A 219,830-nucleotide genomic window follows, 5' to 3' on the forward strand; every position below is an offset into this window, starting at 1 on the left:
TTTCGTTGAGAGTTTTGCCATCTATGTTCACTGTAGTTTTCTTCTTTCCTTCTGTCTTTGTCTGGTTTTGGTGTCAAGATAACCTTTCTATAGGTTGTCACGGCCTGGTCTGTTTTCTCACTTGGGCCACTCCACCAGCTTCCTGCTGTCCACAGGTTCCTGTCTTGCCAAGAGAATTCTCTGGAAGGCCTCCACCAGGGGAGGTTGTTGTGGCTCTCCTTAGCCTTCCACACAAATAAGCCCATGGGAGAGGGTAGTTCTCAGGGGCGTCCACCAAAGCCTTCAGGGTGAGTTGAATGAGCTAGCCTGGGGGCGCCGGGGACGGGTGGATGGGAAGAAGCTCACCCACACCCTTTCTGCACCAAGACGCTCCTCAGCAATCTCTTTATCCCAGCTCAGCACCTGGCACCCCGTGAGCCAGTCACCCTCCGCACCTGCAGTGACGCCGGGCCTCTCCCAAAATTCAGGTCACACCCTGCAACCTGATGGGTGATTCTCTTGTGTAATCTCGTCCCACTGGCTTTAGGGAAAGACTATTCAAAATCTGAGAGACAGAAGAACGAGGGGAGGGAGAATTGCTCCCTTGCACACATTGCCTTCCTCCAAAGGCCTCTAGCCCTCTTCATATAGTCAAGGGGCTCTAGGTTTGGATAGGCCTATATTTTCCTGCAACATCTCCTCTTATTAAACCCCTTGGGGGTGACGAGCTACACATGGCCATTTCTTTGACCTTAAAATGGAACAGCATCCACAGAAATCCTGGTACCTTCCCATGATTTGTTGGGTGTAGGGTACGGCAAGGGCTTCTACAGTAATTCCAAGCGTCTTTAGTCCATTTGGGCTGCCTTGACAAAAATACCATAAACTGGGTGGCTTAGAGACAGCAGAAATTTTTTCTTACAGTTCTGGAGGCTGGAAAGTCCAAGATCAAAGTGGTGACAGATTCAGTGTTTGGCTGGGGCTATGTTCTCATTTAACTTCACATAGCAGAAGGGGCTGAAGAGCTCTCTGGAGTTGGGCACTGACCATTCCTGAGGGCTTTGCCCTCCTGACATAAGCACCTCCTACAGGCCCTACCTCCAAATAGCATCACCTTGAGTCTTAGAATTTAATATATGGATGTGGGTCGGGGGAGCACATATTCAAATATTCAATCTATAGCATCAGGGGAGCAGGAAAGGACTGTCTATTGGGTTTTTACATCCTCAGGGAGTATATTACAATGTGCACACAAAAAGCCTTGAAACTCTTAAAGGCAAGTATCTGGGGGTGAGGAAGATTGTGTTCATTTATTAGGAGCTTTTTACTTTCTAAATTATGCATGTTTGGAAATTTTATTAATGAGCATGTATTCCTTTTGTAATTATCAACAACCAATAAAGATGGTTATTATTATAATTTTTTTTGCGGTACACGGGCCTCTCACTGTTGTGGCCTCTGCCGTTGCGGAGCACAGGCTCCAGACATGCAGGCTCAGCAGCCATGGCTCACGGGCCCAGCCGCTCCGCGGCATGTGGGATCTTCTTGGCCCAGGGCACGAACCCGCGTCCCCTGCATCGGCAGGCGGACTCTCAACCACTGCGCCACCAGGGAAGCCCAAGATGGTTATTATTTTTAAAGAACTCTGGTCTGTAATGTAAAGCTTCCTAGGTTTAAGAACATCACTCAGGAGAGTGTGTTCAGTCCTCACTGGTCTGGTCATAAGCTGAATGAATAGTACATCCTGACCGGGTGGAAGAATGGAAAGATGGGCTGACGTGCCCTTTTCTACCTGTTCAGGTGTGTCACTTTCTCTTTTCCCTTTCTCCCAATCTTCCTGATTCAAACTACTACTATCCTTGTAACTAGTCACTCTCTCATCAGCAACACAGGTTTACAAGGCTTTTCCAACTTGAAAGTCAAGCTACTGCCCAATGCTACCCCAATACTTAGGTGTTCAGAGTCAGCAAAAGAGTGAACCCAATTTATTAAATAAGCTTAATTCAATGGAAGGTACTGGGTTGGCCAAAAAGTGCCTTCGGTTTTTAAGTAAAAATAAAAGACACATTTTTCATTTTCACCAAGAACTTTATTGAACAATATAGTCACCCCTTTTTTCCACTACCTTCTGCCATTTTTCATGCAACTTCATAATTCCATCTTCCAAAAACTTTTTATCTTTTTGAGCAAAGAACTGTTCCAGGTGCCTTTTACAGTCTTCCAGGGAATTGAAATTTTTTCCATTAAGAGAATTTTGTAAAGACTGAGATAAATGGAAATCTGAAGTTGCAATGTCTGGTGAATATGGTGGATGAATCAAAACTTTCCAGCCAAGCTGTAACAGATTTTGCCTGGTCATCAAAGAAACATGTGGTCTTGTGCTTTCCTGATGGAAGATTATACGTTTTCTGTTGACTAATTCTGGACGCTTTTCGTCAAGTTCTGCTTTCAGTTGGTCTAGTCGGGAGCAGTACTTGTTGGAATGATTCGTTTGGTTTTCCGGAAGGAACCCATAATAGGGGACTCCCTTCCAGTCCCACCATATACACAACATCACCTTCTTTGGATGAAGGCCGGCCTTTGATGTGGTTGGTAGTGGTTCATTTCCCTTGCCCCACGCTCTCTTCCATTCCACATTGTCGCGCAGTGTCCACTTTTCATCGCCCGTCACCATTTGTTTTAAAAATGGAAACTTTTCATTACGTTTCAATAGAGAATCGCATGCGGAAATATGGTCAAGAAGGTTTTTTTTGCTTAACTTATATGGAACCCAAACGTCAAAGCGATGAACATAACCACGCTGGGGCAAATGATTTTCAACAATTGATTTGTGTATTTTGAGTATGTCAGCTATCTCCCGCGTGATATAATATTGATTGTTCTCAATTAATGTCTCGATTTGATCGCTATCAACTTCAACTGGTCTACCCGACCATGGAGCATCGTCCAGTGAGAAATCTCCAGCACGAAATCTCTCAAACCACTTTTGACACGTTCGATCAGTCACAGCACCTTCTCCATACACTGCACAAATCGTTTTTTGTGTTTCAGTTGCGTTTTTTACCTTTCTTGAAATAATAAAGCATAATATGCCGGAAATGGTGCTTTTTTCTTCCATATTCAATATTAAAATGGCTACACAAAAATCCACCAATTTTGATGTCTTTTTTTAAAATGCACGCTGATGTGACAGCTGTCACATACAACCTAACAAAATTGTTTCGAATGAAGTTAAAGATAACTATGCGCTACTAGAGCCATCTTCTGGAAAAAACTGAATGAAACTTTTGGCCAACCCAGTACATCAGCTATTAAAAATGGTTCATTCTAGGGCTTTCCTGGTGGCGCAGTGGTTGAGAGTCCGTCTGCCCATGCAGGGGACACGGGTTCGTGACCCGGTGCGGGAAGATCCCACATGCCGCGGAGCGGCTGCGCCTGTGAGCCATGGCCGCTAAGCCTGCGCGTCCGGAGCCTGAGCTCCGCAATGGGAGAGGCCACAGCAGTGAGAGGCCCGTGTACCACAAAAAAAAACAAACAAAAAAATGGTTCATTCTAGTCTTGAAAAAAAATCACCAGCTTCACATAAAATTTAAAGTGGTAGGGAGATTATGATCTTTAATTCTTGAACTCCCCTCCTAACCATAAATTCTCCTTCACATACAGAGTTAAAAAGGGATGTAAGAGGAGTTTAAATTCTTGGCCCTTCAGCCAAATAAAATAGTAATAAATGGACTGGAGGGGGAGAAGAGAAATTGAAGAGATTTCTCCTCTGAGAATTGGTGCTGGTCTATGAATTCCCACTTCTAACTCCAAGAAGTGATATGTGTGTGGAAGGCTGAGGTGACATGTTGCCATTTAATCCCTAGCCTAGTAAGGGAGGCCTCGAGGGAGCTACTTGGGAAATCTGACATATGGTCCTTGCATCTGAGAGAGGGCTGGTACACAACTTAGGCATGGGAGAACTTCAGCCGACCCTGGAGTTCAGCTGACTCCCTCTGGGATATCCAAGAAGGGCTGATAGCTTTAATATTAGAACTAGGACAAGGCAGCTACATTGGGAACGGCCTGCGCTCTCAAAGGTTATTGGTGCAAGCCATACGGATCATGTGGTGTGCAGGGGATTTGGGCAGTGTGTGAGAAGGGGCAAAACTGGCCTGCCGTTGTCTTAAATTTCTCCTCCAAGCCAGCGGGCCTTCAGGAGAGGACTAGGAGACCTTAGCAGGAAGAGGCAGAAGTTTAAGTGACCACAGTATGCCCTGCAGCAGGTGAGGGAATTTTAAGTGGCTAGCTGGAGTAGAGATGTCTCTATTCACTTTGAGGAAACTATAGGAGAGAGGCCTCCCCAGAAGTGAATGGCCCACAGGAGGAAAAGTCACATTCAAACACTCGCAAGTTCAGAGAGCAGGAAACCGCCTTGGATGGTACAATTCACAGTAAAACTCTTCTCGATTTTCTTCTTCCCTCCTCATTTTGCCCTTCCCTTCAGCAGGATTCCAGCCTGAAACGGGTCGGGGGTAACATAACCACATAATGCATTGTCAAGAGATGTGGGCTTCATCCATAAAGTTGTGTTGTGACTACAAATACGTTTGCTCAATTCAGTGGTTAACGATGTACCCACGCTCCATGGACCCAGGCAAGCCACCCCGGAACCATTCCGTGGGCTTCACTATGGGCCTATGGCGGTACCTTGCTCACTTATTTATGAACATCACGAGTAGCTGCGATTTCATTCTGATATGTTCACAGAGTCAAGTACGTTTAGGGTATAAAGTCGTCATGGAAATTTACAGGAATGTAGAGATCTAAATATAAAGGCCATAACATCACATGATAAGGCAGCGTCCAGCCCAGCAGCTACTCAGGCTGGGCCCCGGTGCCAGCAAATCAGAAGGTCATTTGGGCAGCTGGGAAACGTTCCCTTCATAGTCCGCCATGCCTGCAACCTGGGGAGGACTTCTGCCTTGGACACTAGGGAGCTTCTTCCTTTACAGCGGCAGGGGAAGCCCCCAAGGCGACCGGGCTCAGCAGAACAACACCTGCGCCGCGCGTGGGCTCCTAGCTTTTCCGGTTCAGCAGCCAGGACCTAATTAAGTATTCCACAGAGGTGACGTGGCCGGGAGACCACGCCTCCTCAGAAACCCCGCCCCGCCCCGCAGCCGGCAGCGCGTGATGTCACGGCGTCCCGGGCGCGCCCCGCCCCCGGCCGCTTGTCGCCAGGGGCCGCTCGCGGGTCCGGTCTCCTAGGCAACCAGGCGCTCCGCCCCTCCGCCCTTTTAACCTTTAGGGTGCGCGGGGCCGGGTCTTGCGCTCGCTCCCTTCTCCCCTCCTTTTCCACTCTTCGCCGGGGCTGTCCCGGCCGGAAGCGAAGATGGCGGCGGCGGCGGGTGCGGCGTCAGCCGAGCTGGTGATCGGCTGGTGCATCTTCGGCCTCCTGCTCCTGGTAGGGGAGACGCTTGGAGTTCCCCAGGGCCTGGACGGGGGAGGGGCAGCCCCGCCGTTGGTCTCCGGGGCCGGGACCCTCCTTGCCCCGCCCCGCCCGCTCCTGCGGGGTCTGCGGGGGCCCCGGGCTGGGCCGCGGTGAGGGGCGCGCCGGCCCCTCGTTGCCCGCGCGGGGTGGTCCCCCCGGCTGATGGCTGCGTCCTGACCCGGACTCCGCGCTGGCGCCCCTGGGTATGGGGGGCCCGGGGAGAGGAGGGGCCTTGGGACCCGGGAGCGCCCGCCTGCTCGAGTCCCGTGGGCGCCGCGTCGTCGCCCCGGAAGGGGGGTGTCTCTGCCCCTCTGAGTGGTCCACCTTGTCCCTTCCCTTAGGATGGGGGGTCTTCAGCCTTCTCTGCCCATTGTGAGACCCTGCCTTGGTGACGTGCGGTGTTCGTTCTGACGCTGGGTTTCGCGTTCCTTCCTGGTTCCTGATGGGCGAAAACCTGTGCAGGGCGGAGCTGGGCCCCTGGTCACTGCCAGTGTCAGGGTCTGTGTACCCACCTGTCTGACTTCAGGTGTCTCCTTCCCAGCCCCCTGGTTCCTGTTTCTCCAGTGAGCAAAACGTGGGCCTTAATGGGCCAAATGGCCTAGGTTGTACTTCCCTAACCTATATTAAAAGCCTTTTATTTGGGAATTCAGTTTATTTCTCTTCGTACCCTTCCCCAGTCTCACTCTTCCCTCGTGGTCTCCAGCCCAACAGGACAACAGGACAACTATCTGCCCCAAAGTATTTTGCCACTTTGCATTAGGAAAACAACAAAATCGAACCAAAAAACTGTTTACTTCACTTGTTGAAATCAAGACTTGTCTTATTTTACTTCACTTTCTTGATTCCACTACCGTGTCTGCAACCTCTGTGTTTTTCCAGTGTGTCTGTTTTTCCAGTAAGTGTTGCAGCGGAAACTACTCTCCCCTCCAAAGTGCGAAAACTTGAAAAGGCTTCTCTTGTTGCTTTTACCCCTCGCCCGGAAAGTAATAATGCCTTTACCCCAGAGCACACTTTATTCTGCTTGGAGAAAAGTGGAAACCGTGAAGGTTGGCTGTGGTTTCCAAAGCCTGTACTTGGAGAGTTCACTGGCTTTTCCATACCCTCGTATTCACTTGACTTTGTAGGGGAGCAAAATTTGGCGCCCCGGAATGGCTCTCTGGCTTGATGGTTAGTTCAGGCTGATTATATGTAAGAAACAGAAGACTCGGGAAATCTTTCTTTTTTACCTCTGTCTTAGCTGCTGGGAGAATTTTAGGTAAGGGGCTTGTTCCCAAAATAGAGTCGTCACCTGAGATATCTGCAGAGGATGTGGGCTAGGCGTGATGGTGGTGGTTCTCCGCTGGGCCTAGAGATCCGAGTCCCTCTGTCCTGTTGTGTCTGCCTGGCCCAGCAAAAGTGTGTTTGCCAACCTTTTGCTTTCTGCCTGCCTGTGAATTGCCTTCCTCCCTGTTGAAGTCCCAAACCACCCCCCGCCAGGATCCTCTGTCTATAGCTGAAAGTGGTATTTAAGGTGAGGGCTTTGGCCATTTTGGCGAGTTTTCTTGGGTCTCTCCCCTGTATACATGTTCTCAAGCGTTTGTTTGATTTTCTCCTGTTGATCTATCCCATGTCAATTTAGTTGTTAGACCAGTCAGAAGAACTGAAGAACGAAAGGTACATTTCCTCCTCCCTGACAGAGGAAAACAAAGGAGCAGGTAACCTGTATCAAAGTTCAGGGGGGAGTCTCTTGGCAGTTATCAGTGAAAAACATGTAAGGTACAGCAGTTGTGCTGTAAATTGTAGGAGGATGCAAACAAAGCAAAATGTGGCCTTTAGGAGGGCCTGAAGATAGGTGGGAAAACAAAAATTCTTGTAACAGGTTATTTTAAGTACTGAAAACCAAAGTATGGTTTTATGAATTAAATAGGACTTCAGAGAATAGAGAACAATACTGGGAGAAAGTGGAATTGAGGCAAACTTTGGGTAGATAATGAAGGGAAGCCATTTAAGTTGGTGATATTACAGTGGGAACAAGATAAAATGAGAAGGGAATTAAAGGTCTGAAATTAGATGTTGGAGTAGAAAGAAATTAGTAATGAGGGCCATTGTTTAATTTTCTGCAAGTCTCTTTAGTTCCTGGATTATTAGAAGAGAGCTGAATTCTCATGTCTGCTTCTGCATTCAGCCTTTTCAGAGATCATTTTGGTTGAAGTATATGAAGTTTTAGTGATATGCAGTTGGAAGCAGAGTATCTTTTAGGTCATTGTGGACCTTGTTCTATAATACTACACCAAAACTCAGTAAGTAGAGCTTCTTAATATGAAATATGGTTTCTGAAACCCTATCAATGAACTTTTGTTCAGTTGTATTAAAGTCCACGTTGTACTTTGAATGGATCTTTCCCCGTGTGTGGTTTTATAATGTGATGCATTTGATCATTTAGAAAATACTGGTTCACTGAGTTATGCAGATCTTCCAAATATGGATACCTTTCATTATATAAATCAAAATATCACATTCATCAGTATCACTACTGATCTTGTCAGAAGAAATGTCTCAGAAATGAACTGTCAAGCTCACAGTCGTGGATACAGGTTTTCCAAAATTCTGGTTTTCATTTGAAAGCTTGAATTTTATCATCTGTAACAAATACTGTCAGTTGTTTTTCTTGAACTGATTGGCTTCCTTTGTTCATTTAGACAAAATCTGCCAAATATCCAAGTCTGAATAACCATAGTTAGTCACTTGTGCTTTCAAGTGAAAATGATGTTTCTTGGAAATAGTGCCTAGTTTGGCTTTTGACTCTTAAATACTGAGGTGCTTTTCCTGGGGGCAGCCAGCCATCGCAGGTTGAGTACATACTTCCAGTATGCATTTCCCCACAGAGTATTAAAAGAGTCAAGTGTTGAAGTTTAATAAAGGTAACATTTACTGCTTTGTCAATTATAGTTTTAAGTTAAATAGTCTTTAAAAAAATTTTTTTTTCCCCCTTATGTGAGCGTGGTGTGGTGGTAAAGAGTAAGATTACTGCTGGCACGTTTGGTGCCATTGTCTTGATTCATGCTTAAATCGCCAGCAGTTTTCCCCACCGAGGCTTTTGCACCATCATGTATCAACATAGTGACAGAGGCGGATGACGTCTTAGTATTATTATGGGGTTAGTTTCAATTTGCAAATCCCCAGAAAGGGTTGTGGGACTGCCAGGGGTCTGGGGACTTAACACTTTGAGAACTGCTGCCAGTCATCTTCTAAAGAATCAGAACACTGAGACTGACTACTTTTGTAACCTTGGGCAAACAGGATGGACTTCATTTTCTTCTGCCGCATAAGGCAAGGTGAGACTTGGCCCCTCCAAAGCCTATAGTCTAACTGTCCGTGTTTACTCCGTCAATCTGAGCTCCTCTACCTAAGCCTCCCCCTGCAGGATGCTCAGTAATTTGGTTTACACCGTCTCTCCAGTTGCACTTCCCGTTACTGTACAAGATTGAGTCTCCGTTTCTGTAAAGCAAGTTTACTCTTGTTACTCAAAGTGAGGGCATCATCTGGGAACTTGTGAGAAATACAAAATATAAGACCCCAGCCCCACCGAATCAGAATCTGCAGTTCGACAAGATCCCAGGCAGTAGGTGTGTGCGTTCATTTAACAAAAGTTTATCTGTTCTCATGTCTGCCTCTGCCCAGGTGCTTCTCCACCTTGACTGCTCATTAAAGCCACCTGGGGAGTGTTAAAAGCCCTAATGCCCAGACAGGTGAAATCACAATCTCTTGGGAGGCGTTGGGGACTGCTCTAAACATTTCCTTATAGTTGTTAGCAAAATTATGCATTGGTTTCTTTTATGAAATCCTCTAAGATGTTATTTGATATGACATTTAATAATAATTGCTGCTGTTCGTGGCGCTGTGCTAAACCCTTCATTCAGTTTTTATAACTGCTATGAAAGAAGTATTCTTATTTCTGTCTTACAGTTGAGGACATCTGGTTTATTTTATAACGTAGTAACTATTGATAGATTTGTTACCGAGTCCAAGCTCGCTCTGCTCGCCGCATGAGAGGCCAATGAACCCGAGACGAGGTGTCGGGGCAAGGAATACGACTTTACTCGCAGACCGAGAAGATGGTGGACTAGTGTCTCTGAAAAACCATCTTATGGGGTCTGGATGCCAGTTTCTTTTGCAGAATCAGAGAGGGAGAGGCCTTGAGGAAGTAAAGTAAAAGGGCCATCAGTCTTGCAAAACACTTCCTGGAATGACCAGCCTGGGAGAGGGGATGTGTCAGTTTCTTTTTCCTTGCAGCCATTCACAGGCAGGCGGGTTCCCTGAGGCAGGCCATTAGGTATGGTTATAATAACAAAAGCAACGAAAAGCAAAGGTTAAAGTCAAAGAAACAGATCCAACTTGGAGTCTGATTTAGCTCTTCCCTGTTACAGATTTAACCTGTAAACAACTGTTTGGGGTTCTGTTTTAAGACTGTAAAGGGACCTTGAGACCAAAAAGTTTGGGAACCTCTGGCTTAACTATTTTGCCTGCGTTGCCCTTTCCCTGCCTGTTATTGGCAAACTCCTTCCTTTGCAGTAATACCTGTCACTCTGAACTTTGTAAAAGTGCAGATCTCCTTGAAGTCGAACAAAAAATTTATTGAGCACGTTGTGTCAGGATAGAAAGAAAAGGTTCATCTTCCAGTGGCTTCCAAAATAATTGGGGAATATTTTAAATATCTGTCAATTAATTTAGAAACAAACCCATTAAATATTAATATAAGTAACATTTTATGAAAGAATATTTTCCAGAACAAAAAGAAATTAGTAAGTTGTTAAGCCAGAATTTGAATGAAGGTCTTCTTTCTCTCTCCCCCTCCTTCCCTTCCTTCCTTTCTTTCTTTTTCTTTCTTTACCTCTCTCTTCCCCCTTTCTTCCTCCCTCCCTCCCTCTCTCTCCTTTCTTTCTTTCTCCCTTCGAAGCTTTCTTTCTCTCTCCCTCCCTTCCTTCCTTCCTTTTCTTTCTTTCTTTCTTTCTCTCTCTCTCCCCCCCTCCCTCTCTCCCTTCCTCCCTCCCTCCCTCCCTCTCTTTCTTTCTCTCCCTTCCTTCCTTCTTCCTCCCTCCCTCCCTTCCTTCCTCGCTCCCTCCCTCCCTCCCCTCCTTTGTTTCTTTCTCTCCAACAACCAGGTTCCCAGGAGCACATTTTCCTTTTCACCTTATTTTTTCCTGCTATTCTGACACCAACTGAAATGTTAATAATGTAAAGGAATTACATGCAACAACTTGGATGGATTTCAGATTCATTATGCTAAGTGAAAGAAGCCAGACTCAAAAGACATGCTATATAAGGACATGATGACATTCTAGAAAAAGCAGAAGGTATGGGGACAGATAACAGATAGTGGTTGTCGAGGGCTGGGGAGTAGAGAGACGGGTTAACTCTGGAGGGGCAAAGGGGATTTTTCTGCAGTGATGGAACTGTTCTTATATCTTGACTGTGGTTGGAGAATTTGGAAACTGAAACTAGTTAGGTGGTGCTTAGGTTAGTTAGGCGGTGCTTAGTTCAGTTCTGGCTCCTGAACTAGAAGGGAAGTAACGTTACATGAAAAACTGGGTTTGCCTGTTGATGGGTGTTGAACCAAAAGACACAACCAAGCCGAAGAGCAGGAGTAGGGAGAACACTGGGGATCCTTCCCAAAGCAGTGTCTCCTCAACAGCAAGATTGGGGGAGTTTTAAGCTAAGGGTGTATGCATATTATTAAGGGGCTTGAGCAGAGGAATAGGATTGGGGCAAAGGTCCACAGAGTCCAAGCTTTAATTGATTCAAGTCACTAGGGTCAGAAAAGGTCAACATCATCTCCCCTTAGGTTCCAGTTGATCTAGTGGTTGAGCACCCCAGGCTGGGTGAAATTCTGCAAAACAGCTCAAGAAAGTGCTTCAGGCTAATCTTTACCACCTGTTGAAACAGAATTGGGAGTTTACAACTGATTTGTTATCTTTACTGTTGTTACTTCTCTCACCTGATAAGTCTTTTGTTCCTTTAAGGTCTTTAGTTACTGAGACCCATTCAAGCAAGTGCACTGTAGCCAGGCTTAGATGGCTTGGGCCAAAAGGGGCTTCTCTTAAGTCCAGAAGGCCATGCCTGGTTCTCTTTCTCTAGGGAATCCCTGCCCTGTCTGCTTACAGTGAGAGTTAAATCTGTTGAAAAGCATGAAATGCCAAAACTAAGCTTGTGTCCCAGGGCTTTGATAGAGCTTGGTTAAAACCCTGGTTCGCCTCAGTTTGGAATCCTCAGGCATTTGAAGTGCTGCCTGGAGGAGCCTCACTCTCTGATTGAAGTGGTTTGCGGGTGGGTGTACAGGTAGGAATTTAAGTTTTTACCCAGGGGATTCGAACACAGCCAAGGTTGAGAATCACTGATTCAGGATCTGTCTGCTTCCCCTAGGATTAGGGCGGAGGTTCTCGAAGTGTAGTCCTTGGACCAGCATCAGCCTCACCTGGGAACTTGTGACAAATGCAGGTTTTCTGGACCTTCTCCAGACCTGTTGGATCTGGAACTCTGTGCTTTAGCAGCCCTCCAGGGGATTCTGATGCTGGAATCTGAAGTTAGAGGATTGCGCCAGTACAGTCCTATACCCTCTGTTAGTTTCTAGGAAGATGGAGATGACTATTAAGAGTACCTTGTTGAGACGTCAACCTCAGTACCTCTGAGTGTACTTTTTCCCTGAAAAGTTCCTTGCAGTGCACGTGCATCCATTTTCAGTGTTCACTTTTCTTCGTTTAATGCCCTTTGAAATGTGAATTATAATATAATGTGTCAATTGCATGGTGATTATTGGCAGTTAATCTTTAGTTGAATGGTACTCTTGAACTGTCATAATGGGACAGAAGTTAATTTTAATTCAAGTGGTATTCTGTGATGCTTCAGCAGTAAGAATACGATAGAATAACTACTAGTTATGTCTTCTTTAGGTTGGGGAGATCTATAGGGAAAAGTATTCAGAGCTAGTTAGAACTGTAATGTGTGAAACCATGAATGGTTATACTGTGTTCAGTGAGGAAATATGTAACTGAGCACTGTTATTGATAACTTTTGCTTGTTTTTTTTTGGTGTCTTGGCACCCAAGTGAAGTTGTACTGCTTTCATGAACTCGGCTTTGAAAGTTATAAATCTTGAATAAATTTATAAGGGGTAGTGGATGTTGCTTGCACATCCGGAAGAATCGCTACTTGACATAATGTTTCCCATTGGGAACTTACAAACACAGACTAAAATCAGTTTTAGATTTAGAGAATACATAGGGCAGTAACAAAACATTTCTTTCTGTTCTATTTCAGGCTATTTTGGCATTCTGCTGGGTTTATGTTCGTAAATATCAAAGTCAGCGGGAAAGTGAAGTTGTCTCCACCATAACAGCGATCTTTTCTCTGGCGATTGCTCTCATCACATCAGCACTTCTACCAGTGGATATATTTTTGGTTTCCTACATGAAAAACCAAAATGGTACATTTAAGGTAATTATCATCATACTATGGGAATTTTTCCCTTTCATATTCTTGGCAATTAAGTATTTACTGAAATGTTTAGCAGTGCAGTGTATGTTGTGTTTTATTGTCGTCTCTGGAAATAAGCGAGAATGGAAATGCACTTAGAGGCCGAGCATGTGACAACTACATGGAACAGACTGCTCGCTGACTTACACCCATCCAAGTGTGAAGAATACCTTTGTTAGTTGGAAAATGTGCTAAGTAATCATAATAGGGTTATTTTTGTGCCTCTTGCAGCTCCCTTGAAGTCTGTTTGACTTGATCTGCATCAATGCAGTACGTAGATAATTTGGAAGGGGTTTTGTTAGTGGCAGATCAGGATCTTCATCTCTATGTCATATTGAGTACTTTGAGTCACTGTGACGTGGGCTGCGGGTTATCAGACCTGAGTTCTAATCTTGATTCGCACTAACTTGTGTCTTTGGCCAAACTGAACTTTTCTGGACTTCAAGTTCCTCATTTTTAAAATACATGGTGTTGGACTGGAAAATTTCTGAGTTCCTTTTCAATTATGCAGGTTACTTTTACATTTCTTATTAGTGTAACCTTCTATGAGGCAGGAACTGTATCTTGTCTGTTTCTGTATGCCCAGTGTCTGACAAGCAGTAGGTACTTAAATATTTGAATGAAATATTATTTCAGTTATCTCAATAATGCATGGTTCCAAAATAAGTTCCTGAATTGGGCCAACTGGGCTGAAATGATTTGGTAATTTTTGGTAGTTAGGTTTGGATAGATTCTGATTGCTGTGAAAACTACGGTTATTTTCTGTAGGTCAGTCATTCATTTAGCGAGTATCAGTTGACCACTTAGTATGTGCCAAGCACTGTACAGAGGTAGTAACTAACATTTGTTCAGTATTTACTATGTGTCAGACCCTTTCCTAAATGGTTTACATGTCTTCACGCCATTAATGTCCCAACAGCCCTAGGAGGTAGATAGTGTTATCCGTTGTTATGGGCAGGAAGCCAGGGTTCAGAGAGGCGACGTGACCCATCTCAGGTCTTGGGGTTTGTAAGTGCTGTTGCTGGGATTTGAAGTTCTGCAGTCTGGCTCCAAGGCTCTTTACTCACTGGGATCTGGATCTGTACCTCTATCTATATCTATCCATCTGATACAGTGGAAGTAGTGTTATCCCTTGTATAATTGTTGTTTGAGTAGGAGATTTTTTAAGTTTTAAATTTAGAATATTTGCTTTGTTTAGATTTTGTGGGATTATGTTTTCATCTTGAAATTTCTAAAGTAAGTATTTTCATGAAATTACGAACTTGCCCTTAGAGTATGTAGTTGTTCTGGGACCATGCTTAATTTAGTAGTCACTTTCTGGGTACTAGTTTTTTGTTTTACTTTTGTTTTTTTTAACCCGTGAGATTGCATTTATACTTGTTTAAACAAGACTTAGGAATTCACCCACCTAAAGAAGCAAAAGTATTACCCATAAAAACTTGGGGCATTTATTTTATTAATAATATGCCCCAAAAGAGAAGAAAATATATAACTGTAGTTAATGTGCTTATTTCATGGTTGTTAAATCTGAATGTGCACCAATAATTAGAAGGGAAAAATTCCATGTTAGTGTTTTTTCCCCCAATTAAAAAAAAAATGTTTTCTTTCATTATTGAGGGATTATTTATTCAGCAATTGTAAGTTTTTTTTCCTGCTGTTCATTTACTTAGTTGTCTCTGTTTAGTTCTGTTTGTTTTTAGCTAACTCAGCTTAATGTACCAGTTGTTTTCCCAATACTTTGATGCCTTTCTTGATATTTTAAACATTCTTTGTTTCCCTTTCTGTCTTTTTCTGGGAGGGCTGGATGGGGGACTAGTGAAATTCGTAAGAGTTGTCATTTGAAGCTGGCATGTGCTAACACTCAAAGGAGAACTGAAAAGACTTTCAAAGGACACTTCCCCAGTAAACCGTAGCGAGTATTTTCTCCAAAATGTTATTAATGAATTCCCTTGGGGTGCTTAGTGAAAGACAAGAGTAGGTAGTTAAGACTTAGTTTTCAGACTTCATGCGGCAGCTGTAAATTTAGCTGTCTTCAGGTAGAAGTGCCCACAGTGTCTTTAATCTCTTCTGTCCTTATTAGTCAGGATGAATGTGCAAGTTGACGTTGTTTTCCATGATGAATTATGTTGTACCCTAAGTATAACAGTGTGCATTTCTTATTCCTAAATGAATATAAGTATTGTCTAACTTTCTCCATTTCCGCCTCAAATATTGAAGCCTCTAAACCGATTAGGGACCTGCTTATAAGGTATAATTGTTTGGAAACTCGAGATGTCGAGGACTGCTAACATTTGGCATAGGAACTGAGGGTGCCAGGCAGGCAGTCTACATACTTTCCCTGTTTTGGCTTATTTGCCTTCCTAGCTGGTTCTGCCTTCTTTTGACCAAGGGTATATTGTAATAACGTCTGAACTGTTTCCATTCACTTTTTTTTTTTTTTTTTTTTTGTTGCGGTACGCCAGCCTCTCACTGCTGTGGCCTCTCCCGTTGCGGAGCACAGGCTCCGGACGCACAGGCTCAGCGGCCATGGCTCACGGGCCCAGCCGCTCCACGGCATGTGGGATCTTCCTGGACCGGGGCATGAACCTGTGTCCCCTGCATCGGCAGGTGGATTCTCAACCACTGCGCCACCAGGGAAGCCCCCGTTCACCTTTTTTTAAACACATGGCACTATGAATAATTTCAGCCAGATAATTTCTTTGTTTCTAGTTTTTGTGAAATAATTAACTTTATAGATTAAAAAGAAAAAAAAAAACCTTAAAGTATAGCCAGAAGTGTTCTATTATAGTGTCTAATTGACCAATAACTTTAGCTAGTGATATACACAAAGTATACCAATCATAAAAATCAGAAATGGCCACTAATGTGAACAAATATTCTTTATTTTATACAGTGTGTAAAATTAAAATAAAATCAGTAGTTAAGATATGGCATCACAACATTTGTTTTGGTAGCTAAAATGTTCACCTCCTCCTTCTCTCCATCAATGGTTAGTCTCTGTATGGCCCATAATTAGGAGATGTCTGGGTTGAACTCTACTGCTGCCTCATTCCTACTCTCAGATGCTGGTAATTTTATCTTAGAACTCTGTACTCTTTGCTACACCTTAGGTCTATTCATGCACTTAATATTGACTAAGTATGAAATGTGTACCTGACAGAGGCGTGGATGCTAGAGATTAACGATTACAACCAACGAGGCCGCTGCTCTCAGGGAGCTCACATTCTGTGAGAGCAGACCAACAGTCAACAAACCAAACAAGCTAGCTTCCTAGCGCTCACTCCTGTGAGGATGCAGAACAGAGCGATGTGAGGCTCAGCTGGGTTGTGGGTGTTGAGGCGGGACAACGGGCTGAGGAGGGCCAGGCTGCCGGGTCCTGGAGGTGGGAACTGAGTGAAGGCCGCCTCAGGGAGAAGCAGCAACAGGTACGGAGGCCCTCAGGCAGACGTGCTTTTGGCCCGTTGGCTGAGGTGTGGCATTGGGGGCCGTGCTTTGCTACGAGCTGAGATGAAGAAGAAGGTGGGGACAGATTGTGACTTTTAGGCCATGTTAATGGGTTTAGATTTTCTTCCAAGGGCAATGAGAAGTTAGTGAAGGTAAAAAATAAAGGTGATGTGGGTTAGAGGGGTACTAGTGGGGAAAAGCGATTAAAAGCGGTATGGATTTTGGAGCTAGAACTGCTTGGATTGGCTGATGGATTAGATATGGGGTTGGAAGGAAAATGAAAACTAGAGCTTGACGAAGCACTAAAGCCTAGTACACCTTAGAGAAATAGGGCAGCCTGGGGGGGTAATTAGACCTGTGTGTGCACACGGGCACGTGAGGGATGTAGAAAAAAGAGCCGTATTTTATTTTGGACAAGTTACCTTCAAGGTGCCTATCATACGTATTCAAGTGCGGCGTCGAGCAGGGAGTTGAAGCTCCAGGGAAACCTTAGGGTTGGAGAGAAGTATCTGGAAGTCATCAGCATGTGCACGGTATTCAGAGCTATGCACTGTCCAGCAGCTGGGGAGACTGAGTGGTCAGACAAGGCTTGGCATGGGCCGTGGATTCGAGAGCCGCGCTAGTTACCTGGAGCTGGCCCAAGGGGAGGGGCTGCAGCCTGGGAGGTGGGAAGGAAAACGAAAAGAGGGGCTTCTCAGGAGAAGAATGTGTTTCAGGAAGAGTGATGCTGAGAGGTGGAGGGAGAGAGGGAGGGGAGTGACTGCACTCCCCATGGAGCCTCGGGGCAGTTGGTGGGAGTGGCTGAGTGCAGGCGGAAGGTGAGGGAGCAGTGACAGGGGATGCTGACAGCATTTCAGGAAGCTCTGTCCTCCAGGGGAGTAGGAGGTGGGGTGGGGTGTGTTTATCTGTGGTGGTGGTGTGTCCTTTCATGGAAACTACTAGAGCGTGTGTACTTCAGGGTTCAGTAGAGTGGGAGAGGGGTCTGGGAGGAGAGAAAGGGTATCGCTGCAGGTGCAGTGTCCCTGCGAAGGCAGAGGGGTGGGGACCCAAAGGGAAAGGGTTGGCTGTAAATAGCGCGGGTGCTCGGCGGAAGGAAGGGCTAGCATTCGAGTACAGATGGCGGTCGGTTCTAGATTGGGGAGTGAATTGAGTAGCTCTCTTTTGTCCTCAGATTTTTTGAGAGACCTTTAAGTCAGTGTTTGTCAACCATCGGCTTCTGTGCTGGGTGACCCTTGTGAGGGCTATCCTGTGCATTGCAGGTGTTTAGCAGGTCCTGGCCTCTGCCACTCGATGCCGGTAGCCTACAGAGCCTGCCGCCACCCTCCAGCATCTCCAGGACATTGCCAGGTGTCCATGGGGATGGAGTCACCCCTGCATGAGAACCATTGGTCTAAGGTGAGGTTATCTGGTAAAATTAAGGAGAGTCAAGTGTGATTTGGGGCTGGATGGAGCATTTCAGAAAGTCATCTTGAAGAATGGGAGAGGGAGTTTTACATACATGAACCGCTTACCTCTTTGTTCTGTGGACTCTATATCCTTTTCCTTTCTTCTAAAATGTTCTTCTTTCGTATTCTTTACTTAGTATTAGTTCTTGTTTGTCTCACATTCCTGTGGGGCTTCTGGAGTTCCTTTCGGTCTCTACTTTGGGAGGCAGTAGCTTGTGAAATGTATCAAGGGCACAGCATTTCTCAAAATGTAGAAGAAGGAAGTTTCATAAACTAAGCTCTTTTGACAGTACATCAGATACCTTGGAGGCAAGACTGTATATAAAAGCCAAATACACAAATAGTACTTCAGTGATGTTGTATATTTTACACATATTTTTGCTTTAAAATAGTAACAGTAATGCTCTCTAACTGCCACAAGATTTGGTTAAACTAAAGAACGTTGGAGGGTAAAAGATACTAAATTTCAGTGAACCTTTGGCTTTAATTACCTTCAGACTTTCTACATTTAATCTTTTTCTGAGGTTGGGGTCTTCTTCAATTTTGAAGTTTAACTTTTATGTGATTCTCAATGGGTACGTTAATACCTCGTGGGGTTGTCTTGGAAATTGGTAGGGAGCTTGCGTGAGGATAGATGTAATTATCCTCTGTTTCAAAAACTCTTCAAGTTTGAAAAATCTTTTAAAATGTCTGTTTTGATGTATAAACAATGACTAAAGAAACAGAGCTTTTGGGAGTAGAAGCTTTGGTTGTGTGTATATTCATTTGGATACTTGCGTCGTTGATGAAGAAATTTCCAGTCATTGGCTAGAATTCTCCCCGGTGCTTTTCCAGTCCTGTGTGGTAAGCACTGCTTAACGTTCTTTCCATTTTTCTGTAGTATATGTACAGTGTTTCTTTCATTACGTTTTTTAGACAAAGATTGTGTATGTCGTTAAAACTGTTGGTTGCAACTTTTTCTGTTTACCCGCACTCAGAAGTGCTTCATGGATATCCATATACACCTGTATGTTTTTCAGATGACTTTTAGAGTCAGCATGGCAAAACACTGTACCCACTATTGGGATTTGGATAGACAATATATAGTGTTTATAGATTAATTTGGAGGGGTTTGGTATTTACAGTCTTTTCATGTGGGAAAGTGTGACTTTTCATTTATTTGGATCTTTTTTATATTCTGTTATTATTTATTTCTTTATATAGTTAACATAATTTTAAAATTTAGGCCATTAAGTTTTTCTTTTTTTAAAAAATTTATTTGGGGCTTCCCTGGTGGTGCAGTGGTTGAGAGTCTGCCTGCCGATGCAGGGGACACGGGTTCATGCCCCGGTCCGGGAAGATCCCACATGCCGCGGAGCGGCTGGGCCCGTGAGCCATGGCCGCTGAGCCTGCGCGTCCGGAGCCTGTGCTCCGCAACGGGAGAGGCCACAACAGTGAGAGGCCCATGTACCGGAAAAAAAAAAATTTTATTTGTTTTTTATTTATTTAGTTTTGGCTGTGTTGGGTCTTTGTTGCTGCACGGGCTTTCTCTAGTTGTGGCGAGCGGGGGCCACTCTTCGTTGTGGTGTGTGGGCTTCTCATTGCGGTGGCTTCTCGTTGCGGAGCACGGGCTCTAGGCACGTGGGCTTCAGTAGTTGTGGCGCGTGGGCTCAGTAGTTGTGGCTCACGGGCTCTAGAGTGCAGGCTCAGTAATTATGGTGCTCCGCGGCATGTGGGATCTTCCTGGACCAGAGATCAAACCCTTGTCCCCTGCATTGGCAGGCGGACTCTTAACCACTGCACCACCAGGGAAGTCCTCTTAAGTTTTTCATAGTCTTAATTGCTATTGGAAAAATACTATTTTCATTGTGTGCTGTGTGTCAAGGTTTGCATTTGTAGTGCTAAATTTGGGGTTTCCACATTTTCGTTCTTTTAGGCATTTGTCAATTAGAAGTTCATAGATATTCATTGCTAGAGGTGTTTGTAGGTGAAAAAGGAAAAAAAAGAAAAACCTGAATTATTTTAGGAGAGTTATATGTTTCTACTCTTCCTTAAGAGACCTTGTAAGTGGGATGTTGATACTGACTTGAGCTCTTAAAGTATTGATAGAACAAAATTGACCTGGATACTAATTTGAGCCTTGGTACTTAATCGCAGTGACCAGTCACATCGACGCTCCAGGCTTAATTTTTTATATGCATACAATTAGGATAGTCAAAAAGGCTTGCTATTATACCCCAGTTCTATTTCATTAATGTATAGATTTTTTTATTTGAAAAGATTAATTAGAATTAATTTTCTAAGTTAAAGTACTAAATTTAAATGACTAATTTAAAGAAAATGTGGGTTGAATGCTAAGAAGTTTATATTGACTGTTCTTTTAGGTATTTTAAAATATCTTGTTTCTAAAATACAAATCATACCTGTCACTCTGCACAAAACCGCATCACTATTTTCCATTGCCTTTAGGACAGAGGCCAGAATACTTGGCGTGATTCACAGTCCCTCAAACCTAATGCCTTTCCCTCCCTCACTCCACTTGCTTTCTCTTCCCTTTCCAAAAGCTCTAGTGAATCTATATTTTGCTTCCTGCAGGTTTTTCAAAGTCTCCATGTATGTTCCTTTATTCTCTTCCCTCCTTCCCACTGTGTTATTCCGGCCCCAGTTTAGTGGCCCTGGCCCGTAGCTGCCTCTCCTTCATGTGCTTCCCCAGAACCATGTCATCACGTTAGCTCAGCATTCACCTGCTGAAATTGCCTGTTTACTTGTCTGTCTGTCACTTCTTGAGGGCACAGACCATACCTGTCAGAGTCGATGGTACATTTATAAGTGATATTCATTCATATTAAAATTTAAGTATAATTGTTAAGCAAATGGCTGTTTCATTAATATTTCTATTGTTTCCTTTTGATCCTAGGACTGGGCCAATGCTAATGTCAGCAGACGGATCGAGGACACCGTATTGTATGGTTACTACAGTAAGTATATTTCCATTTCATTGCCTGTCTGGGCTGCTCGCCAAAATGTAGAATAAAGCTACATATAGACTTTTTTTTTTTATTGGAGTATAGTTGCTTTACAATGTGTTAGTTTCTGCTGTACAGCAAAGTGAATCAGCTATATGTATACATATGTCCCCTCTTTTTTGGATTTCCTTTCCATTTAGGTCACCACAGAGTACTGAGTAGAGTTCCCTGTGCTATACAGTAGGTTCTCATTACTTATCTGTTTTATACATTTTATTGTATATGTGTCAATCCCATTCTCCCAATTCATCCCAAACCCCCTTTCCTGCCTTGGAGTCCATACGTTTGTTCTCTACTTCTGTGTCTCTATTTCTGCTTTGCAAATAGGTTCATCTGTACCATTTTTCTAGATTCCACATATATGCGTTAATACACGATATTTGTTTTTCTCTTTCTGACTTACTTCACTCTGTATGACAGTCTCTAGGTCCATCCACGTCTCTACAAACGACCCAGTCTCGTTCCTTTTTATGGCTGAGTAATATTCCATTGTATATATGTACCACATCTTCTTTATCCATTCATCTGTCGATGGGCGTTTAGGTTGCTTCCATGGCTATTGTAAATAGTGCTGCAGTGAACATTGGGGTGCATGTATCTTTCAGAATTATGGTTTTCTCAGGGTATATGCCCAGTAGTGGGATTGCTGGGTCATAATATAGTTATATTTTTAGTTTTTTAAGGAACCTCCATACTGTTCTCCATAGTGGCTGTACCAGTTTATGTTCCCACAGTGTAGGAGGGTTCCCTTTTCTCCACAACCTCTCCAGCATTTATTGTTTGTAGAGTTTTTGATGACGGCCATTCTGACTGGTGTGCAGTGGTATGTTGTTGTAGTTTTGATTTGCATTTCTCTAATAATTAGTGAAGTTGAGCATCTTTTCATGTGCCTCTTGGCCGTTTGTATGTCTTCTTTGGAGAAATGTCTATTTAGGTCTTCCACCCATTTTTGGATTGGGTTGTTTTGTTTTTTGATATTGAGCTGCATGAGCTGTTTGTGTATTTGGGAGGTTAATCCCTTGTCAGTTGCTTCGTTTGCAAATATTTTCTCCCATTCTGAGGGTTGCCTTTTTGTCTTGTTTATGGTTTCCTTTTAATTCTGATATCACATTTGAGATGACTGTTTCAACACCATGAATAAGTAGTATAGAACTCATCTGGTCATCCTGAAACTTCTGTTACATACTTTGTTTTACTTAGGTTCACTTTCAGCCCTTCTTTGTGGAGGTTCAGTCAAGTTCCCTTAAATCTCTGTGCTCTTCCTCTGATACCATTGTTTGATAACTTTTGTTACCACTTTCCCACTTGCACTCTTGATTTTGAAAATCTCAGTTTTCTAGAAATTTCTTCTATGTATTGGTAGTAGTAGAGTTACTGTCTGGGAGTTTGCAGCATCAGCCAGTTTAACCTGGGGGTCATGGTAGATTGGTGTGTTTTGTACCGTACAGAACCGATTAATCTGGGGGTGGTGGTGGATTGGCCCCTCCTTCCCTCCTTTCCTCTCTCTTCCTTCTAGTGTTGGATTAGAGAAGCTATTTATAATAACCACCTAAATGTTTTCGAAACTGTCTCTTTGAATAAATATGACTCGTGCTTTTATAAAAATGTGTAAGTGCTGAGTTAGGAAAGGGCTGTCTTTTTTTTTTTTTTTTTTTCCAGCAATGAATCAAGAGGTTGAATAAAATTTCAGTAGGACACTGAAAAAAAAATCTATAGAAGTTTCTGTTGATGGGGTAAGTTTTTCAGGGGTTTCATTGGATTTTTTTTTAAATTAATGAATTTATTTATTTTTGCTGTGTTGGGTCCTCGTTTCTGCACAAGGGCCTTCTCCAGTTGGGGCAAGCGGGGACCACTCTAAATCGCGGTGTGCGGGCCTCTCACTATCGCGACTTCTCTTGTTGCGGAGCACGGGCTCCAGATGCGCAGGCTCAGTAGTTGTGGCTAACAGGCTTAGTTGCTCCGCGGCATGTGGGGTCTTCCAAGACCAGGGCTCGAACCCGTGTCCCCTGCATTGGCAGGCAGATTCTCAACCACTGCGCCACTGGATTTTAACTTAGCTGCTTTGGCTCTAACTTTTGTCTCCTGATCTAAACTCTACAGGATCTATGAAATTCCATTTCTTTGGTATAGATTTCAGAAATTTTATGGTATTTTAATATAGAATTTATTATTTCTAATGAATAAATTAAATGTATATCGTAAAATTTAGATTTGACCTGTTAATTTGTTTGAAATGGTGGTATATTAAGCAGAATACAAACTTATTGGCAGGATATAAATCACTTCTTCAAAAACAGTTTTGTGGGATTGGGCCTGTCTCCTGTGTAACACTACAGTGTATTTATGCTGTGGAACATGTGACAAGATAAGCCAGCTTTTATCTTAGTGCAGTCCAGGTTTATGAACCGTATCTTATCAATGAACCTAGAGGCTAATGGATTGATCCATTGTAACCAAGGTTACAGAGACTTCTACACTGGAATGTTAAATCAGCGGTCTTTCCAGTTGGTTTCATAGAATTAAGCCTACAGGAAGTGATCTGTGATTATTTTTCTTAATCCTCCCAAGGATAGTGTGTTTCTAGTACCATTTTAAATGCATGAGAGAAAATTAGTCATTATAAACAAGATGACTTAGGGATGTAGGGTTTGATCCTCTGTATAACTTGGGTTGTAGTGAGAAATAATAACTGCCTTGGGATAGGATAGTTGAGTCACTGATCTAGGGAAGAAATCTGCATGAGAAGCCAAATTATGAATAGAAGATTTCTTGATGACTATGGAATTGAAGCAAGAAGATTTAATTCAATAATATTAATGGTTGTTGTCATAAAGTTAGTTATATCCATTTTAGCTATGGCTGGTAGGCCTTTGACTTTGGCTCAGATGATGCCCTACAGCTAGGAACCATAGCTTCTGAGATGGGTATTGTCCACAAGCCCAGCCCTTTCCCAGCAATGCTGGGTATTATCTAATTACATATTACATCTCTGATTCTGCATGCTGAGGACTAAGCAGACTCCAGAGAATCCGAAGCACTATTTTTATCCATTCCCTTCTGTGAGATTCTGTAGTTCATCTAGTCTCCCCTAACATATCAACACATTTTCGTTGTCTGACCTTCCCAGGCACTGTGCAGGGCTTTCATATTCAACACTTTCTTTGATCTTCATGAACGTCATTTTGTGGAGGTATTTTCTACATTTTACAGGTGAAGAAAGTTTTACCCAGAGATGTTAAAGATCACCTTGTTAGTGAGTGATGGAGCCCAGAGTGGATATTATTTCCTAAGCTGGAGCTGCTTACTGTTAAGTGAGCTGCCTTTTAATAAATTGTTCTGGGGATGTTTGTTACCTCTGGGAATGCTTAGCCAGCCCTGAACCCCTGGGACCGCTTCAGACATCATCCGGAGACCTTTTAAATAGTATGGAATGTACTTTTTACATTCCAACTTTTTACATTACATCCGCAGAGATTCTGATTTACTTTGGCATTCAGTTAATATCACCACTATTCTTATCAGAGAAGTGTTTATGTATTGGAAGGATGTAAGACTTAAGGTGCTGGATTCAAGTTTTCCAAAAATTCTGGTTTTCTCTCGACACCTCAATTTTTAATCATTAGTAACAAATACTGTTACTTATTTTCTTCAAAGTGACAGACTCACTTTATTCATTTTTGAGAGAATCTGCTTAATACTCCAGTCTGGATAGCTATAGTTTTTCTGTCCATTGTTCTTTCAAGTAAAAATGATATTCTTTGGAAAAAAGTGCCTAGTGTAGCTCACAACTGAAATAGCACAGGTGCTTCTCACAAGTACACTGTATGTGTACTTCCCCAAACACAGAACACTGAAAAGATGTGCACCCAAGGGTGGACATCTCAGAATTATTTCTGCTTAGAGGGACTTTGCTGAATAAAAGTGCCCCCCGCTGGTGAGTGCTTGGAGGGTGAAGAGTATAGTAACTACTAGTGGAAAGGGAAACAGCATCTTAACGTTGTCATGAAAATAATTTCACATTGTGGATACCCTGCAAGGACCTTGCTGATCCTAAGGTCTCAAAACGACATTTTTAAGAAACTTCTGTTACGTTAATGGAACTTTGGGTGTTTTTTCTGGAAAGTTTGTGGAAGTGAGGCCTGCTGCTTCTACCCACTGGATACCCCCAGCTGTTGATCGGTTATTACCAGTCTTCATTAACTGAAGCTGCCTGCAAAGGTACGGTTTCCTGGAGCTCGTGGAAGGCTTGAGAGGGTAGAGTTTGTTTCTGCCCCTTTGCACTGTACTCATGGGGACCCTGCACACAGGAGGAGACTTCCTCATCTGAGGATGTTGTGCCCACCCCAGAAACATTAAGGACTTGTTTTTTTCTCTCGTTCTGGAAGTTTTTGTTTATTTCTTCATCTGTGTCTTCAAATTTCTTTGATATTTTCTTTGAAAACGCGTCTCTTGTCTGACGTTTTGGCTCTCAGTTGTGTTTTAATCTCATATTTGGACCTCTTATGAAATCTTTTCTCTTCTGTATATGTTTAGCCTTTTATTTGAGCTCTGTTTTTGGTTTCGAATTTATTTTTATCTTTAAATTCTTTTATTTATTGTTATCTATTGTAAATGTTTATTCTGTTTTCTCTGACTATTCTCGAAATTTTTAATTTTAATTCTTTCACCATCTACTTTCCTTTCATTTTCTTTTAAGTGAATTTTCCTTTTATTTAATCATTTTTCCTAACCCTTGTTTTGATTTTGTAGTGAGTGCAGGGGTTGTAGAGATGGGGAGAGCCCAAACCAAGAGCAGGGATTGTTCAAGGCTGTCGTGCTGGCTTGTCTGTAGTTGTCCTGTCACTTTCTTCAGAGACCCTTTCTCCTCTTGATGCTGATTTTTCGGGCTGTCATTTTTTTGTCTACATATAAATTGAGTCATATACTATGTATTGTTTTCTCTTTGGCCTCTTCAGTGCTCAGCATTACGTTTGAGACTTATCTGTATTGTTGTGGGTAACAGTACTTTGTTGATTCTCATTACTGTATAATATTCCATTGTAACAGCATACCATAGTTTATCCATCCTCGTACTGATGATCAGTTGGGTTGTTCAGCTTTTGGCTATTTCAAATACTGCTGCTGTGAGGCTCTTGTGTATATGTGTGTGGTGTGTGTATGTGTCTACGTATACATACAGATAGACACATATACATATATATAAATATATACACTGCATTGTTTTCCACTGTATGGATACTCCTTTTCAAATAATCCCAGATAATTATTTAGTACATTCTTACTTTTTGCTGCTAAGCAATTCTATAGTGAAAATAGGAGACTTCGCCGAAGCGTGTGCATACTTTAGATGAGTTACATTATGGAACCGAGGAAGAATAAGCTGGACCAAGAAGGTGTCAAACTTCTGTTTCTATGCAGGCATTTTAGAGCACCTGAGAGAGTTTTTAGGAAGTTTCTCCTCACTCCCTATTGGTTAACTGCTGAAAGATTGTACAGTCATTTTGAACTTAGTATCTAATTTGTGAAGAGTGCCATGGGACCTGGAGGTCAGCTTAACTTCTCTCTGACTTCTCCACCTGTGAGATGATGCTGGAGTAGTGCCTCTTCGTCGTAGCAGGAGTGTGAGAAGTGTTAGCGTTGAGTAGGTGTTAATGCCGGGCAGACTTCTCTCGAACTTCATATCCCTGTGTCCAGTGGTCCATCTGTCAGTTTCTACCAAGAAGTTAACATCTCTAACTTAACATTTCTAGAACAGCTGATCCTCAATCTGTTATACTCTATTCAGTGAAGAGCAACTGCAAGAACAGAGCTGCTCAGGCCAGAAACCGTGGAGTCATCCTTGACTCTGTTTGTTCAGTGTATCACGTATGGCAGTACATTCTCTTGTGTTTGACTTTCAGAATTTATCCATAATCTGGGAGTTCCCTGGTGGTCTAGTGGTTAGGATTTTGGGCTTTCACTGCTGTGGCCCCGGGTTCAATCCCCGGTTGGGGAACTGAGATCCTGCAAGCCATGCAGCACGGCAAAACAAAAACAAAAACAAAATTCATCCAGAATCTGACCACTTCTCTCTGCTGTCTTAGTCAGTTGGGGCTGCTGTAACAAAAGCATTGTAGACTAGGTGGTTTAAGCAGCAAACGTTTATTTCTCTGAGTTCGGGAGGCTGAGAAGTCCAAGATCAAGGTGCTGACGATCTGGTGTCTGGTGAGGACCTGCTTCCTGGTTTGCAGATGGCTGTCTTCTTGTTGTGTCCTGGCACGGCAGAGAGAGAGAGAGAACAAGCTCTCTGTCCCTTCTTACAAGCACTAATCCTGTTCATGAGGGCTCCACTCTCATGACCTGATTACCTCCCACCTTGAAACCCCGGCTCATTGGAGATTAGACTTCAGTGTATGAATTTTGGGGAGACACAGTTAGTCCATAATGCTGTGTAAACGCGAAGGGATAATGGGTGCTTCCATGTTGTTAAGGTTACATGATCTGGGGTGTGACTTCACACATGGCCAGGTAAGAAGGTTGGCAGAGCCTCTCCCCAAAAAGCAATACAGGACCGACAGAAGAATAACTTCAGGGCTTTGGAAATCAACCAAATACAAGACTCTCTATACTTGCAAACTGGTAAGGACAGTGGTCGTGTGTAATGTTTTAGACTGGGTCTGTTGCCTCCTTTCTAACCAGCTCTCCTCTCTTCAGCCTGGTTATGTTCTGAACTGAATGAAGATAAAAATACAACATATCAAAATTTATGAAGTGTGGCTAAAGAAGTGCTCAGGGGATGACTTGCAGCTTTAAATTTCTCTTGAGAAAAGAAGTCTCAGTTGGGACTTCCCTGGTGGCGCAGTGGATAAGACTTCACGCTCCCAATGCAGGGGGCCTGGGTTCGATCCCTGGTCAGGGAACTAGATCCTACATGCTGTGGAGCAGCTAAGAGTTTGCATGCTGCAACTAAGGATCCTGCCTGCCGCAACTAAGACCTGATGCAACCAAATAAAAAAACAACAAAAAAAAGTCGTCTCAGTTGCCTAAACTGCTGCCTTATGAACTAGAAAAAGAAAAGCCGACTGAACTCTAAGCGAGCACAAGAAAGGAAATAAAGGTTAGAGGGAAATCAATGAAATAGAAATCACATATTATACACCATGACAAAGTGGGATTCATCCCAAGAATGCGAGCACTGTTGGTTTAATATCCCAAAATCAAGTCATGTAACATACCATATTAATGGAATAAAGGACAAAACCCACAATAGATAAAGAATCTCAATAGATACGAAAAAAAGCATGAATTTTACAAAATCCAGTATCCATTGCTGATAGAAACTCTCTGCTGTCTGGTTACAGAAGGGAGCTTCCTCAACCTGGTAAAGGGCATCTATGGATAATCTACTCCTGACAGGTGAAAGACTGAATGCTTTTCCTCTAAGATTAGGGACAGGGCAAGAATGTGTGCTCTCACCAGTGCCGCTCATGGGGATTCTAGCTAGTGCAATAAGTCCGTATATAAATAGATAAGTGAAGGCATCCAAACTGGAGAGGAAGAATTAAGACTCTTATTTTCTCAGCTGACATGAGACCCGATAGGTACAAAATCTCAAGGAATTATATAAAGTCAAATAGAACCAATAAACAAGTTTAACAGGGCTACAGGATGCAAGATTAATATGAAAACTAGAAATCTACAATTCAGATGAAATGAAGAAAACGATTCCATTCACAAAGCATGAGAAGGAAAAAAAAACAAACACCTGAGAACACATTTAACAAAAGAAGTGTAAGACTTACACACTGAAAACTACAAAAAATTGTTGATAGAAATTAAAGATCTAAATAGACATTTGCTATTAATGGATTTGAAAACATAATATTGTAAGGATGGCAGTTATAGCAATTTTCCCTCAAATTGACAATGTTTTTCTTTCTTTTTTTTTTTTTTTAGAAATTGACAAATGGTTCCTGAAATTTATGTGGAAATGCAGAGGATCTAGAGCAGCCAAAAACAATTTTGAAAAAGAATAACGTTAGAGAATTATACTATTAGATTTCAAAGCTTACCGTAAAACACAATAAACAAGACAGTGTGATATTGAAGAGGGATAGGTACATAGAGCCATAGAATTCAGAGACCAGAGAAAAACCCTTACATTCATGATCAATTGATTTTAAACAGCTGTGGCAATTCAATTTAATTCTTTTCAGTTTCAATAATTGTCGGGTAAATTGGATAACCACATGCCACAATAACAACAACATTGAGCCTTACCTGACATATACAAAAATTAACTCAAAAGTCAGAGACCTAAACTATAAAACTTTAAAATTTCTAGAAGAAATTCAAGGACATACGTTCATGATGGGTTAGAGAGTTCTTAGATACACAAAAGCTTTATTCATAAGAGAAACCTTGATAAATTCTACTTTATCAAAATTAAAAACTTTGTCCTTCAAAAGACAGGTAAGCCACAGACAAGGAGAAGATACTTGCAAATCATGTATCTCATAAAGGGCTTGTATTCAGAATGTATAAACAGTTATTACCAGTCACTAAGTATACAGTTAAAAAATGAGCAAAATATTTGAGCATACCTTCATCAATAACAATCTCTAGGGACTTCCCTGGTGGCACGGTGGTTAAGAATCCGCCTGCCAATGCAGGGGACATGGGTTCAAGCCCTGGTCTGGGAAGATCCCACATGCCACGGAGCAACTAAGCCCGTGTGCTGCAACTACTGAGCCTGCGCTCTAGAGCCCGCCAGCCACAACTACTGAGCCCATGTGCCACAACTACTGAAGCCTGCGAGCCTAGAGCCTGTGCTCTGCAGTAGGAGAAGCCACACAATGAGAAGCACGCGCACTGCAACTAGAGAAAGCCCACGCGCAGCAACAAAAACCCAGTGCAGCCAAAAATAAATAAATAAATTTATTTAAAAAAATCAACCATCTCTAAATTGCTTGTAAGCACATAAAAAGATGTACAACATTGTTAATCATTAGGGAAATGTAGATTAAATCCCCAGTGAGATACTGCTGCACAGCCACCAGAATGTGTCAGCTTAGGCTGCTATTACAGAATACCGCAGGCTGGGTGACTTAAACAACAGACACGTATGTCTCATGGTTGTAGAGACTGGGAAGTGTAAGATCAAGGTGCCAGCAGATTCAGTTCCTCTCTTCGCTTGCAGAGGGCTGCCCTCTTGCTGTGTCCTCACGTGGCAGAGGGACGGGGAGAGAGAGAGATCTGGCTTCTCTTCCCTTTATCCTGAGGACCCGAATCATGTCATGGGGGTCCCACTCATGACATCATCTAAACCTAATTACCTACCAGAGGTCCCACCTCCAAATACCATCACACTGGAGGTTAGGGCTCTAACCTGTACATTTTGGGGTGTACAAACATTCAGTCCATAATGGCTGTAATAAAAACCAGACACTATCCAAGTATTGACAGATCGGAGAAACTGGAGAGTTCAAACGCTGCTGTTGGGAATGTAAGATGGTGCATTACGTTGGAAAGCAGTCTTCAGCTTTGCTAAAAAGTTAAACTTACTGTATGATCCAGCTGAACATAATGTCCACATGAAGATGTATGCAAATACCACAGCAGCTTTTTTCGTAATAGCACAGAACTGGAAAGAATCCACATGTTTGACAGCTGATGAATATTTAAGTGAAATGTGTTCTGTCCATACAATGGGATGCGTGTTCAGCAATCTGAGTCAGAGATCAGCAACTTGTGGCTTGGCCCACGGGCCCCTAAATCTAGATGCCAATTTGTTTACCTGTTGTCTGTGGCTACTTTCATGCTCTAACATCAGAGTTGAGTGGTTGTGACAGGGATGTATAGGCTGCAAAGCTGAAAATATGATCTGACCGTTTGCAGAGAAAAATCTCCCAACCCCTGTGCTTAGTGAAAGAAGCCGGAGACGAAAGACTGCATCTTGTGTAATTACATCTGTATGAAATGTCCAGAAAGGGCAAATCTCTAGAGACAGAAAGCAGATCAGGGGTTGCCTCAGACTGGGGGTTGGAGTGGGATTATTTGCAAACTGGCACAGAGCAGCCTGTCTGAGGTAATGGAAATGTTCTCAGAATGAATCGTGGTGATAGTTACCCAACAGTATACATTTACTAAAAATCATTGAATTGTAGATCTACAATTCGTGCATCTTGTGATATGTAAATTGTATTACAAAGTTGTTGGGAAAAATATTTAATGGGCAAACGTCAGTCAAGAGTAGCACAGAGCTGGATATACGACAGGCTGTCAGCACAGGATAGCTGCTAGTATTATGACTTAAAACTTGAGGGGACTTGCATTATTATGATTTCTTTTTATTTTCTAGAGTTGGAATCTTATCTTAATTTACAGGTGGACAAAAATGAGGCTGAAAAGCTATGAAGTACTAAGGTTTATAAATTGGAATGTGATTCTTTGTATATCACACAACATGGCTTTCAAGAATAGTCAGGTAGTAATGCTAATTTGCATTATGTCTTTTATGTACTGTTATTTCAGCTAATATTTCTATGTATAACTTTGGAGTCAACAGTTAATGATAACAGTCTAGTTATCATTAATTGCCACGCAACTGTGAGTTACACTATAAATTGCTCAGCCTTTCCTCTGACCATGTAGTTTAACAATTTCTTGTTATAAAAATGGCATTGCAGCGTAAACCTTGAAATAAATACCATAGAGAGAGGAAGCAACCAACGAAAATAGTCCTTAAGGTAAAACGACTGTTCTTCAGATGACATATTCTAAATTAAAACCTGGAAACGATTTTATTCTCCAAGTTCTATACTGTCAGATCATCCACCAGAATGTTTTAATCATTTTGCTCTACTGTCAGCAGTGGTACTAGTTATCTATTGTCACGTAACAAATTACCCCCAAATTTAGCAGTTGAAAACAACAAACATTGTGTCACCATTTCTGTGGGTCAGGAGTCCAGAAGCAGTGTCTCAAGGCTCCGCTAGGGGGGACCTGGCTCCCGAGCTCCCCTTCGTGGGCATGGGCGGCCTCAGGTCTTGTCTGTGTGTCCTCAGCAGTGTCAGTTCCTGGCCACGTGCACCTAACATAGAACAGTTCACAACAGGCCTGCGAGCAAGCTGGAAACCAGTCTTTCAGTAACTTGTTGCCCCCCTTTTGTCATACTATCTTATCAGCAGTGATTTACTGGTCCAGCCCACACTGAAAGGCAGGGCATGAATATTGGAAGTGCTGGCCTCATCAGGAGCATTTTAGAGGCTGCCCACCACAGCTGTCTTGTAAATGTTGACAATCTTGATATTTACTCAACACAAAGTACTTTTATACTTGCAAAGTATTTATTAAGCATGCAAAGTTTGAGGTTTGAAGTCAGCATTTTGAAGTTCCCTGTGTGCCTTTCCCTGACACCATCTCCTCCCCAACCCCCTTAGAAATCACCACTACTTAAATTGTCTGTGTTAATTCCTTGCCTGCCTTATAGTGTTACCATCCTGTGTCCTTAGTTTTACATTTTTTGAACTTTATATGAAATTACTTGCTTGCTTTCATTCAACCACATGTTCGGGGAATTCAAACATGTTATTGCATAAAGCGTAGTTTATTTTCGTTGTGTATGACTGTGTACTGCATGTTGGTCAGTCTGGACATTTGGATATTTGCTATTAAAAATTGTGCAATGAACCTGTTTGTACACATTTCTTATTGCATGTGTGCAAAATATATACATATATTGGAGTCGGTGGGTCATAAGTTATGTTCATCTTCAACATTCTAAATAATGACAGATCATTTTTCTAAATGTACCAGTTTAAAGTCTTGTTAGGAGGATATAGCCTTCTAGTTGCTATACCCTGAACTTTGACATCACCATGTATTTTTAGTTTTTGCCAGTCTGGCGAGTGTGAAATGATCGTTCACTAATTTGCATTTCACTTATTTGGAAATGAAGTTGCATGTCTTTTAAGATTTATTGGCTTTTTCAGTTTTCTGCTTCAAGTACCTTTTCGCAGTTGGGTTGTATTTTTCTTACTGATACAAGAAATTTTTTAACATACTCTGAGTGGTTCGTACAGTGATTCTAAATATTCTCTCTTTTTCCCAGTAGAATTAAGCGATGTGAGAGTAGGGAACTCTGAGTTTTGATTTAACCATGTCTGTGACCCCCTAGAATGATGCCTGGAAAGTACTCAGTAGATGTTTGTTGAATTGAATACATTTGTCAGGGGAGATAATCATATGAAGTTTTTTGGTTTTAGTTCCTCCAAGTGATGTGTTACATGGATAAATTGCTCTTAAACCAACTTTGCGTTCCTAGGATAAACCCAGATTGGTCATAACGGTGGCTTTTTGGGTTTGTTTTTAAATCTTCTGCTGGATTTGATTGCTGCTGTCTCGTTTAGGATTCTTTTAAAAATTGATTCAGAGGTGAAACTGGTCTGTAATTTTCCTTTATCTTATTCTCATCAGGTTTGAGTATCAAGACTCTGCTAGCTTCCCAAAATGAATTGAGAAGTGCTCTTTCTGTGTGTTAGAGAATGCTGTGAACCACTGAGCACTTACCATATGGTTCTTTTCTCCCATAATCTGTTTACATGTGACTGGTGACTAAGGGGTAGAAGTGAGCATGGCACTTTGTACTAATATTCCTAATGAACCATTCACAAAATTTTTGCTTTTCACCTTGCAGCTGAGCTCCTCTGATTTAGAATTCTTACCAGCCATATGGGAGTACATCCAGCAGGGATGAAACAACGATTTCATTGAATTAGGAGGTGTGATTTCCACCTGACCATTTTGGTCTCCTTATTCCACTGAGTGAACAGGGTATAATAGTTACTGTATCAGCTGGAGGGACTGGTGTTGATTATTAGGGGAAGGAGGGAAGGAGAAGTATATCTTGAACCCAGGGGACTCTGTGGCACCTCATGATGCTGCCATGTTCAGTGGCAAAAACAAATTGAGATCTATTCCACTCACCCCTCACAGCACCACCAGGCACTCAGGATGGCTCAGGAGTGAATGTTTGGGGTCCCCCATTTCTCCTACAAAATTCTCTCTCAGAAATTACACCTGGCTGCTGTGAACAGATTGGAAATGCATGGCTTAAATAGTATAGTGGTTTTTCGGTCTTACATACAATAAGTCTGGAGAGAGGCTATCCAAGGCTGGTAAGGCATCATCAGGAGGCGCCTAAGCTAGCTCCTTTCCTCTCTGCTCTCCATCCTTAGTACCTGATTTCTACTTTAAGGTCACCACAAAGTCCAAGAGAGTAGCTGGAGTTAAGCTATGATGTGTCCATTTTAGGCAGAATGTCAAAGGAAGGGAGAAAGACAAAAAAGGCAATGGGAGCTGAAAGGAAAATGAGTATTGTGTATGCAGCTAGCGGCCTTGACCCCAGATTGTTTCAGCTGGGACAATGGGATAATTCTAGAAGGCTTTTAGAGTTCCCAGAATATCTTTATGCTTTGACCCTCTAGAACAAAATGCTTTGTAATGATTAACTATACTATTACAATATTGACTAAGTTATTCTTTGTTTTAGTGTTTTCACTGGTAGTTGGGAGGGATAAAGAATGTCTAAAAATTCAGAAGTCTAATTTATCTTATGTTGACTTAAGATAAATTGATGTATGACTTAAGTCTAATTTATCTTAAGTCTAATTTATTCTTATGTGAGTTTTAATTATGCAGTTTTGAAAAGGTAGATTGTTTGCTTTGCATATATTTCAAAAATCATAAGAATTATCATGTATTCTTTGCTACAGTTTTTGTCTGTGGCCTTTTGAGAGTTGTTGGCTTTCTGTGCACTTGTTTTTTTAGTTTCGTTTTAAAAAAATAACTTGTTTTATGAGTTTAATTTTTGCCAATTTCTCTGGGCATGAGGTTTTTTAAACTTATTTATTTTTCTTTGTTTTTTGTGTGTGTGTTTCTTTTTTCTTTTTTTTTCCTTTCTTTTGGACGTGAGGTTTAAAATTTTTTTCTTAGTCTGTTTTCTTGATGTTAGTGGGACTATTAAACAAAGTAGTCTGTTTATCTTTAACGTGCTGGTAGCAGTCTTTTAACAAAAACATTTACCAGTAAATATAAAGACATCAGGATATGAGTGTCATCCCTGTTGGAGTTAACAATAATTTTACTTTGAAAATAGCTATCAGTTTGAAGTAGAATTTTATTATTTGTATTTTTTTTTGCATGGAACAGTGTTTTTATTTTTTTAACATCTTTATTGGACTATAATTGCTTTACGTTGTTGTGTTAGTTTCTGCTGTATAACAAAGTGAATCAGCTACCAGTATACATATATCCCCATATCTCCTCTCTCTTGCGTCTCCCTCCCACCATCCCTATCCCACTCCTCTAGGTGGTCACAAAGCACCAAGCTGATCTCCCTGTGCTATGTGGCTGCTTCCCACTAGCTACCTATTTTACATTTGGTAGTGTATGTAAGTCCATGCCACTCTCTCACTTTGTCCCAGCTTACCCTTCCCCCTCCCCGTGTCCTCAAGTCCATTCTCTACTTCTGCGTCTTTATTCCTGTCCTGCCTCTAGGTTCTTCAGAGCCATTTTCCTTTTTTTAGATTCCATATGTATGTGTTAGCATATGGTATTCGTTTTTCTCTTTCTGACTTACTTCACTCTGTATGACAGACTCTAGGTCCATCCACCTCACTACAAATAACTCAATTTCATTTCTTTTTATGGCTGAGTAATATTCCATTGTATATATGTGCCACATCTTCTTTATCCATCCATCTCTCGATGGACACTTAGGTTGGTTCCATGTCCTGGCTATTGTAAATAGTGCTGCAGTGAACATTGTGGTACATGTCTCTTTGTGAATTATGGTTTTCTCAGGGTATATGCCCAGTAATGGGATTGCTGGGTCATATGGTAGTTCTTTTTTCAGTTTTTTAAGGAACCTCCATACTGTTCTCCATAATGGCTGTATCAATTTACATTCCCATCAACAGTGCAAGAGGGTTCCCTTTTCTCCACACCCTCTCCAGTATTTATTGTTTGTGGTTTTTTTGATGATGGCCATTCTGACCGGTGTGAGGTGATACCTCATAGTTTTGATTTGCATTTCTCTAATAGTTAGTGATGTTGAGCAGCTTTTTTTTTTTTTTGCGGTACGCGGGCCTCTCACTGTTGCGGCCTCTCCTGTTGCGGAGCACAGGCTCCGGACGCGCAGGCTCAGCGGCCATGGCTCACGGGCCCAGCCACTCCACGGCATGTGGGATCTTCCCGGACCGGGGCACGAACCCGCGTCCCCTGCATTAGCAGGTGGACCCTCAACCACTGTGCCACCAGGGAAGCCCTGTTGAGCAGATTTTCATGTGCGTCTTGGCCATCTGTATGTCTTTGGTGAAATGTCTATTTAGGTCTTCCGCCCATTGTTTAATTGGGTTGTTTGTGTTTTTGATATTGAGCTCTGTGAGCTCTTTGTGTATTTTGGAGATTAATCCTTTGTCCGTTGCTTCGTTTGCAAGTATTCTCTCCCATTCTGAGGGTTGTCTTTTGGTCTTGTTTATGGTTTCCTTTGCTTTGCAAAAGCTTTGAAGTTTCATTAGGTCCCATTTGTTTTTTTTTTGTTTTTATTTCCATTTCTCTAGGAACTGGGTCAAAAAGGAATTTGCTGTGACTTATGTCATAGAGTGTTCTGCCTATGTTTTCCTCGAAGAGTTTTATAGTGTCTGGTCTTACATTTAGGTCTTTAATCCATTTTGTGTTTATTTTTGTGTATGGTGTTAGGGAGTGTTCTAATTTCATTCTTTTACATGTAGCTGTCTGGTTTTCCCAGCACCACTTATTGAAGAGGCTGTCTTTTCTCCATTGTATATTCTTGCCTCCTTTATCAAAGGTAAAGTGACCATATGTGCATGGGTGTATCTCCAGGCTTTCTGTCCTGTTCCACTGATCTATATTTCTGTTTTTGTGCCAGTACCATACTCTCTTGCTTATTGTAGCTTTGTAGTGTAGTCTGAAGTCAGGGAGCCTGATTCCTCCAGCTCCGCTTTTCTTTCTCAAGATTGCTTTGGCTCTTCAGGGTCTTTTGTGTTTCCATACAAATTGTGAAATTTTTTGCTCTAGTTCTGTGAAAAATGCCATTGGTAGTTTGACAGGGATTGCATGGAATCTGTAGATTGTTTTGGGTAGTATAGTCATTTTCACAATGTTGATTCTTCCAATTCAAGAGCATGGTATATCTCTCCATCATGTTGGTATCATGTTTAATTTCTTTCATCAGTGTCTTATAGTTTTTTGCATACAGGTCTTTTGTCTCCTTAGGTAGGTTTATTCCTAGGTATTTCATTCTTTTTGTTGCAGTGGTAACTGGGAGTGTTTCCTTAATTTCTCTTTCAGATTTTTCATCATTAGTGTGTAGGAATGCCAGAGACTTCTGTGCATTAATTTTGTATCCTGCTACTTTACCTAATTCATTGATTAGTCCTGGTAGTTTTCTGGTAGCATCTTTAGGATTCTCTATGTATAGTATCATGTCATCTGCAAACAGTGACAGCTTTACTTCTTCTTTTCCCACGTGGATTCCTTTTATTTCTTTTTCTTCTCTGATTGCTTTGGCTAAAACTTCCAAAACTGTGTTCAGTAATAATGGTGAGAGTGGGCAACCTTGTCTTGCTCCTGATCTTAGTGGAAATGGTTTCAGTGTTTCATCATTGAGAACGATGTTGGCTGTGGGTTTGTCATATGTGGCCTTCATTATGTTGAGGTAAGTTCCCTCTGTGCCTACTTTCTGGAGGGTTTTTATCATCAGTGGGTGTTGAATTTTGTCGAAAGCTTTTTCTGCATCTATTGAGATTACCATATGGTTTTTATCCTTCATTTTGTTAATATGGTGTTTCATATTGATTGATTTGAGTATATTGAAGAATCCTTGCATTCCTGGGATAAACCCCACTTGATCATTGTGTATGATCCTTTAATGTGCTGTTGGATTCTGTTTGCTAGTATTTTGTTGAGGATTTTTGGCATCTATGTTCATCAGTGGTATTGGACTGGAGTTTTCTTTTTTTGTGACATCTTTGTCTGGCTTTGGTATCAGTGTGATGGTGGCCTCGTAGAATGAGCTTGGGAGTGTTCCTCCCTCTGCTATATTTTGGAAGAGTTTGAGAAGGATAAGTGTTAGCTCTCCTCTAAATGTTTGATAGAATTCGCCTGTGAAGCCATCTGGTCCTGGGCTTTTGTTTGCTGGAAGATTTTTAATCACAGTTTCAATTTCAGTGCTTGTGATTGGTCTGTTTATATTTTCTGTTTCTTCCTGGTTCAGTCTCGGAAGGTTGTGCTTTTCTGAGAATTTGTCCATTTCTTCCAGGTTGTCCATTGTATTGGCATATAGTTGCTTGTAATAATCTCTCATGATCTTTTGTATTTCTGCAGTGTCAGTTGTTACTTTTCCTTTTGCCTTTCTAATTCTGTTGATTTGAGTCTTCCTTTTTTCTTGATGAGTCTGGCTAATGGTTTATCAATTTTGTTTATCTTCTCAGAGAACCAGCTTTTAGTTTTATTGATCTTTGCTATTGTTTCCTTATTTCTTTTTCATTTATTTCTGATCTGATCTTTATGATTTCTTTCCTTCTGCTAACTTTCGTTTTTTTTTAATTCTTTCTCTAGTTGCTTTAGGTCTAAGGTTAGGTTGTTTATTTGAGATGTTTCTTGTTTCTTGAGGTAGGATTGTGTTGCTATAAACTTCCCTCTTAGAACTGCTTTTGCTACATCCCATAGGTTTTCGGTTTTCGTGTTTTCATTGTCATTGGTTTCTAGGTAGTTTTTAATTTCCTCTTTGATTTCTTCAGTGATCTCTTGGTTATGTAGTAGAGTATTGTTTAGCCTCCATGTGCTTGTATTTTTTATAGATTTCCTATAATTGATATCTAGTCTCAAAACGTTGTGGTCAGAAAAGATACTTGATATGATTTGAATTTTGTTAAATTTTCCAAGGCTTGATTTGTGACCCAAGATATGATCTATCCTGGAGAAATGTTCCGTGAGCACTTGAGCAGAAAGTGTGTTTTGTTGTTTTTGGATGGAATGTCCTATAAATATCAACTAGGTCCATCTTGTTTAATGTGTCATTTAAAGCTTGTGTTTCCTTATTTATTTTCATTTTTGTTGATCTGTCCATTGGTGAAAATGGGGTGTTAAAGTCCCCTGTGATGAATGTGTTACTGTCGATTTCCCCTTTTATGGCTGTTAGCATTTGCCTTATGTATTGAGGTGCTCCTCTGTTGGGTTCAAGTATTTACAATTGTTATATCTTCTTCTTGGATTGATCCCTTGATCATTATGTAGTGTCCTTTTTTGTCTCTTGTAATAGTCTTTGTTTTAAAGTCTATTTTGTCTGATATGAGAATTGCTACTCCAGCTTTCTTTTGATTTCCATTTCCATGGAATATCTTTTTCTATCTCTTCACTTTCAGTCTCTGTGTGTCCCTAGGTCTGAAGTGGGTCTCTTGTAGACAGCATATATATGGGTCTTGTTTTTGTATCCATTTAGCCAGTCTGTATCTTTTGGTTGGATCATTTTATCCACTTAAATTTAAGGTAATTATCGATATGTATGTTCCCATTACCATTTTCTTAATTGTTTTGGGTTTGTTTTTGTAGGTCTTTCCCTTCTCTTGTGTTTTTTGTCTAGAGAAGTTCCTTTAGCATTTGTTGCAAAGCTGGTTTGGTGGTGCTGAATTCTCTTAGCTTTTGCTTGTCTGTAAAGGTTTTAATTTCTCTGTCAAATCTGAATGAGATCATTGCTGGATCGAGTAATCTTAGTTGTAGGTTTTTCCCTTTCATCACTTTAAATATGTCCTGCTAGTCCCTTCTGGCCTGCAGAGTTTCTGCTGAAAGATCAGCTGTTAAACTTATGGGTTATGTTATTTGGTTTTTTTCCCTTGCTGCTTTTAATATTTTTTCGTTGTATTTTATGCTTGATAGTTTGATTAATATGTGTCTTGGTGTGTTTTTCCTTGGATTTATCCTGTGTGGGACTCTGTGCGCTTCCTGGACTTGATTGACTGTTTCCTTTCCCATATTAGGGAAGTCTTCCAGTATAATCTCTTCAAATATTTTCTCAGTCCCTTTCTTTTCCTCTTCTTGTTCTAGGACCCCTGTAATTCAATTGTTGGTGCGTTTAATGTTGTCCCAGAGGTCTCTGAGACTCTACTTAATTCTTTTCATTCTTTTTTCTTTATTCTCCTCTGTGGTAGTTATTTCCACCATTTTTTCTTCCAGGTCTCTTATCCGTTGTTTTGCCTCAGTTATTTTGCTATTGATTTCCTTGTAGAGAATTTTAAATTTCATTTATTGTGCTGTTCATCATTGTTTGCTCTTTAGGTTTTCTAGGTCCTTGTTCAACGTTTCTTGTATTTTCTCCATTCTCTTTCCAAGATTTTGGATTATCCTTTTTTTTTTTTTTTTGCGGTACGCGGGCCTCTCACTGTTGTGGCCTCTCCCGTTGCGGAGCACAGGCTCCGGACACACAGGCTCAGCGGCCATGGCTCACGGGCCCAGCCGCTCCGCGACATGTGGGATCTTCCCGGACCGGGGCATGAACCCGCGTCCCCTGCATCGGCAGGTGAACTCTCAACCACTGGGCCACCAGGGAAGCCCTGGATCATCTTTATTATCATTACTCTGAATTCTTTTTCAGGTAGGCTACCAATTTCCTCTTCATTGTTTGGTCTGGTGGGTTTTTACCTTGCTCCTTCATCTGCTGTGTGTTTCTCTGTGTTCTCATTTTGCTTAAGTTACTGTGTTTGGGGTCTCTTTTTCGCAGGCTGCAGGTTCGTAGTTCCTGTTTTGGGTGTCTGTCCCCAGTGGTTTAGGTTGGTTCAGTGGGTTGTGTAGGCTTCCTGGTGGAGGGGACTGGTGCCTGTGTTCTGATGGATGAGGCTGGATCTTGTCTTTCTGGTGGGCAGGACTGTGTCTGGTGGTGTATTTTGGGGTGTCTGTGAACTTAATATGATTTTAGGCAGCCTCTCTGCTAATGGGTGGGGTTGTGTTCCTGTCTTGCTAGCTGTTTGGCAGGGGGTGTGCAGTACTGGAGCTTGCTGGTCGTTGAGTGGAGCTGGGTCTTAGCGTTGAGATGGAGATCTCTGGGAGAGCTCTCGCCGATTGATATCACTTGGGGCTGGGAGGTCTCCAGTGCTCCAATACCTAGACTCGCCTGTCCCACCTCGGAGGCTCAGACCTGACACCCAGCTGGAGCACCGAGACCCTGTCAGCCACACAGTAGTTCTGTGATCTTGGACCAGGCAGTGTAGCTCTCTGTGCCTCAGATTTCCTTTTGTGTAGCGCCTCCTTACCCCAGAGGCCCAGTCAGGTGCGAGGGGAGGGCTGTCGCTCCCAGGCTCTGCAGGGAGGAAGCCCGTGAGGCTGAAGTAGAGCTTTAAACGAAGCAATTTCTCTGTTTGATGATAGTGGTAGCAGCATTTTTTTTCCCATTTACAGATATATTGATATAAGTCCAACTTGGCATTAGAACTGATCCGAAACACATAAAAATGTTAATTTAATTCCTTCTTTACAATTTAACATTTACAGGCTAAAGGAAGAAATCTTTCTGAAGGACACTGAGAAAGAACAGTCAGATAAGCAGAAGGTAGCTTAGAATGTGGTGTCAGGGGAAGAGAGACTTAGAGCAGTGCCAGGCTGAGGGGATGTTAAGCATCTCTTCAGAATTGTGTCTTCCCCACTTCCTTCCTCCAGGTGTTGGTTCCTAGGAATTGGCTTTTCTGGATTTTCCTACCAGCAACATAGGAGATTTTTGGTTGCTCTACATCCTCGTGTCTCTTTATAGTCAGGAGCTGCCCCAACCACTTTTTTGGTTTTGCTAGTTCTCGAACTTCCTTAAGTTCAACCGTAGAAGATGTATTCTTGTGTCTGTGCTGCTGTTATTCAGTTTAAGGTCTGAGGTTCATCCTCATCACATGCGTTCATAGTTTATTCTTTCTTATTGCTGTACAGTAGTCATTTGTGTGACTGTACCACTCAGTGTATCCGTTCACCTGTTGGTGGACATTTGGATCGATTCCAGTTTTTGATCGCTGTTAGTAATGTTGCCATCAACTTTCTTGTTGTGAATCAGACCCGATATTGTTTAATTCTCACATATCTTTAGGAGGACCTGCTTGTGTGGCTGACACTTGACCAACGCCTGGCCCTTGGATGTTCCCTAATGTTACTAATTGCTAAATGGTTCTGTATAGCTGAATGCGGCATGGAACCACACAGTCCAACTTGTTTAGCTTGTTTGTGTGCATGATTTATGGTGACTACTTGCTTTCCTTCTCGGGGTCTGTATATGGTCATCATAGCTGGTCACTCAGGCAAATGTGCCTATATTCTAAGTCCCCAGTAAGAGCCCTGGACTCTGCAACTCAGGCAGGCTTCTCTGGTCAGAAGGACTTTGCATATGTTGCTGCACTTCATTGCTGGCGGAATAGAATTGTTCAGTCATATGGTAGGTATATGTTTAACTTGGTAAGAAACTACTGAACAGTTTTCTACAGTGTTATGCTGTTTTACACTCCCTCTAGCAAAGTAAGGGAATGTCTGTTGTTCTGCATTCTTGGTAACACTTGGTATTGTCAGTTTAATTTTAGCCATCCTAGTGGGTCTGTAGTATCTCATTACAGGTTTAATTTGCATCTTCCTGATGACTAATGATGATGAGCACCTGTTAAAAGTGCTTATTGGCCATTTTGTATATCTTCTGTGATGAAGTATCTGTCTTTTGTCTACTTTTAAAAGTGGGTTATTTGTATTTTATTTATAGGAGTTAATTTTATACCTTGTTCTGCTAAATGAGTATCATGGTAACTTAGGCATTTGCAAGGTCATTGATCACACAAGTTCAGGAATACCAGGAGTGCTTATGAAATAGTCACTAGGCTCTTTGGCTGTGTGAAGGCCTAGGCCACCAAGTAGTAGACACAAATGATGTACTGAGGCTGAAGCCAAACCTTACTGCATCTGTCAGTTTATCGAAGTTTTTGGCATGTGGTTGTCAGCCCACTATACTCTGTTGTCCTAATTTAGGGTTTTTCCTCTTCTGTACAGATTATTTGATTATTTCAGTCATAATATTGGTACGGTGTTTAGGGTGATTTATAGTACTTTCCCTTTATGTTTAATTTTTTGAAGCTTTTAGAATACTTACTTTGGTTACTTCTTTCAGTACTTGTTTATTTCCACCAGCTCTTAGATTTGTAATAGAAATGTTAATACTGACTACTCTCTGGTTTGTAGTAGAAACACCAATATTCATTACCCTTAAAGATTTACTGTCATTATTAGTTTTTTATAATATTAAAAGATTGCATAAATTTCACTGAATATCTGTAGTGCCAAAATTCAGTATGCTGACAGTCATTTTGTGATTGGTCAGTATAAATTAACTCTGATTTTCCTGTCAGTTATTTAGGGCCCTGTTCTGAGGGGTTTTTTTTAACTGTGTTGCAGCTAGTGGGGGCTGTTTCGTAAGTGGCCTCCAGATAGATGGTGCTAGCAAGTATTTAGATCATGTTTAAAAACAATGTAACTCATACAGTCGTTCCTTCCAAGAGAGTAAGTAATTTGGGGTTTATTATACATTACTAACAAATACTTTTTTTTAAATAAAGGAGTATAATGATTATCATCCTGTGGTTGCTTTATATAATTATGTTGTCACTATTTTCCTTGAACTTACGTATATGCAAATAAATGTAAATACACAGAAGGTTTTAAGGCCAGGTTTCTTAGGTAGGTTTGTTAAGTCTCAAAAAGTTGTTTATGTTGTTTTTATTTTAAATACTGTATCGTTTGCTGTTCAAATTTTAAGTTCTGTATTGAATTAAAAGAAATATTTTGATTGACTACTGGTTGAAAGTATCTCAAATCTAACGTTATTTTAAAGCAGATAAATAGAAATTCATATTAGTTAACTTTGAATCTGGTCTTACTGTTCTTACTTTTTCTCTATCTTGATTTCTTATAAGATCAGTTTCATAACACTGCATATTTTAAACTTAGATTAGGGAAATTATTTGTGTCAAAAATTTAGCATCAATTATAGTTGTTTCTTTAACTTGAGTGACTGGCAAATGTGTCAGCTGTACTCAGTATTAAGGTGGAAGGAAGACAAAAGTTAAAGTTTATTTAAATGAGATGGTTCACAGAAAGTTCTTAACCACTGGTGAGTACATAGTGAGACCTGAGATGTTAGCTGCCACAATTTATCGGCACAATTACCATCATGATTATTGCTAAAAATTGCCCCATAGTTAACTTGAATTATGATTTGTTATGTTAATAGTGGTGTTGATTTCTTGGAATGGGGGTCAGAAAAGGCTGATTTTGGATATTACATATACGTATAGAGTTACGGTTCTAGGGATCAGATGGGGGGAGTGTGTGTGTGTGTGTGTGTGTGTGTGTGTGTGTGTGTGTGTACATGTATGAAACAGTTATTAAGTTCATGTGTTTTATTTTAACTCAGCTTCTTTCTTTCCACAGCCTTATATTCTGTTATATTATTCTGTGTGTTCTTCTGGATCCCTTTTGTCTACTTCTACTATGAAGAAAAGGATGATGATGATACTGGTAAATGCACTGTGAGTAGCTTTAATTTAGAGATCTCAGTTTAGGGGGGAAAGATTATTTCCTTCTTTTTCAGAGAGTGATGTGACTTTGAATTTATTCTAGAGCAGTGTTGTCTAATAGAAATATAATGTAATCCACGTGTGAAATTTTAAATTTTCTGGTAGCCACATGAAAATAAGTAGAAAGAGCAGTTGAAATTATTTCTCATGACACATTGTATTTAATGTACTATGTTGCAAGCATTATTATTGCAAATAGTCAAAAACTTGTTAGTAATGAGACATTACATTTTATCACACTGTCTTTGAAATCTAGAGTGCATTTTACACTTACAGCACATGCCAGTTCCAGCCAGCCATATTCCAGGCGCTCAGGAACCACATGGGACTTGTGACTGTCGTTTTAGAGCAGTTCTAGAGCAGGGGTCAGCAGGCTTGTTTCTGTAAAAGCTCAGGTTGTAAATATCTTAGGCTTTGTAGGCCGTACAGACTCTTATCTCAGCCACTCAGCTCTGTGATCATAGTGTGAAAGTAGCCAGAGACAGGACTCAGCGAGTGTGATGTGAAGTAGGAGGGGGCTGCGTGTGACCCACAGGATGTAGTGTGCTGACCCCAGTTCTAGGGCATAAAGGAGGAACATTTGCAGACTGGTCTTACCAGTCCATGGTAACACCGATACAGGAACCTGATTAGTAGAGCACACGTGCACGCCCAAAACTGCAGATCAAGGTCACTTAAGTCTTGGTAGAAAAATCTTCACTAAAACATTAGCAGATAGAATTCAGGAGCATCTTAAAAGTACATTAATGCAGTATAGCTGAGTTGGGCCTGTCTCTAGGTTGCAGTGGTGGTTTAGAATCGGCACATCTGTTAGTAAATAGTGATTTAATAGGTCCTTGAAGAAATTGTATGTTGAAGCGTATTTGCGAAAATCGAACGCTTTATTTCTGATTTCAGGGGAAAAAAGCAGCAGAAAAGGAATCAATTTCTTTTGTCTTTTTATTGAGTTATAGGAGTTTGTTTTATACCTTGTTGTTTTTTTTTTTGTATTTAAATACACAAATATATTCACTCAAAAGCCAGCATTATGCATAGCCCTGTTTATTAAAACCTTAAAGCATTTGCATTAAGATCATGAGCAAAGTACTTCAACAGTATTTTAAATGATTTCCAGAGTGGTAATCAGTGCAATTTGTTAGAGAAAAAAAATACTATGCTGAGATATTTATAAAGAAAGTCGAATTATTGTTTGCAGATACTATGTAACTCTACATTTGAAAACCCAAGGTATGTAAGGTAAAGTGGCTGGTCACCAGTTTACTGTTGAAAACTGAATGAGATAAATGCTTTCTCTTCTCTTCTCTTCACTTCTTCTAAAGCACATCTTCCCCATCCCTTTTGGTTGACCCTCCTTACCTTTACTTTAGGTATTTGTGAATAAGAATTCATCATTTAAGCATAAAGTTAATTTCCTTTTTTTTTAAATGATACCATCATCCCTCTCGTGACATTTATTTTATTTATTTATTTATTATTTTTTGGCCATGCCTTGTGGCATGTGGGATCTTATATAATAAGTATACATAAGTATATGTTTGTTTTATATATGATCTATACATACAAACATATGTAAATTAAATATGTATTGTAATTATTACTTAACCCATTTTGGTGAATTGGGGTAGGGGCATTGTGGATTCTGAATGCTCCCTGTTTTGAGAAATATTTTATTAAATATTGTGGTAATTTTACTAAAGTAAATTAATTACTATTAATTCTCCCACTGGAGAGTTAATTATGCTTTAGGTGTTCTGCTTTTCACGAGGTCTAACCATTGAAAAGATTTAAAAAATCTAGTGTAGTTTGATAGATACTTAAGATGTGATACATACATTGTTTTTCTTTAAATTTTAAGATTTCTTTTTCAACAAGGGGAGCTTTACACAGTTGAATATAAATGTGCATAGGATATGAAAGTGCTGTTACGCTATAGCCGAGAATATTTTATATTTTAAAAGTCTTACTAAACGGAATATTTTTTCTCCCTTGACATCTAGCAAATTAAAACGGCATTCAAGTATACTTTTGGATTTGCTGTGATTTGTGCACTACTTCTTTTAGTTGGGTAAGTCTTGATTTTTGTTTTCCTGAAAATGGAAATAGCATTATTTTAACAATAATAATAATAATAAGGACTCATTCATAAAAGTCTAGGACAGAAGATTAAGAGAATCTAAAAAAAAAGAACAAACTACCTTTTATATCACCAACAAACAGTAACCATAATTAACCCTTTTTTCTACAGTGTTCTGTCTAGACATTTTTTATGTGCTCAGATATGTGCGGAAAGCCCCTTCTCCCACATAACCTTCCATGTTGTAATTTTACAGAAATGTGATTATATTTTATGGGATTCTTGGTAATCCACTGGTTGACATCTCTTCAGTATAGTGAATGTATATCCATCAATGTTGTCTGTATTGCATTTCCTTCTTAGGATACAACAATTTATTTGATCTTCTAGTGATGACTACTTTGATTCTTATGATGTTAGCAGTTTTTCCATTTTTATAAACAACACTTTGATGAAAAATCCTTGTCTGGATATCTTTTCAGGTTTGATGCATCAGTCTTTAAATCTTTGAATTAAACTTTGTCAATGAGTTCGTTCTTAATTCTTCTTCCTTAAGTTTTTATAAAGTAATGGCAATAAAATTTTGCACATTTTTTATACATTTAAAGTTTTCTTTTTGGAAAACATTTGTCCCTGTTAATGGAAGACATTTATCTTTGTTAAAATAGATCTTGATAATTTTGTTTTTTATGTTAGGAAATATATGAGGTGCTACTAAGTTTTTTAAAGTTTCTGCTTGTAATTTGGTCTCAGAATTTTCAATAAGTAAAAAAAAATTGTCAAATACAATTTGTGGTGGGAATAAAATTGGTCAGTAACTTTTTGTAGTTCCAGGAGTTCTTAGAATGCACATGTTCTATAGTCAAAGTATATTTTTAGGTCCCTTTCTTGCCTTGATATGTCATGAAAAAGCGTACTTGCTGAAAGGACACATTTTAGTGGTTTTGCTATTTATTTTAGCTCTTAAATATATTTTTAAAAGTCTTTTTTGGCTTTTTAAATTAAGCCAGATATAGTTAGGTGAATTTGCTTTGTCAGTGTTCAGTTCCCTTATCTGTAAATCTAAATAGAGATCAGCAAACTTTTCTTAAAGGGTAGATAGTAAATATTTCAGGTTAGGGGTCCATGTGGCACTGCTCAACTCTTCCTGTAGCTCTAATCACAGGCAATACATAAACCAAAGGACGTGACTGAGTGCCAGTAAAACTTTACAAACATGGGTCGTCAGTAGTTGGCCAGCTCCTGACTTGGAACATGACTGGGAACCGCCAGTAAAACCACAGATCTTTACAACAGCCAGAATATCTCCCAGACAAAAGGGTACCTGAAGATTCTTCTGAAATTTGTTGGTTCTTTGCATGGAAAATCATCTTCAGTCCTAGAGAGTTTACATTTTGTATGATTTTAATAAGCTTTAACTGATTGTCTACATGATATTTATTTATTTAGAAGCAGTATATTAAAAGTGAAGCAAACAGCTCCTTGCGAATCCACTAATAACGAGAAGTGACGGTTTGACCAGATATTTTGAATAATAAAATATTCACTTATTTTCCAAATACTTACTGTGTCCCAGATACTGTACAAGGCGCTGGGGAAACAGCGATTAATAGAAAAGACAGTTCCTTCTTCTCACGGGCCGTGCGCTCAGTAGGGGTTAGGGGAGCGGACGAAGGAAATAGCCTGTGTTGGGGGCGTGACATTTTCGGGGAAGGCGCTGCTGAGAAGGTGGGGCGAGAAGACGCTTGAAGGAGGTGCAGGAGCCGTGAACACATGTGGAGGGAAGAGCGTTGCAGTCAGAGCAAAAGCAGCTGGAAAGCCCCGAGGCAGGAGAGCGTCTGGCACGTTCGAGACAAAGTGAGGAAAGCAGGGCGGATGGAGTGGAGGGGCGGAGGCGGGAGTAGCTGAAGGTGCGGGTAGAGGGGCCAGAGCTGCCGAGCTGAGCGGGGCATCAGGGGCCGTTGCCGGGACTCTGGCCTTGATTCTCGAGGAGTGGGAAGCTGTTCTGGGGCTCTGGTCGTGGAGTGACATGATCGACATTTTGCAGAGATCTCCCGGTGGTGTTTTGAGGGTTGACTTTGCGGGGGGTAAGGCAGGAGACATGAGGTCTGCTCAGTAACCCAGGCAAGACAGGATGGCAGCAGCAGTGATTGGATCCTGCCTGTCTTCTGGAGAGAGAGCCGGCAGGATCTTCTGGTAGGTCAGGTACGGGGCGGGGGTACGAGAGAGAAGGGGATGGAGGATGCACCTGGAGTTAGCCCAGCTGCAGAGTCCGAGAGGCACTTCTCTTACTTTTGAAACCACCCGCAAGCTTTGGGGAGTTCCTAAAACCACCCTCAGCTTTGATAATTCTCTGGAGGGACTCACAGAACTCACCAAAAGCAGTTATATTCATGGTTACCATCTATTACAGGTAAAGAATACAGACTAAAATCAACCTTTTAAGACATGCATAGGACAGAGTCTGGGAAGATTCCAGATGTGAAGCGTGTGTTGTCCTCAGGACACATTCCCCTTCTGGCTTCCATGTATGACGACGTGCGTGGAGTACAGGTTTCCCCTGCCATCCAAAAGTAGACGGTTCCTTTGAAACCTTTCCTGAGCTGAGAAGGCGTAAAGGGAAGAAGCAATTACCTTAGGACACATCTGGCTCACGGACACACAAGATAAATCGGGTAAAGCACAGATGCCCACAGACAAGGTCAGAGCTGTGGTGGCCGATGCTGAGATGCTGAATGTGGTCCCCGGGAAGGAGCTTGGCGGGGCCGCGCTCTCTGCTCTGGGCGCACTGCACACCGCGTCTGGAGCAGCTCACTCCAGAACCAGCACTGACGTTGTCTTTGCTTTTGGCCTTTTTCATAAAAGTGACGATCCTTCGGATTTCTTTTGGTTAGTGAAAATAGGTGCTAATGTAGGTCTTTAGTAAAAGTGAAGTGGTATAAAGTGGACTTTCAAAAAGCTGGAGGAATGCTTGTATTGACAGCCAGGGAGGCTCACGTGAGCCTTGGTGCTTGGCGTTTTTATTGAGACCCTCTCACGCAGGTGTGTCTGAGTGACTGATCGCCCGCCTGGTTATATCAGCCCCCACTGATGCCACTGACCCAAAGCCCACCCTAAACCACATGTTGGTCTTTCTGGCCACCACCTAAGGTTGAGTGTGGCCATCCCCTGTCCTAAACACAGACACTCCCATCACGTATGACACGGATGACATCCCAGAATCATGGGTAAAAGTCAGACCTCGTTTTGGGGCAAGGCCGAATCCTTGACTACACAGGAAGGGTGACGTTATCATCACAGGCAAATCTGCAGGAGGAGCCGGTTGGGAGAGGGAACATGAGAGGCTCAGCTTGGTTCGTGGCTGAGTCTTAGGCATGTTCAGGAGGAGATTCGGAGTCAGCCGCTGGGTCAGGCATTAGGAAACTCAAGTTTTAGTCTCTGCTCTTTTCCAGTAGCAACATCCAATGAAGAAAATGAGCTTTGTCCTGTGGCAGTAAGCTAAATGACTGCTGTGCGGTGCTCCCTGTGTCGCCTCCTGCCTTTCTTAGTACCGGGACCCTGTTTTGGTGGAGTTGATGGCGTTGGCTGTCAGGGGATAACGAGAGCAGGAAGGGCGTCCAAAGCGCTCAGGCAGTGGGAGGCTCCGGTCAGGGGGGAAGGACGTTTTCTCTGTGGTTCTGAGAGTGACAAGAATGGAAAGAGTTCCAGGCAGGTGCAGAGGTTTGGCGGGCAAATGAAGGACTTCTTCTCTGATCGCCTTTATTTTCTTCTCCGTATTTGAGGTGAAGGCATCTGCCCAGGACACTGACGTAGGGGAGAGTGTGTGGACTCCTCTATTTCACAAGCCAGAAGTTTGCGACTAAAAGACAAGTAGTGTTTGGTTACCATGTGTGAGTATTTGAATGAGATGCAGTTAGGTTAACTGATTGACTGCATTTCCTGAAACTTTCTTGAAGGTGACACACTTCTAGTTTTTGTTAAGTGATGTATTTTTTTCTGATAAAACATAATTTTATGGCAAAAACGTGGTCTAGGTTTAACTAATTCATGCAGCTAACACTTGGAACTCCTGTGGGTTGGGTAGTCTTGGGAATAAGGTTGGAGGGTCGTGATGTTTGTCCTCAAGGTTCACATGGGGAGAGATGCAAATAGATAACCTGAGTTACAATATTTAAGGGCTCTAATAAGAGATAGACGCCAGGTGTTGATGGGGAGTAGCAGGTTCTGCCTTGCAGAATCAGGTAAGACATAAGAGGAAGTAATCTTGGAATCAAAATTTGATGGCGTGGAAGTTGGTCAGCACACTAGAATAAAGATGCACAGCAGGTGTAATGTATGCTTCACCCCTGAACAGCATGGGTTTGAACTGTGCAGGCCCACTTACACGTGGGTGTTTTTCAGCAGTGAACACTACAGTACGACATGATTGGTGGAGTGTGTGGGTGCTGAGGAACTGTGGACGTGGTGGGACCATGTCTGGGGGGCCGAGTGTAAGTCCATGCTCAGAGCTATGACTGCGTGGAGGGTTGGTGCCACTAACCCCCGTATTGTTCAAGGGTCACCTGTATTAGTCTGCTCACACTGCTGTGAACAGCAGGTGTTTATCTCCTCACAGTTGTAGAGGCTTGAAGTCCTGATTAGGGTGTGGGCAAGTTTGCTTTCTGGTGAGGACTCCCCTCCTGGCTCAGGGACGGTGTCATTCTCACTGTGTCCTCACCTGGTCTTTCCTCTGTGCTTCACGGTGGAGAGAGTATCTCCAGGGTCTCCTCTTCTTCTTGTAGGGTCACCAATCCCGTTGGGCTAGGGTCCCACCGTTATGACCTCATTTAACTTTAATTACCTCCCTGAAGGCCCTGTATCCAAATACCATCCCGTTGGGGGTTCGGGCTTCAGCATTAATTTTGTGAGGGCAAGTTCAGTCTACACTCTGTTCTCTGGCCCTCCAGAATTCATGTTCTTCTCACAGAAAAAATGCATTTACTTCATCCCAACAAGCCCCCAAAGTCTTAACCCAGCATCCAGTCGGAGTCCTAAGTCTCATCTAAACATCATCTAGATCCGGTATGGGTGAGACTGATTCCTCCTGAGTCAGAATTCTTCCCCAGCAGTGACCCTGTGCAACTGGACAAGTTATGTGCTTCCAAGATACAAGGTGGGACAGGCATAGGATAGGCATTTCCATTCTAAAAGGGAGAAATCGGAAAGAAAAAGCGATGGGAGCCAAGCAGGTTCAAAACCTAGCAAGGCAAATTCCCTCCGACCTTAAGGCTCAAGACTAAGCATCTTGGATGGGTGCTCTGCCCTGCAGGCCCCTGAGGGGCAGGTCACTGCCATGGCCCTAGGCAGTGGCCCCGCCCGCCCCCTTGATTCTGGGTGTGGGTCCTGCCCTCTTGACTCTGCAGCAGCTCCCTGGCAGCTAAAGCTGAGTGGAGGGCGGGAGGTACCCTGTCCTCTGAAGTTGAGGAGGAAACAGCCTTGCCCCCTTGGGGCAGTAGAAGTGGCAGCCCTGGTGATAACTGAATTGCCTTTGGGGTCGTTCTTGGGTTTTCTTGAAAGATAAAGCATGTTCTCAGCTAAATAACTATCACCCTGTCCTGTAGAATCCCCAGAGTCTCATAGCCTTCCTTTATTTTGTCTCATCTCTGTTCCCTTAGTTTAAGTTGGCCATGTCTCTGCTAGTGTCACCCTGTCTCTCTTCCTGTCTTCTGCTGAGATAGCTGATCAAATCCGTGGTTTCCACCTGTACTAATCTCCTTGTCAAGTGGTTGTTCAGCTGCACTCTTAGAACATCCTTTCTCATTTTTTGCAATATGGATAGGCTGCTTTCTTTTTGCTTAACCTACCTCTGTGCTCTCTCTCTTCACTATAAATGGTAAGGAGAAACCAATCAGCTTCTTCCAGCACTTTGCTTAGAATTCTCCTCAGCTAAATATCCCATTTTATCTCTTACAGGTTCTGCCTTCCACAAAACACTACAAAACGATTCAACCAAGCTCTCAGTCGCTTTCTAATAAGGATCTCCTTTCTTTCAGTTTCCATGAACATGTTCCTCATTTCCAGCTGAGAGCTCCCCAGAATGACCGTTAGTGTCCATATTTCTACCAGCATTGCATTCGTGGTGATGTACGTCTTCTCCAAGATGCTAGACGTGTTCTCTGTAGCACTCCTCTTTTCCTTCTGAGTCCTCAGCAGAATTGCCTTTAACATTCACCTTTTTATCAAGAGCCCCTTCAAGGCAGCTTAGGCTTTTTCTGGCATGCAACCTCAGAACTCTTTAGGCCTCTCCCTATCGCTGAGTACCGAAGTCACATGCACATTTTTTAGGTATTTGTTACAAAGTAGCAACCCGCTTCATGGTACCAAAATCTGTATTAGTCTACTTGTGCTACCTTAACAAAATACCACAGGCTGGCTAGCTTAAACAGTGGACTCTAGTTTTCTTAGAGTTCTGGAGGCTAGAAGTCTACAATCAAGGTGTCAGTGAGTTTGGTTTCTGGTGGGAGCTCTCTCCTTGGCTTGTGGATGGCCACCTTCTCACCGTGTCCTCACACGGCCTTTCCTCTCTGCTGGCAGCAGGGAGAGAGAGCCCTGGTGTCTCTTCCTCTTTTTACAAGGACACCAATCCTATCGGATCAGAGCCTCACCCTTAGGACCTTACTTAACCTTAGTTACCTTACGAAAGGCCCTGTATCCAAGTACCGCTCCCATTGGGGGTTAGCGCTTCAACATAGCAGTTTTGGGGGAAGGGGACACAGTTGAGTCTGTAACATATGGTAACTGAGAGACTGAAGTTAGCATGGAATAGTTAAAGAATGATATGAAAAGTACAATGTAAATTTAAATCCTCCCTCCCTCGGTACAAAAAAAAAAATGTAAGATGTGACATTTCAGGTGTTTGCGGTGGCAAGTGACAGACCGTGACCTTAGCCACATAGGTGGACTCTGGGTCTTACAGTGTTTAAGACGTTGCGTTTTATCCTGCTGAGCAACTGAAAGGCAGGGCAGATGTGTATGTGTTGATGTGTGAACGCGGGAAAGCAAATACGTGTGAATTGGTTCTAACACTGAAGGACGCGTCAAAAGGGGCATTTGGGAGTTGGTCAGGGAGTGAAATATAAATGGTAGCTGGGAAGGCCACTTAGTGACCACTGTCATAGTTCAGGTGAGAGGTGAGGGCCTGAACCAGAGTAGTCACGGAGAGCAGAGGGGAAGAAACAGGCTATTTGGAAGGTAAATAGGACTTGGCATTTGAGTGTAGGAGGTGAAAATCTTACTTTCAGTTCTGCTGAATTCATCATTTCAGTTCCATATCCACTGAAATTCATTAGCCTTTCCTTTGTCTCTTCCTGAAGAGATAATCTGTGTTAAGCTAATTCACTCAGTCAGATGGGATGTAAAATATTTTTTCTAAGCAGTTTTACTATTGTTAAGAGCCTAAGGGAAATTTATAATCTCACGAGATTCTGGTTCTTATCTTGGTCTAGCATTGTGTGTCTTTGAAAGCTGAGGTTCTCTGTATCCAGTTTTTTGAGAGGGACTGAGATGAAGAAAGTATCTGTACCTTTCTACCACACAGATCACATTACACTCTCGGTTACTTGAGGACCGTCACCATTTGGTAAAGGCCTGAGCATCTTACAACTGCTGCCTCCCCTTCAAAATGACTCTGGCTGTGGTCCGTCTGGCTGAAGCGGCCTCTGCATCTGTTAGGAGGTGCTCCCGGCAGGTCTTTGTCTGCGGGGCTGGTATTTGGCCGTGAACACTGCTTGGGCCCTTCTGGTTGTTAAAAGGTTGAAATGCTCCGCCTTCCTGAGTCTCTTACCTCACCCTCAGCCCAGTCAAAGGGTAAAGCCCGGTTTAGCAGGGTCTTCAGGACCAAGGCCAGTGTTGGTTGATTGGTTAGTGCCTTTGCCATATTGGTTGTTAAATGTTTTGAGTATTATTGCCCAGGACATATAGACATATTTAGTTGTGACTCATTTGAATTCTGCTGCTGGATGTTACTCTTAGCTTATGAGAAGATACTTTATGTCTGTTTCTTGGATTACACAGCACTAGTGGCCAGGTGGCTGAGGAGCCTGCTCTGGGTTTGTGCTTTTGCTACTCCCTCTAGTTGTGCCTAAAATAGTAGTGCTGAGATGTCAGTGCTCTGCTGGATTGCTTCAGAGTAAGTATTTTCCTGAAGTCGTTCTGACCGTCGTTTGGGCCATTTAACATTTTATTCTTCTTCTTATTATTATTATTTTTAATTTTTTGGTCATGTCAAGTTTCCTCTGGTGTTATTCTTCATTAAATATTTGAACTGCTCAGGAGCCCTGCTCAGCCGCTAGAACATGAAAGTGTCAAGATGGAGAGAGCTAATTGCTTTTCTTCTACCACTGGACAGAACGTGTGATTACCTAAAACTGACATAGATACTGAATGTTCTAAGTAGGAATGCTATTTTTAGGTATTTGTGACATGTATTTCTATTTCAGTAGACTTTAGGTGATATTTTATACAACATAGAAGTTTTTCCCCATATTCACAGAAGTGGTTATTCCAACTAACAAGTTCAAAATATACTTTTCAAAAAAACAAAAAAATATATATATATGTCTCTGGAAAAAACTGTTCAAATAAAATAGAGGGATATTACATAGGTAGTTTTTTCTTGCTTGATTTATATTTTTGTTTAAATGCTGATATATAAGTCAATATCATTGTAGAAGTATAATATGCAAGAGTTTGTTTTTTGATTCCACCCTCTGCTTTTATTTAATTGTTTTTGATTTTATAACCAGGGCAGCAAATAATGAGCCCTTTACATTTATTGCTCTATCCCTGTGAGTAATCACTTTTCTTTCTAAAAGTAGTGAGAAGTAAATCTCCAAGATTGAGAAGAGTGTAGTAAACTGATGTCAGTGCAAATAGTTAGAAATTTAAATAACCTCATGACATGTCTGATGATTCATCTTTTTATAAGAATAAAAAGTATCGGTAGTACCAAGGAGTAAAGGTTTTTGAAATTTTAAAAAATTAGAATACTTTGTTTTACTTGCTTACATTATCAGGGCAGGTACTTAAATATATTGGTGAACTCATGCAGTATTTCTTCATCACAAAAAAGGATAGATGTTACTCCTTTGCTTACAATTAAAATTAGGTTGGAAAGGAGGTAGTATTAGAGTTACTTCTTACATTCCTGTTTGATTCTCCATATATACAATCTAAGGGATACTGAGCCCTCTACTTTAGTCTCTTGTCTTCTTGCTTCTGAGCTAGATAATAAAGCACCTGTCTGTCTTTTTCTCTCAGCTGTCGATTGAAAAATAAATAGAAATTACTTACTTTCATTATGTATATTAGGTAGAATCTTGAAGGATACAGAAAAATACTAAGAAGAAAGTAAAAAGCACCCCTGATTCTACAATGAGATATTTACTGCTGATTCTGGTGTATTTCCTTTCTGTTCTTTTTTATGCATATAAATATACTGAAATCATAACTTAATATTTACATTCTGTTCTCCTGATTTAACAAAGGAATTCTTAACCTGTTTTGTGCTGTGGACCTTTTTGACCATCTTGAGCCTATGGCTCCTTCTCAAAATAGTTTTAAATGCAAAAGATAAAATAAGCAGGATTACAAAGGAAACTATGCTGAATACAGTAATCAAGCCATTAAAACAAATTTGTGACATGGTAAACACATAGATAAGCAACTTCTCAACACCTCTCTGTACTTGGTGCAGATTTGATTTGCTAATTCTTTTGGGGGGAAAGTTGATCTTGGTTTAAAAACTTACTAAAAATTGAGTTTCAGGTCATTTTATTTGACCTTTTGTCCTTAAGGCCATTAAAGAGTTATTTTCTCCTTCATAGTGCTTTTGTTCCATTGAATCTTCCCGATAACAAAAATTCTACAGAGTGGGAAAAGGTGAAGTTCCTGTTTGAAGAACTTGGAAGTAGTCGTAAGTATTCTTTTAAAAAATAAAATCCATAATAATTCATATTTCATGACTCTTGAAACTTTTTTCATAAGTAGTCTATTTTTACACTGTTAAAAATTTAACTTCATGATTCTTTTAACCTGTGGTTAAAAGGATGTTAGACAAATTAGGAACTTTGTGTTGCTGAGACTTCTAGCCATCTAGCCAGAAGTCTCTTGACTTCTTCATAAAATTACCATGTTGAAAATACAATGTAATCTTCAAAGTATTTTAGCGGTAAAGGTCTTATAATTTCTATGTGGTCTTTAATTCACTTAGGATAATATAGAATAATATGTTAAAGAAATGTGTTAGATATACTGGTGTTTATTTTTAATTTTTAACTGAGAGAACCCTATATTGCTCTTTGATCGTGATTAAGTAATCTTTTTGTGGAATATAAATTACAGAGGTTTTATGTGGATGAAATAATAGTTTATTATAAATTTACCTCACCAAAAGTTCTAAGTTTTCCTTCTCTTAATCAACATGACCTTGGTTTTTAGAGAGGAACAAAAAAAAAGCAGGTTTAGGAAGTTAGCTTAAGAAAGTTGCTTAATCATTGAAAAATATAGTTGGTGTTAGAAACTGATATCAAATAAGAGTGTGTATTTTATTACTGAGAATTTCATGTGCCTTTGAACTATTTTCAAAGAAAGCTAGAGAACTTATTTTATAAACATTATGCTGAAAATTCGTATTGCTTTTGTATTTATTCTTTTTATTAGGTACTCTACGTTCTTTGATCAGCACTTTCTCTTTACCCAGATACAATATTAAATGATGGTTAAATTAGGTCTTGGAGTCTTTGCTGTACAACTTCTTAATTTTCTTGCTTTCCACTTAAGATTTCATCTTGTAAATTGTGGTCCATTAATATCTTGCTGATACCAGCAAGAATACGGAGAGCGGGTCTGGCATATACTGATACTGCATGTCAGGATTTATGTACCTGAGCCTGTTGCTGAGAAATAAATTGCTTCTTTTCCTGCAGTTAACTCCTTCAGGTCTCTTTAGTAGCTACTCTTCTGCCCTAAACATTATCCTGTAAGTTTTGCTAGTCTTTGAGTGTTAGCATAACTTGAATCAATGATTATAATAGGTAGCATTACTGTACTTGCTGTAATCTCCTTAGTCGTAACATTTAAAAAACCTCACATCTTAAACACCATATTTTATAGTACATTTTGCTTATCACTTTTAGTAATATCAACGTTTAGATTAGCCAGATATCTTAGCAGAACGCTCCACTTTATCAGTTCTAAGATGCATATTTGTATACATTTTCATATCTCTGATTTTGTGATGTATTTTATAAGTGGAGGTACCTTAAAATGGTTATCAGCCAAGTGCCGGACCTCTCCTAGTTGTATGAATACTTTCTGTTGATACTTCTAGTAAGATCAAGAAAGTAACAGCACCAATGGTCTTTGATTTAATAAAATGTATTACAGTTAAAAAAATTAAGGCTTAAAAATTTGTCTCTGACAAAAAAATTTGTCTCAAGTTTCTGAACTTGTTAATAATATGCTCTCTCTAAGTGTTATATTTTAAAACTGAGACGTGAGTTTTAATAGGATGGGTCATTCTGTTATTATTTAGTATTGATATATTAAATTAATTAAAAACTTATATTTGGTTCCACAGTACCTGCATTTAAACTAGATCAATACAGGTCCAATAGAACCTGTATTAAAACTAGAACAATTAATATTACTCCAATTTAAGAATATTCAAATTTGCATATTTCATTGTATTATCTGGTATGTTTATTTGGAAGTGTCACTCTCACTACTCACTCATTGGCCTTCCTTTAAAAAGTTTCCTAAATCTAACTTGTTAGCATAGTATTCCTGTTTTGGTATTATGTTTGAATTTATTTTCTGTTTGTTTGCCTCTCCCCCCCTCACTAAGGGAGCATGCTAGCTCCTTTCAAGTTAAAGAGGGAAGTAAACTCTTTACTATTTTAGTTCTAGGCTAAGTTTTAAAAACTTACTTGAAATTTAAGAACAGAGGAACTAGGAGTTTGAGTGGAGAGGGAAGATAGGGCCAAGGTCAGTGGCATTCCTATCATTTTATTTCTCGAGGGCTGCCTTTGAGAAAGGCCAGGGCATTTTTTTGGCCAACTTTTGAGCATCTAGTATTTTGCTGATTTCTTTTTAGGCTCAATAATTAAGCAGTAGTTTCCCTCTTTAATTTTAAGAGGTGAAAGAAAGAAAGTGTTAGTCTGAAAGATCTTTAACAAATCCATTTATGAAGAGCTATTTAAAAGCTCCTTTCCACTTGGAGTTAGCACTTCAAGATGGGGTAATGCATATTGGGTTTATTCCTTTGGAATGTGTAAGAAACCCAATTTTTATATTTCTGTTGATTTGTTGAATATAAACATTTGAATAGCTGTACATTTTTAACAGTGTTTTTCCTCTTTTGCAGATGGTTTAGCTGCCTTGTCATTTTCCATTAGTTCTCTGACCCTGATTGGAATGTTGGCAGCTATAATCTACACAGTAAGTATAATGGTAATAATTGAGTTAAAATTAAAGAACCACTTTATGATGCAGTTTTGTTACCTTATTGGTATGTTCAACTTAGCTCTGTTTTCCTGTTTAATATCTAGTACTTTCTTCATTTTTCTTGAGAGGAGGGTAGATTTTTAACTACTTGGTCATAATCATTTTATCTGTATTTGTGAAATTTAACATTCAGAAACAAACTTTATAACTTGTGAACCTTGAAGTGGTTATATACTATGCAATAATAGATTTAGTGATTTATAAGCATATTAGAACTCTGAACCATAGATCAGTACCTGTTATGGATTCAGTAGATTTATCCTATATGGGGATATAGGGCTTTTAAAATCAGATATTTTACATCACTTGATATTTCTCTAGTATAAAGAACCTAATCTTATACTCTCAGAGACTTTGATTTTTTTTTTTTCCGGTCTCTCTGGGAATGGTACGATATGACTTGTAATAGCCTGACAAACTTGCGTGCAGAGTGCTTTTTGAGTTTTTTGCTCAAATTATAGAGGAAAAGCAAGTAAAAATGCTTCTTACTTGCCTCCCAAAAGAGAGTTGTGCAGGAAGCTTTAAATTATATGGAACCTTTTTCAGATTAATGGAGTTTATGTTTAGAGCATTCTTGATTGATACAAAGATGAAAAGTGCTGGTTATAAAGAGAACATTTTGGGTATTGTTCCAGTGTCTCCCTTTAAACATAAAAGAAATGGGCTGTTAGTGTGATAGCAGAATCTGGTTTTGTTGCATAATCATTCAAGTGTCATAATGTATAATAAAAGAAGTCTAAACTCACGCATTTTAGTATCTTTCAGGTGCTTGAGTATTCAGTTTTATTATTCATTGCCATTTTTGCTTTTTTCATGTATTACTACACAAGGAATATATTGGTGGGTAACTATCTTCCCATCTCAGAGAATATATATACTACGTGTGAACGGTCTTTCAGGAAACATTCACAGGTTAATAACACACGAGGAATTAGACCTGGACTCTAATTGCTATTCTGTGACTGATATGTATGCTGATCTTGGGTTTGTCTTTTACCCTTCGTGGGTCAGTGTTTTCCCCATTAGATGGGAATAAAAAAATGCCTCTTAGGGATTTTTGAAGGTCAAACGATACTTTTTGTAAAAGTGCTTCGAGAAGTATAGGGAGATGAGGATATAACAGTCAGTGAAAGATGAGTCAGGAGAAGGGAACAGAAAAAGAGGAAACCAACATGTAAGGTCATCCTCAGGAACCGTAAAGGGTCTGCGATTTTACCCTGCTTGTAGCTTGTAGTCTGCTGCAGTGCCCTGGATGTTGGTCAGAGGTGCAAGACTTCTGGTCAGAGAAGAACCTTCTGTTGCACAGCAATGGCAGCAGCCACGGGAGCGCGTTGTCTTGCGCCCGTCTCCTGAGTCCCGACTCCCATGGGGCGACATGAAGAGCGCCCATCGAGACTGTCACCAAGCTGAGGACCGTTGAGTGCAGGGAGGCCGAGTTTCATCAACGGACAGGAAGCGTGCCTGCTCTCGCTCCAGAGGAACGCTGTCTTGGTCTTCCCAGGCTGTTTGCTGCACAAGCATTCTTGGAAAGACAGCACAGAAGAGAAAAGGGCAGTTAGTGCCTGGCTTGCAAGATGCGCAGAAGTGAGAGGCCCGTGGAGCATTGTCTTCGGACGGCCGAGGGGTGGGCGCTGTGAACGTGCTCACACAGCGCAGTGTAGGGCACAGGCAGTAGTGACAGGTCGGGAGTAGTTCCTCTGACCTTTGAGCAGAGACCTGAGTGAGGTGGAAGGACAGCCAGCCACGAGGGGAGGTGAGTGCAGGAGTCCTGGGGTGAGCACCCTGTGCTGTGCTCAGTTAGCAGGAGGCAAAGCTGGCGTGTGGGAGCTCAGGTGACTGGGGAGGGTGGTGAGCGTGGATGAGGGCATGTTTTCTAGCGCCTCGTGGACCGTGGTTAGGGTTTTGGATTTCATTCCGACTGAGATTAGAAGCTACTGGAAGCTTCTAAATGGAAAGTAATAGGATCTGACTAACATTTTAACAGTATTACTCCGGTGGGTCTGAATTCAGTAAGCTCTGGGGCTGATGAGTGGGAGTGGGGAAAATGTGTGAAATTATTAAAACTCTTTGAAAGAGAGCTTCCCTGTAGGAACGATATTGTAAAGATAAATATTTCAAGCTAATATAGTTCATATTCCAATGGAAACTGTGAAAATTATCACTTATGCAATGAAACCAAATATAATAATCATACTGACTTAGTTAAGATAGCCTTAGAAGAGCTTTACTTTTTCTGGAATGCAGAGGGCTGGGCTGAGGGCCATTGATAAAACAATCAGAGGACCTGATGGCGGGAACCAGAAAGACACGATGCTGAGTAGGTAGGAGGGGTCACCAAAGGCCTGAGCCCAAGGGGCAGGGTCCAGTGTTATAGGCACCAGGTGAGACTGCCTAGGGGTTACCTACCTAGGGGTTACTGTGTGTGTTTTCTTTAAGTAGCATAAGCAGTACCGTTAGGATCCTTGGGGGAGAGGCTTAAATGTGGGTCCCTGTTAAGTCAGTGGGTCTCTTGAACTACTTTCCCATCTAAAGTGGGAGTAATATTTAGTAAGGTTGTGAGGACTTAATGAAACAATTCATCAGGTCTTGGAATCTGTTGGCCACTCAATCAGTAATCACTAGGAGCTCAAACTGTTGAATATTCAGTTTCATGTGGTTCAAGCTACAGATTCCACCGCTTTCCTCTCACAGTGAAAGTAAACCAGGTGTTAACAGCAGTTGTGTCATGGTCAGTGAGAATGTGGATTATGAAAAGGTGAGTAAGTCAAAGAGTTACTCTTGGGTGTGTGGATAGACAGATAAACATCATGTAAATAGCACTGCAGAATGTGCTCAGAACTGGGTGGAAGAATGGTTTGCTACCAAACCACAGTCTCGCCAGTTTTACTACCTATGTGGGGTAGAGAAGACCCTGGTTAACGGGGAGCGTGGTATGCATAGCTGAAGACTAGCCGTGAGTGTGAGTCTTCATGTAAAATGTAATTACTGAGTCCTAGCTTCCCCATCTGAGAAATGGGCCAATAATACTTATTCAGACTTTATTAAAAACTAATTGAGGGCTTCCCTGGTGGCACAGTGGTTGAGAGTCCGCCTGCCGATGCGGGGGACGCAGGTTCATGCCCCGGTCCGGGAAGATCCCACATGCCGCGGAGCGGCTGGGCCCGTGAGCCATGGCCGCTGAGCCTGCGCGTCTAGAGCCTGTGCTCCGCAACGGGAGAGGCCACAGCAGTGAGAGGCCCGCGTACCGCAAAAGACAAACAAACAAAACAACAAAAATACTAGTTGAAAATCAACTGTTTATTGATAAGTGGTTTTATTATTGGTAGGTGGCTAATGGTACTAATTATCATATTTGCTTGTGAAAGCAAAGTTTCCTCCTAAGTAGTTAGGGAAAACTCGAGAATTGGAGCAGAACGTGAATGAGGGTATAATAGATATGCATGGGGAATAGAAGAGGTTTAGTTTTAATATGTACCGAAAGTGGGAAGTTAATGCTTAGAGAACTTTGACCCTGAGTACAAGGAATTAATTACTAAAGGTAAGATTATGTCTGTTATTGAATCTGTAGCTATCAGTATTGAGACTACAGAAGTTTTTGTAATGTATGTGTCAGTTGAATGTGAATTTCTTAGGTATGCGTTGTTTAGTTTAGAAACTAGTTGATAATTTAAATTTTACCAAGATTATATCCACTGTACCACATCTCAAGGAATAGCCAAATAATTGGACACTCAATTTTAGGAGAATGTCAAATGACATGTTATCTTGCCTGTTGTTTTCAGCTTAATTGAAAGGGAATCTGCTACTTTTTAAATTAAAAACAAACAAACAAACCTCTAGACACAAATATTTATGCAGATATTTTAATATTTTGGTGCCACCAAGTGGGGAAGTGTTGAATAGTGCTATTTTCATACAATATGTATCATGTGGACCACTGAAGTGCCTATAAAGACAGCGGCTACTGAACTTTCTGTTATGTACACTTACCAGTGAAAAAAATTGAACATGTCTTCCAGGAGTTTATGAATTATATATACATATTTATGCTAATAAATATATTTACTATAAATGTAGACTAATGTATTAAAGAAAACTAGAGTGCTAAATTAAGGATTTGAAAATAGAAATAAATAGAGCAGTGGTTCTCAATACTCTTTGAAGACAGAACTCCACTTTAAAAATTAAATTTCTCAGCCTTCTATGTGAGAGTATGCTTCGTTGAGTCTGTGACCTGATTTGTAAGATGCACCTTATGTACCACTGTAAGGAAAAGGCCCTGCCCATGCTCTCTAGTCATTTATAGTTTTTGTTTTATATTAATGAGAGAAGTGTTTTAGCCTTACCTACGTAAAAAAAAAAAAAAAAAAAAAAAAAGTCATATCAATCTTCTGCATACAAGATAAGGAAAATATAAGTGAAATAAGTTGTAAAGGTATTTCTAAAACTTCGCATTTGGAATGTGAGTCTTCTGAATCACTTTTTTGAATTGGCTGTTTGTATCCATGTTTCACTCCACAGGGTTGTTTTAGGCTCTCAAGAGAATTGATGCTAACAGCTTTTCTTGGGTGCTCCATTCTTGTCTCTGGGATGTTCTTTGAAGCTGCTAACACACCTGTTTAAGCTGTTTTTGTTGTTATTTCTTCTTTTGCTACCTAAGTAGCAAAGTACAAAATGTCTTCTACTTTGGTCATCTTCCTTTCTTAAGCTTATAAAGCCTTTGATTATTGCTTTGCAAAAAAATATAGAATCATGCTCATTGTTCCAGTTAATTTTTGCTTCACTGCTTGCTCCTTTGTTCTGTCTTTCCTTACACATTAACTTTTTGCTTCGATGTCAAATCGTAGCACTATCTTATAAGACGTGGTAAGTGGCAGTTAAACTCAAGAGTTGTACCAAGAATGCAGGTAACTCCACTGGAGAAGTAACTATAATGTAACCAACTATGACCAAATCTGTGAATGTGCAGGTAATGACAACTACGTCATGACTTCTGCCTAGCCAGTGTTTGTAAGATGCATCCAAATTTCACTGATGATAAATGTGAACAAATACATGTGTATTTTAGAATCGATGAATATTTAAAAGGGAAATCTTTATTGAATACACATTAAGTGAGTTGTTTCCTTAGTCATGACAGCATCCGTGTCCTTGAATAATAGGTGTTATAAGTATATGCAGGACATATATTCAGTTTACAGGCAGTGCTTGGCGCTGACCTTTCTAATCCAAGGCTAATAGGTTGGAAACTCATCCTTCACAGAAGAGAGAGGTGCAGGGAAAAGTGCTGTTCTTATAGGGGCAAGAAGGTATTAGAAATGTTTGTAGTTTGTATATATTCTTTCAAAACATTTGGCTTTTAAAATACAGGTGGTGATTTATTCTTGGAAGTTGAAACAAATAAAATTGGAAGCAATTATGGCTGACCTGGAAGCATTTTAAATGATATGATCTCTTTAGCCTTGTTGATTTTCTGGTAATTCACTAGAGGGCAGTAGTAAGCAATAAAAGTTTTGTGTTTCTGAAAAATGATAGCCTTCATACATTTTTTTCAAAGAAATCTGAGGTTAAATTCAAAAGATCCTTGTTTAAAGATCTTAAAGTTGTAGTGATTAAATATTTTGTGTACTGTGTTATGTCAAGTTTATCTTAATCTAAATACTATACTTAAAATTCCTGATAATCATTGAAATTTAAGCATGTAATCCAAAAATAAGCTAAAAGCTAGGTAGCCAAAACAATGATTACTTTCTTGTTCTCTTCAGACAATTAATAATTCACAAAAAGATGTTGTATTCTGGTCCCATGTTACCACAAGGTGTTAACCAAGGACATGTTTTTATTTTCTAAAATTTTTACTTTAAACTGTTTATTTAAGCTATAGGAATGCAGTTTAACTCTTCGAATAAATGTGTAAATTCCATGTAAGGAAATAAGTTCATGTGAATAAAGGGCACTGAAAAAATTTTTTTTGTTTGAATATTATTTTCTTAGAGAAGTTATTTTATTAATTGAACACGTTTGTTCTTGGAATAAAGGTAGGTAAAAGAAGAATTGAGACCTAGTCCTTACATACAAAACAGTCTACTGCAGTTATTACTAGTCTGGCTGAGAAATCTATATTGTTAACGAACTTTCCACATGATTCTGATTAGCTAAGTTTGGCAGATCTAGTGATAAAACAGACATGCAGACAAATAATGCCCAGTGTTCTGTACTACAATTGAGCTATAAGCAAGGCACATTTACAAATCAAGGAAGGTTTCTCAGATGCGGTGTAATTAAGCTGAGACCTGAAGGGCACTGGGCTGGGCTAATGAGGTAGGGTGAGACGTGGGTGTTGCAGATGAGGCACCGCATGTACACAGGTGTGGATGCGGAAACTGCAGTGACTGAGAAGCAGTGAACCATTTAGAGGCATGAGGTTGGGTGGTAGGGATCAGGTCACGAAGGGCTTCGTAGGCCAGGATTAGATAGTGGCGTCTGTTCACAGGACTAGTAACTGTACCTCTCATTGGAAAAAAAAAAAAATTGTAAAGTGACATTTTCAAACAGTCGTTCATGAAATTCTGATACATACAGAAGGAGGTGAACAGAGTAGTGTGGCTCTGGCTGAAGCAGCAGCAGCAGACCGACGCTCCCTGCTTCTTGTCTCCTGTGTGGTCTTGATGGCCCCGATGCAGAATCCTGGGGACTGCCGCCAGAGCACGTGGTCCTGGGGAATCTCAGTGGATGCTCATCAGAGGAATGACATAATCTGACATGAGGGTTAGAGCAAGATCACTTTGGAAACAGTGTAAAGGATGGATTTGTAGGAAGTGAGACCAGCAGACCAGTGAGGAGAATTTAGATGACCTTGTCTTTGACAGTAAACTCTTAAGTAGTGGCCACGTTTTTCGTGCTGACTGGAGTACAGATTCCTTGGGAAATAATCGGGCTGTCCAAAAAGTTTGTTCAGGTTTTCCCATAACATCGTATGGAAAAACCCAAACGAACTTTTTGGCCAACCCAATAGTATTGAGTTCTGAGGTTAGTATATTTAGAGACCCAGATCCATCAAGCAGAATAGCAAGATTTGGGATAAAATAAGCCTAGTTCGGGTGGTTGGAAAGACAGGAAAATATACTTGGGCATAAACTGGGTTTAGCAAAATCATGTTGCCCTGGCAGTTGGTTGTAAAAAGCAACGTGGACTTGTGGCAAAATGATATGCGCGTGTGGAGAGTCGGTGAATAATCATCATGTAATGCTGTATGCTCATCAGAGTCTTAAAGTGCTATGTTACTTTTTTCCATTACCGTTTAAAAGGTGTGGAACTACTAACAACAGATAGGTCAGAGTGGTAATAGGGTTAGGACACTCCTACAAGGGAAGGGTAACCGCCTCTGGGACACCTTGGCTTCCATACGCTTTTTCACATTTTACATTTTCAGTAGTTTGAGGATATAAAATTTACTGTTAAAAAAGTAAACCTGATGATGTTTTTCCTTTTTATATTTTACCAAGGTCATTAGGAGTATAAGTTAGATAAGAATTTAGTTAGTTAGAAGAAAATTATTCTACTCTGTCCAAATTATATTTTCTTCTAATACAAATAGAACCTCTCCCCAACCTCTCCTTATTGTTTTTGTTTTCGGATGATGGGGAAATCATGAGAACATTAACTTATGTTTTAACAATATTTAAAATGCAAGATTTTAAGTATCTCTCCTTTAGAAAATGCAAGGATTTGCATATTAGGTAATAATTTCAGCTAGTTAATTATCTAAATACAACATGCTATATAGAGTTGATACTACCTGATAGAACTGGTTGATTTCTGGGATTTCCTTTTAATCATGTTCTTTGTTCCTATTCTCCCTTAATTTAAAAACAACCCTGATGTGTCAGAATTTATGCTTCCCTATATGAATTGTGGTTTAATCAATGTCTAAAGGAGACTCAGTGAGAATATTGAAGTGATTAAAATCGACACTAAACATATTTGAGATCATCCTGGGAGTTGACAGCCAGGTAGCAGAGAGCATGAGAGAAAATATGCAGGATTACTCAGGATATTTTAGAGTTCAGGGTTAAGCCTAAGAGGTAGCGTTTATCACTTCTGCCCACATTCATTGCTTGAGCTCAGTCTCATGGCCCCGCCTAACTTCAGGGAGGCTGGCTGAAGTGGTTTGGCTGTGTTCTCAGGAAGAAAGTGGAAGGATCTGAATACATGATGTGTCTACTTTAGAGCCCGTTGCTGCAACCAAGAGGTGGTAGTTGTCAGTTTTGCTTCTAAGGATTTAAGGTCAGTAACGATTTTGAATAATGGCCACATGGCAGTTGCCATTGAGTGTTTTTAATAGTTACAATAAAATTTCACATTTGGGACTGGCTAATATAGAATTGGGTAATAGAAAATAATAGGTTTATTTTTAATGCCCATTAATATTTTAGAATTTCTTGTAAGAATTATATTTAAAATACTTAGTGAAAAGACTGTAAATATTTAGAACTTACAAATAAACTACATACAGATCATTGGTATGCTAATCAAATAACATGTATGTTAAAATACTTACATTTTACTACGAGTTTACTATATACACTTGGATAAAATTGGGTTTTTCCATAGAAAATAATTTTATAAATTGTTTCTACTGATTCATACTATCTTAACCCCTGATTAGCCTGAAATTGTGAGTTATTACTTTGATAAAGTATTATATTTCCATTAATTTTATAACTTGTCCTTTGAAAAATAGATATTACCTATTCTAGGAATAGTATTACAGACGTAACTCTATGTAACTAAATATGAAATAAACAGAATTATGAGGCAATATAATCATGATTCACTCCCATATCCTCTGTTCTTCAGTGACTGTCCCCTTCACAACTGCTTACTCATTTTGTTGTTACTTAAAAGGACATTTTTTACCTGAAAATTCTGTATAATATGTTTAAAATAGTATGACTAGGGAATTCCGTGGTGGTTCAGTGGATAGGACTTGGCGCTCTCACTGCCAGGGGACCAGGTTTGATCCCTGGTTGGGGAACTAAGACCCCGCAAGCCTCGTGGCACAGCCAAAAAATAAATGAAATGAAACAGTATTACCAGAACGTGTTTTCCTTTGTTCTTTCAGGCCTATGGCATGTCGGCCTTGCCTCTAAATCTGATCAAAGGCACTAGAAGCGCTGCTTACGAACGTCTAGAAAACACTGAAGACATTGAGGAAGTGGAGCAGCACATTCAAACGATTAAATCGAAGGTGACTTGATGTTTTATTGTAACCGGGGAGCGTAAAAGTACTTTGTCTTCGAGCTGCTCTGTGTTGTGACTTAGACATTGCTAAGCCCATATTTTGACATTGTTTGAGTTTTTGTTCAACGTATCCTTAAAGAACCCTATTTTTAAAAAATTGTCTTCTGTGAAATGTAGGACACTGACAGTGTGAGAATTTCTATCAGTGTTCTAACAACTGAAACACAAAAGTTCTACTTGTGTATGATGAAGACCTTGCTAGTTCCCAGGTATGCTGATTCCATGTGTAATATCAGATTTCACTGTATCACTTACGTTAAAGTTTTATGTACTGGTTGAATAAGATAAGATTACGTGTAACCACTTGCCAATTAAATGTACTTCTAAAAACACAATCAAGTTTTTCTTCCTCTGTCACCTTCAAGTAACAGATAAATCTTATTTATAGAACATAGGAAAAAATGGAAAGTTTTCTGAATTATTCTATTAAACTATCATAATCCTGAGACAGAAACCAGATGGTAATAGCACACCAAAAAGAAAACTGTTTACTGGGCTCTCTTATGAAAGTACAGGCAAATAATTTAATATAAATTAAAATGTTAGCAATTCAAAAACTATGCTGTAATAAGAGAATATTTCATAATTATAAGATTAGGTTTATCCCAGGATGGCGAGGATGATATGTTAGAAAATAAAGTAGTTTAATATATTGAGAATAAATGAGAAACATAAACATCTTAATAGATGCCAAAGAGTATTTGGTAAGAGTCAATTTGTAGTTAATGATGTTTAGAGAAAATTCTTACCAAATTGGAAGAAAAGAAGTTGTTTAGCAAAGGAAGCCTACCATGAGCATCGTACCTAATGAAAGAAACATTCTCACTAAAGGCACGTATACGACAGGGATGTTCGTATTCTATTCCTAGTCAGATAGAAAAGAACGTAGGGGTAACTGTGGAAGGGAGAGGAGAGAAGAGGGGAAGTAACTTCTGTTATTTGCAGATAGCCTCTACCAAGAAAATCTAAAAGAACCAACTGGCAAATTAATAGACCTAACAAGAGTTCATCAAGGTGTCCAGATACAAATGTACAGGATCATTCACCAGGTGGAGGATGTAATAGAAAATGACCTCATTTCCAATAACTGTGAACTATAGAATAATAAGAAATGTCAGAATCTTCCTGGTGGAAATTACAAACTTTATTGAAATACATAATAGAAGACTGAAATAAATAGAGAACTTCATCCGTTCCTACTTGGGAAGATTCAATATTGTAGAGACGACAGTTTTCATACGTTTAGGTGGAAATTCAATACAGTCTATAAAAGATAAAAAATGAAATCTTTATAAACCTCCTACCATATACTAAACAAATTCAGAATTTAAATCCAGTATAACATTTACAAAACATTAGGAGAAAGTGAAAATCAAATTTTATTTTGGTATGTAGAAGACCTTTCTAAATAAGACTCAGAACTCGAGTGCAAATTGAGCAACTGGTGAGCTTTAAATTTTTATGTTTTTAAATTTATGTACCAAAAAAAGTGGCACCAAAAAGGAATTTAAAGAACCAACGATAATTTGAGAGGAAATAATCTGCAATATAGCTGATATCTGCTGAGCATCTTTAAGTGAAGAAGAAAAAAAGACAAGAAATACATAGAAATAATGAACAAAAGACCTAAATAGACAGTTTACTGAAGGAGAAATTAAACTCTTCAGTGAAAATACGAAGTGATGCTTCAGCTCATTAGTAATGAGTAGGTTGAGTAAGATCCCAGTTTGTGTGGGACCTGAGGAGTTTTCCAGAACATGAGGGGACTTTTATTGCTAAAACCAGGATGGCTGGTAATTTGAGCAACTCAGTATTTTTTTATCCTTTAGAAGTCTTTAAATTTTTTACCTTCGTCAGGGGTTGATAAGAATTTGGGGATAGGAATACTGTTTGAGGGAATATAAAATATACAGCTTTTAAAAGAAAACTGAATGTTGTCAGGTGCGCCTGTACACACAAATGCACAAACAACGTACCTTTTAATAATTAAATTTTAATCCAGCAGGTGTCTAGGAGCCTGTCTCACTGGATTGTATGTATGCGCTTGTACCCAGGTGAATAAGGATATTCATGTCCCTGCCCCCTCAAAAAAGAAAATAATCTAAATGTTCAAAAATAAGGTATTCGTTAAATTAAAATATCATGGTATAATGTGCTGTGCAATGATGAAAAGGAATGAGGTAGATTTATGTAGCTTTGAGAATGTATCTTATGAAATTAAGTTACACTTTCTCAGTTTAAATTCTGGCTCTCCTGATTATGTAGGTAATATCTGTGGGCCTTATTTTCCTCATCTAATAAATGAATAAAATGCTGTTATCGGGCTTCCCTGGTGGTGCAGTGGTTGGGAGTCCGCTTGCCGATGCAGGGGACGCGGGTTCGTGCCCCGGACCGGGAGGATCCCACATGCCGCAGAGCGGCTGGGTCTGAGCCATGGCCACTGAGCCTGTGCGTCTGGAGCCTGTGCTCCACAAGGGGAGAGGCCACAGCAATGAGAGGCCCGCATACCGCAAAAAAAGAAGAAAAAAAAAAATGCTGTTATCAACCTCAGAGTTTTATTTGGAAGATTTAAGGAGAATAAGGCACAGGAAATGTTACCTATTATGTAAAACAAAAAACATAAGTATGTTTACACAGAGGGACACATGTAGACACATAGATATGCATGGTCTCTGTGACAGCGATAACCACAGAAGAGGGGGTGGTCGTTGGGGACCGTGGGAGGGGCAGCTTTCACGTTTTACTGTTTTTCCAACAAAGGATATTGTTTATATGCTGTGTAACTTCCTTTTTTTTTTTTCAAATGAAATAATTGGTTGACTGCTGGGTGTCTCTCCTGGTGTCTGTCTGACCACAGTTCTTCTTACTTTGGTTTAGACAGTTGGTACAGCAGAGCGGGCCTCCATTCATCCCACTGATGCTTCGGCAAATGGGCAGATAATTTGAGTGTGTTTTCAGTGGACCCTTAAATCAGCTTACTAAAAAATTATTTTCCTGAAATAGGGAACGCCAGCAGTGAAATAAATCTACCTTGTTGGTATCCTTTTGATATTAGAATGGCAGTTTTGAGAAAAATTGTGTAGTTAAGATATAAAGTACCACACGCTTGAAGTATCGTGGCCTGGATCTGTCTTCTGGAGGGAGATGTCTTATTCCTCTGGTCTTCAGAAAATACCCTTCTGTAAGGGATACAATTTGATAATAACCAGTGTACCTAAAGCAGTGAAGATAGTTAAATAATAATAATAGCCCCATGTATGCAAAGCATGGTCTCTGGACCAGTAGCATCAGCATCTCCTGGGAATTTGGCAGAAATGCAAATTCCGGGCCCCACCCGGGACCTAACTAAGTCGTGTTCTCTCGGGGGAGGGTCTAGAAACCTGCGTTGAACGGACCCTCCCGTTGATTGTTATGCATGTGACGTTTGGGAAGCAACACTATCAGGAACAGAGCATTGCAGTGCCGTCTTGTGGAGAGGTCGCTGTGACCCTGACATCCCCTTATGAAAGGGTATCTGGGCTGTCTGCCCGGACAAGAAATACATAGAAATAATGAACAATGCGTGTGTCCCTTATTCCACATTGATGCTGCTCTGGGCTGTGCTGCAGAGCACTGGCCGGCGTGTCCCCCAGCATCCTATTTAAACCTTGATAGGGATTTTAACACTCTAATTATTAACGCTTTTACAGTTTAAAAACGTCCCGGGAATTCCCTGGCAGTCCAGTAGTTAGGACTCAACTCTGTCACTGCTGAGGGCCTGGGGGTTCAATCCCTGGTTGGGAAACTAAGATCCCACAAGCCGCATGGCCTGGCCAAAAACTTAAAAAAAAAAGAAAGAAAGAAAAATGTTGTCCCGTGTAAATATTTTCTTGGTCCTTCAATAAAAGCAAACAAATTTATATTTCACCTTTTTAGTATTTAGCAATTGCCTTGTTATTGTGGTTTATTATTGTACCAAGTTGAAGACACTTATGGGCAGGGGGGAGTTCGAATGGGAAAGTGTCACTTGGACGCCACAGAAAGGTACTGCTCATGGTTACAGTAAATATCATATGAAAATAGATGAGAATTATCTGTCAGGTAGGCCAGCCGAAGAAAACATAACTCATTTGCAAATGTAAATAGAGAATAAGAAAGCGCTGGCTCTTAGCGATTGTTATAAAAACCTGTGCACACCGCATACGAGTACTGCATCACTCTGCTGGTGTTTGAGTCAGGGGCTGAGAAGCCTCAGCTCAGATACACTGTAACACAGTCACTCGACCAAAAGGAGAGAGAACGTAGGACCGGATATGTTAAGACAAGGGATAGGATGAGGAATTTGGAGATGAAGGAGAATAACTGAGCAAAGAACATAAAGTGCCTCATAAAAAGGATGTTTTTAAAAATATTTATCTGTCTCCACATGACTTTACCATATACAGTATTTGGAAAACGGGATCAAGAGGACGTACAGCATTAAACGTACACACATTCACATCGCATTCTGACACTGATCTGGGTTCAGAGATGTGTATTGTCACATAGAAGTTGTTGGGTTCTTTTTTTTTTTTTCCAATTTGTAAATTTGCCAAAGGAGTCAAATCGAGCCAAAAAAATTTGTGTTGCCTGATCTGCTAAATCTGGTGGGTACTTTATAAAGACCTTAATGATAAAAAAAAACTTTTATTTTGTTCTGTTATTTGCAGAGCAAAGATGGTCGACCTTTGCCAGCAAGGGATAAACGCGCCTTAAAACAACTTGAAGAAAGGTTACGAACACTTAGGAAAAGAGAGAGGCACTTAGAATTCATTGAAAATAGCTGGTGGACTAAATTCTGTGGTGCCCTGCGTCCCCTGAAGGTAAGTGGGGTTTTACAAAACTATGCTGTCACTCATCCAAGTTTCTGTAGTACCTCTCAGAGAGGCTGAGTTCTCCTTGTGAGGCACTGCAGCGTGGAACTTAAGAGCATGGGTTTCGCAGTTAAAATCATCTGGTTTTAAATCACAGCTCTGATATTTGGTAGTTTGGGCAAGGAACGTAACCTCTCTGAGCTTCATTTACTCATGTGTCATGTAAGTACTACAACAGAGGTTTGGGGGGATTTAAATTAAAATGTAGGTAAGTAATGTGGTATTCTCCTGGTTTTACAAGGTTGTACTTTTCTGTAGGAGATCTGGGACCCATATTAGACCTTTCTCAGATAGGCAGATTTCAATATTCAGATTGAAAATTTCAATAGAATTTGCTTCACTGTGAGGTGGCATGTTTCTGAAAGTATGTAAAAGTATTATTTAAGATGGAAAACCATTAATTTCCCTTTTTTTTTAAAACCATCATTAGCTAGCCTTGAATTCTTCAGACTGTGGTCTTCCTCTTATAATTCAAAAGGAAATGAGGAAATGCACTGACTGCTTACCCTAAAAAGCTTCTCTTTTGAAAGACTTCTTCAAAAACATACCATAATCAGTTAGATCTACTGTGTATCACTTTTAAACCTTTCTTAAGACTCACCTCGGTCCCTTTTGCCAAGGTGATTGTCTTCATAGCACCAAAGGTATGAAGAAACCCTGCTCACCCCTTAACTTAATTCTAAATTGTTCATATAGCTTCTTTATAAATATTTATAACTTGGTCACTAACATTAGCTGCCTTGTTTCAAAAGTGCTTTGTGCCATTTCACTGTACCTGTGTTTAGAGGGACTTTCAAATCAGCTTTATTAAGTGTGCAGATTGATTTCGCCAAATGTAGGCATGTAGGTATAGAAGATCTACATCACTACAGAAAGCCACTTTCTGTCTTCCCCTGTGCCACTGAGCTCAGACTCCAGCCACCCACTGATGGCCTTCTGTCATTGAGGTTTACTTCTATGTGTTCTGGGGAGTCATGGCATATATAGGCTTTTGTCTGGCTTCTTTGCTCAGCACAGTGCTTTTGAGATACCATGCATGTTACTGCATTTCTTTTCAGTGGTTCATTTTGTTTTCTTGCTGAGTAGTATTCCAGTGTGTCTGTATCACAATTTGTTTATCCACTCACCTGTTAGTGGGAATTCGAGTTGTTTCCAGTTTGAGGCTATTATGATTAATGCTGATGTGAACATTGTGTACAAATCTTTGTGTAGACATCTACACATTCATTCATTTTTCTTGAGTAAATGCCTAGGAGTAGAATTGCTGGGTCTAATGTTTAATATACATTCCACTTTATAATAAGTGAAGTATTTTTCAAAGTGGTTGCACCATTCTGCATTCCCACAGCAGCATGAGATTTCCAGTTGCTTCACATCCTTGTCAACTCATATTATAACTGTGATGTGATAGTTGTTCTAATGGGTGTATGGTCTTACCTCATGGTTTTGATGCATTTCCCTGGTGACTAATGCTATTAAGCATCTTTTTGTATTCTTGTTGGCCATTTGTTTATCTTTTCTCAAAGGCCTGTTTAAATCTTTGGCCACTTTGAAAGTTAGGTTTTTGTTTTATGAGCGAGTAATGAGACTTCTTTGTATATTCTGAGTCAAGTACTTTGTCAAATTTGTGTATTCTTAATGTTGACCCCTAGTTTATGCCTTGCTTTTATGTTGTCTCAACACTGTCATTCAAAGAGATGTTTCTTAAGTTTTTATGGAGAGCATTTTCTCCTGAGTTTCTTCTAGATGATAGTTTTAGTTCTTATATTTTAGGTTTGTGGTCCATTTTAAGTTAATTTTGTGGAGTGATGTGACTTAGGGGTCAAAGTTTATTTTATTTTCCATATGGATAGCTAGTTGTTTCAGCACCTTTTTTTATTCTTTTGACAAGACTATCCTTTGCTCATTGAATTTCCTTGGTACTTTTGTCAAATCGATTGTATATATGTGCGGCTCTGTTTGTGGACTCTCTTCTGTTCCGTTGATCTACATGTTCTTATGCTAAAACTTGATTACTAGAGCTTTATAATCAGTCATGAAATCAAGCATGTCAGTTCTTCGGTTTTGTTTTCCTTTTTCAATATTGTTTCGGCTCTGCTAGATCCTTTGCATTTCCATATAAATTTAGAATTGACTCGTAACTCCGCAAAACACCCAGTGGAATTTCTATTGGGATTACTTTGAATCAGTAGGTGAATTTGGGGAGAATTGTTACCTTAATATTGACTCTTCTAATCCATGAACGTGATATCTTTCCGTTTATTTATGTTATCGTAATTTTCTCTCAGCAGTGTTTTGTAGTTCTCAGTATAGAGGTCTTGCAGGTATTTTGATAAATTTATCTATATCTTCATTTATAATATTACACATTATTTTGTTTAATTTCAATTCTCAATTACTTGTTGCTAGTATGTAGAAATTCGTTTCTGTACATTGGCCTTGTATCATGCAGCCTGGCTAAATTATTAGTTCTAGTAGCTTTACTATAGATTCCCAAGGAATTTTTATATACATGATTATGTCAGTGCTAGAAGACAGTTTTACTTCTTCCTAAATATAAGATTTCCGATTTTTTTTTTCTCCTTACTGCACGGGCTAAAACTTCCAGTACCGTCAGTTTACCATTTATTCCTTTTGTTATATAAATAAATCAGTATTCTCGAATACTGATTGGAATTCTTACCTATTATCTGGTTTTAAGTTAGGAATAATAGGAAACACTTAGGATTAGTTAGTAGTAGTCATGCCTGATGGAAAAATCTGAGGATGCAAACTTACTGTTATGTAATTGAGGCTTTAACATGAGTTTTTCTCACATGAAGTATGAAAATGATTTATTATACAGATGTAACTCAGAAAATGGGAAGCTGTGCTGTTCGTGCTTCTCAAACATTAGCATCCCGGTGGTCCCAGTGGGAGCAGGCAGACAGGGCCGCTCCCCGCTCTGCACTGCTCAGCCATGCTGGAGGCCGTTTGACACCTCTGAGAAGCTCCTGGTGCAGGATTTCTTTAAAGTTATGTCTGTCTCAAAATTTGGTGGTAGTGTTCGGCGCTGTATGTAATCCAGGTTTGCTTTATTATAAAGTGTATTAAATTACGCCACAATTTGCCATTTTTTATAAGAAAATGTTATAATTATTTTTCATAAGAGTAGCTCCCCCCGGCCCCCCCAAGATGCAAGTGATCTTGTGATTTCACACTTCCATGATTGCCTAGCGTATGTGTGTCTCACGTCAGAGGCACAGGGGTTCAGAGCATGGCTTTTCCGTCACATACATGTAGTGTTGAGTCCTTGCTCTGCTCCTCACCAGCCGTATAAACTCTTGTTACTTCACCTTGCTACACCTCATCTTTCTCATTCATGTAATGGAGTTATGTACTTATTTTTGTTATGGGAATTAAATGAAATAATGTATGCTGTGCCTTTTGATGTAAGCAGCTCAGAAAATTGCAGCTGCTATTGTTACAGTTCTATATATAGATTTTTCAACTTCTTGAATACTGCCATGGAACTCGAGGAAGAAAATTAGTTTTGAGTTGAAGGCACTTATAAAAATAAGCATCTAATTAGAATAAGTTAATGGGTCCTTAAAAGAGCATTTATATATAATGCTGAGCACATTTCTAAGCATACAGTCTAATCTTCATTAGACACTTGATTAAACTTGCCCCTGACAGATGGGCATTCTTCGAGTGTGTACAGCTAAATTGGCCTGGGTAACCTACAGATCCATTAGGTCTTAAATAAAACTTGAGATTTTACTATATGTACACCTATTATTGTATATTTATACCTCTTATATTTATAAAGAGATATTATAAATTCACGTCCGTAATTTCATCACTTGTTTTTTATTGTGGTAACACATACATAACATGCAGTTCACCATTAAACTGTCTGCTGGCGTGGCATCACTTACATTCACAGTCTTGTGCAAGTGTCACCACTCTGCATTTCCAGAACCTTTCATCGTCCCAAACAGAACATTCAAAAACACCTCTCCATTCTGCACCTCCACCCCCCATACCCGTGAAACCACCTGACTCAGACTGGGACTTGAACTCACTGTCTTTTAGTTGAGATCACATACCTGGTCTCAGGACTTAATGAAGCTCAGGTTCTTGATGTCTCGTCGCAGAAAGAATTCAGTGAGCGACAAAGTGATAGGTAAGAAGTGCATTTATTTAGAGAGATACACGGTCCATAGACAGAATGCAGTCCATCTTAAAAGGCAAGCATGGTCCTGGGAGAAACACACTCCACAGACAGAGTGTGGGCCATCTCAGAAGGTGAGAGGCCCTGAAATATGGCATGGTTAGTTTTTATGGGCTGGGTAATTTCATAAGGAAAGGAGTGGGGGTATTATTCCAACTATCTTGGAGAAGGGGCGGAGATTTCCAGGAATTGGGCCCCGCCCACTTGTTGACATTTTTTTGGTCAGCCTCAGAACCATCATGGCACCTGTGGATATGTCATTTAGCTAATGTATTATGTTGAGCGTATAATGAGGCTCAGTGTCACTGGAATTTGAATCTTCCGCCATCTTGAACCTAGTTGGTTCTAACCAGGTTATGTCATATCCAACAGCTCTGTCATTCTTTTAAAGGTTGTGCCCTGCCCCGTTCCCTCCTGTTTCACCTCTGCCCAGCTTATATCCCCTAATGACCTCTATTCTCTTTTCCGTCTCTCTGAATTTTCCTATTCTAGTTACCTCATATAAGTGAATTATATGTCCTTTTGTGTCTGGCTTATTTGACTTCACATAATGTCTTCAAAGATCATCCGTTTTTTTTTTTTTTTTTGCGGTACTCGGGCCTCTCACTGTTGTGGCCTCTCCCGTTGCGGAGCACAGGCTCCGGACGCACAGGCTCAGCGGCCATGACTCATGGGCCCAGCTGCTCCGTGGCATGTGGGCTCCTCCTGGACCGGGGCACGAACCCACGTCCCCTGCATCGGCAGGCGGACTCTCAACCACTGCACCACCAGGGAAGCCCCATCCATATTTTTGATGTATCAAAATTTCATTCCTTTTTAAGGCTGAATAATATCAATTTTGTTTTTCCATTCATCTTTTTGTTTATCCATCCATCTGTTGGTGGACATTTGGGTTATTTCCAACTTTTGGCTATTGTGAATAATGCTTCCAAGGTAATTGGTATACAAGTATCTGTTTGAGTCCCTGCTTTCAGTTCTTTTGAGTATATACCTAGAAATGGAATTGAGAGATCTTGTGTCAGTCCTGGTATAACTTTTTGAAGAACCTACAAATTGTTTTCCACAGTGGCTGCACCATTTTACAGGCCCACCAGTAAGGCACAGGGTTCCAGTTTATCCATATCATTGTCAACACTTATTTTCCTTTGTTTTGATAATAGCCAACCTTATTGTTGTGAAGTGATATCTCATTGTGGTTTTCATTTTCATTTCCTTAACGATTAGTGACATTGAGCATCTTTTCACTTGATTGTTGGCTTTGTATCTTTACTTTGGAGAAATGTTTATTTGGGTTTTTTGTTTGTTTGTTTGTTTGTTTTTAATATTCTTGTTGCCAAAATATTGGCCCTCTGTGCTCTGGTGCTGACTAGAAATTCAGAGACAGCGTTTTGGAGGAAAGAGAAAGAGTAGCTTTATCTCTTTGACAGGCAAAGAGGGAACACAGCAGCGTAGCGCTAGTGCCCCCCTCCCTGGGGAATAGGGAGAGGTCTTATAGTCAGGGCTCCTGCTTTCGGGTAGGTGATAAGGATCAAGGCAGTGATGGGCTTGCATTCTTCTGATGGGTTGGCGGTGAGGTAAGCCCGAGTCAGCATCATCAGCCTTCAGGTTCCAACTGGTCTGGGGTCTGCATGCTTGTGGGCAGCATACCATCATTAATCATTAACTTCTCCCACTTGGAGGGGGTTTCAGTATCTACAGAACAGCTCAAAGATCCGTTTGTGTGTATGCATTGATTGGGACACCAGGACCTTGCCCCAAGGCTGCACTATTGTTTCTCTTGACTGTTTGTTTCTCCCTTGTCTCCCATCCCCTCCCTTCCCTAATTACCAACTGCTTGAATCTGCCCATTGGAAGTCGGGGAAGGTCATGGAGGCTGAATGAAGCCTATTTCCTATAATCAGAGAAATGGGGGGCACAGAAAGGCTTTGTTCCCTGGAGACCCACAGGGCCTTGCTCAGTATCATTCTGAATGTTACTCCTTATCAGATACATGATTTGTAAATATTCTCCTATTCTTGGCTTGTCTTTTCATTCTGTTGATAATGTCCTTTGATACACAAAGTTTTTTTAATTTTGATGATGTCCAGTTCATTTTTGCTTTTGTTACCTATGTTTTTTGTGTCATATACAAAAAATAATTGCCAAATACAATGCCATGAAGGTTTTTTCCCTAAGAGTTTAATAGTTTTAGCCCTTATATTTAGACCTTTGATCTATTTTGAGTCAATTTTTATATATAGTGAAGGACAAGGGTCTGTTTTCATTGTTTATGTCTGTCTTTAGGCCAGTACCATACTGTTTTTTTTATATATATATATATATATATATATATATATATATAAATTTATTTATTAATTTTTGGCTGCGTTGGATCTTTGTTGCTGCGAGCGGGCTTTCTCTAGTTGCAGCGAGCGGGGGCTACTCTTCGTTGCGGTGTGAGGGCTTCTCGTTGCGGTGGCTTCTCTTGTTGCAGAGCATGGGCTCTAGGTGCGTGGGCTTCAGTAGTTGTGGCACACAGGCTTAGTTGCTCTGTGGCATGTGGGATCTTCCCGGACCAGGGCTCAAACCCGTGTCCCCTGCATTGACAGGTGGATTCTTAACCACTGCGCCACCAGGGAAGCCCACCATACTGTTTTGATCGCTGTGGCTTTGTAGTAAATTTTGAAATAAGGGAGTGTGAGTCCTGTAACTTCGTTCTTCCATTTCAAGATTGTTTTGGCTATTCAGGGTTCCTTGAAATTCCACATGAATTTCATGATGGATTTTCTTGTTTCTGCAAAGAACATCATTGTGATTTTCATAGGGATTGCATTGAATCTGTAGATCATTTTCAGTAGTATTGTCATTTTTAACGTATGAAGTCTTTCAAACCGTAAATATGGGATGTCTTTCCATTTATTTATGTCTCCTTTAATTTCTGTCAGCAGTGTCTTATAGTTTTCAGCTGTAGGGGAGGAAGAAATTTTCTTCTTCCCTTCTGGGTTCTTCTGTCTGGTCTAAGAATTAAATTGACATGAGACAGATGAACAGGAGAAATTCAAACAAAAGTTTGATAACATGTACACATGGGAGAGACCCAGGAGAACTGAATAACTCGCCAAAACAGCCGAAACCAAACCGTCTCCTTAAATACCACCTTCAGCGAAAGACAAAGGAGGATGTTGGGGGTAGTGGTTTGAGACTTCAGAGGGGAGGAAGGCAACTCACATGGAGATGGAAAAGCCAATGTTTGGTAGACAAGTGTTTGCTAGACCAGGAGAGACAAAGGAACAGAGTGGACTCAGGGCTCCAGGCCCTGCCAACTTTCCTGCCACGCCTGGCCCTTATTCCTTGCAGACACATCTGGTGACAACTCTATTCTGGGAACAGGCCCTTTATCTAAATTCTTTAGGCAGCTGCGGGGTGGGGTGGGCGTGGTGGTAATAAGAAAGACTCTGAGTCTTCTGTTTCCTAAAAATAATCAGCCGAGATTAATTCTCATGCCAGAGGGACACATTTTCTGGTGGCAAAATCCCCCCCGCAGTACTGTATGTAAGTAGAGTATATCAGTCATTTGCCTCCTTGTTTAAATTTCTCCCTCGGTGTTTTATTCTTCTAGATACTTGTTTACAGGACGGGCTTTAAGTAGTTGCCTTCTGCATTGATAGGAGTTTCTGAAGATTTGGTCATCACCCTCTTCCACCTTTACAAATGGAGATTTCCCTTATAAATGTAAATATCTCTTAAAAAGGGTAACTGTCAGTGTCAGTTTTCAGAGCTTCTGTTTCTGCTGTTTCTTAAAAATAGCTTAAAATAATCTTTATGCCAAAGAGGCATATTTTAGGTGGAGCATTCTGCTCCTCTTTACCAGTAACATTATGGTATGGATATTGAAGTTCACGTAAGGGCAATGACCTATCCCGTCTTTACACTGGCGTAGCAGTAAGCCTCAAGTGCCTAGAAAAGCTTGGGCTGGGTCTTGGATATCAGTGACCAATACATAACCTTGTTTGTTATGTGTTTGTGTTTAAGAACAACTGACATAATGTCGCTTCATTAACATTGAACTTAGGACCAACAGAAGTATAACTCATGCCTGAACAAAACTAACACATGTGTTTTCTCAGTAAGCATAGCCTTCTTAGTCTTAGGAACCAAACGGCACTTCAGCACTATGCTTGGGGGCCATTTTAAACAACAAAGTTACCAACAAAGAGCACACAAAATGCAAAGAATGTAGCACTCAGTAGACCACCTACAGGTGCTTGTTTACGGTGTGAGAGCTGAAACGAGAAAGCAGAGCGTGGCCTGGTTCAGCCTCAGCTAGGAACTCGAGCATCCGGTGACTTAGAATTTTTACTCTCTGCATGTATCTGCAAAAGACTGCCAAGAGCCACATGTATTGATTTAAGGTCATAAATAAATTTTAGTGAGCAGTGGGCTTGCAAATGCCAAATCTGCAAATGAGAATCAACTGTACTTATAAGTAAAAACAACAACAAAAATCCCCAAGTCCAGCAAGTTTTCTCTCCAGCTCTTACTGCAAAACTTTGTGTTAAGCAAAGACAGTCTGGGAAAAATTGCATGGTAGAGAGAAGAGAAGATTTGGAGGTGGGCCTAAGATTGATCTTAAACCCCCCAAAATTAGGTGAGATAAGCCAGTCACAAAAAGACAAATACTGTATATGAGGTACCTAGAGCAATCACATTCATAGAGGCAGGAAGTAGAGTGGTGGTCTCCAGGGGTTGGCGGCAGGAGGTACGGGCAGTTGTTGTTTAATGGGTACAGAGTTTCAGTTTTGCAAGATGAAAATAATTCTGGAGATTGGTTGCACAACAGCGTGAATGTATTTAACACAGCTAAACTGTACACTTAAAAATGGTTAAGATGGTAATTTTATGTTATTTGTATTTTACCACTATTTAAAAAACCAAAAACAGAAGTGGCCAAAAAGCAGGTAGAAATGAAGAGAGTTGAACTCAGAGGGGAAAATAGGAGGAAAATACACTTAATTTCAGAAATGAAAACAAAATTCCAAGGTGTCCAAAGGAGAATAGAATCAAATAAAATTTAGTAAGGGGAGGCTTTGAAGAAAGCCAGAAAGATAACCAAGAGAAGGAAAACAAGATGAAGTAAAAAGGATCAGAAAAGGAGTGTTGAAATGAAAGAGAAAGAAAAACTACCTGTGTGTAGTGGTTTCCATGCAGTAGCAAAACAAAACAAATTAGCAGAATATTGAAATGCATAATCTCCTGCAAAACACCGAAAAATAAATAGACCTGAATCCACGTGTCATGAATATTCTGTTGTGGTCCGAACGCTGGTTGGAAAAGAATTTCCAGACACAAGGCAGAATGTAAAGGCAGGATTTATTAGACGGAAGGGTCGTGCCAGAACAGCGGGCCAAATTCCTAGTAGTCTGGGAGAGTCGAGCCCGAACTTGTGCTGTTGATCAGTTTTTATAGCCAGAAAACAAAGGGATGGTCCGAGGTAAAAATTTCATTTACTGATTGGTCGAGGCACATATACCTTCCTTCTGTAGGGTGGGAGTGGGGCAGGGCAGATGCCTTTCCTTATTTGGGACAGGTCCCGTTGCCCAGGTGGGTGTCACCCAGGTGGGCTCAGGAATTTCATAACCATGGCAACATGGGGGGGAGGGCGAGTAAGAGTCCGGTAGGGGGTATAACACTGACACTTTTTCAAGCAGTGTCGTCCTTTGTCCTTGAGGCACCATTGTCCTTGGAGCACCACATATTCTATTTCATGAATAGACATGAAATAGACACTTTGTACCTGGGAAAGTTTATGTGCAATTTTCCTAGTAAAATTAAAGAAAAATCCTCAGGATTTCTAAGAAAAAAAAATCAACTCACAAGGGCAACATTGTTAGACTTTTTAAAAAACATACAAAGCAAGGCAGGAATGGAGGAACATTAAAAACAAACAAACAAACAAACTCAATGAAAATGTATGAACTGTCCACTGCAAAAAAAAACACACACAACGTGAGAGTTGTGAGTTAAGTTTTATTTGGGGCAAAATGCGGACTATAGCCCTGGAGACAGCCTCTCGGGTAGCTCTGAGGAACCACTCACAGGAGCTGGGGGGAAGGGTGGTATTCTATACAATGTCAGTGAAGGGGGCACGTGCAGTCAAGCACACACTGAGGCAGAGGCTGGCTGTTGGTCCTGAGGAGCAGACGTCACCAGTGATGATGGTAGTGCTTTTCTAGATACGAGGAGATGCAGGAATCGGGCTCATCACATTGTCTCCTGAAAACATCTGAAGACCTGTTCTGCCCGTTTTTCCCAGGGCACAGAGGGCCTCACTCCTGATCTCCACCCTGAGCTCCTTTCAGGGGGTTGAAGGTCAGCGGCTGCAGCGGTTTGTGACCTAGTCCTTATAGAGGCAGGTGGCAAGTGCCAGTTTGTAGTTGGCAGAACCAAGGAATTTATATTTAGCCAAAATAGCCTTTAGAAAAACAGTTACAGAATCTGTACCCTGAGCTCTTTTGAGAAATCCACTCGTTGCCAAGCTTTGACCAATTAAGAGGTGAGAACGTAAACATCAGTGAAGGGAAAAATGGTGAACATGTAATATTGTAGGTCTGTGGAGAGAAGGTGTGGGCTAGGGCAGAGAATAAGGCACAAACGTGCTGGTGAATAGAAATAATGTAATTAAGAAGGGAGAGAAAGAAAAGTAGAATTTCTCATAGATTACTGCGTAGGCAATAGGTTGGACACGTAAAAACTAATAAATTGTTTAGTAAAGGAATGAATAAGGAAGTGGGGGCTAGGGGCACTTGAAAATTTAAGTACACTAGAACAAAAATATAAACCCTCTTAACAAAAGAACTAAAAATCAAAGAGCAAGGAATTCACATTAACTGGAGAAAGAAACACGGGAAATATACACACAGTTATCAAACAACAAGATATTTTTGAGACAAAACGTGTTAATCATATCAATAAATGTGAATGGATCTAACTCACTATTAAAAGAAAAAATTTTAATTTTCCTCAGAAAGCAGGATATAACTATATCCTAAAACAGTGATTCACAAAGGCTAACAATGCGTATTGAAAGAGATACTGAGCAGATGGAAACAATAAAAAAGCAGATAATGATCGTGCTATTAGACAAAGTAGGATTCGTGCCAGAAAACATTAAATCCAACAAAGAATCACTATCACTTTTTGTGATAGACAGAATGCCTCTGTCTTCCCCCAGTGATGTCCCCGCCCTAATCCCTGGAACCTGTGAGTATAATATACACGAAATGTCAAAAGGGACTTTGCAGATGCAATTAATGTTACAGACTTTAAAATATGGAGCTGACCCTGGATTATCTTGATGGGCCCAATCTAGTAGCACAAGTCCTTAAAAGCAGAGAACTTCCATGGCTAGAGTCAGAGAGATGTGCTAAAGTAAAGTGTAAGAAAGAGACATTCAGAATGTAAGACTTGAGCTACCATTACTGATTTGAGGATGGAGGGGATGTGAAAAGGAATGCAGGAAATGAATGCCCTCAAGGAACTGAGAGGCTCCCAGCTGATAGCCAGCAAAGAGATGAAGGCCTCAGTCCTGTGACCTCAAGGAGCCGTATTCTGTTCCGCAGCCTTGATCATCTCAATCGATTTATCTTCAGGTTTAATGATCCTTTTCTCCTGACTGATCAAATCTGCTGAACTTTTCACTTTGTTTTCTAGTGAGCTTTTTGTTTCAGTTTTTATATTTTTCATCTTGAGAATTTCAATTCACTTCCTTTTTTAAAATTTCCATTTCTTTGTTGATATTCTGTATTTGGTGAGAAATTGTTCTCATAATTTGTTTTAGTTCTTAAGACACGCTTTTCGTTAGTTTCTTGAACATATTTAAAATAGTGGCTTTAAAGTTTTTGTCGAGTAAGTTCAGCGTCCTCAAGGACAGTGCCTATTGATTTTTTTCTTCTATTAGTCATACTTTCTTGCTGCTTTGCATGTCTCTTTAATTTTTTTTTTTTTTTTTTTTTTTGGTTAAAACCTGGGAAGTTTTAAATAATATAATGTGGTAACTCTGGAGATCAGAGTCTCCCCTGGATTTGCTGTTATTACTCTTTGTTGTTGTTTGTTTAGTGACTTTTGTGAATTATTCTGTGGAGTCTGTATTCTTTGTTGTGTGTAATCACCCAAGTTTCTGCTTGGTTACTTTAGTTAATAACTGGACGACGATTTTCTTAAACACCTAGAACCAGCAAGTCTCCCAGTCTTTGCTGAGGGGCTGTGTGTGAGTGGAGACATGAGTTCAGCACCCAGGCTGGCACTGCAGTGCTGCCTTCTGCACTTCCTGCTCGTGCAGACAGAGCTTCAGGGTCAACCACAAGTGGACATTTAGGCCTCTCCTGTCTTTCCTGAGCATGCACAGGGCCTTCTTCATTCCCAGGAATATGTGGGAACTTTTCAGAGCACCTGTGGACATCTCATTCCCTAGGTTTCCGTTTTAATCTTTTTAGTTAGTTTATTTCTCGCCTGATATTGACTAGCTCTTGTGGCCATGAAGTTCATTGGTTGCCTGTAATTTTTTGACAGACACTCCTGCGGAAAAGGTATTTTTGCACTGTGTGAACTCCAGTTCAGGCCAAACACAGACAGTCTTGCAAATGGGCTCTTCCATGCCATTACCAGGCGGGTCGAGTAATGGCAGTTCTCTGGGAAGGAGACTCTGAAAGAACTTCAGCCCCTTTCTGCTTTCGCAGGTGCTACCAGGCTTATGACTTTTACAGGCCATCTACCATGCACGAGAGAGGAGGGATTGGTACTAGCGCAAGTCGGAATGCCACAGTGCTCTGTGCTCTTACTGAGATTCAGCCGTTTTTCCTGAATAAATGCTCCTAGATTGTTGCATGCCTCTGGTTAATTTCCAGAGTGTTGAAAAAGTTGATTCTGACCATTTATGCCAGTTTTCTCGTTGCTTTTAGGGGGGAAAGGATTTTCAGAGGTTCTTATTCTGTTACCTTTACTGATGTCATCTCTTTGGCTTAATTTTTATTTTAAAACTGACACTATAGCTAGTGTGGAATATGTAGCATTTAGGTCAGCCCAGGGTAGTCACCACTGACATGATTCTGGAAGTAGTAACTTAAGTTCTTATATATAAATATATACAGTTTCCTTGGTCTTTATAAACCATTTATCTTTTTAATATTTTTTCTTTGTTTTGTAAGTAGCTGTGATTAAATAGTCTAACTCTGGGTCATGCATCTCAACAGAGTGGGAAAGTGGTTAAGGATTTTCTTTTCTTTTCCTCCCCCAAAATGGGAATCAGGGGAGGGGAATGTTAATTTCTCCTGCTGTCTCTGGGTCATGTTCCTCTACTGCTCATTGGTAGTTGGCAGCTGTACTACCTCATGCTACAAGCTATTTCTTATCAACAGGCTACTGGGAAGTAATATGTTTCCTCAGTGTAAGGATATTGTCTCCAGGTCACTTAGGCATCAAGTACCATGCTCAAACCTAGTAGAAAAAGATTGTGTACGCTCCTTTACCTGCTACTAATAAACTTCTGTTACTATGAAGGAGTCACTTCAAACTTATTTAGCAATGAAACTTTTTTTAAATAAATGAATGCTCATGTGAAACCCCGTATGTAAAATGGATACATGCAGGGGTTTTTATTTCAAATGATGCCTATAGTCGTTTTTTGTGTTTTTTTAAAAATAAGTTTATTTATTTATTTGTTTGTTTTTGGCTGCATTGGGTCTTTGTTGCTGCATCCAGGCTTTCTCTGGTTGCAGCGAGCAGGGGCTACTCTTTGTTGCGGCTTGCGGTCTCTAGAAAACAGGTTCAGTAGTTGTGGTGCACGGGCTTAGTTGCTCCGCGGCATGTGGGATCTTCCTGGACCAGGGCTCGAGCCCGTGTCCCCTGCATTGGCCAGCGGATTCTTAACCACTGCGCCACCAGGAAGCCTATAGTCTTTTTGGTCCTCTCTTGCCAAGCTGCTTCTTCCAGTGAGCTCTAAAGGCACTCTTTCAGAACTGAAGAGTTCCCTAGAACACAGTCCTAAAGTTTATTTCCAGATTCATCTTTATATGCTAGGTAGGATAATGGGTTGTTATTCTACTTTTTTTATCCTGTCAGAATTCTAAAATATACTCAACGATCATGTGAAATAAGATGAAAAATCTCCTTAACATTCATGATGTTTCCCATCTATTCCTATCAATTCCAGGCAAAGGACAAACTGAAACACTTAACTGTACTTAATAGGAATCTTCCTTTTGGCTCTCGCCAAACATAGATTTCATCCCTTTTTTTATTCTGAAATTTTATTCCTTAGAGACCCAGTTCCAATCATTGTTTTCCTTGTTTTCTGTGGTCCTACTATAAAGTTCATGTGCTATCCTTTCATATTTCATACATATCCTTTCATACTATAAAGTTCATACTTGAGTACAGGGAAGTGTACGATGTTTATTACCACATGCTTCCACAGAGAGAGTTCTATATGACAGTTTCTTCAGTGCTGTTAGTACTCTATTTCAAGAATATTATCAGTTATATAGACTTTTCTAGGCTGTGGTATAATCTATTTATAAGATATACACAACTGACCTGTGAACAGTATGGTGTGAACTGCTCAGGTCCACCTACACATGGCTAATTTTCAGTAGCACATATTACAGCACCATGCCACCCGCAGTAGGTTGAATCTGGATATCGCAATGGGCCGACTGTAAGTTCTATGCAGATTTTTGGCTGGGCAGAGGGTCAGTGCCTCTAACCCCTGCGTTGTCCAAGGGTCAGCTATATAGTATCTCATTACTTCTGTGAGAAAATGTTCCAAGTTCTCTGTTTTAACAACAGGTTAACATAACCTGATGAGTTTCTTGGTTTTGGTTTTTGTGTATGTATATTAGTCTTAATGTAGTTTTCAGTTAACTTTTTATATTTGAGTATAACTGAACATAAACCTTTTATTGGACCTAGCAAAGAGTCTCATTTGTTCACTTACCAATGAAAACTTTCAAATGCATTGTCTATTTTGTGTTTTTGTTCTCAAATAGTCTCATAATGAAAATTTAGATGATGTGTGCCTAGGATTATATACTATATGATTACATATTAAATTAAAATTTATCTTAGGTCATTTTTTTTAGATCATTGTCATACGCTAGTAACCCATTGAGCAAAATGGTTCTGTGCTTTTAATATCAACTTCAGAAGTATATTTTAACGATTTATTTTTATTTTTGCTTTTAGATCATTTGGGGAATATTTTTCATCTTAGTTGCATTGCTGTTTATAATTTCTCTCTTCCTGTCCAAGTAAGTACAGTAGACACATTTTCTAAAGCACTAACACACATCCTATGATCTTATACATTTTCCACGCTGAATTCCATTAGTGTAGCCTATTCATCTTAAGTAGCTATTTTACTTGAAGTGTTCTATAGCATTAACTCAAAGAATGACTAAAAAGCCCCAATAATAGACAGTATTTCTTTATTCTGTATCAATTGAACAATATATCTGTAAGATATTTAAGTGAGGTTTACTTTGTTATCTGTGGTTTTCTTTGACTCCATTGAGTCTGCATGCTTAAGTTATGATGATGTTCTTTCTAAAGTAACTGAAAATGTGGTGCAATATATAAATTCACTCTTTGTACATTTTTTTGTTATAGTTTGGATAAAGCTCTTCATTCAGCTGGAATAGATTCTGGTTTCATAATTTTTGGAGCTAACCTGAGTAATCCACTGAATATGCTTTTGCCTTTACTACAAACAGTAAGTAAAAAAATCATCCATTTTATACTCTAGCAAACATTGTCACACTCTGTCAGATTATTATGTTGACAAACCTACTAGTACTTGGAAGCATATGCTTGTGCCCTCTGCTGATTTGGCTTTTTATTTACATATAACTTCTATGCTGATATGTTGCTTTAAAAATTATTGTATTGATGTATTACTGAACTCTCATGTTATACATAACTTGATTTGGGGATACGTGATAAGACTTAGGGGTGAACTTTTCCAAGCACTTCCCGTTTTTACTTTTTAACGAAGTCTTTTATTCCATATATAAATGTAATTTTTTTTTTTTTTTTTTTTTTTTGCGGTACGCGGGCCTCTCACTGCTGTGGCCTCTCCCGTTGCGGAGCACAGGCTCTGGACGCGCAGGCTCAGCGGCCATGGCTCACGGGCCCAGCCGCTCTGCGGCACGTGGGATCTTCCTGGACCGGGGCACGAACCCATGTCCCCTGCATCGGCAGGCGGACTCTCAACCACTGCGCCACCAGGGAAGCCCTAAATGTAATTTTTAGTTTAATTTGTTATAGGATTTTTCTTAGCATAATGATACTGAGCAATTTGGTAATAGTTTGGTAGTTTGGTAATTGTTTCTTGGAGGGTTTTTTTTTTTTTGGAATTATCATAGTAACCTGATCAGGGTTGATATTTTAAACATTGCCAAATATGAACAATGAATTTTCAGTTAATTTTACATGACTTCTAAAGCCCTTATTGTTTGTGTATTAAGTTTAATTTTATCTTTTTTCAGGTGTTTCCTCTTGATTATATTCTTATAACAACTATTATTATGTACTTTATTTTTACTTCAATGGCGGGGATTCGAAATATTGGCATATGGTTCTTTTGGATTAGAGTGAGTATATGTTACAATATCATTTTGATTTTTTTCATCATTTTATGCATAATCTCCATTATTGCAAATTATCTTAGATTTATAATATAAAAGTTGTAAATATCTTGACACCAAAAATGGAAATACTAGCTTTTTCACTTCATGTTAACATGTCCCTTCGTCTACAGGGACAATTTTGCCCTCCCGGATATATTTGGCAAAGTCTGGAGATGTTTTCATTTGTTATAACTAGGAGGCGCTACTGGCATCTGTTGGTTAGAGTACAGGGATTCAGTTAAACATCTTGCATTGCACAGGGCAGCCTCCCACAGCAAAGACTTATCCAGCCGAAAACATCAGTAGTACCGAGGTGGAGAAGTCCTGGGCTAGAAGTTCTGTTATTTTCCTTAGTGTTCGGCTGCATGGGAACACACTGAAGCACAACTGGACTCATGGTAGCTCAAAAGATGGCCTTTACTACTGGGAGTGAAAGATTACTGTGTGTTTGGAGAAAGGGTCATTTTCCTCTTAGAGTCATCTTGATATAAATTAAGAATTTTAAAACGAGATACATCATCATGCTTCCAGCTGTGGGTAAAATTCAGTTAAATAGTGGCTTGAACTAATGAAAGACTTCTTGCTGTGGAACATTTTTAAAATCTAACATTGCTTCATTAGCTCAAAAATCAAGTCTAATATCTCTGGATTACTCTTGGCTTCTCCCTCATGATTGTGATATGCTTCAACCCCATTTATTCTGTCCATGTTCCGTAAGGAAAAGGTAGCTAGCAGAAGTGGTGATACCTATATCAAAAAGCAAGACTTTCCCAGAAGTCCCCAACAGACTGCTTTCCTTTTGACATTTAATGTTTTATCACTACCAGCCACTACTAGGAGTAGGGAAGCTGGGAAACGTACATTTTTAGGTGATCATATCCCATCCAGTATTGGAGTCCTATTACTCTATACTGTACTACGATCTAGTAATAAAACAGGGAGGTGCTATTTTAGTTGCTAGAATAAAAGTGTGCTCTGCCGTTGAAATGAAGCCCGTCACCAGGCTCCTTCTATCTGTTACCACATGTTTTAGTTTCCCTCCTGTATGGATACATGTGAAAATAGCTGTAGTCAGATGAACATAAATTACCATAAACTATATTATAGTTTTATAGTAGAGTATAATATAAGGATATCATATTTCATAGAAATGAGTATTTAAAACATGTGGCATGTCTATCCTTGGGAAGTAATATTATATAAAACTCAAATATATTACTAATACTTACAGTTGAAACTCCTCTAATCTTTAGATAGAAGTAGTTCTCAGTTCCTCTTAGCTCTAGGAACTTCTAACAGATGCTATTGCATAATAAGTTTAGAAGATTTTTCTGAAACAGACCGTGTGAGTACAAATATATTCTCTAGGTCTTGAGTTTTTAAAATAAACATGAATCTAAACCTAAAAGCTTTTCAGGGAAAGCGTTGTTATTCTTTGTTATTCTTATAATTATCTGGAAAGATTAAGAATTCTTAGCATTTATTTTGGGAAAAAGAAACGGTGGATTGAACTGTGTTCGTTACCCCCTAACAAAGGAGTGGGACTCAGTCCCTTCACATGAAACGTGTTGCTGGAATATCATCCCTGTGTTCTTTGGTTCCAGTTGTATAAAATCAGAAGGGGGAGAACCAGGCCCCAGGCGCTCTTATTTCTCTGCATGATACTTCTGCTTATTGTGCTTCACACTAGCTACATGATTTACAGCCTCGCCCCCCAGTATGTTATGTACGGAAGCCAAAACTACCTGATAGAGGTAAGTGCAAACTTTAAAAAGTCAGTATTTTGATATTTTAAGCATAGTGAAATCTGAAATCAAATTCTCATTTGTGAAAGCTAACACAAAATATTAGCTCATCAGGTTAAACTTAATATTGCTAAAACTAGTTTTTCATTCCATTTTTCAGCATGTTTATATTTGTTTCAAACAAGTTCTTTTTAAAAATAACACTGAATCTCATTACAGTAGCTCCTTAAATGGATCCCATGGTGCCAAGCTACTGAGCTGTGTCTCAGCACTTTGCTAAAACTCATAATATTTACTCTAAAATAATATTTTAAGTAAGTTTATTAATATGGCTCCCCAAAAAGTTTTGGTGTGCGGAAAGTTATGTCTGCTCATTGGTACCATGAATCCCAGAGGAGAGACTTTATTTTATTTGTACGTAACTATGCTTTCTCTTAACATGACAGGGATCCTCTTACCTGTTACAGTGATTCCTTGGTGTTGATCTTTCAAAAGCCAGCTGTGATTCCTAGTTGTACCTGGAGAGCTAGTTTGAATATTTTGACAGCTTGACATATTTTGACCATATCTAATTCAGCCTTTGTTTAGTTTTCTTTTCCTAAAATATCTCTTGCTCTACCTTCTAACAAGTCAAATCAAATCCATGTTTCAGGGCCCAGTTCAAGCCTTACTTTAATGGAGTTTTTCATTATTAATCCAGTCTCCCCGGGTCACTCCTTTATCCTGTACTTCTTCCTCCATTCTTTCTTTACTCTAATATGTAATTAGGAACAAACAAACAAGATCTAGTAAGCACGTCAGACCTTTAATACCATGCATAATATTGCTAAGGATTGAAAAGTTAGTTCATTGAAAAATATTAAGTAACAATGCCATTGGATCAAAGATAAGGCACGATCATAATGGAGGTAACGAATGACACAAGTTTGGGAAACAATGCTAGAAGGTCACCTTAGTCACTTTTTTCATTTCTTATACCTTTTATTCTCTTCTTGCCTTATCTCCTGCACCTCGTTCACTAGGTCATGCTTATAACACATTCTTTTATGAATGAATGAAATAACGTCATGCTTTTGCATGGATGAATGATATTCTTTTCTTGTTCCACAGTGGAAAAATAAGTAGGCCGTTTCTCTGGGCAGAAGCTCTGTTGTTCAACACAGGGCCTAATGATTGTTATAGGAAAGCCCTAATGTTAAATTTACCCTAAATCTTTTTCTTCTAGTTGCAATTTTATGTAATTTACCTTTTAGAATATTAGCTAGATGTAGTTTAATAGAAAACAGTATAAAGTTCATAAAGTGATTACTTTTTAATCGAAATATATTAATATACTATTTATATTTTAACTATATTTTCATCTTTCAGAGCAATATAACTTATGATGCCCATAAAGGCAATTCAACCCTTTCTGTGCCAAAGAGATGTGATGCAGATGCCCCTGAAGGTAAAGTAGCTTTTATCACCCATCTTAGAATTTATAGCTCTGTAAGAAAAGATGTGTCTTGCATTTTGGTGTCTTAATCATTTGATGCATTTGTTTTAATATGTGGTGAAAGGAAATTCTAGCAAGAAGACCTTGGTGTCTTCAGTAGAATATCTTGGTAATTTACTGATTTCCATTAGGGAAAGTATCATTACAAAGTGTTTACTTTTGAAGAACAAAACGTAGTTATTATTTATCACATGTACTAGTATAATGAGAAACATTCTAAATGTCTTTTTTCATTGTTCTTAAAAATTTCAGGAGAATTTTGGTGGTATCTGCAATTTTTAGGACTGAGACCTAAAGTACCTATGACCTAGAACAACTTTTGGTCCATCCAACTCTAGTTACTTTAGTTAATGATAATAATGTTAATGATGACAGCGATTAACTATTAAGAACATGTAATTGTGTTTCAGACACTGTGCTAAGTACTTTGTGTGTATTCTGACAAAAGCTCTGAGATCCTCTGCTCTTAACCTCTGTGAATTTTGAGACAATCTTTTTTTTTCTGTTTTCTGTGTGCTAAGATGAGGTTTTTTTTCCCTTTGAATATTATAGTATGCTTTTATTTCAGGGTAAAATAATATGTCAAATATAGTATATTTCTTGATAAATCATTCAGGGGTACCGTTATGGAAAAGATAAATTTGGAGTTTTTTACCAGGGTCAACTCTGGAATGTGGTAGAGTAACAGGAATAGGTACAGAGTCCAGGGTAGCCCAGTGGAAGAAGTACAGAGCTCTACGTGGAGATCACTGTGCGGTGGTGGTCCTCAGAAAGCAGGGCTTCAGAAAAGGGAGGGCAGAGCTGCCTCTCAAGGTGAATGAAGGATTTACCTGGTATGTGCATCAAGGGGAGGCTGTTCTAGGCAGAGGAACAAAGTGCTCAAACGTAATTCGCTTAAACTGTAAAGTTCTGTGTTCCAGCGAATGTAAAGCACTGTTACTGTTTTGTTGTTTTAATTCTGGAGGGGTGTGGGTTAGAGGGAGGGAGAAAGTGGGATTGCAGAGTTAGGAGTCAAGCCCCGGAAGGCCTTGGAAGAGTTCTAAGCAAGGAAGTTGAAACTGTGGTCTGCTTTGTTTTCAGTAACTTTATTATAACAGAGAGAACGGGTTGGAGAAGTTGAGAGCTGAGCGTAGAAATCGGCTGGGAGAGGCTGCCGGCAGGGGCTGTGTGCAGTCATGCAGGAGAGATGGTGAGAGCCTGGAGTAAACAGTGGTCTGGAGGGTGTGAGATGAAGAGAGAAGCAAGAGGATTTCTGCTTGCTTGGGTCTGAAGCAGTGGCAAGGCAACAGAATATTCTAGAATGGCCCTCCAGTTACTGAGTAATGGGGTAAATTCTGGTATCAGCAAGCTGAGTTAAAAATGGATACTAAGATTAGAGAAGAAATGTAAGAAATGCTTAGTTGACTTGAGATGTCTCACAGACCTTGAGGCGGAGATTTCGTGGGCACTTGGATATTTGCATAATGAACTCAGAAGGTGGAGAGAGAGGAGCGTGGAGACCAGGGCTCGGAGGAGGATGGCTACCCAGGGGCAGGCAGGTGAAGCAGGTGTGGGGAAGGGGACTGTACAGAGGCGGTGGAGGCGAAAGCTAAGTGCAGTGACTAAAAAGCGATATGAAGCCGTGACTGAGTTTATATTCTTCACAGAAATTGTTTGTGGAGATTGAGAGGGATTGGATGGAAACTAGAGCAGGCGTGCAGGGTCGGGGGGAATCTTTGTTTTTTTCTTTTTAAATGAGGAGAGACTTCAGGGAAGATGGAATGGAATTAATGGAGCAGGTAAAGTTGAAGAAAAATATCACAAAGGTTAAATGATGGGCCAGTACCATCCAGTTCTGGAGGAGATGGTATTTAGAACATCAAAGACTGAATGCTTTAGCTAGAAGGAAGGATGCCTCTTTCTCTAGAGCAAGGAAGGAAGCAACAGTATGGACTCAGATAGTAATTTCTTAGGGTGAACAGGAAGTTCTGTATGATTGTCTCATTTTGCTGTGAAGTTTAAGTTCAGTCATCTGCTGAGAATTGTGTGGGCCATTGGGCACAGAACCTAAGAAAGTGGCAAAAGTTTTGATCGGTGAACAGAAGAAGGATCTGACTGAAGATAAGTTAGTGATAGATAAATATGTCAAGGACCAGAGATGGAATTATCTATCTGTATTTTTGCTGAACAAATCTGTATAGCTGGTACCATTCTCCATCATTGCCTAGGCTGTCGGGGAAGGTGGGTTGAAGGACTGAAGTAGAATGGTAAGCCAAGGACAAGCTAAGAGTGAGAGAATGAGACCTACCGCAGAGTCCAGGGTGTAAGGGAAAGAAGGGAAGCGACTAAAGCTGGGAGAAAAGAAAAAATCAAGAGATGAGATGGGGAAACAGACATGAAGAAGAAATAATAGTAAAAGGTTTCTTTTTTTTTTTAACATCTTTATTGGAGTATAATTGCTTTACAATGGTGTGTTAGTTTCCGCTCTACAACAAAGTGACTCAGCTGTACATATACATACATCCCCATATCTATCTCCTCCCTCCTGCGTCTCCCTCCCACCCTCCCTATCCCACCCCTCTAGTGGTCACAAAGCACCGAGCTGATCTCCCTGTGCTGTGCGGCTGCTTCCCACTAGCTATCTATTCTACATTTGATAGTGTATATATGTCCATGCCACTCTCTCGCTTTGTCCCAGCTTACCCTTCCCCCTCCCCATGTCCTCAAGTCCATTCTCTATGTCTGCATCTTTATTCCTGTCCTGCCCCTAGGTTCATCAGAACCATTTTTTCTTTAGATTCTATTATAGGTTTCTATTATAAATAAATGTGACTTGATTTTCCAGCTCTACTTTTGTAATGAGTTTAGTCCCAGGTTTTTTACTTTGAAATGTACATACACATGTCACACTAGGGTTGATAGTTGAAATGCTTTGGGTTGTCATTTTTAGCTCAGTGAAAGTAGAATGAAAAATTACTGTTGAGTTGATTTTAATTTTTTTTTAAGAGGGCACTGATCTTGAAGATCTAAAATAGGTTCTGTTTCTTAAATTCTTATAGTAGTATTGAAACCTTAGCAGAAAAACATCAAAATTTCAAAATTAAGTTGCACTGGTAAAGGTGTTTAAAATGCCCTTATATTGCTGAACTGAGTGAATTTTTATGTTATAGATCAGTAAGTTTAGTTAAATCATACCCTTGGCCATAACTCTTTTATGAATCACATTCAGTAGTTTTGTTTATCAGTCTAATCTAATTTATAGTGGCTTAAATCAGGGGTCCCTAGCCCCCAGGCCACGGACTGGTATCGGTTCGTGGCCTGTTAGTAACCAGGCACACAGCAGGAGGTGAGCGGCAGGCAAGCAGAGCGAAGCTTCGTCTGTATTTGCAGCCGCTCCCCATGGCTCGCATTACCGCCTGGGCTCTGCCTCCTATCAGACCAGCGGTGGCATTAGATTCTCATAGGAGCACGAACCCTACTGTGAACTGCACATTCGAGCGATCTAGGTCGCATGCTCCTTGTGAGAATCTAATGCCTGATGATCTGAGGTGGAGCTGAGGCGGTGAAGCTAGCGCTGGGGAGCGGCTGCAAATACAGATTATCATGAGCAGAGAGGTTTGACTGCACAGAGACCATAATAAATCAACTGCTTGCAGACTCATATCAAAACCTTACCAGTGAGTGATAAGTGACAATTAAGCTGCATCTGGTGGCAGGCTTTAAGTTGGAATCCAACACTTATTTTAGTCTGTGCCTGGCCTGCCCATTATTTTATTTACCACTTCCATCCATGCCTCTTTCCTGCACTGTGTCCTTGTCTCATTCACAGTTTTTGGTAAGCCCACAAGATAACCCTAGGCAAAATGAGTAAAAAACAAACGTCGCTGGGCAGCTTCTTTGTCACTGGGGAGCTTCTTTGAAAAGGGAGAAAGAAAGACCCAATGATGAGACAGAAGACTCTTAAGACTGCCAACAAAAAGAAAGTTGCATTTGAAAGAAAATACCAAGAGTCCTACTTAAGTTACCAGTTCATTGCAGCAGGTGGTTCATATTCTCCAAGCCTGCTTTGTATAATATGTGGTGACTGGCTATCCAACAAAGCCATGAAACCTTCAAAACTGCTTTGCCACACGGAGACCAAGCACCCTGCATTAAAAGACAAGGCTTTGGAGTTTTTCAAAAGGAAAAATCATGAACATGAATTAAAGCAATTATTGAAGGCCACCACTTCATCAAACGTGTCTGCACTGAGAGCATCCTTCTTAGTGGCTAACCGCATTGCTGAAGCTAAGAAGCCCTGTATATTGGGTGAAGAGTCGATCTTGCCAGCTGCTAAGGACATTTGTCATGAACTTTCAGGAGAAGCTGCAGTTCAAAAGGTGGCACGTGTTCCTCTTTCGGCTAGCACCATAACTAGACGAATTGATGAAATAGCAGAGGTTATTGAGGCGCAATTGTCAGGATTAATGAGTCACTGTGGTACGCAGTCCAGGTTGACGAGTCTACTGCTGTTGACAACAAGGCAACGATGCTTGTTTCTGTGTGATATATTTTTCAGTAGGGTGTGCATGAGAATATGTTATGTGCACTTTTGTTACCAACCAACACCACAGCTGCAGAGCTCTTCAAGTCCTTGAATGATTACACATCAGGAAAACTGAACTGGTCACTTTGTGTCGGTATATGCACAGACGGCGGCTGCCGTGACTGGACGGCTTCCTGGTTTCGCTCCTCGGGTCAGAGGGGTCGCTTCTGAATGTGAGTCCACGCACTGTGTCATCCATAGAGAAGTGCTGGCTAGCCGAAAAATGTCACCTGAACTTAACGTTTTGCAGGATGGGATTAAACTTATCAGCCACATTAAAGTACATGCCCTTAGCTCATGTCTGTTTGTGCAGCTCCGTGAGGAGATGGACCCAGAGCACACACGTCTTCTCTTATACACAGAAGTGAGATGGCTTTCTAAGGGAGATCACTGGCCAGAGTTCGTAAGTTACGAGAGCCTCTCCACAGATTTCTTTTAGAAGAACAGTCACCAGTGGCAGCACGTTTCAGTGGCACAGAATGGGTCGCAGAACTTGCTTACTTGTGTGACATATTCAACCTGCTCAACGAACTCAGTATGTCACTTCAGGGGAGAATAACAACTGTGTCCAAGTCGGCAGATAGAGTGGCTGCATTCAAAGCCAAACTGGAATTATGGGGCGATGAGCGAACATTGGGATTTTTGACATGTTTCAAACATTAGCAGAGATTTTGAAAGACTGAGCCAGGGCCTTCTTTCTCCCAGCTGGTGCATGATCACCTATCTCAGCTTTCAGAAGAGTTTGAGCATTACTTCCCAACCACAAAGACCCCCAAACTGGGAAGGAATGGATCCACGACCCATTTGTGAATAAGCCAGGTGAACTGACTTTGTATTGGAAGAGGATCAACTGCTTGAGATCGCAAATGACGGTGCCCTCAAAAGTATGTTTGAGACAACTTCAGATCTCCATACGCTCTGGATTAAAGCCAGGGCGCAATATCCTGAGATCGCCACGAAAGCACTGAGAAGCCTGCCTCCATCTCCAACATCCCATCTTTGTGAAGCAGGGTTTTCTGCAGTGACAGCAACCAAAACGAGATCACAGAGTAGACTGGACCTAGCTACACACGTCGGGGGTCACTGTCCCCCATCAACCCCAGATGGGACCATCTAGTTGCAGGAAAACAAGCTCAGGGCTCCCACTGATTCTGCATTATGGTGTGTTGTATAATTATTTCATTATATATTACAGTGTAATAATAATAGAAACAAAGTGCACAACAAAGGTAATGCGCTTGAATCATCCCCAAACCATCCCCTCTCCCCCACTAGTCCATGGAAAAATTGTCTTCCACGAAACCGGTCCTTGGTGCCAAAAAGGTTGGGGACCACTGGTTAAAATGACCTCCTTTGAACTGCCGAATATTTTTGTAAAACATTTTAGTTGACTTATTCTTTGAAATGTTGCTTTGCAGTACAAAAACATACCCTTTAGGTTTATGGCTTTATTTCTCCCAGTATTTTTTTGGTTCTCCAGCTAATCTCTGAATGTCAAATTTGCCTGTGCATACTTGGAAGAGGATGGTAGAAATATGACCATTGAATTTGGGGTGGCAGGGTAGATTTTTTTAAGAGAATACTTTAAATAAAAATGGTGAGGGGCTCTAAGACAACTCTCCTCCGCCAGATTCAAAATTAAGATGGCTTTGGGGACGGCTGCTCATAAAGAAAATATTAATCCTTCTAATTCATATATAAGGAGATGAAAATTGTTGAGTTTTAAATGTTAAAAATTTTTTGAAATGATGGAGAAAGATGAAGGAGCAGGTTAGAACGTGAGATTTGACGCATACGGGTGGGGATGGGGTGTTAAGTGTGGTGACAGAGTCCAGTTACTGCACACTAGGAAATGTCAGCATGAAGAGGAGAAACGCAACACTATTACTTGTAACATTTTAGTGGGCACTTTGACTAGAGTAGATGATACTGTAATATAAATACCCCATAAGGTACTTGATGTCACCTTCGTTATGTACCTTTTGCAAGTAACAGAATTTTGGAGAATGATTTTTAGATTATGAAACAAAAATTATAATTTAGAGTGTTATACTTAAAATTATTTTTGAGGAAAGGTAATCTCCCTAGAAAGATGTTAAAGCAGTGATTTCTAAAAATACATATATTGACCTCTTACCATTATTAAGTGCATTTCATAGACTTGTTTTTCTTAAGTAATATTGCATTCATACATGAGGTGGTCTGACATTTATTAAATGTTGTAATGTTTGAGAGTCATCTAAAAATAGTTAAGGTTTTGTTGTGTTTAAAATGATCCCTTAAAGAATAGGGTGATTTAACAGATTTATAAAGAATGCCTATCATACTATGTTCACAAAGTTACCTTAAAACAACAGTATTACTTAATTTACCCTTACAGGTAATGCATTGTTTATAAGTTCAAAATGAGTCAGCTGAGCAAATTAGAAATCAAGTTTTAAATTTTATATGCTAATATGACAAAAGGACTTTATTTACATTCTTAGTTTCACATTCTTTAATTGCTGCTTAATCTAATAAGCATTAATACACAGACAACGTATATGTTAGTGTGAATAAAATAGTTAAAACAGGCACAGAATTATGAAGAGTAACATAAATATACAGAAATATTTGAGCCCAAAGAGGAAGATGGATGATCAGTTTCCCTTTGTGGACAAACAGAATAGAGTACTGGGGTAGATTCTGGGAAGGAGAGAAAGCATCAGAGGAGACACATATACCACAGTCCCTGCCTTTGGAAAGCAAACAGCCTAATGGATTTGGATATGAAAATGAATAATTGTAATAGAGAAGTAAATGGCAAGCTATAATGAAGTTACAGACAAAATGCTATGGGAAGGCAAAAGGGGCTAATGGTTTTCTCTGCAGTGTAACTTTTGAATTGGGCCCCAAAGCATAAGTTAAATCCAAATGAACAAACAAACAACAAAAAACTGGAGGCTATTCCAAGCAGAGAAGGAACCTGCATTAACAAGGCATAAAAACAAATCTACTTGGCATCTTACAGAAAAAATAAATTGTGGCAGGAGCATTGAATATTTGGGGAGTACAGTGAGGGATGAAGCAAGAAAATATATTTCCAAATGATCATTTTTAAAAATCTATGAACCCAAAGTCTTATTTCTGTCATCCTATTTAATTACTTTATCTTTCCTTGGAGTAAACTTGTGTTGTCTTATTTGGACATTAAAGCAACTGGAAATGCGATGATCTGTATAAATCAAACTGGATTTTTGTGGATTATTCTGGTTAAGTATATTTGTTAATATATATAGCCAGCCTTAAAAAATCATCGAACGATCTATGGCTTTAGATTTTAGCTTTAGGATATAATTTTACTAGGACAAATGGTTAAGATGACTCAAGTTAGCTGATGATGCTAAAATAGAAACTGATGTGTTAAACTTTAAACTACGTGAATTACAAAAAACTGACTTGAACTTAAAGAGCTAAAGCAGGGTTAAAATTATATATATTAAGTACAGAGGGAAAAGTAAGAATTATTTTGAATAACTAAAGATAATGTTAGAGGAAAATTAATAAAGTAAAATGTGCATTGATATCTTACTTTAGAAAGTAGCTGAACACTAAGTTCTGGAGTAAACAAGCCCATTATCAAGGAGTGGCTCAAAATACATTCTCTATAAATAAAACGTGTTTACCAAGCTGTTTTGCTTTTGTCAGTGATAAAAGCAGGTTGACTTCTTTTCTCAGAACCTCAAGTACCTATCCTTCTGCAAACTTTTGTCTAAGATATTATGTCAGTTAGAGATAGAGAATCTTTTCCCCCTCATTTTCTGTATAACAAGTATAGAAATGGAAATACAGGCTACAAAGAGACACTTAAGTTATAAACAATTTTTAAAATATAAACTAGAATGTTAAAGCAAAAAAGGGGGACTTCAGTGAGGCCATCCATCTAACTGGTTTAATACCCCTTTTTTGCAGATACAGATACTAAGGCCCTAAGAGATAAGTTAAAAGTTGATAGTATGAGACTTGGGACTATAATGCAAGTGTCTGGATTCCAAGTCTCTTTTTTTTCTACATTTCACATTTTTATGTTTTGTTTGCATCATCTGCCCTTTAATTTTAAAAACAAAAGGGTGTTACTGCTTTTTTAGTATAATGGAGACAGTCATTTGAAGTCACGAGGAAATGAAAGTCACAGACGATATAAAAGAAAATCAGAGGTCAAAGAGCTTAAACCTAGGTTACGTGAGAAGGAAACGTGAGTCTGGACAATGAGAGATGAACAGAATACTAAAGCATTACAGGATCCAAGGTACCGCTGTGTGCAGAGATCATTTGTGTGGATGCTTCAGAGAGATATTTACCAACTAGCCAATCTTAAACCTTTGAGAGTGCAATTTCAGTTAGGGTAGTATGGGCTGAAGTATTAGAGAATTAAGTGAAAAGATTTAACTATGAAGAAAATTCCTTTCTGTATTTGTTTTTGGTTTGGGATTTTTACCATGCTTTCTAAACAGCCTTAAAAATCCCACATATAAGTGGCACGTGGACTGAAAGCATGAGGATATTGCTGAAAGTTGTATATGAATCTAATTTTTAGTATGATACCATACAGAAGTGCATTCAGGAGCTTGCTGTTTGGCTAATGCCTCTTGACTCTTTTTGCAAAGTGAGTATATTCTTAATTCCACAGATCTGTTTCCCTCATTCATGCAGTGAGGGAGAACATGGGGTTCTCGTTTGATTATTTTGGGTTGAGTCCTTTGTTGAACATCCAAGTACAGATCTTGAGTTGGCAGTTGAGTTGGGTCTGGAGATCTGGAGAAGTTTATGCCGGGTTGGCTGGGGCAGGTGGGAAGGAAATCTGTGAGGTTGGATGTGAGATCACCTAGAGGGTGAACTCAAACAGAGAAGAGGTGCGAGGGTGGAGCTCTGTGGCCGTCCCGTTGCAAGAAGAGCAACCAGCAACGGAGAACTAAGAAGGAAGATTAGGTGACGGTAGTTTCCTGTAAGCCAAGGGAAGAGTGATCCACCATTTCAAGCAGTCAAAAGGAGAGACATATTTAAACAGATTATTACAGTAGGAAGAGGGGATGCCACAAAAAGAGGAGCTGACCGTGAGCTATTTGCAGGTGTTTCAGATGCCAGGCAGGAGAGGGCTTTTCTTTTCTAGGGAGGAGTAAGCAAGGCTAGAAGGAACCAGCTGTAAGAGTGGGATGATCATGGGATGTTTTTCCTGAGGTCAGCCAGGAGGGCTTGCTTAGGAAGGGCTGTCTGCTGGCTCAGGCTGAGGGTAGGGCAGAAGGAGCCCCTTTGGGGGCCTGGAGAAGGAGGGAAATCTAACTAAAGGTTACTCAGGTCAAATCAACAAGCCTCTTGTTCTGATTGATCAGTGGGGACAAACAGCTTAGCAGATCTTTCGTGAAGGAGAGACAGAGTATAGAGGGCTGCTGTCTGGCTTCGTCCCAGGTAAACAAGGGAGGTGTCCAAGAGCCTTCTCTGTGTCACACATTATATCCTTTTTCATACTAAGTTCTCAAAACCTGGTGTGTATTTATACTTAAGGAACATCTTAATTCAAACACTAAATTTACATTATCTAAATGAGAACGTTTATTGGTTAAAGTGAAGTATAGTTCTACCAAAGCACTAAAATTGTTTAATGAAAAAATATTTTACACTGCTTCAGTTTTTAGTTTAAGTTAATTAAAATTAAATACAATTAGAAATTCAGTTCCCTAGTTTCAGTCTCGGCCATGTTACCAGTGGCTGCTATATTCGACAATGCAGGTCTAGAGCCCACGTGAGTGGTTGGCATCTCATAGGAAATGCAGCCTCTTACAAAGCTAAGCCCCTCCGTCTCCCAAGGATGGCACCATCGTGTGAGGGTGAACCACAAGTAAAGTTAAACATATTACTTGCAGAAAACCGAAAGCAAAGTTGGCCTTAGTGTCAAGAACAGGAAGGAAGGAATCACATTCCTAAGAAATTGTAGCCGCAGACTAGCTCTTTGCAGATTTGCAGGCCAAATGCACATCGCCAGAGTGAATTTGTTTCATTGAAATTTCTGGCAGTGTGGTAGGCACATGGTGCAAGTAAATTTAATCCTCCCTAGAGGAAAGTACCATAATTCTTGGCTTCATGGAATTCCCACAGAGGAGTGCAAGTGAAGACATCGGAGTCAAATATACAAGCACACAAGGAATCAAAACAGCGTGTAAGAGAGCTAGAAGAAATAGCAGACAGCAGAAAGAGACTTGCAAAGCCCTGATATTGGAATTACCAACGTGGATTAAGGAACAGCTAACTGTGATGAAAGGAATAAGACCAGATCAAAATATCGGCAGGGAACAACAAAGTATTAAAAAAGAATGAATGAAACCCTAGCAGATTTGTAAATGAACCAAATACAATGTTTAAAAATGAAGATACAGTAATTGAAATTAAAGTCAGTTTAGAAAACTGCAGATTAAAACCACAATGAGGTGTCTCCACTTACCGTTTGTTAGCTGTAAGAGGAAAGGTAGTAGGTGTCATAGCACATCTCAGAGGAAAATGGGCACACGCCGTACCGGGTGAACAAAATTAACATCATCCAGGGGCAGCGCGGCCTGTGCCTCAGGATGTGACACCCTGGGAAGAACGGGGAACAAGAATCAGATCCCGAGGAAACAGGAGACAAACCCAGACTGACGACTGACAAACACGGTATAAAGGAACTGGCTGTGTGCTTCAGAACTGTCATTGTCGTCAAAGACCAGAGGCTCAGGAACTCACAGATTCAGGGTAGTCAAGGAACAGCAGAACACAATGTAATACGTGGTCCTGGATTGGATTTTGCGCTAGAGGGTAAATGCACTGTGAAAACTACACTGGGATAAATGACATGTTAAAGAATGGACTGTAGAGCACATTTTAAAAAATAGAATCATTATTAAAATTCCTAAATTGAATAGCTGTTCTCTGGTTATGTAAGAGAACATCCGGCTATTAAAAAGTGCTCTGTTGTTAAGAGGTTAAATCACATGATATGTGGTTCAGAAAACATAAGTGTATATATCTTGAGAAAATGATAAAAGGGAGGGAAAAAGAACACATGAGAACTACTGTACACCACCAGATGGCTACTATTTTAATAACTGACAGTACCAAGTGCAGGCCACGATATGGAATTACTAAAGATAACCACTTCTAATTACCATTTTGGGGGTATTATAATTACATTATTTATATAATTATACATTATTTATATCCTTTTAAAAATTTACACTTCTATGTATTATTTTTCTTAAATTCCAAAAAATTTAAATTGATCTGCCCAGTGGTTCAACATGATAAATTTTGCCCCACAAAATGACAGAACATATTTTGAACATAAGAATTAGTGAATACAGTGTATGCTATCTGGTAATTCCCTAAGCAATTTAGATTAAAAAGTATACCTTCTTGTGCAAGTGAGTTGATCTTTTGTGTTTACTTTTAGTTTTGAATCTGCTACAAAATAAGTTGTCTCTCACATTTTCCTGTCATTTCTGGTATAAATTTCTAGCGTCAAATATACCTTGGTTTAATTATAGGAATATTAAGCTGTGGAAAATGAGTCATTCTTTGACTAGGTTTACAGAATGTATTCCTTTTGAGGCTCTGCAAAAGGACAGTTTAAATCCACAAAGAGGGTAAATGCACTGTGAAAAATACACTGGGATAAATGGCATGTTGAAGAATGAGGCTTTAGAGGCTCTGCAAAAGGACAGTTTAAATCCACAAAGAACATAATGAAAACTCTTCAGAAATTAAACCTCTGAGGACACATAATACTTGAAAACTTGTTGAAGAATTTTTTCATATATTTAAATAACCCACCAATTTAAATGCAAAGATGGTATTCTATGTTTGGTTATGTAATCCAACTTACTTAAACAATTTAAGATATTTCTATAAATTTCTCACCTATTTTTAAAGATAGAGCAATTTTTACACTTTCTTATGTTAAGCATTTGCTCAGAAAGCTGTGAGTGAAACAGGAGGATTTTCTATTCAAAGTCACTTCTTAGGATAGTGTCAGAAACCTAGTGCCTCCTTTCTGGATTTTTTCCATACGTACTCCAATTCTAGCATCTTATCCATTCCAGGGCACTCTCTTGTTAACAATTCATAGTAGACTAAAGTCTAAACCATTCCCAAATGCTGCTCTGTAAGTTTTAAAAGCATCCTAATCCCATAAGATGTGGGGAACTGACACCAACATTGTGTTGCTAATGATCAACAGTTCTGGGCACTGACGCATTTCCCTGCCCCTGCGTTAAGTACCACCGAGAACAAACACAAACGGTTGACAACTCCTACTGTGAAACAACTCCAATAGCTTACTTACCAAGATGAATTGCCCAAGAAGACTTGCTTCGGGATTTCTCATTTCACTGCATCCACCAACCCAAAACCTATGTCATAAACGTAGCCCAATTCTAGCCTGTTCCCCACAGTGTCTAAGACCTTGATAAAAGTGGTCCAACCCAGCCCCTTAAACCTTATAAATACCCTTTGCCTTTGCCCTCTTGATCTCCCTCACTGCAGTTAGTCCAATAAATGTAGCTTTACTAGATCAATGAGGTTTTCTAAGTCATGTTTTGGAGACTTGACAGTTGACAATAAATAAACCTAGTTATTCTGGATAATTTAAGGGGTATTAATAATTTAATCAATAAATTCAGAATCTTAGATTTCCATTCCTATCTTCTAACCACTATCTGGTTTATCTATACCAAAATGCATGTCCTGCCAACCCCTCAAACCTCAATTCCAAGGTTGAACTCCTTTCCTTCCCTCTTCCACTTAGTTTCCACCTGTCACCCTCATCTCATAGGGTAGCAGGAGTTGTCCTCTGCCTTTTGTGTGTCCTAAGCTGTTTACTCAGAGGGAAATCTTGAAATCATGTTTGCATTTTCTTGCTCCTCCAATACTAACCAGTTTCCACTTCCCACCGAGGTTAGATAAGAAATAGCAAACAAAAAGAAACAACTTGGGTATTTACCCATCAATGAGGATACTTGAAATAACGTTACATACAATGTAATGATACAGCTTTATATGTTTTGACAGAAAAATATTCACCGTATTTTTGATGATAGATGGAAGAATGTATATATTATCTCATGCTTTATGCTTTTGTGCATAAACAGTGTAGAAGTCAGGCTGCAAGTTCACAAGGATAGTTCAGCATACTTACATCAATCAATGTGATACACCACATAAACAAAAGATGAAACTACATGAACATCTCAGTAGATGCCGGAAAAGAAATTCAACGTCCATTCATGATAAAAACTCTTACCAAAGTGGATATAGAGGGAACATATCTCAACCTAATAAAAACTATTTATGACAAACTCACAGCCAAAATAATGCTCAACAGTGAAAAGCTGGAAGCCTTCCCACTAAAATCTGGCACAAGACCGGTATGCCCACTCTCGCCTCTTCTATTCAACATAGTATTGGAAATCCTAGCCACAGCAATCAGACAAGAAAAAGAAATAAAAGTTATCCACATTGGTAGGTAAGAGGTAAAGTTGTCATTATATGCAGATGACGCGATACTATATTAAAACCTAGAGACTCCACACAAAAACAACTAGAACTGACAAATGAATTTAGCAAGGTAGCAGGATACAATATTAACATACAGAAATAAGTTGCATTTCTTTACACTAACAATGAAATATCAGAAAGGGAATGTAAAAAAACAATACCTTAAAAATCACATCCAAAAAAATAAAATACTTAGGAAGACCTGACCAAGGAGGTGAAAGACTTATGTGCTGAAAACCATAAAACATTAATAAAGGAAACTGAAGATGATTCAAAGAAATGGAAAAATATCCCATGCTCTTCGATTGGCAGAATTAATAATGTTAAAATGGGCATACTACCCAAAGAAATCTTCAGATTTAATGCAATCCCTATCAAATTACCCATGACATTTTTCACATAACTAAAACAAATAATCCTAAAATTTATATGGAACCATGAAAGACCCAGAATTGCCAAAGCAATCCTGAAGAGAAAGAACAAAGCAGGAGGTGTAACCCTCCCAGACTTCAGACAGTACTACAAAGCTACAATAATCAAAATGGCGTGGTATTGGCACAAAAACAGAATATGGATCAATGGAGCAGAATAGAGAGCCCAGAAATAAACCCACCACACCTACAATCAGTTAATCTTCATCAGGAACATACAGTGGAGAAAAGACAGTCTGTTCAGCAAGTGGTGTTGGGAAAGCTGGACAGCTGCATGTAAATCAGTGAAGTTAGAACATTCCCTCACATCACACAAAAACTCAAAATGGCTTAAACACTTGAACATAAGACATGACACCATATAACTCCTAAAAGAGGTCATAGGCAAAACATCCTCTGGCATAAATTGTACCAGTGTTTTCTTAGGTCAGTCTCCTAAGGCAGTAGAAGTAAAAATAAACAAAATGGGGCCTAATCAAACTTACAAGCTTTTGCTCAGCAAAGGAAACCGTAGACAAAACGAAAAGACAGCCTACAGAATGGGAGAAAATATTTGCAAATGATGCGACCAACAAGGGATTATTTTCCGACATATACAAACAGCTCATACAATTCAACAACAACAAAAAACAACCCAATTGAAAAATGGGCAGAAGACCTTAACAGACATTTCTCCAAAGAAGACATACAGACCATAAAAAGATGCTCAATGTTGCTAATTACTAGAGAAATGCAAGTCAAAACTACAAGGAAGTTCCACCTCACACAGGTCAGAATGACCATCATTAAAAAGTCTACGAATAACAAATGTTGGAGGGCATGTGGAGGAAAGGGAACCCTCCTACACTGTTGGTGGAAATGTAAACTGGTGCAGCCACTATGGAGAACAGTATGGAGGTTCCTCAGAAAACTAAAAATAGAATTACCATATGATCCAGCAATCCCACTTCTGGGCATATATTCAGATAAAACTATAATTTAGAAAGATACATGCACCCCTATGTTCATAGCAGCACTGTACAATAGCCAAGACATGGGAACAATCTAAATGTCCATCGACAGATGAATGGATAAAGATGTGGTACATATATACAATGGAATACTACTCAGCCATAAAGGAGAATGAAATAATACCATTTGCACCAGCATGGATGGACCTAGAGATTATCACGCTATGTGAAGATAAGTCAGAAATAGCAAGACAAATACCATATGATATCACTTACATGTGGAATCTAAAATATGACACAAGTGAACTTATCTATGAAACAGAAACAGACTCACAGACTAGAGAACAGACCTGTGGTTGCCAAGGGGAGGGGGGTGGGGGAGGGATGGAGTGGGAGTTTGGGGTGAGCAGATGTAAACTATTACACACAGGATGGCTAAACAACAAGGTCCTACTGTACAGCACAGGGAACTACATTCAATATCCTGTGATAAACCATAATGGAAAAGAATGTAAGAAAAGAATGTTTATATATGCATAACTGAATCACTTTGCTGTACAGCAGTAATTAACACAACTTTGTAAATCAACTCTACTTCAATAAGAAAAAAATGTGTGGGGCTTCCCTGGTGGCGCAGTGGTTGAGAGTCTGCCTGCCGATGCAGGGGACACGGGTTCGTGCCCCGGTCTGGGAGGATCCCATGTGCCGCGGAGCGGCTAGGCTCGTGAGCCATGGCCACTGAGCCTGTGCATCCGAAGCCTGTGCTCCGCAACGGGAGAGGCCACAACAGTGAGAGGCCCGCATACAGCAAAAAGAAAAAAAAAAAAATGTGTGTGTGTGTGTGTGTGTGTGTGTGTATATATATACACACACACACACACACACACACACATATGTATATAATATATATTATATATATATAATATATATATTAAAAAAGTCGGGCTGTATCTCCAGGGAACAAGATGTGGAATAAAGAAATAAATATTCACTGTTTTTTGTTGTTGATAAATAGCTTTTATTCTGTAACTAAAGAAAAAACACCGTTAAGCCTTTTAAAGGATGAAAACAGTGAGAGACCAGATAGTGGCATGCGTCTGCCCAGTAGCTATTGATTATAGAGAAGACTTTTTTCCTTCCAGTTTGTTGAAAGGTAGCAGTGGGGGGAGGGTAGTTACTGAGACTTTGAAAAAATGTATTTCCTTTTTTTTTTTCTTTTGGCCATGCCGCATGGCTTTGTGGGATCTTAGTTCCTCAACCAGGGAGTGAACCCACACTCTGAGCAGCGAAAGCGCGGAGTCCTAACCACTAGACCGCCAAGGAATTCCCTGAGAAAATGCAATTCTCGAATTCTTGGTAACATCTTTTTCCCAGAATATGAAATATTTCTTTCTACTTGAACTTCTGAGTTTCCAGGAGATTTTATAAGTCAAGGTAACTAAGCAGTAGTGCTCAAGTACTTACATAATCACTAACAATGGATTCAGGTGATTTTTTTTTTTTTTTACCTACCAATACTTTCGCCTGTAAGCAAAATTAAAAAATAAAAATAAAAAAAATTTTTTAATTGAAAAATGTATTTTGCAGGAGAGACTACTGTTTAAAACTAGTTTTATTAAAGGCTATTCCACTAGTTTACATTTGATGTTTGGTATACAGTTATAAATAAAAAGCTCATTTTAAGGAAAGCCAATTTTAAGAAGCTGAAAATGAAGCTGGTCAAGGGATTTCATTAGAAACTTAGCTGTATGGCCTGAGGTTAAAAAGGAACACTGATGCTTTGTGATGACAGTATTTGTTAATGTCTCCTGTGGTGCTGTGTGCCCAAGTGGGTGGTCCATATATGTAATTTGAAATGAAAATGGTACCAGACTTTTTCTGTGTGGATTTAAAAGACAGGTTTGAATATGGACTTCAAATTTAATACTTCCTACCCCATGTTAAGTGAAGCTAATTTTAGCTTTCTGGAATTTTGTAGCAAGAAGATCCACTTCAGGAGAATATATGTAATCCTTTCCCTCAGACTCAAGCACATGGGGCCTTTAAAAAAAACACTATATGGTCTTTTTGTCTTGTAGTCTGTAAATTTGGAGGTGGGGATGGGAAAGTTAAGGACAGTTAGATTTAGTCTAAAGATGAGGAGAAGTCAGGTCACCTAGAATTGTGATAATTTTGATAGCCTTATTTAGAAAGTTATCCTGTTTATTTGAGGGATACAACATAATAACAGCCTTTGCAATTTGAACACCTTTGGAAGATATTGACATAATCATTTTTTCTAATACTGAGAATCAAAGCCTGTGTGTCTTGAAATTCTAAAATACATTTATAAACGTCTTAATTTCCAGGATTCCATATGATCATTTAGTTTTTCTTATCTATTCTTCCTTGCTTTTTCATGTAATAAATGTTTATATTGATATCTGGTATGTGCCAGGCACTCTTCCAGGTACTAGCGACACAACAGTGAACAAAGCTCAAATATTCCTGTCCCCATGGAGCTTACTTAGTAGAAGGAGACAAATAAGTGACTTGATGTGATATGTAGACCAGGGCCTGGCAACCTTTTTCTCTAAAGGACTGGATAGTCAGTATTTTAGGTTCCGTGAGACCTACAGTAGGGTCCACACTGCTCAGCTCTGCCTCTGCAACACAGAAGCTGCAGTACACGGTACGTTACAGATGCCGTGGCCGTGTTCCAGCAAAACTTACAAAAACAAGGAACAGTCTAAATGTATCCTTTGGGGGTAAAGTTTACCAGCCCCTGAGATAGACCATAATAAACCAAGGGCAAAGGCAAATTGAGAGAACTTTTGCAGGAATCCAAGGCAGAGCTTATGGTGGTGGTGGAAGTGGCAGGAAGTGGTCAGATTCTGGATAGATTTTGAAGGTAGAGCCAGTGGGATTTGCTGAGGAGTCGAGTATAGCATATGAGAAAGGGGTTATGTGTGTGTTTTTAGAGTTTTAATTAGAAAACAGTGCTTAATATTTTATATTCCATATTTGATAATATCTAGAATAATTGTCTTTTAAAATCTATTTGCAACTTTCAAGGCTGTCCTTTTTTTCCTTTGAACCTGTTTGACTTTGTTCTTGGTATTCCATCATAAACTGAGAACTAATAAGAAACCTAATAACTTCTCAGTCTACCGTTGTTTACCGCACATTTTTTCATTAGGTTTCTGTTATGGCTGAAAGCACGTGTGTATTTGTGGTGTGGTGTGCAGGGTCAAGGGAGAAAGCGAAATTAAGATGTTAGCATTTTAGCTTAATCTGTGGGTGGTCCTAAGTGAGACTTACCAACCATATGAAAATAATATACAGAGCCTTCTTATTTTGGTAATGTGCTTTTATAAAAATGTTTAAAATGAATAATTATTGGGGAAGTACAAACTATTAGATAAGGTCTTGGACCGTATGTCCTGACTTCACTATTTCTTTTACTACCATCATTCTTCAATGATGGCACAGTTATCTTCTCTCACTTTCTCTGCAGCTAATCAGTTGCTAAGGGATGCAGAGTCTGTTGCCATAGTGACCCTCACGTCTCACCTAAATGACATGTCAGATGAATTGCTGAGCCTTTTATTTAACTAGTGGTCCGCTCTGATCCGCACTACACAGTGCTGTTAGCCTAATGGTTCTGAAGCAGTGGTTATCGACGTTTCGTGTGCAGCAGAATCACGTGGAACGCTTGCGAAATACATCGCAAAATTTTTGATTCTGTGGATCTGAGGAGGGGCCCTAGAATTTTCTGACGGTTTTGGTCTGCAAACCACACTGTGGAAACCACTGTTCTCAAGTCCTCTGACAGTGTCATTCCTCCACCAGGAACCTTAAGTGCTGCCCTGTACCATCTGATAACTTCAGCCGAGGACTGAAGGATTCCACTCTCTAACCCGTCCTGCATGTTTCCAGCCTTTTTTCATATACTTCCTGAACGTGGCCATCTTTTCCGTCTTTGCTTTTCAACTGTTTGTTCTTGGAATGTCACAGCCAATTTCTACCCATCTCCTCCCATCTTTGTCAGTCAGAATCCTGGCCATTTTACAAGGCTTCTTTCAAACCTGACTTTCTTTTTTGAATCTCCAAACATGTGTGCCATTTCTCTTTTTTTCATTTGAATCCCCATAGCATTTATACTTCTGATGACATGACCTTACTCTGTCTTAATCTATCTTCATCTATGTATCTTATCTCTGTCCCACCCTTTTATAGGAACGTGTAAGATCCTTGAGGATAAGAAAACATATAGATATATATGAGTATATTTTTCTGCCTTGTTCAACCAGCATTTGTAGAATTGAACCACCTTTAAAATTTGTTCCTTTTTTTCTTTCTCTTGTTAAAAAATGTTCTTAAAGTAACATAAGATTGATATCTACCTAGTGTCTTGTCGCTTCCTGCTCACTTTATCTGTTGGAGGAAACCCATCATATTTACTTCCTTCTAAGTACATACTGACGCCTTTTCTTTGGATTAATTGCTTTCTAATTGTGCTGTTCAGCTCTAATGTTATAATTTCTGTTCATTGGACTTCTGATGCATTAGAAACCATATCTTCTTTCTTGATTCCCTTCCCAAAGCTCTTAGTTTACCTAGAGTTAAAGAAAAGAAATGCTCTGCGTAAAATGTATATCTGAAAAGTATTATATCCTCCCAATTGATAGAATTGATGGGTTTGTGCTTAGAATTCTACGGAAGGCTTCATTTCTTTTAGAACTTTAAAGGCATTACACCATCTGTGTTTCATTTTTGACTGGTGAGAAATCCAGCGCCAGTCTATTTCTTCTCTTGAAGTTAACTTGATAGTTTCTGTTTTCCCCATGTTCCCCTTGGGGAGCTCTTGTTCACTAGTTGCTGGATATCTTCAGTTCGTCATCTGTCTCCTCTCATATTTGGTATTTTCAGCCTACCATTTTGCTCTAGATTCTTGGATGTGTATTCAGCTTTATCTTCAAACTATACCCTGAATTCTTTATTTCATGTAACAGATTTGTACTTTCCTTGAGGTACTTTATGTGTCTCATTTTTCTTTTTCAAGCATCTTTGTTTTATGGATGGAATATCCTCGTCAATATGTGAAGATACTAAACATTTTTCTTAATCGTTTCCTTGTTTCCTTTAAGTAAATTACATTTCAGTTCATCGTGGAGCATTTCTGTTTATCTTGTTCTTTCCCCTCACGCTGATCGTTTTCTGTTTATATCTGATGATTCATTCATATTTATGCTAGTTTGTATTTAAGTATCAGGAACCTGGGAACCCTCATCACTGGGGACTTTATGACTGGGGTTTCTTGATCCTTAAGTTATATTTTAAAGTAAATGAGAAGGAAACCAGCTGTTTTACTGGAGACCTTTTAAATGTGGCGTTCCATCGTCCAGAATATTGCTGAGGTCTCCCATCACTGGGTGGCCTTCCTCCCATTCTCTTTGCTGTTAAAAGTTTGCTCCTGGGGCTCCCCTGGTGGCGCAGTGGTTGAGAATCTGCCTGCCAATGCAGGGGACACGGGTTCGAGCCCTGGTCTGGGAGGATCCCACGTGCCACAGAGCAACTAAGCCCGTGTGCCACAACTACTGAGCCTGCGTGTCTGGAGCATGTGCTCCGCAACAAGAGAGGCCGCGATGGTGAGAGACCTGCGCACCACGATGAAGAGTGGCCCCCGCTCGCCACAACTAGAGAAAGCCCTCGCACAGAAACGAAGACGCAACACAACAAAAATAAATAAATTAAAAAAAAAAAAAGTTTGCTCCTGGCTTTATTCCTGCTCCGTAAATTTAATGAGGTCCTGGGAAACAGGACAGGAAACAAATGACTGTGCTCAGTCTACTCTCTTGAACCAGAAGGCTTTGTGTTCAACAAGTTAAAGTAGTCCTTCATGGTTAAGTACTGTGAACTTATAATCTTTCACTTGACAAATAATAACTGTGTTGATAGCCTCATTCCACTTAATTCTACCCGTCAAACGGGCAGAGCAATATTGAAGTTAGAGTGATGAGATAGAATTATTATTTAAGAATCCTGCTTGATCTCCAGCATGTGTATTTGACTCCAGATAGGTGGAGAGGAAACTAAACTTTTAGCCAGATGGAAGTTTATTAATTTACTGTAGGAAGTATAACCATTAAGGAAACTAGAGGCTTGGGGCTAGTGAATTCTCCATGGAGGAAGGAATCTGGAAAACCAGATTTATAGTCACGTAGTTTCTAGGTGGGCCTGGAGTCAGAAGAGGGCCTCACTGACATTGGCTGGTATCATCCAGCTGAGAAAGCCTTATGTATTGTGTCTGTTGTCAAGTGAGGTTGCCGTGCAGACCAGAAAATTAAGTATTGATCAGAGCATATTTTTCTTGGGTTTTGCTTGAGATCCAGAAAGTCTCTTACTGTCGAAGTTCTTTTTCTAGGTGACATTTTGATTGTGTTGATGACAGTTCAGCTAGGACAGTACACTGAAGTGAACTAGGTGTAAGGTTTCTCAGTTCTTCGGAGACCACTCTGAAGACAGCCCAGGTGATTTTGTAAAACTTCTCAGCCACTTTTTATAGATCCTTGCTTAAGGATGCTGTCTCCTAAAACATCAACCTTTTTTTTTTTTAAGCACATGTAGAATTCTAATTTAATTCTCAGAAGTTCAGTTTATCTTATCACTATCCATCAGAAGTAGATATTATCTCAATGACACTTAGAAAGAAACTGATACTTAGAAGTTAAATGATTCCAGGATCTCACAGTGAATATAAGTGGCAGACTCAAGAACCAAATCTCAATTTTCTATCTCTAATATTTTCTGCTATACCCCTTAAATTACTATCATTTTATGAAAAAGATAAAGTAATAGAAAGCAGTTGTTTTATATTTTACTATCTTGGACAATTAAGAGTCATAGTAGGGCTTCCCTGGTGGCACAGTGGTTGAGAGTCCGCCTGCCGATGCAGGGGACACGGGTTCGTGCCCCGGTCTGGGAAGATCCAACATGCCGCCAAGCGGCTGGGCCCGTGAGCCATGGCCGCTGAGCCTGCGCGTCCGGAGCCTGTGCTCCGCAATGGGAGAGGCCACAACAGTGAGAGGCCCGCGTACCGGAAAACAAAAACAAACAAAAACTAAAAAAAAAAGAGTAATAGTAAATGTAATTAATTTAGAATTTACTAATACAGTTTAAGATTGTGTCTACGTGTTATGCTAATGCTTACCTTTGTAACTCTCTTTTATAAGTTGGGTATAGCCAATTATTTTTATATGTTCAAGACAAATGAAATTAGGTGCATTCTTTCTTAAAGGAGCAGTACATATTTTAGCATCTTTGAAATACATTAAACTTACTTAAATGTAATCAGAGCTCAACACAGATGATACTGATTCTTAAAATAGTCACTATAAAAAGTTACTCTTTAGTACAAAACATGTGACAAGTGCTATCTTTATTAGCCCAGTACAATTTATATATCCATAAAATATAATAAATCAATTTTCATTAGAATTTCTGTGATTTTTGATGTTCCCCAATTCTTTCTTTCCCTTTTACCCAGCTCCTGCAGTGAGATTTAACAAAACATTATTAAACTGTATGCCATTTAAGTTTCAGATGAGGATACAATTTTGGTTTTTATTACATATTTAAATATTTTCTGCCCTCCCTTATTTGGATATATGTTGCTGGTTGCTCAGATCTTTTTGTGCGTATATATTTCACATGCTGTAAATCCATTTGACAGTAATTCACTGGCATTTTACTCCCCAGAAGCTCAGATCCAGCCTTCCTTTCATCCCGACAGCTCGTGTTTTCACTTGGATTGTTTCCTGGTTTGATGAACCTCTTCCTAAGCTCAGTTCCCTCTGCCAGCCTGCAGTGCACTCATGTTATCCCCTTTGTTAAAACCATTTGGTAAATAATTCCTAATCATATCACAATAAAGCCTGAGATCCTTAGCCTGTTTCCAGTTAAGATTTGTATGTCTATTGTATTCAATAGTAGCAAGACCCTAATCAGAAACCAAAGTTAGCACGATCACGGGCAACCATGAGAAAGGAAGTGGTGTTCCAAATAGTCCAATCTTCTCCCAGTTTTTTTGTCACTAATCAAACAAAGAAATTGCTTTAAAATTCTCTGTGGTACATGAATTTTCCCAAATGCCCTCTCTCTGTATGCACATGTAACATAAGGATTTGTTTTATAAGTAAAGTACAAATATAGAGTTAATTAATTCTAAGCTGATTTCAAGTGAAGGTGTAACATGGTGATGACATAGTGGTGGCTTAAATCAGCGCCGAGTATTGTTTTTCAAAATATATTCAAAGTAGAAGGTGCTATTTATTATAGTTAATGAGCAAAGTTATGTTAGTGGCAGTCAGCATACATTAACAATGACATAACCAGTGGTCTAAAAAGAAACAAGAAATAAGTAGTATAAAATCTATCAGGTATATTTATAAAGGCGGCTGTTACATGAGAAACAAGTTTAATTGCACTTTCTGTTAGTTACGCATCTAGTTTGATGATGCGTGAGAACAGATGGGGGGAGGATGGTAGAAGCGGGATTTTGATTCTGTTCATACGCTCCAGGTGCTTTCTTGGCTCTTTTAATCCTGGTCTTTACTGTATGGCCACTTTGTCTGAAGAAAAAATTTTGTCTGAACCCCTATTTTTAGCTTTTCATTGTAAACATGCACTCTTTGGTGTAATTGGAAGTTTACGTGTCCCTGTGCGGAATAACAGCCAGCAGTCTCCTGAACAATTCCAGATTTAGAATGTACTCCCTAAATTGAGGAATTCACATTTACTTTGAAGGCCGAACCAAGTTCGAAATACTTACTGTAGTTTTTTAGATAGTAGTAGAAACACCTCTCTAGATCTCCTAGATATCTATGATTCAGGTGGGCAGCTGGGAGGTGGCAGATGGTGTATTCAGTGTGGCGTTAACACTCAAACATAAAATATATGCATGGGGATTATTAACTAAAATTCCTCTGTGGACATATGCCCCTTTATACACATATAAATATAACGACACACATACATATAAAGATAACTATAAAAGCTGTTACGTATTTTTTCAACAACAAAGCAGAACACTAACGATGTACATTTTTTTCTTATTTTAGAAGGCTTGCATCAAATCTCCAGCCTTTGAAAGTGGTAAACATGTAAAATAGTGTGATAGGAAAAACATTTAAGATATGGTTTTTTGTGGTGGGGAAAATAATCAGCAGGTATAGCCAATTTGAAATGTCACTGAGTGGATTATTAGACCCCCTGGGAAAAGTGATTGGATTCTACCTGCTTTTGCCAGCTCAGCCTTTGTCTTGTAATCCCTGTTCTGGCCTTGAAAGTTCTGGTTCGCTCAAGTTCTGACCCCCCAAATACCTTTAGGTATGGAAATGGGTAATAGAACTTTTTGTTTTTTAAGTTTAGAGCATTAGCAATGTTGAGAAGGTTGAATAACTTTTTAAAAACAGGTTTGTGGGCTTCCCTGGTGGCGCAGTGGTTAAGAATCCGCCTGCCAATGCAGGGGACGCGGGTTCAAGCCCTGGTCTGGGAAGATCCTACATGCCGCGGAGCAGCTAAGCCCGTGCGCCACAACTACTGAGCCTGTGCTCTAGAGCCCGCGAGCCACAACTACTGAGCCCACACACACCACAACTACTGAAGCCCACGCGCCTAGAGGCCGTGGTCCGCATCAAGAGAAGCCACTGCAATGAGAAGCCCGCACATCGCAACAAAGAGTACCCCCCTCTCGCTGCAACTAGAGAAAGCCCTTGGCGCAGCAACAAAGACCCAACTCAGCCAAAAATAAATAAATAAATGAATAAATTTATTTTAAAAAAACAGGTTTGTACTTGTACAGTAGAGCTCATGTAATGCTTAAGCCATGAAAGATACTGTTGATGTTTTTAAAATAACTGTGAACAGGCATTTTTTACAGCCCGTTCCGTTCTTCATTTCAAATTGGTTATTTTTATTTAAAGGTATATGGCTGTGCAGCAGGTATCCTTTTACTGAATTATACACATTTAAATTTCACCAGATTCATTTGTATCTGTGTTGACTGTAGAGGCAGAAGAATAATGAACACGTACAGAATAGTCGTGATGCTAATACCTTAGCGAGTATTTTCCTCACTGCTCGTGTGCACATAATCTTCTAAAATCTTAGGATGAGTTTTTATTGGCACCATTTGAGAGGTCTTGAAAATTTTATTCTTTATCATGGTCTTAGTATATCTTGAAGAAGAAAATGGACATTAACTGCCACTCTGCAACCCTCGCTTGGTCTTCAGGATGAGCCTATCAGGAAGTGTGATGACAAGCAGAGTCTCGTAGTTCAGACTTGCCCGTTCACATGGCAGAGAAGTGACCAAATGATACCTGACGTCAAGTCTGTCAGGACCAGGGCCTGGACTTGCTTTGTCGTGCTGGACGTTTAAGTTATACTTTAATTTTCGAGGCATATTCAGAGCATCTTGTTTTGACATCCTTGGAATCTTCTCAGATTTTAGTCAAACGAAATTAGAAAATGTATTATTTAGCAATATGATTTTAAAGTAAAATATCCCCTTTTTAGAAAGCTTAGTTTTTCAACAGTCACACTGAATATGAATGCCAGGTATTCTGATGGGTACTGTGGAATATTCAGGCCAATCCAGTGGAAAAAGTGGCAAATTGAGTGCGTTGTATTACTGTGAAGCACCTTCTGTGATCGAGGGGAGAATTTGCTCTGGGGCAGAGTGGCTGACCAGTGGCTTTCCTGCAGGGAGGCGTCTCTGCTGCCTGAGCTCTGGCGCCTGGTGTGAGGCCGTGATCTGGGGGGCAGGGACTGTAGGACAGGAGAGAAACATTTGTCCCTCCCCTGCTGCTTGATACCTTTTTGGTTTTTCTTAGGAAGCTTGGAATATTCCTCTTAGACTTTTGTGTTGAGAAAGAGAACGAGGAATACGAAGGGGGCCCTTGGGGATCAGAGGATCCACATTAAATTGCTGTCCTGCTCGTGAGAGGAAGGTGCTTCTCTGTTAAATGGCATGTTTTCCTGCCAGAAGCAGAGGCTGTCCAGCTGGGCATTGAGCCATCCGGAGGGTCATGCTGAACTGTAGGGGAAGGGAGGGGAGGGTTGGGATAAAATAGAACCTAATGCTACTTTTCAGAAATCCATGGGACAAGTGGTTTTCATAAACAAGTATTTCCTTAGACTTCCTTTACTAGATATATGTATAAAGGACTTCGTAAACTAATGGAAACAATGTATTTGGATAAAATAGTATGGAGTCTCACACAAGTAACCAGTCTGCCGATTTCTCTTTAAAAGTTACTTTTTTTGTTTTTTTGAAGGAGAAAAGTAAGTGATTTCTTTTTAAATTCAAGCTATAATGCTGTCTAAAATTCAGACAGTAAGCAAATCAGTAAATAATGATTTTTCTGTATTTCTTTATAAGCAGCGGCCATTTTTTCAATAGCATTCTTAAAAAGGAAAAAAAGCTCACAAAAATCTCTCAGTTGGATTCTTAGAAAAGAATGCTAACCACATCTGATTGCTTTCTTCATTCGTCATCAGGACAGCTTGGTCTGTTTTGTGTAGGATGTGTCTGGCATTCCAGGCTGAAATGCCTTCTGTCTCCGTTACACTGAACTATAGCCAAGATAAGTTTACACCTAAGGGCTGGGGTTACATTGGTGGTATTCACTTGTAAAAATACGTCGTATTAGTTGATAATTTAAACTATATTAAGGTGATTGCAAGAGTGGGCTTTGGAAACTATATTAAGGTGATTGCAAGAGTGGGCTTTGGAGATAGGCCTAGATTTCAGTCTTGTCTCTAACACTGATAATTAGTCTTGGTTAATGACCTTTTAGGTCAAGTATTAATAGTCTATTTCAAGAGAGAAACTACCTCACCCTAGTCCTTTATTTGCTTTTATAGATCAGTGTACTGTCACCCGGACCTACCTGTTCCTTCACAAGTTCTGGTTCTTTAGTGCCGCCTACTACTTTGGTAACTGGGCCTTTCTTGGGGTAAGTACAGGTGTCCCAGGGATGCTGTGACCATTAGTGGCCTGTTTTGGTCACAGCAATGCTATTGGGTTTTAAATTTGGTGCTTTCTGGATGACTTCAGGTTTGAGAAGTAACATACAGCTCGTTTACATTTGCAGGTGTTCGTGATTGGGTTGATTGTCTCCTGCTGTAAAGGGAAGAAGTCGGTCATTGAGGGGGTAGATGAGGCTGACTCAGACCTGAGTGATGAGGAACCCTCTGTCTGACGGCTTCTGTTGCACAGGTTTACTAAGCTGACTCTGCATCTCTTGTGCATTTGTAAAGTGTCAAGCTAACATTAGGATGTGAACTGACTAGCTTTCATCAAAAATGGGAGCATGGCTATTAAAAAAAAAAAAAACTATATTTTTTATGTTTTCTGAAGTAACATTATTGTATCATAGATTGACATTTTAAATTGCTATAATAATACTATGTAAATATAAAAGTACCAGCCTTGTGAGGGAATGTTTGTGGAAATTTTTTTTTCCTCTAGTGTATGATAGTGTTGAATTGATTAAAAATCTTCCAGAATTAATATTCCCTTTGGTCACTTTTTTAAAACATAATAAATCACTTGTATCTGTGCCTTTGGGTCTCTAGAGTACTGTGGAATTTTCAAGTGTCTCTATCTGATTGTTGAAAAATAATATTCACAATATAGCTGATAAATAAATGTTATTCCACTATGCAGCTTGTTCTCTATTTTCTACATTAAATCACTAGCGCCATTGAAGTAGATTTCATGAACAGATTTCAGGCTGCTTGGTGTGCCAAGGTGTATTATATTGTTCAGACGTTAGTCCATTAGATATCTTATCACCTCTACAGTATTTAAGGCATATACATTGTTACAGATAACCTCAAAAGTTGTATTCCAACATAAATGGGAATATTGTCAAGAATAAGTAATCCTGAAAAAAGTCAGTGTACTGATCAGTTTAAGATATATGACATCATATTTTAGCTTTAAAGATATTTTCTCATTCTAAAGATTTAGAATTTGCAAAAGATATAGGGAAAGCTATGTACTATCAATAGGGTATTTTGAAGGCATTCTGGATACTGAGATCCTAGTTTACTAACACAGGCAAATTAGAACTCATGAAAAGCATATATTTTGATCCTTGAAGTAGAATACCATTAAGTTTCTGAAAAAGACTTAGGAATTAACAACCATCTCCCATTCAGTTCATCTCTCTCTTAATTTTTGTGTCACTTTGCTCTCATTCTTTGTCTCTGGATAGACCTCCACACCCTTCGTGTTTGGCACCTTTGATGTTATTCACCAAGATTCCATTCCCTTCTGTTCTTATTTCACATTTTCTTTTTGGACATCTCATATACCCTCAGTTTCCAAACTTTTACTTACCTGTTAACTAGAAATTACTACTTCAATTACAGCATGTTGATAATTGAACTCCTCGTTTTTCTGGTCATACCAAACCACCTTCTTTATTCATTTTTTTGACAGATGGCACTGGCACATACCTGGTTGCCAAAACCAAAACTCAAGCAGACCTCCTTATCTCCTGTGTGTACCTGGCCCATCACTAATCAGGCCATGTTGATCTCTGCTTAACTGTCCTTCCATTTTCCCTCTTCTCCATTCTTACTGTGTTACAGACTGAGTTGTGTTCCCCTCTGCCGCCACAGAAAAACTTCCCTATTGAAGTCCTAACCCTTAGTAACTGAGACTCTGACTGTATCTGGAGATTGGGTCTTTAAAGAGGTAATTAGGTGGCACCCTGATCCAGTATGACGGGTGCCCTTATAAGAAGAGGAGGAGACATCGGGGATGTGTGTGCATAGAGAAAAGGCCACGTGAGGACCTGCAGGCCAAGGGGAGAGGCCTCTGGAGAATGCGACCCTGCCGGCACCTTGATCGTGGACTTCCAGCCACCAGAACTGTGAGAAAATAGGTTTCAGTTGTTTATGCCCCCCAGTCTGTGGTATTTTGTTATAGCAGCCCAAGCCTTCTAACGCACACTGCTTCTTAATTTCCTCACTGGGCTTTCTGCTGAGTCCCAACTCCTTTCAATCTTTCCTCGACAGTGAAAACACAAATCAGATGATGACATTTCTTTGCTGTGAAAAGCTTTCCATTATTTCAGAATGAAATTCATAGCTTTCATGTGACATCTAAGGCCATTCTGGTGTGTGTCCTACCTACCTATCCAGTTTTCACTGCCATCCCCACAGATGTGTCACCATTATCCAAACGGCTCTGATTTCTCACATCCCCAATCTGCTGAACTGTCCCTTCTGCCTATGACACACTTCCCCTCCTCTTGTCTCCTAAGAGAATCCTTACTCTTCAGATCTCAGCCGTGATGTTATCTGGTCAGTTACCCGCCCTAGTCTCCTAGGCACAGTTAGGTGCTGTCTTTTCCCTGCTCACAGGGCTCCCTGTACAGTGTGTTGTGACTGTTACCTTCAGGGCTGCTTCCTCTGGGCTGCAAGTCCTTGAACACATATCTGGTCGTTCAACTTTAACCCTGGTGTCAGAGCAGCACCCTGCACTTGGAAAGCACTCAGTTGGCAGGCGAATTTGCTAATTCAAAGCTTTATGGGAAAAGAATCAAGATGCCGGAATAGAAGGACGTGGAGTTCACCTCCTCCCACAAATACATCAAAAATACTCATACATGTGGACAGTTCTCACAGAATACCTACTGAACGGTGGTAGAATATCAGGCACCCAAAATTGCAAGAAAGATCTCCACATAACTGGGTAGGACGAAAAAGAAAAGAAATTGGGATGGGACCTGCGCCCCTAGGTGGGAGCTGTGAAAGAGCAGAAGTTCCCACATCCTGGGAAGCCCCTTCACTGGCAGAGAGATCAGCCAGGACAGAAAGGGAGCTTCAGAGGCTTGGAGGAGAGCGCAACAGCAAGTTGACAGCAGGCAGAACAAAAAGAGAGCTGCATAGATGGTCCATGCCGTTGCCCTGCACTTGCCAGCCTGAGACTTGTTCACTGTTGCGTGTGGGTCCAAGGGCTAAACTCGGACTTTAGAGGACAGACCCAGGGAGAGGGCTGGTGTTGGCTGTGCAGAGACAGCTTGAAGGGGCTGGCGTGTGGTATGGCTGCAACCAGGGGTGTACACGGAAGAAGCTTGGGCCTGCCATAGAAGTAAAGCGCTTTCATTAAGTGGTGCATGAAGGGAGGGGCCATACAGGCTACAAAGGGATGTTCCCTCATAAAAACAACCCTCCAAGAACACAGTTTCTCCTAAACTCATAGAATCAGAAATATAAGTAAAATGAAGAAGCAGAGGAACCACTCTCAATTAAAAGATCAGGAGAATTCCCCTGAAAGAACAATGAAACAGACCTCTTCAGACACCAAGTTTAAAAAAGATAACGAAAATACAGAAGGAATTAAAGTTTATTGAGGGAATTCCCTGGCGGTCCAGTGGTTAGGACTCTGCATGCTTTCACTGCTGAGGGCCCACGTTCAATGCAGGGATCTAAGATCCCACAAGCTACGTGGTACGGCCAAAAAAAAAAAAAAAGATTATCGATAGAAATGCAAATTACTGTAAAAAAGAACTAGAAACCATAAAGAGGAGCCTAGAAAAATTAGAAAACTCATTTCCGACACAAAAGCTGAGCTAAAGGCAATGAATAGCAGATTGAATAATGCAGAAGAACGAATAAGTGATCTGGAAGATAGAATAATGGAAATCACCCAATCAAAATAACAGAAAGAGGGCTTCCCTGGTGGCACAGTGGTTGAGAGTCCGCCTGCCGATGCAGGGGACACGGGTTCGTGCCCTGGTCCGGGAAGATCCCATGTGCCACGGAGCAGCTAGGCCCATGAGCCATGGCTGCTGAGCCTGTGCGTCCAGAGCCTGTGCTCTGCAACGGGAGAGGCCACAACAGTAAGAGGCCCACGTATCGCAAAACAAACAAACAAACAAAAAAACAAAGACAAATGAAAAAAAATGAAAGCGATATAAGAGACCTATGGAATAATATAAAGTGAACCAATCTATGCATAATAGGGATCCCAGGAGAAGAAAGAGAAAAGGGGTTCAAAAATGTATTTGAAGACATGGCTGAAAACTTCCCAAACCTAAAGAAGGAAATATGTCCAAGTACAAGGCATACAGAGGGTCCCAAACACCAAGACATACTGTGATCAAAATAGCAAAAGTTTAAAGATGAAGAGAGGATTCTAAAGGCCAAAAGAGAAAAACAGAGTTAATTGCGAGGGAACCCCTATAAGGCTACCAGCTGATTTCTCTACAGAAACTTTGCAGGCCAGAAGGGAGTGGCATGATATAGGGAAAAATCTGCAACCTAGGATACTCTACCCAGCAAGATTATCATTTAGAATAGAAAAAGAGACAATTTCTCAGACAAGCAAAAGCTAAAAGAATTCAGCAATACTAAACCTATCCTAAAATAAATCTTGAAAGGTCTTTTCTAAATAAAAAGGAGCAAGAATCTATAGCAAAGAGAAAAATCACAATTGGAAAGTAAATCACTTAAATAAGCCAGTACACAGATTAAAAAGTAAAAAATCAAAACATTTTTGCTAAAGTGATGATAACCACAATGAAGAAGGATAAACATGAAGATGTAAAAGAGGACGTCTAAATCATAAAATGTGGGAGAGGAGCGTAAGAACCTGTAGATTTTTTTTTTAGAATGTGTTTGAGCCTATATGACTACCAGTCTAAAGCAAGTAGATATAAGAAGGGCTTGACATACTTGAAGAACAGTAATCAGAAATCAAAGGCATACAATAGAATCATAAAAATCAAAAAGAAGAAAACAAGCATAATACAAAAGAAAATCATCAAACCACAATAGGAATAACAAAAAGAAAAAGAAAGGAAGAAGAAATACAAAATCAACTGGTAAACAAGGTTTAAAATGGCAATAAATACATATAGAATAAGTACAATAATTACTTTAAATGTCAGTGGACTAAATGTTCCAATCAAAAGTCATAGAGTGACAGATAAAAAAACTAGAGCCTACAATATGCTACCTACATGAGACCCACTTTAGGGCAAAGCACACACATAGGTTGAAAGTATAAGAATAGAAAAAGATCTTTCATGGAAATGGAAATGACAAGAAAACGGGGATCGCAATACTCATATAAGGCAAAAGAGACTTTAAAACAAAGGCCATAAAGATAAAGAAGGACAGTATATAATGATAACAGGATCAATAGAAGAAGAGGATATTACACTCATTAATATATATGCACCCAAATACATAAAACAAACACTAACAGACATAAAGAAATTGATGGAATACAATAATAGTAGGAGACTTTAACATCCCACTCACATCAATTGACAGATCTTCTAGACAGAAAATCAGTAAAGCAACAGAGATCCTAAATTATCTAATAGAACAGCTAGACTTAATTGATATTTTCAGCACATTACATCCCCCCAAAACAGAATACACATTCTCTTCAAGTGTACATGGAACATTCTCTAAGATTGACCACATAACAGAGCACAAAACAAGCCTCAACAAATTTAAGAGGATAGAAATTATTTCAAGCATCTTTTCTGACCACAATTGCATGAAACTAGAAATCAATGACAGAGAAAGAAATGAGAAAAAAACAATTACAAAGAGTCTAAACAATATGCTACTAAAAAACCAATGGGTAAATGATGAAATCAAAGAGGAAATTTAAAAATACCTTGAGACTAATGGCAATGAAAACAACCATACAAAAATCTATGGGATGCAGCAAAAGCAGTTCTTAGAGGGAAGTTCATAGCCATACAGGCCTTTTTCAAGAAACAAGAAAAACCTCAAATAAACAAACTAACCTACCACCTAAAAGAATTAGAAAAAGAAGAACAAACAAAACCTAAAATCGGAAGGAAATAATAACAATCAGAGAAGAAATAAATAGAGATTTTTTTTAAATAGAAAAAAATCAGTAAAATCCGGATCTGGTTCTTTGAAAGGGTAAACAAAATCGACGACAACTGGCCAGGCTCACCAAGAGAAAACAGACAAGACCCAAATAAACAAAATAAGAATGAAAGAAGAGAAATAACAACTGATACCACAAAAAAACCAAAAGAGAATACTATGAACAATTATATGCCAACAAATTAGACAACCTAGAAGAAATGGACAAGTTTCTAGAAACATATGCTCCACCAAAACTGAATAAAGAAAAAAAAAAAGTAGTTTGAACAGATCGATAACTAGAAGTGAAATAGAATCTGTAAAAAAAAAAAAAAAAAAAAAAAACCCCAAAGCAAACAAACAAACAAAAAATCAAATGCCTACAAACAAAAGTCCAGGACCAGATGGCTTCACAGACCAATCCTACCAAAAATACAAAGAAGAACTTATACCAATCCTTCTCAAACTCTTCCAAAAGATTGAGGAGGAAGGAACACTCCCAAAGACATTCTGTGAAGCCACCACCACCCTGATACCAAAACCAGACAAAAACACTACCAAAAAAGAAAATTACAGGCCAATATCTTTGATGAATGTAGATGCAAAAATTCTCAACAAAATATTAGTAAACTGAATCCAACAACACATAAAAGAGATCATATACCACGAGCAAGTTAGATTCATCCCAGGGTCACAGGATGGTTCAACATATGCAATTCAATCAGTGTGATACACCACATCAACAAAAGAAAAGACAAAAACCACATGATCATCTCAATAGATTCAGAAAAAGTATTTGATAAAATTCAACATCCATTCATGATAGAAACTCTTACCAAAGTAGGCATAGAGGGAACATATCTCAACATAATAAAAGCTATTTATGACAAACCCACTGCCAACATAATACTCAGTGGTGAAAAGCTGAAAGCCTTCTTGCTAAAATCTGGAAAAAGACAGGATGCCCACACTCACCACTTTTATTCAACATAGTTTTGGAAGTCCTAGCCACAGCAATCAGACAAGAAAAAGAAACAAAAGGAATCCAAATTGGAAAAGAAGAAGTAAAACTGTCACTGTTTGCAGATGATGTGGTGCAATACATAGGAAATCCTAAAGACACGACCAGATAAATACTAGAGCTCATCAATGAACTTGTTAAAGTTATTGGATACAAAATTAATATACAGAAGTCTGTGGCATTTGTATAAACTGCCAATTTCTGTTATCAGAAAGAGAAATTAAGGAAAAAATCCCATTTACCATTTCATGAAAAAGAATAAAATAACTAGTAATAAACCTACCTAATGAGGCAAAAGACCTGTACTCCAAAAACTATAAGTCACTTATGAAAGAATTTGAAGATGACACAAACAGATGGTTTGATATACCATGTTCTTGGATTAGAAGAATCAATATTATTAAGATGACTATAATACCCAAGGCAGTCTACAGATTCAGTGCAATCCCCATCAAATTACCAATGGCATTTTTCACAGAACTACAACAAAAAATTTTTTCATTTGTATGGAAACACAAAAGACCCCAAATCACCAAAACAATCTTGAGAAAGAACAGAGCTGGAGGAATCATGCTTGCTGACTTCAGACTACCGTATAAAGCTACAGTCATCAAAACTGTATGATACTGGCACAAACAGACACATAGATAATGGAACAGGATAGGAAGCCCAGAAATAAACCCACACACTTATGGTCAATTAATCTATGACAAAGGAGGCAAGAATATACAATGGAGAAAAGACAGTCTCTTCAGTAATGGTCCTGGGAAAACTGGACAGCTTCATGTAAAAACATGAAATTATAACATTCTCTAACACCATACAGAAAAATAAACACAACGTGCATTAAAGACTTACGTTTGTAAGACTGGATACTGTAAAACTGCTAGAGGCAGAACACTCTTTGACATAAATTGCAACAATTTTTTTTTCTGGATCCATCTCCTAGAGTAATGAAAATAAAAGCAAAAATAAAGAAATGGGACCTAATTAAACCTAAAAGCTTTTGCACAGCAAAGGAAACCATAAACAAAACAAAAAGACAACCCACAGAATGGGAGAAAATATTTGCAAATCATGCTACAAACAAGGGATTAATTTTCAATATATATAAATAGCTCATACAGCTTAATGTCAGAAAAACAAACAACCCAGTCAAAAAATGGACAGAAGGGCTAAATATACATTTCTCCAAAGAATACACACTGATGGCCAACAGGCACATGAAAAGATGCTCAATATCGCTTACTATTAGAGAAATGCAAATCAAAACTACCATGAGGTACCACCTCACAGCAGTCAGAATGGCCATCATTAAAAAATACAGAAATAATAAATGCTGCAGAGGATGTGGAGAAAAAGGAACTCTACCACACTGTTGGTGGGAATGTAAATTGGTGCAGCCACTATGGAGAGTGGTATGGAAGTTACTTAAAAAAAACCTAAAAGTAGAGTTACCCTATGATCCAGCACTCCCACTCCTGGGCATATTCTGGAGAAAACTCTAATTTGAAAAGATACAGGCACCCCAGTGTTCATAGCAGCATTATTTACAATAGCCAAGACATGGAAGCAACCCAAGTGTCCATAGACAGATGAATGGATTAAGATGTGGTACGTATATACAATGGAATATTATTCAGCCCTAAAAAAGAATAAAATAATGCAATTTACAGGAACATGGATGGACTTAGAGATTATCATATTAAGTGAAGTAAATCGGGCAAAGACAAATATCATATGATATAACATGTGGAATCTAAAAAAAATGATATAAATGAACAAATTTATAAAACAGAAATATTATCACAGACATAGAAAGCAAACTTATGGTTACCAAACAGGATAGTGAGAGGGGGAGGGGATAAATTAGGAGTTTGCGATTAACAGATACACACTACTATATATAATATAGGTAAACAACAAGGTCCTACTATATAGCACAGGGAGCCATATTCAGTATCTTGTAATAACCTATAATGGAAAAGAATCTGAAAAAAATATATGCATATGTTTAACTGAATTACTTTGCTGTACACCTGAAACTAACACAACATTGTAAGTCAACTATATACTTCAATAAAAAAAAAATCATTTTGCTAAAGGTAGTTTTACTAAACGAAAGGTTGGCTAATGACATAAAATTTATAAAACTACAGAAGGGGGACTGGTAAACTATGTGAAAAAGAATTTTCTTCAAATGCTTTTAGCATGTTGTTTCATAGTTTTTTCATGATTAAACATAACTTTTTCAGTTTAAAGGTGATATGAACTTGTAAAAGAATTCAGAGGTTTTAACTGACCTAGAGAAATAATAAATACAATATGCAGTGATCTCTGAATTTATTTGATCAAGGATTTGTTTGTCCTGTATCTTCTCATATGGAGCCCAGTGGGAGAAATTATGGACAATATTATGTCTACATTACCTTCCACTTCCAATGTTTGTGTTCTATTTCTCTGTTTTGGTCAAAGAGAATTATAAATGTGACTCCAGAGTTGAAAATTGTGAATACAGTTGTCGCTTGGTATCTGCAGGGGATTGGATCCAGGACACCCCCAGTGGATACCAAAATTTATGGATGTTCAAGTCCCATGTGTAAAATGGTGGAATGTTTGAATATAACCTACCCACATCCTTCCATTTCCTTTAAATCTTCTCTGGATTACTTATAATACGTAATACAATGTAAATGTTATGTAAACAGTTGCTAGTGCACTGGAAGTTCAAGTTTTGCTTTTTTGGAACTTTCTGGAATATTTTCTTTCTGAACATTTTTAACCCCTGGTTAGTTGAATCTGTGGATGTGAGACCCTTGGATATGGAGGACCAACTCTACTAGTGATTATTCCTCTCTGTGTCACAGTTTCTTCATTTGTAAAATTGGAATAATAATATTATCCCCTTCATGGGATTACTGGAGACACAAAATCAGTATAAAATTCTTAGTTTTGTGTCTGTTAGGTGATAAATTCTCAATATTTATTAGCTATTTTTGTTTTTATTTCTAAGGTGCTTTCCTTTATTTAATAATGCTCTTTAATAATCAGGGCTCCAAAAACTTTATATTTAAGAAATATTCCTGTAATCCCACCTCTAGTTTAAGTACCTAGTAGATTCAAAAACAAACATTTAATCATATTATGAGAGCTCAGAGTGTAAGAAACCCTAAAGAGGAAATATCCTTGAGATGTAAACTTTTGTAATGTAAATCATGGCTATTAATGTCTTTGTTTTTTCTGCTGAGAGACCTCACTTTCTCAAATTGTATTTCAAGGCTCCAAATAATGAAATGCAAGAGTGAAACATCCCAATTACTTCAAGCAAAGGAGCAGTGAGTTATAGTCAGAGCACTAATTATGAAGCACAGCCATTGTGTTTCTCCTTCCTTACAGGCTCCCTTGCTGAGTGGCTAGGAAAAGACTACAGTACACTCTTTGTCTTCTAGGTTTTTGTGTTTCTGTTTACTTAAATGTACAGAGTGGAGAATTTCTCTTCAGTTCCTCCTGGGAACATTGTGAATTCAAAAAATAACATTTGTAAAGCTTTTTTCTCTTTCAGAGTGAATAAAAATTGTACAGGTACCATCATTGTGGAGTTCAAAAACAAAGTAAAATTAAGTGAAACACTTGTCACTTTAGAGGCTAGAATTTGCAATTCATTACCTAAGCTTCTGTTTCCTCATACACCTCCACCAAGCTTGCTTCCATCAGCAGTGTGATAAAAGTACAAAGAGAAGAAAGACCTAGATCAAAATCTGACCTGAGGTGCTTAGTAGCTGGGTGAATTTAGGCAAGTTACTTTTACTTCTGTAAGCCTGTTTCTTCATCTGTAAAATGGGCTCGCATTGCCTACCCTGTTATCAAAGCACTCAGAACATAGCAGGCACTCAGGCACTTATCACCAAGGACCAGTCTACATACGTACAAGCCTTAGGAAGGCACATGGTTTCAAACCAGAATGGATTTGAGTGCTTTGGGTGGGGTGTATATTCTCCAGGGGGCCACACTTCCAATCCAATAGCGTCACACATTTGCAAATACGTGCTCCAAGAAGGCTTCTGAGTTTGGCCCTCGGCAGTGGATTCTGTCCCTAGAGTTCAAATGGATAAGCTTCCCAAAGGAGTACACTGAAAACACAGTTTCTCTTCCCATTCATTTCACAACTATTCCTGTGGGCTGACTGAGCCAAAGTGGAGATCTACAAAGATGTATAAAGCATAGCCCCTGGTGGGGCCCAGGGCAGGCTGCCCTAAAATGTGCCTCAATGGTATATTGATTCTTTTGAATGAAATTTACTTAAGAAATGGCCAGTGCAAAAAAGGACACTGACTCTCCTGTTTGTCTCCCTGAAAACAGGAAATAAATCTCTAATGTGAAAAGTATGCTTCCTGCGTCTGGAAGTAGAGGGACACTCGTCACCAGGGACAGGGAATTTGGGCTGAGAAGGCTGTATAAAGAAAGCTTGCTGCTTCCATTTAGTACCCCAAGCCCACACTCTTGTTTAGATTCTTCGCTAATTAAGCACCCAAAGCCTAAGTTTCTTTATCCTGTCAATTCCTCCCAAGTTTATTGTTTCTTTGTCTAAAAAGTATAAAAGCTGCCTGCTTTTGGTCAGTCTCTGAGCGTCATTTTATGATCTCCTGTGCACACAAAATTAAATTGTTTTTTCTCCTGTTAATCTGTGTCAATTTTATTCTTAGTCCAGCCATAAGCATTTAAGAGAGGTAGAGGGGGAAATTTCCCCCTCCTGACACTCCTATTCAAGGAACTTTTCCATTCGATGATTTTTTTTAAATAGTTGGAATTAAAATTATGTAGTATATTATGATCAGGGCAAATAAGTGTGACAAGATTGAAAGGCATATAAATATCAGAATTTAATGAATTAATTTTCTGTTTTACCTTTAACTCTTCTCAGCCTACATCTTTCTCCTAAAGCTTTAAAAATGGAACCTCTAATTTTTCATCTACGCTACTTCAGGTGCCAATTTTCGGTGTAAAATACAGTTTCACACTGTCGAAGACAAATGACCCCCAGGAGCCCTTCTGGACGTGGTAGCTGTCTGTTACCTCAGCCTCTCCCTATTTAGTCGTTGAAGTAATTTCCTCAGAGAATTGTGCGTTTCTCTCTTTCAAAACTATCTTTCTCTTCCCTTTGGTTTGACAGATAAAGAAGAAATTTTAACCATGGAGACTCCACATTTCCCAGCATGACTCCACTTTTCTACTCAGTAAAAGCAATTTCTCACTTTTTTCTAAGTCCCAGTCAATCCTCTCCTTCTCCTGAATTTCTTTGTAGCTGTTGCTCATTCTTCCCTGATCCAAGTTGTTCACATGCAAAAGAGCCAGACTTTCCTCCAACATATATTAAAACAATATTGAAAACGCATCTCAACAATTCAGCACGTTTTAAACCTAGATGTGAACGTGTCTCCCTACCATACATTTTTTAAATGAAGTAATCAAAAACCAAACAAAAGCCAAGCTTTGATCTCACTCCATAAAAATCACAGCAACTTCAAAGTTACATTTTTGTCCTGACCTTTTGAAATAGAGATGTAAATATCATATATTTATAAGATTAAGCACTTTTAGAATCATTAGAGAAAAGAAAAATAAACTCTATAGAAACTTCCAGAAGACCCCATAAAAGAAAGAGTGGCGTCAAGGGGTCATGCCCTGGCTGTAGCCTCAGTACCTCCCCCTCCAGGACTCCCCAGGTGTGTGTGGCCATTTACACAACAACCCAAAGAGCTCAACTAAGTGCCTAGGGTGACACCTGGCTTGTAGTAGACATTTAGTGAAAGGTAGTTGCTGCTACTTTGTACACTGGTGTTCCTACCAACAGAACTAAGTCTTCCAACCATCTCTCTGTCTTCGGAGTTGGGATAATGGCTTGCTACTTGATTTCATCCAACCATGTTCCCTCACCTCCCTGGATAAAATCATCACTGTTGGGAATGTCTAGGCATTAAGGCACAGCAGATGTTTTCTGTGAAAAGGAACTTTTGCAATTGTCTTAAGTGTTATATAATTTCTGAGAGTGTAGGGACCTTTTACTTGGGCAGTCTCTCACTCAACCTGCAATTAAGAGATACTGAAGAAGAATCTAGCTGTGACTACGTTAACATTTCAAGATAAATCTCTCTTTACATTGATAGCAGCATTCCTTTGACATTATTTGCCTGAGAGCAGCAATTATTACGAGTCATGGTGACTTAACAAACACAGCGTGCTTTCAATCAGAAACATGTTGTGAACGTTTACCACGTGCCAGACTCCAGGAGATGCTGAGATTACAAAGACAAGTACAGCCTGCAAGACAGAATCCCCTCACCCCTTCGAGAAAGTCTCATTTCATAAATGGGCTTAGGAGCTTTCAGAAAAGCAGATTGTATGACTCTGACAGAGTGTGTGAGGCTAATAATACCAACAGCCCTCATCACCAAGGCTCCCGTCCACCTTCGGTTGGTGGCTGTAAATATTGTTCCAAAATCCTTGGGCAATTCTCCATACATAATTTATGACCTTTGCTCCAATAAATTTATCTGCTTGTGAGTCACTGGATGGCATTTTCTAGCAATCAACAGGCATTCTAGAACCCACCTTGGGAAACACATGTGTAGACCTCTGTTTATACTCCCAGCTGTACCCAACAAGCTGGTAATTGGTACTTCTGATCTTTTTTTTTTTTTTTTCTGGGCAGAATATCAACTGTAGCTCTTCCACTTCACTGATAATGAAGCATGGAAGAAGACAGGATTTTTACAAATAAATTGAAGGTGTGAGGATCCTTTTAAGTACAAAAGCTTTAGGTAAACACCCTGTCAAAAGTAAAGGGTTAGGAGATATTAACGCTGGGCTTTGATTTATGATGTTAGGATTTTGAAAATAAATATTTACAGACAACAAAGGGATTGTTTCATACCAGAGAGGAGTAAGAGGCTCTGTCCTTTACCTGTAGAACTTACAAACAGTGCTGGGACCTCTGTGTTTCTCTCTCTCGTTCGTCAAGCCCCAAGTCTTTGTGATTTGGGTTCAGTGTCGTTTGTGCTTTATTATAAATAATGCCCAAAGTATTACTCAAATCCACTTTTCAAAACATACTTTTTACTTAAGTGTTCAATCTTATATTTTCATTCTTATTAAGACTTGGAAACAACAGTTTTGAAAGGAAAGCATCTCCAGTTAAAAGTGAAAAGGGTCATTGGGGAAAATATACCTTAGTTTTCAGAAATTCACTATAGACACGAGTCTTTGAAAGTTTGTTTTAAGCTGTTCAGGGAGATATGCCTGGAGGACATATCGGCGTCAGGCTGTGTGTTTGACTTAAAAAGTAATAGAATCTTGCCCGCTTGGATAATAGTCTTTCATGTCAAATTTCTTGTAGTGTGTTCTCCCTCTTGGAAAAAGTGTAAAGTTTGGTTGGTATGGTGAAATTAGTTATGATTTTACTCGATTTAAAAATCTTTAAACGTTTACTTTTTACATATGGATTTTTTGTGAAGTTTCTGTTATGAAGAACTGAGTTAGGGTGACAGTGCAGAAGAGCAGCTTTGTGGCAGCTTTTGGGGACTCTGGCTCCTCCAGCTTCATGCCCCTTAATGTTTGGCTCCCAGACCAGAAAAGCAGCATCACAGGAGAAGTGATGGAGAAGGGAACTCCGGTGGGGGTGGTTTACCCACATGGCGCCTGAGCCGTCTTCCCCTTTGTCCCTCTGTCCCTTCCAGCTCTCTGTGTTCTGGACCATTTTGTATTTTCCTGATTGGTAACCCTCTTCTCAGCTGTGACCATCTTATAGTTTGTCCATTGAAATTTAACTACTTATTATACATACGTGTTACATAGTAATTATATGATTTTAATTAAATGATCATATGGCAAATATATTAAAATCATTTAATTAAATTATGTACACGTATTTTTTCCAGAAAGTCTATTTTTGTGCTCTAATGTCATGTCTTTAAGATTTATTTTGAATTCTTTTGTGTCTTCACTCTTTTTCCTCAAAGGGAATGTTCTGCTCCGCAGGATCCATTTGGTCTTCTTTTTTCGGGTTACGCGCCCCCTTAAGTGTATTCTGATTTTGTTTTGCTTACTTGCTCGTGTTACGTCCCCTCGACATTCAGGTTGTTTTGGACTCTCCATCCTTGTCAGCAGTGTCTGTCCTTGTGGGTCAGTGGTGAATCAGCTGACCAATCACACTGCCAGTTCTGGGAGAGAGGGACTCTCGACCAGCAGGGGAGGAAAGGGGGCAGTTAAGCCCACCATGCAGTTCCTGCCCTTAGCTCCCCATCACCCGAGGCTGTTAGGATCCAACGAGCCCTCATAAGACCAGAGGTAGCAAGCGAGCAAATTCGGCCCCGCACTGCATCCCGTGCCCGCTCTGAGAACCACAGGGACTCTGACCTGCCCGAGTCCTGGAGAAATGTATGGAACAGGGTCCTTCAGGCCTCCCAGGACAAACCCTCCCCCAGATCCTCTGCTGTAGCTCCTCCCTGAAGTACCTAGATAATAGTGTCTGATACACACTCCTGAGCTGTTTTACAGACCCCCACTAAACAGAAGAAATGAACTACTCGATGACCATGAGCACGTAGCCCCCAGACCTACTGGAGCCTGAGGACTGGTAACGTTAAGCCCTGTGACACTGCCCTGTTACCACCATCAACCAACCAGAGGACTGCACAAACTGATCACACACCCTGGGACTCGCTCCCTCACCTGGCCTTTAAAAAGGCTTCCCTGAAACCCATCGGGGAGTTCAGGCTTTTTGAGCATTAGCTTCCCTGGACTCCTTGTCTGGTGCCGTACAAGAAACGCTGCACTTTTCTTCACCACACCCAGGTCAGCAGATTGGCTTTACTGCATGTGGGTCAGTGGACCCAAGTTTTGGTTTCATAAAAGGAAGACAAGGCCTCAAACCACCTCTTGTACATCAACTGTGTTAAGCATCAAGATAACAATTCCTTATTAGAGCAATGTGAATCAAAACTACAATGAGGTGTCACCTCGTTCCAGTCAGAATGGCCATCATCAAAAAGTCTCGAAATAACAAATGCTGGAGAGGGTGTGGAGAAAAAGAAACCCTTGTAAAAAATCCCATTCTGTTCAGGGGCTCTATTTTTTGCAGTTGGATAGATAGCCACGAATATGACGGCTCTGTCCTTATTCCAATTGTATTGTTTGCCTATTGACTATCTTTATGATCTCTTTGCCATCCAAAGCATTTAAGGTTTATGTAGTCAATGAAATCTATCTGTGCCAGTTATTAAACATTTTGTTTTTAAGCTCCAAAGTCATTCCAAATGCCAGAGCTGAGACTTTGTAAATTACTTTTCTCCTTGCAGCTAGCTTCATGTAGGGTCTGTGACCCAGGCTCGTAGGCCCCCTGAGCTCCTAGGCTTTATAACCCCAACCTTTTCTCTCTGTTCTCCCAGCCTTGGAGTAGCGGTGTGTGTGTGTGTGTGTGTGTGTGTGTGTGTGTGTGTGTGTTCGTGCTGCTTCTGCAGTTACTATCTCTGGGTAATCTCAGCGTCTTCTTCTTGCCACTAAGCTCTCCAACAACGTGTACCAAATTTTTATACTAAATTCCCTCTGCTGAAACAATTAGTGCATTTCTTGCTTTCCTAAATTATACACAATTTCATAAAACTTATTCACAATTTCATTATCTTGACTTATACACAATTTCATAAAAACTTCTAGACCTTGATTTTAAAATATATTCCCTAAACACTAGTTTGTACATATCTTATATTTTATGTTGATAATTAATTTTCTGTACATTGAAATCTTTAATATATTTGAAATTTAGTTTTGGGTTCTTGTATAAGAGAAAGATTAAATTTTAATTTTATTCCAAATGAATACTCAGCATAGCAGCAGCTTATTAACTAATTCATTGTTTTCCCACTAAGTTATAATCTAAAATTATCATGTTAATTATCATATACACTAAGATATATTTCTAGAACCCAATCAATTTTAGATTACCTCTACTCATTCCATATTGCAATATTATAGTAGATTTATAGCTTGATATATTTAAAAATTTCCTGTTTCTATTTCTAGACACTTGTGTCTAGAAATCTTAAAAAGTTATTGATCTTTTTAATGTTTATCTAGTATTCAGCTTTTAAAATTAAATTCTTATTAATTCTAGAATATTTTTTCTAGAATCTCTTTAGTTGATGGGCTTATGATATATAAAGCTTAATTTGTATGAAAATAACACGTTAGCATTGTTAAAACAAACATTTTTTGAAATTTATCTAATATTAATTAATTTGGATTTATAAACTTTTTTATTGGTAATTTTCTAGTATGTCTAGAAAATAATTTTCTACTATGTCTTTTTTATTCATTTACTTCAAACTTTCTCAATCCTTTATAATCTGCATGTGGCTAGATTTTTAGCTTATTTCTTAATACTGTCTGACAATATGTCTCTTTTAATTAAAATTTCAGTTCATTTAAATATACCCAATTATTTATAATATGGATTTTTCCTGCATATTTTATAGAGATTTTTATTTAACCTGATTTTTTGTTGTTATTTCTTTCTTCTTCATCCCTCCCTTCACTCTTTCTCTCCTTTCTTTCTTTCTTTTGACTTAAGCTCTATTGCATTGGGAATTATAATCTCTGTTTCAATGATTTTAGTTCATATTCTGGGAATTTAAAGTCTAAATATAGTCAATATCCTTATGCTTCCCTTCAACCAGGGATTGGTAAACTTTTTTTTTTATAAGGAATCAGACAGTAAATATTTTAACCTTCGGGATTTTCTGCAAATACGACTCTGTCATTGTAGCATAAAACAGCCATAGACAATACATAAAGAAATAGATGTAGCAGTGTTCCAAGAAAACTTTGTAAAAATTGATGCTGAGTTGTCACCAAGGGTCCAGAGTGGGGGGATGGGGCTCCTCTAATGCCAAGGGCTCAGAGGGTGGAATATTAAGCCATAGACTGTTGTGAGTTGAACTTTGTCCCACAAAAAGGTATGATGAAGTCCTAACTCCTGGTATCTGTGAATATGCTTTATTTGGAAATAGTCTTTGCAGATGTAATCAAGTTAAGATGAAGTCATACCGGACTTCATCCTGGGGCTGGCGCCAGACTGCAGTCAGGCAGAGCTGGTTCCTGAATGTATACATATAACCAAATCACTTTGCTGTACACCTGAAACTAACACAAGCATCTAATGACTGTTGTCCCTGTAAGCAGGCCAAGAAGACACAAGCAGGCCCACAGAGGGAAGATGACCACATGAAGACAGAGGCAGAAATTGGACTGATGCAGCTACAAACCAAGGAACACCAAGAATTGCTGGCAATCGTCAGAATCTAAGAAAAGACAAGAAAGAATACTTCCCTAGAAACTTCAGAGGAAATGGGGCCCTGCTAACTCCTTGATTTTGGATTTCTAGCCTCCAAAATGGAGAGAACACATTTCTATTTTCCAAAATAAAAGAAAATAGGAGGCAAATGAGTTTTCAGCCAAAGGACGTAGTCTGTCAACCTCTGTCATAAACATCAAATACCTTAGAATGCTTCAGCTCTAGTTGCCCCATCTGTTTGTAGGTTACATTCAAATGGTGACAGGCAATCTAGCTATATCCTTTTAAAAAAATTCTACAAAGTAGAAATTTTTTATTGTTTTTTATTACTATTATTTACTATTTACTGTTTTATATTAATATGTATTTACTGTTTTATATTAATATGTATTTAGATTTATCCATATGTTTATCATTTTTCTTTACCCACTTTTTTTCTGTCTCTGATCTCTTTGTAAAAAAAATTTTTTTAAATTGAAGTATAGGTGATTTACAATGTTGTGTTAGTTTCAGGTGTACAGCAAAGCGATTTGGCTATATGTATACATTTAGGAAGCAGCTCTGCCTGACTGCAGTCTGGCATTAACCCCAGGATCTAGCTGCACATGCCAGTGGTGGGCAACAGCCCCAGAGTCTTCAGGACTATGACTCTGCCCTCTAGTGAACCAGCAGTAGCCACAGGGATCCCCTAGGGTTCCACAACCAGCTACCTTGTGACCAGGCCCCACTAAACAGCAGCATCTGCACAAGGCAGGGCCTGGCAACCAACTGGGCTAGGGACAAACCAAGCTGACAAGACTGCCCACGTAGCCTGCCACAATAGAAGGACACATGTAGCCCTCTTAGGGGGAACCCCTAGAGCCCTAGAGCCTCGGGTGATGAGAGGGGAGTTCACTGCCAGGACAACAGGATGCCTCCTACAGACAGTCACTTCTCCAAAAGTCAGGAACACAACTAACCTACCACATACATACAAGTACCAAAAAAAAAAAAACCCCAAAACCAAAAAAAACCCAACCCTTCAAAACTTAGACTAAATGAGGCAGCAGAGGAATATGTTACAGAAAAAGGAACCAGATAAAACCTGAGAAACAAACTAAGTGATGTGGAGATACTCCAGCCATCTAACTGTGAAAGAGTTCGGGGCAATTTTTGTAAAGATGTTCAAAGGTGGAGGATGGATGCACAGAGCAAGAAGTTAGATGTTTTAAATAAAGAGTTAGAAAATATAAAGAACAAACAAATAGAAATGAAGAATGTAATAACCAAAGAGAAAAATACACTAGAAGGAATCAATAGTAGACAAATTGAGGCAGAAGAACAGATCAGTGAGCTGGAAGACAGAGTAGTGGAAATCACTCCTGCTAAACAGAAAAAATAAATAAATAAAAAGAAATGAGGACAGTTTAAGAGACCTCTGGGACAACATCTATGGCACTAATATTTGCATTATAGGGGTCCCAAAAGGAGAAAAGAAAGAGAAAGGGCCTGAGAAAATATTTGCAGGGTTAATAGCTGAAAACTCCCAAAGCCTGGGAAAGAAAACCATCACACAAGTCCAGGAAAGGCAGAGTCCCATACAGGATTAGCCCAAAGAAGAACACACCAGGATACATTGTAATCAAAATGACAAAATTTAAATACAAGAGAATACTAAAAGCAGCTAGTGAAGAGCAAAAAATAATGTACAAAGGAACTCCCATAAGGCTGGCTATTTTCTGGAACTACCATAAGGCTATCAACTATTTTTTCAGCAGAAACTCTGTAGGCCGGAAGGGAGTGGCATGATATATTTAAAGTGCTGAAAGAGAAAAAACTACAACCAAGAATACTCTACCCAGCAAGACTCTTGTTCAGATTTAATGGAGAAATCAAAAGCTTTAGAGACAAACAAAAGCTAAAAGAATTCAGCACCACCAACCAGCTTTACACCAAGTGCTAAAGGAATATCTCTGGACAAAAAAGAAAAGGCCACAACTAGAAATTTAAAAATTATGAAATGGAAAAGCTCACCAGTAAAGGCAAACACACAATAAAGGTAGGAAATCATCCATACACAAAACTAGTAGAGAGGATAAAAGATGAAAGTAGTAAAATCATCTGTATCTACAATAAGCAATTAAGGGATACACAAAACAATAAGATGTAAAATATGATATCATGAGGGGAAGAGAGTACAAATGCAGGATATCTAAAATGCATTTAAAATTAAGAGATCAGGGTAATTCCCTGGCAGTCCAGTGCTTAGGACTCTGCGCTTTCATTGCTGAGGGCCCAGGTTCAATCCCTGGTCAGGAAAATAAGATCCCACATGCCACGTGGCACAGCCATAAATAAATAAATAATTAAATAAAATTAAGAATTAATAGATCAGCCTCTTAAAATAATTATGTATATGTATAGACTGCTATACAAAAAACTCATAGTCAACTGAAACCAAAAATCTATATTAGGTATATACACAAAAAGAAAAAGGAATCCAAACATAACACTACAGATAGTCACAAGAGAAGAGAACAAAAGAAGAAAAGGAAAAAAAAGACCTACAAAAACGAATCCAAAACAATTAACAAAATGGCAATAAGAACAGACATATGGGGCTTCCCTGGTGGTGCAGTGGTTGAGAGTCCGCCTGCCGATGCAGGGGACACGGGTTCGTGCCCTGGTCCGGGAAGATCCCACATGCTGCGGAGCGGCTGGGCCCGTGAGCCATGGCCACCGAACCTGCGCGTCCGGAGCCTGTGCTCCACAACAGGAGAGGCCGCAGCAGTGAGAGGCCCGCGTACCGCAAAAAAAAAAAAAAAAAAAAAAAAAAAAAGAACAGACATGTGGATAATTACCTTAAACGTAAATGGACTAAATTCTCCAAGCACAGACCAGTTGAATGGATTAAAAAACAAGACCTGTATACATGCTGCCTACAAGAGACCCACTTCAGATCTAGAGACACATACAGACTGATGTGAGAGGATGGAAAAAGATATTCCATGCAAATGGAAATCAAAAGAAAACCGGAGTAGCAATACTCATATCAGAAAAAATAGACTTTAAAATAAAGACTGTTACAAAAGACAAAGAAGGAAGCTACATATTGATCATGGGATCAATCCAAGAAGATACAACAACTGTAAATATATATGCACCCAACATAGGAGCACCTCAATACATAAGGCAAATGCTAACATCCATAAAAGGAGAAATCGACAGTAACACAATTATAGTGGGGGACTTTAACACCCCACTTACGTCAATGGACAGATCATCCATTCAGAAAATAAATAAGGAAACACAGGTCTTAAGTGACACATTAGACCAAATGGACTTAATTAATATATATAGAGAGCATTCCATCTGAAAACAGCAGAATACACATTCTTTTCAAGTGCACATGGAACATTCTCCAGGATAGATCATATGCTGGGCTACAAAGTGAGCCTCAGTAAATTCAAGAAAACTGAAATCATATCAAGCATCTTTTCTGACCGTAACACTATGAGACTAAAAATCAAGTATAAGAAAAAAACTGCAAAAAACACAAACATGTGGAGGCGAAATAGTATGCTACTAAGCAACCAATGGATCTCTGAAATAATCAAAGAGGAAATCAAAAAATACCTAGCAATAAATGAAAATGGAAACAGGACAATCCAAAACCTATGGGATGCAGCAAAAGCAGTTCTAAGAAGGAATTTTATAGCCATACAATCTTACTTCAGGAAACAAGAAAAATCTCAAACAACCTAGCCTTACACCTAAAGCAACTAGAGAAAGAAGAATAAATGAAACCCAAAGTTAATAGAAGGAAAGAAATCATACAGATCAGAGCAGAAATAAATGAAACAGAGACAAAGAAAAGATCAATGAAACTAAAAGGAACTTGTTTTTTTTTTTAAAGATAAAAGAAGAAAATAAAAAGAATGAAATAATGCAATTTGTAGCAACATGGATGGACCTAGAGATTATCAGACTAAGTGAAGTAAGCAAGGAAGAGAAAGACAAATACCATATGACATTGCTTATATGTGGAATCTAAAATATGATACAAATGAACTTATTTACAAAACAGAAAGAGACTCACAGACATAGACAATAACTTTATGGTTACCAAAGGGGAAAGGATGGGGATGTAAATTAGAAGTTTGGGTTAGCAGATACAAACTACTATATATAAAATAAACAGCAAGGACCTACAGTATAGCACAGAGAACTATCTTCAATATCTTGTAATAACCTATAATGGAAAAGAATCTGAAAAAGCATATATATATGTGTGTATATATATATAATATATATGTGTATATATATATCAAATATATATATATATCTGAATCACTTTGCTGTACACCTGCAACATTGTAAATCAAATATACTTGAATAAAAATTTTTTAAAAAGATGTTCTATTTTCCCACCCATTTGTTCTATCTCTCCCTGCTCCCAACTCTTATTATATGAGACCTTTACAACATCTTAACTTTCCTCCTTTCTTGTCTGTCTACCTCACTCCCAACTACATGAGACATCTAGAAAATTTTTACTTTCCTGTGTCCTTTCCACTGTATGAATTCTTAGGTTTTGCTGAACTAATTTAGTATTTTAGTTCTACATCATAATTAAAATTTCCATTGAATTCCCTTTTCAGAAATGACTTTGTTTTAACATGACATATTTAAAAGCATTTTTAGGCTTCCCTGGTGGCACAGTGGTTAAAAACCTGCCTGCCAACACAAGGGACACGGGTTCGAGCCCTGGTCTGGGAAGATCCTACATGCCACGGAGTAACTAAGCCCATGCACCACAACTACTGAGTCTGTGCCCTAGAGCCTGCAAGCCACAACTACTGAGCCCCTGTGTTACAATTACTGAAGCCCATGTGCCTAGAGCCCGTGCTCCACAACAAGGGAAGCCACTGCAATGAGAAGCCCGCACACCACAATGAAGAGTAGCCTCTGCTCGCCGCAACTAGAGAAAGCCCACGTGCAGCAACAAAGACCCAACACAGCCAAAAATAATAAATTAAAAAAAAAGTGCTGTTCAAATTTTAATAAATAAATAAATAAAAATAAAAACATTTTTTCAGAAGGTCTAAGAGATAAAGCCATCAGACTTATCCATGTTCTCTGTTATTTCTTTCTCCCTCAGGGACACCCATTTTGAGGGCTCTGTTTTTCTCCATTTTTTAGTTTGAATAAAGCCCTTTCTAGAGTATTTCTCTCAGTTGGGGTATGTGATATGCTCTCTAAATTTTTGCATATATATAAGTATCTGTCTGGCTTGCTGGTGAATAATTTTGGGCTGGGTATAGGATTCTTGGATTGCAATACTTTTCTCCCATTATTCTCCCATAGTTTATCTGGGAAAACTAAGTCTCAGTTTATCATTAAATTTTCATCAGCAACATTGGTGACAGGAAAGGTGTGGACTCTCAGAGTCTAGATTTATTCCACTGCGTTTTTCTACTACCAGTGTTATATATATGAGAAGTCCAATATTAACATGAGTCTTCTTTTATCTAAATAACTTGCTATTTTATTTAAAGGTTTGATTTTTTTCCCTTTGTCCTAAGAGCTTGAAAATGATACCAGAGAATGCCTAGACGTCTCTTTTCCCACAAATCCTGCCTGAACTCATGAAGTCATTTAAAGCTGCAGGTTCAAGATTTCTTCACTTTAGGTAATTCTTTTCCTAGTACACGTTTAAGCAAATGTTTATGCGCCATGTGTTGTTTTTTCTCTTACTGGAAATGACTGTGATTTTCATGTTACGTATCCTGGCTCTATCATCCAACTCTTATTTTTTCCTTCATTCTACTTGGGGTAATCTGGACAATGCCTCTCCTCAAAGATGTCCACCTCTTAATCCCTGGAACCTGTGGATATGTTACCTCGCAGATATAATGAAGGATCTCAACATCAGGAGATTGTCCTGGATGTTCCTGGTGGGCCAAGGTAACCACAAGGGTCCTTTTATAGGGCTTTTCCTTTTTACATGGAAGCAGGATGTCAGTGCGGAGAGAGGGTGCTCGGCCACTGACTTTGAAGAGAGAGCAAGGGACCACAAGCCAAGGAGTGCACGTGACTCGAGAATCTGGAAAAGGAAGGAAACCCACCCCCCAGAGCCTCCTGAAGAAAAGCAGCGCCAAAGACCTAGTGTAGGCTTGTGATGTCTGGAACTGCAAGGTAATGAATTCGTTGTTTTAAGCCACTGGGTAAGTGGTAATTTGTTAGAGCAGCAATAGGAAATCAATACACCATCTTCTTATATTTTAAACTGTGGCTTGAGATATTTCTTGCATTGATTGTCCATGCCTGTAATTCAAGTATCACAACTATTAGCCTCTCTTTCAGTTCTCCTACGAAAATATTTAGTTGAAAAACATGTGGTTTTTCGGTAACTCCAGAAACTATTCCTTGCACTCTCAAGTATCCTTACGTGTGCCTATTATTGTTTTATTCATTTTGTCATGTGCCTCCTTTGCTGTTGAGCATTCTGTCCTGACTGATATATTTCTCCTTCTAGTTGCTGGGCCCTGTGTGATGTTATTTTTCTTTGCCAGCTCTCTGGGAATTCCTCCGGTGGGGGGGCATACATCTGTCTCCACCTGGTCCAACTGTGCAGAAGCAGACAGGCTGCCAGTCTCTTAACCAAGACACCTGGAGGAAGCCTCCCTGCTTTCTGGTCTCTTTCTTCCCTCCCAGGCTCCAGGCCAAGGAGCGCCCGACCATTATTCCAGCTTCTTCTTGGTATCCTCAGGGACAGGAAGTCTCCACAGGCCCACTCCTTTCCACCTGAGATTCCTAACAGCCTGGCTGTGATCCTCAGCCTGGGCTTCCTGGTGCTGGTCTCCCGGTGCTGACCCAGTCCCAGGGGCTTAACCTCACCTTATGTCTTTCACGGAGCCCACGGCCTTACTTGGATTTGGTTTCCTGTCAGCACCAACAGCGATTTGGCTCAAATGGGGCAGAATGATTGAAATTGATGCTGGAAAAGAAGGTCGTTATCTTCCTGGAATCCCAGGGTCCTGGATATTTTTTAATCCTTTGGAATATTCTTCATATGCCCCGTTTTTCCATTAAATTTAACATATATCAGCACTAATTTTAAGTTTTTTAATGGTGTCATCTCTATTCAAAAATTTATCTTCGTATCTAGTGTTCTGGAGTATGTCTTCACCTGAAAAGGTTAATATATTTGCATATCTGGGAATGTCATTTTGGTGACTTTCCACACAAGCAACACCTTGATTCATTCTTTTTGACTCTTTATAAGCGAGATTTCTTCAGATGTAACTCTTTTGTCCTGGCCTGGGTTCATCCAGAGGGGAAAAATATTTCTCTGAATTTTTATTTTCTATCCCTTTAGTATAACACTTTTCAAACTGTATGTTTGCAAAATTACTATTATTTTTTTTACAGTTTTTTTTCTTTTTCTTTTGGCTGCACTGTGTGGCATGTGGGATCTTAGTTCCCCAACCAGGGATCGAACCTGTGCCCCCTGCAGTGGAAGCACGGATTCTTAACTGCTGGACTGCCAGGGAAGTCCCTGCAAAATTATTTTTACATGTAGCCAATTATTTTTTAAAACCTGAGGCATGGTGATGCCTATTTCTAAGCTTAATTACTATTTTACTTATGTTTGGAACTTCTTCTTAATTTACATGTTTTAAATACCAGTGTCCACATGCATTCATCCTGTGTTCTTCTTTGGAAAATGCTGTCATTTGTAGGTTAGATCTATTATCCCTGATTTTCATCTTTTTGCAGATGTTTTAATATTAACATTTATACCTTTGGTGACCAGGATATAGTTGTCACTTTCATTGTCTACCTTGCTGATTCAGCATTTTGTCATGAGGTCTGCTTTGCTATGATTTTAGGTAAAATTAACAAGTATGAACTACCTACCATGTGCTAGGAATAGATGCAGTGACATTATTTTATTGCAGACATTTAGCATGCTGTGATATGTAACTCCAGGGGCACCGTTTACATTATATTCCCCAGGGTTGTAAATGGGATGTTTCTGACTAGCCTAGAATGTACCATTAACCTCATTTTACATATGAAGAAACTTTTGCTCAGAGAGGGTGAGTGATTTTCTCATGATCACATAGTGTATAAATAACCAAAGCAGTTTTAATCCCAGATCCTCAGACTCCAAATCTCACACTCTCTCCACTCCATCACATAGCAGCTTCCCATAATAACGAGCTCTTGTCTGCTTCCAACAGTGATTTTATTTGGTCTATTGCAGATTTCATTTTGTTTTGTATTTTATTCTGGACTGTCCTTCTTTAATAGATGTCCTGTCCTTTTTTATCTCTTTGAGAATAGATTTTATCTCTTTTTTAAAATCTTCTTGCAGCAAATCTAATTTGGGGTTATGTTTATCTCGGAGCTCTCACAGTTTTGTTCCATTTTAGTGCTACAAAATTTTTCAGTGATCCCAGATTAGTTTTCTTCTGTTTACTCACCCTATCTTGAATTTAACCTGTGGGGCTTTGTGTTTCTGCTGAAAATGATCTATGTGTGAACTATTTCATAAACAAACAAACAAACAGAAACCTCATGAAATAGAGTCTGGAGACCAGCAGGGGGCGCTCTCACACCCTGTGAAGATGGCAGAGCCCAAAAGGAAGGAGAAAGACTCCTCTTCTTTCCTGGCAAGGACTCAGCCAGTGAAAAGCCGTAGACTCTTTGTTTATTCCAGCCCTCCCACCTTCCTTTCCCTCTATAAAGGTCTTCTTTTTCCCTTGCCATAAGGGGACTTGCAAGTGGCTCACCATGGTTGCAGACCCTGAATTGCAATTCTTGCTGATCCCAAATAAACCCACCTTTGCTGGAGAAATATCTGTCAGTTTATTTGTTTTATATATATATACATATACATATGAATTGAGGTGTAGCTATCTATAGTTTTTGCTTGTTTGCTTGCTTATTTGCCTTTGAGAAATACACACCGGCATAACATGGCAAATCTGTGAGCTTATATTAACAGTCCAATGTGTTTGAAAGGGATATCTCCTCCTTGAAGAAACAATACTGTATTCTTTTTGTTGCCTATCCCTCAAATTGCCCAACTTCTCGTAAGGTACGGCCAGTTTCCCACATCACAATTAGCATCCTGTGATTTCCAACAAGTTCTTTCTATTTTTATTGTTATTACTTTAATTCTACATTCTAAAACTCCTCTTCAAAATACGGGGATTAACTTATTTTGGAAACTAGATTCTCTCAGTAGATGTTCTCAAGTTACCATGAATAGAAACTGCTCAGAACCTGCAAAATATCCACTTACCTGACATCTCTTCAAAGCAGATATGGGTTTATTTTATTAGATTTCCTGCTTGTCTGATAACACTTGAGGAATATTCCATTTTTTCATTAAAACTACGCTGTTTTGAAGTGTTTAGCTTGGAGCTAAAAAGAAACTAAATTAATCAGGGTTGCATGTTCCTGTCCAGTGACTTATGTGAAATGAGATTAATGACCTGGTCTTCGTTCTTGCTATGTAAATAAACTCCACATGTGAAAATTCATTTTGGCTGAATATATAAAGAAAAGAAAATATTTATCTACTGTTCCCAATCATGGTAGGTTTATAACGTAGCTTAGGCCCCAGTTTCTGCTGTCAAACCATTCTGATAAAAATAGTTCCGAATAGTTCAAAATGACATCTTTGCTGTTTGCATTTATAATCTCTTAGGTCTACTTCAACGATGAATAAAGGGATCAAACCTTCAGAGTGAGCAATTTTCAACAAAGTAATTCAAAGGTTATCAAGCCCTTTTCAGTTATGTTTGTACTTATAAACAACATTCCAAAAATTCATTTAAATAAGTTTTTAGCCAAGATCCAATTTTGGTATTTAGATTCCTCTCTCCTTCCTTCCAGAAAGATTATATAAGCAGTGAAATACAGGTTCACCAAATCTACTAAGCTCCACTACCTGCTAAGAACAAAAAGCAGATCACCTAGTTGGGCAGGCATGACAGGCATGTGATGTGATGAAGAGCAAGGGAAAAATAGCGAGAAAGGTCTGAAGAGCTGAGTAATGAAGAGTGACAAACCTCTGAATGGGAAGGAAGTGATTGATAGCCTGTTCATTAAGAACAATGTCTAGAGAGGCTCTCCTGCCTCAACCCCAGGGGAGCTTGCCTTGCGAGTCACTGCATTAGGCCCAAGCAAATGGCCCCATTGAAACTGATGTGCACAATATCACAGACATCAAGTGTCAACAAGTTATTAAGAAACCTCTGGCACTTAAGTACACTGAAGAGGGCAACTTAGATGGGACGGCAAGTCTACACAAAACTGAGGAATCCTTAAACACGGAATTAATGCGGAAGAAGGTCTGTTAGAGGAAGTTTGACCTTATAATTTATAAGGAGCTAAAAATTACCTTCCTCACAGGAGTGGGTTTTCCTATACAAAATTCCAGGATGTGTGTCTTCCTTAAATTATGCCCTTTCTTTAACAGTATTGGCCGTTGTTCATCACACTTTGGGGATGAATTGAAAAAGAGGAATGAAAATTTGTGAATAGGAAATGGAAGTGAAGCAAAGGGCAGAGAGGAAAAAAGATTTCTCAGAGAAAGTCTTGGCAAAAGAAAGGAAACTGGAGGTCCTATTAGGACCGAGTTGAGATTTAACAGCACTGGTAGGTCATCATACTGGAGACAGCTAAGATACATACCTATGTGGTTTGGAGAGGACCCTTGAGAAATAACTCTCAAAATATCCCAAACATCTAAAAAGTTACCCCAATCATCTGCGGCTTGTCCATTGCCCAGAGGTACCATACATGTGACCACTAGAACAAGCCCTCTCCACCCCCTAAAGATGTCAGTAAATGAATAAAAATCAATGCCTGTAACAGAAATCTCACAGGCCCTTTTAGCCCTTGACCACTTGCTTTTGCTTTCAAATCACTGTTTCCAGTTTCTGAGCTCATTAAGATTTGGTCAACCATTTTCAGTTTTTGCAACATCTTTATTTCTCTTGACCAGAGTTATAGCCTGAAATCTCCCCTCTTCCTGGTCAGCTGGAAGTCACTGCATTTCCGCATCTCTGCATCTTGGATACTGAGTCTGGGGACAGGAGAAGTGAATTCACAGCTGAAACATCTAATCAGAAAGGCGTTGCAGATTTGGATATAGCACTAGACACAGAAAAAATCTCTCTCAGGACGCATCTTCTCTCAAATTTGGATTCCAACTTTTCTTAGATCCAAATTTTTTTTAAAAAGATGAGAAACATATGAGTTGTAGGGTTTTCTCTGCCTCCCAAATGCCCAAAGCCCTATATTAAACTCTCAGGACCATAGAGTGATACTCTTGGGGGAAACCATTGCTCTTGTCCTCCAAATCTGCATCATCAGTCCGGTCTATAAGAAGCTAGAAACAATATCTTTGCTGCCTTTGTAAAAAGCACTGATTCTTCCTGCCCTTGGATCACTCCTCTTAACTGGGTTCGTCCGAGGGGGGTTTCTTCCAGTAACCTCCTGTGTAAAATTGATGGCAGGACTTCACTGGTGGCACAGCAGTTAAGAATCCACCTGCCAATGCAAGGGACATGGGCTCAATCCCTGGTCTGGGAAGATCTCACATGCCACAGAGCAACTAAGCCCGTGCACCACAACTACTGAGCCTGCGCTCTAGAGGCTGTGAGCGACAATTACTGAGCCCGTGTGCCACAACTACTGAGCCTGCGTGCCACAACTTCTGAGCCCACATGTCACAACTACTGAAGCCCGCGCGCCTAGACCCTGTGCTCTGCAACAAGAGAAGCCACCGCAATGAGAAGCCTGCGCACCACAACTAGAGAAAGCCTGCGTGCAGCAACAAAGACCCAACGCAGCCAGAAAGAAATAAAACAAAACAAAAACCTGGTGGCAGGCGAACCTCAGACTTTTCTTATAGACTCGATAGTTACTATAGAATTAGAAAACCCTGGGTGAGTTTGCTCTGCTCCACTTCTCCCACTTCATTCCTTACCATCGCTTTCTTTCCTTTCCTTGAAAGCGTCATTCCTCCCTGGTCTTTGTACTTGCAAACCCTTTTGCTTGAAATGCTCTCTCTCCAGTTCTTCTCACATCTAGGTCCCTCCCATCAGGTAGGATTCAAAGAGGCTTCTCTAACCAGCCTATTGAAAGTAGCATCCCTTCACCCAGCAGGTGTTCTCTCTACCACTATACTGATTTATTGTCTTCAGAGCAGTTATCACAGTTATTAGGTGGGCTTGATTATTTTTTGTTTCTTCCCACTAAATTGTCAGCTTCATGAGAGTAGGGCCCCAGTCTATCCTGTTTACGGCTGCATCTCCAGCACCTGTCACAATGCCTAGCACATAGTAAGTGCTCAGTGAATATTTTTGAATGAATAAATGAATAAGTGAACAAATGGAAACACCTTATACAGGGCAAGGCATTATGCCTCCAGGGACCCAAATGACTCTGACAGTCCAGCGACCCTTTGGTGAACACAAGTTTGAATCTTTGGTGCAATGCCTCCATAAGTAGAAAGGGAAATCAGCAGCTGGCATGCTGATTGAAAGGCACCTGTAACTGTCCAGGTTTCTGCAGGAACCTGATGAGAAGGGTTTACTAAAGGGACTCTTTACAAAGTGGGGGCAGAAGAGAAGGGAAGAAACAAGGAGTGGAGGTTTATCAGGCTTGGGGACTGATAAACACATGAAGCATTACCACCCTTAGACATGAAGACACAGAGGAAGATGCAGCCAGTGGGCAGTGACCTGGCAAGGAGGTTGGCTGCGGGATGGTTCCTTACCTTCTTCTACTGCCCTTGGGTCACCTGCTGGTACCTCTCCTGGTGAGCCCAGGCTGGACCAGGGCAGCAGGGGAGTCTGCAGAGGCGTAAAGCAAGGTGAGGTGGATCTGGAAGAAATAAGAAAGGTCTAGCACAGCACCACTTACTCAAATTACCAGTGAAAGCCAGGAAGTCTCAGATGACCGGTATCTGGCAAAAGCTAGAGAAGCGAAGTATCCTGATTAAAAGCCTGGGCACTGGAGCTGGACAGCCGGGGCTGAATGCTGGTTCCTTCACATACTATTTGTGTAATTGGATGTAGCAATGGCCTTACAGGTAAAATGGGATCAGAGAGATTTGTCATGAGGATTAAATAACTTAAATAAGCTAATGTGTAAAATGCTCAGAAGAATGCCTGACATTCTAAGTGTTGGGTTTTATGATAAGCTTCCTCTTTATTTCAGTGTCCTGATATGATATAGACTCTAAGCTCTCAGAACTAGCCTAAAATGATATAAAATATTGGTTGGCTGGGTCAGTGACTACAGTTATAGGACTTTAAGCTGAACATATCCTAAGTCTTTGATTCTGAGGTCCTGGTTTGAGGTTTCTTTTTTCTTATTAATGTCCTTGCTGGCTGCAAGACCACCTGTAATTATCATTAATCGATTGGGCTCCATCTTTTCAGAATCGAAGCTCATTTCTTGTCGTTAACTTTCTAATGCCCTGCAAATTTTGCTTGAGGCCCAACAGAATGGACATCTGTCATGGGACATATCCAAGCAATTCCAGTGTCTTGAGGAGAGAATTATTTATTTATTTATTTATTTTTTTGCGGTACGCGGGCCTCTCACTGCTGTGGCCTCTCCCGTTGCGGAGCACAGGCTCCGGACGCGCAGGCCCAGCGGCCATGGCTCACGAGCCTAGCCGCTCCGCGGCATGTGGGATCTTCCCGGACCGGGGCACGAACCCGCGTCCCCTGCATCGGCAGGCGGACTCCCAACCACTGCGCCACCAGGGAAGCCCTGTTTTGCCTTTTTAGTTGACATAAGTGTGTAGAGGGTTTTCCTGAATTCACTTCCAACATCAGTCTCCTGAACTCCAATGTCTTAAACTTCCCTATCCTCTAAGTTTGGGTTTTTCAGGAATCTATTGAGGGACTAGAGTATTGTACTTTCACTGGATAAACCCAAGAAACCACCCGGCATAAATTGATGGCAATAGGTAAAATGGTCAACAAGTACTATAACCACCAAGGCCAAGAAACATGTGTGTTCACCTGGGTGAGGAAAGAGGCTTAAACAAGCCTTGAAGTCAGAGAATGAAAGGAAGAACCAAAATAAATTAATGACCTACAAATGGAATTAATTCTATCAATAACTAAAACACCCGAACTTCCAAACTAGGACCAAATGTTGATTTAGTCAAGGTATCAAATATAAAGTGGGTAAATTGAGAAATTTTAGGAAACCCAAAAATGTGAAATACAAATGAAACTTTGGTGTAAACATGCTCAGTATTTATTATATCTACAGAGCTGACAGTGTGCGTGGCACTTTTTTTTTTTTGACACACAAATACATTTCCTGCCCCCAATACAAAAGACCATAGCTCAATAAATACAAAAGTACCTGTTACTCCACTTGCAATTTGTGTATAATACATATTTCAAGATGTCAGCCTACAGTTTGACTCAATTTTTTTTGGTAAAATTCACAATTACGCAAACAGTAAGTACTTTTAATTCTGTATAATTACAGTGAAAAAACTACTTCCAGAAAAATACAAAATTCTTTTTTATCATATAGGACACATTTTTTTTACTTTAGATTGAAAATGTAAGACCATGGTTCCTTAATAAAAATAACAGGTTCCAATTTGAAAAGTTATTCTGTTGTCTAGAGGTAAGAGTTTCCCATTTAATGAGCTGTGTGACAGTCAAGTTTTAATACTTTTCCGAAAGCTTCGAAAAGCTACTCTCCTATAATCTAAGACAAAGTCTTATTTTGATACATTCTGAACAAAAAAGAGGATAGAGATTAAAAGCCTAGTATCACATCGTTTTCTCTATACCCAAGTTTTACCATTTGCTGAGCAGCTGCTGTCTGATTTTGACAACAATTTAGAGAAAACTACATTTTTCCTTATGTCCCGTTTCATCATAAGGCTCTTAGCTGCTTTTCTGAGTCATTAGCATTTTTCATTTTCCATTGGGGTTTTATTTTCTATTGTGTATTAGTACGTGCACACACATCCACCCTTTCCTCTAGAATAGACTCATTTGCCGGCTGGTAGCTTCAGCTGGGCTTTAGAGTGGTGACTTAGGACAGAGTTTATTGTTATCTAATTACTCAGCTGCAGATGAAAGTGTAAATTTGGGTAGTCTTGCTTGGCCTTACTATACTTTGCCTATAAAGAAAGAATTCATTAATTTTCCTCTTTGAACACAGGGTCTGGTCATTTCCAGCAGGGGCAATTCTTTTTAATGTGTGTAGTTTGCTAAAAAAAAATGCAAGTGTAGGCCAGTTTAATGTATCTTTTATTCTAATTGCTAAACATGGGTGCATCCAAAGTGGTGAGCCTCTATAAAATTAGTCAGAAAGAGTCTGAGCCTAGAGGTGTTACTAGAGAGCGGGAAAAGCAAGCTGACATTTATATCACTTTTTGAGGGGTTAGGGGTTTAAGGTTTGAGTTGGTCGTTAGTGCATGCCCGCATCATGCTGCCACCAAAACAAAGAAGCAAAAACAGAAGCACTGCCACCTATTTGGAGTTAGGAGTCAGCACAGAGAAAGAGAAGTGAGTGGCTTTGGGCGTAGAAAACCAATCTGTTCTGGGCAACATTTTCCAAAGTGTGCTTGCTTTTCAGTTAATTGGGGTTCAGAGGGAAAGATGATTTCACATCAATATAATGACCTTGGGACCTGGGCAACTTGCTTGACTTCTCTAAGCCTCAATTTCCTGATCTCTAACTGGAGGTAATCATCACCTGTGGCACTGGCTTGTTCTGAGAATCATGTAAGACCATTTAAGAGCTCAGCATGGGCCTCACACAGTGTTAGCTGGATCAATGGGAGGAATTTTAGGACCCTTTGTATTCCCACGTGTACTGTGATCTTTCAGTAGAGTGGTGTAAAATTTTCAACCTTTCTTGACTGCAGTTGACAACAGCTTCACTTCTTTTTCTTTTTTTTTAACTTTTTATTTTATACTGGAGTATAGTCGATTAACAATGTTGTATTTGTTTCAGGTGAAGAGCAAAGTGATTCAGGTATACATATACATGTATCTATTCTTTTTCAAATTCTTTTCCCATTTAGGTTGTTACAGAATACTGGGCAGAGTTCCCTGTGCTCTACAGCAGATCCTTGTTGGTTATCCATTTTAAATACAGTAGTGGGTACATGTCAATCCCAAACTCCCAATCTGTCCCTTCTCCGCACCCTTCCCCCCGGTAACCGTAAGTTTGTTTTCTAAGTCTGTAGCACCACTTATTTTTCATTCTGTAGCCGTGGGATTATCCTTCTGAGGAAACATCTGTAGAAGACCTCTCAAGGGACAGTGTTTCATGTAATTTTGAGAGAGCAGCTAAGATGGCGGAGTAGAAAGACGCTGAGCTCACCTCCTCTCATGAACACACCAAAATCACCACTATTTGCAGAAAACCATCAATGAAAAAAACTGGAACCTACCAGAAAAGGTCTTCTACGACTAAAGATGTAAAAAAAGGAGCCAACATGAGACAGGTAGGAGGAGCAGACTCACAATATAATCAAATCCCAAATCCCCCAATGGGCAACCCACTAACTGGAGAATAATTATATTGCAAAGGTTCTCTGATAGGAGTGAGAATTCTGAGCCCCATGTGAGGCTCCCCAGCCTAGGGGTCTGGCACTGGGAAGACAAGACCCCAGAACATCTGGTTTTGAAGGCCAGCAGAGCTTAATTGCAGGAGCCCCACAGGACTGGGGGAAATAGACTTCACTCTTAAAGGGCACATACAAAAATCTCATGCACACCAAGACCCAGGGCTAAAGCAGTAATTTGATAGGAGCCTGGACCAGACCTACTTGCTCATCTTGGAGAGTCTCCTGGAGAAGTGGGGGCAGCTGTGGCTCACCCTTGGGACACAGACACTGGTGACAGCAAGATTTGGGAACATTCAAACACATGAACACTGCTGCTGGTGGCTGCCATCTTGGCTCATTAATGCCAAGACCTGGCCTCACCCAAAAGTCTGAAACTCCATGGCTGGGATGCCTCAGGCCAACAACTAACTGGATGGGACACATTTCAACCCATCAGCAGATAAGCTGCCTAAAGACTTCATGAGTCCACAGCCAACTCTAGACACATCCCTACACATGGCCCTGCCCCCAGAGGAACAAGACCCAGCTTCATCCACCAGGGGCAGAAACCAAAAGCCAGAAAACTATGATCCCACATCCTGTGGACAGAGTCCACCAACAGCCAACCAGACCTTACCCTGGGACTAGCTAGGTCCAGGCCCTAGCACTAGCAGGCAAATGTAAGGTTTGGGACACTGCAGACCTCATACCTAATTGTGTCAGGAATCGACTCCTCCCACCAATGATCTGAAATGAGCTCTGGGATCCCTGGTCCCTGAAGCTAGACTCTAGGAATGAGCTCTTCCTGTGAGGATCTAGCTTCGCCTGCCAGTGGGCAGGCAAGAACTCTGGAGTCTTTGGGACCCTGACTCCACCCACTAGTGAGCCAGTACTAGACCCAGGACCTCATAGGATTCTGCAACCAGCTGCCTTGTGATCAGGCCCCATTAAAAAGCAGCCAGCAGCATCTGCACAAGTTAGGGCCTGGCAACCAACCAGATTAGGGGCCAACCAAGCCTACCAAACCCTCTACATAGTCATCCCACCAAAATAGAAGGACCCACACAGCCCTCTTAGGGGGAACCCCTAAAGCATATAGCTTGGGTGACGATGGGGTGGGGGGGTACACTTCTGGGATGTATAGGATGCCTCCTACAGAGAGCCACTTCTCCAAGCTTGAGAAATGTAACTAACCTACCACATATATAAAAATACAGGTCTTCCCCAGTGGCACAGTGGTTAAGAATCCACCTGTCAATGCAGGGGACACAAGTTCGAGACCTGGTCCAGGAAGATCCCACATGTCATGGAGCAACTAAGTCTGTGCACCACAACTACTGAGCCTGCTCTCTAGAGCCCACGAGCCACATCTACTGAGGCCGCACACCACAACTACTGAAGCCCGCATGCCTAGAGCCCACGCTCCGCAACAAGAGAAACCACCGCAGTGAACAGCCCATGCACAGCAATGAAGAGGAGCCCCCACTCGCCACAACTAGGGAAAGCCCACATGCACCAATGAAGATCCAATGCAGCCAAAATAAACAAATAAAAATAAATTGAAAAAAAATACAAATAGCAACTTAGACAAAATGAGGCAACAGAGCAATATGTTTCCACAAAGGAACAAGATAAAACCCCAGGAGAAGAACTAAGTGATGTGGAGAGAGGCAATCTACCCAAGAAAGACTTCAGAGTAATGTTTGTAAAGATGATAAAAGAACTTGGGAGGAGAATGGATGCACAGAGTGAGAAGTTAGAAGTTTTTAGCAAAGAGTTAGAAAACATAAAGAACAAACAAACAGAAATGAAGAATATAATAGCTGAAACAAAAAATACACTATAAGGAATCAAAGTAGTCTAAACAATACAGAAAAAAGGATGAGTGAGCTGGAAGACAGAGTAGTTCATACTGCCACTTAACACAAAAAAAGTAAAAAGAGTAAAAAGAAATGAAGACAATTTAAGAAACCTCTGGGACAACATCAAACACATGGATAATTGCATTATAAGGGTCCCAGAAGAAGAAGAGAGAGAGAAAAGGCCTGAGAAAATACTTAAACAGATAATAGCTGAAAATTTCTCAAATCTGGGAAAGGAAACAGTCACCCAAGTTCAAGAAGCACAGGGTCCCAAACAGGATTAACCTAAAGAGGAACACAACAAGACACATTATAATCAAAATGACAAATTAAAGATAAAGAGAGAACACTAGAAGCAGCAGGGAAAAGCAACAAGTAACATACAAGGGAATCCCATAAGGCTATCAGCTTCTTTTTCAGCAGAAACTCTGTAGGCCAGAAGGGAGTGGCATGATATATTTAAAGTGAAGCAAAGGGAAAACCTGCAAACAAGAATACTCTACCCAGCAAGGCTTTCTTTCAGATTTGATAGAGAAATCAAAAGCTTTACAGACAAGTAAAAGCTTAAAGAATTGAGCACCACCAAACCAGATTTACAACACAGGATAAAGGAACTGTTTTAGGCAAAAAAGAAAAGGCCACATTTAGGTGAAATAGAGAAGACCACAACTAGAAACAAGAAAATTATGAAATGAAAAATCACCAGCAAAGGCAAACATACAGAAAGGTAGGAAATCATCCACACACAAAGATAAGAGGGAGGCTAAAATACAAAAGTAGTAAAATCATCTGTATCCACAATAAGCAGTTAAGGGATATACAAAATAATTAGATGCAAAATATGATATCATAAACAGTAATCATGAGGGGAGGAGGGTACAGATGCAGGGTATTTAAAATGCACATGAAATTAAGAGATCAGCACCTTAAAGCAGCCATGTGTATATATAGAATGTTATACAAAAACCTCATGATAACCACAAACGAAAAAATCTAAAAGAGATAAACACACAAAAAAGAAAAAGAATCCAAACATAACACTACAGATATTCATCAAATCACAGAGAAGAGAACAAAAGAACAAGGGGGGAAAAGGACAAAAAACAAATAACAAAATGGCAATAAGAGCACACACCTATAATTACCTTAAATGTAAATGGATTAAATGTACCAGCCAAAAGACACAGAGTGACTGAATGGATAAAAAAACAAGACCTGTATACACGTTGCCTACAAGAAACTCACTTCAGATCTAGAGAAACATACAGACCGAAAGTGAGGGGATGGAAAAATGTATTCCATGCAAATGGAAATCAAAAAAGCTGGAGTAACAATATGTATATCAGAAGAAATAGACTTTAAAATAAAGACTGTTACAAGGGACAAAGAAGGACACTTTGTCCTTCTTTGTCCCTTGTAACAGATGCCCTCAGGCGACCTACATGCAGAAGTGGGGCCAAATCCAAAGCGGAAACCCAGGAGCTGTGCCAACAAAGAAGAGAAAGGGAAATCTCTCCCAGCAGCCGCAGGAGCAGAGAATTAAATCTCCACAATCAACTTGATGTACCTGCACCTGTGGAATACCTGAATAGACAACGAATCATCCCAAATTGAGGAGGTGGACTTTGGGAGCAATGGTATATATATTTTTCTCCCTTTTTCTCTTTTTGTGAGTGTGTATGTGTATGCTTCTCTGTGTGATTTTTGTCTGTATAGCTTTGCTTTTACGATTTGTCCTAGAGTTTGGTCTGTCCATTTTTTTTTTTTTTGAAGTATAGTGTTTAGTGCTTGTTATCATTGGTGGATTTGTTTTTTGCTTTGGTTGCCTCTCTTCTTTCTTTCTTTTTATTACTTAAAAAATTTTTTTAATAATATATTTTAATTTTAATACCTTTATTTTATTTTATCTCTTTCATTCTTTCTTTCTTTCTTTCTTTCTTTCTTCCTTTCTTTCTTCTTTCTTTCTCTCCCTTATATTCTGAGCTATGTGGATGACAGGCTCTTGGTGCCTGAGCCAGGCATCAGGGATGTTCTTCTGAGGTGGGAGAGACAAGTTTAGGACACTCGTCCACAAGAGACCTCCCAGCTCCATGTAATATCAAATGGTAAAAATCTCCCAGAGATCTCCATCTCAATGCCAAGACCCAGCTCCACTCAATGACCAGCAAGCTACAATGCTAGACACCCTAAGCCAGACAACTAGCAAGACAGGAACACACCCCACCCATTAGCAGCGAGGCTGCCTAAAATCATAATAAGGCCACAGACACTCCAAAACACACCACCAGATGTGGACCTACCCACCAGAAAGACAAGATCCAGCCTCATCCACCAGAACACAGGCACTAGTCCCCTCTACCAGGAAGCCTACACAACCCACTGAAACAACCTTAGTCACTGGGGACAGACACCAACAACAACAGGAACTACGAACATGCAGCCTGTGAAAAGGAGAATCCAAACACAGTAAGTTAAGCAAAATGAGAAGCCAGAGAAACAGAGAGCAGATGAAGGAGCAAGGTAAAAACCCACCAGACCTAACAAATGAAAAGGAAATAGGCAGTCTACCAGAAAAAGAATTCAGAATAATGACAGTAAAGAGGATCCATAATCTTGGAAATACAATAGACAAAATGCAAGAAACATTTAACAAGGACCTAGAAGAACTAAAGATGAAACAAGCAACAATGAACAACACAACAAATGAAATTAAAAATTCTCTAGAAGGGATCAATAGCAGAATAACTGAGGCAGAAGAATGGATAAGTGACCTGGAAGATAAAATAGTAGAAATAACTACTGCAGAGAAGAATAAAGAAAAAGAATGAAAAGAATTGAGGACAGTCTCAGAGACCTCTGGGAAAACATTAAATGCACAACATTCAAATGATAGAGGTCTCAGAAGCAGAAGAGAAAAAGAAAGGGACTGAGAAAATATTTGAAGAGATTATAGTTGAAAACTTCCCTAATATGGGAAAGGAAATAGTTAATCAAGTCCAGGAAGCACAGAGAGTCCCATACATAAATCCAAGGAGAAACACAACAAGACACATATTAATCAAACTATCAAAAATTAAATACAAAGAAAAATATTAAAAGCAGCAAGGGAAAAACAAGAAATAACATACAAGGGAATCCCCATAAGGTTAACAGCTAATCTTTCAGCAGAAACTCTGCGAGCCAGAAGGGAGTGACGGGACATACTTAAAGTGATGAAGGGGAAAAACCTACAACCAAGATTACTCTACCCAGCAAGGCCCTCATTCAGATTTGATGGAGAAATTAAAAATTTACAGAGAAGCAAAAGCTAAGAGAATTCAGCACCACCAAACCAGCTTTAAAAGAAATGCTAAAGGAAGTTCTTTAGGCAAGAAACACAAGAGAAGGTAAAGACCTACAATAACGAACCCAAAACAATTAAGAAAATGGTAATAGGAACATACATATTGATAATTACCTTAAATATAAACGGATTAAATGCTCCAACCAAAAGACATAGACTGGCTGAAGGGATACAAAAACAAGACCTGGGTATATGCTATCTACAACAGACCCACTTCAGACCTAGACACACATACAGAGTGAAAGTGAGGGGATGGAAAAAGATATTCCATGCAAATGGGAATCAAAATAAAACTGGAGTAGCAATACTCATATGAGATAAATTAGACTTTTAAATAAAGAATGTTAGAAGAGTCAAGGAAGGACTCTACATAATGATCAAGGGATCAATCCAAGAAGAATATATAACAATTATAAATATATATGCACCCAACATCGGAGCACCACAATACATAAAACAAATGCTAACAGCTATAAAAGAGGAAATCGACAGTAACACAAAAATAGTGGGGGACTTTAACACCATACTTACACCAATGGACAGATATCCAGAGAGAAAATTAATAAAGAAACATAAGCTTTAAATGACACAATAGACCAGCTAGATTTAATTGATATTTATAGGACATTCCATCTGGAAAAAGCAGATTACACTTTCTTCTCACATGCACATGGAACATTCTCCAGGATAGATCACATCTTGGGTCACAAATCAAGGCTTGGTAAATTTAAGGAAATTAAAATCATATCAAGCATCTTTTCCAACCACAATGCTGAGATTAGAAATCAATTACAGGGAAAGAAATGTAAAAATCACAAACACATGGAGACTAAACAATACGGTCCTAAGTAATCAAGATATCACTGAGGAAATCACGGAGGAAAGCAAAAATTACCTAGAGACAAATGATAATGAAAACATGACGACCCAAAACCTATGGGATGCAGCAAAATCAGTTCTAAGAGGGAAGTTTATAGCAATACAATCCTACCTTAAGAAATAAGAAACATCTCAAATAAACAACCTAAACTTATACCTAAAGCAATTAGAGAAAGAAGAACAAAAAAACCCCAAATTTAGCAGAAGGAAAGAAATCATAAAGATCAGATCAGAAGCAGCTCATGCAGCTCAATATCAAAACAACAAACAACCCCATACAAAAAATGGGCAGGAGACCTAAAAAGACATTTCTCCAAAGAAGATATACAGATTGCCAACAAACACATGAAAGAATGCTCAACATCATTAATCATTAGAGAAATGCAAATCAAACTACAATGAGGGCTTCCCTGGTGGTGCAGTGATTGAGAGTCCGCCTGCCGATGCAGGGGACATGGATTTGTGCCCGGTTTGGGAAGATACCACATGCCACGGAGCAGCTAGGCCCGTGAGCCATGGCTGCTGAGCCTGCACATCTGGAATCTGTGCTCCACAATGGGAGAGGCCACAACAGTGAGAGGCCTGCATACCGCCAAAAAAAAAAAAAAAAAACTACAATGAGGTATCATCTAACACTGGTTAGAATGGCCATCATCAAAAAATCTATAAACAATAAATGCTGGAGAGGGTGTGGAGAAAAGGGAACCTTCCTGCACTCTTGGTGGGAATGTAAATTGATACAGCCACTATGGAGAACACTATGGAGGTTACTTAAAAATCCAAAAATAGAACTACCATATGACCCAGCAATCCCACTACTGGGTATATACCCTGAGAAAACCATATCAAAAAGAGTCATGTACCACAATGTTCACTGCAGCACTATTTACAATAGCCAGGACATGGAAGCAACCTAAATGTCCATATACAGAAGAATGGATAAAGAAGATGTGGCACATATATACAATGGAATATTACTCAGCTATAAAAAGAAACAAAATTGAATTATTTGTAGTGAGGTGGTTGGACCTAGAGTCTGTCATACAGAGTGAAGTAAGTCTGAAAGAGAAAAACAAATACTGTATGCTAACACATATATATGGAATCTAAAAAAAAATTGGTCAGGAAAAACCTAGGGGCAAGATGGGAATAAAGATGCAGATCTACTAGAAAATGGATTTGAGGATATGGGGAGGGGGAAGGGCAAGCTGGGACAAAGTGAGAGACTGGCATGGACATATACACTACCAAATGTAAAATAGCTAGTGGGAAGCAGCCACATAGCACAGGGAGGTCATCTCAGTGCTTTGTGACCACCTAGAGGGGTGGGATAGGGAGGGTTGGAGGGAGAGAGATCCAAGAAGGAAAAGATATAGGGACATATGTGTATGTATAACTGATTCACTTTGTTATAAAGCAGAAACTAACACACTATTGTAAAGCAAGTATACTCCAATAAAGATGTTTAAAAAAAGGAAAGAAATGAAAAAGAAATGAAGCAAAGGATAGCAAATATCAATAAAACTAAAACCTGGTTCTTGGAGAAGATAAACAAAATTGATAAACCATTAGCCAGACTCATCAAGAAAATAAAGGAGAAGACTCAAATCAATAGAATTAGAAATGAAAAAGGAGCAGTAAAAACTGAAACCACAGAAATACAAAGGATCATGAGAGATTACTACAAGCGACTATATGCCAATAAAGTGGGGAAGAAATGGACAAATTCTTAGAAATGCACAACCTTCCAAGGCTGAACCAGGAAGAAATAGAAAATATGAACAGATCAATCACAAGCACTGAAATTGAGACTGTGTTTAAAAATCTTCCAACAAACAAAAGCCCAGGACCAGATGGCTTCACAGGCAAATCCTTTCAAACATTTAGAGAAGAGCTAACACCTATCCTTATCAAACTCTTCCAAAATATAGCAGAGGGAGGGACACTCCCAAACTCATTCTACGAGGCCACCATCACCCTGATACCAAAAACAGACAAAGATGTCACAAAGAAAGAAAACTACAGGCCAATGTCACTGATGAACATAGATACAAAATTCCTCAACAAAATACTAGCAAACAGAATCCAACAGCACATTAAAAGGATCATACACCATGATCAAGTGGGGTTTATCCCAGGAATGCAAGGATTCTTCAATATATGCAAATCAATCAATGTGATACACCATATTAACAAACTGAAGGAGAAAAAATATATGGTCATCTCAATACATACAGAAAAAGCTTTTGACAAAATTAAACACTCCTTTAGAATAAAAACCCTCCAGAAAGTAGGCATAGAGGGAACTTACCTCAACATAATAAAAGCCATATATGAAAAACCCACAGCCAATATCATTCTCAATGGTGAAACACTGAAACCATATCCACTAGGATCAGGAACAAGACAAGGTTGCCCACTCTCACCACTCTTATTCAACATAGTCTTGGAAGCTTTATCCACTGCAATCAGAGAACAAAAAGAAATAAAAGGAATCCAAATCGGAAAAGAAGAAGTAAAGCTGTCACTGTTTGCAGGTGACATGATACTATACATAGAGAATCCTAAAGATGCTACCAGAAAACTACTAGAGGTAATCAATGAACTTGGTAAAGTAGCAGGATACAAAGTTAATGCACAGAAATCTCTTGCATTCCTATACACTAATGATGAGAAATCTGAAAGAGAAATTAGGGAAACACTCCCATTTACCACTGCAACAAAAAGAATATAATACCTAGGAATAAACCTACTTAAGGAGACAAAAGACCTGTATGTAGAAAATTATAAGAAACTGATGAAAGAAATTAAAGATGATACAAATAGATGGAGAGATATACCATGTTCTTGGATTGGAAGAATCAACATTGTGAAAATGATTATAGTACCCAAAGCAATCTACAGTTTCAATGCAATCCCTAACAAACTACCACTGGCATTTTTCACAGAACTAGAACAAAAAATTTCACAATTTGTATGGAAACACAAAAGACCCCGAATAGCCAAAGCAATCTTGAGAAGGAAAAACTGAGCTGGAGGAATCAGGTTCCTGGACTTCAGACTGTATTACAAAGCTAAAGTAATGAAGACAGTATGGTGCTGGCACAAAAACAGAAATATAGATCAATGGAACAGGATAGAGAGCCCAGAGATAAACCCACGCACATATGGTCACCTTATCTTTGATAAAGGAGGCAGGAATATACAATGTAGAAAAGACAGCCTCTCCAATAAGTGGTGCTGGGAAAACTGGACAGCTACATGTAAAAGAATGAAATTAGAACACTCCTTAACACCATACACAAAAATAAACTCAAAATGGATTAAAGACCTAAATGTAAGTCCACACACTATAAAACTCTTAGAGGGAAACATAGGCAGAACACTCTATGACATAAATCACAGCAAGATCCTTTTTGACCCACCTCCTAGAGAAATGGAAATAAAAAAAATAAACAAATGGCACCTAATGAAACTTAAAAGCTTTTGCACAGCAAAGGAAACCATAAACAAGATGAAAAGACAACCCTCAGAATGGGAGAAAATATTTGCAAATGAAGCAACTGACAAAGGATTAATCTCCAAAATTTACAATCAGCTCATGCAGCTCAATATCATAAAAACAAACAACCCATTCCAAAATGGGCAGAAGACCTAAATAGACATTTCTCCAAAGAATATATTCAGATTGCCAGCAAACACATGAAAGAATGCTCAACATCGTTAATCATTAGAGAAATGCAAATCAAAACTACAATGAGATATCATCTCACACCAGTCAGAATGGCCATCATCAAAAAATCTAGAAAAAATAAATGCTGGAGAGGGTGTGGAGAAAAGGCAACCCTCTTGCCCTGTTGATAGGAATGTAAATTGATACAGCCACTATGTAGAATAGTATGGAGGTTCCTTAGAAAACTAAAAGTAGAACTACTATATGACCCAGCAATCCCACTACTAGGCATATACTGTGAGAAAACCATAATTCAAAAAGAGTCATGTACCACAATGTTCACTGCAGCACCATTTACAATAGCCAGGACATGCAAGCAACCTAGGTGTCCATCGACAGATGAATGGATAAAGAAGATGTGGCACATATATACAATGGAATATTACTCAGCCATAAAAAGAAACGAAATTGAGTTATTTGTAGAAAAGTGGATGGACCTAGAGTCTGTCATACAGAGTGAAGTAAGTCAGAAAGAGAAAAACAAATACTGTATGCTAACACATATATATGGAATCTAAAAAAACAAACAAGAAATGGTCATGAAGAACCTAGGGGCAAGAGAGGAATAAAGACTCAGACCTACTAGAGAATGGACTTGAGGATATGGGGAGGGGGAAGGGTAAGATGGGACAAAGTGAGAGAGAGGCATGGACATATGTACACTACCAAATGTAAAATAGATACCTAGTGGGAAGCAGCCACATAGCACAGGGAGATCAGCTCAGTGCTTTGTGACCACCTAGAGAGGTGGGATAGGGAGGGTGGGAGGGAGACGCAAGAGGGAGGGGATATGGGGATATAAGTATATGTACAACTGATTCACTTTGTTATAAAGCAGAAAATAACACACCATTGTAAAGCAGTTATAGTCCAATAAAGATGTTAAGAAAAACACACACACACAAATATGTGGAGGCAAAAATAATTTGTTACTAAACAGCCAATGGATCACTGAAAAAATCAAAGAGGAAATAAAAAATACTAAAGACAAATGAAAGCAAAAACACAATAAGCCAAAACCTATGAGATGTGGCAAAATCAGTTCTGACAGGGAAGTTTATAGTGATACAATTTACTTCAGGAAACAAGAAAAATCTCAAATAGACAATGTAAGGTTATGCCTAAAGAAACTAAAGAAAGAAGAACAAACAAAATCCAAAGTTAGCAGCAGGAAAGAAATCATAAAGATCAGAGCAGAAATAAATGAAATAGCGAGTTAAAAAAACAATAGAGGGCTTCCCTGGTGGCACAGTTGTTGAGAGTCTGCCTGCCAATGCAGGGGACATGGGTTTGTGCCCTGGTCCTGGAAGATCCCACATCCCACAGAGCAGCTGGCCCCGTGAGCCATGGCCACTGAGCCTGTGCATCTGGAGCCTGTGCTCCACGACGGGAAAGGCCACAACAGTGAGAGGCCCGCGTACCGCAAAAAAAAATAAAAAAAGAAAGAAACAATAGAAAAGATCAACAAAGCTAAAAGCTGGTTCTTTGAAAAGATAAACAAAAGTGATAAACTTTTAGCCAGACTCATGAAGAAAAAAAAAGGAAGAGGGCCCAAATCAATAAATTAGAAATGAAAAAGCAGTTACAACCACAGAAATACAAAGGATCATAAGAGACTACTATGAGCAAGTATATGCCAATAAAATGGACAAACTAGAAGATATGGACAAATTCTTAGAAAGGTATAACCTTCCAAAACTGAACCAGAAAGAACGAAAATATGAACAGACCAATTATCAATATTGAAATTGCATCAGTAATAAAAAAACTTCCACCAGTCAAAGGTCCAGGATCAGATGCTTCACAGGTGAATTCTACCAAACATTTAGAGAAGAGTTAACACCTATCCTTCTGAAACTATTCTAAAAATTTGTGGAGGACAAAACACTTCTGAACTCATTTCTATGAAGCCAGCATCACACTGATACCAAAACCAGGAAAAGATATCACAAGAAAAGAAAATTACAGGCCAAATATCACTGATGAATATTGATACAAAAATCTTCAACCAAATACTAGCAAACTGAATCCAACAATATATTAAAAGTATCATAGACCATGATCAAGTGGGATTTATCCCAGGGATGCAAGGATTTTTTGATATCTGCAAATCAATCAATGTGACACACCACGTTAGCAAACTGAAGAATTAAAACCATATGATCACCTCAATAGATGCAGAAAAAGCTTTTGGCAATATCCAACATCCATTTATGAAAAGAACTCTCTAAAAAGTGGGCATAGAGGAAACATACCTCAACAAAATTAAGGCCATATATGACAAACCCATAGCTAACATCATACTCAACAGTGAAAAGCTGAAAACATTTCCTCTAAGATCAGGAATAAGACAAGGAGGCCCACTCACGCCACTTTTATTCAACATAGATTTGGAAGTCCTAGCCACGATAATCAGAGAAGAAAATGAAATAAAAGGAATCCATATTGGAAAGGAAGAAGTAAAACTGTCACTCTTTGCAGATGACATGATACTATACAGAAAATCCTAAACACACCACCAAAAAACTGTTAGAGCTCAATGAATTGGGTAAAATTGCAGGATACAAAATTAATATACAGAAATCTGTTGCATTTGTATAAACTAACAATGAACTGTCAGAGAGAGAAATTTACTATTGCATTTACTATTCATTTACATTCATTTACTATTACTACCCATTTACTATTGCATCAAGAAGAATAAAATCCCTAGGAATAAACCTACCTAAGGAGGCAAAAAACCTGTAATCCAAAAACTGTAAGATGCTGATGAACAAAATTGAAGACAACATGAAGAGATGGAAAGATATACATTTTCTTGGACTAGAAGAATCAATATTATTAAAACGAACATACTACCCAAGGCAATCTACATATTCAATGCAATCCCTATCAAATTACCAATGGTATTCTTCACTAGAACAAATAATTTTAAAATTTGTATGGAAACCCAAAAGACTCCAAATCACCAAAACAATCTTGAGAAAGAAGAATGGAGCAGGAGGAATCAGGTTCCCTGACTTCAGACTATACTGCAAAGCTACAGTAATAAAGAGAGTATGGTAGTGGCACAAAAACAGACACATACATCAATGGAACAGGATAGAAAGCCCAGAAATATACCCATGCACTTATGGTCAAATAATCTATGACAAAGGAGGCAAGATTATACAATGGAGAAAAGAAAATCTCTTCAGTAAGTGGTGCTGGGGAAACTGGACACCTACATATAAAGGAATAAACTAAGGCATTCTCTAACACCATATACAAAAGTAATAATTCAAATGGATTAAAGACCTAAATGTAAGACAAGATACTGTAAAACTCCTAGGGGAAAACCTAGGTAGAACACTCTTTGACATAAATCACAGCAATATCTTTTTGGATCCACCTCCTACAGTAATGGAAACAAAAGCAAAAATAAACAAATGGGGCCTAATTAAACTTAAAAACTTTGCAAAGCAAAGGAAACTATCAACAAAATGAAAAGGCAACCTACAGAATGGGAGAAAATATTTGCAAATAATGCTACCAACAAGGAATTAATTTCCAAAATATACAAAGAGCTCATACAGTTCAATATCCAAAAAAAAATCAACCTATCCAAAAATGGGCAGAAGATCAAAGTAGAGATTTCTCTAAGGAAGACATATAGTGAATAACAGGCACATGAAAAGATGCTCAACATCGCTAATTATTAGAGAAATGCAAATCAAACCTATAATGAGGTAACACCTCATACCTCTCAGAAAGGCCATCATCAAAAAGTCTACAAATAATAAGTGCTGGAGAGGGTGTGGAGAAAAGGGAACCCTCCTATGCTGTTGGTGGGAATATAAATTGGTGCATGCACTATAGAGAACAGTATGGATGTTCCTTAAAAAACTAAAAATAGAACTACCATATGATCCAGCAACCCCACTCCTGAGCATATATCCAGAAAAGATGAAAACTAATTCAAAAAGATACATGCACCCCAATGGTCACGGCAGCACTGTTTACAATAGCCAAGACATGGAAAGAATATAAATGCCCATTGACAGATGAATGGAATATATATATACATATATGGAATACACACACACACACACACACACACACACACACACACAGGAATATTACTCAGCCATAAAAAAGAATGAAATAATGCCATTTGAATCAACACGGGTGGACCTGGAGACTAACATAGTAAGTGAGGTAAGTCAGACAGAGAAAGACAATTTCATATGATATCCCTTACATGTGGAATCTAAAAAATTGATCCAAATGAACTTATTTACAAAACAGACTCACAGGCAATAGAAAACAAACTTTGGTTACCAAAAGGAAAAGGGGGGGGGGGTATAAATTAGGAGTTTCTGATTAACAGGTACACAGTACTATACATAAAACAGATAACAAACAAGGTCCTACTGTATAGCACAGAGATCTATATTCAATATCTTGTAATAAACTATAATGGAAAAAGTCTGAAAAAGAATATATATAACTGAATCACTGTGCTGTACACCTAAACCTAAGATAACATTGTAAATCAACTATACTTCAGTCAAAAAAAAGTAATTTCACATAAATAAAACAAAAGCAAGTTAATTAAAAAATACAAGTAATAAATTTGGCAATAATGTCAACTTTCTTAAGGCAATTCACAATTGTTTTAAATACTTAGAGAACAGCCACTTAAATCATTAACATTGCTTTGCCAAGTCACTAGCCAATTCCTCCTTGCTTCCGAGAGCCCCAGCCTCCGTCATGCACTGGCTTTCCTTCTTGGCCACCTTCAGAATTGACTAAGTGCTTCCTCTTCCACTGCAAATGTAGGCTTTTTGACATTATCTCCATGGTCATACAAAAAGTAGTTCTGATTTATATGTGTTTATTAAAAGCATTAATTTTTCATACAGAAAACTTTTACATATACTCTTTTTTGGTATTTTTCCATTTTGTAATATTCCAGAACATGGAAGGGAGGTGAATGAAGTGCTCACATCTCTACACCCCAAGCAACTTTATCTGTGCTTCTGTTGATTGTGTGTGTTCCTCGAGTGTACTCCGCCCTGACTTCACCTCATCACACACCCTTCGAAACAGAACGCTGGTGGGGACTCCATCAACCTCCCGAGCTCTGGGGTTCAATAGCGGTCCTTTCCCCGCAATTACTCACCTTTGTCCCAGGTTGTCAAACACTGTAGAGTCAGTCCTCATACCTGCTGACCCATCCCCGCTGCTACAGTCATCAGGCTAAGTTAGGATCATTTTCATCCCTTACCTGGAAATAACTTCCTACCTTTTCTCTCTCTCTCTCTCTTTTATATATTTGCTCATATAAGATGCTTATAGTTGAGAAGATTTATACACACACACACACACACACACATCAGGTAACTGTATCAAATATATATATATATATAAAATGCCAAGTAAAATATATTTACACATATAAATGGACAATGTATACACACACACACACACATAAACCTTCTCAGCTATAAGCATCTGAAGGGTAAGCCTTTGTCTAAATCATTTTTTATCTAATCCACAGTGCATAATAGGGAGAATAATGATTTATATTAAGGAGGAAGACAGGATGGACAGGCAAGGGAGAAAGCTAACTAGAGTGCTATATGACATAACATACGTTACACATGAACATATTAACATTATGTTCACAGAAACGTATTTAACATGACCTTTCCAATGCTGTCAATTTAGACAGTCACAAAGCAGAGAAAACGCACATGTTTTGCCTCTTTCATTATATGGTTTTTCACAAATCTCTTTTTTTTTTTTTTTGCGGTACGCGGTCCTCTCACTGCTGTGGCCTCTCCCGTTGCGGAGCACGGGCTCCGGACGCGCAGGCTCAGCGGCCATGGCTCACAGGCCCAGCTGCTCTGCGGCATGTGGGATCCTCCCGGACCGGGGCACGAACCCGTGTCCCCTGCATCGGCAGGCGGACTCCCAACCACTGCGCGTGGTTGTGAGTATCTTGTGCAAACAAATGAAATGCTTCCTATGTCAAACCTGGAAGCAATATTTCTGTTTTAGGCAAAGATTCTGAAGGTACAAACTGGGTTGAGTCAACTCCTTCACTGGAGGGGACTTGGAACCTTTCAAAACTTCTCATTTTACAGGTGAGGAAATGATGGACGTGCTGAGAGCTAACTAACCCAGAGCCATGCAGCTATTTAATTATCATTAGATTTAGGATTAGTATTCAAGGCCAATACGTCATACTTCCATGGTTCTTCTCGATGGGTTACGATAGAAGCCATCTGCTTTGGTTTTGCCAAGGCTTGTCCTTGGTCTGCAATACTTATTCTGGTACTAGTGTATCTGCTGTGGTGTAATATTGACCATGGACTGGAATGTTGTGTTATTTATTTAAAGTAAGTCTCCTCTGCCTCTTGACTGGGTAAAGTTGTATTTCTTCTTTTAGATTGAAATGGGTTTATATTTCAATATAAGGGGTTGAGGCAAGGTAAGAAACTCTAACAAAGCAGAAGAACAGAAGAAATAATAGTAGATTCCAATCAAAGCACCAAAGAAAAACGACAGAAACTAGACCAAAAGGGTTTTATTTTAGCTCCATGAGGAAAGGAAGATTATTCAGTCTATGTGATAACTGGCCAGATCTGCTTGAATTATGAATTTTGAATCACCTTCTATGCCAGTCCAGACTCTGATTTATGAACAAAATGATACTAAAATGAATTTGCCCATATCAAACATTGTTAATGAGATTTCTTGATATAAAAAGATATTATTGGTATCACCTTCCGAAAAGTTTAAAGAATATCTTGAAGTCATATAAGAAGTAGCAATTTTCCATTTTCTGTTTGTTAAAAAAAATTGCTTTGTTTTCTTTTTGATATTCCTTTATTTACAATGTATTAAGTACATACTATGTATCGGCTACTCTTTAAAAAAGAACCCATCACCTTTATTCTCAAAATTATTACTGAGGGCTTCCCTGGTGGCGCAGTGATTGAAAGTCCGCCTGCCGTTGCAGGGGACACGGGTTCGTGCCCCGGTCCGGGAAGATCCCGCATGCCGCTGAGCGGCTGGGCCGTGAGCCATGGCCGCTGGGTCTGCGCGTCCGGAGCCTGTGCTCCGCAGCGGGAGAGGCCGCAGAGGTGAGAGGCCCGCGTACCACTAAAAAAAAAACCCAAAAAACTATTACTGAAAAACTGCATTTCACCTGACATTTGTCATCTACACACGCACAACCAAAAACAGTCATGTCATTTCAAAGCTGATTTCTCTCCTGTGTCTCCAGCAGTGACAAAAGTAAGACTGCATCTTCTTTTTTCATCCTGGCTTCTTTTCATGGTCTGCTGTGTTTCCTCTGTCTCCCTTGTCCCTTTTTGTTCCAGACCCTTCTTTCTTAAGACAAGAGTTCCTGAATCACTCCTAACGGCAGGGAACCAGGCTCACGCGGCATAGTGAGAGGCAGAGTAACAGCAACTCGGTCTTTCTAATTTAAAGGTTGACTAGCTTCCCCTGTAGCAGAGAGGGGTGGTTTTTGTTTTGGTTTGTTTTGTGGTTTTCTTTTCATAGGTTCACAATAGGAGGTCGACAAGGTGGTTCTGGCAAAGAAAAAGAAGAGGAAATCGCAGCCCTCATACGCCCACAGCCCAGATAATAACAACCCTGCCTGGAAGTGCACCCCACCTGAGCCCAGGGGTTAGGCTTCTCTTTCTTGGATGTCTGGCAAGCCTCTGCCTGCAGGCATGAACTGCGGCCACAAAGGTATGCAGAATTGCCTGCAGCCCTCAGGGCCTGTGTACGACCCAGGGCTCCACCCTTCCCATTTCCCCCCTAGTTTCTGTTCCCAGGAGCTCAGGCTGGGCTTGAATTCTTCCTCAGCAAGGACTCAATCAACCCTCTTCCTTCCAAAGATGCCTCATGTGCAACGTTGGAAAAGGAGAGCTCTCTGGGGCCTAAAGGGGCATTGCCCTCAAGCCTGCCCAGGCCCAGGAGCTGGAAACTGGGTGGTGGACCTGTGTTGGAATAAGGGAAAGAAGGAAGGTGTTGAAGAGGGGAAACATGAACAAAGCGGGGGATGGGGGGCTTCCCTGGTGGCGCAGTGGTTGAGAGTCCGCCTGCCGATGCAGGGGACACGGGTTCATGCCCCGGTCCGGGAGGACCCCACATGCCGCGGAGTGGCTGGGCTCGTGAGTCATGGCCGCTGCGCCTGCGCGTCCAGAAGCTGTGCTCCACAATGGGAGAGGCCACAACAGTGCGCGGCCCGCGTACCACAAAAAAAAAAAAAAAAAAAAATGGGGGATGGGTAGGGGGGCAGGTAGGGAAGGTAAAACCTTCTGCGTTATTTAGCGTAGTGATAACTGCTATAACAGATAAACCCACAAATTTCAGTCGCTAAATCCAAGAGAAATTTATTTCTTGTTCATAGGAAGTCTAAAACAAGTGTTTCTGATTGGCAAGCAGCTGTTTTCCTAAGCTACGATTCCAGGATCCAGATTCCTTCCATTCTGCGGCTCTACCATCTTTCATGTGTGGCTTCTTAGCGACTGTACATGAAGCTAGAGGAGACAATAACCTAAGGGGTCAAGTGGTAAACTGGTCCAGGCTTAGGGGTGGCCCACAGCTCTTTCTTCCAATTCCATTGGCTAGAACTCAGTCACATGACATGCCTAAGGGCAAGGGAGTCTGGAAATTGTAGTCCAGCTGAGTGCCCAGGAAGAAGAATGGCTGAACAGCTAGCCAGTTTAACCCATTTAATTTTGCAAAAGGGAAACCCTGACAATAAGCCAAAAGGATAGGTCTGTAGATTGGAGTTATCATATTCCTGCAGTCAGAGGACTTCTCAGAGGTTGAATAAAACCTGGAGAACATTTAGATTGTGAATGCTGTCATCTGTGTCTTTTGATCATCTTGATGAAGTATGCCAAAATATTTTGGCTTCAACATCTGGTCATTAAATCATTGAAGAATCAAAGGCCTGAACCTATCATACTAACTGAAAATTGAGTCTTCCTTGCTAAGAGGGCCAAAAACTATGTTTAATTACGAGCGACAATGCTTTTTAAATATTTCCCCTTTACAACAAACCATCACATATCTCTACAAGATTTTTACCTCCAGAGAGTCATATATGTATGTTACCAATAGGTTAACAAATGAAAAAATCTTAGTGAAATCATTTTAAAGAGGACAAAAAATTTTAATGGCTAGGAAAACTAATTTAGCATCAGATTTAAAGATGTGCCCCATTATGTATCAGAAACTGGAACCTACAAGAAAAGATCTTACCCTTGTTTTATATATGACATACGGGGGTTTTTGGTTATACTTAGAGGGGGAATAGGGAAAAGTTTATTTACTCCTTCTTCCCAGAAATAGAAGTCCAATCTTCATGCAGTTATTTATTTATTTTTAGTAATTTTTTAAAACATCTTTATTGGAGTATAATTGCTTTACAAAGGTGTGTTAGTTTCGCCTGTATGACAAAGTGATCAGCTATACATATACATATATCCCCATATGCCCTCCCTGTTGTTTCTCCCTCCCACCCTCCCTATCTCACCCATCTAGGGGGTCACAAAGCACCGAGCTGATCTCCCTGTGCTATGCGGCTGCTTCCCACTAGCTATCTATTTTGCATTTGGTAGTGTATATATGTCCATGCCACTCTCTCACATCGTCCCAGCTTACCCTTCCCCCTCCCTGTGTCCTCAAGTCCATTCTCTACGTCTGCATCTTTATTCCCATCTTGCCACTAGGTTCTTCATGACCATTTTTTTTTTTTACATTCCATATATATGTATTAGCATACGGTATTTGTTTTTCTCTTTCTGACTTCACTCTGTATGATAGACTCTAGGTCCATCCACCTCACTACAAATAACTCAATTTCGTTTCTTTTTATGGCTGAGTAATATTCCATTGTATATATGTGCCACGTCTTCTTTACCCATTCCTCCGATGATGGACACTTAGGTTGCTTCCATGTCCTAGCTATTGTAAATAGTGCTGCAATGAACATTGTGGTACATGACTCTTTTTGAATTATGGTTTCCTCAGGGTATATGCCCAGTAGTGGGATTGCTGGGTCGTGTGGTAGTTCTATGTTTAGTTTTTTAAGGAACCTCCATACTGTTCTCCATAGTGGCTGTATCAATTTACATTCCCACCAACAGTGTATGAAGGTTCCCTTTTCTCCACACCCTCTGCAGCATTTGTTGTTTGTAGATTTTCTGATGATGGCCATTCTGACTGGTGTGAGGTGATACCTCATTGTAGTTTTGATTTGCATTTCTCTAATGATTAATGATGTTGAGCATTCTTTCATGTGTTTGTTGGCAATCTGTATATCTTCTTTGGAGAAATGTCTATTTAGGTCTTCTGCCCATTTTTGGATTGGGTTGTTTGTTTTTTTGTTATTGAGCTGCATGTGCTGCTTGTATATTTTGGAGATTAATCCCTTGTCAGTTGTTTCATTTGCAAATATTTTCTCCCATTCTGAGGGTTGTCTTTTGGTCTAGTTTATGGTTTCCTTTGCTGTGCAAAAGCTTTTAAGTTTCATTAGGTGCCATTTGTTTATTTTTGTTTTTCTTTCCATTTCTCTAGGAGGTGGGTCAAAAAGGATCTTGCTGTGATTTATGTCATAGAGTGTTCTGCCTATGTTTCCCTCTAAGAGTTTTATAGTGTGTGGACTTACATTTAGGTCTTTAATCCATTTTGAGCTTATTTTTGTGTATGGTGTCAGGGAGTGTTCTAATTTCATTCTTTTACATGTAGCTGTCCAGTTTTCCCAGCACCACTTATTGAAGAGGCTGTATATTCTTGCCTCCTTTATCAAAGATAAGGTGACCATATGTGCATAGGTTTATCTCTGGGCTTTCTATCTTGTTCCATTGATCTATATTTCTGTTTTTGTGCCAGTACCATACTGTTTGGTGTCTATTCAGGTATTCCACAGATGCAGGTACATCAAGTTGATTGTGGAGCTTTAGTCCGCTGCTCCTGAGGCTGCTGGGAGAGATTTCCCTTTCTCTTCTTTGTTCGCAGAGCTCCCGGGTTTCAGCTTTGGATTTGGACCCCGCCTCTGTGTGTAGGTCACCAGAGGGCATCTGTTCTTCGCTCAGACAGGACGGGGTTAAAGGAGCCGCTGATTCGGCTCACTCCGCCTCACTCAGGCCGGGGGGAGGGAGGGGTACGGAGTGTGGGGCGGGCCTGCGGCGGCAGAGGCCGCCGTGAAGTTGCACCAGCCTGAGGCGCCGTGTGTTCTCCCGGGGAAGTTGTCCCTGGATCCCGGGCCCCTGGCAGTGGCGAGCTGCACAGGCTCCCGGGAGGGGATGTGGGGAGAGTGACCTGTGCTCGCACACAGGCTTCTTGGTGGCGGCAGCAGCAGCCTTAGCGTCTCCCGCCCATCTCTGGGGTCCGCGCTTTTAGCTGCGCCTCGCGCCCGTCTCTGGAGCTCCTTTAAGCAGCGCTCTTAATCCCCTCTCCTCACGCACCAGGAAACAAAGAGGGAAGAAAAGGTCTCTTGCCTCTTTGGCAGGTCCAGACTTTCACCCGGACTCCCTCCCGGCCAGCCATGGCGCACTAACCCCCTGCAGGCTGTGTTCACGCCGCCAACCCCAGTCCTCTCCCTGCACTCCGACCAAAGCCCGATCCTCAACTCCAGGCCCCGCCCGCCCTGGCGGGTGAGCAGACAAGCCTCTCGGGCTGGTTAGTGCCGGTCGGCCCCGATCCTCTGTACGGGAATATCCCCGCTTTGCCCTCCACACCCCTGTGGCTGTGCTCTCCTCCGCGGCACCAAAGCTCTCCCCCTCTGCCACCCGCAGTCCCCGCCCGCAAAGGGGCTCCTAGTATGTGGAAACCTTTCCTCCTTCACAGCTCCCTCCCACTGGTGCAGGTCCCATCCCTATTCTTTTGTCTCTGTTTATTCTTTTTTCTTTTGCCCTACCCAGGTACGTGGGGAGTTTCTTGCCTTTTGGGAGGTCTGAGGTTTTCTGCCAGCCTTCAGTAGGTGTTCTGTAGGAGTTGTTCCACGTGTAGATGTATTTCTGGTGTATCTGTGAGGAGGAAGGTCGTCTCCTGCGTCTTACTCTTCCGCCATCTTGAAGGCCCCTCCTCTTCATGCAGTTTTTAAACATGTGGGTCTGGAACACAGTGAAACCTGGTAGATACTTATCAAGACTCAGAGCTACACGCTATTATATAAAAAAATAGATAACTAATAAGGACCTACTATATAGCACAGGGAACTCTTCTCGATACTCTGTAATGGCCTGTATGAAAAAGAATCTAAAAAAAGAGTGGATCTATTTATATGTATAACTTTGCTGTACACCTGAAACTAACAGCATTGTAAATCAACTATACTTCAATAAAAATTAATTTAAAAAAAGACTCAGAGCTAGGTTGTGAGGGTAGGAAAGAGAAAAGAGGGACAGAAAAGATGGGAGTAAGAGAAAAATCAAATGGAAGGCCAGAGCCACATGTATTCGAGGCGTGCTCTGGGTAGATGCCTAGAACTCGAGTGTCTCTTCTCTTTGACCCTCCGACCCTCTACAACAGTGGGGAGCTAGGGTGAAGACAACTGGAAAAGTCCTTAAAATGATGTTGTAAAAACAAAAAGAGTACTAGTTAATAAAAATGCCACAGTTAAAAAAAAGCAACCTTGTAGACTTCTCCGAGTTGACTTTCAGTGAATTAATTTACAACTGTTTCATGTGAGCCAGACAGTGAGATGTAATAGCTACGGACTTTAGGAAAACCCAGCAAATGATTCATGAGAGTCTTTCTTATGTCATTCCTAAGTAAAAGCTGACAATTTAACTCTAAAATCTGACTCAGTGAAAACGATTTAGAAATTATACTGAGATGGTAGTTCTATTTTTAGTTTTTTAAGGAACCTCCATACTGTTCTCCATAGTGGCTGTATCAATTTACATTCCCACCATCAGTGCAAGAGTGTTCGCTTTTCTCCACACCCTCTCCAGCATTTATTGTTTGTAGATTTTTTGATGATGGCCATTCTGACTGGTGTGAGGTGATACCTCATTGTAGTTTTGATTTGCATTTCTCTAATGATTAATGATGTTGAGCATTCTTTCATGTGTTTGTTGGCAATCTGTATATCTTCTTTGGAGAAATATCTATTTAGGTCTTCTGCCCTTTTTTGGATTGGGTTGTTTGTTTTTTTGATATTGAGCTGCATGAGCTGTTTGTATATTTTAGAGATTAATCCCTTGTCATTTGCTTCATTTGCAAATATTTTCTCCCATTCTGAGGGTTGTCTTTTTGTCTTGTTTATTGTTTCCTGCTGTGCAAAAGCTTTTAAGTTTCATTAGGTGCCATTTGTTTATTTTTGTTTTTCTTTCCATTTCTCTAGGAGGTGGGTCAAAAAAGATCTTGCTGTGATTTATGTCAAAGAGTGTTCTTCCTACATTTCCTTTAAGAGTTTTATAGTGTCTGGTCTCACATTTAGGTCTTTAATCCATTTTGCATTTATTTTTGTGTATGGTGTTACAGAGTGTTCTAATTTCATTCTTTTACATGTAGCTGTCCAGTTTTCCCAGCCCCATTTATTGAAGAGAATTTTCTCCATTTAGTGCATGTATGTGGAATCTAGAAAAATGATACAGATGAACCTACTTGCAAAGAAGAAATAGAGGCACAGACCTAGAGAACAAACGTATGGACACCAAAGAGGGGAAAAGGGGTGTGGGATGAATTGGGAGATTAGGATTGACATACACACACTACTATATATAAAATAGATAACTAATGAGAACCTGCTGTATAGCACAGGGAACTCTACTCAGTGCTCTGTGGTGACCTAAATTGGAAGGAAATCCAAAACAGAAGGGATATATGTATACATATAGCTGATTCACTTTGCTGTACAGCAGAAAATAACACAACATTGTAAAGCAACTATACCTCAATAAAAAAATAAAAATTATACTGATAAATAACCATATACTAACATTCATCAATCACTTAATATGTTCAGTTACTGATGTGTATTCCTTTCCATTATTGGACACAATTCATTGACAGCAGTGGTTTAGGACCTTTTCTGGATCACTGACTCCTTTGAGAATCTGAGGAAAGTTATGGAAACAATCAATATATAAACAGAAAAGCATGTAAACAGAGAAAACACATATAAACAGAGTGGCTATTCAGATGGGCTGCACTGTGACCACATGCTGGCTGGCAACTATTTGGTCAAGGATATACTCCTATCAGTGGTGCCTGAACCACACTGGTTCTTAAATCTTTTAAATGTCAGCCCTGCATTATTAGCACCTAATTTTGTATAACAAGTCAGGAGGTTCCTGAGGTCTCCCCAGATATATTCCTGAACCACTCAGATACCATGGACCTCAAGGTAAGAACCCCTGATCCAGATAAGTGTGGACTGCTTATCTTTCAAAACATTTTCCATTAGTATCAGTTCTCTGACCCAGATTTCTATTACTTATTTCTGTTACTTATCTCAAGCAAGGGTTATATATAATTAGAGATGACTTCAGTACAATCTCCATCACTATTTAATTCAATTTTGGCTATATTCCCAGCTTTAGGCATGATTCACTTACCCTGATTCTCAAGATCCTTCTGAGAGCTGGGTCACTGATGTTTAGCAGCTTCTGTTGGTATCAAGCCTTGCACAACATCTCTTACATGGATTGCTTTACTCTAGTCCCTTGCTTCTTAAATAGTGGTATATGGACCAGCAATACTGGATCTGTTAGAACTGCAGAATTCATCTCTATTGAACCAGAATCTGCATTTTAACAAGATTCCCAGGTGATCTGTGTACTCAGCATTTGAGAAGCAACTCTCTTTCTCCGGAGAAAGATTCATTTCTTTATCAAGATTGTTTGTTCATTTGTTTTCATCCTTTTTGTTTGTTTGTTAGTTTTGGCTGCTTGGCTTGTGGGATCTTAGTTCCCTGACCAGGGATTGATCCCGGACCCTCAGCCATGACAGCATGGAGTCCTAACCACTGGACTGCCAGGGAATTCCCTAGGAAGATTGTGGTTGCCCCAAGATACACAGGAACGTTAGTAACACACTTTGTATAGGACGGCAAGTTACCCAACAATGGATTTAACTCTTGCCAAGTGAATCTACTATGAAACCAAGAAAGCTGCTCTGAGGATTTTGCTTCTCAGGTGAAAATTCGTTCTTGAGATTGAGTTCGAAAGAATGTATGCAGTTGGCTATCTCTTAACAATGATTCCCTTGAGGCCTTGCACCAGACTCTTGCAATTTTCCATTCAGCAAGAATAGGACCAACCAAAATAATGTAGAAATTCTCATCTCCTTTGAAAGTTTCAGAAACTTTATTGCTGATGATGGGGAGAGACAGGGTTGCCAGATAAAATACAGGACACCCAGTTAAATTTGAAAATCAGATGAACGAGAAATGCCTTTTCAACATAAGTGTGTCCCAAATATTGCATGAGACATACTTATATTAAATATTCATGGGACATGATTATACTAAAAAAAAGTTGTTTATCCAAACTTCATTTTTATTTGCTAAGTCTGGCAGCCATAGGGAGGGCAAAACTTGAAAGAGACAAATTAATGGGAAATCAGAAGACAGTATTTGAATATCAGTGTTTATATTTTGATATAAAACATAAAGACACCCTTTGAGCCTCCAGAGATCACTCTCTTGGTATCGGGACAGCCAAATTTATTCCTACCAAATTGGTGAAGAAAGCAAATGGAAAAGACTTTGATTTTGCATTAATCTGGGTCTTGCTTTTAAGAATGAGTTTACCCTTGATGTAACACATCAAGCACCAGTCCAAATCTCAAATCAATTGCTATGATGTGAGAAAACCAGGTATGCTACCAGGCAATTAGCTCTTGACAGCTGCTAAGTTCAGTAGAGATTTCTGAAGCTGTATCCTTTGAGATGTTAAATTCTGGTAGCCTTGACTGCACAGCTGCAGAGAGTAGGATTCCTCCAACATATTACAATCAACTGTCCTGTAGAAGACACACCTGTGGCTCTTTAGGAACAAGAAATAGGAAAATGCTTGTTCATTCTGCCTTACAACTCAACCTAAATTAAATTTGACAAGTATTCCAAAATTACATAATTTTCCAGGTAACCAGTTTCTTCAGCAGCTTAGACGATATGAAGAAGTCATAAATTGGTTGGTAATTAATTCCTTGGGTAACTTATTCCTATGAAATTAGCTTAGGCTATGAAGTGCTCCTGGGTAATTGTAAAGTGAATTATGCAAGAGCAGTGTTTCACATCAGCAGTTTATATATATATATATATATATATATATATATATATATATATATATATATATATATATATATAATTAAATGCTGCAAGCAAACTCTTAAAGAGTCTAATTCATTTCAGAGTATCATATTTTGCATCATCTAAAGATGGGAAAGTTTTGTCTGTGGTAAATGAGAGAGTTGAACATTCAATTTAGAAATCCATACTTTAGGATGGGTTTCCCCTTATGAATTCTTTTGTTTGTTATTTCACCATCATTATTTTTACTGAAAAAACTTAACTCCTGTTTATAACAGCTCCTTAGTATGAAAAATATCAAACAATCACAAAAGCAGAGAATATTATAATAAACTCTCTGGTGCCCAGAGCCCATCAGCACAATGTTTGCTCTTTCTCTTCATTTCTTCTCTCTACGTGGGATTTCTTGGAAGTAAATCCCAGACATCATCTCTCACCTGTGTATATTTCAGAATGTATCTGAAAGGCAAGGACTTCCCTTTTAAAATATAGCCACTGTAGGGCTTCCCTGGTGGCGCAGTGGTTGAGAGTCTGCCTACCGATGCAGGGGACGCAGGTTCGTGCCGCGGTCCGGGAAGACCCCACATGCCACGGAGCGGCTGGGTCCGTGAGCCATGGCTGCTGAGCCTGCGCGTCCGGAGCCTGTGCTCCGCAACAGGAGAGGCCACAACAGTGAGAGGCCCGCGTACCATAAAATATATATATATATATATATATATATATATATATATATATATATATATATATATATATATATATATATATAGCCACTGTATTATCATTACACGTTCCCCCCAAATAAACAATAATTCTTTAATGTCACCTATCTAGTGGTCATTCTCCACCTATTGTTATGTAAATATTAATTTTGTTCTTGTTTCTTTGTTTGACTTGGTATCAAAACAAGGTCTTGTTTCATCTATAGGTGTTTCATCCTTTTTTTTTCTTGCTTATTTTCTGTTAATAAACTAGGTATTTGTCCTGTAAAAGTTGCTGATTGCATTCCTTTACCATGTTCTTCTGTCCCTTATTTACTATAAATTGGTATTTAGATCTAGAGGTTTCAGTGGCATTCTATTTCATTTTTTTGGCAAAATTACGTCATAGGTGGTGGTGTGTACTTCCATCAGGAGGTACATAAAGTCTGGTTGTTTATCTGCCCTGATATCTGTAAAACAGTGCTGTGAAAATTCATTTAATAGCTGGAATAGTTATATAAGGCGATACTTCCCCTCATTAACTATTTGCTTATGCTGAAGCATAGTACATATAGAGGAAGCAGAAAAATGCTAGATTCTTTCACTTTATTTACCAGTTTTCAAAATTATGTTTTGGTTTCTTGTATACTACAAAGGTGATCAATGGGATTTAAAAAAATATTTATCATTATGTACTCATAGACTTAAGCATATTTTATATGTTTTAATCTACTGCCATTAGTATCCTTTTTGATGCTCAAATTGTTCCGTAGTAGCCTATTCAAATTGACTCCTGAGTACTTTTGACAGGACCCTAGTAGTCTTTGGTCACCTCATTTTGTTTTGTTTTGTTTTCTGGAATACCAAGATGCTCCAGGATCATTCTAACACATTTCTTGCCCAGACCTGGAATAAGCCACTTCTCCAAGGAGCCCTGGTTCCTTTTAGTGGGAAATGGTATTTAGACACAACAATCCAGGTGTTAGAGTTATTCTTTGCTACCAGGCAGGATCCTGTTTCTAGGCATTTTAAGAACTATGAAGGTTTTGAGATTTTACCTATTTGTAATTTATGAAATTTGCCTTCCAAAGTTTCACGAATATTGGTGGAAGACAAGAGATTCCTGGGTCAAAGATGAAGAAAAGATTATTACTCAATTCAGTAGAAGTAGCTACAGTATCAGCATTTTTACTTCAGTATCTCCCATTTCCCCATTTCCCACACAGTGGGCCAGGTGATACTGCACAGGAGCTGAGTGTGTTGTGCTGAGCTTAGGAAACCTGGATATTTTCTGAAGGGCAATAAGAATTTTTGCCCTGTGCTCTGGAGGAAAACTCTGTTTCCATCTTCCAAGGCTGTTCTCTATAGAAACATCCTTGAAATGATAGTTGGAAAAAAAGGGCAGTCAGTAGCTCTGCTTATAAGATGTGCAGAACTGTGAGACATCCATGGATTATTGTATCCCAACAGGTGTTTTCAGTGGACATTTGAAATGAAACAATGAATCCATTTCCAATTCAAATTTGGGACAATAAGGTTTTTTACTTCATCTGTTGATGTTACATTTGTATTTTCTTTACCACATGCCCCATATCCCAGTTCTCATGAACAACAACATAATTATCCATTTTCCTTGTCTAACTCAAGGAAATAATACTCAGAATAAAAATACCAGTAATAGCACTGAAAATATAAATAATATGATTCCTATAACAGTTAAATTTTTTTTTGCATTTTGTTCTTATGGGTATATATACAAGAATATACAGTCAATTTACAGAACAGAAACAGACTCATAGACATGGAAAACAATCTTATGGTTACCAAAGAGGACAGGAGGGGAGGGATAAATTAGGAATTTGGGATCAACAGATACGTACTACTATATATAAAATAGATAAACACAAAGACCTACTGGGAACTATATTCACAAGGAGCTATATTCAATATCTTGTAATAACCTATAATGGAAAAGAATCTGAAAAAGAATATATATATTTAACTGAATCATTTTGCTGTACACCTGACAACAAAACATTGTAAAATTAACTATACTTCAATTTAAAAAAAATTAAAAAAAGAAAATACAGTCACATTTCTATGCTTTAAAGTCATTTGAATTAGTTGCCTTTGTATGGTTATTACATCAACTGGATACACAATATATTTTTTATGTTACTTTCAGTTTTTAGGAATTGTTGTTTTAAATTTAATTTGAGCTTCTAAATATGTAAAGTATTTGCAAGGCTTCAAAATAAAATATATGAAACAAGATAAATTCAGAGATGTCTAGCTTCTATTCCTGGTTCCTCCATGACAAATAGTATTAAAATATAAAGCCTTGTGGATTTATCTTTACATATTTTGGCCAGTCTAACTGTGGGACAGACAGAAGTGGGAACCCTGGATCAAAGGGTAGATGCATACACAAAGTGTTCCACAAGCTCAGTGTGTTTTAAGGTTTAACAATGTCAGAAATATAAATGTTTACATAAAACTTATCACTTGATGGCTCAATTATTTAAATTTCATTTACATACTTAATCTTGTCAGTTGGAAAAATAATTTTCTAATTTTAATTTTTCCATCAATGTTTGCATCATCTATGAGAGAGCCTAAAAAGTAAATAAAAATTATTACTTAAAATTCACAACAGTAAGTGAGTATATAAGAATATAAAAAACATTCAAATTATATTTTGTAGGCTTATAGCATTTATTGTTCTGAAGTTAATAAAGCTTAAAAATGCTCTAAGACTTTTGGGATACCCTAGGTTGCTAGGTTTGGTTGGTTTAAACAATAGAAATTTATTTTCTCACAGTTTGGAGGCTGAAACTCCAAGATCAAGGTGCTGGCAGGCTTGGTTTCTCCTGAGGCCTCTCTCCTTGGCTTGCAGGTGGCCGCCTTCCAGCTGTGTTCTCACACGGTCTCTCCTCTGTGCAGCTACATTTCTGTGTCCAAATTTCCTCTTCTTTTAAGGGCATCAGTCGGATTAGATTAGGGTACACTGTAATGGCCTCATTTTAACTTAGTCATCCATTTGAAGGCTCTCTTTCTAAACACAGTTATGTTCTGAGGTACTGGGGCTTGGAGCTCCAGCATGTGAATTTTGAGAGGCTACAGTTCAGCCCATAACAACATCAAAGTCTCCTCCGTGGGGTGGTGACATGTAGCATTCCCACGAGCACTGCCTGGAGGGCCCCTTCCTTCACAGCCTCACCATCAGAGTACATTGTGCATCTTTTGAATTTCTAACAACCTGGTGGGTGAGATATGATGTCTCAGTGTAGTTGTTTCTGTAACTTATCTTGTTGAAGTAAGAGATGCATGCAGTAAAGCACACAGATGTAATGTAAGGGCTCCATTAACTTCTTCAGAGGGAACATGCACATATATTCACTGCCCAAACCAAGACAGAAAACTGCCGTTATCCCAGAAACCTGTCTCAAGCCCCCTTCAGTCATTCTCCCCCTGAGGTGACACTCATCTGACTTCTATCACCCCAGATTCTGTGTGCCTATTTTTTGAACTTTATATAAATGATATCTTAGTTTTCTGTGTCTGGCTCATTTTGTTCGTTTCTGTGATATTCATCCATATGCTTATACAGCAATAAAATACCCTCTTTCGTTGTATAACATCCCATTATGTGAACATACCAACATTTATTTATTCATTCTATTTATTGATGGCATTTGGGTTGTTTCTAGTTTGGTGCTACAGAATAACTATATTCAGCTTTAATAGACAGCAATTAATTTTCCAAAGTAGCTCTGCCAGTAACCTCCCCAGCAGCTGTGATTACAATTTCTTTGGTACACGTCCCACCAACACTTAGTGCTGTTAGTTTTTAAAATTATAACCATGCAGATGTGTGTGAGGTGTTTTCTTATTATAGTCTTAATTTACCTTCTCTTGATGACTAATGATGTTGAGCACATTTTTACATACTTGCTGGTAATTTGCGTCTTCTGTTTTGTGAAATACCTACTCAATTCACTCGACCATTTTTATTTTTCCTCATCAATTTGCCTTTTTCTTTATGTATTCTGTATACAAGTCTGTTCTTTATGTTTTCTATATGTAAGTCCTTTCCTGGATATAAGCATTACAAATATTTGTCCCATTCTATGGTGCAGATTACTTTAAAGGTGAATTTTATTTTAGAACAGTTGTAGAGTGACAGAAAAATTGCAAAGATAGTGCACAGAACTCCTGTATATCCCATACCCAGTTCTCTCTATCATTAAATCCTACATTAGTATTTTTCATTTGTTAAAATTAATGAACCAATACTGATACATAAACATTAACTAAATTTCATATTTTATTCAGATTTACTTAGTTTTTTAACTAACGTCCTTTTTCTGTTCCAGGATCCCATCTGGGTTATCACATTACATTTAGTTGTCATGTCTCCTTAGGTTCCTCTTGGTTGTGACAGTTTATTAGACTTTTCCTTGTTTTTGATGACCTTGAGAGTCCTGAAGAGTACTGGTCAGATATATTGTATAATACCCCTCTAATGGAATGTGTCTGATGTTTTTCTTTTTTTGCATTTTATACTTAAGGGTACACATAGAAGAAGATACAGTCAATTTACAAAAGGGAAACAGATTCACAGACATGGAAAACAATCTTGTGTTTACCAAAGGGGAAGGCTGGGGAGGGATAAATTAGGAGTTTGGGATTCACAGAGTAAACTGGCATCATGGGCTTTGTGGAGGAAGATCACAGAGATAAAGTGGTCTTTTCATCACATCCTATCAAGAATGCATACTACAAGCATGACTTATTGCTGGCAGTGATAGCCTGATCAGCTGGTTGAGTTGGTGTTTTCTAGGTTCCTCCTCAGTTAAATGTTTTCTCCTTTTGGGGGGAAGTCACTGTGTGCAGCCCACCCTTCAGAATTGGGAAGTTCAGTTGCTATGCCCCCCATCCTTGAGGGTGGAGTAGCTACAGAAATTATCTAGAAATCTTCTGCATGGGAGATTTGTCTCTTCTCCTTCGTTATTAACTTACTTCATTTATATCAATATGAACTCACAGATATTTGTTTTATTTTTTGGGTTATAATCTAAGACCATTTTATTTTGTTGCTCAAAATTTTGTTGCTCAAACTGTTCCAGCTCTGGCCGTTGGGGGCTCTTTCAATTGGTTCCTGTGTCCCTTTGATGTCCCCCCAATATTGTGGGCTATTTTTTTGGGAGCACTTCCTTATTTTCTGGCTCTACAGAGATGCTCAGGTGTCATCTTATGTATTTTCTGTTCAAGTTCTAGAATCAGCCATTTCTTCAAGGATCCCTGATTCCTTTTATTAGAGGGAGGGCACTAGGTGGGATCATTGCTACTGGAGAGTCACTGCTTCTACGCCCTTTCAGCTGATAGAGCAAGGCTGTATATGTGCCTATACTAACCTGTGTATATGCACACATTATAAATGTTTCTGTGTGTAAACATTGATATCTGCATTAGCTAAATGAGTTCATTACTGATGAGTTCATGCTCAGCTAAATGAACTTATACACAGTGTCTAATCCATCACCACATGGATCATTCCAGCCTCTTCCACTTGCTTCTCAATAACCTCTGACTCCAACAGTAAGAAACCTGGATCCCACCTCCCACCATCCATCCATTTAATTGTTCAATTCTGGTACACATGGATAGTGGTATCAGAATTGTTCATCCATGACTCAACTTTATATAGAGTACAGTTTCTTTTGCCTTTAGTCTTATAAAGATGAAACTCATTTGCAAAGTTGTTTAGTTTAAAACACCCACCTCCTTCAGTGAGGTTGTGTCATAAATGTGTAATACAGTTAGATTGCTTTGTCACACTCTACATTCCGTCAATTTGCTAAAATTACCATTTAAGTGTTGCTACAAGTTTATGGCTCCAGTGACTTCTGCTCAGGGTAAGCTGATCTCAGTCGCTATATTGTTCAGCATGTGCCTGTTTCTTCACATTATGGTTTTTTTTGAATTTTATTTTATTTTTATACAGCAGGTTCTTATTAGTTATCCATTTTATATGTATTAGTGTATGTATTCATCCCAATTCATCACACACATTCTTCACATTTTGAAGTCACTGTTTGCCCTGCAATCCCATTCCTCTGATGGATTAAGCAAATTTGTTTATATTCAGTTTGTTTATGTTTTTCTTGTTTAAGGGTGGAGATGATGACTTCCAAGCCCTTTATATGTTGGAGTTTTGGTTTGATTTTTTACACTCTTTTTTTTTTTGTGGTACGTGGGCCTCTCACTGTTGTGGCCTCTCCTGTTGCGGAGCACAGGCTCCATACGCGCAGGCCCAGCGGCCATGGCTCACGGGCCCAGCCGCTCCGCGGCATGTGGGATCTTCCTGGACCAGAGCACAAACCTGTGTCCCCTGCATCGGCAGGCAGACTCTCAACAACTGCGCCACCAGGGAAGCCTGATTTTTTACACTCTTAATGATGTCTTTTGATGAATTGAGATGCTTTTTAATGAAGTCTGAATTTTTACCCTTTTTGGGTATTACTTTTTCCTTCTCACTTAAGAAATCTTTGTTTTTCCAGGTTTGTGAAGCCATTTTCTATGTTCTTATCTAACAACTTTGTTGTTTTATCATTCACATTTTGATCTATGATCCATCTGAGATTGATTTTTATGTGTTGTGGAGGTGGACTTAAGATTCAATTTTTTCCCCTTGTGGATTTCCAACTGATTTAGCACCACTTGCTAAAAAGTCCTTCCTTTCCCTACTGCATTGCATTGGCACCTTTATTGAAAATTAGGTGATGATTTATTTAGACTCTTTCTAGACTCTTAATTTTGTTCCAATGGTCTATTTGTTTATCCTTGTATGAACATCACAGTGTTTAATTACTAAATCTTTACAATAAGTCTTGATATTTGGTAGTGTAATGTCTTAATATTTAGTAGTAGAAGTCTTTTAATTTTATTTTTCATCAAGATGGTCTTCTCTATCCTTGCTCCTTTCAATTTCTGTAAAAAATTTAGAATCAGTTCAACAATTTTCACAAAAATGTCTGCTGAAATTTTGAATGGGATTGCATTGAATCTTAGAGAAAATTGAGAAAAATTAATGTCTTAAAAATATTGACTCTTCCTATCCATGAATATGGTATATCCCTCCATTTATTTTGGTCTTCTTAAATTTGTTTTTAGTTTTTTCTGTAGTGGTTTCACATCTCTCTCAGTAAATTAATTCCCAGGTAGTTGATATTTTTGACTTACTATAAATTATTTTTAAAGTTCATTTTCTATTTGTTTTTGTCTAGTACATAGAATAACAATTTTTATATTGTCCTTATAGCTAGTTACCTTGTTAATTTAACTTAAGTCTAATAGTTTTTCATAGATCCTTTAAATTTTTCCATGTACATAATCTTATTATCTATCAATAATGACGGTCATATTTCTTCCTTTCCAGTCCTTGTAACTTTTCTTTGTTTTTCTTTTTGCAGTAATGAGGACTTCTCTTACGTTGTTGAATAAAGTCATGATAGCAGGCTTTCTTATTTTATTCTGTATGTCAGAGGGTAAAATTTACACTCTTTCAACTTTAAGTAAGACATTTGCTGTGTAGTCTTTTTTTAGGTAATATCATTGATTACATTATACTAATCAATGATAAGTAATAAGTAACAAGAAGTTTCCTTTTCATTCCTAATTTAATAAAATTATATATATGTGTATCTATACTTATAATGAGTTTTACATTTTTATCAAATGTTTTTATTTTGGCTGTTCTCCTTATTTTGTTAATATGGTTAATTAGGTTAATTGATTTTATATTTAAAAAATTTACATTTGTGGATTAAATCCAACTTGATCACAATGTTTATATTTTACAGAGTTGATTTACTAACTTTTGTAGGTGTTTCACATCTGTGTTGTAGGAGAAATCTCACTGCAATATTCCTTTCTTGTAATATTCTTGCCAAGTATTGATATCAAGGCTATGCCAATCTCACAAAATACTTAGAAAGTGTACACTCTTCTATAAATCTCTGCAAGAGTTTGCAAAAGCTTGGCGTTAAATATTTGTAAGAATTCACTAATGAAGTCATCTGGTTCTGGTGATTTCTTTGTGAAAAGCTTTTAAATTATAGATTCTAGTAGACTATAGCTGTAGGAGCATTTAGATTTTGTTTTTTATTGTGCCAGTTTTGGCAAATTGGATTTTTAAAGGATTTTGCTCATTCAATATTATTATCTTTTTAATATCTGTAGGATCTCTAGTGAAGTCCTTTGTTTACTTCTTAAAATTGGCAATTTATGTCTTCTTTTTTTTTTTTTTTTTTTTGCAGTACCTGGGCCTCTCACTGTTGTGGCCTCTCCTGCTGCGGAGCACAGACTCTGGACGTGCAGGCCCAGTGGCTGTGGCCCACAGGCCCGGCCGCTCTGCGACACGCAGGATCCTCCCGGACCGGGGCACAAACCCGCGTCCCCTGCATCGGCAGGCGGACTCCCAACCACTGCGCCACCAGGGAAGCCCTGTCTTCTCTCTTTTTCATCTTGATCAATTTTTCCAGAGATTTATTGATTTGATTAGCTTTTCCAAAAAAACAATTTTTGGCTTTTAAAAATTCCTAATTTTTTGTTTTATATTTTATTTATTTCTGCCTTTTTTTCTTTCTCAAGCCCTCCCTTCTACCTTTTTGAATTTTAACTTTTTCTTCTTCCTTTCCTTCTTCCCTCCCTCCCTCCCTCTCCTTTCTTTCTCCCCTTCCTTCCTTCTTTCTTTCTTCCTCTTTTTTCTTCTGTTTAACTTCCTGATTTATGTTGACAAACAACCTTTTGTACCTTATCAGGGACCTAGTTGGTAATGGCCCAGTGAATCACTTCTGAAATCAAGCATTAAGCCCAATTGTCTTAGGATCATAGTGGTGGTTACCTATAAAATATTGTCATTAAAACAACCTCAAAAATATTAGGATTCATAATCAATCAAATGAATTATTTATCAGAATTCACAAGTGTTCATTTTATTTTGCTTAATAATATGCTGTGAATATTTTTTCACAACACACTAATTTTTATAACACAATTTTTAATGGCTACATAATGTTCTAGTGTAAGAACAAAGCATATTCTATTGTTACATTTAATAAACAATTTTATATTGTTGGATACGTAAGATGTTTCTAATTTTTACGACTGATTTACTTATTGTGCTCTAACTTAGTTAGTAGATATGCTCCTGAAAATTATGTAGAATCTAATTTTTTGTGAATTAATGGTTATTGTGGAGAGAACAAGCATGGTAATTCATTGTGTTAAAAGGAGTAATTTGTTTTCTACAATATTTCTTCCAGGGCTTCCCTGGTGGTGCAGTGGTTGAGAGTCCGCCTGCCGATGCAGGGGACACGGCTTCGTGCCCCCGTCTGGGAGGATTCCGCATGCTGTGGAGCGGCTGGGCCCGTGAGCCATGGCCGCTGGGCCTGCGCATCCGGACCCTGTGCTCCGCGGCGGGAGAAGCCGCGGCAGTGAGAAGCCTGCATACCGCAAAAAGAAAAAAAAAAAATTTGTTCCAAACGTCTAAATGTTTACATAAAGTTTGACTTAAAATTGGCTGACAGCTGTGATATCATGCTCTTCACTGAATGTAATAAATTTTTTTCCTCTCTCTCTCTAACACAACCATACACACTAATTTATATTTTTGGATTTGGCCCATTGGCTTTGTACAACAATAAATTGTTAGACTAAAGAGAACTTGAATTATTTTCTAGAATTTATAAAAATGAGCACTTAGACATAGGAAGATGATGTCATCTATAGTAAGAAGGAAGAAAGGGAAACAGAAGAGGAAGCTTTGCCTTTCATTGTGCTTATTGCCACCACCTGTGGCACCTGTGTGGTGACTGACAGTTATTTCATGTGGAACCTGCTGGCTTCTTGCTTCCCTGTGCTGTGGAAATCACCTGACTTCACCCTCTGTGGGACGTCTTCCCAGCATTATCCCAAGGGGTATGAGATCGTCACCCTATTACGTGATACACCAAGGCCGGGACCACTGAAGGGTTAAGTAGAGATTTTTTTATAAAGCGCTTCAGAAATGAAAGATGTTCTACAAATGCCAAGATTATTAAGGCGCTTGGCAGCATTTCAGAAAGTGGAACTTTTCTGCTGACTTAGGTTTTGCTTAATCTTTAAAATGAAGGTGTCAAACCCTCAAATTTCAATTTAATTCAACAAACATTTATTGAGTATATATGATTTTCAAAGTTTGTAGACTAAAATGAATAAAACTTGTTCGTCCCCTTAAGAGGTTTACTGTTTAGTGCCTGGATAGACAGACACACAGCTCCTTATAATACAGGGAAAATCCCAAAAGTTCCTCAAAGAGGTGTACGGTGATCACTGTAGTTGTCAGAGCCAGAGGGCACTTCCAACCGGAGTTAACCAGAGATTGAGTTGTGGGGAAGGAGACGTCTGACCTGGGCCTTGAACGGTGTTAACATTTTAACAGAGCAGATCCTGGGAAAAGGGCATTTTAAGCAGAGGAAACTAGGCATTTAGAGGTGGAGAAGGCATTTCATGGAAAATGGAAGTGTCTCAACTTTGTGCATCCTGAGCAAAGATTGAGCTGAGGAAGTAGGGTGGGGTCAGATTATAGAAGACCTTTATTACCGGGCTAAGGAGGCAGCAGAGCACTGCTGAAGGCCTTTGAGAAGGGCAAGTGAGGATACAGGGCATGATTGGACACAAAAAGTAGACACTCAATTGTTTGCGGAGTCATCCAATGCATTACATTTTCTTAGGAACATTCTAATGCCAACAGCAGTTTTCTTAGATAAGTTCCCCTTTCTGTTCAAGGCAATGGGTCGAGTTTCTATGAAGATCCAGGTTGTGTTTTAAGTATATCTGACCTCTTGCTTTGGCAGAAGTGCTTCTCTTTACCTTGTCTTCACCGTTCCATCTTGGTCTCCTCCCAGCACCCCCATCCCCTTGAAGGCAAAGTCACTTCCCTGTTCACTCTTGTGCTGGCATCTCTGGTCGGGTTACTTTCCTTTTCTTACTGATTCTGAGTTCTATTGTTTCCCTTCAGAAAATGGAGAGCTAGGTGTACCCATGAACTTCTGTGATTCTCTTTTTTTTTTCTTTTTTAAGTTTTCAGTGCTTAGCATGAATCACTGTAGAGAAAAGTGAAAAGTGCTAGTGAACAAAAACAAAGCCCTGAGGGAAGAGAGAGCAGAAGAGAGATCTTTAAAGCATTTTTTAAAACTAGCTATTCAGCAAGAAAATATCTCTGCCTCAGCTTCTTCATGTATCACAAGGAGGATGATAATGCCTACTGCATGTGTTGTTAAAAGAACTAAATGAGTTCATATTTTGAGCAAAATGGTTAGCCAACCGACTTGTACATGGTTACCACGCAGTAAAATTTCCCTTAAACAGAAGGATGAACATTCAGTAGATATCCTAAAGTAATTTTATCATGGAAAAACAAGTTTGCTTTTTCTACTATCCTTATTCTACTTTTCCTCCATCTTGTTCCAGATTTCTTAAGTATTTGTAACCTTGAGAAAACATAACATAACCTCTGTGTAGAGATCCTCTTCCAGAAACCAGCTAGTAGAAGAAAGGCCAAGTAGCAGCTGAAGAGATAACCACCTAAACTAAATTTGTATTGAAATCCTTCTTGCTTAACTCCAAATTTCATTGGTTACTTCTTATAAGTGAAGAATGGGATATCTCTTGTAAAAAATTAACTAGAGTCAGGAGGCCAGCAGGGGGCGCCCTCACACCCTGTGATGATGGCAGAGCCCAGTGGGGAGAAGAAAGACTCCTCTTCTTTCCTGGCAAGGACTCAGCCAATGAAAGCTGTGGACGCTTTGTTTACTCCAGCCGTCCCAGCTTCCTTTCCCCTCTGTGAAAGACTTCTCTATTTTTGCTGGGGACTCAGACGGTCACTCGCCATGGTTGCAGACACCAAACTGCAATTCTCTGTTGATCCTGAATAAAACAAGTTTTGCTAGAGAAATATCTGGCAGTATATTTGTTTTAGGTCAACACTCTGCACATATTTTATCTGATAAAGCTCACATATTTTACTCAGTCAATTTCAGTCATAATAGCCAGGATCAGTGATTCTCAATCAAGGGCACTTTCTTCTCCCAGGGAATAGTTGGCAAAGTCTGGAGACACTTTTGTCACATCTGGGGGTTGCTGCCCATGGGTAGAGGCCGGAGATGCAGCTAAACATCCTACAGTACACACGATGGCCCTCCACACACACACACACACGAACATTACTCAGGACCAGATGTTAATAGTGCCAAGGTTGAGAAACTCCGGGTCATATTGAGAGGGTCTACGCTTTAGTGCCAGCTGAGAGTGAGGCTTTGAGGAGATGGTGCTAGAGAATGAGCAGGTGGAAAGTCAAGCTGACTACCTTGCATACCTGAGTGGAGGATTCTGGACCAGGGCAGGTAGGAGGAGGACCCTGTGATCCAGGGAGAATTTCTGGCAGTTGGGGTCTGAAACAAGTTTTGCTTATTTGTCAACTTGGTCAAGGCAATAGGAACAGGATATTCAGGGAATCACATGGCTGTAGGGAAGGGCTTGCTGTCATGTTTCTTCTGATGGAGACCCTCCCAAAAGGTATGAATGGTGACCTGGGCCAGGTTGAGGGGAGAATCCAGTGCTGATTAGCTCAGCGTTTGTGGGCACATTGCAATAAAGTCAAGAAAGCAGGAAGGAAACATGACCCGGAGCCAGAATCATTTAGAATATTTGCAATGAGATAGATATAAGTGGTGGGTTTAAAATATGTGCAAAATTCCTCGATATTCCTTTCAAAGGGGGAGCCTAATTCTCTTCCGTTTGAGTTTGGGTTGGGCTTAGTGATTTAGGTCTAATGATGGGCTAAAAAAGAAATAATGGAACATGACCTCCGTGGCTAGGTTACAAGATTCATGGCCTCCGCCTTCTTCTCTCTTTTTGGATCACTTTCTCTGGGGGAAGCCAGCTGTAGTGTCATGAGGACACTCAGGTAGACTCATGAAGACATATGAGGTAAGAAACTGAGGCCAACAGCCATGTGAGTGAACCACCGTGAAGCAGGTCCTCAGCCCTGGTGGAATGCTCAGATGACTGCTTGAGGACACATGGAGACTCTGAGCCAGAACTCCCAGCTGAGCCGCTCTCGTATTCCTGACCCTCAGAAACCGTGTGATAATACATGCTTGGTGTTTTAAGGTGGCAAATTTTGAGGTAGTTTGTTAAACAGCAATATATAACTAACATAAATATTCAGGAGTGAGTTTTTTCATTAAGGATTGTTCTAGATAGTATGCAGGAGGTTTAGGTGTAACTTTTAAGGAGTAGAGGTGTCGTTGCCTCTTCATTGTAAGAGATAGAATTTTGATTCAGAATTGTGTGGTTAGGAATATGGACTTGTGAACAGACTGCCAGGATTCCAGTGCTGATTCCCACTTACTAGCTTTGCGACCTTGGGCAACTTAACCTCTCAGGATTCAGTTTGCTCATTTTTAAAACAAAGATAAGGATTAATAGTTGTAAAGTGCTTATGAGAGTGTCTGGAACATAGTAAGCATGAAATAAGCATTAGCTGTTATTATTATTTCTGTAGTTGTATCACCTTACACTCAGAAGGTGATTCACATTTATAAAATACTCTGCGTATGTTATTGGAAAGCCTGGAGCCTGGGTCAGAATGGGCCCAATGAATGAATTCTCAAATTTAGCATAAAGGGCTATCTTTATGTGGGACCCTGTCCCACACAGTTTTCAGGCTGGCCTGGAGGCTGCAGCACTTAATGCCAACTGTGTGGTGGTTGCTTGTTAACTATTGTCATAAGAACAACCTCAAATACATTTGTGTGAGAGGCAAATAAAATGGTCGTAAAATGTTCATGTTTTTTGACAGCTTGGCTCTTAATGAATACTCTTTCCCCTGAACTCTTAAAGAAAATTTATCTAATTTTAGTGCCAGGTACATTAACTTTTCAAAGAAGGAGATGTGATCTCAAATGTCATGTGCCCTTACATACATTTTTACCCACTGGTTAAGGTTGATAATGATGTTATATGGATTTCAAGTAATTGGCACAAATCTGGAACTTGAAATATAAAATTTCAAAATAGAATTTAAATTTAGCAAAACTCTTCTCAAAACTACCTTTCTGTTTAAATGAGTATCAGTCCTGCGCCTGGCCATTTGCTATCTCTGTTACTTGCACCTGTGAGCTTTCAGAATAAACCCATTGTCATGCACTGAATGCTTGTGTCCCCTCCAAGATTCATAGTTGAAAACCTACCCCCCACAATTAACGGTATAAAGAGGCGGAGTCTTTGGAGGCAATTAGTATTAGGTGGGCTTGCTTCTGAGGACACAATGAGAAGTCAGCCATCTGTAGCTCACAAGAGAGTCCTCACCAGAACCTGACCGTGGGGCACTCTGATCTGGGATTTCCAGCAGCCAGAATATTGAGAAATGAATTTCTGTTGTCGATAAGCCATTCAGTTTATGGTATTTGTTATGCAGCCTCAGCTGACACCAGGCGTATTTACTAGACAGCATCACACTCAAGCCAGTTGTGTGTCTAAGGGGAGAGTAGGGCAGAGCAATGTATCACTTTGGATTTTTTTCTTTTTTTTCCTAATCTTGAAATAGCACAATAAGTGGAGAGGAATTTTAGAAAATTTTGCTGGAAAAATAAAATATGAGAATATATACCAAGAGCATGTCTTTCTTGCTTAGAAATGGAAATGGCATATTTCCATCATGTTTATCAGAAGGAAGGAAGAATAAAATCAAAGAATTTGAACTGCATGTGCTTTTAAAATGTAGAAAGAGCTGTACTGTTCAAGAGCCATAGTAAATCATAAAAAGACAGCTTGGCACATTTTATTGTGTGGGGAGGAAACTTAACTTCGCTAAAACTGACACTATTTAGAAAATCACAATACCACCTCTAATCACGGTGTATCTTGTATGGGTCTAACCCGTTTGCTTCACAGATTTTACTGAAATCAGTCTGACTTTGTTTTGTCATTTTTACTAGGATAAATCCTTAAGCAACTGCATTTCAAATTCCTTCTTGATATAAACTGTAGAAGTGATAGAAAGAAGAGAGGAAACTATTTGGGGAAAAATGCTCTCCTTTTTGTATGAAGAAAAGAATTTTGAAATAAATAACTATATTTTGTTTTTCTATAAATAGGGATAATAATATTTTCAACTTTATAGGGTTGTTATCAAAATGAGTTATCATTATGAGTTAATATTAATAAAGAATTTAGAACAGTGCCTTGGTCATAATGCATGTTATATCAGAGCTAGTTAAGTGCATAAATAAGAGAATTTTTAGGATGCAATTGTTTAGGGTAGAAATAAGTGTTAGTGATAATGTGGCATGAGGTAGGTCACCGGAGGTGTAATAGGAGGGTGACAGGCACCTAAACGTTCATTTGTGTGATGACTTCTGTTTGCTTCTTAGCAAACGAAGTTGACCCAAACCATTCAGACAGGTCTGCAGAGGTCTTCTGAGCAGACGAGGACAGAAGATGGGTTGCTTCAGTGCTGAAAATTCTTTGCTCTTCTTTCCTTTGTTAGGGCTTCACCCCTCCTTGCCTGGTTCTAGGAGAGGCTTTTGGATTTTTCTTTAAGGCTTTTTTGTTAAATTTCTTCCATCAGAATGTTCCCTAACCTTATTATCTTGCTTACTGAATTAGAAGAGTACAGTTTTAACATGGTGTATCGCCCCGAAACATGTGCTCATCTACTCATGCACTCACAGGAATATCCCCTGGCATGAATGCTGGATAAGTTTCAACTAAAGTTTGGATTTCTTTTTTGTTAGAATTCACCTCCAGGGCGATTATTCAGTTAAGGGAAGGAGGGGCTGGGTACTCTGATTCTCTCTGAAGTAGGCTTAAACTTTCTGCGATAATATCAACAACTCACATTTGCTTCTGGCTTTACAATTAAAAAATACTTTCTGGAAATTATCCCTTTTGATTCGCATAACAATCCTATAAAGTATTAATATTGTTCACTTTTATCTGAAGGGAAAACTGAGTCTCAGAGATTTAATTAACTACCCCAATACCACCACTATACGTAGAGTTAAGAGTTTCCAGACCTAAACTTTCTTCCCAACTTGCTTTCAGGCTACCACTCAGGGTTTTATTTTTAAAACCAGAATCAAGGCAAAAAATTCAATATGGTTAGCAGTTTTGTTTGTTTGTTAGTTTACTTTCCCCCCTCTCTCTCTCTTTTTATGTTTCACCCTCTCTCCATTGTTGCTTAAAAGAACAAGTTTGAATATCAATTAGCCACACATTAATGCCTTTAGCTTGAGTTTTTTAGACCTTGTGGGAGGAAAAATTCCAGAGCTGTCTCCTATGATTCCCATTCCCTAGTTATCCCATCAGATAGTTGTCTACGTACTGCTGGACAGGGACTCTGCAGTTGTAATTAAGGTTACTAATCAGTTGACTTTAAAATAGGGAGATTATCTTGGATTTTCCAAGTGCACCCATTGTGACACACAAGCCCTTTGAAAGCTGGAGAGGAAATAGCAGAGAAAAAGCCAGAGGAATTCAAAGTGTGTTGACTCCATATTTTGTTGCTGGCTTGAAGGAGGAGGAGGCCAGAGAGGAATTCTGCCAACAACTAGTGAGCTTGGGTTAGGATGCTGAGCCCCAGGTGAGAACTGCAGCCCTGCCTGGTACCTTGGTTCCAGCCTGGTGAGACCCTGGACAGAGAATCCAGCCACGCTGTGCTGGACTTTTGGCCTACAGATCTGTGAGACAATAAATGAATACTGTTTTTTTTTTTTTTTTGCGGTATGTGGGTCTCTCACTGTTGTGGCCTCTCCCGTTGCGGAGCACAGGCTTTGGACGCACAGGCCCAGCGACCATGGCTCACGGGGCCCAGCTACTCCACAGCATGTGGGATCTTCCCGGACCGGGGCACGAAGCCGTTTCCCCTGCATCGGCAGGCGGACTCTCAACCACTGCGCCGCCAGGGAAGCCCAATGAGTACTGTTTTAATATGCTAACTATGTGATAATTTGTTATGCAGCATTAGAAAACTAACACAGATATGTACATTTAAGTCTATATAATTCGAAAGAGAATATGTGGAATTTTTATTTACCACATTCTCGGCCTCACTGGACACTGAGATGAGAGAATGATAGCAATCTCCATTCATCATTGTCAGAAAGCACATGGCTCCAGGGGATTCTAAATAGCTTCTAAATTTAAGGGAATTCTACTACTCCCTAAGCAGCAGTAACATTGCTCTACCTGGTAATAAAAGGAGTCTGAGTCACTTCAAGAGGTTGTGCATTTGGGTGATTCCAGTAGTGATGATGTTGTCTGCCAAGACGTCTACATGCTATTTCACCTACCTACACTGGCCAGGGCCACACACTTCACACCATAGGGAGTCTGTGGTCTTTTTTTTTTTTTCTTTTGTGTGACTCTAATTGACCCCATGGCAATGAACCAAAGATCCCAGCCTCCTTTGTAAGGGTAGAAAAAAACACAGCCAGCACCTAAGTGCCATCCATTGGGCATTTTGTTTGGACCATGAGTTCTATTCCCAGAGATTATAGGCTGAATTGTGTCCCTCAAAAATTCATATGCTGAAGCCCTAAACCCCTATTACCTTTTCTGGAGTAGGGTCATGGCAGTGGTAATAAATTAAAATGAGATCATGCTGGAGTAGGGTAGAACACCCCAGTCCAATTTTACTGGTATCCTTATATCAATAAAAAGGGAAAATTTCGACACAGATATACACACACAGGGAGAATGCCATGTGGGAATAAAGGCAGATATTGGGGTGATGCAGCAAAAGCCAAAGAACACCAAACATGCCAGAAAACCACCAAAAGCTAGGAGAGAGGCCAGAACAGATCTCTCCTCACTGCCCTCAGAAGGAACCAACACTTCCAACACCTTGACCTTGGACTCCTAGCCTCCAGAACTGTAAGACTATACATTTCTGCTCTGTAAGCTACTCAGTTTGCGGTACTTTGTTATGGCAGCCCTAGTAAACCAATATACTGCGTGATATAGAAACTATTCCCAGACCAGCCTTCATTACAGCTAAAGAATGACGGGGTAACCTGTTCCACAGGCTTGTGTCAATCTAGTTGTAATTTTGACCTTGATGGCAAAATTTTTCTGACACAACCAAGGTGTTCAGCAATCTGGTGTCATCTCTAAACCTTTTCCAGATCAAGTCTGCCTGTATGATCCTATATTCATCAGTTACCCTGAAGCCCCACATGGAGGTGAAAGCACCTAAGATAAGCACGTGACTCATTGATTTGAGATGGGCCAAATTCTGAGAATATTTTATTGCTTGTCATAAAAATGTGTTAAGTAAGACCACAAAAAGTATTATCAAAGAACTACCATAGTTTCATGAACAATCAAGGCAATGGGTTTTCTGAAGTTAACAAAATCGACTTATTGGTCCTTTACATCAATATAAAAGTTTAGAATAGGGAAAATACTCAGCACTAAGCTTTTACTAATTCTAATAGCTTCTTGTATCAAATGCAAAAAATGCCAAGTATGTTTTTGTTTCTTTGTTTTTTTTTTTTTTTTACGGTATGCGGGCCTCTCACTGTTGTGACCTCTTCCGTTGCGGAGCACAGGCTCCGGACTCACAGACTCTGCAGCCATGGTTCACGGGCCCAGCCACTCCACGGCACGTGGGATCTTCCCGGACCGGGGCACGAACCTGTGTCCCCTGCATCGGCAGGTGGACCCTCAACCACTGCGCCACCAGGGAAGCCCGCCAAGTATGTTTGACAACATTTGTCTGTAAAATAGAACATACATTTAAGAACAAAATGTTGTTTTTCTTATCTATATATTTAGCAACATTGAAAGTTAAGGTTAGATGACAGAGAGAAATAGGAAAAATCTAAAAGTTGGGAAACAAGTGTTCCACGTTCTGTTTCTGATATTAGGCACAGTTTTGGGCCATCATTGTGACCTTCCTCTGTCTGGTTCTTCATCTGTGAAATGGAAGTGAGTGGGCTGCCATGATATTCTTCCCCGGAATGTTATGATGAGATAATGTGGAAGTTCTTTAAGTTCTTTGAAAAATATATCCAGTATGTATTTTCCCAAGGAAATATGAAAACTATTTCTGTACATGTGTGTGTGAAAACTCATCTGGTACTGTGGCTTCTAAGTCATCAACTTATTGGAATCGTTTTCTATAAAGATTTGGTTGAAAAGAGAGGAAAGTGAGCAGGGCATGGAGGCTACAAGGGAGCAGTGGATGCCCTGTGTCAGGGCACCAAGGCGGGAAGGAGACCAGGAGGGGCGGCTTCACTGTTACGAGGGTCTACATTTAGTACCAATACTGATATTATCAATGCCTATGACATTTTGCAAAAATGCTGAGGTTGGGTTGATTGGTAAGCTGGGACGAAGTGAGAGAGTGGCATGGACATACATACACTACCAAATGTAAAATCGATAGCTAGTGGGAAGCAGCCACATAGCACAGGGAGATCAGCTCAGTGCTTTGTGACCACCTAGAGGGGTGGAATAAGGAGGGTGGGAGGGAGACGCAAGAGGGAGGAGATATGGGGATATATGTATATGTATAGCTGATTCACTTTGTTATACAGCAGAAATTAAGACACCATTGTAAAGTAATTATACTCCAATAAAGATGTTTAAAAAATAAAAAAAAAATAATAAATAAAAACCATTTCCAGGGTTTCCTCCCCCCACTGTGTGACCCTTGCAAAAAAGCTTTAGTCTGCTGTAAGCTGGTAATCCGTTAATACATGGATACCCTGGTGGGGAAAATAAAATTGGATTGTATACCTTAAAAAAAAAATGCTGAGGTTGGGATGATTTTATATATGTACGTATATGCGCACACACACACTCTGAAGCTTCATATAATGAGGCCATGTATAGCAAGCACTTTATATAAAGTCTAAAGCAATATGGAAAGACACACATAAGGCTTTCTAGTTTTGAAAGGTTTATCTCGCAGCCTTCACCCTGACATCGATTCACCTGCATTCACAGATTCAGAGCGGTAAGAAATCCCTGAATTACAGGGTTGTGTGTACGAGAAATTCAAGCGGGGTAACTGGGGCAGATTGATCCAAAACAGCTCCTTATAAAACCTTACTCATTCTTCCAGACTCAGTCACTTTTTTCCATGGAGTGTTTCTGACCTCCCACTTCCCATTCTGATGCCCCTGCACACAACTGATTCATTTCACGCCCGTAAACTTATCACGTGGTATTAGCTCAGAAATCGCTTTCCCTTCCTCTCGCACAAGCTTTTGGTGCTGAGGTCACAGCAGCGAGTGGTAGGGCAGACCCTGGCAGGGACTGGATCTCCGCCCCTCCTCGACGCCACGCAGAATGCCTGCAGCTCAGGCACAGACGATAGACCTATTTGATTCCATGAATGCCGTGTGTTTATTCAGGACATAGACCTGTGCCTGTCTTCAGTCAAGTTCTCGCTTCTGCCTCTAATCTTTTCTGTAATGGGCCCGGTAGTAAATATTTCCAGCTTTGTGGGTCATGTGGTCTCTGTTTGCTCTGCTATCACAAGCGCAACCATAGACAAATGGACATGGATGTGTTCTGATAAAACCTTATTTGCAGATACAGGCGTTGGGCCAGATCTAATCACTCGTCCTGCCTTTTTTTCTCTCCCTTCCTATTTTTCTGAGTTAAGCTATTATCAAGATCCCTACCTAAGGCCTGGCAGTCGTGTCTATAACTGTACGCTGAATGAGCGAACGGACTTCTACACAATTTGATGCTGTGCAGTGTCTAGGAGCTCGGGCTCTGTGATCAGATTTGTACTGAAACCCTATCTTGGTCACTAATTAGCTTTGCGATTGCCGGCAAGTCCCTCAACTTCTGTAAGGCTCATCTGTAATACGCAGGTGACAGTATTTACCTTACAGTGTTATTTGAAGACAGAATCTCATATATAATTAATTATCCTTATGATTTTTTTATGTCTTTTTTTGTTTATGCCCGCTGTTTACAGGGACCATCTTTATTCACATTTATATCTTCAGAACCTAGCGCAAGGCACCCTGATCTGGCAGTGGGTAACTTAGTGTGGGATAAATGGTAGGATCATGGCAGGTCACTGGAATTTTTGCAGAGACTTTTGTAGAGCAGTTTTAGGTTCACAGCAAAATGGAGAGGAAGGCATACAGATTTGTGATATGCCCGCACCCCAAAATGCATAGCTTCCCCCATTATCAACGTCTTCCCCATTGATGAACCCATATTGATGAACATCACAATATGATTTTACATAAAGATACAGTTGGGGATAGAGGAAGAGTCTGCCATGCAGGAAGGCCACTTTTGGACTCACATCCTAGAGAAAACATGTTTTGGTTCTACTGATTTATTCAAATAAGAAGCAAGGGTCACAGAGATCTGCTCTCGGGGGTGTTTCCTGCCAGGACATGAGCTCTTGACACTGAGTGAATATTTCACATCCCTGCCTTAGGTCAGGCCACGCTGACTGTTAGCTACCAGTGAGACGTGTGCTACCAGCCTAAGGTCCACATCTGCCTCACCTGAGATAAAAGCGTCTTTAACTTTCTTCCTCTCAGGGAAAAAGGCATCAGCAGTCTGTGAAATTGCTTCTTGAAAATCAGATATAGGTTTTGCTCTTTGGGCAGACTCAGTGCTCCTCAAAATTTACTGAATTCTTGAAAAGAATATTTCTTAATGGACAATTTCACTTTGCTATGATATTGAAAGTAGCTTATGAAATTCTCACATGCAAAAATTTAACATTTTTGTATAATTACAAAATAATATATACATATTGTATGAAAGTCAGAAAATACATCAAAGAGCTGAGAGGATAACAAGAATCAAGATAAATATTCTGGATTTCTGGACAGACATATACACACGTATCTATGTGCATATATACATAGATTGAGTTATTCTAAGTGTTCAAATGTATTGTGTCATTTAATTTTCATGATACCTCAGTGAGTTAAGTACAATTACTCTTTCCATTTCACAGATGAGGAAAATGAGGCTTAAAGAGACTAAATGACTTGACTGAATTCATACAGATAATTGTGGAACCTGAATTTTAACTCAGATGCTGTGATTTGCATTTCTGTTCTTCAGTCTCTACGGTGTGTGTGTGTGTGTGTGTGTGTGTGTGCGCACACACATATGTACAAAACATTTATGGTCATATTGTATATATTCTGTGGAAACCTGTTTTTCAATTGGTTATAAATATTTCCGATGTCATTAATATTTTTCTATGACATAATTTTGGGTTATGGCATAGTTATCCATTGTAAAGCAGGATTTGTTTATTTAAAAACACATTGTTAGACATTAAAGACATTCTCTGACGAATATCAATAATCATAAGTATAATGGTGTCTACAGAATGCATTCCTAGAAGGAAATTGCTGGGTCAAATGATATGCAAATTTTAAGGCTTTCAATATATATTGAACAAAGTGTTCTAAGAATTGTTGCAACTTCTTCCTCTAAAACAGAGGTCTGTCTTACCAGATCTGGCCCAATGCCTGTATTTGCAAATAAAGTTTTATCAGAACACATCCATGTCCATTTGTCTATGGTTGCACTTGTGATAGCAGAGCAAACAGAGACCACATGACCCACAAAGCTGGAAATATTTACTATTGGGCCCATTACAGACAAGATTTACAATCCCCTTTCTACATAGTAGGTTATAAAAAGTATAAGTTTCCTTGCATTCCTGCCCATCTTGGATATAAACAGGTAGATGGACAGGTGTATATATATATATATATATATATATATATATATATACAGTTACAAATTTGGTAGGCTAGATTAGTGTTTCAGTGTAGAAAAGCAAATTTCTTACATTTACTGTCCAGTTGCCTTTCTTCTTTTGTGTCCATTATCCTTTTTTAAATGTTTTTACTCTCTTTATTTGCCATTTTGTTTGTTGAGTTCTTTATAAATTAAAGATGTCTACAAATTTCCCAATAGATGTATTTCCCTTTGAGTCATCTGTCTTTCATGTTATTTACAATGGCTTTTGTTATATAGGAGATTTGGATTGTTTTGTAGTGAAATCTGCCACTACGGTGAAATTTTTATTTAGGATTCCTTCCTTCAATTAAATTTTACTTAGGAAACCCTGTTTTCCCTTGGGCTTTGTGCAATTCACACGTATTTTCACTTGGCTCTTTTATAATACACTTATTTATTTTTGTATTCATTTATTACTGTTATTTCTTTAATTTATCTGGACTATATTTTGAATGAGGCTTTCAAGTGAGGAACTAATTTAAAATATCTAGACAGGCAATTATCCAGCCTTACTGATGGGACAATCTTTCGCTACTGATTCACTATTCCACTGTTATCACCTGCTAAATTCTGGTTCACATGAGTGTCTGCTTCTGACTCTGTGACAGTTCACTCATGTCTGTTCTCAGGTTATCCACTAAATTCGTACTCAGTTTTAGTCGTTGAACAAAATCTCCTCATTACACTTTTATAATTTTTTTTGCATCTTCTATCCTGTTTATTCTTTCAACTGAATGAACTTTTGAATCACTTTTTCATTTTTAAAAAAATCAGGATTTAAGTTGAAATTCATTAGAACAATTATTTGAAAGGGATTGAAATCTACCATGTTAAGTCTTTCCATTGAGTCAGATTCTGTTATGTTTCTGAGAAATATTCAGTAGTTTATGCAGTATAAATCCTGCACACGTTTTCCAATGTTTATTTCTACGTAAATCAAATTCTCTTGTGCTAATAAACTTTCATCCATTACGCTTTCTAAATGGATGTTCTTGGTATTTGAAAAAAGCTATTATTTTTCTAACAGGTTACTTTTGTGTCTTCTCTTAATACCTTAGTTATTCCTCAGTTGATTCATTTGGGTTTTCTAGGTAGAGAATCTTTTAAAATATTATACTTCTGATTTAAGGTTTTTATTGTGTCGGTCAGAAATTTTAGATAGTGTCAAGCCTAGCAGCAGCTGTGTGCATCTTACCTGTGCATTGTTCCTCATTTAAAAGTAATTCCTTGAATGTTTCTCAGTTATACCTGAGGTTGGCTACTGGGTTAATATACACTTTCTATGTCACGTTAAGGAAGTATTCTGCTATTCATATCATATTAGGGAGTTAGTTGTTTAAAGATAAGTGTTTGCTGAAATTTAGCAAGTGGGTTTAGATATCTGTCAACACAATTTGTTAGTCTGTGCTTTTCTTTTTGATCTATGCATAGGAAATGTTATATGAATAAGTCCCTAATGTTAAACCATCTTTGTTCTCATGGAATAAGTCCTACTTGCCATGGGGTATCATTTTTAATACAGTGTTGAGTTTGATATCATAGCATTTTTTAAATTATTTTTAAAACTATAGTTATGATGAAAATGAACTGTAGTTTTAGTTTTATCTTTTTTTAGGTGTTGTTTTTACCAGTTTGGTAACATAAACTCAGGTGACTGCATGCTTTCTGTTGCGGTGGTAAGAACATTTAACACTAGATCTAACTTCATAATAAAATTTGAAGTGAACAATACAGTATTGTTAGCTATAAGGGTGACGTCATACAGCAGATCTCTAGAACTTCGTCTTGCGCAACTGAAACTTTATACCCATTGGATAGCAACCCCGACTTCTCCCTGCCCCCACCCCCTGGCAAATACCATTCTCTGTTTCTCTGAGTTTGCCTATTTTAGAGAGTTCATATGAGTGGAATCATGTAGCGTTTGTCCACTTGTCCTTCTGTGACTGGCTCATTTCATTTAGCATAGTGTCCAGTTTCATCCATCTTGTCATATATGACAGGATTTTCTTTTTTTCTAAAGGCTAAATAGTATTCCATTGTGTGTATATACCACATTTGATTCATTCATTCATCCACCTGTGGACACTTTGGTTGTTTCCATGTCTTGGCTGTTGTGAATAGAGCTGCAGTGAACATGGGGGTGCAAATCTCTCTTCAAGATCCTCATTTCAATTCTTTGGGATAAATACCCAGAAAAGGGATTGCTGTATCATGTGGTGGCTCTATTTTTAGTTTTCTGGGAAACCTTCATATCAGCTGTGCCATTTTACGTTCCCACAAACAGTGTACGAGGGTTCTCCATAACCTCCCCAACACTTACCTCTTTTATTTTTTTAGGACAGTCATCCTGACAGGTGTAGCTGCTATCTCGCTGTGGTTTTGATTTGCATTTCCTTGATGATTAGTAAAGTTGAGCATCTTTTTATCTACCTCTTGGCCATTTGTATGTCTTGTTCAGAGAAATTTTTATTCAAGGTCTTTGCTCATTTGTTAATAAACATTCTGGAACAGCTTATGTAGCATGACAGTTATTAAAATTTAACAGAACTTCCTAGTGAATTCTGTGGACCTAGTGACTTTTATAAGGTTGCCAGTAATGTTTTAAATTGGCTTCTCTCGGGCTTCCCTGGTGGCGCAGTGGTTGAGAGTCCGCCTGCCGATGCAGGGGACACGGGTTCGTGCCCCGGTACGGGAAGATCCCACATACCGCGGAGCGGCTGGGCCCGTAAGCCACGGCCACTGAGCCTGCGCGTCCGGAGCCTGTGCTTCCGCAACGGGAGAGGCCACAACAGTGAGAGGCCCGCGTTACTGCACAAAAAAAAAAAAAAAAAAAAAAAAAAAATAAATTGGCTTCTCTCTGGCTAGTGATTTCTTCCAATATTTTAAAAGTTTTGGATGAATTTAAGAAGTATGCCCAATCAGAATATGATGAACTGTCCTGGGTACACAGCTTGAAGATGACAGGACCTGTATGCAAGTAATCTTTTCTAAATCACTTGTTTTCAGTAACATCTTCCTGCTCTCAAAATTCCTGGAGTCTGCCAGCCCAGACACACTCTGCATTACCATCTCTAGGGGGATAAATCTCTGGTCTTCTGCGAGGTGGGAGAGAAGCAGTTGCTGGGCTGCAATTGGGGAAGGGATTCTTTTGTTTTTAATCTCATCCTCAGAGGCAGCTGGTACTGCCAATGGCTGAGTGTTTGGTGGGATTCTGTAGGGTAAACTGGCTGGCTGTACCCACCACTGGCTTCAGATTCAGCTCTTTGGATCTGTTAAGTCAATTACTACTCATTCATCTGTTTCCCTGTTTCCCAAGTTCTGTTACACCTGCTCATCTCTTTGTCCTTGTGGATTTATACTGTTTAAAAGTCACTTCTAGTGGAATTTTGTGGCAGCTGATGAAGCTACCTGCATTATTTACTTCCATATGTTTGGTTGTCTTCTCTTTTTGTTTTTTTAACTTTTTACATTAAAAAAATCTCAAGTCTATGGAAAGTTTCAAGAACATTTTCCTTAGATGTATCAATTGTTAACATTTTTATCACCCTTACTTTATCTCTCTACATATCTTTGATGTATTATTAGTATTTTGATAAACAATTGGAGAGTAGATTGCAGATGTCATGATCCTTTATTCCTAAAAGTTTCAGCATCTATTTCCTAAAAGCAGGATATTTTCTTACCTAGTCATAACACAATGAAAGTATTCAGGAAATTTGGCACTGTGGCAACACTGATGCAATATTGTATCTAAAAGACAGCCTGCATTCAAACTTTGCCAGTGTTCCCAGCAGTGTCTCTACAGCAACTTGGTTCTTACACCGCATCTAGTTGTCCTGTTGCTTTGGTCTCCTGGATGAGGAACAGTTCCTTTCATTTGAAAAGCTTCCTCAGCCTTTCTTCAATTTTCAGGACACTGACACTTTTGAAGAGCACCAGTCAGTTGTTTGCACAGCGTTCCTCGTTTTTATCTATCTGACTGACTCCCCATGATGAATTCCCCGTTAGCATTTCTGGCGAGAATGCTACTAAGTGATGCTGTGTCCTTCTAGTTGTCACATCAGGAGTCACCTGTTGTCAATGTCTCCCATTACTGGTGATGTTAAATTTCACCACATTTACAGACTGAATTGTGTCCCTCCCCAACTCATATGTTGAGCCTTTAACCCCCAATAAGACTGTATTGGAAGACTGGGCCTTTATGGAGGTAATTAAGGCTAAATGAAGTCAGAAAAGTGGAGCCCTGACTCTATAGGACTGATGTCCTTATAAGAGGAGGAAGGGACACCAGGAGCATGTGTGCACAGAGGGAAGGCCAGGTGAGGACACAGCAAGAAGGTGGTTGTCTGCAAGCCAAGAAGAGAGACCTCACTATAAATCAACCCTGCTGACACTTTGATCTGGGACCTCCAGCCTCCAGAAATGTGAGAAGATAAATGCCTGTTTCTCAAGCCATGCAGTCTGTGGTATTCCGTTATAGCAACACGAGCAAGTTAATAAAACTACTTAGTTAAGGTTCTGTCTGCAAGAGTTCTCCATTTTATTTTAAAGGAAGTTTTATCTCCCTTTGTAATCAACAGAATATTTCAGGAGATACTTTGAGGTTGTGTAGATATCTTATTATCTAATGTGTAGTACTTTTTACTGCCATTATTCTTCTGGATGATCAAAAGTCCCAGATCCAGCCAGTGTCACCTCCTTCAGGCCGACTTCTTATTCTCTGGCACAAGGTGTTCTTTCCTACTCCACTCCTATTTCCTTCCTACTTCACACCTGGAACTGGCCATTTCTCCAAGGAACCCACGTTCCTCTTACTGGGGCACATAGATGCACATTGCTGCTAAGGTGTCATTTTTTCTATACCCTTTCGGAAAACAGAGCCAGGAAAAACATTTTTTTAAGGAATAACTTCATACCAATACCTGAAATTCCATACAATTTTTTCTCATCTTCCTTTATTCTGATTCATATTTTACTTCCCTTTTGATGGCTTTTATTTGCTAATAAACTGACAAATGATGTCAAGTTCAGCTGAGACCATGGAAGTGAAAGAAATAGTTGGAGTTTTGAGGAAAAAGGAGATGCATTATCAGAGAGTAAACTGATTACAAGAATATAGTAGGATTATGAGGTATGCTTGAGGGCCCACTTAAGGTTTGGAGGAATACAGTGGATCTAATCTGTACACATGTGTGTTTTTTTGTAAGCCAATGTCTACAGCTCAAGAACCAGCCTGGAGTAAAGAGAGAACTGAGTTTAATCGAGTTCAGATTTTGCCGACCTACATGAAGTCAAGGAATTTTAGAGTAAATGCAAGAGAGGGATTAAAATGATCATGGAGTCTAACTAGATAAGCAGGTGAGGGGGGAGATGAACAGTGGAAAAGTGGTAGGATAAATGGACAGCACAGAGGGAGAGAGTCCAAGGAAGTTGGCTGGAAAGATGAATGGTGGTGATCGGAAAGGCAGATCCCTGCGATGGGCAGTCAGGAACTGCTGCTGCTGTTGTCAGTGTTGACGTTTGACCACGGGATGCATGTGACAAGACCACTGGAGGAGAAAAAATAAAGAAATTGAGAGGCTAGTGTTTGGATGGGATCATTCCTGTTGATATTGAAATAATGAAGAGTCACCATAGGAGTAGTGGTAACAGTAAAATGGAGCACGACTCTACGGTCATTCCTCCCTCAGGTCCTCTGCCTGCCTTTTTTTTTTTTTTTTTCGGGACACAGGCCTCTCACTGCTGTGGCCTCTCCTGTTGCGGAGCACAGGCTCCGGACACGCAGGCTCAGAGGCCATGGCTCACGGGCCCAGCCGCTCCGCAGCATGTAGGATCTTCCCGGACCGGGGCACGAACCCACGTCCCCTGCATCGGCAGGCGGACTCTCCACCACTGCGCCACCAGGGAAGCCCTCTGCCTGCCTTTTGTCTGTAGAAAAACTTTAGCCAAAGAATAAGTTTAATCAGAGAAATGAGAAAATGCAGAAGCAAAGGAAAGCAGTCAAATAAGACCAAATAATAATATAGTCATTAATCAAAGTCAAGGGCATTTAATTCCTCCTCAAGGGTTATAGACAATATTCTGAGCCATGTCTCTTGAGCTCTTTTGTAGATACTGAAAACTTCCCCAGGTGGAAGAAGTTAAGTGCATGATGACCAGACTATAACCATGACATAAGCTGCCACAGTTCGGAGAACTGGACTCAAAGAAATGGGAACAAATCGACCCTGGCACTGAAAACAAACTGTATTTAAAACGATCAAGATGACATTGATCTGACCAGGGCATGACCAATATCAAGACGACTGTCAGAGCTGCCTGTGTTCTTTCTGCATGTAGCCCCCTCCCTCTGCCTGTGCACCCCTGAAACTCCCCTTTAAAAGCTCTTGTCCATTTGCAGCGACATGGATGGATCTAGAGATTGCAGTACTGAGTGGAGTAAGTCAGACAGAGAAACACAAACATCATATTACATCACTTACATGTGGGATCTAAAAAAATGGTACGAATGAACTTATTTACAAAACAAAAAATGGAGTCAGAGATGTAGAAAACAGACTTATACTTACCAAAGGGGGAAAGGGGAGGGGGGAGGATAAACTGGGAGATTGGGACTGACATATACACACTACTATATATAAGATCACTAATAAGGACCTACTGTAGAGCACAGAAAACTCTACTCAGTACTCTGTAATGACCTATATGGGAGAAGAATCTAAAAAAAGTCGATATATGTAAAACAGATTTGCTTTGCTTCACAGCAGAAAATAACACAACATTGTAAATCAACTATACTCCAATAAAAATTAATTTAAATAAAAAATTTTTAAAAAAAATAAAATAAAATCTCTTGCCCACCGACTGGCAGGGGGAAGTCGGCCTTTGGAGATAAGTCTGCCCTCTCCCCTTGTTGTCAGCCTCTGAAATAAAACAAGCTTTCTTTTCCACTAACCTTTCCTCTTGAGTATTGGCCTTCAAGCAGCAACCAGCTGACCCGACTTTCAGTAACAACTAGGAAAGTCACAAACAAGGTGCTAACACCGGGAAGAGGGTTGACTAGAGACTCAGTAGACAGCTCCCACAGGTGACATGTGCTTCAAAGGGGGTAGAGATTTATGGGAAAAGAGGCAAGAAAATTGTCTGAAGGTGTCCACAGGGATCAAGGAGGACCCACCCTACCTCCAGACCCTGAAGTATATGCAACGTTGGAGGAGAAGGTCCTACTGGAGCAGCTACTGGCATAGTCCTCAGGGTGGGATCAGATTTCTCCAGCAGAGAGTAAAGCAAAGGCTCTGTTGTGAGTTTGAGGATGAAGGATATTTTGCTGATATTAAGCTGCAAGTTACAGAATTCCCAGCTTAGAAGGTCTCAGAGGGGTTAGAGCATGGCTAGGATTAGGGGATCTACAGAGCTGTGTATGATGATTCCAGGTTATAAAAGATAACCCGAGGGCTTCCCTGGTGGCGCAGTGGTTGAGAGTCCGCCTGCCGATGCAGGGGACACCGGTTCGTGCCCCGGTCTGGGAAGATCCCACATGCCGTGGAGTGGCTGGGCCCGTGAGCCATGGCCGCTGAGTCTGCACGTCCAGAGCCTGTGCTCTGCAACGGGAGAGGCCACAACAGTGAGAGGCCCGCGTACCAAGATAACCCTAAAGTCTGGGAATGAGGCCAAACATGGACATAAAGCAGAGGATTAATTCCAATTTTTTTTTTTGGAGGTGGGGAAACTGAACGAAGCTTATCTTTGCATCTGAATGTCTTTAAAATGAGAAAATCCTGTATTTAACTTACTGGGCGTAAAGAAAGATAGTGATAAATGAGGTCGAGAGCTTGAAAATGGAACTGACTTTTGATAACATGGGACAAATGTCGACCTCACACATTTGTGAACAAAATCATACAAGTATCATACCTTACATACTCTCAAACATTGAGCACTAAGCAGGTACGATAGAAGTAATTTGAAATCATCTTTACAACATAGATATTCTCTGACATGAAATGGAAGTCTTTGTTATCAGCCATTAATTATTATTTGAAAATGCTGCCCATTGAATCCTTTCCTTCAGAATAATTTGCTGAAGTACAATAGGAGAGCTGATCTTTTGTAAAATCAGGTTATCAAGACAAAAGGAAAGAATAATAGGAAAAACAAAATCAAATCAGGAAACCGTAGGTTTAACATTTTAGTTATGGATTTGAAGAAGAATCAGAATTAACATTGTGAAGCAATTTGCATTTATTCACTTTGTTTGTTTTTCTGTTAAGAAAACACACTTTTTCTACGTCTCATGGTTTCTTTCTGATCCCAAAGTCTGATATTTTTTGTGTTTGGTAACATACTGTCCCTCCAGCCTGCACTGTGGGCTGAGGTTATGTCATCGGGGCTGAGGACAAGTGAGAGTGAAGTGACACGGTGAAGATGCAGCCTCACCACCTGTGACATTTAGGAACCCAGCCCTCCGCTGGTAATCCTTTATGCTATAACCAGACTTACAGGAATCTGGTTGTCACCTGTGAATGCCAAGTACGTTTCCACGTCGTGTTTCACGTTTTATCTGCAGAGACAGTACACCCAGGAAATAACCGGCTTAAAGAATGTGCAAATTCACACCCCTGAACTGCTGAGAAATTCTTTAGTCTGACTTAGTAGCTGTCAGAGGGAGCTATATTTGCTCTCCCTGACTGACGTGTAACAGGAGTTCAAAAAGTCACTTATTTTTCCTTCCATTATTACAAATGTGACTGAACATAGAAGTAGAGAGCAAGGGTTTTGCTCCAAAGTTGAAAAAAATCACCGTTTGAGCAACATCTGCTACACAGAGCACGGTGACCAGCGTGGAGGTTCCAGCCAGCCCTTCCTGGACCACTGAGGGCACCCGACAGACTGGAGGCTGTGATCTCCTCTAAGCAGGAAGGCCTGTGATGCAGCGCTTTCCTTGAGCGAAGAGAACTCACGACCTATGTGGGTGTCCTGGCTGATTTCATTAGGACAGGCCGCTCTTCTGCACAATCTTAATACGCAGTCACAGTCTCCAAAATATTTCTCCTGGTATTGACATTTCCTGGGAGTAATTTGAAAAAGTGGAGGCATAATCGAGACAATGAAATATTTCTATTTCTCCACTAACTTTAGAACTGTGGAGGGGATAAATGCCAAGGCTGAAACCTTGCAGGAAGGCTGACTGTTCCCAGAAGAGAGGTGTTTGCCGCTGGAGGAGAACAAGAGGGAGAGACTGAGGAAAATGTCATCTACCAGAGACAGAGCACGAACTTGAGCCCGAGGTTAGGTACGTCGTGGGCCTCAGCACATGACGTCTACCTTGAGTTTAGATTTATTTCTTGGCATGCGGTGTGGCAAGAAGTTAGTCTAGGATCTAGGTGGATGTGTTTGGAAACAGCTGGATCCTACAAGAATACTCTTTTTAATTTTATGACTGAGTATGTTGACAGCTCATGTCAGACAAGGAGACTCCAGCCTAAGCAATGGTGGGTGAGAGTTTGCAAAGGGGAGGTGAAAAGGGCATGAGAAAAACCAGTGTTACCTCTGAAATAAATGAGGACTCTTCAGGGCAGTTATATGGAATTTCAGCTGCTGGATTACTCCTACAAAGAACACTTAAAACATTGCTCTCCCTCCCTCCCTTCCTCCCTTCTTTTCTTCCTTTCTTCCTTCCTTCCTTGTCAGACAAGCCATGATTTTTACTGCTTCAGTGCTATGCAGTGATGGGTGTGGGTTTATCTTCGGTATGGTATTAAATTAGAGTCGGGTTAGTTTCATTTTGCTGATGAAGGATGCGAGTGTAAGATCATTTTCCATTCTTTCTACCCTGTCCCCTTCCAGAGGCAAAATGGTCTTTGACTTTCTTTACTTTTCACCTCATCCACAAGCTTGTTCATTTTATTATCCATGGTGATGCTGTTATCTCAATCAATTCTCTCTAGAGCAGTACTTTTCAAACTGACCTATACAGGGTCTTGAAATTAATTTAGTGGGTTGTAACCAGTGTTTAAAACATGAAGTAGAGGGGAATATATGATATTGGAATGCCTTGCACATTGGAAGAGTCTTGTTTTAATGAAATAGGTTTAATTTATATGTATGGTTGTGCTATAAGAAATCTATCCCTTCCTGTGGACACAGATAAGAAAGATTGAAAACCACTGCGGAGGGACGGTGGGGATTCACTGGTGGCTGCTGAGGGGCCCCAGAGGGCAGTGACCACAGTGGCCCACAGACATGCCATCTGGATTACTTGAGGTGCCGTCTTGTGCAGATACCGTTCTTCTGTTTTCTGAGCTCTTGGAGTTGCATTAGTTTCCGTTGTCCAAGCCTTGTCTTTTAGACAGTTCTATAAACTCTCACTATCCTTCCGGTAAAATATTTTGCTGCCTAAGTGAACCAGAGTTGAACCATAGTAGCTTGAAAAGGTCTCTGAATTATGCCCTATGTAGAAGAGTTAAACGTTAACCCACCTGATACTGACGCTGCTAGAGTTCTCACATGGGGGAGGTCAGCTGTCACTCGGGTCACAAATCCAAAATGTATGTGGTTTACTCCCTTTCCCTTTTTTTCTGCCAGGACATACAAAGAAAGGCAAGTTGATTTCACTAATTAGGGTCAAACAGATCCTCCAATGAAGCAGTATTCTGAGTATTGGTGATGTCATTTAGAGTTTTAATGAGATTTAATATGCCACATCACTCTTTTTTTTTCCTTGAACACCTCTTTATTTAATTGAATGAAAGATTCTTTAAATTTTATAGTTCTTTACAATTTTCAAAAGTTTCACACAAAGGATTTCATATAATCCCATAATATTTGAAATCTCCCACTCCTGTCTTCCCCCTGCCCCCTTCCCTCTCCTCACTAGTAACCACTAGTTTGTTCTCTATATCTGTTTAGTCTGCTTCTTTTTTGTTTTATTCACTAGTTTGTAGTATTTTTTATATTCCACATATAAGTGACATTATACAGTATTTGTCTTTCTCTGTCTGACTTGCTTCACTTAGCATAATACCTTCCAAATCCATCCATGTTGCTGCAGATGGCAAAATTTCATTCTTTTTATGACTGAGTAGTATTCCATTTTATATATATATATATATATATATATATATATATATATATATCTTCTTTATCCATTCATCTGTTGATGGACACTTAGGTTGTTTCCATACCTTGGCAATTGTAAATAACACTGCTATGAACATTGGGGTGCATGTATCTTTTCGAATTAGAGTTTTCATCTTTTCCGGATATATGCCCAGGAGTGGGATTCCTGGGTCATATGGTAATTCTATTTTTAGTTTTTTGAAAAATCTCCATACTGTTTTCCTCAGTGGCTGCACCAATTTACATTCCCACCAACAGTGCACGAGGGTCCCTTTTCTCCACACCCTCTCCAGCATTTGTTATTTGTGTTCTTTTTGATGATGGCCATTTTGAAGGTGTAAGGTTGATATCTCATTGTGGGTTTTTTTTTTTTTTTTAAATTTATGGCTGTGTTGGGTCTTCGTTTCTATGTGAGGGCTTTCTCTAGTTGCGGCTAGCAGGGGCCACTCTTCATCGCGGTGCGCAGGCCTCTCACTATCGCGGCCTCTCTTGTTGCGGAGCACAGGCTCCAGATGCGCAGGCTCAGTAGTTGTGGCTCATGGGCCTAGTTGCTCCGCGGCACGTGGGATCTTCCCAGACCAGGGCTCGAACCCGTGTCCCCTGCATTGGCAGGCAGATTCTCAACCACTGCGCCACCAGGGAAGCCCCTCATTGTGTTTGTTTGTTTGTTTTTCGGTACGCGGGCCTCTCACTGCTGTGGCCTCTCCTGGTGCGGAGCACAGGCTCCGGACGCGCAGGCTCAGCGACCATGGCTCACGGGCCCAGCCGCTCCACGGCACGTGGGATCTTCCCGGACCGGGGCACGAACCCGCGTCCCCTACATCGGCAGGCGGACTCTCAACCACTGCGCCACCAGGGAAGCCCTCATTGTGGTTTTGATTTACATTTCCTTGATGATTAGCAACGTGGAGCATCTTTTCATGTGCCTGTTGGCCATGTGCATTTCCTCTTTGGAAAGATGTCTATTCAGTTCTTCTGCCCATTTTTAAATCAGATTGTTTGTTTTTTTGATGTTGAGTTGTATGAGCTGTTTATATATGCTGGATATTAACCCCTTATCAGTCATATCGTTTATGAATATCTTCTCCCATTCATTGTTGTCTTTTCATTTTGCTTAGCCACTTTTAAAAAATATCTTTATTGGAACATAATTGCTTTACAATGTGTGTCAGTGTCTGCTGTATAACAAAGTAAATCAGCTATATGTATACATATATCCCCATATCCCCTCCCTCTTGAGCCTCCCTCCCAACCTCCCTATCCCACCCCTCCATGTGGTCACAAAGCACCGAGCTGATCTCCCTGTGCTATGCGGCTGCTTCCCACTAGCTATTTATTTTATGTTTGGTAGTGTATATATGTCCATGCCACTCTCCCACTTTGTCCCAGCTTCCCCTTCCCCCACTGTGTTCTCAAGTCCATTCTCTATAACTGTATCTTAATTCCTGTCCTGCCACTAGGTTCAACCTCACATCTACTTGTTTTTCTCTTTCTGACTTACTTCATTCTGTATGACAGACTTTAGATCCATCCACCTCATTACAAATAACTCAATTTCGTTTCTTTTATGGCTGAGTAATAGTCCATTGTATATATGTACCACGTCTTCTTTATCCATTCATCTGTCGATGGACATTTAGGTTGCTTCCATGTCCTGGCTATTGTATATAGTGCTGCAGTGAACATTGGGGTACATGTATCTTTCGGAATTATGGTTTTCTCAGGGTATATGCCCAGTAGTGGGATTGCTGGGTCATATGGTAGTTCATTTTTAGTTTTTTAAGGAATCTCCATACTGTTCTCCATAGTGGCTGTACCATTTACCTTCCCACCAGCAGTGCAAGAGGGTTCCCTTTTCTCCACAACCTCTCCAGCATTTATTGTTTGTAGATTTTCCGATGATGCCCATTCTAACAGGTGTGAAGTGATACCTCATTGTTGTCTTGATTTGCATTTCTCTAATGATTAGTGATGTTGAGCATCCTTTCATGTGCTTCTTGGCCATCTGGATGTCTTTTCTGGAGAAATGTCTATTTAGGTCTTCTGCCCATTTTTGGATTGGCCACATCACTCTTAAGTAATATTCACTGAGAGCCTATTGTTATACTTGGCAGTTAGAGTTGGAAAGGATTGTAAAGGGTAAAATCACCAGATGAAATTGTTTGAAGTAGGAAATTTTGTGTCTGTGCTAATAATTGAACCAAATATTAAACACTTATAGGGTTTAGGATCTAGGCAGAGTCCTAAGCTATAAGTAATATATATATAGAGAGAGCACTTCCTTTGTTCATAGTTGTACAAGATGAGACATAATCTAAACATTCATCAATAGGGAATTTTAACAATTAATTTAATTGTTAATTAATTAATTAATTAATCCATTAATTTAATGGATATTTATATAATTGACTATGATGTAATGAAAAAAGAAAGTTTTCTTTAGGTACTGGCATGAAACAATCTCTGAAAAAAATTAATTTAAAAAAGCAAGGTGGAGGGTGATGCATATAGTAAACCCCATTTGGTTAAAAGTAAAGAGAATATTACATGTTTGCTTAGGCATAGAAATACCTGTGGAAAGAGCCACAAGAAACTGATGCCTTTGGCAAAAGAACCTGGAGGACAGGGAAGGCTACTTTCCTATTATCTTCTGGACATTTTGAATCTTGCATTAAAAAAAAATCAGTAAATTAAAAATGAAAAACATCTTCTACATGCCGACCTTTGATCCGTTTTTTGAGTTTATTTAAGCTTCGTTTGCTCTTTTTACCCTAGCCTTGGCGTGATGAAAATAATAGACTCTCAGAATTCCCCATTTGGGAGAATGTGGAATTGAGATGAATAATTAGCCTTGATGAATCCTGAAATACTGGGGACCCAGCAGCACATGACTTTCCAAGGGTGAAATTTGGCCCTTGTCACTTGGACCAAGTGTGTTTTGGCGTGTTCGAGAGAGCAGCAGCATCTGTTTGTTTATTTTATTATTATTTTGTATTGAATATGATCACTTGTAAGTGTTTCTACGAACGGCAGGTATTTAAAGCATGACACCAGATGTGCACAAATAAAAATATCCCCAGTGACGAGGACTTGATTGCTGTCATAACTCATCAGTGCTTCTGAAATTGTCTATTTTGTGACACCCAGGATTATCATTTGCTGCGACTAAACCCTTGGTACTGTCCACTTCTTATCAAGGTATTTCTATGATGTATTTGATGAACATAATTGCA

At 39.6% G+C, this 219,830-nt stretch overlaps 1 protein-coding gene across 1 annotated transcript; it reads left to right on the top strand.

Moving 5' to 3' along the window:
* Positions 1-5,171: 5,171 nt before the first annotated feature.
* On the top strand, positions 5,172-121,660 carry LMBRD1 (LMBR1 domain containing 1). The gene is made up of 16 exons (XM_060030407.2): positions 5,172-5,422; positions 12,742-12,918; positions 20,743-20,803; positions 44,354-44,451; positions 46,497-46,564; positions 56,437-56,525; positions 58,977-59,050; positions 68,241-68,366; positions 73,108-73,260; positions 88,745-88,809; positions 89,168-89,270; positions 90,046-90,150; positions 91,791-91,940; positions 93,300-93,378; positions 120,843-120,934; positions 121,073-121,660. The coding sequence occupies exons 1-16, from the start codon at positions 5,351-5,353 to the stop codon at positions 121,178-121,180; spliced, it is 1,620 nt and encodes a 539-aa protein (XP_059886390.1). The 5' UTR covers positions 5,172-5,350; the 3' UTR covers positions 121,181-121,660.
* Positions 121,661-219,830: the final 98,170 nt, after the last annotated feature.

This window comes from Delphinus delphis, chromosome 14, assembly GCF_949987515.2.
Source record: "Delphinus delphis chromosome 14, mDelDel1.2, whole genome shotgun sequence".
NCBI lineage: Eukaryota > Metazoa > Chordata > Mammalia > Artiodactyla > Delphinidae > Delphinus > Delphinus delphis.

Bases quoted from the DNA above. Each gene is read 5' to 3' on its own strand.
- LMBRD1 (XM_060030407.2), top strand. From the start codon at position 5,351: ATGGCGGCGGCGGCGGGTGCGGCGTCAGCCGAGCTGGTGATCGGCTGG. The intron at 56,526-58,976 runs GTAAGTATTCTT...CCTCTTTTGCAG, and splicing joins TGAAGAACTTGGAAGTAGTC to ATGGTTTAGCTGCCTTGTCA. The intron at 90,151-91,790 runs GTGAGTATATGT...CTTTGGTTCCAG, and splicing joins TATGGTTCTTTTGGATTAGA to TTGTATAAAATCAGAAGGGG.